General features: G+C 41.2%; 2 protein-coding genes across 7 annotated transcripts; both read left to right on the top strand.

Moving 5' to 3' along the window:
• The first annotated feature begins 207 nt into the window (after window positions 1-207).
• Window positions 208-124,309, top strand: COL21A1 (collagen type XXI alpha 1 chain). Of its 5 annotated transcripts, none has more exons than XM_048496925.1 (30): window positions 208-296; window positions 24,350-24,465; window positions 33,216-33,767; window positions 36,415-36,583; window positions 36,706-36,922; window positions 38,596-38,769; window positions 43,353-43,430; window positions 43,944-43,952; window positions 45,044-45,127; window positions 48,294-48,356; window positions 63,522-63,575; window positions 63,692-63,745; window positions 65,624-65,677; window positions 67,886-67,939; window positions 68,767-68,820; window positions 68,907-68,960; window positions 76,837-76,890; window positions 89,264-89,308; window positions 90,094-90,147; window positions 100,000-100,053; window positions 100,823-100,876; window positions 105,518-105,589; window positions 109,719-109,754; window positions 111,716-111,760; window positions 113,199-113,231; window positions 115,214-115,360; window positions 115,452-115,506; window positions 117,010-117,210; window positions 121,374-121,451; window positions 122,866-124,309. In XM_048496925.1, the coding sequence occupies exons 2-30, from the start codon at window positions 24,378-24,380 to the stop codon at window positions 123,051-123,053; spliced, it is 2,874 nt and encodes a 957-aa protein (XP_048352882.1). In that variant the 5' UTR covers window positions 208-296; window positions 24,350-24,377; the 3' UTR covers window positions 123,054-124,309. The 5 variants fall into 5 exon arrangements, with proteins under 5 accessions (XP_048352882.1, XP_048352892.1, XP_048352874.1 ...); XM_048496935.1 differs by lacking the exon at window positions 208-296 and adding an exon at window positions 330-398; XM_048496917.1 differs by lacking the exon at window positions 208-296 and adding an exon at window positions 336-528.
• Window positions 124,310-177,524: 53,215 nt separating this feature from the next.
• On the top strand, window positions 177,525-247,847 carry BMP5 (bone morphogenetic protein 5). 2 transcript variants are annotated; one of them, XM_048496963.1, is made up of 7 exons: window positions 177,525-178,756; window positions 205,515-205,707; window positions 215,125-215,273; window positions 231,846-232,043; window positions 236,404-236,480; window positions 241,250-241,360; window positions 246,096-247,847. In XM_048496963.1, the coding sequence occupies exons 1-7, from the start codon at window positions 178,273-178,275 to the stop codon at window positions 246,243-246,245; spliced, it is 1,362 nt and encodes a 453-aa protein (XP_048352920.1). In that variant the 5' UTR covers window positions 177,525-178,272; the 3' UTR covers window positions 246,246-247,847. The 2 variants fall into 2 exon arrangements, with proteins under 2 accessions (XP_048352920.1, XP_048352929.1); XM_048496972.1 differs by lacking the exons at window positions 236,404-236,480; window positions 241,250-241,360; window positions 246,096-247,847 and adding an exon at window positions 232,268-234,740.
• Window positions 247,848-288,358: the final 40,511 nt, after the last annotated feature.

Raw genomic sequence — 288,358 nt, forward strand, 5'->3', positions numbered from 1 at the left:
AAAATGTATTTCCTTGGTGAAGTGGTGTAGCTGCTCCCCACCTCAGGATCCTTTCCGTTGTTATTGCAGTGAAATCTGAAATGTAATCTCTGTTTAACGCGCACAATATGAACGTCCAATGACGCAGAATCAGGGTCGAAAAATGACAACTCCCTGCCCTCCCCTTTAGCCGGCAGGTTTCCTTTCAAAAGACTTTCTCCACGTGGAGGCGCAGTCAGGACTTTCAGCATCTTCTTCCCAACGGGCTTTCTTATCTCCCAAGCTCCGCCCAGAGCCAAGTGCCGAGAGAGAAAAATGTCAGTGGGAAGCTACGACGCTGATTTGTTTAACAAGTTGTAGCTGGGGATACACGCAGGCGAAGGGGAAAGGCTCTGGGAATTTGGAGCAGGCTAACGCTGGTTAGAATTGTCTGTTTGGGATACTTTCTTACTGTCTGGCTCCATGCAATTGTCCTTATGTCACCTTGGATGTAACTGCAATCTCTCGTAGGCTGCAGCTGCGTTAGCAACTTTGTGCAAACCAAAGCAGGTAGGAGATGCAACAGACTGTGGGTTACAAGATGTACAAGGGAAGACATTTCGCTTTGGTTTGTTTCCCATGTTATCTAGGTATTTCTGGTTGTCTGCTCTCAAGTTTTTTGGAGGTGGAGTTTAGCAAATTACGTTTGCTTGTTGCAGTCGTTTTCTCTTACAATGCGGTGTTTGGTTACCAAGGTAAAGCTAAAAGAAAAAGGCTGTTGGTACCTGACTGACAAGAGTTCTGTAGCTCTATAAACGTTGTTATACAGTATCTGTTAGCCAGGGAGCTGCTACAGGACTCTTCTTTGTGCTAAGAGTGCAATCCAATGGGCGTTTACATAGAAGTTACCTCTCCCCCACCCCCTTTCTGTTCAGTGGGATTTACCTGCAGTGGTAAATGTGCATAGGATCTACTGCTATTAACTGGAATTTATTAAGGCATACTCCCTGGAATGAGAGTTCTTGCGTGGGTAATGATTTGTGGCTATTTGTGGTACATTAACTAGTGGCTTAGTGCTTAGGTAAGAATCACAGGCTGTCCAATCCTACACACTTTTATTGTGATAAGAGCCCCACTGAATTTAGCTGAGCAGTTCTGCTTGGGAGCACTGCCTGAAGTGGATGTGTGATTCAGTCTCCCGGAACGGGCATTTTGGCTGCATCTAGAAATAATGAGCTTGTTTCCACGTTGCCATTTATCATGCTAAGAGCTTGAAAGCATTAATTGTTCAATGGAAGCTTTCCTACATTTGTAATACTTCTGCTGAGTGTCAGAAAATTCCCTTAAGCTAAGATGGTATCGCATAGAGTCTGATCCTAAGCAAGTTTACTCAGAAGTAGGGCTGTTTCCTGAGCAATGAATGATTGAGAGTACAGCTTGAGTATCTCTCTTCAGAGCCTCACCTGTTTGGGTTACCTTCTTCATTGGTTCTGAATCCATTTATAAGAAAGCTGGTGTTTCCCGGAAAGATGGATCATCATGGAAGGAGTTGAAAATCTGATAGTTGATAATCTCCAGTTGTTGCAAGAACTCTTTGATGAGGTGCGGTGGAAAATCTATGGAAATAATAATAATGTGCCCTCAAGTTATAACCAACTCATGGCGACCAGGACCATGAGGTTTTCAAGGCAGGTTTTCAAAGAAAGGATGCAACCAGTTCAGAGGGATACTGTAAATGTTTTAAAACGTCTACCTGTTTATCTCATGGCAAGGAAGATACTTGGGTGAAATAGAGGAGCATCATATGACCTGTATGTATGAAATTATCTGTGTTTGAAATTTGAGTTGAGGATTCTTAGCTATGTTTGTTGTCATTTTCCAACCACGTACTGGGAATGAAGTGTGTTGCTGATGGTTTTTAAATGCCATAATGTAATTTTACTATGCAGTCTGATTACATTAGTATGAAAGTGTGGCTCAGTTCATTGGCGCCAGAGGGCAGATTGACACAAACAAACAAACGAATGATGGCAGTTTGGCACTGAAAATCCAAACCCACTTGGGCGGCTGCTCCATGTGTTGAGGTACTTTCTGTGCGGCTGTGTACTTGGTGGATGCTTGCCATATACCACAATTTGACTTCCCTGCTGTGATTTGTGGTGGTATCAAAAAAATTACTAGATTTGTGTTATGTGTGGTTACATGGATAAGACTCAATGCATCTTGGATTTCAATAGATTCCCACAGACGTGCTCCTAATGATATAAGGCATGTTCTTATTGGGAAGACAGTCACAACATCTTGGCTATGTCCTTAGTTTTTTGGCCAGGGGTGGTCAACCTATGGTGCTCCAAATGTTCATGTACTACAATTCCCATCAGCCCCTGCCAGCATGGCCAATTGTTTCTCTGGAATCCCTTTGGCTACCACAGTGGCCTTAACTGCATTCTACTCAGTGAACTCTGAAAATCCCCCCCAACTTTTTTTTTATTCAAGCCTCCTGATTTTCCAAAATGGCTGCCATTGGTAAAAAATGTCTATTTCTCTGGAATCCTTTCAGCTGTCACAGCTATTTTAATTGCATTCTGCTTGGAGTCTCTAGGGGATTGTTTTCCACTCATCGGTTTTTCAAAACTCAAACCTTCCAATTTTGTAATTTTTCCTAATCGCCTAATATGGCGAACACCTCCTTTCAAGAACAGCCAGGAACATTGAAGCTCTATCTTTCTGTGAGACAATGTATAACTAAGTGTGCTTTTGGATTTGGGAGTTCCTGGAGTTAAGAGCTATCTGCTGTAACTGTACTTTAAAACATATCATTTCTGAGGAGAGTAGTTGCAGTCAGTATGTGCGGAAAACTGGCTTGTTCTACTGTGTGACAGCTGGTGTGCTATGTGTGAAACCAAAGTGATACTCAGACTGAGTGAACTGGTAGAGGGTCATTGAGGGACCCAAGCTGAAATGGCCATATATATAACCAGGGAGGTCTGTATCATCCAGAGAGAGGGAAGACTAATTCATGAGGCTAGTAATATGAGGTATCTGGGGTTTTCCTTTATTTTCTTCCAGAGAGAATGATTTTATTGTAGGGTTTCTAACACAGGGAGGCTTGAGGAGGTACTGTGTGAAGTGCTAGCCTGAGAGACGCTGAGTGTATAATCCATTACTCAGAACATTATAAGTAACTGTACCATCTAGGAAACCGCAATATAACATCTAAGCTAACTGTGATTCTGAAGAAACTTATTAAACCAGTGTCTAAATCAAATACTTAATTTCTCTGCCAAAACTCTTTTGTAAATATATTTCTTCTGCTTTATCCTTTCCTTTCCTCTAGTTTATCTCGTTCCCTTCTCTTCTCTGTTCAATAAACTTTGATTCTGTTCAAGGTTTAAATCTGTCTCACTATTATTTTGTGTGCCTTATTATGGGATTTGCCTGGAAAGGTTACAATAAAGGGCATCTTTCACTTTCTGGGTTAGTTACAGGGCTGAGGGAAAGTGCTTCAGTTTCACCATGTGCTACCATTGGGAAAAATCTGACAAGACAGGTCAGTGAGTTGCTTCCTACCCTTTCCTTCTTCCCTTCACACATGTCAATATAGAGTGACTTAGTTCCAATGTGTGAACTGAAGACTATGACACTGAGGAATGGATCATGAATGGATTTCATTAATATAACTTAGGATCTGTTCACTTGCCCTTCAGTACTAGTAAGCTTTAATATAAAATGTAGAATGAAAAGGGTCATTGGATAACTCTTTGGGTCAGTATTATATTAATGCACCATCTGGAAAATCTTGGCTTGGGAGTTTCCTTGGCCACTCAGTTCATGAGCAGGAAATTCTATGGAATCCTGGCAAATATATCTGCAGTTTCATAACATTGAAAATTGGACAGGGCAGGATACATTGATACAGTTTTGGGAGGAAAGTTATATTGGCAGGGTCAGGGCAACATGACTTAATAGGTGTCTTTTGATTTTGACTGGTGTTCTAGGACCTCGGATGCCAGATGTTACAAGAAAATTAGCAGTAATCAGCTGTAATGCTGATTTATTAGGACACACATGCCTCTCTCGCTTTTGAATCTGCTGGGCAAATGCTTGTGAATAAACAAAACTGAACTAAGCCACATTTCATGTAAAACAGCTCACTAACATTTAGTGCCTTATCCTATATTAAATTAATTACATATGGACATTTTCCTTGTAGTAATTCACACTGTGGTTTATTTTATAATATGTATACTCCATCTTTCAACCAACATTGCCTTTTAAGATGACTTAAGTAGTATTAAGTGGGTTAAGGGCGGGGGGAAGGGCATTGTTGCTACATAAGGAAGCAGTATCATTGTTAGAATGGTTAGAGAAAAATCTCCTCAGCCTACAGAAACCTACCTGAAAGGAGTGGATAATACAGAGGCCAATTGGCTGAGCAAAAGGGACTTAGACGAGAATGAATGGTCCCTTCACAAATTGGTGTTCCAGAATATTGTGCCCAGGTATGACTTACCAGAGATGGACCTTTTTGCCACACAGGCAAATTGTTTGGTGCCAAGGTATTTCTCCCAATATCAGCAGGCTACCACAGAGGGCACTGATGCTTTAATACAACTATGACTACAGATGCTACTCTATGCCTTCCCACTTCTGCCATTATTAGGGAAAGAGATATGGGAGAAAAAGCAGAAGGGGGCTACCTTAATTTTAGTGGTAACTCATTGGTCCAGATAGCCATGGTTTTCACATCTGGTGAACTTGTCAATAGGACAACTGCAGCAAATACCTGTATTCAGACATTCGTGGATGTGGGGTCCAATAGCACACCTGGACCCAGCCTGGCTTTATCTTACTGTCTTGCCATTGAAGGATTATATTTAGCTAGTCTGGGATTACCCAGGGAAATAGTACAAGTGATATTTAGTGCAAGAAGGGATTCTACTAAGAGAATCCACAATGATACATGGGCAACCCTCAGCAGATGGGCTGAGCAAAAAGGGATAGAACCCTTGTCACCTAGCACTAAGCATGTATTATTATTCTCACATGATGGCTGGAAACCTGGCCTTAGACCAAATAGGCTAAGACAGGGGTAGGGAACCTGCGGCTCTCCAGATGTTCAGGAACTACAATTCCCATCAGCCTCTGTCAGCATGGCCAATTGGCCATGCTGGTAGGGGCTGATGGGAATTGTAGTTCCTGAACATCTGGAGAGCCGCAGGTTCCCTACCCCTGGGCTAAGAAGACAGGTGTCAGCCCTTGCAGTGATATAAGGTAACAGAGGCGCCAGGGGTCTCCCTTGGAATTACCTCTTAAAAGTCTGTTGTAAAAGGGGCGACGCAGATAGCTTCCCATGTGGTGTACAAATTTCCATCATGGATTTTGGGCAAGGTTTTGAGCTCCTTGTTGCAGAGACCTTTTGAATCCTTCCGGAAAGCTGACATTAGTTTGCTAACTTTGCAGATGGCTTTCCTTATTGTAATCACCTGTGCACGGAGGGTGTTAGAACTGATAGCACTTTCAATCAGGATGGAACTGTGCACCTTCAGTAATAGAAGTGCTCAGAGTAAACCCTCTTTTGATCCCAAAGCAAAAACCTAAATTTCATTTAAATCAGCCGGTAATTCTTCCATCATTTTGTCCTAAGTCCAGCCATCCAAAAGAAAAAGAAGGCACACCTAGGACACAAGATTCCAGAAAATCAGATGCCCCTTTTATCACATGTGAACAGAGGAACATGGGAAGGAAGGCTTCAAAATCCTCAATAGTGCAATGGGTCAAGTTGAGCATAAAAGTGTTTTACAAAGCTCAGGGTTTGCAGGTTCTGGGCAGCATCACAGCCCTTTCCACCAGATCGGCTGCAACTTTTGCTGCCTTTGGTACCAGGGAACCAGTTTATTTATTTATTTATTGGTTGGATTTATCCCCGAAGGGCTCGAGGCGGCTCACAACATACTATATGCCAACAATCCATAAAATACATAATAACAATCTCATTAAAACAAATCATTAAAATAATCAGTTAATTTAAGAGCAGCAACAATTTACTTTAAAAACTAAATAATGAAGTTAAGGCAAGCAAATTAACAACAACAACAACAAGCGCCTGATCTAAAGGCCGGGAGGGGAAAGTGTCAGGGCCCATGATGGAAGCAAGGCCCTGGCAGATAGAGATGGGTAGCTTCAGCGGGGAACGGCAAATCCGCGGCCAGCCTCCCCAGGGCTCGGACAGCTGGAGGGAGAGCGTTCCACCAGGCAGGGGCCAGGGCCGTAAAGGAAATACATTGAGGAAATACGTTGGACAGTGAAATGGTGGTCTTTCTTGACATTCATCAGACACTACAGACTTGACCAACAGATGTCTGCAGAAGCAGTTTTTGGGAGGAAAGTCCTGCAGCAGGTGCTGAGTCAGGATGCCTGAGGTGAGCTTGAATCTTAATTGATTGTGCTGATGAATTGAAGGTTTTCCCCTCCCTAAAAGAAGTGGCTTTGGTATATAACCAGCTTAGGTCAACAAGTCCCACTGAAGGAGAAAGAGGAGTTGGAGGTATCTTCTCTTCAGTGGGACAAAGTCATGCAAGATTCCCACCCTATGTTAACTGAATTTTGGGACTGTGGAATTGAAGTAGTGGAGCAGTGCTTCTGTATGCCTGGAGATGGTAAGCCCCTACAGTCCAGAAGAGCTGGAAAAAATTGCATAGCCCTGCCTGAACAGTAGGAGAAGTGACCTAACCAGCTTGGATGACTTTGCTCCACTGAAGTGAAGACACCTTCACAGTAAGTTGAGCTCATCTTCTGTGGCCAGATAACGTGCTGCAAAAAAGCATACTATGACTGTTCAAATCTGGGTATCAGTGAGTGTACACAGTTCAAATGAAGAGGGGGCAAAATATTGGTTACTTGAAAAAAAACTATTGTGATGGTGCACAGTGGCTGTCCAGGTCCAGGTAGGCCCTGGGGCAACAGGCAATAAGTATAGTCAAAGACAGTTCAGTCAGCACCCAAGTAGTTAGGAGTTCAAGCACCAAAAGAGGAGGGCATATCCAGAAACACAAATGTGGTCATATCCAAACAACAAAGTGCAAATCCAGTCCAAAGATCAAGCACACAGAATTCTAAGGAGCAGATCAATAGCAGGTAGACAAGAGCTGTAGACTTCCACGCTTGTTTACTCTGTCTGCTCTGTCTGCTTTGTAAGGGAAAAGTCATCCATAGACAAGTGCCACTCAATACTGACTGAGGTACTGGGCTGCCAACCGTGTGCTACAACACTGCTGCTGTGCTTTCCTCTTAGTCTATCTTTTCTTCCTAAGGATCTGGCAACTCTGGAGGTGGGTCTGGTGGCTGCAGTGCTTCTATTTTAGCCTCAGAACTTGGGCTGTGAGATTGAAAGTGTGATGTGCTGACCTCAGTCTGAGTCACCCATTTTGATTCAGATCAGAGTGTCTACTTTGTCTTGTGGTCTTCCTGCAGCCCCCAAGGGCTGGGGCTGGGCTCCTTTATTTCTGCCTCATCCAAAGAGGTGATGGCAGGAGGCAGAACAACAGCAAAATTTGCATAGCAGCCCGAATTTGGAGGCACATCTAATATAAACTTGCAGGCACAGTGCAGATCAAGTGCAGATCAGATCTTAAGTCTTAAGGTTTAAGTCATGATGTTGCTAGGGACACTGCTGCCATTTTAGAACTGAATGTGGGTCATTTGAAATGCAATGCAGCAGGCACTCTAGTTTTCCCCAATATCCATTCAAGGGATGAAACAGCCATGGGGGCAGGGGGGAGGCGGTGGATTTATATATCTTGGATGGCCTTTTCAGTGCTGTAAGACAGGGTTGTATGAAGTCATCAAAAAGAGTTTCTTTTAAATACTTGTACACTCCAAACATCTTCTAGAGATGAGACTAACATTAAGTCCTGTAGAAACAAGATACTTAGTGATTTTACATACAGCAGCAACAGGACAAGAGAGTCAGATGTTCTTAAAAATCATAATTTCTCATCAAAGTGTAGGTTGGTTTACTGTCAATACAGTCCTTAGCAGAATTATATCCTATTAACTTCATAAATTTAGTATGGTTTATTTCTGTTTAAAGTTGTACTGTTATAATTAAATGGAATGATATGAAGCTAGCCAGCTGTGGTTCATTGTACTTGGAATACCTAAGTAGGGTTCTTCAGTGCTGAAACTTCAAAGATTTCATGAAATGAATTACATTTTTTTGGCCTAACACAAGAAACATTCCAGATTGGCTCATGAATATTATAAAAACAACTCATTATTTTCACATTATTTGCACTGGTGCATTAGAATAAATTTCCCCCTGAACAAGCATCCACATTCATTACTTAATAGAATGTGCTTGATTTTAATTTGTAATTCCGCTGTTTTTATGTTGTAAATGTTTTGACAGCATTTAAAACAGATGCTGAGTGAAATTCAAAATATGACTTCCAGATTGTTTTAAAAACGTTCTAGTATTACATTTGTTATAATTTAGAATGGCCATTTTGAGTACTTGATTTGAAGATGGTTAATTTCCATTTGTGCTTATTATGTGTAGTTGTCAGGTGCCCATTAGGAGGCTGGGGTTTCATAACTGCTAATACTAGTGAATGTCAAACACTGAAGCTCAACGGGACACATCAGAGGGGCTTCAATGACCTTCTGATGAGTATTAGCGTGGTTATTAACTTTGCCTTTCAACTATTCAACCTTAACAGCTTTGGCTTAAGCAGGGCAAATTATGATCACACAATTATAGTCTGGATAGTGACCAAACAAGCAGTCATTATGGCCCAATCCAGGGTTGGTAGTTGAATCACCACTTGGATCTGGCGCAGGACTGCGCTGGTTTGTTTGCTCTCTCTGCCAGTGTCAGGCGCACCCCCACAGGCAGAGAGGGCAAGGATACTGGTGCTAGGCACCCCACAGCTTTGCAGCAGCAAAACCTGGAAGCGGGGGCTGCTGCAGAGTTATGCTGCTGTCCAAATGGACGCCAGCTCATGGAAAGCAGTCTGGGGCGTTACTGAGGATGAAGCTAACTTTAGTTGGCTTCCATCTGGACTTCAGAGTTTGGAGCACACCATTTGAAAGGGTGGTATAACTCTATTGAGCCTTGTAGAAGCCTTTCCAGGTGGCCGGAGTTTTCTGATGCAGCGCACTATGCCATCTTGTTGAGACATTTGGATGAAGAACTGTCAGGTACTGTGCTTTGGACTGGTTCAGATATTTCCTCAATAACCATACTCAAAGGATTGCTTTTGGAGGCCAATTATCATCAGTGTGGGACTTGTCTTGTGGGATTTCAGAGGGACAAATCAGTTATAGTTTTGGGTTTGGCTGTCCTCAATATACTGTCAATACCCAGTTCTATATCTCTTTATCCAAGTCTCCCAGTGATGTGCTAAATGTCCTCAATCGCTGCCTGTCTATTTTGGTTGAATGGCTAAGACTGAACAATTGAAACAAAAACCTGGCAAAATGGAGGTGATGTGCTGATTGAGAAGGCAGAGATCTTGAAAGACATTGTGATTCCTACTTTTGATAGGGTTCAGCTGACCTTTGCTGATTTGGTTAAGATCCTGGGGGTCATAGAAGATTACTACTGGAGAACTAAGTTACTGCAGCAGCATAAAATGCTCTATAGCCCATAGCAATGCAATATACCCTAATGCTGGTGACATAGCTCTCAATTGCTACATTACTAGCACTGGAAATGCATTGGATTGCTATGGTGCTATATCATTATAGCTCAAATCTCAGAATGTTAAACAAAAAGCTGAAAAAGAACACACCTCAGAAAAAGGTGGGAATAAAGCAGCCCCGTTTGAAATGCCCAGCCTGCTTTAGAGATAGTTTAAAGATGGATTGAAATAAAGCTGTATGAGATGCCATGTATGTGTTGCTTTACTTGTTTAGGAGAAAAGGGTTCAGGTGATCTAGTCACTGGGCTGATAAAATCAGGGTGTGGGCATTTACAACGTCTTTGTGAGGTTGAAGACAGGTGTGTCGACTCAAGGTTGCCCTATTGTTATCCAGATTCCAGTGGTAGCCTTCAAGGAAGGCATTGCTTACTGTGTCTGAATGGAGAGGGAAAAAGGATTTGTCAGACAAACCCTCTTAATATCAAAGCCCTTGAATTAAGTTTGACAACTATCTTAGTCTGGGCTTTCTATGATACCAAGAAATGATTGGTAGGGCATTAGAAATGCCTCCAGTCTGGCTATGGACTTGTATTCCAACATGTCTCCCCTCAAAGTCCATCCAGGGATTCCAGCTGTTGCAGAATCAACAGCTCAGCTATTATCAGAGATTGGGGGGGGGGGGGCATACATATTAGTCCCATTCCACAGTCAACAGTGGCAAGGGGGTGGGGGAGGGTGGCAAGGGGTGGCTGGCCCAACTGGCCTTTTCGGTGGGTGGGTGGGAGGTGGGAAGGAGTCTGCCTGCCCCACCTCCGCAGGCCTGGTTGGCCTTTTGGAGGTGTGGGGGCTGATGAAAGGCCTCTGCTGGACCCCCTGCAGGCCCGGCTGGCCTTTTGGGTAGGTGGAGGTGGGAAGGCCTCTGCTGGACCTGTGGAGCAGCAGCTTTGTGGGCCCAGTAATGACCAATGGGGCTTCTGGACACACAGGGGTTGAGTCCCTGTGTGTCCTGCAGGAAAATTGGCTAAGGGTTCATCGTTGGACGTTCAAACCCTTAGCCAATTATGTATTGTTAGATAAATAAATGATGTCAAGGAGTCAATGGAGCAGAGGTTATGTTTTGTTTTTTAGAAATGTAATGTTTTTTGACTGAGACATTTTCTTTTTCAGGCCCTCCAATTGAAGTCACTATGGAGGATAATTTTTTTTCATAATGTTCTTGAGATTTCACCCTGTCATTACTACTTATTTCTAAAATCTTGTTTCACACTTATTGTGATCCTTCCAATGAATTGTCAATATTTTTCCTTATAGCAATTGACGCATCATTATAGTGTTATAATGTCTATAAGGTTCTCTAAGTTTCCAGCTCCCCCGCCTTTTTAAGCAAGGGTCTCTAGCCCTTTTAGCTCTGGAGAAATAAGGGGAAAAGGCCAGAGGTGGGATCCAACCAGTTCTCACGATTTCTCTAGAAGTGGTTACGAATTTTTTCTGAGTGCCGAGAAGGGGTTACTAAAGCAACCTCCCTGCCCAATAGGGACTGGAGGTGCGTGTGTGCGGCGGCGCCATTTTTTGAATCCCACCACCATCAGAACCTGTTATTAAAATTTTTGGATCCCACCACTGGAAAAGGTATATCTTAGCAACAGAAACAGCTTGAGACTTTTTTTCTTTTAAAAAAAAAGAAAGCTGGAGATTTAAAGAGCCTGACAGAGTGTTATATCTAATTCTGAATACAGATCTATCTGCAGATTGTTAAATCTGTAGACTGGGGTAATGCAAGAGAAGAAGATTTCTACAAACTTGGGGGAACCAACATTACCATTCATGCAGGCATTCCCCTGGTTCTGTTGGATAAACACTCATCCATTATTTCATTATAATCTCTACTATTATATAGTGTCAGTTATGCATTTGTATACCTAATTTCTTTTTACCTGATATGTCACTAGGTGTGAATTGAAGGAGGCAAAGAACCCATTGTGTCAGGGGAGTTTATTTAAATAACTGTGAAAATGGAAAAAGTTCTGAAAGTGAGCAAACTAGTTAGACTTTCACATTCTTTTAAAAAACTTTTTAATATGCCATCTACTCAAGTCCTTTCCTCAAGCTATCTATGTTATGTTCCTTGCAGTAAAGGTGAAGTTTCCCCTTCAGTCGTGTTCGATCCTGGGATACCACTGCAAGCAGTGATTTCATAGGCAAGCCGTTTTTGTGGGGTAGTTCGCCATTGCTTTCCCCAGCTATTTTTTACCCCCTAGCTATGTGCTAGGTCCGTGGTGGCGAACCTTTGGCACTCCAGATGTTATGGACTACAATTCCCATCAGCCCCTGCCAGCATGGCCAATTGGCCATGCTGGAAGGGGCTGATGGGAATTGTAGTCCATAACATCTGGAGTGCCAAAGGTTCGCCACCACTGTGCTAGGTACTCATTTACTGACCAAGGAATGGCTGGCTGGCTGAGTTGACCATGAGCCAGGTGCCAGGATATCTGACCCACAGGGGGCTCAAACTCCTGACTGTGTGAGTGGCAGTGCAAGCACTTAACCACTGCATCACGCGGCTCCTTCCCTGCAGTACAGCAACACAAAACTATATAAAGTTAGAGTACTGATACATATAACCTAGTATTGTCTAGTGTAATGACTGTCCAAGGCTGCAGGCAGAGCTTTCTTAGCCCCACAATGTTTTTTAAAAAACCAAACTAACAACTGCAGATGCCATAGAGATTGAGCCTGAGACTTACAGTCAAACCCTAAGAGACCACAGCATCTAGGGCTGCCATCACTGTGATGCTGCCACAGTGCCTCCAGAGGGCTTTTTAGGCAGTGCGGGAAGGCAGCAAAATCTGGAGAATTCCTGGCTGCTTAGGAAAGGGTGGTGTAAATTTGAGGCCTGTGCTAGGGGTGTTCCCAGCCTGAAAGTCCAGTGGAAGCTCTTAGCTTGTCATTAGCCATTCTGGTATCTTCTTGGCCAGATGCTGCACAGCTCTATGGTATCCACCTACCACATTGTTTGCCCTCCCTGTCTCATAGGTGCAACTTAGGCCGACAGGGTGGGCAAATGCGGCTTCTTGAGGCTGTGCGCTCTCCCCCCCCCCCCAAAAAAAATTGGACTGCCCATGTATAAGAAGCTATTTTTTAACATTTTATTATGGCAAAACAATTAATTTGCTGTTTTTGACACATACAAATTTTAAGTAACTTTCAAATGTGTCTCTTACTTAAAACCATGCAGTGGGCAACTTACTTAAAACCATGCAGTGGGACATATCAGTTCTTTTGGAAGAATCTTGAATGTCGGCTCCCTCCTACATTGATTAAAAGTTTTTCTTGGATTAGTTTATGAAGGAAAATCCTATGACCCTTGATAAAGAAAAGAATATTATCTATTTTGATTTGTTCCTGGTTCTCAGACAGACATTTATTTAGTCAAGGTTATAGCCAGCATCCTAGACAGGATTCTGGCACGGTGCATAATTCGTTTTCCAGTAAGTCATGCCTGGGTCTCCTATGCTGTGGCTTCCTGCCCTTGCCATCCGAATTACTAGTTATCGGTTTCATCTGGCACAAAGTAATCTTAAAATGGGTCAAATACAAGAGTTGATGTCTCTTAGCAGAACAAACTGACTTTCTGAACTGAGACGTTCCGAACCAAGACTTTCCATGTTGTTTCCAACATTGGAGTTCAATACAAAGCTCCTTTGTGGTAGACAAGTAGTCTGCGGGCTCCGTGGCCTTCTTTGAACCATATTGCAAATAAAAACTTAATCTGTTACAATACTTTTTTCTTTTTTAAAAGACATTTTCAGCAGCATCACATCCATTCTTGATGCTTTCTTTAGTTTTAAGTGTAAAAACTACTACTAAGGTTGCCAGCTCTGCCCTAGGAAGTTCCTGGAGATTTTGGAGGCAGAGAGTAAGTTTGGGGAAGAGGAGGAGCTCAGCAGGGTATAATGCCATAGAGCAGTGGTGGCGAACCTTTAGCCCCCCAGATGTTATGGACTACAATTCCCACTAGCCCCTGCCAGCATGGCCAATTGACCATGCTGGCAGGGGCTGATGGGAATTGTAGTCCATAACATCTGGAGTCCCAAAGGTTCGCCATCACGGCCATAGAGTCTAGCCTCCCAATCAACCTTTCTTTCTATGGGAATGCTACTGCCAAATCATAAAAACCAGCCACGTGGCTATGGAGGGAGATATTTTATCTGTTTCTAAAAAAGAACGTTCTAGAGTTTGGAGGCTGTTGCTGTAAAAGCCTCATTTTCCACCCGTTCCATCCTTATCGGCTTACAGCAGCAACAGCTGTTTGTTCGTGCATGATAAGTCTATCAATTACTAATTCATCCAAAATAAGTTGTTTTCTCATTTCTATTCCCAGTCCACTTTTGAAATGCTTCTATCATGAAAAGTGAAAGGAAGTCCAGGGCATATTCTGGTGTTGCTCGTTGTCACCTTGTTGTAGCAAAACAAAATCCACTAGCATCAAAAGCTGAGGCCCTGTGTTGGGCATCTTTATGATAGTATTTATATAGTGTTTCAATATTCAAAGCATGCTGCTTACAACAGTTGTGCTCATGACACATTTGGCAAAATAGATTTAAGCTTTCCTAAGGCCACATCCATCCTTGAAGTGAGACTTGAACTGAAGGCATTCTTGTTCATAGCTGATTGTTCACCACCCCACTACAGTAATGCATATGTGTATCTCACCATGGGAGGGCTCTCTAATGCCTGCTGGCCACTGGGATGAGTAGTTTTTGTCTATTCCGTTATTGTTTTTTTAAGTTCTTTCTGTGGTGAGTTCCACTACTTCTGAATTCTAGTTTCAGTAGGAGGGAATTTCTAAAATTGGTCCCATAACTGGAGCATTTGCAGTATGTTATTCCATTAGTTCGTTTAGATCTTTGTCCATGTTTTTCCACAGCTGCAGGGTACACGATAGACTCCTGCAGAAATGAGGGGGTCTCTCTTGTCCTTTGCTGAGCGTAGCATTATACCCCCCTCTTTTATTGTTGTGGGTGGTTGTTGGAGTTTTTATGTAGATACTGGTCTGTGTGTGTTATACTGCGTGGCCCAATTTGTGAACCTCACCTCCTCCCTGATGAAATCAATCATCTAGACTGGGCTCTGCAGGCTAATGGCTACTCCACAACAGAAATCAGAAGAGCTTTAAGACCAAGAGAAACCCAGAGGAGAAACAGCCCACCACAGGAAAGATATTTTACCATACATCAAGGAAATTACAGATCAAATAAATAAACTGATGAAAAAACGTAACCTACAAACAAACTTCAAACCTACCAGAAAAATACAGCAGATGCTATGCTCAGCAAAGGACCAGAGAGATCTAATTCATGCAGGAGTCTTGCATTACAAAACGCAGCATTCAGAGTCATATTAAGGAGCATGAAAGACACTGTCAGCTTAACCATCCTGAAAAATCTGCAGTAGCAGAACATGCTCTAAACTAAACTGGACATAACATTTTATTTGAAAACACTGAAATTCTGGACAACTTGGACAGTTATTATGTCAGACTACACAGGGAGGTCATTGAAATCCACAAACACCAAGACAACTTCAACAGAATTAACAAAATTTGGCTGCCAGTACTTAAAAACACCAGAACCAAAGGCCAAAGGCATGCTAGGTTCATGGACAATGGACTCCACCCAGATACAGGATTTGCATTCACTAATACTGTTGTTGCTGCAGGGAATGCAAATGCGAATACGAATGTAAATGGACTGAAAACCCCTCCCGCAATATAGTGCAGTCAACCAGCCCTTTGCATAGCAAGCTCCACCCAAACACTTACTGATTGGTTCCCCACCCTGGGACATGGACAATATATACCCCACTAAACATTCCCTTCTCACTGGATACAGTGTGTATCAGACTTCTCTCTGTGATCCATCTCTGAAGATGCCAGCCACAGATGCAGGTGAAACATTAGGAAAAAGATCTACCAAACCACGGTCACACAGCCCAGAAAACCCAAAACAACAACCAAAGTCGTCAGTGGCTATTGCTGGGCAACCACAGCAATATTGGTTGCCCATCATTATCTCTCTTAACCTAATCTATCTTGCAGGGTTGTTGTGGAGAGAAGAAAATCCTGTAAGTTGCTTTGGGTCCCCATTGTAGAGAAAGGTGGTGTATAAATGAAGTAGGTGGATAAAAAGCTAGTGGGTAGGAAGGAGAAAAGGAAACAAGGAATGGTGAGGATATGGGGGTTGCTAGAAGGAGGAAAAAGAAGTAACAGTGTGGGAATGGGGATACAGGGGTGTGGCAGCCCTGTTGCCACTCTACACCTTTTCACTGTTGATCATATTTTCCCACCTTTTCCTTTTTGGGTCCTTCAGGATTGAGTAACCTTTCTGGTAGTATGTGATGCTTTCAGGCTATAGTTCTCCTGGTCCCACCATAAGGTGTAGAATGACTTTTCTTTTCAAACCAATTCTCTTAAAAATGCACTGGGAACTGAGGCAGGTTCAAAAAAATTAAAAAGAAAATTTATTGAAAAAACAAAGGTGGAATTATGAAGAAAACCAGCAGTTGGAAATCAGGCAGGAGTAAACAATGTACAATCTTAATTTTCTGTTACAGACACAGGATTTCATCAACCTTTCTAGGTTTCTCAGCTTCTTAGATGTTATATTTCATATGAAGGTGCAGTTTTGTCTTGAGTTACTCTTCGATGTTATTGACTTATGGATTCAAAAAGACTCTGGGTTCTAACAGGTTGATACCCTTTCTCTCAGTACACACAGTCTCTCCACTGTTAGACACGCACTCTACAGTAAGGTAACTTAAGCACATCACTAACACAACAGACAGGAATCCTCCTCTGAGTATAATTCCCTTTCTAACTGGCTTAGGAATTCTTCTATCTCCCAGAAGATATACACCCCCCTCACCTTTTATTTATGGTCACTGTGGAAAGTCACTCTTCAACAATAGATCTCCCTTTAATATTCCACTTTTGTCTTGACTAACAAATAAACCTCCAATTCTTGTGTCTGTATTTCTGCTCTCAGCATACACTGACACACCACATACCACATACAAATTGACTGAAATACTTTCGGGGTAAATTTGCGCACAGTTAGGGGACAGTGTTAACATGCAGAAATCCAAATCCAAAAGCCCTTCAGCCTTTTCCCTCTGAGAGAAATACCTCCTCCATCTGTTAGTCAGCTGGTTGCTCCACAAATCAGAGCACAGGTCACATTACCCAGAGTACTGTTCAGTGCCTATGGAATCCCCCCCCCCTCGCACTCTGTTTGTGACTGCATTTGACTGCATTTCCAAACATTGAGCAGTCAGTGACAAGGGGAAAATAAGGTGCCTCCCCCAAGTTCTTGCAGGTTCCCCACTGTGCAACTGGGCTTGCAACTGGCGCCATACAGCTGGACCTAGCCCAATGGCAGAACCCAAACAGAGTTTTCTCTTACCAGGAGAAGCAGACTGTCTGTTCTGACGCTGGGTGAGTGTTTTAGGGAACCCAGCTCCATTGTGAAAAGAGATTCTCTTTTACAACATTTTACTTGCCAAGCAAACAAACAAAGCCTTTTAACTCTCTTGTGGGTGAGGCAGTAAGCTAATTGTTTCATGTGGTTGTCTGCAGTAGAAGAGCAAAGTCCAGTGGCATCCCAAAGACTAACATATCTGATGAAGGGATCTTTGAACCTTGAAATATTACCGGTATACCCTGGAAATCTTGTTCATCATCAAAGGGCTAAGTTGAATGTTGCTTTTCAACTAATTTTTTTTGTTCAAAGAAAATGTCTGTGTACATCCAGAGGTGGAGAGAAGAAACCAAAGCTGCCCTCTCCAGGTTCATTGGGTAACTTCAGTGAGACAACCCAGACATCTCAATAATTATAATTAGATTTACTGACCACTGGCATTTATTAAATATGACCTTTTGCTGGTGAATCAGTGAGATGCAGTTGCCAGACTGATGGGAATGTATAGGAGGGTGACATGGCCATTTCCACACGGTCAAAATATTCTGGGATGAGCGAGAAAAATATCCCAGTTCAATTGTGAATTCTGCACGGCTTCTGGTGCTAATGCGGGCCTGCCTTGGTGCTGCCCCACAATATTTCCCTTACCCCGCTATATGGAAAATTTCCAATTTGGCGGTTCTTTTAAAAGTTCCCGGGGTGACCCCACTACCGTGCAAACACCACAGGAGCAGATCCAGTATATTTTTCCTGCCTCGCCACTTTCCTGCTTGGGGGTGGGGGAAGCTGTTCCATCTGCTGGCGAGGCGTGGATCGTGTAGGAAGGGGAAAGCTGCGGGGGGGGGGGGAACAGCCATTCTCTCCATCTTTGGAACTGGTGAGGTGTGGATCGTGTAGGAAGGGGAAAGTAGAGGTGGGGGAGAGCTGTTCCCTCTGTCTTTGGAGCTGGTGAGGTGTGAATCGTGTAGGAAGAGGACATTTGGGAGGGGGTAGAGCCATTCCCTCTGTCTTTGGAGCCAGCGAGGCGTGAATTGTGTAGGAAGGTGAAAGCTGGGGGGGGGGGCATTCCCTCTGTCTTAGGAGCCGGCAAGGTGTGGATCGTGAAGGAAGGGGAAAGCTGGAGGGGGGGGAGCCATTCCCTCTGTCTTTTGTCAACCGGGTTAAATACAAAAGACCCGGGAGATGTGAAACAAATTGAAGTATTACCTCCTGGTCCTGTCTCGGATCCTGGGAAAAAGCTGGGAGCCGTGCAGAGGCAGAAACCAAGATAAAATAGCCCCAGTATGTACTATCTTGGATCTATCCCGGTGTAATTGTGCTGTGCGATAATGACCACAGTACCGATTGTTGGTTTACCCTGGATCAGTCCCTTAATATGTCTAAGTCTACAGTTCCTGAGCAGCCCTCTTGACCAGGAAATAAAAATTGGCCCAGCCATCACATATAAAGAGGAGAGCCTGTGATGGTAATTTCTTTATCTAGTAGGACAAAATGGGAAGGGGAAGTCTTTAAGTGTCCCAGGCCATGAACAGTTTTATAGGCCAGAATCAGCCCTGTGGATTGGGCTTGGAAACAAACTAGTTACCAGTTTTGTTAGGCTTAAAATTTGGGGGATATGATGATAACCCTAGTCAATGAATGGATGGCAGTGTTCCATTCTGGCCTAATGAAGGCAGCTTCTGTAGACCGCATCCCAGTGATGTATAGTTGATTATGATGCCTTCACATGTTTTGTGGAAATGTGCTGCTGCTGTAGCCTTTGAGGTTTCAGTTCCTGAAAGTTTAGATCAGAGATGTGGTGTTTGTGTGCGCCATGGTTTTCACTAACACCTTTCGTGGTGCTTGCTACTACGTTTTTAGAAAGTGAGTGGAGCCAGTTGAGCTACTGGCCATTATAAATTTGATTGGCTATATAGATACTTTAAAATGATACTTTGGCAGCAGCTGCCATCACATCGCAAGGGTTTTCACAGTGTGACTGAAGATAAGGCTACCGCAGGCATTTTGTGACTGTACTCTGGTGTGGTGTGTCAGAAATCCAGAGTTGCCCACAGGCTCCAAAAGGTTGGGGACCCCTGGCTTATTTGTTCAGAACTTTAGTAGCATGCCCAAAATTTGGCAGTAAAAGTATGTTAAAAACAATGCCTGTCTTTCTTATAAATGTTAAAGGTATATCCTTGAGGTAATTTCATGTTACATAAATAGCATGAACTTCATTTGTGGAAATGAATGTTGCAGTTGTAGTCTTTGTTTTTACTAACTTCTCACTTTATATTCCAAGTCAGCAGTAAAAATATCTGAAAGTTTGTTTATAGAGAAAATCTTTAAAAAGTTGGACAAAGATGAACATCCATTGAATTGTATAAACATGCATCATGACTATTGAAAAGCTAAGGTAATTTGATATACAAGGGAAAAAAATGCAGTCATTTACACTCCCTAACTGGGGAGTTCTAAGAATTGGGACCTGAAATGCCATTGCCTCAATATGCCAGCAGTTATGCAGAAGAATGGCACTTCCCATTGGCAGGAGAGGAAAAGAGGTAGTTATTGTTCGTTCCCCCTTTCTGCTGCAGATTCCTATTCTTGTTTGTCTCGTTCCTGATTAGTGAGCTGCAGCAGGAGAGATGGGAAAGTCCTGATCCGCAAGCTTTACTCTACTAGTGGTGTGGGGTCCAGCCATAAGGCTGCAACTTGCCTCACAAATAATTGGATTGAATCCCATGGGGATTAAATTATCAGTTGGTGTGGAGGGTTTTAGCCTAGATGTGCAAGCTGCACACTGTACAACAATGGCAAAGTTTCTTTTCCTCTTAAATTCCACTCTCCCCTCCAGTGCTTCATAAAATTGTTATTTGGCCCACAGTGTTCTCAATATCCTTGCACCTGTTCTACTGGTGTTTGTGCAACTGAGAGTTGTTAAATGGTTCTTGAAAACTTCTGTGTTTCCCTTCTCCTCTGTACTGATTGGTGCAGCCTTGCTGGTGTAGTTAATTCTGCTGGATGGATGACTGTATAGTATCATATGGCAAATCCCTGACATTTAGAATTTTTTACTCCCTTGGCTGTTCTCGGTAAAGGAAAAGATTATTTATTTCCATGTACCTGTGCCTCTCAAGCGGTCTGCGTTTGCCAGATGAAAACTTGGCACATCGTTGATAGCAGTTTCTGGGTTTTTGTAGCATTTGAGTAGTTTCATAACAGGTCATTGGAATGCTGCTAGTGTAACAGGCTTTGAGCCATCCAAAGCAGGGGTCTTCAACAGGTAGTTTGCAAGCTCCTGGCAGTGTGATGGATGCTTCAGAGTAACTCACACATCCCTTAGAAGAGCCAGGGAAAGTTTGTGAGGAAATTTGCTCTGATCTTTCTGTCTGTCTTTCAAAAAAGCTTTTTTTCTTCTCTTGATTTTTTCTCTCTGTGCTATTTTATTTCTGGTGCTCTTCCAAGTTCATGTTCTGTTTCTAGGACAGAACCAAACGTGGTAGCGTGTGTGAGGGAGAATAGTACTTTTCATTATTCAGATGTAGCTTTCAGTATTGAAAATGTTAGTGGCCTCTGATTCAAGGTGGCTTGATGTGAGGCTTACACTTTTGCCTTGCTCTTTTCCCTCCTTTTGACACCAGAAAATGTATGATGTATTAACTCTGGCTCCCTGTGATGTATAAATTTGCTTGCGGTGGTTCCCCTCACCCCCCGGTCTTAAGCTCTGGCAGATGTCACACAAACATATGCCTACTTTTCCTAACTGTATTTTCCTGTGGCATCTGAATGCAACTGAAGTTGAACTCAAGTTCAGAATTGGATCTGACTCAAAGCTGTGTTTTCTTGGATCCTAATCTTAAACCTGCAGTGTGGAACTTCTGCATGGTCAGCAGACTGCTGACTGCCAGCTCCAGGTTGGGAAATATCAAAAGATGGGGTGGTGGTGGTGGAACATGAGGAGGGTGGGGCTTGGGGAGGAGAGGGACTTCAATCTATATATATATAAAGCTAACAGTGTTTTTGTTAGTGGTAGTATAACTCAGTAACTGCTGGGCCAATTCCTCTGGAAATTCCCAGCCACTATAGTCAGCCAGTTGAGGGTGTTTTTAGATGTTCACATACCTGAAATTTCACACCTGGTTCAGGTAAAACACCTTTTTCCTGGCACTCCATGGTGAAGGTCATGCAGCTGCCTGTATGTAACTGTCACCCTTAAAATGTTTGTGCAGCTTAGAATGTTCACTCAGATGGCCAGATATGAGCAGTGCAAACAGTACATAGGCAGTAACTCAAGTGGAAGTGAAACACATACACACACGTACACATGAGGGAGAGGGAAGGGAGGGAGAGGGAGGGGTGGCATGCAAGGGAAGAGAGGGAGGGAGAGGAAAGGGACGGAGGGGGAGGTATGCAAGGGAAGCGAAGTGGGAGAGAGTGAGGGGTGGCATGCAAGGGAGGGGAGGCAGGGGACCCAGCATCTAGAGATGACCCACCCACCCTAGTAGAGGGAGAGGGAAGGGAGGGAGGGGGAGGGGTGGCATGCAAGGGAAGAGAAGTGAGGGAGGGAAGAGAGTGAGGGGCGACATGCAAGGGACGGGAGGGAGGGGCCAGGCACCCTAGATTCCCTGAATACTGTGGTTACAGTTAAGAAAACCAGGCACGCATTACTCAGGAGTAAGCTCGGTACAGCAACCATGACATACTTTGAATGGCTGTGTCGCGCCCCTCAGAGGGTTTCTTCAGAAGCGACACCCATTGCCACCAACCAAACATACTCCCAGGTAAAGGATCATGACCAGCCAGCCTAGATGTGTGGGAGGGGTGCCTTTCCATTTCCCCCCAAGGAATGCGGACACACACATCAATGACATCGCACAGTATCAGGCTGCGTGTTTGCATGAGCAGGTACTGCTGGCCTGTGCAATTGATTTGCTGCTACTGTTCCTTTCTCATTTCACCACAATAAGCCACAGCAACGCGTGGCCGGGCCCCGCTAGTGAGGTATAATGTCATAGAATCCACATTCCAAAGCAGGTGATCTGATCTCTGTCACCTGGAGATCAGTTGTTATCCCAGGTCATCTCCAGCTACTGCCTTAGAGTTGGTCACCCAATTAGTGCAATATGTTATATTTTTTAGTATTTTTGAAGGAGATGGTCTTAGAAAAATGATACAGGGTGGTAAGTTATATTTACAGTCTGGTTTATTGCTCATACAGTGTGTATACTGATATTTTTCTGTTTTTCCATGGTCTGACTGCATGAAATGTGGATCATGTCATATATATCTTTGGCTCCAGGCAGTCATATAATTCGATTTATTGGTGGCCGTTTACAGGATAGTCTTGGTGTTAAAAGCATGTTGCATTCAATTCTAAGTTTAACCACACTCAAAAACCTTTGCACAATAGAAAGGATCCATATAAATCTCTTGTCAAGAAAGGGATTGTTTATTTCTGTGTATCTTAGTTGAACTTAAACTTGACATGTTTTAAGGGCTCTCTGCGGTGCTTCAGAAGTTTCATACGATGCTACCGGTATTCCGCTAAAGGAACAGTATCTACATGGAGAGTAAAGCCAGACATGCCTCCTATATGAACGGTCCTCAAGCTAGTTTCTAAGAATCACAGTTCAGCAATTCCTAGAGGTATTGGGTAAAACTAGGATTACTAACGAAGTGAAACTGTGCAGTAGTTGTGCTGCTATGACTGGATAAAAGACTATCACCTCCAAAGCCCTTAACTGTCTTGGACTCACATACCTACAGAATTGCCTCTATCAATATGTTCTGTCATAACTGCTTTGCTCATCTGAGGGTGCCACCCCTGCAGATGGGTAAGACTGGAACTTGCTTGCTCGTATGTGTTGTCTCTGGTGACTCCCACCTTGAGGAGGAGCCTGCCTGAGGAGATCAGGAAGACTCCCTCACTTCTCTCATTCTGCAGAATGCATAAAACAGAAATGTTCAGGAGATAATTTTTATAAAGAGAATTTTTATATTTTTAAATCAGAATTGTAGTATAATGGATCAGTCCAGGAGTGTGTTATAAACAGGGCCGGTATCACAATACACACAAGTTAGGCAGCTGCCACAGCCCAGGCTCCTGGTGAGGCCCAGTGGTACTACTGACCCTCCACCCCAGTATGCCATTTCCCTGCCTGCTCAACTTGTGTGTTCTTTGCCACCAGATATACAGCCAGCAGGGCTATTGTTAGTGCAGCTGGCTGCAGGGATAGGCTGTGAGAAGGCATGTAGATGAGTGGGTGGGAACTCTCTGCCCAGGGCCCAACAAAATCTGGAACCAACCCTGTGATAAAGGAATTGGATCACAGTCTACTGCAATGTTTATTGTATGACTCGTCTTTCTTTTGCTGCATTATCTTTTAACTTTAAAACCTACACTCTACAATGTTTCTGGTATGCCCCCTCTTAATTCCCCCTGTACCATACTATATACCATCTTCAGCATTGCCAGTCACCTCCTGGCCTTGGAACTGGACGCCGCTTTTAAATGTGGATACTGTGATGCTGCTGTTTTTATCCGATTTTAAATGTGTTTTATATTTTGTATATTGTTGGTTTTTTGCCTCTGTACACCGTCCAGAGCCCTTCGGGGATTGAAATACAATCAGTCTATGAAAATATGAAATACAATCAATCAATATAATTTTCCATTTGCTTTGTTTCCTAATTCTGTAATACTAATTCTATTGCAATGTTTATTGAATGTTTATATTTGGTTGAATTGTTTTTAGTTTGTAATCTGCTTTGAATCCCAGTGAGAAAACAAGGTGATAATTAAAATAAATAAAAGATTTCTAATAGTGCTGTGACTAGGATAGTCATGAACAGTAGAAGTCATGAAGTTTATACATCTTGTTACTATGGCCTTGTTCTACTGCTCCCACCAGTTATGGCAGTGTCTCATTTCCGTGCGGGCAGGCCATGCAGTCTTTGGTATCCCTAGGATATGCCAGGACTGGAAGCTTCCAACGGTAACATCAGTGCAGCACCGCAGAGTGTGGTGTCATATATCACAGCAGCAGATTAGGTGCATATTTAATATGTTGAATTTTGGCTGGCTACTCTTAATTGGTAAATAATTCATGTAAGCTTTCTGATGTGATAGCTTTTGCCCGGTTAGAAACCAAAACATTGAACACAAGCAGGTGGATTAGACAGAGTTGATTTCAAATTGATTGTATGACTAGCTTTAACAGTTTAGATACAGTATATTTATTTGTAATGTTTAATGTAATTGGATTAAAATAACTTTTCTTCTGGTTCTAGATTTTGAAGTGCTGGAAATACTGAATACATGGCAAAGAACACAAGTTTTCTCCAGATAGTTATAATATTGCTACTTCATGATTACATATCAGCTGATGATGGTGATATAAGATCAAGTAAGAATCTGCTTTATTTGGTAATCATGGCTAGGTAAAAAGTTTTCCTAAAGTAGATCCTACTTTCTCCTTTTCCTTGCTGCTCTTCTGATTATGTCTAAACAAATCATACATTGTAGTGGTTTGATATGTTAGGTCATGATATGCCTAGATGTGGATGTGCATTCCTTATAAAGGCAATTTCCCTATGCCTTCTTTCAAAGAAGACACAAGAAAACAGCTGCATAATATTTAAATATGCTAACATATGTAAATGGGTGGACTGTGCTAAGGCAGTCTGTCTGTGGCTGTCTTTTTCAGCAGATCCACTCCAACTCAAGACACAACCAGCATCTCCACACACACACACGGACACATGCACATGGACTTTCATACGTTTCCCCCTGTTTTGATTCAGTTAACTGTTTTGATTCAGTTAATGTTTCCAGTTAACTTTTTCTCCATAAACACTTACAGCAATGTTTTGCCTGATTTGTTTCTGAGCTAGCGTCTCTCAAGTGTGCAATCATTATGAATCCCTCTGAATTTTTCAAGCCTGCTAAACCGCTGGCCCTTATCCAAGCTCTCATGTAGTCACCCTGAGCCCTTTCGCACAGGCAAATTACAGTGGGTTGCAGTCAGGATAAAGCACCCCATCTTGCTGTCGGGGCTTTCGCATGCCTCCATGCAGGCAGTGGACGGAGCCTGTGGAAGCAATGTGGGTTGCTGTGGCATCTTCATCTGGAGGCATATTTTTATTTAAAAAAAACCTCACCTCCTCCGCTGTGTAGCTATGTGGGTAAGCAGGCATGGACCCACGCAGCCATGCTAATGCCCCTGTGTGCCTGCGTGGCTACACAGCTGCCAGGCAGGACCTTGGAAAATGGAGGGAAGCACGGCTGCTGAAAGCACTTCCTGGCCACTGTTCGCTCGGGAGCAGCTGCAAGCCTAGTTAAAACAAAAGAATCACAGATAGTGCGATTCTTGAAAAACCCTGGTTGAGGGGGAAATATGGAGTGGACTCGCATTAGGAGTGGGATCCAAAATGGGGTTTATACCATCATTAGTCCATGTTTACTGGCCCATGCAGAAGGAGCCCCAGTCTCCCCTTCTGCCATTTTCTCCTTACCCTCCTCCATTTTCAGGGTAAAATCCTACCTTTTCTTTTCTTGAGGAATTGTCTCTAGGTTTGTGTGTGTGTACAGATTGCAGAAAGGTGGCTCATACCACAGTTTGTTGTGTAAAATGGTCAAGCATACCAGTTTGATTGCACACTTTCCCAAATTCAAAGAGGCTGAAGGAAATGCACATACTTGCAATGGAGAGATCCTATAACATGCAATAAAAATGGTGCTTAGCTTGAAGTGCAGATCAGAGAATCTTGGAGAAGAATGGAAACTGTTTTTTGAAAAGAGAACCATGGTCACAGTGACCAGTCAGGGCAGACTGAGCTAGGCCACATGTAGAAATTAGAGTAATCATTCTCCACATCATGACTGAAGTGACCCCTGACACACACACACCCGGAAATGAATCGCCTCCTATGTGGACAAGATGAAACTGACTAAATTGAACAAAAACGACATTTGAAAGGGAGACATGTAAACAAAATTATGGAAAATGATTGGATTGACAACACCTAAAATATGGTAAATGCAGTTTTCTGAAAAAAGCCAGTGCATCAGCTTATTTGATGCTTCTTTTTCGTAAAGGTCCACTTGAACATTATATTGAAATGCTCAAAGGAAGTAAAAGACACAGACCATCCCATTGGGAGTACCCTGTTAAAATAATACTGCCCTTGAATATCTATGAGTATTGCCCTGGTCAGCACATTAAACTTTCAAGTTGTATTGGACTGGGTGCTTTTGGGTGGGCCACCCCAGGTTTACCCCTTCTGCTTCCTCTTGGGTTACTGCCACTGCATCAGCCTCTAAATCTTGAGCATGCAGAGTCTGAGTGGTTTCCAGTAGTTGCAGTAGTGTAAACCCCCCTCCCCCCCACACTGTTAACTTCCAACAAAGCAGCCAGAGTTTAACTAGCTGCTTACTACTGCCAGCTGCATAAGGCTGAAGTGACCCTTTGGAAATTAGATGACCACTATCAGCCCAGGTACTGGGTTCAGAGCTGCTGATTCTCCTTGTGCCAAGCTAGTTCGTGGTCTAGGGCAGTTCTCATCCTAAAGTCTCATTGTACAAAAGATAGGCTGAACCTGCATACTCAGCAAAGTTCAAGTAGATATTTATTTAATTTCTAGGCTGCCATTCCATAGACGGGCTAAGGGTGGCTGACATCAACAGTACTTGTATAATAATGAAATAATAAAATTCTAAATATTCGATGTCTTGGCACATTGGAAATACAATTCGTAATAAGTTCTCCTCCCCACTCGTTCATTTGTCAAGCATTCAAAAGGGGGGGGGGGGAGGAAGGCCAAGCAGATGGAAACTGTTGCTGCCCTCAGCCATAGGCCTGGCAGAACAGCTCTGTCTTATATTAGCCATTGAAATCCAAGACTGTCGCCAGTTGTATGTCTTGGATTCCCTCAGGAATTCTAACATACTGAAGCCAAATCTTATGTTTATTTTAATGGTGGTTGTGGATCATGGTTTTGTATTATGGTCATTGGAAGGGATATGCGTATATAGAAAGTAGGAAGAAAAGCAATATATTCTGAGGAAACCTGAGAGATCAGTTGCAGTTTTAAGGCAAATACTGTTGTTCTTTGGGATTGTTTGTTGATTTGGATCTGGAACAACAACAACAAAGAAAGAAAATGGATAATCTCACAGTAACTCTGTAGGTCTGGCAGCAGGGGGTGTTATCATGGTAAATCATATTTTGGCCATTGTGAGTACCATGTGTCCTTCTGCATTTTCCTTCCCATTATTTTTACCTTATTTTGTTATTTGTACCCTGTTCGCTTAGCCATAAAGCTCTCAAGGCAATATACCAAGCATGACTAAAACAATATAAAACCAATTAACTATTTGCATTAAAATATCATGTACTAATCCAATGATGGCGAACCTTTTAGAGACCGAGTGCCGGGGCGGAGCAAGGGGAAACTCTGTCCGGGGCACACGTGTGCCCTGCACCTCTGTCACACCCCCGTCTGCCCTCATCCTGCCCTGGAACATTCCTGGAATTCTCCAAAACACCACCGTCACACCCCCAGAATGCCCTTGCCACCCCCGCAGGGGTGCGTGTCCAGTGCATCGTGTGCTCCTCATCCCCTTGGTGCTATGCCATTGCCGAGTGGCCAAACTGGGGCGATGGCGTGCGTGCCCACAAAGAGGGCTCTGAGTGCCACCTCTGGCACGTGTGCCATAGGTTCGCCACCACTGTACTAATCCATTGTGAAAAATATCAGCAGTAACAAAAGCAAATAGAGACATTAATCAGTACAATCGTTTAGTAGTAGGTAGCAACAGTAGTATAATATCCTTGTACATAATTCCCTAAGGCTGTGGTGGCGAACCTTTGGCACTCCAGATGTTATGGACTACAATTCCCATCAGTTCCTGCCAGCATGGCCAATTGGCCATGCTGGCAGAGGCTGATGGGAATTGTAGTCCATAACATCTGGAGTGCCAAAGGTTCGCCATCACTGCCCTAAGGTATGGAATGTCTGCTGATGAACCCCCAGCTGATCCATGCTCATTGGTTGGAAGTGCATCTGTCACATTCTAAGCAATGCTCCCAATGAGGAGAGCACCGGGAAGCCATTCTTCACTCCAGCCCTGCCAGCACCACCCCCTTCCCTTGCTTAGCCTCCACCCACCCCAACACCCAGCCCCCCGGACCCCCCCAGAAGCCCCCCATCCCTATGCTTGTGTCTCCTTCCCAACCAAACTGGCTCCTCCACAATCCACCCTCCCCATTCCCCTGTGCATCATCCACCCACCAAAAATCCAAGGCACACTGCTAGGACAGGGGCAGCAGGCCGCTCTCCCGCTCAGCCCATCAGAACCCCTTCCCATTTACCAGCACACACTCCTCCACCAAACCCAAGCCCCTGCAGGCTTTGGTGGAATCACCCAACATTCTCCCAACCACTCTCCATCCACCTCTTAAAACCAAGCCAGCCCCTCCACAAGCTCTCCCCATTCCCCTGCCACCAGCAGATGGTCGGCAGCCACAGTCTTGCTTGGCCCACCAGAACCCCTACTCATTCACACACGTACCCTTCCCCCCAAATCCAAGCCCCAGCAGAAGCACCCAATATTCCCCTGTCTGAGTCTCCCACTCCCCAAACCAAGCAAGCCCCTCCACAAGCCCTCCTCATTCTCCTGCTACCAGGACAGGGGCGGCAAGTTGCTCTCCTGCTCAGCCCACCAGAATCAAGAAACAATATATCAAGAAGCACTCCCCCACCCCAAACTCCTGATCCCACAGCAGCTTTGTCTGTCTGGAGCTGCACTCTGTGAATTGTGGGGGGCTGTGACAGGTGGCAGGGGCCTGGGAGATGCTGGGTGGGGGGGTCTTGGCTGACATTTTCCCTGCTCCCCCCTTCCTAGAGCTCATTTTATGACCTCCTAAAATAGGCTTTTACTGCTAGTCATTACTATAAGAGTAGTAATCTAAAAATATTAAGCACTTGGAAAGAAATCCTTTGGAGCTGTTAAGATAGGCTAGCCAAAATACAACTAGACAAAAAGCCTAAGAACACAAGAACATAAGAACAAGCCAGCTGGATCAGACTAGAGTCCATCTAGTCCAGCATTCTGCTACTCGCAGTGGCCCACCAGGTGCCTTTGAGAGCTCACATGCAGAATGTGAAATCAATGGCCTTCTGCTGCTAAATGCCTGGGTGTGTGTTTTGACTAAATGAATTTAACATTCCACCACAGATTAGTACTTCTTGAATAATGAATCTTTCATCCTTTTGTAGATTTTTCTATAATTACAGTTTGGTATTGATAGCCAAACTGGATGGACCAGGGTTTACCATGAACCACTTTAAACTTTGGTTTCAAATGGAATATTTGTGCCAGTTCCTGTATATTGCTAACCGTTGTTTGCCCGATTTGAACATCATGAGGACCGATGATCAAAGAAACTTAGGAAAGAAGAAGAGAGATGGCACATGAAAGGAAAACACATTAGCCTGTATGGTACTCTTAACTGCTAAAGCATGACTTGACTTTGATCTTCTAATCTAAGCTGTAGAAATTTGTGCATGGCCTCTTAGCAGCTTTGTGGGTCAGTAAATAGCAAAGGGGCTTTGCCAATAGCAGGAAAGTGCAATAAGCAAGCCAATTGAGGTTTTCTAGAGAAAAAGTACTGAAAAAAGAGTGATTAATTATAATTCATAGTTTTATTGAACCTTTATTTCCCTTTCTGCCATTCTCACTACTGAAAAAGACTACCATTGTACTATATAACAAATAATGTTTGTACTATGTGTGTTTCACATTAGCGACTGGTATGTTATCACAATACTCAGTTGACTCAATAAGGGGGAAAATGATGTTTTGTTCTAGCTGCTTAATATTTTAAAACTAACCAGAACTGTAGGTTGTACATTGTAATTATGAAAGCTGGCAATACAAACTATGGATCTCAGGTTTCCTTCTGACCGTAATAACTGACAGTGACAGAAACCCCATCTGAATGTCTCCACTGGCAGTGGCAGTTACTCTCTCCTTAGTGATTGTTTCCCCAAAATTATAATTTTCATAGACCACCTTCTCCTTCACACTCTTCTTTGGATGCATCCTTAAGTCTTCTCCATGGTCCCATGTCAGTGATAGGGTTGCCAGACTCCACTGGTAACTGGGTATTCCGCTTTGATGCCCTGGCACCATTCAGCCAGCCAGCAGAGAAACTTAGGCCAAGGCCTGTGGCACCTGCAATGTGGCAATATCATTCCTTCCACTGGAAGTGACATCATTGTACCACTGATGACTGCAAGGACACTCTGGTATTTGGGCAACACTCTGTTGTAAAAAATGGCTTCTACCATAGAGTTTTCCCCAAATAACAATTTGGGGAAAACTCTACGGTAGACGCCATTTACAGAGTGCACCAGAAGGGACATCATTGGTGATAACCAATAGCCACAGGGATACTCTGTTATCCCTGTGGCTATTGGTTATCACCAATGATGTCCCTTCTGGTGCACTCTGTAAATTATACTGCTGCATCGTGGACACCAGAGGCCTTGGCCTAAGTTTACTGCCGGTAAGTGCCCCCCTTATTTGTCAGGAAGTACCTGGCAACCTTAGTCAATGATTATTTAAAAGACCTCAAGATAAAAGGTTATGTTGCATAATAAATCAGCTCCAAAAATATGTGGTATATAGAATATACTCTTACCTGGTCAACATGATTGAAAAAGTGGAACTTTCAGGATGTTAGATAGCCCACTTAATTTGATGTATATTCTGATGCATTTCTGATGTGATCTGGCATTCCTTCCATAATTTGTCCCTTCCTAGTTCTTGTTTTCTATATTTTGTGTAAATGAACTGAATAAATAAATTTTGCCAAATTGATTAAATAAATTTTGACAAGTTCTAATTGCCTAAGCTTTGCAATGTGTTTACATCACCAAACAACATGGATTCACTTTCAGCCAGAAACTGTGTTGTGCTCAATAATTACTAGTCCTTGTTTCTGGTGACTTAAGGTCAAACTAGAAGGAAATCTGGAAGGTTGGTGAACAGATCTTCCCAGCATTTTTTTCCGGCAAAATGTTGTATTGGAGGTAGAGGTCTTTTAACTATTCTTCCCTACATGGTTTTGCTGATTGAGCATCCCCTTTTCCTCAGTACAAAACTGTATATGTACCTATATGGATTCTTCACTAATAAATCTCCATAAATAAGGTGGCAATTTGACTATTTGCCCTAAATAAATTGCTGTGATCTACAGCCCTGTGCCTATATCTCTAAATAGATATAATCCACATTGCATGTAGGTGCAGAATCTAAAGTTTTGCTACTGGGATAAAAACTTTGCAATTAAGTAAATTATTTTGTTGTAGTAGTAATCAATTCACATTTATTCTGTAATATGTAAACATAAGCATTTCTAAGTAGGGAAACTTGATTTAAACTAATGATCGTTTCCTTGTTGATCTAAAATTCAGTGAAGGTGATTTGTGATGATGCTGTACCTATATTAATCTAGTATATGCTTATGCTTTAGAGGGGTGTGTGCTTCTGAGAAACAAAATGGGAAGACAACATATATATAGGGCTGTAGATCATAGCAATGTCTGCTCATTTATTTAGGGCAAATAGCCAAATTGCCACTTTATCTATTGAGATTCATTAGTGAAGAATCCTTATAGGTACATGAAGGCTATTTAAGGGAGTATTACAGTCTTGTATGTGGTTAGACATCATGGGGTTAGGAAAAAGCCAGATGTGGTTAGAAATGACCATTTGCTAATAACGTTAATTCATTCAAGGAACACTTGTGGTTTCGCTCCTGTGAACTGGTAAAACCACAAAGCACTCTGTGGGGTTTTGAAAGATTCTTTCCTATATTATACACAAATGATGTGTACTGCTTCTTTCATTTCTCCAAGATGAATAATACTTATTAAGTGATAAAGTCTCATGTTTTCTCCATTAAGATAATGTTGGGATTTGGCAAGTGTTTGTCACACAACTAAGCCAGGAAAGAGTTAACTGTTGGTATGTTAAATAGTTGTTGAGGTCATTGCATAATTAGAGAGTCAACTGATTAGCTATTGGTTAGTTTTAGCACGACATTGCTGGGCAGCCAGATAGCCTGTATGACCAAGTTTGTAAAAGCTAACTTGTTCGCCTTGTTCAGAAATCCTCTTGCAGCAGACAACACACACACACACACATATTTAATAGCAACTCACATTTATTCTTGCAACTGTGCTAATGAGCACACACACACACACACAAAACACAATAGATAACCTACATCAAAGAAAGCTGAAACATAATGTAAACAATGGCTTTTATGCAAGTACTTAAAAAGTAACCAAGATCTAGTAAAGATTTCTGACATATCTGATGAACTTCACTTTATCTTCTTCCCAAAAATCTTGTTGATGGCCCCATGCTCTTTATTTAAGATGCACATGGCTCTTTATCATAACGTTTCAGTGGATGTAGGGCTTTGTTAACTAAACAGAAATTTACTGAAAGGCTCAAGGTAGTTGGGTAATAAAACCACCATTCAGAAATACTGATCTGAACCCAATTAGCTGTGCTTCAGTCCTGTTGAAATCAAAAGCGGTTCACTGTGATTGTTATAGGTTGTCTGAATGTCAGTGAAACTTAAGCTTGGCTTAAATTGTATTGGTTTCTCTGGGGGTTGCCAGCCCTGGGTTGGGAAATTCCTACAGGTTTTGGGAATGGAGCCTGAGGAGGGCAGGGTTTGTTGAGGGGAGGAGCTATGTCTGTCTGTCTGTCTGTCTGTCTGTCTGTCTGTCTGTCTGTCTTTCTTTCTTTCTTTCTTTCTTTCTTTCTTTCTTTCTTTCTTTCTTTCTTTCTTTCTTTCTTTCTTTCTCTCTCTCTCTCTCTCTCTCTCTCTCTCTCTCTCTCTCTTTCTTTCTTTCTTTCTTTCTTTCTTTCTTTCTTTCTTTCTTTCTTTCTTTCTTTCTTTCTTTCTTTCTTTCTTTCTTTCTTTCTATCATACTTTTGAAATCTGAGATCGGGGCACTGAAGGCTGGCTGTTTGAAAAAATCACCTTCTAATGAAAATTTCTAAATTTGATTGTTTTTCAAAAGAAACCATTTTGACACATACTTTCCCTCCCTCCCTCTCTCTTATTTAAAGGTTGTCGGACTGCCCCAACAGATTTGGTTTTCATCTTGGATGGTTCTTACAGTGTCGGACCAGAAAACTTCGAAATTGTTAAAAGATGGCTTGTTAATATTACAAGCAACTTTGACATAGGGCCCAAGTTTACTCAGGTTGGAGTAGTTCAGTACAGTGATTACCCTGTCCTTGAGATTCCACTTGGAACACATGACACCAATGAAAACTTAGTCAGAGAAATGGAATCCATACAGTACTTGGGTGGAAATACAAGAACGGGGAGAGCAATTCAATTTGCCATTGACCACCTATTCGCTAAATCCCCCAGATTCCTTACAAAAATCGCAGTTGTTCTCACTGATGGTAAGTCACAAGATGAAGTCAAACATGCAGCAGCTGAAGCGAGAAAAAACAAAATCACCTTGTTTGCCATTGGAGTTGGTTCAGAAACGGAAGAAGATGAATTGCGAGCAATTGCCAACAAGCCCTCTTTAACGTATGTGTTCTATGTTGAAGATTATATGGCAATATCCAGAATAAGAGAAGTAATAAAGCAAAAACTCTGTGAAGGTAAATATTGATGCTCTTCAGATCATAACTGACATTTCTGAAAGTGGTGATGTACCGTTGCAGCATATGGATCTAATATATATATATTATGCGTGTCATGCACTGTGTTGTATAATCGTTTGGCTGTAGCTTGATTTTTCATAGATTAAAAGGCAGTAGATGAGACCAGTACAACTTATTTATATAACTGACCAGGGAAATATTGTTTTGAAGCAGAACAAAATACAGGTTGGAATATGGTGTGTGTGTGTATTTGCATGCAAAGTGCAGGAACGAAAGCCATCAACAAGGCACGCATTCAAGATACCCCATCCGCTAATTTTCAAGTCTAGACTAGCTGTTAAGAATCTAGCTGACTGGTGCTTTCCTGGTATTTGCAGATGTCTCAGCACTTGAAAGCCAGGATTAACCTCATAAACCCATCAAAACTTTTCATGCAATCTCACCAAGACTAGCAGTTCCCACAGGGACTGGCCAAGTGCTTTTAAAAATCTTGGGGAATTTTCAAAATTGTGTTCCATTGGGGTGTGTATTTGTGTGTGTGGGCGCGTGCAGCCCTACTAGGACAGCACAAGAGCAGGTATTAATTTCAGTACTTCATTGTCATTTCATGTAATTGGGTTGCAATCTAGAGAGCTCCAGTAAGTAGCTTGCCTGTCTAGTACACTTTTACCTCACTCTGTATGCTCCAAGGAGCTACAAATAGCATGCACAGTTTTCTTTTCCCTATTTTATCTTCAGAGTCACTGCTTGAGGTACATTTGGCTGAGAGTGTGAGACTGGTCCATCAAATCAGAGATCTGAACCACAGTCTCTCAGATTCTAGTCACATATGCAGACTATTATACCACACTGACTCTGTGAGCAGCATGCTTGAATTCTTGCTTCCAGTTCAACGTACTTTGGTACCAATTCAGTCACTTAATGTCCTATAAATTCACTGCTCATTTGAGGGTCTGTGAGTGATGGCAGCATGAAAAGTCTTTGCTGGAATCAGAAACTAATCTTGTTTCTTAGACTGTGGTCTTTCTGTTTTCTTCTTATCAGTATGTTTTTCCTTGTCGGGACAAATTTCACAGTCCCCTGAGAAGTTTGAGTAATAGAGGTTTTACTGTATATTATGTCAGTGAAAAGAAATTTTGGCACTGGAATTTTTTCATCTCTTTTTTTAAAACAGTCTCGGGTAAGTGCCCAGTATTGTGCTACATTTAAAAAAAAGTATTTGGCAAATGCTAAACGTCATACTCTTTTAGAATGAATATGGCTATGAGTCCATAGTGGGCTCAACGGATAAGAGAAGTCAAAACACAACTGGATTATTGCAGGACCATTTCTTACCTCCATTGTATTTTGCTTGGCTGTATATTTGGCTCCAGAGTCTTCTAGGGCTGTGAAAATGGGACCTCAATGAATCCTTTATGTTCCCTCTATGCTGGCATATAGGGCTGCAGACAGCCATCATGGAAAGAGGAATTCTGTTGTTGGCAAAAGTTTAATACAGCTGTGGGTAACACCACACAGGGCTACTTACTTCTATCCAGGGGTGTAACGAGGCAGCCCTGGGCAAACTGTAGCCCTGGGCAAAACCTGAGTTGGATGCCCCCCCCCCCCATGGGCGGCCACGCCACCATCGCAATTCAAATTTTTTTTTTGTCACCTCAGGACATTGGTGGCCCCTTGCAGGGGGTGCATTTTTAGACATCATCAGCACCAAAAATTTCAGCATATCATCAGGAGACTGTCCTTATGCTACTCCCCAAGTTTGGTAAGGTTTGGTTCAAGGAATCCAAAGTTATGGACTCCCAAAGGGGGTGCCCTATCCCCCATTGTTTCCAATGGGAGCTAATAGGAGATGGGGGCTACAGATTTGAGGGTCCATAACTTTGGACTCCTTGAACCAAACCTCACCAAACTTGGGGGGTGCCATCATCTCCAGATGATACCCTGAAATTTTGGTGCCGATACATCCAAAAATGCACCCCCTGCAGGAACATCCTAGAAATTTGCCCAAGAATCTTTGTTCTGCATTGAGTTTTCTGCATTGCTGTCAATGGGGGTTGCAGGCTGTGGGGGGGCACATTTCTGAAGGCACCGTCTCAAAACTTTCAGGGTCTCATCAGGAGACTGCCCTAATGATACCCCCCAAGTATGGTGCAGTTTGGTTCAGGGGGGCCAAAATTATGGACCCTCAAAACTGTAGCCCCCATCTCCTATTAGCTCCCATTGGAAACAATGGGGGATAGGGGCACCCCCTTTGGGAGTCCATAACTTTGGACTCCCTGAACCAAACCTTACCAAACTTGGGGGGTAGCATAAGGACAGTCTCCTGATGATACGCTAAAATTTTGGTGCTGCTAGCCTAAAATCTGCGCCCCCTGCAGGCCAAAAATGGAAAACCACTAAAATACCCAAAAACGAACCCAGCATTTTTATGCCCCCCACAAGGTGATGCCCTGGGCAGCTGCCCACCTTGCCCAATGGGCATTACGCCAGTGCTTCTATCTACACTTTTTTAAAAAAAATAAGAGCAGGAGTGGCCCTGCATCATGTGCCCCTACCCTCTAAGGTGAACTGATCCCCCCTCAGGGATAGGGCCTTTTCAGCAGTAGTGCTTCATTTACTAACCTGCGTGTCGATTTCTTGATAGAATCGGTTTGTCCAACAAGAATTCCTGTTGCCTCTCGAGATGAAAAAGGATTTGATATCCTCCTAGGCTTAGGTGTGAAAAGAAAGGTGAAAAAGAGAATTCAGATCCCATCTACTAATGCAAAAGCATATGAAGTCACTACAAGTGTTGACTTATCAGAATTAACCAGGTATTCATCTTTGGATGACCAAACAGTTTTAAATAAAATGTGACTTGTTCTCATTGTATACTGATTTGGAATTTTCCACAATCAAAATGAATTTTGTTCTTGTCACTTAAACTGATTTCTAGGGATGTGTTTCCAGAAGGTCTTCCTCCCTCGTATGTGTTTGTCTCTACTCAGAGGTTTAAAGTCAGAAAAACTTGGGACTTGTGGAGGATATTAAGCCTGGATGGAAGACCGCAGATAGCTGTCACTGTGAGCGGGGAAGACAGAACACTGTCTTTTACTACAACAAGCAAAGTAAATGGTTCTCAAATTGTTACTTTCACCGCACCCCGTGTAAAGGTAGGGTACTTCATTTATAGATATATATTTGTGACTATTCTGTCTTTTTTGGGTGAATAGAGAAATGAAATTTCATTTATGGGTATTTTCAAGTACTTCTAAAAAACCTGAATAGTGAGGACCCAATATAAGCCTTTTCTCAGGTTTGAAGAAGAAGGGTTGGATTGATATCTCCCCTTTCTCTCCTGTAAGGAGACTCAAAGGGGCTTACAAACTCCTTTCCCTTCTCCCCTTACAACAAACACCCTGTGAGGTAGTGGGGCTGAAAGAGCTCAAAAGAACTGTGACTAGCCCAAGGTCACCCAGCTGGCATGTGTTGGAGTACACAGGCTGATCTGAATTTCCCAGATAAACCTCCACAGTTCAAGCGGCAGAGCGGGGAAGAGTGTGCATGTAAAAAATTTGGTATGTGTAGGCAAGGAACTAGTCCTAATATTGGGTCGCAAGTTGCTATTTATGTTAGACTGTATAAAAGATGCTTGGTGACAGTTCTTCACTACCCATTGTCTGTAGACTCCATGAAGTGATATCAGCATTATGAAGCAATTTCCCTCACTTATACGGGAACAAATCTTCAAAGAGACACCCTTGAAATCTCAGCGAGATAATTCCCATTTGTTGCCCAAAATATACAGGCAATCCAGGATGCCTCATCACTAACTTCATTTTTAATTGTTGTGTTTTTCAGAAGGGGTTGATTTTATTGGTTTAAAATATAATTTTATCATGTATATTTTAAATTGTTGGCCATCATGGTGGCTCTGTTAGAGCAAAAAGGTGGGATACAAATTCTGTAAATAAATAAAACAATATTTGACCACTAGACAAGTCCCTACACAAAAGAATAATTGGACACAGATTACAAATCACAATATTCAGAAACCAGTGAGTGACCATTAGAGGCATGAATTAGGCAAAGCTGATTGAGAAGGTCTTTTCTCAAGTTGTTATCATTCTAGTCTCAGATGGCAGGGGGATCTGAAAGCAGGGCCTCTGAAGAGGAGCAAAGTGGTTGGGTGGGTTCAGATGGAGGAAGGGGGTCCCTAAGGTATGCTGGCCACAAACCATATAAGGCTTGTGCAGAGCATATTGCAGTAATTTAAATGTTACCAGAGCATGCACCCCATTGCAGTAATTTAAATGTTACCAGAACATGCACCCCATTTCCCCACTCCTCTCCAAAAAGGTCGTAGCTTGTTCATCAACTGAAGCTGGTGAAAGGCATTCCTGGTTGCCACTGCTATCTGTTTATCCAACAGAAGGCCTGGGTCCAGAAGTACCTCCAAGTTACAAACCTGCTCTTTTCAAAGGAATTGCAACCCCCTCCAGAACAGGTGACATTCCAATTCCTGGGTCAGACCTTCCCTGCCATCAAGAGAACCTCAGTTTTGTCCGGATTAAATTTCAATTTGTTAGCCTTCATCAATCCCAAAACTGCCTCTAGGCACCCATAGAGGGTTTTTACAGCCTCTCTGGGATTTGTTGGAATGAATGAATGAAAAAAATCCTTAGGCTGCAATGCCATGGGAAGACTTAAGGGTATCAACAACCCTACCTCTTGTGGTGTACAGCAAGTAAATCTTGTAAACATGCCTAACTAGTTTCCATTAAATATAAAACTAATAACATGTGTATATGCATTAAACTATTGTTGCATACCCTCTATTTTCTAGACTTTGTTTGATGGAGGTTGGCATCAGATACGTCTCTTAGTAACAGAAGTGGATGTAACGCTGTATATAGATGATCAAGAAACTGAAATGAAGGCATTGCATCCTGTTTTAGGCATTTATATCAGCGGACTAACTCAAATAGGAAAATATTCTGGGAAAGAAGAGACTGTTCAAGTAAGTGTGTTCATGGTGTTATTTTGTTCACAGAAAGCTCTTCATTACAACAACACAACCCAAGCCTTTATTGGCATATAAAACAGGACAAAATTTTAAAAGGCTCTTCATTAGATTTATAGTGTGATCCTCAGTGCAGTTTCTTAGAGAACTTGATTGAGTAGGTTTGGAAAGATTTATTTAGACTTAAATTTGCTGTTTTAAGTTAACCTTATGGTAGAATTTGGAGATACTTTTATGACTGTGTGATGTGTTCTGTATAGTATATTATTGTAGATAATATGCAAGGTGGCAATGTAAAATCTGTGCATGAGAGAGATTTCATTCATCCCTGTGCTGGCCTAATGGCCGTAATAAAACTGAACTGAACTGAACATTCATCCCTGCATTTTTCTGCTTCTGCTACTCACTAATCCAGATTTTGAGTCTTCAGCTAGTTCCTGTACATCTGCATATTTATATGACAGATGAGCAAAGTTACTGTTTAATGGCAGTTCTCTGTGTGGGGCTGGGGAGAAGGGATAGGGGAAAAGTAGGTGACAAACCAATAACTTTTTCACCTGGCTTATTTGCCCTGGTATGTGTAGACAAGGAACTAGTCCTAATATTGGGCTGCTTATTTGCCCTGGCTTCAATGCTGTTGGGAAGCAGTTTTCTCCCTGCTCTCCTTGTGTGTTTCTGTGTGCCTCCAGAGTTTTCATTTGCCATTTGCTGATTTTTCCAAAGACTGTGAAGTTTTGGGAAAGAGCACAACAAAGTCTGCATGACTATAATGTGGGTAGGAAAGTTTGGATTTTCCTGGTCCTACCCAGATTGCAGCTGTTTTCTCTGCTCCTGTCCCCACAGTGGCCATTTGTCCCCCACAACTGAAAGGTTGTTAAATTATTTTAAAATATAAATTAAATTTAGAAATATAACAATCTTTATCAGATTCCTTCAATTATCAGGGTTTTTTTTAAAAGCAAGTCTCTAGTCTCTTGCATCACAGAGATATTCCTGTGTCTTCCTTTGTCTTCCTGTGTCTTCAGAAAATCTGATGCACAAATTGATATATTAAAGAAAACCTGGAAAAGTCTTAGTAGCAAGGGTTGGGGAGGGGCTGCTGGGCAACTGGGCAAGGGAAATGTGGGGAAACATCCCATGGAGGAGCCCTGTTGCTTCTGTGGCTTATTGGTAGCTAAAGCAGCAGCTGGAAATCACAGAAGCCTTCTCATATATGAAAACACCCAGCTTTGTGCAATTATTTCCCTTCACTATGGATGCATATCTTATCTGTACCAGTACTAGACAAACTTTAAAAAAATTTCTTCTTTAAAAATGCATATTCATTACTAAATGGTGGAAATACCAACATTTCCCTAGAAATCTGAGCTGAAGAGCAAGAGTTGTAATCAACTACAGTGGAACCTCGGTTTTCATTGGTAATCCATCCAAAAAGAATCGATGAAAACCGAAACCTATGAAAACTGAGGCAAACTTTTCCATAGGTATCAATGTAAATTCAATTGATTCGTTCTAGGGACTCCAAAAAAAATACCAAAAACACATTTTTTTGTGAATAAGCATAGTGTTTAATGCTGAAAACAGTAACAAACAATAACACTAGGACCAGCTTCAGAGCCAGTGGACCAATGTCGCACCAGAAAGCTGTCTAAAGAGGTCTGTTTCTGATGCCTCTTTAAGATTTGTCTGAAACGGGGCAAGACATTGTCATTAAACAAGTTGCAGACACGGCCTGCAGCAGCTTTGTCCGGGTGATTTTTCTCCCCAAGCCCCTGCACCTTACTGCAAATTGATGAAAACCAAGGCAATTCGATGAAAAACGAGACAAATTTTTCACTCAAAAAATTGATGAAAACCAAAATTGATGAAAACTGAAGGCAATGAAAACCGAGGTTCCACTGTATTCTACATTCCCTCCATTGACCCTGGCAACATTCAAACAACAGGGTGTATAAACGTTAATCTTTTTTCCCTAGTGTTCTTCTGGCTTGCTTTTTCATGTAGTGCATGAAATTTCTGATGGCTTTGTTCTAGCCTTCCAAGATAAATTTTACCATCTGCAGTGACATATCTGAACTACTTCTGAGGTACACGCAGCACTTTCTGTCTGCCTTTTTGTGTTCTGCTGCACAAAGTTAAGCATAATTTGCAGTTTTACAATCAATATTAATTAGCAGTTTGTAATGTGGAATGGGCTACAGTATATAAAATGTTCCAACAGATTGCAAAGGATATTTCTGGTTAATAAGAACCTAAGAAGAGTTATATGGGATCAGACCAATGCCTATCAAATCCAGCTTTATGGTCACACAGAAGCCAACCAGTGTTACTTTTTTATGTTAAACATGACAGTGGAATACTATTAACAAGATGGCTGCATGATTCATTCACTTTGGACAACCTATAGCACACAGCAGAGGCGTATGGGTAGGAAATGGTGCCCAGAGACAACTCCTTCTCTGGGCGCCCCTCATGCCCCCCCTGCACATGTGCCCCCTATCAGCTGGCTTTCAAAAGCTCCAGCTTGCCTGCATGGAGGTGGGGGGCAGAGCTTGGGGGCGAGCCCCTTCCCCTTCCCCTGAGCCCCTTCCCCTGGTCTGCAAGGAGGTCCTTTTTTTTAAGCAGGCCCAGTCCTGCCTTGGACTATCTTTTCCAGTTATGGTGATCATTTCAACAACATACACATGAGCCTTTGTGATAAGGACATCAATGTCTATCATGGAAGCTGCGCATAAATGTAGCTTAGCGTGAAAAAGTGCAATGAAAAGGTGTCGTTTCTTTTGAAACCTGGTTGTATCTGGATTTAATTTCTCAGTGGGGAAATGGCCTAGGTTACTTAGACTAATTATGTGGGTTGTATAAGACAGCGTCTCAGATAAGGCAATTTCTTTTTCAGCCAAAGATAAAATGTATTTCCACCATTTAGTAAAGAATATGCAATTTTAAAGAAGATTTTTTTAAAGTTTGTCCAGTACTGTGTACAGACAAGATATGCATTTTTAAAAACTTTTTATTTTTAAGTTTGGACAGGGGAGGGGGGAGCAGAACTAGGTAGGCACAAGGGCCCAGGCAGAGAATTCTGCAACGAAGAAGGCCAAGAATATGGTGTATGGATATCCAATTCTATTCAGTTCTACTTTAATCTTTCTATGGATGAACAGGGAAGACTACATAGACTATAGACTACATTACAACCAGTCTTGCAGCATTTTCAAAGGTTTCCAGTTGGTTTCCATGGACAAGTCAACATGTGAAATTGACTTCTAAAACCATCAGTTATCCTGAAAACATTAAAGGCTATCTTATTTTATGAGAACCTACCCATCTTAAAATCTTCTTTAGAGACCTTGTTGCATATTTTTCCTCGCCTTTCCTGGCACAGTGATGGCAATGGCAGCAAATGTATGGAATTCATTTGTCAAGGAAGTTCCATTTGCTCCATATTTATTGATCTTTAGCTGCCAGGAAAATATTGTCTTGTATGTTTAATGTGTCCTTGTGGCTGTATTTGTCAATTATATTTTACAGCTAATTTGAATCTTGCTATTTGCTCTTCATATTTTTCTAATTTTTTTTACAGTTTTTGGAATCTATTTGTTCAGTTATGAGCTGCCTTGAATACTTTTTCTTGGATAGTGGAATAGAAGTATTTTAAGAAATTCATTAAATCTGTCATAGTTGATTATGACCTTGCTTTGCATTATCTGGCCAAATTCCGTGACTCTGCTGTGTTTTGTTAGTTTGGAAATTAAGTGTAATTACGTGTCAATTTGTAGTAAAAGTTAGCGTTAGGGCCACTTTGGATGTGAACAGAAAAGGTAAAAAACCTGGTTAAAACTGCATTTTTGTCATTGCAGCCAGATTATGTTCTGTGGGCCAGACTTATTTTTGATCTCTTGGATGTGATGAAGGCATGTCTTTTGCAATTTCCACTCCTTCCTTCCCTGTTCATCCAACAAACATTTACATGACTTTTATTGCAAGCAGTACCCTAGAACTATAAATAAACTCAATGGCTAGACTCCAAAGATAGCCATGGTCATTGGCTTTTAAGAATTCTAGCCTCAGGGAACTGTTTCCACATTGACCTGTTCATTGAGACACCTCATGCATCTGTCTAAGCACTTCCATATGAGAGCTTTTCTTTTTGTTTTGTGTATCTGACTGCATTTCTCTGTACATCAGAGGCTACTCCTAGATTGTCCTAGTTTTGTGAAGGTTGTTTCAGAAGGTAGTTCTGTTGCTGTGCAGTAGAACAACTAGATTTGAGTGCTGTAGCACCTTCAAACCAACAGGATTTCCAGAATGTAAGCTGTCTAGAATCAAAACTCCCTTCATCAAACAAAAGGAGCTTTGACTCTCAAAAGCTTGTACGAAAATCTTGTTAGTCCATAAGGTTTTACTAGTCTCAAAAAGTTACTGAACCACTTTGGAATGCAGAAATTGACTCCTGCATTTACCTAAAGCTTGTTGAATATGGGGTACTCTAGATGACAATCTGTTTTTCCTCCTCCTATCAAGACATGTTAATGAACATCATCAGAAGCTGTTATTTAATGTTTATAATCTTTTTTTAACAGTTTGACGTTCAAAAACTAAGGATCTACTGTGATCCAGAGCAAAACAATCGAGAAACAGCTTGTGAGATACCTGGCTTTGTGAGTATGGGCAAATAAGGATTGATCTATGTCCCTTAATCAAACTTCAATAGGGGAGGAGGGGCTTCCTGAAATAACTTGTTCATTTCTTAAATAAACAACCTGCCTAGGAATTCTAAAAATGTAAGCTGCTTTTACTTGGACATAGTGTGCAGAAATGCCATTGGGATGTATGTTTCTCTGTTGCTTTTTACTGTAAGATGATGTTGGACCTCTTTTTCTGAAGATTTTAAAATCTGAAACACCTGTAACAACACTTGACTTTGGGTGATTGAATAGTGTAGGCCAGGGGTCTTCAAACTATGGCCCTCCAGATGTTCATGGACTACAATTCCCATCAGCCCCTGCCAGCATGGCCAAGTGGCAGGGCTGATGGGAATTGTAGTTCATGAACATCTGGGAGGCCATAGTTTGAAGACCCCTGGTGTAGGCTTTCTGTTGCATGCATATATAATTGGATTCAAACATACTTTTTGTAGCCTTTCTGAATTTTTGTTTTTGTTTTTATTCCAGAATGGAGAGGTAGGCAAAAGCACATCTATCCATATTGACTTAAAGGTAGTATCTATCCTTTTTCTTTCTCTTTCGTAAATTCAGCATCATTCCATCAAGTAAGAATATGCTGTTTTGTCTGGGGAAGTGAGTTATTTTCAAACCATCTGTGTTGTTGGGCATAGAATGTCTTAAAAAAAACCCAAATAGTATTATGAAACTCCTGTTCAATTGTATTATTTTGAATTTGGCACACAGGCCTGTATTCCCTTACTCAGAATAAAAATATTTTCATGGGTAATGGTATTTAGTTCATGAGTTATTGAAACTAAATTGATGATGGCAGGAAAGGAAGGCTATAAGTATTTCAGGAAAACTGATGTTTTATTTTTGTTTTTATTCAAAAAATACATATTTAAGAATAAGATTTATGTTGCCAATTGCTGAGCACATTCCAGTAACTTTTAATGATTATAGTGGAAATCAGAGGAGAAAATGGTTTGGATTCCACAAAGAATGTTTGCAGATTGAAGAGGAGGTTTGCATCTTCCCCTGCCCTGTACACCTCCTACTCCTCTCCAAATGTTCATGGGGATCCCCATTCCCACAAGAATATCATTTAGATGAGCATTTTGGGCTGTAGTGGGAGGGGGAAGCAGGAGATGAGTTCCCTGCCATCTATAGAAATCTTCTGCCAGGCTTACATTGGCAGAAGTGGTTAAGAGCAGCACAGGCGTAGTGGTTAAGAGCAGGTGCATTCTAATCTGGAGGAACCGGGTTTGATTCCCAGCTCTGCCACCTGAGCTGTGGAGGCTTATCTGGGGAATTCAGATTAGCCTGTGCACTCCCACACACGCCAGCTGGGTGACCTTGGGCTAGTCACAGCTTTTTGGAGCTCTCTCAGCCCCACCCACCGGGTGTTTGCTGTGAGGGGAAGGGCAAGGAGATTGTAAGCCCCCTTGAGTTTCCTACAGGAGAGAAAGGGGGGGGATATAAATCCAAACTCCTCCTCCTCCTCCTCCTCCTCCTCCTCCTTCTAGTACAAATATTAGAATCATGACATTGCTGTTGGGCCAGAAAATATAAATTGTTTATGCATGTACATCTTGAATTTTCGGTAGTGTTTGAATGGACCTAGTGATGTTGGATCTACACCAATTCCATGTATGTGCCCTCCAGGAAAACCAGGACCTTCAGGTCCAAAGGTGAGTAGAGGTTCTATTTAATGTATGACTAGGTGCTTTGATAGTACAATTAACCATAAAGCAGCTAACTTTAAAGAAGTGGTTTTAAAACATAAGTATACTGAACCTTCATCTCATTATCAACCATGACTATTTTATTTAGTGTCCCATGAATACCCTGGAAATTGGAGGGAGAGATGTATATTTGGAGTAGGAGATACCAAAAAGTTGGGATCTGACTTTTGGGAATAAATACTTAATGCTTGGGCTTATACTTGGCCCCACAAGGGTTATGGCAAGGATAACTGGAAAGCTATATTGGTATGTTTAAATCATCAGTCCAGGATTTACATTCCTTGTCAGGAGAAATCATTGGGCCTTTCCCCACTTTCGTCCTTCCCCTCTATGCCGCGCGCTGCTCTCAGCGCGCAGCATCCCAGGCGCACGCCCGGCCGTCCCCATGACCCCGCACTCTGCGCGGGGCCATCAAAAGGCGCCGTTGAGAAGAGCGCCTAGGATGCTGCGCCCTGAGGGGCGCGACAGCAACAGCTTCGGGGCAGCTGCGCTGTTGCCACCCCTCTCAGTGGGGAGTGCCGAGGGACCCCGCGCTACTCTCCTCGAGTAGCGCGGGGCTTAAGGGTAGTGGGGAAAGGCCCATTGGGTTTATCAGTATAGTGTCTTATCCTGCCCTGGTTACTCACCTTCAGGAAGTACACTCAAGATCAGTAGATCATTGGATGAGTCACCTTGATCAGATGGAATTCCAGTAGACCACTGAGACCTCACCTCCCTGCCCCACTGGCCTAGCAACCATACAGAAAAAATTGGAGGGCAGAGCTGTGTCAGATTTCCACCACCAGCTTCATCCAACCATGTATCAGTAGTATACTCTATGTCAGTTTCTCCCTTCAGGATTAAATCCTGAATGACTGTTGTTTTTCCATTTACTGAACTGGCGTACAGGATATTAAGGCCAAGGAATATTAAGGCCCTGAGATATCTGAAAAGTGAAGGGGAAATTTTGAATAGTAATGTGCTGTTCTGGTTTGAAAGGTGGATTTACAGTCTGAGTCTACAACCTAGCCATACCCAGCTTTGTCAACGTCAAAATCAAAAGCTTCCTCCTTGAGTTGTGAAAGTTATTCAAAACCAGATTGGTGCATACGAATTGTGGAATGACTGCTTGCTTGTGTGTGTATGTATAAACTGGCTAGAAATGTCATGCATTAACATGCTATTTGATCTGGTATGTCAGCTGATTGTAAGAATAGCTTCTAATTGAAATTGAGTTACAGCATTGAAGACAGTGATTTGAATGATTTATATTTTATCTAACGGAATTATGTCTGATCTATTGTGCCCTTCCTTTCTTCATTCAAGTCAAGGGTGATGTACATAGTTCTGTTCTCAATCTGTAAAGTCGGTTATGCTGAAAGACTTTGTCTGGCATGACTGGTGTGGATTTTAGCTAGTTCTTCTAAGCCCAAGTCCAGTACTCTAACCATTTTACCCTGCGAGCTTCAGTGATAAAAAATGCATCTGAAAGATTGAGGCCCAGCAGCTTAGGCAAGGACTTAGACTGCTGCTTATAACAGCCAACCTTTGTTTGGCGCTACACATTAATTTGAAATGTGTATCATGATACTGCTATGTTTTCTCGAGGACAGTGATCCTATTTCAACTAACCATCTGAAAACCTCCCCCTCCAGCATGCATCACAACATCATCTCCTCAAAATGTTTTTAATTATGTGTACTATAAAAGACTGTAACTTCTTAAATATCAAGCTGAAGGCCATATTTTGCGAAAATATTATAAAAGTGCAAACATGTCTCACGTATTGTCAAGAACAGATCTAATCATACAGCACCTTTTGGCTTTAATGAATTGATGTGAGTATAATAATAGTGCATTCTGTTCTTGGTTGCGGAGTAATTAATATAGCAAATGTACACAACCTGATAAAAGTGTAGATAAAGCTTTATTCAGGAACTATTCATTTGATAGTGAAGAGGAGAGACAGAGGTAGTGTTCTAACCATGCCACTAACTAAGAGAAGGGGAAAGAACATAAGAACATAAGATCTAGCCTGCTGGATCAGACCAGAGTCCATCTAGTCCAGCACTCTGCTACTCGCAGTGGCCCACCAGGTGCTTTGGGGAGCTCACATGCAGGATGTGAAAGCAATGGCCTTCTGCTGCTGCTGCTCCTGAGCACCTGGTCTGCTAAGGCATTTGCAATCTCAGATCAAGGAGGATCAAGATTGGTAGCCATAGATCGACTTCTCCTCCATAAATCTGTCAAAGCCCTTTTTAAAGTTATCCAGGTTGGTGGCCATCACCACCTCCTGTGACATCGTATTCCAAACACCAATCACACGTTGCGTGAAGAAGTGTTTCCTTTTATTAGTCCTAATTCTTCCCCCCAGCATTTTCAATGAATGCCCCCTGGTTCTAGTATTGTGAGAAAGAGAGAAAAAAATTCTCTCTGTCAACATTTTCTACCCCATGCATAATTTTATAGACTTCAATCATATCCCCCCTCAGACATCTCCTCTCCAAACTAAAGAGTCTGCACGCTGCAGCCTCTCCTCATAAGGAAGGTGCTCCAATTCCTCAATCATCCTCGTTGCCCTTCTCTGCACTTTTTCGATCTCTTTGATATCCTTTTTGAGATGTGGCGACCAGAACTGAACACAGCACTCCAAGTGCGGTCGCACCACGGCTTTATATATGGGCATGACAATCTTTGCAGTTTTATTATCAACTCCTTTCCTAATTATCCCCAGCATAGAGTTTGCCTTTTTCACAGCTGCCATGCATGGAGTTGACATTCCCATGGAACTATCAACTAAGATGCTCAAATACCTTTCCTGGTCTGTGACTGATAGCACTGACCTTTGTAGCGTGTATGTAAAGAAAGAAAGAAAGAAAGAAAGAAAGAAAGAAAGAAAGAAAGAAAGAAAGAAAGAAAAACTTTCAAAAAGCAGGGAATTGCCTGAACAATAACACTCTGGGAAACAGACAAGGAATGACACTTAAACAGGATAGAAGGTGCTGATGTCACCATCCTGAATAATTGTCTCCTTGCTGTCCTCTGCAGGGTTTTCTTCTTTTTTGTACACCTGACGTTTCCTATTCTAACAGGTTTTAATGTCTGTCTTTAACATGTATGGTCTTCTTTCCAGGGCAGTCCGGGGCAACCTGGGAATCATGGCTTACCTGGAGAACCTGGTCAAGATGGTAAGCCTGTGAGTACTAAAAACTTAGTTATATATAGTATGCTTAATGTGCACTTGGCATTGAAACCTTGTCAGAAGAGTATTAAAAGTGATAAATGTTCCTCATGAATTTAAGCAATCATTAATGGATTTTGACTAGTTGAATTCTTCAGATTGCAAATGGATTTTGACTAGTTGAATTCTTCAGATCAGATTGCAAATCTGAGATCAGTTAAACCAGTTTTGATGATGCATAGTTTGTGTTTTTGGGAAATGGGTGTGGCCTATCACGAAAGGTATGGTGACTAATATGTAAATTTGGTGAAATTTGGATGAAGCTGTTTCCTAGTTTCTTTACTAGGCGATGAACTATGTGGGTTACACAATGAGTTTAGAGATATTGAAACTGTAAATCCTGTTACAGCATCAGGCTTGCAAGTGGTATGTGATCAAGTTCCTGCTCTTAGGATGAGACAGCAGAGACATTTGCATTCAAAACAACACCAGTTAATTTAGTGAGAAGCTAGCTACAGGGATAAGAGCTAATGATTTCAAGACACGGGTGCCTGTGCAGTCTGCAAGTATAACCAACAAGCAGAAGCCATCAGGGTTTACCTCGTGAGACTAAACCAATTTCTGAAAATATCAAAGGGCTGTTCCATTACAGCATATACAATAAATACACCACAAGCTCACCTGCAGTTTTTAAATATGCTTGACATTCCAACTTCAGACAACCATTTGGAGCACATAAAATTCAGGGATGTGGTACACCTGTTCCACACTAGCAAGGTCAGCATCAAACAGGTGCACCTCACCCCCAAACTACAGGGGGAGTTTGGGTGTGTGGTGAGCCCAGCTGAATGCTTCAGAGCACAGTTGCTCTCAGAGGCTGAGGGTCAACACCCAGGACACGTGCCCTTCCTTATCCCAGGTATGCCTGTGACAGAATACAGCATAATGTAATTCAGAATCACAGCCAGGAGACCCACAAGAGTCATGGGGGAAAGGAAATCCTTTCTCCCTTGCAGATCTGCAGTTTCGCCACTGCTGCCTGCTCCTTGCCATACCTTTTGCCTGCACACCAACATTGTCCTTGCCCTGCTGCCGCCAGTGCCAGTGCCAGCGTTTCTATTATACTAGGAAGAAACTTGAATGACCATGATCTCCCAAGATCCTTGGGCACACAATAAGGAAGCAATCAGGAGGCAGGAAAGCAGATAAATGCTAGCAAACTCTTCATCTGGCTTAATGCTTGGAACTGCAACATGTGAGTGTATTAACACATGAAGGTGCCTTACACTGAATCAGACCAGTGGTCCATCAAAGTCAATATTTTTCTGTTCAGATTGGCAGCCCCTATCCAAGTTCTTAGAGGTTTTTCACATCACCAACTACCTGATTCTTTCTATCTTTTTAAAAATGGAGATGCTGGGGATTGAACCTGGGGCCTTCTGCATGCCCAGCAAATGCTCTACCGCTGAGCCATGGCCCCTCCTCTATCCCAGGAAAATACTAAAAATTATGCCTTGTTCCTCTTTGTTCTGGCAAAAAGGGGAAGTATCATTAATTTTGGAACCATCCCCAGTGAGAAAAGATGTAATAAAAGGAGATTGTAAATGGTTAAAATAAGGTGTGTTAACTACGTAAAAAGAGGCCTGTGGTGCAGAGTGGTAAATGGTAGGACTGCAGTCCAAGCTTTCCTCATGACCTGAGTTCGATCACAGTGGAAATCAGTTTCAGGTAGCCGGCTCAAGGTTAATTCAGCTTTCCCATCCTTCTGAAATTGGTAAAATAAGCAGCCAGCTTTCTGTGGGTAAAGTGTAGATGAATGGGGAAGGTAGTGGCAAACCACCCCATAAAGCGGTCTGCCAAGTAAAAGTTGTAATGTTATATCACACAGGTACTTTCACAGGGGAGTCCCTGGTACTTGCACAGAGGATCTAATTAACAGCAAATTAAAATGCTGATAATGGAATTACAAAGCCTTTTGGAACTTCAAGACATTCATCTCTTTTTAACTTTTAACAGAATCTAATTTTAGTTCTGCAGTTCTTAGAATGATTCTACAAATCCCAGTAAAAATAAGTGCTTGTTAAGCAACATGATCTATATTATTGCTGTTGCTATCCAAGACAACTGTCACAGTGCAAACTGCTATTTTTTAAAATTAATTAAAACACTTCAAATTCTGTTTCAGGTGTGAGGCTTAAATTTTTGGTGACAGATACTCATTGGGTTTCTGTATCTCATCTTTATAGAAAGTTTTAGAGAAATGCTTGCTTGATATGAATAGAATAGAATAGAATAGAATAGAATAGAATAGAATAGAATAGAATCTTTATTGGCCAAGTGTGATTGGACACACAAGGAATTTGTCTCCGGTGCCACTTACATAGAGACTTCCATGTTGCACTTTATAAAAATGACCAAATTTTCTATTGCGGGTATTGTGGGTTATTGCGGCTATTGTGGGTAACCTTCCCACTCAGGTAACCTTGGACCCAAACAACTAAAATAAAACACCAGACAACCTTTTGTGTGGGTAATAACATTGGCCACAGTCGAAGAGATTTATTGACAGAAAGCATAGGAAGGCAAAATGGCGCAGCATGGGGAGGTGATCGAACCTCTGGGCAGCCCGAGTGTCTCCCAGAGAAACCAATTCCTCCAGCCCGCCTGCTGGAGGAATCAACTGTAGTGGAAGATTGAAGTAAGGCAGTCCAGACTGGTGAGAGAATTCCATGTTGTACTTTATAAAAATGACCAAATTTCCTATTTTGGTTGCTAAGCTGCATTTTGGCCATGTTCATCTGGATAACAGATGGTTGAAATTATTGTGGTGGTTCCCCTTGGATGCTGACACTATGCTAGTAAGAAGAGAAGTAATACCAAAAATACACTTATTCCATGTTGTGAAGATTGCGTTGGGTTAAAGTCCAAGAATTTGAGAAAGAGATTTTGGAGTAGGTTTCAAAGAGCACTAATAGCTAATGGAACTGGCAACAAATTTCAAAAACCATGGTTTCAAGGTTTTATCAAGGCTTATTTATAAATCTATAATTTCACCCAGATACTAGACAAAAGAATATCTGTTTGTGAATTATTTCTTACAATTTAAAGCAGTCCTTAAAAAAAAAGAATGATGATAATACAAAAAACACACACCCTACCTGGAAGAAGAAATAAAGTGACAGAGGTAGGAGGAGGGGTGGAAATTGTGTGTGGATGCAATATCTGTATCCTTTGGAGACTTCTATCGTGGCTGGTGATGAAGCTGCTGTTTCTGAAGATATGGCTCTGTTGGCTGTTAGGTAGTGGGTGGGGTGTCAGATTTGCACTGGATTGGCTCCAATGTTCATCTGTCCTCATGAGTCACACTGTGCACCACATTAGTCACGGCCCTGTCTGCACTTCATCCAGAGGCTATCATAGAACTTGTGGGGCAGGTGCCGCTTGCACTGTGGCTTGAGTGAGGTCAGTTCCAGGTTTTTCCGTGGCACATTCTAGAGCTTAATTTGTGTCAGGGATCAGCCACAATAATGCACTAGAACCTGTAAAGATAGGTTGGAAAAGCCTTTGAACAAGTACTGAGTTCATTTCTTTTATTACTTGGTAATAATAAGAGTTCCTGAACATCAGGGCTCAATGAACGTGTCTCTTGATCCAGAGGGTGTAATTTTTCCAGATATAGTTGAACTTCACTATCTTTCTACACTTGAAATGTAAACAATGCCCATAGTATTCCTGCTTCTCCCATTCTCTGTTTTTCCAGTTCTTAGCAGTTAGAGCAGGAGTGGAGCATGCACCAGCCATGCACTGAGTCAGGTAGCTTTGAAAGAGCCATCATGGTATAGCAGTTAGAATATCAGGCTAGAATCTGGGAGACCCAAGTTTGAATACCCATTCTACCATGGAAGCTTGCTGGGTGATCTTGTAAATAAAGACATATGTGTGTGTTGAACTGTTGCTGAACTCACAAAATTAAAAGATGTTTCTTTGCAGAAACACAGAATTGCCTACTAAGTTACATTGGATAAAAATGACATGAAATGTGGATCCATTCTCATTTACATAATTGGCATATCAAAATAAGTTTCTTCATGCTATGACTCTTTGGAAAGGTGAAAAATAATCTACGGTTATCTAATATACTTCAGGTGATTAGGTAAAGTGCTACATGTTGCAAACCTTACAAAAATGTGGAAAATTGACTTTTTCTTTGATTTATGCCTTATGCCACAAAAGCAGCAATGGATAGAGACATTATTGGTACTAGTTATTTGTAGGGGATTTTTATTAGCTTTCCAACAGTAATTAAAAAATTTTAATTGGTCACATGATTCATGAATTATAGCTCAAATTAGAAAATGTAGTATACTAAAAAGTTTAGCATTCTGTTCATTTATCATCAGGAGGCAGGCTCCAGCAGTAATTGGGAAAACTTAAAAGCACCTATTTTTATGAATTTTTCCTTTCTAGGTAAATACATCTTCTACAGCGGTCTTGCAAAAATAAGTTATTGAACTGTTTTTTGAATAAGTGATATTGACAATATTACAGGGATAGATTCTTATTTAAAATGATGGCATGATTTTAATAGCAAAGCAAAGAGACTAGTCACGATCTTGTCACTTGAGGAGGGGAGGAAGCGGTCTGAGGATGCAGAAGGAGACACAGAAAACCCCACTATGTGGGTAAAATTTGGTCACAGTCGTTTTATTGGCATGCTGGAAAAAGGAAGCAGAGGTGCAGCATAGGGGACGGATCCAGCACTGGGCAGCACGTCTGCTGTGCCCCATAATAACTTTCCCGCGGTCCAATGCATGGGGGAAAACACCAGCGTCCGAAGTAGCACGATAGTGGGAGCCATGGCCTCTGAATGAACTGCTTGCTGCCAAGGGGTGCGAGTCACCAGCAGCCTCCACCTGGGCATATGGTTCACAGGCTTACTCCACCCCCAGGACTCTTATGGAGGCCCCCACCAAATGGGAAGGGCCGGCATCTAGGCTCCTCCTCCCCTGAATGGACCAGTCCCATGCACAACCCACCAGGCTGTGAAATGCAAATAACAACAACAATCACAGTAACCAGAATGCCAACAACAAAAAACTCAGACCCATGAGGGAGGGGGTGGGAGAAATCGTCGGATGAGAGGAGGTGTGAGATGGCCTGGCCTGCCCATATAAGGCACATCACTCGCTCACACCGGCAGCTGTACAGCCCAGACCCATTCTGGGCTGGATGCCAGTGCTGAACCCGCTCCTCTCCCTGCCCCAACCTTGGGCAGCAATGACAGCCAAGGTAAATATCATCCATTCTTTATTGTTGTCACTAGGATGTTTATTATTTACAAAACAAAAGGAAAAAAAACACCCTTTCTTTAACTTGCCAATTGCACTGTAGGCCATTTGCACAGCTCAGATTTTATATGCCTGATGCAGATGTAAGGCTGCCAGAATTCACATCACAGTTAAATAGTTAATGTGGGCTTTTGTGTTTACCTGCTTCTTCCTTGTTTTGCTCAGATTCCTTGTTCCTTCCTTTCTTGGTCTTATCTGTGGTGTAGAATTACATCAGACCCATGCTAATTGGGTTGTTCATCCTAAATTCAGTTTGAAATTAGTCTTTGAAGTAGGTTTGCAAATCTGGGTAAGAGCCCTACTTAGTGCTAGTTCAAACATGGTGCTAAACTTTGGTTAAAGCTGGTGAAGGAAGGAGGGAAATTTTGTGGAAGAGGAGAGAAGGAAATCGATAATTGTGAGCCCGAGGTTTGCTCTAGACCTGTACTATGCCACACAGTAAACAAAACTACATTAGCCTCAGTCAAAGAGACTTACTGTCTACTTTCTGAAGGTTTTCCTCTACAATTCAATTTGGCTACTACACCAGTTACTTTCCTTGCCAGGAAGGATATTTACTTTTTACAGCACTACAAGGTTGGGCTTCCTGAAATCGTTGGGATAAATTCTGTGTGTTGGTTCAGAGATCAAGAATGTGACAGTTTTGAGAATTATAGAAATATTGCAAATGTGAGTTCTGGTTTTTAGCCGTTCCAGAAGTTTGATGTGATTAACTGCCTGGAACATAGACAGTGAATTGCCCACTTCCATTCAATTCCCCCTGTCCCAGCCCTGGTTACTGATTTAGAGTGGAAAATACCCCCTGGTATTTAAATCTTGGATTAGTGATACAATACCACTGATTTGTTAAAAAAGGTAAATGACAGAGTACATTGCTGGTGGCATTATTATCCACACATCAGCTGCAGTTTTTTATTCAACTTCCTAGCACAGTAACATAAATCATAACATAATGATCCATAGAGGAAAAATAAACCATTTCTCTGTAGCTTTGTAATTTGGCACTTGTGTATATTTTCTGCAGATGAGTCACAAGTTACCAAGTTGAACATCTTTTTGAATATAGAAAAGTTATTTTTCCTAGGAAATATTTTCTAGAAAAGAAAAGGGGTTTAAAAATCAGAAATGGAGGCAGTTAAAACCTGCCATTTCCTGCCATTGGCCCTGTTCAAGTTAGTCTTAACTAAGACCTCTTGAAAGCAATAGAACAGATTAGCTGTGGTTTTTGTATTGCTTTTGATGAGTCACTTAATAAAGAACCTTCAATCCATGTTCAGTGTACTCCTGCATGTGAGATCCCAAAGGCACCTGGTGGGCCACTGCAAGTAGCATAGTGCTGGGCTAGATGGACTCTGGTCTGATCCAGCAGGCTCTTTCTTATGTTCTTATGAATTTTACTGGGTGAAACATCAAAATCCACTTGCAAAGAGGCACTACAGTGCATTGAACATGGATTGAAACTGCATTAATCAGTGTTTCAGTCTGGATTAACTTTAGATCAAGGCAGCTGTGTTCTAGCATGAAGTTCTTAAAGCAGCTGTTTTGAAGTGGCTGAGATGCCGCATAGAACATGATCATCTTTTGTTTTACTAACTAACTGTCCTGCCTCTGAACACTTTAGCTTATGATCCAGAGAGTAAGCACCACTGAGTTGACCTGCTTATGATTGCTCACTTGTGTGATATCAGAGATGTCCACTGGCATTAGTGGAAATGTGCCATAGAAACAGATGGGGTTATAGCAGGCTTGTGTCCTGATGTTAATGCGAGTTAATGGTGTCAACAGCCAGACAACATATAGAGGATACAGTTTCCACCTTGCAGCTTCTCACCCCACTCTCATATTTTAGGATTCTAACAGTAGCCGATCTTAACTCTCCAAAACATTTTATAAATCCCAGCCAGATAGCTCAATTGATGGGATACACCATATGGGTCTGTATCTTCTGCATCAGATTGAATGTGTAGAGCACACACAGGAGGACATCTTTGCTCTTGGTGGAAACAGTCGGTCCCCAGGCCAGGCAGGTGCTGACTTTCAGTTACTTCATTATTGTACTGACCAGGTTATTTGGCTATAAAATTGCAGTAATAGTTTGGAATGTCAGAAAGCCATGCAATTTGGAGGCAGGGAGAGAACAGTATAGTTTCTTAATAGGAACTCAGGAAGAATATGAAAACGTCTTCCACTGGTTAATTGAAATGAATATGTACAAACTCAGATTTCTTTTCTTATGTGAAGCATTTGACATCCAGAGGAGATGTGAACCAGTTTTGCATCTTGCATCCTTCATGGAATTTTATAAATGTTTATTCTTGGCTTCTAGTGTCCAGTTAAGTGATTACAGCTTTGAAATGGCCTGGCACAGCTGGCTTTGCTGAGATATCCAGATGCAGACTCTACACATGGATTTTTCTCCCTAGCTTTCTTAGAAAATACCAAATGTTTCACCTGATAAAGTACTTTTTCTCCAGTGGTGCCAGCAGTGTCTTTTTACAAAGAACTGCAGGATATTGTTACTGATTTTCTGTGCGGTGTGTGTGTGTGGGAGGGGTTGCAGTCTCTGGCTTGAAGTTGAATCTTTACATGGTGTTCTTTGTATAAAAGCCAGATACATTAACAGCATTTTATAGAGAAAGGCTGGGAGTATTTTTTTTAAAGAAGCCATTTGTTTTCATTTTGTCAACAGCAAATATTCTTATTTTCTGTTGCACATGTAAGCTGTCTTTCGGCTCCCCTATTGACCAAAGTATTGATATCACTGTTACATATGTTGTCCTAGGGCCCCTCCACAATGTAGGATTCGACCTTAGTTCGATGTAGGTCCGACCCGGGTACTCCGCACAGCTGTAGTGTTCGACTCGTGTCTGTCTCTGCTCCCCCCCCCGTCAAATTTTTGAGCTTGACTGGGAGGTACAACTTCCTGGTGAACTCGGGTTGCACTCGAGCCGAAGCCGGCGGAGTGTGGAATCTTCCTTGCCCTGACTCTGCCAGTCAACCAATCACAGTGCAGTATTTCAGCCATGCGCAGAACGGGAGTCTCGTGGCAGCAGCAAGAAGCGCGCCTTTAAAAAATCCTCCTACATAGCTCCTACATCGGTAAATGAAAAAGAGGGACGTGCACTCATGTTTCCCGCAATAGAACGGCAGCCAATTGGGAATGAGGAGCGGAAGACGTGAGGAGGTAATCCCTCCCTCTGAACTCGGCTCCGGAGACATGAGCCAACTGCTGTGCGGAGTAACAGAGGAGTCAAGCTCAGGTAACGATTTCCGAAGACACGAGTTGAACCCTAATTGCCTCTGCTGTGCAGAGGGGCCCCTAGAAAAGCTTTAAATTGAGATTTAAAGGTTTGCTTGTACTTCATTAGTGTTATATGGCATTCAGTGCCTTTCTCTTCCCATATAACTAACAGCTTTTTCCTCTCTAAAAATATTATGATCGAGGAGTTAAAGAGGAAGTGTCATAGCCATCTCAAGACCATACTCGAAATTATTTAGTTGCTCATTTTGCTTTCCATAGCCAAAGAGTGCTGTGAAGTTTCACCTGATTAGTGGCAATCCCATAGGATTTTCAAGGCAGGAGATGAACACAGAGGCATTGCCTGCCTCTGTATAGCAACCTTGGATTTCCTTGGTAGTCTCCTGTCCAATTACTGATCAGGGCTGACCCTGCATAGCTTCTGAGAATTGATGAGACTGGGTTAGCCTGGACTATCTAGGTCAGGGTCAACAATCTTTAGCTACTTGTAAATATTAATATTGTGAAGGTTAAAGATGGTCAACGCACAGATTACATCACTACTACTCTTTCAGTATACGCTTTCAAGTAGATTGAAGACTGTATGCATTGTAACTGGGAATGATGGTAACTCCAGGGCCGTATCTGCATGGTCCAAATATCCTCGGTTGAGCAAGAGAAATATCCCAATTTGGCCAAGACGTTTGCACGGCTCCCAATCCTAAAGTGGGTCTGTTCCATGATATTTCCCTCATTCCAGGTTTTTCAAAAATTGCTAAAATATTGATCTTTTTCCAAAGTCCCACACTTAATCACTTCTGTGTCAAGGCCCCGAGAGCAAAACTGATTTATTTTCCCCTCACGACCGCCTGATCTCCCTGCCATACATTATGTCTCTGTCATTTCTGCTGAGTTGCAGCCCACCCTTCCCAAAACATTCCCCAAACAAGTTTTCTGCCTTTTGACAGCTCTTCCAGGAGCCAGGTAAGTGAGCCCATGTGGGAAAGCATGAGTGCACGAGTCCAGCTTACTCTTGCCAAGCGCCACTCACTAGCCGAGCCACAGCCAGCCCATTCCTGCAGCTCTTGGCTCACATTCCCAATGGGATCCTGGGATGGGATGGGAGGGGAAGCGCCTGCCTGGCAGGATGCTCTCATTCTGTGACAACCCCAAAGACCAGTCAAATATTATTGGGGGCAGGGTCTCATGCTGTGATTTCCTGGACACCTTTGAATATGGACAGGACAGAGTGCTCTGCCCAGTATTGGTCAAAAGTTTTTATTTTGTATAGTACAATGTATTGTTCACTGCACCGGCTCCTTTCCAAAGCTAGAGAAAACGTGTGTGTGTCCTGCTTGGTTTTCCTGTGGCTGCTGTGGATCCATCAATCAGAAGCATTGCCTTTGGGAGGGGGGAAGGGCCAATCAGAATGCAGCACACTGGGATGTTCGAGTATGCGTGCTGCATCTACATTGTACAAATGAAAAAAGCCAGGCTCGTGCAAAAGAAATTGGAGTATTTCCTCCTGGTCTTAACTTGATTCCTTCACAGAAATGGACACCCATGCAAAGGGAGAAACCGGGATAAAATAGATCCGGATTTTTAAATACCAAATGTAACCCGGTATAATAATGCCATGTCATCAAAGCATCTTCTAAAATAATATTTTAGTTTTCTAAAAGACCTTCACAGGTTGTAGGTTTTTAAAGATTTTTAACCTAATTAAAATCTATTCTAAATGAATTGCATTTGGTTATATATGTTTTGTGAGTTGTTTTTATTCTGAGTGTTTTTTCCTTATTACAATACTCCCCTGATGAAGCATAAGGCGGAACACATCAGGATCAGAAAGTAACAATAAAATATTGGAATTGACCCAGATCATTTAACACAGAGTAATGGTACCTTATGCAGCCATGGAATTTGATCTAAAGCTTAATCTGTGCTTTGAAATCTTCCAAACAAGCATTGTATTTAGAGAATGTTAATTTTCTGTGCAATCATATAACGTTTGTTCTTGTTGGCCAGGATAGCAGGCATTACTCTGGGAATGGCTGTTCTCTGCTTGTGGTATGTTGTGATACGGCTTTCACAGTTTGATTTTGGCCTGAGAAGTGTATGGTGGATTAATGATCCAGCCTTTAGCCTGGGAGATTGGATTAGCTGATGTGCCACAATTTTATCATCAGAACAGCAGGCATTATTCTGAGGATGGGTTCTTGATGTGTGGCTGTTCTCTGCTTCTGGTGCACTGTGATACAGCTTTCACAGTTTGATTTTGGCCAGAGGAGTGCATGGTAGATTAATGAGCTTGCATTTAGCCTTGGAAATTGAACTATGTGACCTGCCACTCTTTGAAAGTTTACTTTTTCCTAATTACCAGGTTGTTTTATGTTTTTATTCCAGTTCTTGATTGAACTTTTAACTGTGTAATTGATGGAGTGGGGTTTTTTTTATTCTCATCAGTGCACTGCTGCAGTCTCCTTTATTACCATTGCTGGAAAAGGGAACAAACGAACCATTTTTGAAACTCATTCTGTAGATTAGTGAGATATAGCACTAGACTTAGATTTAGGTCGCCAATTTTTACGTCCTATGAAAGTTGTGTTTCTAGAGATCATAATGATTTCCTAAAAATTAAATGAAATACAGAAATAGAAATTTAGTCACTGGTCAAGATCAAATCCTTCTCTACTAGAAAACACAGATGTGCTCAAAATGTCAATTTTACCAAAAAAGTATGATTTTTTTTCTAAATTACCAATAAGAAAGCCAAATATGAACCAAAAGTATATCTTTGCATTTATATAATTTACATTCACATAGCTACTTGGAAATATTGATCCAAATGCCCTTTGCAATCTACAGAGGACAGAGACAGGGTATACAGGTGTCTCTATGCTAATAGTAGAAGCATTCGACCTAAAATGGGGGAGCTAGAGTACAGAGTTTTGAAGGAGGACTTTGATATAGTGGGCATTACAGAGACATGGTGGAATGAGGAGAACCAGTGGGATGCTGTTATACCAGGCTACAGGCTCTATAGGAAGGATAGGACAGGGCGCATTGGGGGTGGAGTTGCCCTTTACATCAAAGAGAGCATAGTATCACATAAAATAGACAATGCAAGGGGAGCTGGTTTCCCTACAGAATCACTGTGGATATCAATACCAGGTGTGAAGGACAGTTTAATATTAAAGATATATTATGGAGTCCCCCCAGACCCAAAGTGCACAAGAGGATTCTGAGATGGGAAAAAGAAATTAGAGAGGCGAACAAAAAAACCGAAAATGTAGGTGGTAATGGGTGATTTTAACTATCCCCATATAAACTGGAAAAATGCATGTTCAGGTCATAGTAAGGAGAGAGCATTCCTGGATATGCTAAATGACTGTGGCTTAGAGCAGATGGTTGTGGAACCAACCAGGGAGAGGTGATCCTAAGATCTAATTCTATGTGGGACCCAGGACCTGGTGCAGGAAGTCAGTGTTGTTGAGCCGATGAGGGAACAAGCGACCACAATGCTGTCCAGATTCAGTATCTCAGCATGCGAACAGGTGGCAACTACTAATGTAGTTACATTAAGCCTTCAAGAAAGGGGAAATTTCTCAAAGATGAAGGGATAGTGTAGGAAGCTGAAAGGAAAAATCAAGAGAGTCAAAACTGTCCAGGATGCTTGGAGGTTATTTAAAACACAGTAATAAAAGCTCAGCTGGAATGTGTTCCACAGGTTAGAAAAGGCAGCACCCAGTCCAAAAGAAAGCCACCATGGTTAACAAGAGAGGTTGAGGAAATTATCAGAACAAAGAAAATGTCTTTTAGAAAATGGAAGTCGGATTTGACTGATGAAGAATATGAGGAGGGAAACACAAATGGTGGCAAAAGAGAAGCAAGTTAGCTGTAAAGAGGAGGCAAAAGTTATGAGGAGCATGGCTCTTGAACATCAAGACCAGCAACAAACAGTTCTTCAAAGTACATCAAAAGCAGGAAGCCAGCAAGGGAAGGGTAGGCCGTTAGATGACAAAGGAACAAAGGGTGTGTAAAAGATGGCAGGGAGATTGCAGAGAAGCTGAATGAATTCTTTGCATCTGTCTTCACCCAAGAGGTGAGAACATTCCTGCATCTGAACCAAGCTTCTTAGGAGAATCAGAAACTAGCGAAGATGTGTGCAGACAAGGAAGAAAGTTCTGGCAGCCATTGATAAACTAAATGTTACCAAATCCCTGGCCCAGATTGCATTCACCCAAGAGTTCTTAAAGAGCTCAAGCATGAAATTGCTGTTCTTCTCACTTTAATATGCAACTTATCCCTGAAATCAGGCTCCATCCCTGAAGACTGGAAGATGGCCAATGTCACACCAATCTTTAGAAAGGATCTAGAGGGACTCCGGGAGAATTACAAGGCCAGTCGGAATGATCAGTTTCCTTATCTATTTCCTATGGTAAATTAGTAGAATCTAATATCATTAAAGATAAGAATTATAAAGCCTTAAGAAAAAGCAAGACCTGCTGAGAAAGAGTCTTATCAGCATGGCTAAAACTTTGCAGAATAAAATCCTGTCTTTGCCAAACTTACTAGGAGTTCTTTGAGAGGTGTAAAACAGGCATGTGGACAAAGGATGAACTAGAGTGGACATTTGTCTACTTGGATTTCCAAAGGCTTTGGCTTAAAGTTCTCACCAGAGACTGTTAAGAAGAAAAACTCCAGCAATAGAAGGAATAAGAGGGGAAGTCCTCCTATGGATTAAAACTATGGTTGCAGAAACAAGGAGAACAAAGAGTGGAGTATAAATGGGAGGATTCTCACAATGGAGAGAGATGTCAGGTGAGTGTCCCCAAGGTCCGCTTTTGGGACCAGTGCTCTTTAACCTATGTCAGAATAAATGCAACCTGGAAGTAGGGGGCATGGGTAAGCGTGGTGGCCAAGTTGGTTGCAGATGATACTACAAATTATGTAGGAATTGTGGTGAGAACCACGAAAGGGATTGGCGAAGAGCTCCAAGCGGACCTTGATAAATTAGGTGAGTGGGCTCAGTGAAATGGCTTAAAATGCAGTTCGAGTGTAGCAAAATGCAGAAGTGATGCACATAGAGGGCAAAAAAAATCCCAGAACTTCACATACATGCTACAAAGGGGTCAGTGCTATCAGTCACAGACCAGGAAAGGGATTTAGGCGTCTTAGTTGATAGTTCCATGGGAATGTCAACTCAATGCATGGCAGCTGTAAAAAAGGCAAACTCTATGCTGGGGATAATTAGGAAAGGAATTGAGAATAAAACTGCAAAGATTGTCATGCCCTTATATAAAGCAGTGGTGCGACCGCACTTGGAGTACTGTGTCCAGTTCTGGTCGCCGCATCTCAAAAAGGATATTGAGGAGATAGAAAAAGTGCAGAGAAGGGCAACAAGGATGATTGAGGGACAGGAGCACCTTCCCTATGAGGAGAGGCTGCAGCGTTTGGGACTCTTTAGTTTGGAGAGGAGGCGGCTGAGGGGGGATATGATTGAAGTCTACAAAATTATGCATGGGGTAGAAAATGTTGTGGAGAGAAATTTTCTCTCTTTCTCACAATACTAGAACCAGGGGCATTCATTGAAAATGCTATGAGAGGAAGAATTATAGGATCACTAATAAAAGGAAACACTTCTTCACGCTTGAACGTGTGATTGGTGTTTGGACTATGCTGCCACAGGAGGTGGTGATTAGGCCACCTAACCTGGATAGCTTTAAAAGGAGGCTTGGACAGGATTTTATGGAGGAGAAGTCGATTTATGGCTACCAATCTTGATCCTCCTTGATCTGAGATTGCAAATGCCTTAACAGACCAGGTGATCGGGAGCAACAGCCCCAGAAGGCCATTGCGTTCACATCCTGCATGTGAGCTCCTAAGAAGCACCTTGAGTGGGCCACAATTTCTCGCAGTAGTAGCAGAGAGCTGGACCTAGATGGATTCTTCTTGGCTATCTGATCCAGCCTGAAAGCTTTGTTCTTAAGTGTTCTTAAACCCTGGTTTTCCCAAATATAAGACATCCCCTGGAAAATAAAAGATGCTAGTAGAGGCTTCCTTTGCTGGAAGTCACGATAATATAAGGCATCCCCCGAAGAAGTAAGAAGGCCGTGTGAAAGCAAAAGTTTTTTTTGTTTGGAAGCATGCCCGACGAACAGAACACAGAAAAATAAGACATCCCCTGAAAATAAGACATAGCGCATCTTTGGGAGCAAAAATTAATATAAGACACTGTCTTATTTTCGAGGAAACCCGGTAGTCAAATGCCCTTTGCAATCTAATCAAGATCTTTATTTTTTTGATTGAACTATGTTAATAATCATGCATCACATATTCCTGCCTCTCCATCCATTCTGTTAAGGGAGGAACTGCCCCCCCCCCCCCCCCCGGTATCTTATAGAGACAAGAAATTCTTCAGTAATGGCATTCAAAACAAATTTATTCAGCTCCATTTTCTACTATCCTTTGACTTGCACCTTTTATTTGATAGTTTTCTCCTAGATGACAAAGCTCACAGTTGCTTTAAAATGATTAAAAGCAAACTATTAAAGTGTGCCTTGGGGATAAAGTTTGTGTTTATCTTTTCAGGGTTACCAAGGAGTATCAGGAATTCCAGGTATTCCAGGATCTCCAGGGATTCAAGTAAGTTCTCTGCATTTTTTTCTAGACCTCTACAGTGAAGTCCTGGTAAAACTTTAACACCAATGATAAAGGTAAATCTATAAAAGAGTCAGTAATAGATATTTACTTTTCCCCAGGGACCACGTGGCCTTCCAGGCATGAAAGGTGAACCTGGAGCTGATGGGAAAAAGGTCAATGTTGTGATATTCTTGTGAAGGCAATTAATTTGGATAAGTCGATACCATTTTTGAAACAGTTTGAATAACTACATAATATACTCTTGTATAGTACTCTGCTGCCTGAAGAATTCCCACTTATGTGGTTATCTTTTATTTAACAAAATACTTCTGAATGCCTTTAAAACAGCTCTATCTTCTACTGTCCCTAGACTTGTACCTTTTATTTGATCATTTTGTCTCATATTGCAAACTTTACAGGTGAACATTTTTTTCAATTACACAGGGAAGTTTTAGCATGCTGAAATAGTTAGATTATATATGTTGAGTGTGCTATATATGTATTTAGTTATCGGACATTGTCTTTGAAATTTTCAGTCTTGTAACACTATAAAAGTTTCAGCATCATGTCCTACTGATAGTTTACATTTTTCAGAACAATGTTAGTCATGTTTCAAGATTATCTTGCAGTTGTAGAAAATCCAAATCTAGCACACATTTGTTTACATAGTATGGAACACTTCTGTGATCTGTGAAATTTTTTTTAATGCTAGTCATCAATTAAATAACTATTTTACATGTATAAAGTTCTTGAAGTTCTTGGCCAGAGCCCCCAGGGGATGGGGCGGTTTATAAATCGAAACAATAAATAAATAAATAAATAAAATAAATTCTAATTCCTAGCTTTATTTATTTATTATTTGATTTCTAGGATGCCCTTCCTCATAATGGGCTCAAGATGGCTTACAACAATAATTTAAACAGTTTAAATCTATCCACTGCAAAAAGGCGACACAAAGATCAATTCCTAACTAACTATGGGGAATCCTAAGACATAATTCACTAAAGGGGCTTTCCCCACTGACAGAGTTGAACTGGTTTCTACCTAGGTTCACCTGAATGCATGGCTACAACTCACTTCCAGCCAATCGGCATGCATTCAATCAGGGCCCAGCATCCCAATCCCTTACACACTCTCCTTTCCCAAGAACAAGCAGGGCCTGGTGGGGCTGTGGTGGCAAGGCACTCTCCCACCTATTCAGCAGCCCAGCCAATTCACTGTCTGCCCTCCCCCCATCTAGGAGGAAGCAGGGCCCGGTGGGACAGTGGACACAAATGTACCCTCCTACCTGGCCTGGTACCAGGCCTCCAAGTCCCCCGCCCACCCTCCCCCCTCAAAGAAGAAGTCAGCCAGTCCAGACTTCCCTGATCCAGTGTCACCTACTCAGAGAGAGGCAGCCACAGTGACATGGAGGCATCAGGAACAGCAAGTATGGGCCCCGGGGAGGCCACAGCAGCCCAGGAAACTGCCAGAGGTGAAGGGAAGCAGGGCCTATAGCTCTGAAGATGTCAGCCCAAAGGAATACCAGGCAGGGCAGGATTCTTCCCATCCAGGGGTGGGCAGCAGTCTTTTTGAGGTAGCTATTGGGTTAGAATAGTTCAGAATGAGCTTGAAAATAAATAGTTGTAAATAAGCAATTGTGTAACTGAAGTCATAAATTCTAGTTTTCTATTTTTTTCTCCAAACAGATACAGATCTGCTCCAATTTAAACACACCTAATTATTTGTTCCTTTAATTAAATATAAATGTCTTTTCACCCTAAATTAGTGGTATCTTTCTAAACATTATTTCATATGACCACAAAGTGAGTTCTTGATTTGACTGGTGGAGAAGTAGGGCCACAGGAATGCTGGACTGTTGTGACCTCTATGTTTTTGTGTATTTCAGACAGCATTTTGTAGGTAGAACTTAAGCTTCTGCTGGGTGCTGCAACTCTCAGAGCCCCTATTGATTTTCTAGCCAGGTCACTGGAGTCAGCATCTAATATTGTGATGTGTCTGGCTCAGATTCTTTTTGCTCTTACTTTCTCATAGCTGTTTTTTCTCCCTAGGGGGAACGTGGACTTCCAGGTTTCCCTGGATTGCATGGGATGCCAGCATCCAAGGTTCAAACCAAATGCTTCTTGTAACAATGGGTAGGATGTTAAAAAAGTATCGAGGGATTTTCCAAGAAAAAATAGTACTCTCTATTTAATTCAAAATAAACACAACTCTGAAATGGCCTTTAATAAATTGACCAGTTACTTGGCAGTACTTTACTAATTTGATAAGTTATTCGGTGGTATTGGTAGGCAAGTACATCTTCTTAAGGCTGCATGTACGGGATTACTACCTCCCTTCTGCAAGCAGAAGAAGAGTCAAGGTGTTGAATTATTCTTTGTTACTTTCTGATCTCAATACATTTTGTCTATATGGCTTCATCAGGGAATCTATTATAATCAGGGAAAATACTCTCATAAAATAAAAAGTCACGGAGTATAGATAACTAAATACAATTCATTTAAAATAATTTTTAGAAAAAAATAGGTCAAAAATCTTAGGAGTCTTCAGTACCCCAATGAAGATTGCTTTCTGGGGAAATACAACAAGTACCAGACAAGATAGTGACAAGACACTTCTGAGGAAAGAGGCAGAGTGGATTTTAAGATCTTTTCTACCATCTGGGCTCAATGAAAGTTTGGAACTTATACATCTTATTTATGATCTTGATACCCTGATCTAAAGGTGGGGCAAATGGGTCAAAGGAGCTGGTGCGACGTTTTGCCACTGTGTTTGCCCACCCCACTGACACATTTGGCAAATGCACTCGTGGGATGGGCAAACTGATAGGCAGACTCTGTGAACCTCAGCAGTGCTTGACCAAGAAGAGGGGCTGGTGTTCTGATCTGTGTTGGCATCCAGGAGGATGCCGGCACGACTTGTGGCATTCCAAGGATGTTGCCAGGGCTGGAGCCAACATGGGTAGAACCTAATGGAAAGCTTTCAGGCAGCAGGGATCCCCCCCCCATTTGCTCACCCTCCCTGCACTGCTAGAAAGCCCTGTAGAGGCAGCGGTGTGGCAGTGATGCCATTCCTGGTCATCCTGACCTTTGAATGAGGCTGCCCAAGTCAAAACTGAGTGATAAAGATTTATTTTGGTATAAATAGAACCTGCTCAGTTCTAAGGTGATTTACACTCTACTGTATAAAGGATTGTTACATATTTTATATATACGATGTTCCTAAGAATGCTTTTGAACTATGGTCCTTTACAGTTTAAATGAACACCTGATACATCAGACTATATAACCCCTTGAGCCTGATTCCATCTTTATTGCTCAAGGTGAGATTGGAGATTTATGCTACAATAGGTAAGCAGAATAGTTCTTCAGACACACATTATTTTATATAATAAAATTAATTAATTTTGCAGCTAGTTTCCTAAGGTTAAATTATCAAAGCATCTTCTAAAATAATATTTTAGTTTTCTAAAAGACCTTCACAGGTTGTAGGTTTTTAAAGATTTTTAACCTAATTAAAATCTATTCTAAATGAATTGCATTTGGTTATATATGTTTTGTGAGTTGTTTTTATTCTGAGTGTTTTTTTCCCTTATTACAATACTCCCCTGATGAAGCATAAGGCGGAACACATCAGGATCAGAAAGCAACAATTAAATATTCATCCTCTTGATTATTATGTTTTGCTTGCTACAGCTGTGGTATGGCCCTGACTTCCACCTTCTATTTGGACCAGTTTGGCTCCCTGTTCTATCAAAGGTGCTAAGTGCACCACTAAATTCCTTGCCATAAAAACTTACAAAATGATTTGGAACGATGCTGACTGACTCATAACTTGTTTTTTGTAATTCTATAATCTCTCTTTAAAATATTTGTAAGGTTGGCTGAAGCTTTAGCACCTGTTACATGTTTTTAGTCTTTTTAATATTGAATTTCCTGTGGTCTCCCTTAACTATTTTGAACTGATTGCATGCAGTGGACAAACTTGGGGCTTCATTCTTCTAGTAGATGTGTTAGGTGGTATCTCATGCTTTAAAGGAAACTGGGCTGTAAAAGGTGATGGCTAATGCATGATTTCAAGAGTCTTAGAGGTGGTTTGAAGAACACACATTATTCTGGAGTATTCGTTAACAGCACAGTAAAAGCATATCCTAGCATTTCCATATATTTGCTTTCATCTAAAATACAGTGAAATGTTTAACTCACAGTCTGTGGGACTGCCAAATTCTCTCTCCCCCCCCCCCATTTTTATATTTGTTTTCTAAAATTTTGAAATAAAAATGATTGATTCCATGTATATGTATTTTGATCAAGGGTGACAGAGGACCCAAAGGAGATCAAGGCCTACCAGGAATTTATGGGAAAAAGGTTAGTTTAAATTACAGAAGAGACTTGTATTACTAATATTATGTATGTTATTTATGTTATGATGAAATTGGAAGATCTGAGTTTTGAAGAACCAATGGGTGAAGAAAAATGTCTAGATAACCCCAAACAGAATGTAGTTAAAACCACGGTGATAGCCCAAGGGATTCCAGAGATACAGGTGTTTTTACCTGCTTTGGTCATTTTGGAAAAATCAGGGGGTCAGAATTTTTTTAAAAAAATGATTAATGGGGAGGGGCCACTGAGCACAATGCAGTTAAAACCACCATAATTGCCTAAGGGATTCCAGAGATACAGGTGGTTTTATGTGTAGTGGCCGTTTTAATATTGGAACTTGTTTTCTACAGCAGAAGTTCACTAGTTTCATTTCGTCAGAACAATGCAGAACCACATTTTGGTCTTTTGGTGAGACAGAATATACCTCACTCTGAACAGAACTCCCTGGTAAAATCTCTTCATGCTGACTCAAGAACTCTCCTTCCAGCAGCCAGCCAACCAGCAGTCCTCACTTGTGTGCTGTGTTCCAGCTGCAGTAAATGTGACTGTGCTGGAATTCATCACAGTCATCAAGTCTTTTACCTGATCAGAGTGCAAGGTTGCCTCAGCCAATCAGGTGGCTTCCCTGTTCCTAGGACTCTATGCCTCACTCTGGATGTAAACAGTAATGGCTCCTGACAGACGTGGACTTTTCAAACACACTTTTCTCTTTGGTCTGCCACATTTGGTATTTGCTTAGACACAACTGAAATGTTGGCTAGTGTTCAAACAATACAGCTGTTTTGTTTGTTAATTTATAATTCTTTTGACAGGGTGCAAAAGGAGAAAAGGGTGAAGCAGGATTTCCAGGAATGACTGGCCGGCCTGTAAGTTTTTGTGGATATTCTTTTGCCTTTTCATTTTATGTTTCTGTTATATATCATGAATAACAGTATCTTACCTATTACCACAGGGGGAATCTGGGAGAAGCGGAAAGGATGGTGTACCTGGGAACCCAGGTTTTAAGGTATTTGAATACTGAATTTATATGGGCACTACAGTATAGAAAATGTGAATAAAGAATGAATTTGTGTGACTACTGTACATTCTTAATGTGCATGTGTGTGTATGTGGTGCACATGTAGGTAGTGGGGTGGGAGATAGACTGATGAAACATTTAAGTGTGGTAGAAGTATGGTTGAACATGTGTTCACTGTCCTGAAACAGGTGCATGTATGAGAGTGGGTGACCATGTACACACGATCAGTGAGTTTGCAAATCTGCCACTGACTTCAAGTAGTAGTAGTAATTTACTTATATATAAAGATGGACCATTTTAACAACTTGTGGACTCCTTACACACTGGTGATGGAAGCTTACTGATATATACAGAAATGCTGCATCTGATTAAAATATTGAATATAATTGTTGCTTAGCAATCATGATAATTTCCTGGAACAGTATGAAAAGTATACATGTAATGTATAATGACAATATTGAATACTGAAACTTGCCAACAAGTGACATCATCTCTTTGTGCCCATGTTGTCTTCCTGACTGGTGCTACAGCCATTGTCCCGGCAGCCATTGTCCCGGCAGCTCTGTTGCTCTCTCCTAATGCCCACTGACAAGGGTACTGCTTTCCCCTGCTTTCCCTTTTAGTAGTGGGGGTTGGGATATTTCCTGTGGCACATCCCTTAAACTGCTGCTTGGTTCTCATCTCTCTTTACTTCTCTGTGCTGATTTCTCTCATCTATTTCTAGATTGCTCTAGCTATCGTATGCTGTGGCATCTGAAATAGGTTCTTAGTTTTGTCATAGGAACAAACCAGGAAATGGAAAAAGGAATTGATATGTGAAATGAGAGAAGGGAGCCTTCAAACCTGTGGCATGTTCTCAGAGTATGTGAAGGGCTGGGTTAACCTCCACGTGGGTGGAGGGTGGAATTTGGGACAGGTGCTTCTGTTTGTCTGATTACCTTCAGCTTTGACTTTGGTAATCAGTCATCTCCTGCAGTCTGCAGAAGGAAAATTAACCCTCTGCTTCATTCTCCAAAGTAGCAGTCCTGATCCGTGGGCTGGATGCTCAAAGAAACGTAGTAACTCATTCCAGATTTTATATGAGGAGTTTTTGCCAAAGTAGAATATCTAGGTGAATTTTGGAATGCTTAGTCCACATCAGGGAGTCGATTGACTCAGGCAGAATACATAAGCAAAGAAAATAAATGCATCAACCTATTAAGTAAGTTTGTTCTTATTTAAACTACCCTGTGGTTGGTAGTATAAACAGTGGGGTCCAGTTGTCATCCTCAGTTCTGAATCATGATAGAAAAACAATATCATTTAATAAAGAATGCATGAACAGAGTTCATTTTACAGGAAACTCATAATGGATGCCATACTGTGTCTGCCTTGCTACTGTTGGGAATTGTGTTATAGGCTTGGAGATCTGTATAAAATGGACATATTCGGATTGAATCCGGGTGCATTCAGACATATTTGGCCCACAATCGGCCTAAATATGTCCTGCCTGAATACGAGCTGATCCAAATACTAAGTATTCAGATTGGCTTGTTCTTATTCAGGCTTTGACGTATGCAGCTTGTAAAAGTAAAAAGTTTTGTTTTTACTTTTACAAGCTTCGTGTGGCTAAGGAAGGGGATTCGTGGTTTTGTTTTTTTACTTTACTTTGACTTCCCCTGAACCAAACTTCACCAAACTCAGGTGGTATCATCAGGACAGTCTCCGTACGAGACCTGGAAATTCTGGTGCCACTAGCTTTAAAAATGCGCTCCCTTTAGGCCAAAATGCAAAACACACCAAAAATTCCAAAAAAATCAGATGGACCCAAATATATTCAGATATCCAAATATATTCGGGCATACCAAATCTGGTATTCAGGCTTATTCAGGCATACAGATACTTTTGTGCCTGAATAAGCCCAAATCCAAATTTTACCGAATATTTAAAGTATTGACCAAGCCTAGTTAAAAACCTCCTGGGAGAGATGTGTGATGCTCTCTATGAATTTGGTGCTTTGTGAAGCATAAACCTTCCATTCTTCTTCAATTCAGTGACAGATGGGAAAGTAGCATTTGGATCTTCTGCCAAAGTAAGGGACATGACTACATTCATTCAGTGGGCATTGTGCATGGAGATTGTAGTCACGCACCCTTTTATGACAGTAGTAAATCAAGGAGAAAAAAAAATAAAGCTCTATCTAGCTACACTATTAACTACTGTCCATCATGTGATCCAGTTTAGTACTGTGGTCATAAAGCAACTACAATTTATCCCCAAAGGCACTATGAATGCTGCATACTTTTCAATAAAGTAACACACAGGTTAGACTAAATTTGGAAAAAATTATTCTGTCAAGGCTGTATCAGTCTCAGTATTATTTATGTATTTGAAGTATTTATACCCTGCCTTTCTATAGTCCATATTCAGGGTGGTTTATCTTGATCAACAACCAGCATAATTAAAACACATAAAGAATGAATAATAATGCCAATATACTATCATTTAGGATCCCATGGTTTACAGATACCGGTAATAAAATCCCAAATAAAATGTACGTAATTTAGAACAATAGCTTCCTTAATAAAGCTAAAGTCTAGTGCTTATATACTTTTGAAATAAGCACATATGAGATTGCTCTGAATTGTTTCTTGTATTGTCTTCCTGGTTATGGCTCCAAGCAGAATACCTTCTTTAAATTTGTTTTTTAATGCATCCTTTTTGTTTGGAAGACATTACTTTGTCTAGTCATTCAGATGATAAAGAATGGGAAGCAATTACAGTATTTTTTTCAATTTGCTCAAAAATTTGAAAGCAGTAGTCTTTTATTTCTTCTACAGAGCAAAATGTTGTCAGCTTGCCTTTTAACATCTGCTCTTTATAAAACATCACTTTGCTTTGGACTTATTGTAATCAGAATCAGGCTTTTAACAAGCAGGAGGATTCTTTGGAGATTTCTTTTGGAGCCTTCTTTATTTTCCTAGAAAATTTCAGAGACCTATTTATTCTTGGAACAGATGAGAAACAGTTCACTGCACACCAAACCCATGCTTTCTACAGTTTGACCTGTGGTATGGTCATACCCATGAGGCTATTTCTCTGTTGAATGGGCCAGATAATCCTTTATATATGATATGGGTCAGTTCCATTTTCCCCTCATGGTTTCTTTCCATTGGTCTTTTTGAAATGCTGCAGAAATGGTAGTCAGCAAAACTCGCTGTCATTGCTGAAATTTTAGCCAGCTTGGGCAGGGAAGCATAATTGTAGACTACTACTATGCTTCCTTGGTTGCAGAGTTTCCTTCAACTATAGACAAATTTAATTGCCTTTCTTTCCATGCAATACCATTGGTCTGAATATGCTTGTTCTATGAAGATATCACTTGAGATGAACTAACAAATATGTGTGATCATCCTATCGCTGCAGCACATTTTAAACATAGGATAACCACTAACATTACGCGGGCAAACCGGGATATTTGTTTGAGTGTCTGAAAATCACTTCAGACTGTGTTTTCAAATTTTGAGTAGCCTGATTAACACTGGGAAGGATGATAAAGTGTTTGATCCTGATTAAGAATGAAAGGTAGCATTTGCTATAGGGGAGGGAATGATGGTTCTGTGGGAAGGATGCTCATGCTCATGAGGGTGTTTCCTAATTTTGTTTAGTAGCAAGCCAGTATTACATCTGAAACTTTTCTTCTTGGGGATTCTATGAGCTTTAATCCTATTGGGAGAAGAAAGACCTTGCATTCTATTTGCAGAGGAATGAAAACAGCTTCTGAACAGTGCAGTAGTCAAGTGGTTCTGTAGCAGTAATCAACTGTTTTGAGTCTGGAAATAGTGGCCCAGGAAATGAGGAAATCCAAACCCATATATTGGCCAACAATTATTGTTTGTGTAAAGGCAACTGTTCCTTAACTTTTGGATTGCATACTGCTTTGAAAGATAACTTGAGATAGACTGTTTAATGTTAAGTGAACACATGCCATTGAGAGTTGTTTCCTTACATATGCTCCAGTCTTACTAATAATAAAGCGCTAAGGGATGGAATGTCTGACGACGAACCAGTTATTTCTCAATCATCAGGCGAGCAACAAAATGTAAAATAACGTTTATTTACATGGACTGCTTCCACAATAATATATCAGGCAGAGAGAGCAAAACTATGCATATACTCACTTAAATATCATGCTGTCAGCTGACGTTACCTTCACAAGTATGGAAACCTCAATAGCTCAATACACAACAGAACCCTCCACCGATAAGGGAGCAGGACTCATGAAGGGTTCATGAGTCTTGGTCCTTTGGTGGAGGGTTTGTCATTCAACATTCCATCCCTGCCTTGGAGCAGCAGCACCTTGCCGCCACTGCTTCGGTGCTCCAAAAGCCCCCTTGCCCTGCCCCCCACCCCCAGCAAGTCCTCCCAGATCCTATCTGCCCATACCCCCTGCCCTATCTAGGCCCACTGTATTTCTCATCTTACAGAGGGGTTTACTGCTAATTATGAGATAATATTGGTGTACTCTCTTTGCTCCAAGGCAACTTCAGATTATGTGATGATATAACACAACAGAAAAATTCTAATTTCATGAAGTGTAAACTCTTCACCCCTCAAATAAGAAGTTTCTTGCTATGAATGTTGTCAGCTTTATAAAATGATAAAGAACAAATTAAGAACAGAAAGTGGCACCAGGCCTGCTGTTCTATAGCCCAGTGGAATTGTAAGATAGAAATTGTTGGCTTTAAGAATTCTCTCTCTGTAGATCTTCAACACCAGCCATTTTTTCTTTAGAGACTTAGGTGTGTGTCCTAATTGGAAGTTTAGTTGGCTGCCCCATGTATGGGCTGCTGGCCTGTGTGAGAATCCTGGGTGTAGTGCAGATAAGGACTCACTGGAATAGGTGGAGGCCCCTTATGGCACTGCTGTTGCATAGGGCGCTGACTCTCATGTGCCAAAGCTTAATGGAGTGTATCATATTTGCCCATTTTTTCCTTTTTGGATATATTTGGGAACTAGTGCTTAGTGAAAACTACTGGAAGGGGAGAAATCAGTATTTTATACTAACATAGTGTTATATGAGTAAATGTGCTTGAGTACAAGAAACATTGTAGTACTAGATGCATTGTAATTCAGCCTGAACACATGACACTGCCTTCTAGTGAATCAGACCATGCGTCTATCAAGATCAATATTGTCCACTGTGACTGGCACTGGCTATTCAAGATCTCGGGTGGAGGTGTTTTACATCATTTTTTCCCCCTGATCCTTATCCCTTTCCAGGAGTTGAACCTGGGATCTGGTGCATGGAAAGCAGAAGCTCTCCCTGTGAGCTATGGCTTTGTTTGTACTCTTGGCAATTTTTTCAGTATGTATTTGAAACAAGGATTGTCACAAGTGACTGAAAGGTTGGTGAGTGGTAAGGCTGTAAATTGCAGTTAACGGTATGGTCAGACTTCTATTGTACCCTCTCCACATCCATTTCTGAGGTGATATTTTTGTAGTGTTTCTGCTTATGTTAGAATTAATCTGCAAAATATAAACATGATAGCCATTATCCTTCATAATCATATTCAGGAAAAAAAAGGTATGATAATGTATGAATAAAACCCCTATTCTCCATTTAGATGAGCAGGAAATTCCAATAGATTCTGATTCCAGGAACCAGGAAGGCAGAATTGAAAACTTTTTGTTGCAAGTCAAGAATCTCCCACCAATCATGTGTGTTCTTTTAGGCCTGTGACACAACTTTGGGAACTCTGAATGAAAGAAAAATGGGAAAAGAAATCCCTGCAATATAATTGATCATATATCAATGACTCACTCTTTACCTCATTTCATTCCTGTCTGATTGGAGGAGAGGGTCCAGATAGTCTTCTTTCAGATACATCCTTCATGCTGAGGAGAACATTAAGACTCCTTCCTGCCCACCCATTGCAACCAGCACATTGGAAGAGCTAGTATTTTTAGCTTGCGTGGCAGAGTAGATTACTACTCTGAGGCCACTTTGAGGATAGAAGTTTTCTGGGGTCAAGGTCTAATTTGTTCATCTTCCTTACCATACTACTGCTCCTTTGACAAGTGGCACATATTTCTCATGCTCTTGTGCCCATAGTTAGAGTGAGACAGAAGAAAAATAGCACAGCTTAATTGCTTTGTCCTTGATATGGGAGCATTAGCAGGATTTCGAAAGAATTTGACTTGCAAAATATGCTGCCCCAGGATATAATTCATGTCTAAGCAGAGTTTAAAGTGGAGCTACTCTGGTAAGATGAGAAGGTCTAGTAGTCTTCTTGCACTCACTGCAACCTCCTACCACACTTGGAAAAGAATACTCTCCATGCAAGATGTTCTTTCCATAGGAAGGTTTTACTTTTGCAGTTGCAAGGTTACACAAGTCTATGCTATATAAAACTATAAAGCTATACAGAACTCTTCAGCAAGAACAAAGTTCAACACACACAGAACTCTATCTCAACTTAGCATATACAAAGCATTGCTTAAACATCCAACAGGATCCCTGCCCCGGCATCAGCCTCTCATTGGTCTAGAGTTACAGTTGAACTCACCAATCATGTTAAAGGTTAACTGCCACTTCACCCACTGACTGTCTCCAGCCTTGCTGTGTTGGGCAAACTTCTGCTAACTTGAAGATGACCTTTTTGTGAACTTTTACTCTCTTTTTTATATCATGACATCATGGAGGGCAGCACTGATAATGGTTATTAATCATGGTGGCAGAATGGAACCTCTGAACTTAGGGTCAGTAAATATCAGTGGTCAAAGAGGTAACAACCAAAGGGGATTGGTACCTGTGCTCTGGTGAATCATGTTACCTTACCTTAGTTCAGTCGGCTGCAAACAGCTGGCTGAAAAAGTGGCCTGCTCCCAGCCATGGGGCCTGACTGGTAGGGTGGCCCCCGCCTCCTGTGCCCTAATCCATGTGCCTGCCCCCTTGCCCCCACACTTACCTTGGTTCAGCCAGCTGAAAAAGCAGCCTGCTCTGGCCAGGCTGTTCCTAGCCGCGAGGCCTGGCTGGTGGGGCAGGGCTGGGCTGGGCAGGGGCACCCAGTGACCCCAATGCTGCACACCCCCTTCCCCTTGGTAGCTCCACAACTGGTAAATACATGTCCTCAGGGTTGTAGCCAGCATTTTAAAATGTATGTGCTTTGCTATAGGGGACAATTTTTAATATTTGAGATAGAATATAATTACCAAATTACCATGAACATTCTAAGTAGAATAAGGAGTATTCAGCTTGACATTCTGTAAGGTAAGATGAAATTAGAAATTTGGAGGTAGAGGTGGTGGTAACTTTACTTTTGCTGCTATTCTGCTTTTCCCTTCATCCTCTCTACCCTTATATTCTCACCCATGGAACAGCTGATGCTCTTGACCAGATTCCTAGACATCCCCTGGGAAGTCAGAAGAGAAGCACTATGTGTTGGTCTGGCTCCTGAGGTATAGTGAGGGCTGGTGGCCATGGATTAGTGGAAGTGGTACTTCTTGTTGAGCACTATTGGCGATCAAATTGCCAACACTTTTTGAAGTCCCAGAGTGGCTGATACTTTTTAAATTGTGATTTTTTTTAAAAAAAGGAATGGTGCCTATTACTATATCCAGTACCATGCTATTGTTTTAGCAGAATATATATTAAATAGCCCTCACAGGAAGTCTGGGGAAAAAAGACTTCATAGTGGTCATTCTCTTGGTATGTTACAATAATAGATATTTTTACTTCTAATGTTTATTTTTTCCTGCCAGATTTTTGATACTAGTCATTTATTAGCAAATAAGTCTTATGTCTATTTATGAAAACAATTCCAAAGCACTTAGAGGTTAATATTTTTGCTATGATTTTTAATTGTATATTATCAATACTAAGGGAGAAGTTGGACAGCCGGGTTCTGCTGGGCCAGAAGGAAGACGGGGAGATCCTGTAAGTTAAAAAAAAACTTGTTTTTTTTTTATTTTCTAAACTTAACATTTTGGAATTGTACATATATAAAGTGGTAGTATTGTGAAGGTTCAAAGTTTTTTCATGAAAAAAATTCGCACAAAATTTGAAAAGTTCACTTTTTCTCTAGAAAAGTTTTCATTCACTGGACTAATATTACTGTACTTTGCATTGGGGGTGATGGCTGCCATGAGGTGTTTCAATATTCAGTTTAGTACTGGTTGCTATAATCATGGCAGCAGAAGAATCTATCAATGTGGGATTCTTCAATCAACCTTTGTTCTATATAACTTTCCTGTGGGAACTAAGAATGTTACTGTGTGATGAGATACAGTCATTGTCCTGAATCCATCCATTTACAAACTGTGCAGCTGTGCTTTCAAGCATTCTTTGAGCCTGCATTTTATTTTAAGAATCTGCCCAATGTATAGTTTGAAGGCTTTCATGGCTAGAAACACTAGAATGTTGTGGGTCTTCTGGGTTGTATGGCCGTGTTCCAGTAGTATTTTCTCCTGACATTTCACCTGCATCTGTGGCTGGCATCTTCAGAGGATAGAGGCCAGCCACAGATGCAGGCGAAACGTCCAGAGAAAATACTACTGGAACATGGCCATACCACCCGGAAAACGCACAACATTCTATTCTGCCCAATATCAGTGACCACCAAATTACTGAGGTGCAAGATACTTGGGACTTGTGCTTTTCTGAATTTGAAGTAATATACACTTTCTGTGTCCTAAATCATAAAATGAAATGTAAAAAAGTTAAACTTAAATGAATTGCATTGCCCACTTCTTTATGAAGCAAAACAATATGTACATTTTAGTTCAGATCTTGTCTTTGCATAGTGTTTAGGGTTCAATACTTATGTGAATGAAGGTCAGAGAATTTACCATGTAGTTAATTTGAAACTGGAGTAGACTGAGGAAAAAAGAAATTGGGTCAGTGGAAACATAATGATACTTTTTCACATCCAGAAACCTCTGGTAGTAGAAGATGCTTGAGGAACATGCCTGGGCTGCTGTCTACATTTTTCTCCATTGTGCTGACTTAAGTCCTATTTGATGCCAGGAAAATCAGTGTTTGTATTCGCTATAAACAAACAAAGTTTTACATCTGCCAGTGAATTTTGGAAATCGAGACCTTTTAATGTCTCTGCAAAAAATATGGGCCTTCTTTGTTATCTTTTAGCCACTTAGAGCTTTTTGAAAGACAGGATGAAAATCCTGAAAGGTAACTCAGGAGGCTATCGAGTTCATCTTAAGTATTTCTTGTTAATTGCTGTAACTTGCAAGAGAGCTGCCAAAATGTATTCAGTGAACCTTGGTTTATGTTGAAATATTATGTTAAAAGTAATTTGTTTACCAAAATGTATTTTAACATACATATATATATATGAACTGAAAACTAAAATAAGCTAGTTGTTTTGTGGAAATAGGTACATGTGTGTCCTGTGAAAGTAATGGAAATCTCTAGCCACTAAAATATGCCTTTAACCTGCAGGACTCACACAGTGTATATCTGTTACTTTTCATCTGAGTTCTCCTTGGAACTCATCCATGAGCATGCTGTGATCTTTTGAGGTCCTTCAGGAATTTTTATTATATTTTTGAGTCTAGTAATGGCTAGGGAATAGTTCTGTGCATGTTTACTGACAAGTATGAGTATTTTAAAATTCTGTGATCTGTATCCTAGAGAATGTGAAGTTCAAGTAATTGCTGCAAGTATAAGGCAGGGACTCTGTAATCTTCACCTAGTCTATGCCTCTACACTGTATCATTTACCTGCCTTCCTAAAAAAAAAATCCTGTGCCATTCAGGGAATGACTTTTAGGCAGGCTCAAAGATTTTTTCTGTAGAAAAGGATGGATTGACCCAAAAAACGAAAACACGAAGAAAGCTTTTCTTGGAATTTTTTTTGCTTTTAATTGCTACTAAAATGTTCAGTAATCTGTCTCAGATGTTTGGTTTTCACTAGTCCTTATTGCCCTAATTAATACCTGATTGATTATTGTTTGTCAATTGAGCCCAGCTGCCTAATACAGTTTAAGACAGAATAACTACAATTCTTGTTCTGATTCTGTACAGGCTGTTTCATGTTGATTTTATTTGTTTGTATCAAGATTAAGTAAATGAACTTTTTAAAAAAGATACTTCCAAACATTTGACTTTCCCTTTATGCTTTGTGTTGCTTTACCAACTCAGTAGCAATCGATTACATATTTATCTACTATTGTAATGTTTTTATTGTTGTAAATTAATCAGCATTGTTCTCGATCAGTTATACAGTCTTCATATGGGATGGTATTTCCTGCTGGGTAGAAGATAGGGGTCTGTCTTGGACCTCACATGGGAGAGGAAAGTTCCCTACTGTCTGATATCAGCCCTGTCTTTGGAGTTGGAAGCAGGGTTTAGGTAGAATTTCAGCTCTGCATACTTTTCTTTTACAATCCTTTTATTCTTCTTATCTCTCTCTTTTGTGTGTTTTCTTATCGATCTCCCCTTCAAGTATCCAAAGGGGCTAAAGGAAAAAGTTGGTAGAATACCCCTAAGTCCACCTAAATTAAATGTTAATTCTGTAGGGAGAATATCAAATTACCTTATCTTTGGAATTATACGTTAGCTACAAAATCCTTTACTAATCCATGGATTTCCTACTTAAATCTAAAAATGGAATGTTGATTACTTTGATCAGTGGTCACTTCAAGCCTTTAGCTAGGATTTCCTAAAAGGCATTGATTCTTAGCATCGCCCTTTTGATGACAATTGTTTCTATTTACAAGGTTTTATTTGTGTCCTTCATTAATGAGTTGTATTTTATTTATTTATTTATTTAGTTTATTCATTTAGTTAAAATATTTTTATGCTGACCTTCCACACATTCATGGTATCTAAGGTGACACACATAAAAACATTAAGATATTCGAATGATTAAAACATTTAAAATTATAAAATAATTCAGTAAGACACATGAACAACACCAGAACCAGGAAGGAGAGCCAATAATCATTAGCCTCAGATGATGGAGGCAACTAAAGCAGGGACTCCAAAGGTGACCAGAGTGAATGGGTAGGTTCATAAGGACAAGATGGCTTTTTCTAACCTGGCCTAGTGTTAGTGGAACTGTGTTAAAACGCAATTATTTTCACATCAGTCACAGGTTTTGCTTAATCCACGCTCTACCTACCTCGGCATCCTCACCCATTTCACAAAGTTTTGTGTTCAAAAGACTGGTAATAAATCATGCATAGCTAAAAATGAATGCACTTCTGAAATTTAGTTTAGGTAATCTACAATCGCCTGGACTTTTTTTCCTTTTGAAAGGAGATTCCCTATCTGTTAATTACATGACCCAAATATTTAACCTGGTCTTGAACAAATAAAACCCTTTTCCTATTTACTTATGGTATGAATTCTTTAGAGAAGTGCTTTCAACTTTTAAAAATGTGTTGACACACCTTTATCCACTACTTAAGATATCGGCCAAGTTAATATATCACACCAAGTAGCCACACTAGAAACTGGTCTGTTATATACAGAATAATGGCTAAGGCATTGGCTGTACCATATGGTAAACTATTCTATTGAAACCAACCTCTCTGGCTGATGATAGTTAAACATTTGCTGGAGGAAGTCTAGGTTGATCTGTCTGTGAAAGGATTATCTTAGAAAACTGACCTCCAGGCAACTTAGAAAATAAAATCTTGATGTCTTGGTATAGGATACCATTCCCCAGGACTGAATTACTATAAGTTTTTACAGTTCTTACAGACCACAACATCTCACAGATATCCATTCAGAAGGCTGCCCGTTCTCTAAAAGGCACTCAGGAAATGCATCCTATCTGTTTAATTTTACATATTATAAAATTGGAACCCAGAGGCCCAATCTGCAGCAACTCCGTAATCCCTCTTGTTTTTGCTTTGTAGACTCTACCAGGAGATAAGAGTTCTCATCTAAATGTTAACTCTTTATTAATGGTAAAATCCTTTCATGTTCTGTAAAGGTAGCTAAAAGTGCAGCCACTGGGTCATTACTGACCAATGGGTGATGTCATATCATGATGTTTACTAGGGAGACTATTTTTAAGGGGTGGTTAGTCATTGCCTTCCCCAGTCATCTATGCTTTAGCCCAAGCAACTCAATTTACCAACCTTGGAAGGATGAAAGGCTAAGACAACCTTGAGCTGGCTACCTGAAACGAACTTCTGTTGGGATCAAACTCAGGTCGTGAGCAGAGCTTTGACTGCAGCTGTGAGCTCTCAAACATAGCTCAGCTTCTGTGGCAACAGGAGTGAAAGTCCTCCTCTTTCATGTTGGAATCTTGAATATTGCTATGGCAGCTTCCAGTGTGTCCAGAAAATCTAGTTCCAGAAACCCCTCTTTCTCTTGTTGCAGCATCCAGGTCAGTGACTGAGAATATAAGAGAGGAGTTCTCTCTGCCTCAAATTAAAAATCCAAGCCAAAGAAACTCTATTGAGGGAGACTAATGCTTAATTAAAATAAATGTGCATTATGAGTTTGTGTGTGTGTGCATGCATTATTAGTTCTGAGCTGTCTGACTTCCACATGCAAGGAAGATTTCAGTGATGTGCTTTCTAGATGCTTGAAACATGGCATGCTCTCTACTTTATTATTTTATTTATTAGTGTACTTTCATTCTACTTTTCCTCCAAGGAGCTCATGGTGATGTTCACATTCTCCTATTCTTGCTCTTATCCTTGTTCGCCCTATAAGTTATGTTAGGTTGTTGATAGAAAATGAACTGATCAAGATTACCCAGTGAGATTCCTTGACACTGTGTATTTGAACCCCAATTTAGTTCAGGCTTGATTTGGTCTGGAGTCTATGTTTGCCTTTTTGTCCACAATATTAGGGAATGTTCAATACCACATTTCTAATGAATCAACTTTTTTTCTGTCAGCTTTCTTCACTGTCCAACTTTTGCACCCATGCATAGTATAGATACATGTTATTGTGGTTGTAATTGACTGCCTGTATCAGAAAGTGTGTGATTCAAGGAAGCAGTGGCTGAAATAACAGTTTCCTCAGAGTAAGCCCCATTGAATACAACATGAGTTCCTCCTGAGCAGACCTGCTTAGGATTGCCCTCAAAGTTAACTAGCAGTGAATGAGAAATATTAAATGGAAATTACTAAGCTATAGTAAGTTATTATTACTACCCTTCAGAAAACTGAAGGGTAGGTTCAGAGTATAAATTGCACATTCTCATTTTTGCTCGTTTGTGAATATGCAGCTCTTTTTCACATCCGAGCAAAAGAAAATGGAGTTTTCTTTTCTCATTGTGCTTGGGGCATCAATGGAAACACAATATCAACAGGGTTTGTATTTTTTTCAACTGAGCGTGTTTAGATCAGGCCATGTTCTTATAATGGACCCTGGTTCCAGTACAGAAAAATAAGAAAGCAAGGTAGAAGGTAGATTAGCGGTGACTTCAGCATTAATGGTAGAACTAAGAGCAAAGGCAGACATAGTGATTGGTGTAGACCAAGTAAGAATGCCAAAAATCTGTGTTTTAAAGTGACAATATAATTTTTGAACAGAAAGATGCAATGGTGTATTTTAGCAAAGCTGTGTTTAAGCCCTGCCAGTCTCCTCCAGGAATATCTTTCTGAGCAGAAAGAAGCAAAAGAAATTGAATAGCAGATTAAAATCCTTCTTTCTTTTGTTGGTGGCAAAATGTTGCTGGACAGAGTTAATTCTGCAAAGGGCTTCCCCAAAGGCTATTTTTCTACTTTAGCCAGTGAATCATGCATTATTCCATGCAATTTATTCTAACACTCCCAGAAAGTGGAATCCTTCCCATTTGCAGTGTTTCCAAAGATTCTATTTCCCTTGGTAGTTTTAACAATTGCATGAGTAATCTGTTTTATATTAGCATTTGATTAGAGACAGGCATTCCTTATCATTGCAGTTAAAACAAGTTGTTCAAAAATTATTTTAATGCTATAGATAGAGGCTAAATCTATTGCCTCTTAAATTGATTGACTCAGAAATACTATGCCACTGTGGAAGCCTCTGCCTTTCTAAACTGCTGCCTCCAAGTCATGGGCTGTTAATTCACTTAGGTTTCAAACATCTACATTTCATGTAAAGAATCTGTTTAGTGGCTTTCTAAAACATTTCCAGAACTTGTGATGGTTTAAAACCGACAAATAGAAACAAACTTGTTAGTCTCGCTGTCTCTGTCTCTCTCAACAGTAGTGCTGTAAACTGAAATGCAAGTAACTTATGGAATGGAGAGAAATACATCAGTAGATCATAAGAACAGCAAAATCTTTGAGGCCCTTCAAAGTCTGAACTGACATTAATTTGCCTTTGCAGCTCCAAGCAAGTGATATTCTGTAGGAAAATACTGTTAATGGGAGAGGGCCATCTTTTCCAGCAGTTGCTAAATCCTGCCATATGTTCCACAGTGTTCCATGGATTAATCATTAATTTTACTGTGTGCGTTTAGGGAATCATTCAGATGTCCTCCTATCAAGGAAAGTTTTATAATGTTCTTGGTGCATCTGGTAAGAAAGGGATGGATGTGTGAGGACACTGACAATTTTGCCATGTGATTTTTGCATAGTTACGGCCCTCCTCTCAGCAGTAGCGTGCAGAACTTCAAGCAGTCTAGCAGGAGGTGCACCGGCATGCGTGGCAGCCTGCACCTGCGTGCATTTGTTTCCCACCCAAGGACTGGTGCAGCGGCTGCATCCTTGCCACAGCCCTGCCCAGGAATGCCCCGCCCCCGGAATGCCCGGCTATGCCTCTGTTGTGCCCCGCCCAGCCCCATTGGCGCTACGCCACAGTTTGAATCCCACCACCATGGGAACCTGTTACTAAATTTTTTGGATCCCACCACTGCTCATTCCCATTGGTTGCAGTTTTGGCCCAGCTGGTGCTCTTTAACGCTTCTAATCATATCTACGTACTGTTCCGCCTAGCTTTATTTGCAGTAGGCAAGCAGAACATATCAAGCAAAATCCTTGTCTCTGAATGCTAATGATCACAGCTACCTGCTGTTTGTTGTCAACACAGACAATCCTCCACCTGCTGACAAACCTTGCTAGTCAGGACCTTGGTTGGAAGCTGTTCCTATGAGACTCTCTGATGGTTTCCTTATAGAGATTGGCTTGTGTTGTCTTCCCACTGGCAGATGACAAGCAGTTGCCACGGTGCAGGTTTCCCCACAGTTTGGCTGTTCAGGATGCCTACAGTGGCCACTCATGGGCCTCTGCATTTTTTTAAAAAATTGGCAATGGAATGTTGTTGTATCAACAGTTCATATCTACATCAACAACATTGTTGGAACAGGCATGGCAGGTTCTCTGCATTCACAGCTTTCTTTTTTAAAGGTAAGAATCTAGCACTTTTTGTTTTTGAGATACAGTTTTTTTCATATGTGTCCTGAAGAGAAGAGACTTAGACACTTTTTAAAAATAAAAGCTGGCGATTCAGAGAACCAGTTACACATATTGTTACAACTATATAATGATATTTTAAGGCCAGTTTTTAAATGGCAGTTGTGGAAGAAAATAGCCACCATGAGGACAAGATCTGGGCAATTGGCTTCTCTCTGCTTAGGGAATCCTATTTTACCCACCCACACATACACCAGCCAGCCACAGTGTATTGCAATCTTTCATAAAAATTCAAAGTAAAGCAGGTTTGAGAGAGATCTGAGAAAACCCATGGAAAGTGGAGGTGCATGTACATACTATGATGTTGTGGAAGAGTGGGAAAACCCCTACATCCTGAAAGCATTGAGTCCAGGGCATATAATTTCTGTAGAAATGGCCTTTGCTTACAATGTTTCTCAGACTCTTGTTTTTGAGATCTCCCTTTTCAGGCTTAACTACATGGGACGCACAGGTATTTTTCTGTTTTACAGCATGTATGTAGAAGCTAAAGCAGAAACCCAGCATTGAAAGGGAATATTTTAATCCTAATTTTTCTCCTTCACAGCTCTTTTGTTAAGTTAAAAAACACACACTGTAGAACAGAACAACAGTGTGTCTCATGACATTAACTTTGTGGTCCATCTTTCTCACTGAGACTCAGTGAATTTACAAAACTGAAAAACAATGCAACGGGAACAATATAAGATGCAAAAGAAGCAGAGCAGTAAGAATTGATTACAAAATTAGAAAACAGTGACATAAAAACAGTGACATAAAAAGTGTTCCACCACCTACAGGTAAACATGTGGTTGAGTGCTCTCATGCAGCAATGCCTGCAAAGATCTGTGGATTTAGGAGGCCAAAAACACTAACATTATAAGTACCCACTCTTCCAGTATGCGCTTCTTTCCATCCATCAGTGGAATGATGGGAGGGCAGTAACTTCCATACACCACAGAAGAGGCCTTGTTTGTGCACCTCCCAAACATGCAGTTCTTATTTTTTCCTGGAGTCATCTCCTGATTTGAAAATCTGTGTCCCTCTTATAGGTACACACATCCTTTGTGACTTGTCCACATTTTAAGGACCTGGGCAACAGATGAAAGTTTAATCAGTGATCGTCTCAGTTATCTGGTTGTTCTCCTTAACATGAAAGTGAGCCTCCATAAAGAGGAAATCCAATTTTAAAGGAAAAGCCGCTGTGTCTGGCCTGTTAATAACATTTGGGGAATGGTTTTCTCCTCATAAGTTGTTCTTCATACAGATATATGTAGCCAGCAACATCAGAACTTGGAGTCACAGGAAGAATTGCAAAATAGACACCAATTTTCTGCTCTGATTTCTGGGGGGAAGAATTTCTTTGTTGAATATTTATGCCGGTGACTGAACAGTTGCCCAGAGCCATGTTTCAAAAATAACAAAAATGTTTTAAAGCATTTATTTTGATAAATGGTTATTAAAATGCTTGAGTTTGTCCTATCAGGTACTTTCCCAGCTAAAATAGAATAAGTCTGGAATTTTTGTTGCCAAGTAATTAAGCGATTGCAGGGAAAAAAACTTCAGTAGGACAACTATGGCCCTGAAAAAGCTAGAGAATATATATTCTGGGGGCAAGAATTGAGCGCATATGACCTCTTTGCCTTGTAACAGTGTGGATCATTGATAATGTGGTGTGCTGTGGGAGGAAGTGGGAGTTCCACATGACCAGCTTTCCCTTGTATACAGAGCATCATGGGCCCCAAGTGTCGATGCATTTTATATGATATGCTGTAAAAAACATTGAATATAGTATGCTGCTGGCAGAGGGGTAAAGAAGAAGAAGAAGAAGAGAAGAGTTTGGATTTATATCCCCCCTTTCTCTCCTGTAGGAGACTCAAAGGGGCTGACAATCTCCTTGCTCTTCCCCCCTCACAACAAACACCCTGTGAGGTGGGTGGGGCTGAGAGAGCTCCGAAAAGCTGTGACTAGCCCAAGGTCACCCATCTGGCGAGTGTATGGGAGTTTACAGGCTAATCTGAATTCCCCAGATAAGCCTCCACAGCTCAGGCCGTAGAGCTGGGAATCAAACCCAGTTCTTCCAGATTAGATACACGAGCTCTTAACCTTCTACACCACTGCTGCTCCTTGGGAAACATATAAATGTTACATGTTTCCCAAGATCTAGGAATCACTGCAAATAAAAGTATAAACCATATATAGTTGTTCCAAGTAAACAATATCTGATAAGGCATTAGAGAGGCTACCGATATGCAGATGACTTCCAGGCAGCCCTGTTTCTAAACTTGGGAGGGTCCGTGAAAGTCCTAAATAGGTGCCAGTAAAGGTAATGGGATAGATGAGGATCAAGAAACTGGAGATGAACCCAAATGACATATGGTTCAGAAACTTCAGTCTGTTTAAAATGTGGCAGTCAGGGTTGGTTACAGGGATTCCATCACTCCTGCTCTGAAAGATCTATGCTGGTTCACTCATTCTTTTCTTGGCACAGCAGAAGAAGCATGAGTTCAAGGAAGACTGCTTGAACAGTGATAAGATCCACTCCAATAGCTATAACTGGCTGCTCCTCTTTGCGACCAAACAAGTCATATGATTGCCTCACTTCTATCCAAACTGGAATGGCTAATATGAGTCTCTTTGCTGTATTATTTATTATATTTTTGTTTTTATTCTTCTGTTTTATTGTTTTCCTTCACTGATTTTTCCCCTTGCTTTTACTCATTTATTAATATTTGTATGTTTCCATATTGTTTTAAGCCACTTACAGAGAGTTAGGCTATAAAATAGTCATATAGATACCAATACAGTACTGGAAAATCATTGTGATTGTGTTTGGGTGGAAGGGGTCTGTAACAGGGATACTGAGTACTTTTTCCTCAATAGGGTCAAAACTTTAATCTTGCCACTATGGGGGTGGAAGATGTGAATTAAAGTGAAAATCCTCACTGGAGCATGGAAGAAATACTTCTGTTTACCAGAAAAATAGGCATGTTCAGAACTTCTGATAAGTCATCTGGTTTTTAGATCCACTGTGAAACATTTTGAAAGGGGCCTAAATTTTGTTCTAATTAAAGAAAGCCCAATGAAATTTCATGCACAGTTTGATCTCGCTGGTTGCAAGGAAAAAAATTGTGCTGATGGAGCAACCCTTTTTTTACATGCAGACAGAATTAATTCTAGAACTCTAAAAGCATTAAGTGATAGAAACCCTTACTTTTCCTAATAATAATGGCTTAATCACAAGATTTGACAGGTTACAAATTTGGAACATAATTTGATGGGTAAAGTATAGAATAATACTAGTTCTTTAATTGGAAGTCTAGCCAAAAATCATGAACACTTGTGTAGAAGATCTTGAACTAAAGATGTCAAATGCTTCACTGTATACACTATTTAATCCTTTGATCCATCATATAACTTTTCATTCATTCGTTTGCAAAATAATAAGAGTCTGGATTTATACCCTGGCTTTCTCTCCTGTAAGGAGACTCACGGTGGTTTACAAACTCCTTTCCCTTCCTCTCCCCACAATTGTGAGCGAGACCCATTGTGAGGTAGGTGGGACTGAGAGAGTCCCAAAGAACTGTGACTCGCCCAACAGGAATGTAGGTGTGAAGAAACAAAGCTGGTTCACCAAATAAGAGTCTGCTGCTCATGTAGAGGAGTGGGGAATCAAACCCTGTTCTCCAGATTAGAGTTTACCTGTTCTTAACCACCACACCACACTGGCTATCAGGGGCAGGGGCACAAACTGGGCATTCCTGTCTGTGTATACTGCCAGTATCTCTTGTTGCCTCATAGACATTTTCCCTTCAATACTCCCATGTATGACTATGGACCAGAAGTATATTGAGGGGATATGGCACCCGGGGGCAACACCTCTGGGCACCCCCATGCCCCCCACTTTCAGGGGGTGGAGCTTGAAGGTGGGGGCAGGCTTAGGGGAAGGGCTTGGACTGACCCCCACCCCGCCTCTCTGCAGACTGGCTTCTGCCGCCCCAGGGCCTGGAGAGGGCAAAAGTTGGCCTACACAGAGCTGGGGGGCGGGGTTCAGCAGCCATGGGCGGCCCAGGCAGGCGCCACGACTGCCCACCAAGCCCCACCCCTGCCTCCCTAAAGGTGGGGTGGGGCTGGGCAGCAAGCAGCTGGGCCGCACGCTGTTTTGTCATGTGTAGGGGGATGCTCAGCACCCATCACCCCACCACATGACTGAAAGGCGTGCGTCCAGGGCAGAGGTCTGCAACTTGCGGCTTTCCAGATGTTCATGGACTACAATTCCCATCAGCCCCTGCTAGCATGGCCAATTGGCCTGCTGGCAGGGGCTGATGGGAATTGTAGTCCATGAACATCTGGAGAGCCACAGGTTGCAGACCCCTGATCCAGGGACATGGGATAGATTACTAAGGACCATGTCCTTATAGGCTGTATGCCTCTGCTCTGGACTCTGTGTGTAAACTGACTGTAACCTAACTGGACATTCAAAACTGTACAAGTTCTCCACTGAGACTTGCAGCTATATTGTAGCAACTTGGGAATAAACTTACAGAAGGGCCTGACTTTGATCAGACCTGCTGCCCAGGAGGAGGAGAAATTTCTGCCTTCTCCCCTGTTTCATCTCGGAGTGCTTAGACACTTGAGGGGCTTTGTGGGGAATCTCTACTTGCTTCATAGGGCTGCTTAGACATGCTTGCTTCTCACAGAGTAAGTCGCTTTCAGCATCAAAAACAGCACACGGAAAAGACAGGAATTCTTCCTTGTCCCATGCAGTGGTCCCAATCCAAAACTGGCTCTTCTGTGTGTTTACTCATGAATTGCTACCAGAAACTATTAGCTACAGTATAGCTGTAAGTCCCTACGGTGAACTTGTGTAGTTTGTAATATCTAGTTAGGCTGAAACTGATAACACTAAAGGCATGTTATTCATTAAAGGTGTTCTGACTTATTTTGTAGGGAATTCCTGGAATCCCTGGAGTTCAAGGTGTAAAAGGAGAAAAGGTAATTTTAAGAATAGAAAATCAGACTGCTTAATTCCCCCCCCCACTCCCCCCCAGTAAAACTAACATAATGATCGATTACTAAGGACCAAACTTAGATATGACCTGGGAGACCCATAATTTGGCACTCCCACATTCTTTTTAAAGACTAGAAATAGTTCAAGAGAATGAGCTATTCACTTAGATTGTGGTGATGATAGTAAAGAAAGAAGAGTTTAATTCTGCTCACATTCTTTCCTCCAATCTCAATCCTTTTTCTCTGTCTGAAGGTTCTATTTAGCCTGCTGAAGAAGCATCCTCTCACTGTACGGGTACCTATATACTGTATCCCATTGAGCAAATAAAAAAAATGTTGTGGAAGGTTCAGAGAAAATTATTGGGGATTAATTCTACTTCTAGCTTTTTTAATAGTTTAGTAGCTCAGAAAGTCACATCTTATTTGGAACCAAGGAACAAACTTGAACCCTCATACACCAAAATAAACAAGAACAGAACTTCACTGCTGTTTTTTAATTAGATGATTGGTTGCCCGCTGAAATTACTGCAATTAAAAATAATCTTGCAAATTAATTTTCTCACACATGCTGACAAAATGTTCATAAGTTACCACCCCAGGAAAATAGTACACATAGGGATGGGGAGATTGTGCATGCGGACTCAATATCCATTTGGTATCATTTGTGAACAAGAGCAGGAACAATCCTGCACCCCTTACATGCATTTGCTCCTCCAAGTTCATAACTTGTGAACAACCCTAAAAGTTGTGCAATATGTGTTTGATTTCAGGGTGAAATTGGACCTCCAGGACAACAAGGAACAAAAGGGTCTCCAGGATCACCAGTATGTTTATTTCTTTGTTTATTAAACTGTCCCTTACTAGTACGATAGAAGTCTGGGAACTATTAAACTAGTAAGATTGAATTGAGGAATATGGAGGCTATAGTTCGTTCCTTGTAAGCAATTTAGTTTTTGACACCACCGTTAATCAAAGAACCCAATTAAGTAACAATATTTTAAAGTTTTGGATACAATCTATCAGATACCTGAATTGCTTATATTTGTATATATAAACAGACACAAATATTGTGGGACAATAATATAGCCTTATTATTATAAATTATATGACCCATTGTTTGCTTTTAATGAATCATCTGAAAAAGATTAACAAATACATTTTCTTTTTTAACAAAGGATTGCGTGTGAACTGTAACAGGACATATGTCACCCTCTTATTAGGGGCCTTGAAAATTGTGATTTTTTTCCATCATATTAAACTCTTTTTTTATGACTGTGAGGCGCCTCTGTTCTGATCATATTAGTAACTTCTACAAATGATTCTTTTTCCAGAATGGATGGTATTAATTCTCAGCAGGGTAGGCGTCACCACTGGTGGTCATAATTTATGGTATGGTGGGGATGATTTTGGAGGAAGCTTTCTTTTTGAGCTGAAACATTAATATGCTTTATAGTTCCTGAGTTATGGCTTCTGTTTGAATGGTATTTTATGAGACTCAACTAAATGAGATTAAAGGTTTTGCTATGTTAGTCTGATCTACTATAGTACAGTGGGCCTACAAGGTTCCCCAGAAAGATTCTACCCTTAAAAACTGATTTTGTACAAACAGAACACTACAATTGTTCTAGCCATAGATAAAATATTAAGTTTATGCTAGTTTATATTATACTGTTCACAAGTTACAGTATATTTATTTTATTATTTGAATTTAATAGACTGCCCACCCCCAAAGGGTTCTGGGTGGTGTACAGCATATTAAAACTTTACAGATAAAACAATTTACGAAATACAAAATTACAATTTAAAACCAATATACAAAATTAACATGTAGATACTAAAAATCAGATGGCAAGAGTGAAATCTCAGTTCATGGTGTTGGGGTAGGTCAAGATGGTAAATCAGTAGAAACATAGGGATGGCATCTTTTCTATGGCTATCCCTCCCCCTCCCCCACTACCAAAGGCCCGGCAGAATAATACCATTTTGCAGGCCCTGCAGAACTGTTCATTGACTTATTCCCATGTTCTATTCAATGCACTTATACCTGAACATGTGATAGGAACTCCACATTTATCCCTAGTTTTAGTTTCAAAGGCCATTTCTGCACGGCCAAAAAACAGTGCCCTAGGGACGAAAAAAGACGCCGCTTTCAAACCTTGCTTGGGGGCAAGGTTTTTGGAATACGCAGGCTTCCACTCGTGGCCGAGCAAACAGCAGCGGGTGGAAGCCGGCGTATTCCCTGTGCCGCTCCCAAATGACTTCTTACCTTGTCCTGGCTTCTGTCACTCTGAGGAGGCCAGGGGACACGCCTCCTGGCCTCTGTCGCTGCAGCCATTGCTCTGGCCATGGGGGCTTGCACCCTAGCCTTCTCAGAGCGACAGAAGCCAGGACCAGGTAAGAAGCTGTTTGGGGAGCTGCGCAACCTGTGGGGGCATTCGTCTGCAAATCTGGCTGTGCGGAAACAGCCAAAGTGAATGTGCTTTGGCTTTTTCTTCCAGAGGTACATGCAGAATGCACATGTGTTCACTGTAGTGTGTGAACGGGGCTACTGTGGCCTTGTACCTGTCCTTCATCCATATGAATCCTTCCCTCCCTTTTTTAGTTAATTTAGTTAATTTTGAACAGTGACATAACATTTTATTTGTACTGGCATGTAGTTAACTTTAACTATTGGTGCAAATGGATTTCTACCCATGGGTCAAAAGCTAGTCATGGTTTGCCTGGTGTGCTCTGGAGGAACCTGGTTTGCAGGAGGAAGAGTAAGGGTGAAGAAGGATGTGATCTTGCAGCATGTTCCTAATCTCTGAGTCATGGGTGTTATGTCTGCACTAAGTCAGTAAGGAGCCTCCATATAGTCATTGTTGAAATCATAGAACCTCAGGTCAGAAGAAGTGTGTGTCAGTTTCAATGAAATGCAAGGCAAATTTCTATTATCTGTGTTTAGCCCTCAAGTAGAGGTTCTACAACGGATTTGTAAATAAGGCCTTCATACATTTCTCAGTGCTTTCACAATGTACCACTTGTTTCTCATTTGTGGTCCAAGGGAAAAGGGAAATACTTTTGCATTTTAACTTGTCTTGGAGTTCTGGCATTTGTAGGCTTTATACTGCCTACAAAAATTCCATACAGTGGTCTTGTTCCTCTTGCTTGATAAGATAAACACACTGTCCATGCATGCAATATATTAATGTTTTATTTGACGAAAGGGGAAATCAGTCAAAGTGTAGAGTGGGATTTTCCTGCTATTAGTCACACTTTTTGTTCAAGGAAAGAACAGATGGAAATCCTGCAGACTATTTTGATGTAATACTTCAGGGGAATTCAGTAACAAGGTCTTGTTAACTAGCAATTATCTCCACTATGATTGCCAAGTTTAATAAATCAATTGATTATCTGCCACAACTGTAGTCAGGGTTGGAAAAAGAGATGATGGCTTCCTTTGGTAATTTCATTTGTTTTTATTTGGGTTCAGTTACTCTCTTTAGTCAATTATTTTCCTTATTTCTAGATTTTTTACAGCATACAGATTTTTGAAATAAAAGCAATTACTGTTGGCAAAAATATTAATGATATGAGGGATGGTGCCTTAGGGATTTACCTTTTTATTTGCTCATTTTGTTGTGCATTTTAAACTTTATTTTATTATTGCTTTAGCCCACATTGAAAATTCTGTTTTAAGAAATGCAGCATATAAATTGCGTGGGGAAAATATTTTCCTGAATGGCAAGATATTTTAAAAGTGTCTGAAAAAGATCCTTCAGGTCCCACAGCTTTGCTGTTCTCTGCATAGCAACCTTGGTCTTCCTTGGTGGTTTTCCATCCACATACCATCCCGGGATGACTCTGTTTAGCTTCCAAGATCTGATGAGACTGGGCTAGCCTGGGCCATTCAGGTCATGTCAGCAGAGGAACAGGACCACTTTAACTGGAATAGCTGCGTTAGAGAGCAATCTAGTTTTGTCCAATAATTGGCCAACAGACCTTTGATTTATTACAGAGGCCCTGAATAATTGCTCCTCTTTTTACAAAAGAGACTCTTGACATCAGCATTTTTTAAAATGTATCTTGCCTCAGACTCATCTAATGTAGAGTATATGAGTTGCTTGTCAAAGACAGATGTGTCATAAACCCATGACTGTCACAGAACATACCCTACTCTGCCTCAGTAGGTTTTTTTGAAAACTTTAAACTTTTAGGTTTCTGAAACGACCGCTTCTACCAGGTAGCTTCATCTTCTCTCTTGCTATTCCTCTGTGGCCTCCCCTCTTGAATTAAATGACCTCCACAGCACTTAGATAGTTTGGAGTGATTGACTGAACATGGTGACTTGATGCTATTGACTGCTTGATATCGCTGCGGTTGATGTAATCACAGCTACATTTGTCTTGGTTGTTGTCCCAAAGTGCTTCAGTCGATCCCCTCATTTCTACATGTATTTTTGTGCCTTTAGCTTTCACTTTCGCTTTTTCATTTTCCCCCTGTTTTTTTTCAGTTTTTTAAAGATAATTTTAACCACAATATTTTTTTAGAAGCTGATTTTGGGTCAGCTTTTCCTCCATGCATAATGTTTATATTAGTTTTCTTTGTCCCATCTGCTTCAATGATTGGACTAATTGCCAAACCATTCCCTTTCTTCCCCCTGTACTTTTAAGATGAGTGATTTCTTTTTCTCTTTTAAAAAAGCACTCAAATGTTTGATATATCACTTGAGTGTTGTACTAATAGACATAGCAGGCCCTTTGAATTACCAGCTTTCATTTTTTTTCAAAAAACGAGTTAAATTTCTAGCCATTTTCCTTGCAGAGATATAAGAAGAGCATCACTGTGAGGAAAGAGTCTAGAGAATTACTTTTAAAAAACAAAAATCTGGAAATTCAGAGAATCTACTAAACCTAAGTAAGTTTGCCTTTTTGAGAAACGTATGAAGACGCTTCCTCAAAAGGTAAAATTTCGCTTAATATGGGGTGCTGTAACACCAACCTGACAGAAAAAAAAGTCTACATTGCATAATAACAGATGGCATGGGGCTGCATTTTGATCAATTTGGAAGTCATTTTATGGCTTTCTGGTCATGGGATTTTTTTGGGGGGGGGGTCTGCTTCCCTGTGCCGCTGGAAAGCCCTTTCGCGGTGGCGGGGTGACCCCACAGAGGTGCTGTCCCCAGCCTCCTTGGCTGAAGATTGGGCTGTAAGGAAAAAGAGGACAATTGGCTGAAAATTAGGAAAAACGGTAGAATAATTAGTGTGAAAGAACGATGTTGCAAAAGATACATAGATTAAAAGAAGGAATCGATGGTACTGGAAAAATAAAAGGGCAGGCCAAATAAGATTATTTGAAGGCAAGAAGATTCAAGGAGCTATTTCTAGACAGGTCAAAGTGAAAAATGAAAAACAATCAGGGTTCCAGATTCCTGGCCACGAGCTTTGTGAGACACTTAGCATTTTGTTCAGTTTCACTTTTCTGACTCTTCCAATGGCACAGAAGGGAAAATGGTGGCCCTGACTCTTGGAAGAGCTAATTGCATTGTCCTCCACTGCTAGAAAACAGTACAGCAAAGCTATAGTCAAATCAGTCATTGAAAAACAGATTCCTTGTTCGTGATTGGTGAGCAGAATGTCAGCCAAACTAGTGGATGTTTGAGAATCTCTAATACTGAAGTATCTATGCTACAATATTTTTGTTTGTCAAATGCAAGTAATCATAGTTTTCAATGGGAGAATTTCTTCAAAAGAAAAATAAAAAGACTGTAACCATTCATTGACCAAATAAGATCCTTAGGGAGTATAAGAACTCTTCATCTGCAGCACTGTCTTCATTGAAACAAAGAGTTGTTTGAGGTGAAGAAAAGAGCCGCCATCTTCTATGGGCAGTAAGGTCAGTACTGTCTGCTCAGACTGGCAATGACTGTCAGGGATCTCAAATAGACATCACCTACTACCTGATCCTTTATTAGGTGGAGATGCTGGAGAATGAACCTGCATGCTAATGATGACCATCTACCACTAAGTCACAGCCCCTCCCCAGTCAAATGTCATTCATCAAATGACTTAATATAATAAATAAGCAAACATACCTTCTGTATGTCAAGTATGTCTCACCTATAAATGTACTATTACTGTTTTTAAATGTATATAGTTGCTGTTGTGATTAATACATAAATACGGTACAAATTTGTTTAAAAGCATTACTGAATTCATACTAGGTTTTTGTCATTATGTACTTTATCAATCAGCAGATATAACAGTACAGCTACTATTATGTAAGTGTGAGTGAAAAATTTTGGTGGTAAAATGGAGCCCTGATACTCCAAATGACTGTGAACCACTGTCCTAGAGAACAGTGAGCCTCATCTCAAGAGGACTTGCCCTTGAAGGATACATTTTTTGCACCTTCTACCAGATATTTCCCCTTAACATTCTGACAGTGGACCTGGCTGTTCATCAGTAATGAATGCAGGTGATATGTGTTTTTAGACATCCTTATAGTGGGAAATCCAGTGTAGAGGGTTCCAGTTGTGCAACTATTTCTGATTGCTATTCATTCCATTTATCCCACTTCTTTAGACACATGCTCAGGGTAGCCCACAGGGAAAAAAAGGACCCAGTGAAACATTACAAAAATATAAAATCAAACCAACCAATAAAGTGCATGAAACCTTTGGCATAAAAAGCTTGCGAATAGCAGGGAGCAGAGTAAAGGAGATCCCTGCTCTTTTTGTTAGTTTTAATGGAAGATTGGACGAACCCCAACCATGTACTAGCAATGGACTCTGGCAAGCTCTGGTGTACGATAATTGTTGTCTTTGGCATGGAAGTGTTTTTGGTGCTGCTTTAAGGTAATGTATCTTGCATGTATTACAAGATTTGAATAACGACAGAGGCTGTTCACATAGAGGACTTTTGTTGGCGGTGGACTCTGTAGAACTCGAAGAGTTGGCAGTTCTTTTGCTTTGCTTCTATGTGAGACATGAGGTTGCAACAAATCTAAACAATCCCCTGCTGCTGAGAGCTTAATAGACTGCAGGCAAACAAACATGTATTGTTAGTTAGTTCATGGAATTGTGCCAGAGATGTGTCAAAGGAATGTACCTTTCTTTCCTACATGATTTCAGCATACTGAACCATCTGTCGACTTTTGTTCTGTCCACTTTATCCTGGAACTTTGCCAAAGTTATCCTTCCTAGCAGAAGAGGCCTAGATACATACCGTAGCTCTGTGGGCAGAGAAGATAAGGGTAAATATACAATTAGCAGTGAATAAAGGGCTTTAGGAACCCAACAATGCCTAAGTGTACTCTGTAAAGAAAGTGGGATGCTGTTAATGTGTTTAATGTATATGGATAACTGTTCCTCATACTTTGGAACCATACTTTTTGGAAACAGAAAAAGAGGTACTTGGTCAGTTCACACTTAGTGGCATGTCTCTTCCATTCCCTCTTTTTCTGCTACCGGGGTAGCATGGAGAAATATTGCTTCTCTCTCAAACTGGATTGTTATGGTATAAAAGTCAGACCCTAACCTATACATAAAACCCTGTGCACAAAAGATTGGTGTGTATTTATAGGATTGTCTGAGGAAGTTCAGCTGCCAGATGATTTCCTTGTGCAGGCCAATAAATACTTTAATCCATCTGGGAACCACATCCAGGAGAGATGGGAGATACTTTAAACATATGAATGGTTCCATGTTTTTATTGTGATGTTTTAATCTGATGATATCTGAAGTCGACCCACGTGGTCAGCGCAAGAACGAGACGAGACGCGGAGATAACATCTGGTGGAGATCGCCAGCAGCGGGAGCGCGGAGGTCCGTGTTCCTAGCGAGTCTCCCGCGTGCTGGTTCCTGGCACCTTTTATTGTGATTCTATCGGGGGCGTGTAGAAGGGAGGAACGGAGGGAGTTCCGGGAGAGCGGGAGGTCGGGAGATCATCATGTGATGCATGATCTCACCTGGCTACGTGCGGAGAGGAGCGTAAGCGTCTGAGCCTAATCCTCACCTGGGGGCAAGACCATTGTCCCTGCGCCCGGTGACTGAGCCAGACAGTTCATGACCCGTGACTCATAGGGGGATGAGGAGTGGGGGTGCGGTGCGACCAGAAGGCCGTAGGAGCGTAGGTGTTCCAGCGCTCAACCACGGTGCTGCTGGGTCAGCGGTGCATTACTACAGATATCAGTTATCATTTCCCTGGTCATTGTACTACTTTTCCAAAGCTTAAGTTTGTGAAACTGTTTGCTTGCTTTGTTATTCCATACAAGAACTAATGTTACCATTAATTGTGTGTCTGAGTATTACCATTACCTTTCCTACAAGGTGGATATAATGCTTTGTGTCCCAGTTAGGTCTTCTCAGGAGCAGTGCCCTCTGTGGGGGCATGACATGATCCACAGTGCAGCCTTCCCAATCCTCAGCCTAAATAAGCTGGGAGGTAATTGGGCTTAGTTGTACTGCTGGCCAGTGTTGTGCTGTGGCCAAGATCCTGTGATCCTGTGAAGAAACATCAACATCACCGCCTGACTCTGGGCTGGTGTTGCATTGGCAGCCTGGCACTTTGCCTTTTTAAGCTTCGGCCGTTGCCTTTTGTTGTTGCCATTTGTGTTGAAAGGGGACTGGTCCCAGAGTCTGTGGGCCCATGTTTAAGCCTGCACAGTGGAGGCATGGTGGCTACCTCAGGGGCCATTGGTGAGGTTTCATTTGCAGGTTCTGGCAGGGTGGTCTCTGGCACATCACCCACTGTCACCTCTACCATGTCAGGCCCTTCCTGGCTTCATTGGTCTTTGTGGTTTCTCAGGCTGTTCCCCTTTCCTTTTTTTAAAAAAATGATGATCTGACCATAACTATTCTGAGTTTTCTATCCTACTTTTCATCTAAAAATTTCTTTCCACAATTAAAAAACAGTAAATTGTTAATTAAGATAAAAATATTTAAAAGTAATTTGAAAGCACAAGTTTAATTTCAAGACTTCTGTGCAGTCTGACATTGTGATTGTGTGTGCACAGGTCAGCCATGGAAAAGTTTTCCAAAGCTCCTTAGCAGACTGGAGCACCACTCTTCCTTTTGGCACTTTCCCGCCAAAATGACCACATGACCAGGAGGAGGAGCTCTCCCTCAGTTCTCTTTTTGCTACCACAAAGAGAGGATCTCCGTTTTTTATTTTTTTGCACTTCCCTGATGCTTCATTTATAATAGTGTTTTGTTTTTCAGTATGCAGCACTTCCAACTGTGGAATGAGGATGTGTAGCTCACAATGCTATCCTTACACCTGTTTCAGATGCCAAACATCTGTGCACTCTTTACATATCTGAAATGTGACTTTTCTTGGGTTTCTGCCAAGGACCTAATATTATTTTGCATTTGACTCTCGGACTCCAAGAATGACTGATCAGAATTCTCACATTGCTTGCCCTTCTGGGTTGGCAGAATCTATCACACTCTGTCTAGAGTGCATGGCTGCTCAATGCCACTTTACATTAGTGCAAACTTTGCATATCACACCTCACTCCAATGTAGGGCTCTTTTTCTTTGTCATGTGCCTGCATGTATTTCAGTTGGAAAACTTATGGAGAGTTCCCTGCTGCTTTATAACACAGTTCTGGGTGAATGTTGACATGGAATGCTAAACAACTGTTGGCAAGGTGGTTCTCTATGGTATCTTCCATTGAGAACTTCACACCCACCTCCTTAACTCAATGAACTTGTTAATCTCCCAATGTGAGACTGCACAGAAGGCATGAAGATGAAAAACAATGTAGCACTTACCTATAACAGTTGTTCATTGAACGGTCTTCTGTGCAGGCACACATCTCTTGCTCCTTCCCCTCTTTGAACTCTCTGGAACCTTAGTTTCTTGGGGTCTCTGATGGCTGTATGGATAGAACTGAGGGAATAGTGCCCCTCCTCCTAGTCATGTGATCATTTTGGTGTGAAAGTGCCAGAAAGAATAGGGGCACCCCCAATCTGCTAGAAAGCTTAGGAAATCTTTTCCACGGCTTGCTTGTGCACGGACAGTCCCAATGTGTGTCTGCACAGAAGATCCCCTGAAGAACAGCAGTTACAGGTAAGTGCAACACTGCCTCATGTTCCTTTGACCTAGAAGATGACAGTTGTTATCTGGGAGGATCTAGGTATGATGGAAGAGTTCTTGGCTGCTTTCTCTTCTTCCTCTTGTTTCAGCAGTGTCAGTCAGTAGCGGAAATAGGGTCTTTCAGTTGAGTAGTAGAATTTAATCCTTGCAGGTTCACAATTAAGGTTTTTGTGGAGAAATACCTTTTTACTTTGGGGTTGGGGCTTGACAACACTCTCACATTTAGATGTAAAGGTTTCAGGTAGCAGGCTCAAGGTCGACTCAGTTTCATCTTTCTGAGGACGGTGCAATGAGTATCCAACTTGCCGGGGGTAAAGTGTAGATGACTGGAGAAGGCAATGACAAACCGCATTCTCAGAGGCATGAACAGAGCAGCACTCATGGGTCAGAGGGGCCATTCTACCATGGATTTTTTTAGGAAGGCTTTTAATCTTTGATATATTTATAAGTTTGTGCTGCCACATATTTCATTTTTTGGGTGAGGTTTAGGTCTTACTGTTTTTGACCTATTTCTTTCACAGCTATGTATTATTAATCTTTGATTAGAAAGATCCCATTTTTGTCTGCATATTTGTGATTTTGATTTCTAATTATTAGGGTATGACTGGACTCGAAGGATCATCAGGTTTACCTGGAGCACCTGGGCCTAAGGTATGTCCTATGAGTTGTGTTGTATGAAAGACTTTAAAGGTATTCAGTACTTTGCCATTTTGATGTTCATTGTAAACTCTACAAAAGATTTATTCTTTCACACTCTCTGTTGTCTAACATCTGTATTAACCCTCTAGTCCGGTGAAGGCGAACCTTTGGCACTCCAGATGTTATGGACTACAATTCCCATCAGCCCCTACCAGCATGCCCAATTGGCCATGCTGGTAGGGGCTGATGGGAATTGTAGTCCATAATATCTGGAGTGCCAAAGGTTCGCCACCACGGCTCTAGTCTGTACTAATTCTCTAGTCATACCTTATTGTCTCGCTACTCACTACTTCATTTATAGTCTGTCTTTCTGTCTTAAGGCAGATACTTGTGATAATTCACAGAACAGTTTCTCATCACTGGAAAATGCTGCTTTATTTAACAGTGGATACTTGTGCATTTTAAATAAAAAACAGACAAAATGGAGGGGGGAAATCATGTAAGCTGCTTTTGGTTCTCATAAGGGAGAAGGATGAAGTATTAATAAAATAAATAACTAAAATTCGAGGATAAGGACTAGATCCTTCAGCACAAGAAAATGAGTTATTCAGCTAGTGAATGTTATATATGATGAAAATAGCAGTTTATTACAGCTCAGTCACTTTAAATACTTTGGATTGTCTAGAATTAACCTTTGAAAAATTGTTTTGAGAATTCACTTCTCAAGTGCCCTTATGGATTGCTTCTTTATTCATGCTTAGTCCAAATATTTCTTTCACAGGGCAGTAAGGGAGTGCCAGGACTCTCAGGAAAACCAGGGATACCAGGTAGCAAGGTAAACATGACTTCATATTGAAATGATCTCATCAAGTAATCAGTTAGTAGGCTTAAAACGCCTACTAAACTGCAGTGCAGAATACTGTCATGTAAATAAGCTGACGCTTAACTACGACAAGTCCAAAGTCATGATCTTTGCAAAATCTAGGTGTAAATGTAGCTGGAAAGTGAACAACAATGTCCTAGAGCAAGTAAGTCAGTTTAGATATCTAGGGCTCCTATTCAGTTACAACCTATCTTGGGTCCCTCACAGCAAACAAGCAGAGAACAAAGCTAAGGTGAATGCTGCAGCGATTCTCCGATTTTTCTACTCTAAAGGACACCAATTTGTCCCCGCTGCACTGAAAATCTTCAATGCAAAGATAATCCCTCAGCTATTATATAGAGCCCCAATATGGATCCCCCAAATTAAATCACCTTCTGAGTCAGTACAGGGATACTTTTTGCGAAGAATTTTAGGGTCACCAAGGTGTGTCCCATATGACACCCTACGCAGAGAAACTGGACAAAATAGTATGGAACTGATGGCATGGACAAGAGTATTTAAGTACTGGACCCAAATTCATTTTGAGCCCAGACCCAATAGTTTTATATATCAACTCTTATCAGAATCTACATCTGTGAAATGGTTGGCTGACATAGATAAGAAACTTAACAACATGGGCTTAACAGCTGACCAGTTCCAAACTATGTCTGCCATTAGAATTCATAATGAAATTAAATCTGTTTTAGTTGAACGAGAGAAACTGAGAATGTTGCAGGAGGGGGGGGAAAGCTGCTCCCCACAGGCCTTGGGAATTGTCCGATCAGATTACTGTGCCAACTATCTGTACATTCTGTGCAATCCCGAACAACGCAGAGTGTACACTTTGGCTCGTTTTAATGCTCTACCTAACGCTATGACTCTTGGCAGGTATAATAACACTCCATATGAGAACAGGTTATGTCAATGTAACATGGCCGTTGCTGAGATGGTTCAACATGTACTATTGGAATGTCCAATATACGAGTCGTTACGCTCCATGTACATCTGTCCATTGGTAGAGAGCTCAAACGCTGTCAGGTTACCATCTGTGATGAACTTTCTACTCAACGGTCCTGTGATCTTGTATGTGAGAATGTTTTTTGAGGCACTATTTGGTCAGGCGCAATCATTGCCTACATAGTAGTAATGGTTAAATTAATTTATATGTGCGGTTTACAAGGCGTGGTTGTGAATGTTCAACATTGTTTTAATGTATTTAATGTTTTAATGTATTTTAATGTTTTAATATCTCAGTTAGTAGATAAATGCCCCTTTTCTACTAACTCTGTAATTTATAATGCCAATAAAGGCATTGGAATTGTAATTGTAATCAGTTAACACAATAATTGTATTTGCTTTCTGTCCAAATAGCATATCAAGGTATGGTTATCCCTTACAGAACTGAAATTACTGTAAAAGCTTTATTATTCAGCACTTGTTTATCCAGAATGTCCAGGAAAACTCCTCCCCCACTCACCCCAAACTCTTGTGTGGAGTTCAGGGGCCAGGTGCATCTGTTAAATGCTGAGCTCAGCCTGTCTGGGTTGAGCTTTAAATTGGAAGCTTTGGAAGTGGCGTTGCAGGGAGAGTGGAACCAGTTGAATATAGCTGGAGCCAGGCGGAGCAACTGTTCAGCCTGACTGGGTCAAACTTTAAACTGCAGACTCAGAGCCTTCAGTTTAAAGCTGAGCTCAGCCAAGCTGAGCTCAGTGTTGAACAGGCATGCCTGGCCCTCAAACTTCACATGAAGTTTAGGGGGTGTGTGTGTAGGAAGAGCCCATAGTGCTTGCCCTGGGGGACATTTTCTACAGATACGCCCTTGGTTAGGAAGTCTGCTAGTTAGCCAGAGAGTCCATTAAGGACCTTTGAAGATAGGTAGGGTTTGTGTGCTGTTCCTGTCCAACACAGTTAAAAGGCTTTCTGTTCCATGTGTGGATTAGTGAAACAAGAAACTGCTTTGTAGCTGTTATCCTTTGTCAGGCTCCAGTTCTCCAGTATTTTGTTTCTGTAATAGTGAGAAGGCTAAGAGAAAAGGGACAAAAAAGAAAAAGAAACAACCATGCCACACATACCACTGAAATAAACCTACTGCTTAGTTGTTCTCATCAAGCTTTTATGTGGCTCCTTCAAGCACATCACTTTCTAATAATAGTCCAAATGAATACTGGGTGGCACCCTAAGTCTAGACATTGCCCTCAAAAGGGGCAAGAACAGTAAGAAATCCCAAAAGCCTCAATTATAAAAATAAAAGTGTCTTTTTTTTAAAAAAAGAAATGTGTAGGGTATAACATTTAAGGCCCTGGTTTCTAGGTTAGGAGGCTGAGTGTCATCACAGGGCACTGTCGCCATCCTGTTCCCATGCTATGGGGCATGATACTGCACATTCTCCTTGGTAGTGGCCAGGGCAGAACAATAAGTCTGAGTATCTAGCACATTTGATTAACAGGCACTGTCCATTTGCTGCTTGAGGGAAGTAACTAAAGGCCTCCTTACCATTCCTGGAATAAATGAAAGTACACACACTTTTTGTGTGGGAAAAAGTTGGTCATAGCCATTTTATGAGCTCTGGCAAATGGGGAGGTTGTAGGCCAGGCCCAGCCTTATAAAGGCTGCCTAGGCCCACCTCCCCACCAACATCAGGGCGCCCAGCGTTACTGCTTGGCGCCCTAGGGCCCGGAAAAAACCTTGCGAGCACTTGGAAGCTCACAAGGCCACCAGGGAAGGTGGCAGCCACCAAGGAGGCTGTCCCTTCCCCATCAGCAATGGCAGCCGTGGTAAGTCACGGCCGCTTCTTTCCCGTGAGTGCTGGATAACAAAGATTTTTTCTGTAGTTTCTGCTGGGATAGCTACCTGATACAAGTGACAGTGTAGGCCTTCTGTCAGTGCCACATACAGCAGTTAGTGATCTATGGGCGACATTATTGTTCTGATCCAGTGATGCATGCCAGACTTTTCTATTGTCTGACACGGAAAGTGAAAGCTGGAACTCCAGTTATGACAGAAATCACAGGAACATCTGAGATTTTCACTCATTGCCGTGTCTCTTAAAGGATTAATCCAAGCCTGTTTAAATGTCAAGGGAGTAAGAACAAGCCATGGAATCCCACAGTCCCTTCTTTACACACACACTCTCCCTGCTGACTCTTATTTAATTTATTTATTTATTTTTCAGTTTTATAGACCGCCCCATCCCCTGAGGGCTCTGGGCGGTGTACAACATAATAGCCATCATATACAAATAAAACAGATAAAACCTTTAAAAGCAGCGGTAAAATGAGAGACTAAATATAATAGTTAAAATTAATTTGTAAAATGGCATCCGACAATTTCGTTTCCAAATCCTCTTTCAAGGAGGGAAGGACAGCAAATCCCAGAGTAACAAAGGCACAGATGTAAAGGCCGTGGGAGGGGGCACTGTCAACGGCTGGTACCTCCAAAGGCCCGGCGGAACAGCTCCGTCTTACAGACCCTGCGGAATTCCATAAGGTCCCGCAGGGCCCGGACAGCTGGTGGAAGAGCGTTCCACCAGGCTGGGGCCAGGGCTGTAAAGGCCCTGGCCCGCGTGGAGGCCAGCCGTATCATCGAGGGGCCAGGGACCACCAGTAAGTTGGCCTCTGCTGAGCGAAGAGGCCGTATTGGGACATGTGGGGTGATGTGGTCCCGGAGATACGAAGGTCCCAAGCCGCGTAAGGCCTTAAAGGTCAGTACCAACACCTTGAAGATGATTCGGAACTCTACTGGGAGCCAGTGCAGCTGGCGCAGCACAGGCTGGATATGATCCCAGGTGGCACTGCCTGTGAGCAGGCGCGCAGCTGCATTTTGGGCCAGTTTTAGCTTCCGAATCAAACGCAAGGGAAGGCCCGCGTAGAGCGAGTTACAATAGTCTAATCTGGAGATGACCGTTGCATGGATCACTGTGGCCAGGTCGGTCTGGGAGAGAAAGGGGGCCAGCCACCGGGCCTGACGAAGGTGGAAAAAAGCAACCCGGGTTATATGGGCCACCTGAGTCTCCATTGATAGAGACGAATCCAGGTGGACCCCCAGGTTGCGTACGGAGGGGGTCGGTGCCAATGTGACCCCCTCCCACACCGGCGGCTGAAACATCCCCCTCTCCCCCTCGCGGCCCAGCCAGAGGATCTCCGTCTTCGATGGATTCAGTTTTAACCTGCTCTGTCGCAACCAACCAGCGACCGCCTCCAAACAATGCTGTAGAGCTGCCGGGGCATCCCCCTCCATTATGTCTGCACCAAGAGTAACCATGATTAATGAATACCATGTTGCCTCCCTGGCCTCTCTTTTCAGTAGAAGAAAGCAAGCATCCAGTAGCACCTTAAGGACTAACAACATTTAGGTTGATATAAGCTTGAAAGAGTATGTTGATGGAAATGCTGTTAGCCTTTAAGATGCCATGGGACTATTACTTTATTTAGCCATAACAGACTAACAATGCAACCCATTCGCAATGAAAAGCACTCAACTGACATTAGTGATTTCAACAAAGCAAAACAGTGATAATTTAACATCAGGGTTGTTAGATGTATTATATCAAAAACAATGCACACTTTAATCATATATTATATAATCTCAGATTTATGGAGCTGTTGTATTATTCAGGGAGAACAAGGAAGACCAGGTACTGCAGGTGAACCAGGATACCCCGGTATACCTGGCATCCAGGGTCTGAAGGTATGTTTGCTGCATTTAAACCAGGTATATGTAATGAATAGTATTTGGTACACGTTTTAGAACTGCTGCAATGAATATACAAAATAGGACTATCCTTTTTCATAATATAATATACTGAATCATTCCTTCAGTAAGTGACTCATAATATGATTGTTTTAAAAAGTCATTCATGATTATTTGCAGGGGTATAAATTCAGGTTGCCTTCCTTGGAGATCACTGGATTTTTCTGGATGTTTTTTTGGTTTACTGGGTTACTTTGTGTTATACTTAGTTCCTCATAAAATTTCTACTGAAGCCCTGTTGAATAGATTTGGAATATAGTGGCTAGGGGTGCCTTTCATTAGCTTTGGCTGATGGCCCTTCCTGAGCAGAAAAGATCTTGTCACTGTGGTGTATACACTGGTAACATCTAGATTGGATTACTAGAATCTGCTGTATGTGGGGCTGTAACTGGTTTAGAATGCTATGGCCAGAGTGTTGACTGGAGATGGTCATAGGTCTCTCTAGTCTTGTTCAACCTACAGTGGCTTTAAGCCCTCTGTGGCCTGGGATCAACATACCTTATCTACCCGCGCATTCTGGTCAGCTTCAGAGATTCTGATTCAGTTGCCCCTATCATCTGAGACTAGATGAGAGGCAACCCAAGTAAGGGCCTTCTCCATCATAGCATCAGAACTTAAGAATGCTTTTCCTAGGGAGATCTATCTGTCCCCCTTTATCAGTGTCTTTCACCAATAGTGATTCCAGTTTCATCTGGCATACCCCAAAGAATGGTATTGGACCTTCTTCTAGTACTGTGTGTTTATCATCTTTTAATTGAATTTTATACTTTTAACTGAAATTTTAATTCTTCAAATGTTTACGTTTACTGCATTTTGGACCCTGGTTGGGGGGAAAGATGGCATAGAAATGCTTTAAACAAATATGGAATATAAATAGATATTGAGATAAATGCCAATGCCCTAAGTTGCAGAGTTGATCTTAGGTAAGGTTATCTGTGCTGTGGAAATTATGATTGAGGTTTTCACAGAAAGCTACACTCAAAAATGTTCTGAAATAGCTGCTGAAATGTTCTGAAATTAGCACAACTTTCTTTTGCCTCTTCCCTGCTCTATCTCGTTTCATTGTCAGTCTCCTGGCTGCTTTCACCAAAGGGCATTCCTATATTTTGATTGAAGAGTACTTAGTTGGATTCTGTGGAAAAGATCCAGATGTGGAAGGGATAGTGAATAGGGATAGAATTTTTCTGACTTCCCCCTCCTGTGGCTGCTCCTCATTCTCCAGGGGTAGCATTTCAGGCTGTGTTGGGAAGGGGTAGGCAGGGAAGTCATACTTCATCTTCGTGGAGTTTCTGTGCACACATTGGGATTGTTTATGCTCAGGCCTATCTTCAGAGAATAGAAATACAACCAGTACCAGAGTGTTCAGCCTTATGTAGAGTTCTTCACATAGGTGAGCCTTGGCCACAACTTCCTCCACTGTTTGGATACTTCCCATATATCCAGCATCCATGTCATCGGAGGTATTGGGATGTGTTTAGTACTCATCGTCACTCCCCTACTTCATCAGTGATGGAAAGCTCTTCCATATACTCATGTTTAGTTCCTAAAGGCTGCTGTTGCTCTTCAGAATCAAGGAAAAGGAGTCAGGACTGGCCAGAAAGACCAGTTGATCTTAGGCACCGTCACCCAAGTAATGTCGTATTGCTCCCCTGAAAGACAGCCATTGGGACCAAGGTCACTGAGGTGCTCTAGGTTCACCTGTCAACTGCAGGTCTTTTAAGCCAAAGCTGTCATCCTTGAAGCATGCTGCTCAATTTTTTACTCCATCATTCAGAGACTCAGTCACACCCTCTTCTGTATTTTGGGACCAAGCCTCTTGGAAGTGACATTGTTTTAGGTAGCATTCCAATCAGAGGAGATCTTCCTCAAGGTACGACCTAGATAACTTTCCTAGGGGTGATTCCAATTATACCTCCACACAATCAGATCTGACACCAGAGGACATCCTGGAGGAATCTCCCTTTAGGTCTCTGGCAAAGAACCTCTGTACTTTGTCCAAGCATCTCATCCACATGAAACTTAACTACCAACAGGGTTCCCAAGAGCCCAATGAGCCCATGACATGATGGATGTCATGTTCACCTCAGACTAGATTCCCATAGCATTGCCCCTAACAAAACGCATCCAGGACTTGGCCAACCAGTGTTTGGACAATCCTCACAGAAGAAACTGGAAGTACTATATAGGGTCCAGAGGGAGTGGTGTGAATTTCTATTCAGACCCTGTTCCTAAACTCCATGATTGTGGAGATAGTCTCTTCCTGCAAGAAGGGGGCACCCCACTTCTCCCCTCAAGATAAGGAGGGATAAAATTAGATCTTTTTGTTTGGAGATTTTACTCCACTGGGGCACTGGACATCCACAAAACCAACACTGTCTCCATCATATCCTGGTACCAGGTCTGTCTTTGAGATAGGATGAGTCTCTTCATAGATGGCCTCCCAGACCAGTCAAGATCCCTGGCTAGGGCAACCCAGCAGGAGGAGGTTAAGTTGGGAAAACAGCTTCTCAACAGAGCTAGGCATTTGGCTGATTCAGCTACTAGGGATTCGAATTGTGAAATGTGGTATGGTAGTTGTAGTAAGGAGAATTGGGCAAGATTGAATAAATTTTTTTCTGAATCCAATCCAGTACTTATTTTTCATTTTGTTACGAGATGATAGGAAGTTAATGAAATAGCACTGAAATTAGAATTGGAACAGTCAGTTGGAACATGTTTTGTATTTCTAGGTTTTTTCCCAGTCTGGAAAATGCACAGATGGGAACATAAAACCCTTCTGAAAAATATGACTGTTTGATCATTTAGGGGAATAATCAACATCCAACTAGGTATATGCTTCTTCCCCTTTTTAAAAGCAACTTGACCCATAGCGTAATTGGAGAACTGTGATGAAAACATTCACTATTGGCCCTCGTGGGATTGCAGAAAACTAATAGGACTACACTGGATCATGAAATAGTAGATGCTTACATGTAGTAAAGCTTTTAGTGGCCATAATGAAAACAGAGTGAAATTCTCTGGCTGTGAGAATAAGCATTTGCAACTCAAGGGCCATTAAAGTCGGATGCAACCAGGTTTCCAAAGAATTGGCACCTTTTCATTGCGGTTTCATCCTCCCCACTGCAGCATGTGTGTGACGAGGACATCAATGTCTATCACGGTTTCAAAAAGTGCAGCACTCCCCACGATTGCGCGATCTGCTCAGCGACTCTTTCTTCCTCGTCCTGATTGGCTATTGCACTGAGTTGGGGTGGGGGCTTTTAAAAACTCTTTTTGCGCAGCTACGTCACCACACACATGCGTAGATAGAACGATAGCTGGTTTTCGCACTAAGCTATGTTTATGCACGGTTTCGGCGCTCTTTACTCACGCAGCTGCGCTGGCATGAAAGTCTAATTTTAGTTAACAGTTGGCACAGAAATCACGTTCCACGCAGCCATGTTTCAACGTAGCCTTTGCCGGCGTGAAATTTAAAAAAGGGTCTGAGTGCGTTTCATGCACTGCCCACTGTGCTCTGATTGGCTGGAAGGCTCCACGTCACTTCCAACGGTGGGAAAACAAACCTACATTCAACCCTTAAACCTCCCCACCAATCCAGCTTTGGCGCATGATTTTTTAAAAAGGTGCACTTCCATTAAGATTTTTAAAAAACACGTGATAAAGGGGAGAGGGAGTGCCAGAACCGGGATGAATCCGTGTTTGGCAGTTAAGCAGTGGGGAGTTATTGCTCAAACCTTGATATTTCGCGTGAGTATCACACGATTAATTAACCGTGGGGAATCGATCAAGATGAGGAGATAAAAGTGAACTCTGGCATTCTGCTTTGATTGTGCTGGTAGTCTCTTGACAACATCATTGTTATTTTTGACATTATGTTTCATTCTTATATCACAGTTTGCTTTCATCAAGGCTGATATGCAATGCTGTTTTTACAATTCCACTTTGGTTTTCCTAATATGCATTTTTAGTAATTTCACTGTGATGTGTTGATGTGAACTAAACTTTTATAGTTGTACATGATGCTGTAGGGAAAAATGAGCTTTTCCTCCCTCTGTGTCATTTTCAGGGAGAGAAAGGAAACCTTGGAGAGAAAGGCATCCAGGTATATTTCTTTTCAATAATTAAACTGAGTACAGATGTAGATAGAATGTAGAGCTCTTACTTTAAGCATCATTAAAATCATCATAATTTGAGTGATGTTGCATTAGTTTGTTTTAAGTATCTTAGGCCAAGTTATTTCCCCCTTTTCAAAGTGGTCACATTATAGTCATATTGTGTCTGATACACAATGCAGGATATAGAGCAATTGAAAGCTTCAAGGAATAACACTTGCAAACAGTGATGTAGGTATAGATTTTGTATGGGGTGGGTTCGGGGGGAGCACGCTCCCACCCGCCCATGGAGGCGTGGTCACAACTTCCCAAGCCCCGCCCCAAGCCTCAGTACTTACAAAAGCAGCTCTCCGAGGCCAGGACAGCAGACTCCCCTGCCCCGCCCTCTCCCACTGTCTGGGCTCCCGGCCAGCAGCTGGCAGTCCCTTCTGCCCTCCACTCCAGGCAGAGGCATAGTTAGGGAAAATGGATCCCGGTGCAAAATCTGAGTTTTGCGGGGGGGGCCCATGAACGGCCACTGTGATGCTGGAATCCACCCCCAGACAGCATCACTTTCAATGGTGTTTAAACTAGGGAGCCCAGATTCTACTTTTAAATCCACCTTAAAGGGAGAATCTTGGGTCCCCAGTTAAAACAACATTGAAAGAGATGCTGTTTTGGGGTGGATTATCCCCCACCCTGAAACAGCATCACTTTCAATGTTTAAACTGGGCACCTCGGATTCTCCCTTTAAATCCATGCTGAAGCGGGTGGATTTAAAAGGAGAATCTAGGGAAATTTGGAGGGTGCCTGCTGTCAGGGGTGCAATTGTTAAGCTAGCAGCACCAAACTTTCAGGGTACCTTTAGGAGACTCTCTTGATGATGCCACCCAGATTAAGTAAAGTTTGGTTCAGGGAGTCTAAAGTTATGGACCCTCAAAGGTGTAGTACCCATCTTCTATTAGCTCCCATTGGAAACAGTGGGGGATGGGGCATTCCCTTTGGGAGTCTGTAACTTTGGACCCTCTGAACCAAAACTCACCAAACCTGGGTGGTATCATCAGGAGGGTCTCCTGAAAAATCCCTGAAATTATGGTGCTGCGCCCCCTACAGGCCAAAAACTGAAAAAACACTTAAAATACCAAAAAAACTAGAAACGGAGGTGGAGTTTCGGACATGTAATTGGGAGGGTTGAACCCAGGAACCCCCCTTACATACATCTTTGCTTGCAAAGTAAGCTGTAAACAGTTTCAAAATTAGATCTTAAATGTGGGCTGGTCCTTAGTGTTTAAGGATCCAAATCATAAGTGTTATCTACTATCAAGTATATTGGTAAATTGAGTGAGAGATGTAGTAACTTTTCTCTTTATAGGGTCTAGAAGATTTTTTTTTAATGTGAAAGGGTAGATGAATAATGGCTATTAAATCATGGGAAAGGAAAAAAATACAGGATTTCAAAAATAGGCTAACTGCATCAATCTGAAAATTAAGACAATAAAATCCTATTAGGTAGCAGCATTATGAAAATAATTTGCTGACTATAGGAAAGGTGACAATAGTGACTTTGATTTCAACTGTAGTTTCTGCAGACTCAAAGACTCATGCAGTGAGATTTTCTTTGCCTGCCCCTGGTTTGGGTGGCAAGGGGTTTCCGGTTCTCACAGAATGGATGTGGTAGCAAAATCATACTGCATTAGTGGAAATCCTTATGCTTGTAGAACCGTAAGTCAGGATGAAACAACAGCCTTTGCTTTTTGTATCATCTAATCACCTACACAATTTATTTACCTGATTCATAGTATGGATATTGATTTTGAAGAAAAATTATCTGTTTTGTAGACCTTAGACACTTAAGTTTATGTCTTATGCTACACTAAGCTGAGACTTTGGTGCTATGTTGCGATATTTAATATACTTTCTAATACAGTAAAATATTTATTGTATGTTACGATTTCTGTTTCTTTTTGTAAAGGGTCAGAAAGGGGAAGGGGGCAGTCCTGGAAGTCTAGGCCAGAAGGTAAGATTCAAAATAAATTATTATACCTATACTGAAGGTTCATTTTTTTTAAAAAAAGCTTGCTTGACAAAAAGAGTTATGGCAATCACTTGACACTGGTCCAAAAGGAATGGTAAAGTTCTGGCACCTCCCTGCAAATTCAAATGGGAGAGTATGGTATGAATTAGATTCTTCTAGGAAAAGCACTTCTAGGAAGACATCTAGGAAAAAGACATCTAGGAAAAGCACTTCTTCCAGCTATAAAATTATTCTAAGCAGTGGGTTGTTTAAAATACTATGAAAAATTCATCATGCATTGTTTAAAATACTATGACAAATTCATCATGCATTTAATCTGTTGGACCCCTGTCACTTCTAACAAAATTTAAAAAATTAATATCAGCAATTAAGAAGAATAAAATTCCTGTAGAAAACTTTATCCCCCATCCCAATATATGTAAGTAGGGAGCACTGTGGCGTAGTGCCATGCACACACACAGACAACGCTCTGTAGTCAAATCCAGTTCCAAGGTTGCTACGGAAAGTTCTCACTCACAGGCATTGAAGCCAAAGCAGCAGACAGAAAGTCAGCAGACACAAAGTCAAAGGTCAGGATGGAGTAAATACACACAAACACGAACAAGGTCAATGGAGAGCAGATACGTTGCTTCCACACAGCCTCTCATTTCCCAGCCTCTTTCAAATAGGACACTGCTGAAGCTGCTGGAGATACCCTGCATCTGGCCATCGCATCAGCCCTACTCCAGCAAGCTCTCCTCTTTGCTATTGAGGCTGGGGCAGTGCAAGGCTGTCAGGCACTCACCCTATGCCTCCTGCCTTGCAGGTTGCTACCCACCCTTCTTCTGTGACACTTATTGGGGTTGGGGGAAGCAGGAGGAGAGCACATTGGGCTCCTTGTGGTCAGCCTGGCATCAGGGGACTGAGAGGTTTCTGTGCTAGTCCCACAGCTTTGGTCCTGGTTAACAGTTATGGCCCGCAGGGACTGCCTCCTCCTGCAGCTCCACTGCTGCTGGCTGAGGATAGAGAGCCATACCACCATATGATTCTTCATCCAAGTAGGCCTTAGACTCCCTTGGCTCAGCTGAGACTGGCTGGGCCATGACACATACAGTGGTACGTTAGCTCTGCTCATGGCTTGTGTTTGATCCCAGTGGAATTCAGTTTCAAGTAGGCGGCTCAAGGTTGATTTCAAGCTTCTTAACGTAAGCGCCATTTTTAGGTGCTTAAGTTCAGATTTTGAAGTACCAAACTTTTGTAAGGCTGAATAAATGATTCAGATATGTGGGAACCAGTATCAAAGATCTAAATGGCTGCTAGCCATGAACATATTCCTCCCCCACTCTCTCCCACAGGTATGATGTTTTATGTGGTTAAAGTTTGTAGTTGTGATAATAGCTCAACATGTTCATTAATATATTTTACATTTTGATTTCCCAAGGGAACTGCAGGGTTAAATGGACATGAAGGACAGGTATGTGTTGACTAATTCAAGTCCCTAATTTCTAGTAATGTGCTTTGGGAAGAAGTTATGCTAACATATAGCTTTAATTGCACACAGGTTACAAATGTTAATGTGAAAAACAATGTGACATATCCTTGACTTTAATAATAATTTATCATTTTTTCATTAATTGTTTTATAGAAAATGCATAAAACATGACTTTTGTAGGATTTTGCCTACAGTCTCTAGCTAGAAATCAGAAAACTTTCACAAAAATTATCTCAATATAGTAGAGGAGGTAAAATGACAAATTCTTAAAAAATAAGTAATTTAAAAATCACAAATTGATGAAGTCATGGTAAGCAAGAATATATTCTCCATATCTGACCTGAAAGTATGTGGCGGTTCATGTGAAGGCTAGTGGTAGTTCAATGACTAACAGCTTTTTTCGTAGCTCGTTTGATCAGGTGTAAAGTTATAAGCAATAGAAAGAGGGGAGTGGAGCAATGAATTGGCTTAATCCACTAGTCTTTAACCCATTAGTCAAGACTCTTGGGAATCCCAGTCAGAATCAATTTTTTGCCTCATTGTGGAAGCACTTGTTGCTAGTGTAGGAAGTGATGGCATCATGCGTTCATGATGGAATTCCTCTTGTTTAGATATTTTTTAAAAATTTGTTCTCATGCACACCAATTCTCACTATCTCTGTTGAGACTTAAAACTTGTTACGATACCATTGCCACTAATTATGTCCCTTGTTTTCTATAAAAGATTAGAAATATATGGCACTTGAGATGCTTTTTGAAGAGCAACTTAAATGGTTTTACTTGTCTCTCATGGGGGGATTTAGAAGTCAAGTTAGCAAAACTTGATAGCAGGAATGTGGTTTGTAACAGAATAACAGAATTGAGGAACTTGAGATGGCTATATTCAAGTGATATATTGTGGTTCACAAGGTGGTTCTCATATACAGGTATTTAAACTTTATTTTCTATTGAGAATGATTTCTCTTGGCAGTCACTGGGTTATGTCTTAAACCAAAGCTTCTTTAAACACTGGTAATTCAGTTGGAGGAGTTAGGAACATTAACACATTTCCCCAGCTACTTCTTTGAACTGGCCTGGGAACACGCTTTTCATTATAACTATTTCCCATTAAACTATCAGGGATCATTCTATTAACCTTAAACCTATTTCCCTAGAATCCTTTCTGATCCAAACCCCAAATAGCTTATACTGCTATTTCCAAGCTCTATCTGTCAGTTCTCAACTGCCATTCTCAGAATTCTATGACTGGGACAACTTCTTGGAAGGCAGCTGTCCATCACATCATTTTACCTCTCTTTAAATGTTGAGAGGAGGAAAAGGGCAATGAGATAGTTCAGTGATGGCAAGAACTTCTTTTGAGCTCATGGCTAGAGGATACTACCTCTCACTTTGCATACTTACTGTCCCCAGTTCTCTTGGTCTACTGCCCACAGTCATGGCCTTGACCCTTGTAAGGTTATAGCACTGACTCTTTTTCTTATCAAGTTACTCTGGCATCACATGATTTTCTGTCACATTCTTGCAGATGTTTTGTTGTGAGGGGGTTAAAGATAGGCCCTGGGTCTGGAATGATTGGGCACAGTTGCCTTAATTGATTTCTAATATTCAAGATGATTAACTGTAAACTACTGGCTATCTTGCATTTTAATTCATGTTATCTATTCTGATGGCACTAACCTTTCCAGCTTCCAGGGTGGACAATCCGTCTCCTGTTAATTAACATCAAAAACATGAGAGAGGGAGAAACAAACAATTTAACTGGTCTTTTTGCAACACTGTTTGGTGTCTAATGTAGTTTGGCACAACATATTTTTGAAGGGCTTAAATAAGGCTCAGAAATTATTGGCTAAGATGCTAATAACCTTTGAACTTGCTTTCATTCTTGAACTGGTTTTATGTATTTGTATTAAGCACATTTTTAGCAGAGTTTTCAGTGCTGGCTATTACGTTGCCTTTTGATTTCAGAAAGGTGAGAAAGGAGATCCTGGTATCAGTGGCTTCAATGGGCAAAAGGGAGAACCTGGAATGAATGGTTTGATTGGCTTACCAGGCCCAAGAGGAATGCATGGTGAGAGGGGCTCTCCTGGGGCTCCTGGATCAGATGGGAAACCGGTATGTAGGCCACCTATTATGTGCCTTTTTAAATGCCACTTTTTACTTTTAAATAACTGTGAACTTTCTAATCATTCTCTGTTCTATTCAGGGAAGAGGATTTTCAGAAGAATTTATTCGCCAAGTTTGTGCAGATGTGCTGAGAAGTGAGTCCCAGTTATCACGTTACCTTTCATCAAGTTTATGTACTTAGAATCATAGAATCAGAGACTTGGACGGAGTCGTACAGACCATCTAGTCCAGTGGTGGCGAACCTTTGGCACTCCAGATGTTATGGACTACAATTCCCATCAGCCCCTGCCAGCACAGCCAATTGACCATGCTGGCAGGGGCTGATGGGAATTGTAGTCCATAACATCTGGAGTGCCAAAGGTTCGCCACCACGGATCTAGTCCAACTCCCTGCTTAATGCAGGATCAGCCTAGAGTGTCCCTGACAATTGTTTGACTAGCTGCTGTTTGATGACTGCCAGTTAAGGGAGAGCTCTTCACCTCCCTGGGCAGTCCATTCCACTGCTCAACTTTTAATAAAAAGTTTTCCAAAAAGTATCTAAATAGTACCTTTCTTTCTGTAATTTATACTCTTTGTTGATTGATATCCTCGACTCCCAGTAGGTTCAACTTTCTGCCTTCCCCTAAGTGACAGACCTTCAACTACTTAGAGAGAACAATTATGTCGCCCCTTCAGCATCCTCTTCTCCAGACTGAATTCATTCTTTTTCCTTACATGATCAAATAGGTTTTTAATTCAGTTTTTTTTAAATTGAGGATGTCTCTAATTAATCTGACTACAACAAACAAGCTCACAAAGGGTATAGTTCTGCAGTTCTCTACTCTTCCCCCCCCCCCCCAATATACTAAGGTTCCAGAAGAGAGACAGTAAGGATGGAAGACAATGACATTCAGGTTGTGCTTTTAGGACTGTAGTTTCTTTGAAGATTATTAGGGCTTTCTTTATTAGAAAGCTAGTAATGGTGGACACACTTCCTTGAAAGACACCACTGTACTCTTCCCTTACAATGTGACAGCATGATGTAGTGGTTAGGAGCAATAAACTTTAATCTGGAGAACTGGGCTTGATTCCCCACTCCTCCACATGAGTGGCAGAGTCTTATCTGGTGAACTGGATTTGTTTTCCCACTCCTACACATGAAGCCTGCTGGGTGACCTTGGGTTAGTCACAGTTCTCTCAGAACTCTCTAGGCCCCACCAACCTCACAAGGTATCTGTTGTGGGGAGAGGAAGGCTCTTTGAGACTCCTTATGACTGAGAAAAGTGTGGTATAAATCCAAACTACTGCTCGTCTTTCTTCTGATTAATATATTCTAGGATGGCCCCAGCAGGCTAGCCAGTATCCTTCCCAAACTATAGTCTATGACAAACTCTGAAATCATCTACTTATGGTAGATCATGTATCCTAGACATGAACTAGTGAAAATTAACCAGGCCTATTCTGTTGATTTCAGAGATAATTAATTACATATATAAGTGTCTTTCATAAAAATGATACTTAACCATGCTGGATCTAAATTTGATTGTATATGTTAAAGTTAAATTGATGTGATGAGGTGTTGATTTTTTTAAAACATATTTCTAACATAGTGACATGCTCTCTTTGGTCTTAAGCATTTTTGTTTGCATTCTTCTTAGCTCAGTTGCCCAGTATACTCCAGAATGGAAGGCTGCAGCACTGTGATCATTGCCAGTCTCACAGTCCTTCCTCAGGACCTCCTGGCCCACCAGGTCCAGTTGGTCCACAAGGTCCCCGAGGTTTTCCTGGCTTGCAAGGAAATGATGGTGTACCAGGTTTTGCAGGGGCTCCTGGACGTCCTGGAAGACCTGGACCAAGAGGTAATTTTATGCCTGGCTCACAATGCATATTTTTTCCACTCCTTTGCTTGACAAGATTCTGGGAAGTAGGCTTAAACTAAAAATGTGAGAAACTTGGTCTCTGTGGGCAACTACTAATTGCTAGCAGGGAGTCATGAAGATCCCCAGATTGCATCAATTCCCCAGTGTGAGGCTTGGTCCACAAAAGGGAAGGGACATTGCACATCCTGACTTGCAATCATATGTTTGAACTGGCAAATATGCTACTGCTTGGTTAGGTAATAATCAACTTTTCAGAACACCTTCTGAGTTTTCTCTTGTTTGTTTTTGTGTCTAAAGACAGTGGTATTAGGAGGGAATTGCTTGTCTTTGACCACTTGCAGTTGAGTCTTGGTTGGATATGAAGTTCAAAGGCAAATTTATTGAAGTGGCTTGCATTTTCAAGAAACAGAAAAAGGACCAATGGGCTGGAGAGTATTCAGCTTGCTCCTTGCCTTTAAAGTTTCCCCTCATTCCCTTGTGTTACAAAATGGTTGAAGATGTTCGTTATGTTTTTTTAGCTAAGTTTGGGCACTGAAAATTGAAAAGCTGGTTCTTGAGCTTAGCAAGCTTCTTCTCAATTAGACATGCCACCAACATGTGCACTTCCTGAGCTCAGAAGACAAGAGTTGGTAGGTTAAAATGTCTTCAATCTATATATATATAAAAGCTAACCATCCGTTTGTTGGTGACTCCCTAACGCCGAAACGGCTGGACGGATCGCCCCCAAATTTTCACATGACGTCCCTCCCTGTTGAGGACAGGTAATCGGACCTTCAAATCGCCAAAAGTCCATACCTGAGCTAGGTAAAACGTCTTTTTCCTGGCGCACCAGGCCATGAAGCTGGCTCTGTTCAACTGTCACCCTTAGAATGTTCGTGCAGCCTGTCTGTGGCCTGAGGCCTTGGTATGTGGGCTTAGAATGTTTGTGCAGATGGCCAGAGATGAGCATTGAAAACAGTAAATAGGTAATACTGGTAGGTAATACGAGTGGAAGTGAAACACATACACACTTTGCTGTGTGAGACGTCAGGTGTGGTTCCCCCCCACACACATGCAGGTAACTTTCACTCTGTGCCTCACTGTGCCTCACCCACTACTACCACACAACACACATACTCTCATCCACATCCAGCTCATCCTCACACACCTCACTCTGCCCTCCCTCACATCCAACCATCACTTACCCACTTCCTCACCCATATTTGCCACAGCTCTCTTTTACTAAAAGCAAGCTGGAGTTTGCCTTTTTCTTCCAAGAAAATCTGAGGGGTGGGGGCGAACCAATACTACTGTCTCTGCTTCTTTTGCACATGGCCCTTTAAAAACCCAGGGAGCTGGCCTCGATCTGAGCGCCTCACCACCCTGCCTCTGCTGCCTGACTGGGATAGCCTCCCTGCCCCAGTTCTGCCTTACACAAGCCGGGACTGTGTGTGTCAACCAGCCTCATGGACAGCGGGATTCACACTCTGGACAGTTCTGTTGTGGAATGGAAAGGGTTACCTTATACTAAAAACCAAGACAGCACCATATAATAATGTGAATTGAAAAGGGAAAGAGAGATTCCATTTGACCACCCCAAAAGAAGAAAAAGAAGAAGAGGAAGAGGAGGAGGAGGAAAAGGAGGAGGAGGAGTTTGGATTTATATCCCCCCTTTCTCTCCTGTAGGAGACTCAAAGGGGCTTACAACCTCCTTCCCCTTCACCCCTGTGAGGTGGGTGGGGCTGAGAGAGCTCCGAAAATCTGTGACTATCCCAAGGTCACACAGCTGTTGTGTGTGGGAGTGCACAGGCTAGTCTGAATTCCCCAGATAAGCCTCCACAACTCAAGCTGCAGAGCTGGAAATCAAACCCAGTTCCTCCAGATAAGAGTGCACCTGCTCTTAGCCAGTATGCCACTGCTGCTCCCAAAAGGCTATGCTGGGGATCATTGGACCTGCATGGACATCTGTGTGGGTTGTGGACTGTGATGAGGAGGACAATTGCCACAGCAACGCGTGGCCGGGCCCCTCTAGTGAGAAGATAAATATTTTAGCCTTGAATTCTTCTCTTTTGTCCTTCCCTTGGATTGCATATCTACAGCAAAGAAGTGGAAAAATTTTCCCTTCTTCCAATCTTCCTCCTCCTGGCCCATCACCCACTCCCTAGTTTTCTGGTGTTCCTCTTCTGTCCCCTGATCCATGGGTTTTGGATGCTGTTTTGGCTGTTTTGCGACTGGGAGGGTATTCAGCAAAGGTGAAATACCCGCCCCCCCCCCTCCAAATAATTTATTGGTGTTTATACCTTATCGGTATTTTTTGGAGGTTCCTCCAAAATGGCCACAATTTAAGAAAGCTGAAAAGCAGTTCTTGAATAATGGCTTTTTTTTGCATTAATTAGGCTGTTTCGGCCCTATTGGCATTTTTTAAAAAACACCCAAAGTCCATGTGGGCATGGAGGCAGCCGGCAGTGCAGAATTAATTGCTGGCCTCAACATCTCCTGTGTTTGAGCCCCAATTTATCCCAGCCCAGTTCTGACAGCAAAACCTCACATTACGGCAGATGAAAGTTCAACCTGTGTTCAGCTGCAAAGTCTGAGCAACTTTGTTGTTAATGAGCTGTTAAGTCTAGGCAAACAGGAAATTGTATTATCTTTGTTTGGCTTTGTGCTTCTCCCAGTGTTTATTTCTAAAGAAAGAAATACTGGGGATCAACTGCCTGACTGTTCTGTTCTGTTGCCTGACTGGAAACCTGCCTGCTTTTCTGTTACATGTGAACTATGTGTAGTTTTTCTCAGGGTGGGGGATACTGGCACTGTGCAGATGCTTCAAACTGCCCTTTGTAATTATTCTTGATGGGATGAATCATAGCTCTAAGACAAACTTTCATCACTTATTCAGAAGTGATTCCAAATATCTCCTTATTTGTGGTTTCAAAAACTGAATAGTGGCTATCACTGTAGGATGATACATTAGCAAAATAATTTACACAGCACAAATATCATTTTAACATGTCCTATTCATTTAAGATTTTAATCAGCATAAACCATATATCTCAAACAATTGACAGTAGACCTAACCTCTTTTATTTAAAATAATTATGTCCCACCTTACCACCTCAGTCTCAATGTAGTTAACAGTGTAACGCTAAGATGCAAGAACAGAAAACTCCCTTAACAGTTCATTTAATTAAAAAAATAAATTGTACAGATTAACAACATTGACTTAAAAACCATAGGTTACAGAATTAAAACAATTGCAGCCAAGTATGTGGAAGCAATTTATCTTTCACCAAATGCTCCCTAGGTTAAAACTGTCTTGTGTGCCTTCCCAAATATAGTGAATGATAGTGGCTTCTGCAACAACTCTGGTAGGCCATTCCAAAGAACTGCTTCTAGATGTCAGGTTGGGTGACCACATCAGGGTAAACAGGCTCCCTGTAGCCATTTCAGCTGAGGAAATAATGTGGGAGGAAAGACTGTTCCCCTATGCTTAAATGGGCTCCGGAGGACTAGGGAATATTTAAGTCTTTCTCAGTGTTATGTCTGCCTGTAATTGGTGGCAGATGTCACGTCTTTGGACTTTCAGAAACAGGGGTTTTAATGATCTCAGCTGTAGGACGTTCAGAAGGTAAAGTTATCTAAAAATGAGTAAAGGGGTGCAACTGTAGTACTTACCATAGGCTCTATTTTATGTAGATACACTCCCCACCCACAACTCAAAAGAAGCAAGCCCAAAGCAGTAATTCCTGCAGAGACGCAAGAACAGCCTTCTCCACATGAGTTCCTTGGCAAATAATTTTTACATGAGTACTGGCCAGACTTTTCTGAATTTGGCTGGACAATTGGGCTGATCTCAGGCCAAGAACTAGAGACCGAGGCCAGCAAAATAGAAGCAGAATGGTCACAGCAACTATGATTTGGATAATACAGTTCTTTCTAGGTAAAATTTCCTAAGCCACCCTGGAAGTTGATTAAAAGTGAGTGGGGCCAGAACGTTAAGCCAGACAAAGACAGCCCTTTCCAGTGTACAGGTACTTTGAACTCAGTGATACTGTAATTATTTAATCAGTTCTTTGTAGCATGTGAGCAGTTTCTCAGAGCCAACTGGAATGTCCAGGTGCACAACTGGGGAATTGTGCTCTTTATATATATTTGGTAATTTGCAGGTTTACCTGGGAAAAATGGAGCTAAAGGAAGCCAAGGAACTGGGGTTCCTGGGATAGAAGGCCCTCCAGGACCTCCAGGTAAGTGTTTTTACATGCCTACCATTAAATGCCATGCAGTATAATGGCTTTTGAGATCCTTTCAATCATTCAGGACCAAATCACACATGTTGTCATGCTTGGGATACCGTATTCATGGCAAGCTTACTTTTTACTGCTGGTTGACTGAGGAAGTACTAACAATAACCATTTTCTTATAACAATTATAAACAGTGAGCTTACTGGTACCAGTGATGGACAGTGTCTTGTTCTGAAACTTTTAACTTGCCTGTCTGAGCATGCAGTGAAAAGCTTCATATGCACCATTTTGTGGCTCCATGGATAACGCTGAAGCTGGAAAGCAGATGTGATTAATTTCCATTCCCTGTGCATGTCTGCCTTTCTGCATCTGGCCCATGTCTCTGTCTTTGTGCATAATATATTCGTAGCAGTGTGTACCTTTTGTGAGTGTTTCCTGAATAACCGCAGGCCTGGGTGACAAGTAGATTAGTGGGTTGATTTCCAGGCTTTCCAAAGGCTCTCTCCCAAGCTATGGATACTTCCCAGAGAGAGTTAAGTCTTGGCTTTTAGCATGCTTTGGGGTATATCTTTCCTCCAGTATATTCCTGCTTCCTTCCTTGCTCCCAGTTCTTCCTGATGCTTGGCTACACCTGGGATGTAAAACATCTGAGAGATATTCTATCTGTCAGTCTTGTTGTGCGTATTTGGTGTAGAAGAGATCTTGGTCTCCTTGGAGCCTCACAGGTAAGAACCTGCTTCAAGAAGGTGAAAGCTGATGAAAACACCTCCCATGCTGTTCTCAGCTTGTAGTCCAAATGGCTTTTGAACTTCCAGTCCGAAACAAGAGCATCCCAGTTGATGCCAGCCTTTTTTTTTGGAACTTATGCAAAGTCACATACATAGGTCTGTTGTCAGAATTTGCTTTTCAATATTCCATAGGGAGTTGTTATAACTAATTCACTTTTTAATATTAGTTTTTAGTCCATCAGAATGCTAGGACATATAGATTTAAATCAGTAGGTTGGGTCAAAAATCATTCTTTGAAAGCAAAAGAGCTGTTCTAGTTTTTCAAAAGCAGGCATGATATTTGCTGATTACCCCTTCCGGTACAAGCACCTGTGTTGCATCTATGCTGTGCTCAAGAGTCCTCTGACTCCTAGGATGCTTTTGGGAGCACAGCAGGCTTCAACAGAAAGTGGGGGGCAGGAAAGATCTCACTCCATAGGTGGAGGTCTGCTCATGAACTTTTGGGCTTTTAAACCTAAACTGCATTAGATCTAATATTTTAATGCTATGAGTTATGCTACAATCAGGTTCCAAGGCCTACACCCAAAGTTTAGGCTACAAATATACATCCAAACCACTGGTAATTCCTTAATTGCCAGCAGGCAATGTATTGTACATTTCTCATATACTTCTTTCATATTTTGTTAAGGTCCTGAAGGCCCTCCTGGGATAAGCAAAGAAGGCCGTCCTGGAGAACCTGGAGGACCTGGTAAAGATGGTGATCGTGGAAGTCCTGGAAGTCCTGGACAAACTGGATCCCCTGGAATTTGTGACCCATCTTTATGCTTTAGTGTAGTTGTGGGAAGAGATCCATTTAGAAAAGGGCCAAACTATTAATCTGGAAAATATTAGTTGGCGAACTAGGCTTGGTGCTTGCCTTTTATGCTCACTTGTCTCAGGAAGATTACTAGCAATAACCCCATGTCCCAGGAACAAAAGTACCTCTACTTTGGAATGTGGTAGATATTCAGTCTTAAGACTCTTAAAATGTGGCTTCTTTGGGTTTACTAACAGAGTCACCCTAAATAGAGTAGACAGGTGTAACTCTGCTTAGGATTGCACTGTAAATCTCCAAGCATCAATCCAGTTAAAGTTGGTCATCACTACAGTTTGAGACAAATGGAACAAAGCAGTCATGACTAAGATGCTTTCAGCTATGACTAACTTTAGCTATTTGTAGCTTTAGTATCCTGTGAGAGTGAATTTTGTTCTGTAATGTTTGCCCAGTAACATTGTTTCTTCCTTTTGAATGTCCACTGGCAAGAATTTATTGGCTTCACCAGAAGCTGGATTTGGACCCTCCAGTGCTTGGTGATCAGGAGTAAAATCACTGTGAAGTGTTTCTTATTCAGCATACATGTACAGCATCTTAATGGTAATGGAACCATGGCTGGCTCTGGCTGTTGTTTCATTGGTGTGTGAAACTCATCCATTGTGTATGTTTCATATTTCATATGTTAGGTTTCTGTTAAAAAATGTATGACCCCAACAGTTTTAAAAGCCTACTTCACCATCTTTCCATCCTCATGCAATTACTGTTACTTTTTTATACTATTTATTCAACGATCCAATTATCAGTTCCCATCTATGATCTAAGAAACCTTTATAGGAACCTTAATGCAGACAATTACTGAAAATTTGGTTTTAACTATACTATTGCTAAGAATTATTTTTTTAAAAAATCATTTGTTTGTACAGCAGAACTTAACCATTTGAAATATGTTCCTCCAAACTATAGAATTGGGTGCTAAACTGCATAGAACTGCAGTGGTCAAAAATGGTTTACAGGATATGCTTCCGCTTACTATGTTACTATAGAGTTTGTTATGCTGCATCTTTGTTCATTTTAAGCAAAACAGTTTCTCTGTTTATTTTATCAAATGAGAATCAAAAGGTGCTGCTGGCATTCTAATCAATTAAGTTGTACAATTTCCATTAAAAATTGAAGACATTTTAAGTATTATTGCTAGGAGTCTCTTACTGCACTTAACCAAAGCTTTATAAGTGGCCTTTTGGTGATGGATTTCCTGTTGTCATTCAAGGTTAAATAAATGTTCAAGGTTAAATAAATGTTTTATAAACTTTGTGGTAAAGCAAGTCGTTTTTATTATGTTTTATCAAAGACACAACATGAATGACATGCTACAATGCTTTATTTAACTCCTTTCACTTTTTGCATGTTTGGTCATCTCTGGGTAAAAGCTAAAGCCCACATGCATAAATTCCCAATCTTCTGTTTAATAGAAGGGTTATACCCACTCATGGTGGTTCTCACTGTACCTGCAAAACATTTTTCTTGATCACAGAAAGGACCAAAAAGTCTCTCCATGGACCCAAAGTTCTGAGCTCCCATTAGGCATCAGACTTGAGCGCCTTCATGTACTAAAGAACAATTTGTTTTAAAATGTTATTTATTACGCATGTATTATCAAAGCATTTCTTACCATTCTGACAATTAACTAATCATAATTAAGGCAAAAGAAAGTATTATGGAGCATTTTATTACAAGAATCCAATGCAATTTACTTGCTTCATATATAATCCATTTTCTCATTAGGACTAAAGAAGATGTTCAGTTTTTACAAAATGCAACATAATACACAAAACAATGTGATAAAGCTCAATAATACGTACAAAACCGTGCAGTGAATAACTACATTAAAAATTGCAGTAAATAACAATAAAGTAATAGTGACTTATAAAATAAATCTAGAATTAGTTTGAAGATAAAACCTTAATGAGTGTTGAAGAACACAACCTACTGTACAATTGTGTGCTTTTTTAATCACTGTTTCTTTATACCATCTACGCTCTTAAATTTTTGCAGTGGGAGATAATGCAAAAAGGTACTTGCTAGGTTGTGCTTATTTTTTGCATAGTCCAGTAGGTGGCAGCAAAACAAAACACTTATGCACTAATGATGCTCTATTTTTGGGGTTGTCATCAAAATTTATATATATTGGATGATATTTTCTTGGTTGCAATTTGGAGTGTTGGTTAATTATTCCCTTGCACAGAGGTAAGTGTGCTTATGTGAACTTCTGAATCAACAGGACTTCACATCAATCTGATTATAAATCTTTGAATGTTTACTTTTTGCTGTCTTTGTCAGTATTACATGGCTACAATAGGGATGCTTGAACACCTCCCAGTTTTGTTCACTTCCCATTCTCCAGTGGTGATCATGCAGCCAATGAGTCAATGGCTGTTTGCAACATGTTTGTATGTATTCATAGGAACAAGCTACTTGCAGCCTCCCTGGTTGGGAAATGTTGTTCTGTACATAAGGGTTTTGGGGGGGGGGCGGGGGGGGGGGGGGAAAACAACTGCTTTCCAGATGACCTGCTGGCAATTGGGTTTTTCTGATCTCTCATCCTAGAAAGTTTGCTGCTTCCCAGACATGCTCAGCAGCTGCAGAGTTAGCCAGAGAGTGAGAGTGTTAAGAAGCACAGATTATTTTTCTTGTTTCCCCTGCCCCAAAATGTTGGCATGGACTGCGTAGAAAATGAGAGAAAAGGAATTCTTTCTGCTTTCTCTTTTGCAGATCAGAGATTAGAATAATTGCTTCTGTCCCTGCCTAGATTGAGGGGAAAGGAAGAAAAAAAACTCTTCTTGATTAGAATCTAGCGGCACCTTAAAGGTCAACAAGATTTTTCAAGTTTACGCCATTGAGAGTCAAAGCTTATATCCCCAAAATCTTGTTGGTCTCTAAGATGCCACTGGACTCGAATCTAGCTATTCTACTGCAGACCAACACCCTCTGAAACTGTTTTTTTCTTGTCGCTCTTTTGCAAAGCAGACATCAAAAGTATTGTTTCGCCCCCCCCCCCCCCCCCCCGCTATGATAAGCTCCTTTTCCTCCGCTCCCATACAATATCCACTGTGTCAACCCCAATTTTACCCATCAATAATGGGTGATGGAGGATCAGAACTCAGCTCCCAATTGATCAGCAGTACCAAACAAAGGACAATATCTCATCTGGTAATGAATTAAGTGGTCTGTTATGGTATTCTAAACCTTTATTTTTATACATGGGTAATCTAAATCATACGTCTGCCATAAAGAATGATTTCTTATTTAATTTCAGATTTCATTATAAAGTAATACTGTGGAAACAGTTGTTCAGAGTTATATGCTCTTGGGATAGGGCTTTCATTGGCAGATTGTCCTGATTTCACTTTTTCTTCCTGATACAATTAGTACTTCCCATTACATCAGCTATTAATAATTACTTTAAAATATTTTAAATCATATTTGGCATTCTAAGTCTTTTCTTGGCATTACTGTGACCTGCTGGGTGGCCTTTGGCTGGATGGTTTAAGACTATATTGTTAATGGAAAAGCAGAAATAAAACCTTCGTGGTAGGACTGGATTATACTTCTAAATACATTGTAGTTCATGAGTGTGACCCAGAGGTGTGCATGAGTCATACTGTTCTGCCCCCCCAAGTGAATCTATTTTTGGTGCCCTGTACTTGGATAGGACAGAGTGGGGGAGACACAAGCCAGGTTCAACAGTTCAACAATAGGTTTATTACTGGAGAGAATCAAGACCCTAACTCCTCCTTTGGGTCTATCTAAGTCCGAGTACTTGCTTGTCTTAAGCAGATTTGAAGCTGTAGACTGTATCTTCTCTTGGCTGCTTTCAAGAAAGTCCACTGTGTCTTGCTTCCTTTTAGTTCTTTTAGTCTTTGTCTAGTTCTAACTGCTGTTAAACTTAACTTGTGTTCTATCAACCACCATATACTAACATGTACGTCACGAATATTCCAGTCTCCAACTACCCTTGGCAACTCACTCTGACTGACTGGCTGGAACTAAAACAGGGGATTGCTGGGTAAAGAGGGAAACTGCCTATTGGGAAATGTCTTAAAGGGACAGGGGCAAACTAAAATACCCTCCCTTAGAAGACTGAACAATGAACTAAAACCATGCTAACTATGGGGAAACTAAAGCTTAATGGGGAAATGACAGAAGCCTTTGTGGGGGCATGACATGTACCATCCATGTGTTAGACATTCATCCAACAACAAAAGGGTATTTTGTGACACAAAGGTCTCTATACCTTTTGGAGGGAACAATAGGAAGTAATTCAGTATAACAGACAGAAAGAGTTTCAGGGGGGTCCTGCTACACAAGAGGAAAAATGTTTTATAGATACTGCATATTTGCTTATTTAATATGGTTATGTTCTGACTCCTAATAGACCAGTGGTTCTCAACCTTCCTACTGCCGTGACCCTTTAATATAGTTCCTCATGTTGTGGTGACCCCCAATCCTAACATTTATCCATTTTACAGATGGAGAACACTGATGCAGAGGTGACCCCTGTGAAAGGGTCGTGACCCACAGGTTGAGAACCACTGTAATAGACCTTCCCCAAGTTAGTTTCAGGTGAATAGCCATGTTAGTCTATAGTGGAAGAACAAAATTAGAGTCCTGTAGCCTAAGCTAACCTAATCTCATCAAATCTAAGAAGCTAAACAGGGTTGACCCTGGCAAGTATTTGGATGGAAGATCTCCCAGGAGTACGAGGGGTGCGATGCAGGTAACCTCCTCTGAATGTCTCTTGCCTTGAAAACCCCACCACGGGTTGCCATAAGTTAGATGGCAGCTCCCCAGAAAACCCCCTTAATGATTAATACAATTTTCTAGGGAACGAGCTTTTATGAGTCAAAGCTCACTTTATATTTGACAAAATGAGCTGCCACCACTGCCACCATGTCACAAGACCAGGCCTGTGGGGGACCATGCCTGTCTTATAAATCCTGGGTTCTTTTCGGCAGATACTCAAACCGCTGAGTTTTCCAAAGATTTTATTGAAAAAACAGAAAATAAGAAAATGTTCTAATGCATTTGTTTCTCAGCTAACAACACGATTCCAGGCAGGCTTTGTTTCAGACCTGGGCTCAGGAGGTGCTTTCTCCTGCCCGGCTTGGATTAGAATCTCCTTTGTTCCCTCTTCTGGGTTCTCAGGTAAACTCCGTTTCCTGGCCATTCTGTAAACCAGCTTCTTTGTTCTATCACCATTTGGCTACTCTCTGTGGGGGTAATTTATTCAAAGCTTTTTGGTTTCCTATCCGGAGATCGAAGGTCCTTGTCAGGCTAGAGTGAATTTGCCTGATACTGTAACCAGAGCATCCTCTTAACACAGGGGTACGAGCTTTTATGAGTCAAAGCTCACTTTATATTTGACAAAATGAGCTTGGAATCTGAAAAGCTTATATAACCTGGGAAACTGTGTTGGTCATTAAGGTGCTACTGGACTCAAATTTGTTGTCAAAGTTAGTTGAATCTGTTAGAAAATCCATACAAATCCACACAAGTCTTCAAATAGATGCTAACCAGTAAATGTCAGACTGTGTAACTGAGACTCAGCTACATGTGCTGCTGGAAGTTCTGTGAATTGGGAAATATTTTAAGGACCACAGTGGGAAGGGAACAGAAAAAGTTCCATTAGGTAAGTAGTAGCAAGATGGTGGACAAGATGTGCTTTGATAAATAAGCTACTGTTTTCACTTGGGTAATTGAGAAGCTTTTGTGCTTGGGTGTCAGCAGACAGTACCCTCAGTTATCAGTGAAAGGTCTGACTGGTTATTAAAGTACTCTCCTCAAATGTAGATCACTTGTAGTTCATTTGTGTGTTCAGGATGGTTTATTTAAATAAGATAAGGTGTATGTGCTTCTGTTTGTGCCTCACCATTGGTATCATTTATTATGCATGGCCATCAGTTGCTGGAGTACTGTGTCCAAAAAGGGGATATTGGCCCCTTCCGCTCATGCAGAATAATGCATATTCAATCTACTTTCACAATTGTTTTCAAGTGGATTTTGCTATTCCGCACCGTAAAAATCTAGCTCCAAAGTGCATTGAAAGTGGATTGAAAGTACATTATTCTGCAGGTGCGGGAGTTTGAAGTCAAATAAGCCACTTAAACATACTTTTTCTAAAGAGAGGAAGACATGTTGTCTGCTCCTAGTGACCGACCTGTTTATCTGGTATTTGGCCCTATTGCTGGCTCCTCTGGCTTGGGGTTTGTTCAAATACAAGCTGTGGCAAGCAACATTTTTTCCACTTCTGCCCTTTCTTCATCTGTTCCTCCTTTTTCCATTTCTCTGTCTACAAATTACTCTTTACATGACATATTTAGACCCTGTGTTCTAAGCCTCTCTTCTGTTGTTTGTACATGAAAATGATAAATAGATTTCCTTAGAACTGATGTAGGATTCTGGAGGCAATGAAGATTTAGCCTGGCATGTATAATGGGAGTTGGGATTCTTGCCTTCAGTATGCCTTTAGGGACAGGTTCTGGAAAAGATTCTGATCCATATAATAAGTGGCAGCCTAAATTTGGGGTGTGTGTGTGTGTGTGTGTGTGTGTGTGTGTGTGTGTGTGTGTGTGAGAGAGAGAGAGAGAGAGAGAGAGAGATTGGCAGAGCTTAATCTGAGTCATAACACGATGTGGTTCATCCTGGAAACCGGGGTTCAGTGCCAAACTGGAGAACTGCTTTCGTGTGTGTGTGTTTTTTGTAAAGTTTGTAAACAAACATCTCTTTGAAAGCCTGTAATTGGGGAGATCATAGATCTATGATCCCACTGCACAAGTAGCCTGTTGCCAACTGGCCTGGCAAAACTAAAATGAAAAAAACATGTTCTTACCTCTAATCAAAGCTCTGTGTGTACAAATTAGGATCTGAAGCTTTTCTTAACATCCTATTAAGATTCTATCAAAGGAAAATGACTTTTTTTCCCTCTAGGCAGGGGCAATTCTTTGCACAAGTATAGAGTTTATTATCTAGCATGGAAGGCATTACACTGACAGTGCAATTTTGAACAGTGTCCTAAGCCTAGAAGGGTTTGTAACCTGTTGAGGATGGAACTATGAGAACCTCATGTTGCCACCAAAACCTTCATTTGCTAAGGATGAGGTGTTCAGTTATAGACAGGTCTCCAATGTTCTTGTTCTAGGGAATATGATAGATAGAGCATGTGGTACTAGAGCAGCTCCAGGAATTCTTGAATGAAACTTATTCATGGCCACTTTCAGTCTGGTTTCAGGCCTGGCTTCAGAACTGAAACATCTTTAGTTGAAGTGGTGGATAATTTTCATTTAAACCTGGACATGGAGGTTCCATGGGCACCCCAGCTCTTGAACAACTCTGAAAAAGCCTGTGTCACTCCATCTAAGACAAGTGAATCTAGTCCCTCTAGTATGGGGATTTTCAGTCTTTTTGAACTTATGGACACATTTAGAATTCTGAGACTGCATGGTGGGCACAGCAACAAAATGACTGCCACAAAATGATTGCCACAGCTAAACTTCAGTAATGCAGCGTAGATCTTTGTGTTATGGTGGCAGCTGATGGCAAGACAATGTTTCTTCCTTTTCACAAGCAGGTTTCTTCCTTTTCACAAGCAAGTCTGCAGCTGTAAAAGCTGCAGTAATTTCTGCTTTGCCCCCCAGGCTTCAAGAACAGTGACAGCTGCAAGGCCACTTTTGATTTCAATTCAGAGATTGTCTTTTTACAGATCTCAGCCCCCAGTGCCTAGTTCATTGAAAAGGTTCGATGTTGTTTGCCTTTTGCATCTCCAAAGCAGTGTCTTTGTTCCCAGTCAAACTTTTAAAAGTAGGTCTTGGATTTTTGCTAGGTTCTGCACTTACGTTGACTATAGAAAACATAAAAAAATATTAAATGGGCAGTCTGTTGCCTCCTTCCAGTTTCTTGTGCAGTTTCTTGCCTTCCTACTTCTCCTGGGTGCTGCTGCTGCTTAGAAGGGAAAGAAGACAAATGACTGATGATGGCTTTCCTCCCCGCACCTTTCAAGCTAGTTAGCTCAGGAGGAACTGTCCAAGACAACTAGGCTGGGAGGTCAAAAAAAGAATCCCATATTAAATAGCATTTGGAAGGAAGGGGAAAGTGTGACTGTCAACAACTATTGCAGCGACAAAGCCACACTAAAAGAGAGCCATAAAGGCTGTATCAGAGAAAAAGGCTTCTTGAACCACATGATAAAAACTAAGCCTCGGTCAAAATCCACATGCTAAAATAACACTCAGATCTGCAACATTCCAAAGTAGTGTCTGTTGGCACAAGAAAAGAGTGTCCATGAGGTCTGCAGGGTGTAAGCCCTTTCTTCTGTAGCAGCAGTTCTCAACCTGTGGGTCGCAACCCCTTTGGAGGTCAAACGACCCTTTCACAGGGGTCGCCTAAGACTCCCTGCATCAGTGTTCTCCATCTGTAAAATGGATATATGTTAGGGCTGGGGGTCACCACAACATGAGGAACTATATTAAAGGGTCACGGCATTAGGAAGGTTGAGAACCACTGTTCTGTAGAGTGGCTGGGGAGGAAGAAACCAAGAGGGGGAAAGTCACGCAGACCTGAGCTCTTATCAGTCTCCTTGGAGACAAGAGGCCTAGGACGAAAGGCCACAGGTGCCAGACGTTTTCGGCCAGCAGTAACCACTACATATTTTGGTTCAGGACAAGGCTTGGGGTTGAGATGAATAAGCTTTCAACCCTTAAATTAAAAATAATGGGTGTAATTAGTGCAGATGGAATCCAGAAGCAAAGTTAATTTTTATGTTGAAGTAAACTCAATTTTCCTCACATAAAAAGTTTCATGAAAGCTTATTCCTGCTGAAATGGTTGTTGCTTCTTCCAAAAACTGTAAACAACAATTTTCTTCATGGAAAACTGAAAAATTCCTGTGTTCTGCAAATCCACAGCAAGTATAAAATACAAACATTATCCTCCAAGCTCTTCTTAAAAGTCCCAAAGAGAACATCTTTAAGCAATTTCCATCCCCCTTTCATTCATTGTGGTACATTAATATTTTCCATAGAAGCACTCAAGTGATGCCACAAACTGAAGATGCTTCACATTTTTAACTCTAACAGTAAATGTGCTAATATGTTGTCTAATTGAATTAGACACACCAGAAGCACATGATGACAACTTATCAACTCCAGAAGCACCAGCTAATTACAGCTGCTACCACCACCCAGTTATGCCTCCATGCAGTATGCATGGTTGACCTATATAGAATCTGTTGTATGAGCAGTACACTGTCAATATATCTAATTCTGAAGTGTGCATGTTCCCTGCAGATACTTAAGTTTGCATTAGGGTGCATACTCAGCTGCAATAATTTTATCAGACAGAGCCACTATCAATATGTAAATAGAGATGATGGAGCGCTGCCTGAAATTATCAGCGCTGTCTTGGCAAATAGGGGTAGATTTTGAGGGCAGTGCCTGGAAAGAATTGATGCCACTCCCAAAAGACACTCTAGGAATTTCCCCTAATCTCTATCATAAAGGCCACAGAAACATGGGGAAGTTCACTATGGAGGATAATTTCAGGCCATTTTTTCTCCCACTCCTCAATTTCTTCACAGCAATATATGGATGCTGAAAGCAGGGGTTTGATTGCTATGGGTGGACAAGCGTAGCCCTGCTAATGTCTCAAAAGAAATCACACATTTTTAAGAGAGTTCCTCTAGGCAAATCTAACAACACTGTCAACAGCTTTTGATAAGCTGACAGTCAAGGCTATGGTAGTGTGTAATAAGAACTGCTGCTTGGTTGTTGATAGTGAAGAGTGACTATCAGAAATGACACAAAAGATGGAACTCTTGTGGACTGCCATTTGGGTGGGTTACCAGACCAACTCATGGTGGGTGGGTTGGGGGCTCTGTTTTAAGAACGGTGTCTCTACCCATCCTGCAAACCCTTAGGGTGCTTAGCAGCAGAGGTAGAGCTACCAGGGGACCGGTGGGTGCGCATTGCACCGGGCTTACGCCTGGGGGTGGAAAATCTCCCCCGCAGCGCCCCACAACTTACCTTAGTTCAGCCTGAAAGTGGAAGCTGGAAAAGCAGCCTGTTCACTTGAGGCTGAAAAAAGCCTGCTGGTAACTGCACTTCCCAGGAGACCTTGCGAGCCCCAAGTCCTTCCCCAGAAAGGCAGGACTCCTCTTTGTCCTGGGAGATTAAGGGCCACTCTGCATAACCCCGAGGGTCTCTTTTTCCCTATAAGAAGTCTCCTCTCTCATTAGCCATCGTTCAATATCTCTGGATACCTCTCTGTTGATATTGTCCCACAATGTGTTCTTTCTTCTACCAGAGCTAAGCGCGGATTGTTCATCTCTGTTCATTGGACCAATCCGCTCCAAGATCAGGAGACTATAATCCATATCCCGCCAGTTCCCTTCATCTATTCCAAACCTTTCCACTCAACACTCCTTGTATGCTACAACTATGTATGTTCTGCTGCTTTGATTATTGAGTGTTTGTTTACCCCTATTATCCCTAAATAAAATTGTTAAATTTCATTTGCTCTCCTGTGGATTTCTTGCAAAAGCTGATCCCTATACATAGGCAACAAAGATCTTGAGTTGCCCAACCTTTTGCTAAGCCAAGAGTCTACTCTCGCTAATTAATGGATAGACTCCCACTATTTTGGGTAGCAGTAGACTGACTACTAAAGCTATCCATATTTGTGAATCCTTAACTAACATGGATAATGAACAAGTTTGCAGATGATTTTTCCTATGGTGTTGATAAAACCAACGGCCACTCTCATACATACCAGTGTTTTCTTTCTATGTATTAAACATTCTATATTTTTAAATGAGTCTTTGGAGCATATTTCAGGAAGGTCCAGGATTTAGCAGGCATGGAAGTATCTAAGCTGTTTCATGCTCCGTAACAGCTTGTGTGTGTGTGTGTGTGTTTTTAAAAATAGTGTTTTTTTTAAATTTGGGTGAATTTTAGCTGAAAAATATCAATATTTCTGATATCTCTGAATTTCAATGCTGATATTCACATGTTGTTCAGGAATTTGAAATTATACAGGTTTATTGTAACCTATGGGAGGGTTTTCTTGGGGGAAGCAGACTATTCTTTAAACCAGAAGCACCAAATTCATAGCAGAACATCTGAAGCCTGTTCACACAGGAAGCCCAAGTTTCAAGGTGATTGGGTCAGTGTTTACAATTCTATAAACCCCCATCCATTCTCTACTGTTTCCAAAGGAGGGAAACTGTCTGTTTTCTCCAGGGCAAAAGCAAAGAGCCATGCCAGCAGCAACCACAGATCAATGCTTCCCATGCCAAGAACCAATGCAAACTCCACAGAACCAACGCAGAACCCCGTCAATGTGGCAAACCCAACAAAATGAATATCAAACAAGAGAATCTTAGCAGAATACAGCCAAGCAAGGGGAGGCACTTTTTCAAACCCAGAAGAACCAGTCATTTTTTCATAACCTTTATTGGCATAAGAAGCAACAGAACAATAATACTGGTAGGAAGGAGTGGTTAAGATCGTTTTGAAATAATAATACACAGAAATTTTGCTACGGCCTCCAACGTCGCATTGTTCTCATTATTAAGGAGAAATACAGTTTTTTGTGTGTTGCTTGCCTCAACTTGGTCTACCAACAAGGGGGCTAGGTACTTGGCTCTGATAGACGCATACAAGGGACACTGTAATAAGACATGCCAAACAGTCTCTTCACAAGCGAGATCACAAATACATTTCCTCTCGTGGTGCGGGAGCCCCAATCTTCTTCCTTGTCGAAGACCAGAAGGTAGAACATTGCAATGAGCTAGTGATATAGCCCATCGCCATTTAGTCTCTATTAACAGTTGCAGATATCCTGCTATAGTTGAATTATTCAATGGGATACCCAAAAGGGAGGGAGAACAAAATTTATTGGCCTCGTTTATCAATTCCCTGTAATCCAAATCAAGGAGGTTTTTTTCATTGTGGCAAATGCCTCCCTTTCAGTAAGCATAGCTATATCATCAGTTGTTATCGCCAGGTCACTCATCTTGTTTTCAATTCTATGCCACCATTTGGTGGAATGTATAACTGAAAGAGCATGGTAAGAGAGACTATTCAGGTCGGGACTGAAACAAGTATGTACCCAAAATTTGAAGGTGGTGCACCAGGCTCTCGTCACCAATCGAGGTTCTAAATAAATCAAGTTTCTAAATAAAGAATGGTATAGGGAACCGAGTGGGGAAGACCGAGGATTTTATAAAGGAACTGTGACTGCACACACTCCACTTTGCCGTTCCAAGCACCAATCCAAATTGGGATGCCAAATAATAATTGCTGAATGACCTTGGCGTTGAAGGCTCGGATTGCTGCTGGGACATATCCATGGCCTTTCCTGTAAAAAAACCTGGCAATGGCCATAGCGCTTAATTTACCAGCTGAAATAGCTCGACTTCTGTGGGTAGCCCAAGAAGCTTGATGGTGGAAGTTAAGGCCAAGATACCTAAAATTTTTTACTTGTTCGACAAGATTATTGTTCAACTCCCATCAATCCGGCCTCCACCTGTAGGTGAAGTCAAGAATCTTGGGTTTTTCATAATTAAGGTGGAGATTGTTACGGGTACAGTAGTCAAAGCAGCCCTTTAGAAATCTTTTTAATCCCACTCTTGTCGTAGATAGTAATACAGCGTCGTCTGCAAATAATAACAAGGGAGTTTTCCTCCTAGCTAAAGTGGGGCAATGAGAGTCCAACTTTGTAAGAGTGGGGGCCAAATCATTCCCAAAAAAAGCTTGAAAAGGGTCAGGGCCAAAACACAGCCCTGCTTGACACCTTTAAGGACTGGAATTTTAGAGGTTAGTATACCAGCTGAATCACACTTGATTTGACAGAATGTGTTGGAATGGAGAACTTGGATTAAATACAATAATCTATTATTGATCCCCATTTTTTCCAATTTGGCCCAAAGAAGGGCTCTAGAGACTGAATCGAAAGCCCCACGCAAATCGATAAAGGCTGCATAGAGATGGGTCTTATTAGCCTTGTACTTAGACATTAAAGTGTTCAGGACAAGGCAGTGGTCTAGGGTAGACTTGCCCTTTTGGAACCCAATCTGTTCAGGGCCAAGGATCTTCTTTTCAATGATCCATATATCCAACTTCTCCAGGAGATGTTTGGCATAGAGTTTCCCTACAATGGATAGGAGGCTGAGTGGACGATAGTTAGAAGGGAGGGCCTGGTTACCCTTTTTAAAAATGGGTACAATGACCGCATTTGTCCAAACAGAAGGAACCATCCCATACCGATCAACCAGGGTAAATAGAGAGGCCAAGAGAGGTGCCCACCAGTCAGCAAAGTATTTGAACACTTCAGGGGGCAAGGCATCGGGCCCAGCAGCCTTATGACCCTTGAGATTACTGATAAGGCGCACAACTGGTTTAAACCAGTTGATGATTGATGATCTTCTCCAGGCAGACAAGCTTCAATGCAGCTCCAGTTGCAGCACACTGATAGGCAGCAGCTGCAGACCTCCAGAGGCTCATAGCAGCAGCGGAAACCAAACTTAGCAGTGCACACTCCAAAAGTCTCTCTCTATAGTGGAGTCTAGCTGCACTCAGGGCCCTGCTTTTATCTCTTTGGTCATTCTCAGAAGTCTTTTAAAGAAAGCCAGCCATGAAACACCTCCTGTGATTGGGCAAAGTGCTCACTTCCCTTAATGTGCAGTTCCATTTAACATTGCCTCCTTCCTTCCTCTCTCCTGTTCCCTGGGAGACCTACTAATAGGGAACAAGGTTGTTGGACTTCACATTTGAAGGCAAACACTCTGAAAGACAACAGCTATGATTGGGCAAACAGTACATTAGCTGAACCTAATGTGCTCTCCTATTTGCCTGTGAGAAATGTCTCAAACCTTTTGTTGTCCAGGAAACTCCAAAGGTGGAAAAGAGCAACACTGGCACAGTGAGAGGGGCACAAGGGGGCTACAGCCACTTCCTGGAGGGCGCACTGCTGCTGCTCCCAATCACACCGTGAGGAGTTTGGGTCAGAGGCACACTTGAATACTGGCCAGTGGGGCTTCTTCACTTCCCAACTCCATCTGAAACTCAGGGGGAGCCCAGCGGGGCTGGTCCCTCCCCAAACTCCATGTGGATCTCGACTGTGGGGCCAGCTGGCTCACTCTGCCCTGATCTCTACATGGAATTTGGGAGCAACACAGCCTGTTTGCTACAGGGCTCAGCTGGGGGCAAGGACACAACACCCATGGTGAGCCCTGGGAACTGTTTCAGTGAGTGCCCCTGAAGGGCTACTTTGCAGCCTTAAACTGTTGCTATTTGGCATTCCTGAATAAGTATGAATAAATCCATTTTTTTCAGGGTAGCATAGGTATTTGGATGAAAAAATACCCCCAAAATGCTAGTAAAGTATTTTGGGGCATTTTTTCTGAACTGGATTTACCCAAATGTACATCTTAAATAAAGACTTTGGGAAGGATTAATATGTGATGTGAAACTGGCCCACTTAGATTCTTGTTTGTTTCTCAGAACCTGCCCAGCCTCTGAATTCCATGGAATATTCCACTGAATTCTCTTGGATGGATTCACCCCGCTCTGATTTCAGCTTTTTGTGTGGTTTCCTTTTTGTTTTTCCTAATTGTTCAAACATATTGATCAAGAGCTAGAAAGTTGCTTTAAGGTATATCGTTCCAAGAACTGTAAATTCCAGGAATCATCTCATGTATTGCCAAATTATTTGCCCAATATGCTGAACTGGAAAAAAAAATACATATGGCAGAGGCAAAATGAAGTGGCTTCTCTGCACAGCTGATCTTGAGGGATTCTTACTTGAAGCCTCTTGTGCTAATAGAACTTCCACATGTCTTGGCTGATAAAAGACATCTTGCTAAGGCCCTTGCTTTTATATGTGGGCTTTTCTGCCTAATGGTAAAATGAAACTCTTCTTTCTGTAAACAGAGTAAGAAAATCTGGAAAGTCACTGCCACTAGTACAGCCCTAGGGAAATCTATTAAACTCTGCTTCAGGTGAACTTTAAGTCCATTGTATAGCATAAGTTTTTAAATGAGAAAGGCCCTTGCCATAATGATCAACCCAGAAAAGGTTTTTTTTTTAAAAAACAACAACAACAACACACAACAAATTCTTCTGTGGAATGTTTCTTCCCCCTGCAAATACCATTTTCTACCCTTTGGATGACTTTAAGGTCAATAAGCTCAATGATGCAACATGTAGTAACGTGGCTACCCTTTCTTACTGGAACGGGAAAGGAAAAATAATACTATTAAGCAGTGCTGTACAGAGCTGTAGGAAATGAACAGAAAGGCGCTTATTCTAGTGGCTCTTTTCGGAATACAGAATAAATTGTTTTCCTTTTGCTACAGTCTAACTGTGATACAGATTGCTATGCATATGCAGCTGCTTCTGTTGCCCCATTTTTATATTTATTGATCACCCATCTGCATTCTATGGGCTAATGCACATGTTTCTGAGACAGATTCATCTTGCCTGGGCCCATATAAAATTTTTAAATAAACCGAGGAAGACTCTTTGAATGTCAAACAGATCTAGCTTGGACTGTAAAACTACTTGAGTGCTACACAATGATAGGCTGCAGAAACCATCAATGTTCTGAGGTATCCTGGAAAAGGAAACTTGACATTCATATCTGTTTTATTGAAAGAGGCATTTAAGCAGTTGTGTACTAGCCTTGGAGGTCGTGCAAGGATAAGAGCACAGCAAAAGGAAAACAGCCTGAAACTTCTAAATGTCAAAAAAACTATTCACAAATCATAACCAGGGATGCTGGTTATGCCACCTCATCTATCACACTCAGTCCAACGGCCCATCCATTTATGACTGTAAAACTGACAACGAATGATTGTCCTGCAGAACCTCAACCAGTTTTGTTTCAGACATTTCAAGGCCAAAGCAGTTATCATGTATAATTTATGATACTGGATCATTGATACAAGATAGCTATACAAGATAGTTCATCATTCTGAAGAAGCCTAGCAGTATCCCTGCATTTTTTTGCCTTTCCAATTTTCATTTTTTAAAAAATAATAAGCATCGGAATAATTTTGGGCATGGTTCTTCTACACAGCAATAAAATGTATATTTTTAAAAAATGCCCCTAAAATACTGATATATTGATATACCGTCATAATTATAAATTCAGCGGGTTTTCTGAATTCCCAGATTTCATTTTTAATAAAATCATTCTATATCTCCTTCCATTCAGAGATATAAGGAAAAAGATCAACAAACTGGGCTATGATAGTGACTCCTTTGACATGTTAACTCTTAGGGAGCCATTTGACCTTAATAAGGAGCGACTACTAGCAATGGACTTCCAAAAATTACAGAGACTGGCAAACAAATCCTGCTCGCCCATGAATGTGGAAATTCCATTTGTACAGGGAAAACCAGCCTACTACTTGGCAGCACTTACCAATCCCATCCATAGGCGAGCCTATATGCTGGCTAGATTCAATATTATGCTATCCCTGCTTCATAGAGGAAGACTCAAGGCACTGGCGTAATGCCCATTGGGCAAGGTGGACAGCTGCCCAGGGCATCACCTTGTGGGGGGCATCAAAATGCTGGGTTCGTTTTTGGGTATTTTTAGTGGTTTTCCATTTCTGGCCTGCAGGGGGCGCAGTTTTTAGGCTAGTGGCACCAAAATTTCAGTGTATCATCAGGAGACTGTCCTTATGCAAACCCCCAAGTTTGGTGAGGTTTGGTTCAGGGAGTCCAAAGTTATGGACTCCTGTGTTGGGTGTTCCTATCCCCTCTACTGTTTCCAATGGGAGCTAATAGGAGATGGGGGCTACAGTTTTGAGGGTCCATAACTTTGGCCCCCCTGAACCAAACTGCACCAAACTTGGGGGGAATCATTATGGCAGTCTCCTGATGAGACCCTGAAAGTTTTGAGACTGTGCCTTCAAAAATGTGCCCCCCCAGCCTGCAACCCCCATTGACAGCAATGCAGAAAACTCAATGCAGAACAAAGATTCTTGGGCAAATTTCGGGATGTTCTTGCAGGGAGGGCATTCTTGGACGTATCATCACCAAAATTTCAGGGTATCATCTGGAGACTGTCATGATGGCACCCCCAAGTTTGGTGCAGTTTGGTTCAGGGGGTCCAAAGTTATGGACCCTCAAAAGGGTAGCCCCTATCTCCTTAGCAAAGAATGTGGGATGGGGTACCCCCTTTGAGGGTCCATATGTCTAAAACTGAGCCCCCTGAAGGCACCAATGTCCTGGTGCAAAAAAAAATTTGGTCATGGTGGAGTGGCCGCCCATGGGGGGGGCATCCAACTCAGGTTTTGCCCAGGGCTACAGTTTGCCCAGGGCTGCCTCGTTACGCCCCTGACTCAAGGGCTTACCGAGCGATAAGAGGCTATGTTCCTGCAATCCGGGGCAGCTAGATTCTATTTTGCATATCCTTCTACACTGCCCATTATACCAGAAATTAAGATCCAGTTTGTTAACCCAGGTCATCGATCCTATCGAGGCCCTCCCAGAGTCAGATAAAGTAATTCTTCTTTTAAACTGTAGCGATTTTAATGGATGTCTCACAGTGGCAAAGTTCCTGTCCGAGGTCTGTAAATTGAACTCTTGATCAATGTGAAGTTACCTTTACTATTTTAACTGTATTTTAAATTAGTCTTTTTTGTATGCCAAAAAAAGGCTTTTGAATCGAATCGAATTGATATACTGGCATGATGATAAGTTCAGCTGGTTTTCTGAATTCCCAGATTTCATTTTTAATAAAATCTATCTCTATCCCCTTCCATTCAGAGATATAAGGAAAAAGGCGTATCCCTACAGGGGAAAGGGCTAGAGTCCTTTTTTTTTTAATGAAAACTGGAAAGGCAGAAAACCTTATAGTGTTCTATCAATTTATGAATATTACAGTGCCATTAAAAAAATGAAACCACTTATCTCCAGGGTGGGGAAGAGATGGAGTGACTTGATGATGACAACAGTCCAATCAGCAAAAAATGGGCTGGAAATGGGAGGGCATGAGTGAAAAGTTATTATGCACATGGAATAAGGTGACTCAAAATCAGCTTGCACAGAAAGACTGGGATAAAAATGGTATCAAAAGATTTGGGAATGGGGGGAAGCAACAACAAAAACACAAAGTGATGACTTGAATGCACAAAAATTAGTGTGGAAATCAAGGGATAAACCAGTTTGGGGTCAGAACTGATGAAAACAAAATATGTTGAAAAAGCCTAGGTTTGCAGCAGGATTTCCAGATTCCATCTGTAGATCATTGATTTCCATATGGGTCTACACTTGAGGACTACCCGTTTCTGTTAGGTTCCAGATCTGCTTTAGATAGATTTTCCAGGTTGCCCACCACAGCAGGCACTGTTCTGCCCCCAGTGCTCAATCACCGTCCTCACTCAGTGGAACAACAGAAGTAAAATCGTGGAGGGGAACAACATTGTATGATGCTCTGGAATTCCTCTTTTTTGTTGTTTTTACTATAGAGATTGGATGGATTCCTACATCATCATGGACCATAGTGACATCACTCACCAAGAAGTGATGTCACACAATGCCGTTTCCCCATTCTCTGCCCTCCAAGTGCTCCCACCCACAAATGCTCCAAGCTGGCAATCACATTTTGGAAACAGCATGTGACAACAGGTGTAGTGCGGCCTGAACCTCACCATGGATACATTTCAAAAATATTGATAAATTATTTTTTGTCTCCATTTGGTTTGACTCTGTTTAAACTGTGGTTGAAAACATGATTTTTTTTAAAAAATGACAAGCTGTTAAAAGGAATATAGACATGTTTGATTAGATTTTTTTTTCAAACAGTGGTTTCGTTTGGGTAGTCTAAGGGCATTATAAGGCAAGATCTGTCTAGGGATGGGTAACTTCCCACCCCCTAGATTCTTTCAGAATTGAACTTTGAAGCATTGGAGCCATTTTTCATTCACTATCTGTGCACAGCCTGTTTATTTCTGGATTTCAATCCTTATGTCAGCACAGATAATGCAAGAAGTCCTAATTACCGCATCCAAACCCCACCCTATGAACCCAACTGTCTTCAAACCCCTAAGCCCTCTGTACTTCATTACTCTGTGCCTGTTACTCCAGTCAATAATTGAGACTCAGGAACATTTCAAGAGCTTTATTGAACCGTGTCAGAACACAGGATTCCAAAAACCAGAGCTGAAGGGAATTCAGAAAACCAGCTGAACTTATCATTATGACGGTATATCAATCCCCCCCCCGTTTATAGCTTGGAACAGTTGCTCATCTAGACATTCCCCCCTCTCATTCGTTCCCAAAGCAATCCACATAAGAAAAGGGCAGTGAGAAGAAGCATTGTTATGGACTTCAGTGCGATAGGCTTCCTCCCTCCTCCAGGAAGCTGGAGGTAAGGTGGAAGTCTTGCCTAATTTACTAAGTTGCAAGCAAGCTATAGAAAACCAGCCAGCCCCAGGCACAATGATAACAGGGCCAGGTATGGCCTTGACTCTGAATGGGAGATGCTAGACACAGCGAAAGCCAGGCCTCACACTCGGTTCCTTTCTCCAACACTTATTCGGAGGCAGTAGGAAAGGATTAGTGGCAAGGTTTGGAGGCCTTCACCACTGTGATCTCCTTCCTTCCTTCCTTCCTTCCTTCCTTCCTTCCTTCCTTCCTTCCTTCCTTCCTTCCTTCCTTCCTTCCTTCCTTCCGGTGCCTATTACTGCAGTAGCAGCATCCTAGATGCCACGAATCTACAATTGGTCACGGGCATCTTAGCAAGTATATTTCCCAGATCAGTATGACCTGGAATCTCGCTGCTGCAGCATTCTAGCAAAATGAATGTAAGAATTGCTTTCTTGGGTTGGTTCAAGGGTCATATGGTGTTATAAATGTTTTGGAATTTAGCTGCTGTTAATGTGTTATTTTTGAGAATATAGTACTGTTCATAGGTTAGATCAAGTGGAGTTCTGTCAACAGAAAAGATCTTTCCTGCTGAAGCCTCAGCTTTCTGAAAGGTGAATCTTGAAACTGAGAGACCCTCAAGTTGTCCTTGAAGTAAGATGTCTTGGTCTGTAGTTGGAAGGGTTAATCCACAAAATGACACACACACACACACACACACCGCAATTTGCACAAGCAAAAATGTCCAGGTGATATAAACAGATTGCAGCAGAACAGACAAGAAGAAAGCACACAGAAAGATTTTACCTGCCTACAAAATACAGGTGTGCTTACTGCAAGAGATGTTACATCATCCTTTACTTCCAACACTAATTAGCTTATTTTTAACTACTGAGAAAGTTTTTATTGAAAAACAGGTGTAAAAATTTGCATCACTGAATTTTTAGTGCATTTGCCTGGAGGACATGAAAATCCAAAATAGTTAGGAAAATCTGTTTCATTGCTTTAAAAAAATTTTTTTGGTGTAAATATGAATTAAAAGTTAGTGAATTATTAAAATGTCTTTAAGTTAACTGCTGCATCAAAGGTTCACAACTTAAAGCATGTAAAATGAGATTTCTCATAAAGTAAGGTCATTTTGAGGCACCCTTAAGTTTGTTCCCTTCAACTGACCCCTATGCCATCTTATTGAAACCCTCAAATTAAATTCATGTCACAATATGCAAGCAGTTGCACACCAGAAAATGACCAACTCCTTTAGTATAGGAGGATACCAGAACTATGATGCTGCAAAGGTGGCGAGGGTGGGGGGATTTTTAAATACCCATTTACACGCCCCAAAATTTAATAGGTTCAGAAAAAGAGGTAAACAAGATCATTTTCATTTGTGGGCCAGTGAGGTAGCTATTGGAAAGCCAACAGTTCAGAGTGGTTTGGACATCAAACTATATGGAGAATACATGTTTTCATTTGCTTGTATTGAATTGTTTCCATTGCATCTCCATACAAAGTAATTTTAAATGGCAGTTTTTCTAATGATGTTTGTAAAATCTTATTTTCCTCTGAAAAATCCTTCAGTTCTCAACCTACTGGCTCAGTTAACAAGAATTCTTGGCAGGCAGTTTACAGCAGTAGAACAGCACGTACTAAGTGTGTAATTTTATGTTTTTCATACATATAAGTTCTTTGTATTAAGGCAAAACCGGCCAACTTATTAAACTTAAGGGGCAGAATCTCCATGGCCAAGTTGCTTATGTGTTAGGCTTGCCTTATCCATGATGTCTTTCTCACTATTGGAAAAAAAATTAGTTTCCATATTACGGGTTCATCTAAATTACCCAAAGTATATTGTTATATTTGTTTCATCAAAGCTTACCCGAGTAGGCTTCTGTTTTCAGTTCTGCTGTACCATCAGCTTTCAGAGTTAGATGCCTGACCAGGATGAGAGAGAACAGGAGAGACAGAGTGAGTAGTAGACAAACTTGGTTCTTCTGATTTGGGGGGGAGGGGGGGAGAGATGTCAGATCAGAAGAGGCACATTAATATCAATGGAAGGGATGACCAAGCATTATATTTTCAGTTGTACATAAAAGGAGGGGGTCAGACAGGAGTACACATGGACATACGGAACTGCTTTCTACTGAGTCACTACATTAGTCCATGTAACTCAATATAACACCAACTCACAATGGTTCTCTAAGAGTCCATTCTATCAAAGAGATAGAAAAAGTGCAGAGAAGGGCAACGAGGATGATTGAGGGATTGGAGCACCTTCCTTATGAGGAGCGGCTGCAGCGTTTGGAACTCTTTAGTTTGGAGAGAAGACATCTGAGAGGGGATATGATTGAAGTCTATAAAATTATGCATGGGATAGAAAATGTTAACAGAGAGAATTTTTTCTCTCTTTCTCACAATACTAAAACCAGGGGGCATACACTGAAAATACTGGGGGGAAGAATTAGGACTAAATAAAGGAAACATTTCTTCACGCAACACATGATTAGTGTTTGGAATATGCTGCCACATCTCAAAAAGGATATTGAAGAGATAGAAAAAGTGCAGAGAAGGGCAACGAGGATGATTGAGGGACTGGAGCACCTTCCTCATGAGGAGAGGCTGCAGCGTTTGGGACTCTTTAGTTTGGAGAGGAGACGTCTGAGGGGGGATATGATTGAAGTCTATAAAATTATGGATGGGGTAGAAAATGTTGACAGAGAGAAATTTTTCTCCCTTTCTCACAATACTAGAACCAGGGGGCATACATTGAAAATGCTGGGGGGAAGAATTAGGACTAATAAAAGGAAACATTTCTTCACACAACGTGTGATTGGTGTTTGGAATATGCTGCCACAGGAGGTGGTGATGGCCACTAACCTGGATAGCTTTAAAAGGAGCTTGGACAGATTTATGGAGGAGAAGTTGATTTATGGCTACCAATCTTGATCCTCCTTGATCTGAGATTGCGAATACCTTAGCAGACCAGGTGCTCAGGAACAGCAGCAGCAGCAGAAGGCCATTGCTTTCACATCCTGCATGTGAGCTCCCAAAGAGATCTGGTGGGCCACTGCGAGTAGCAGAGTGCTGGACTAGATGGTGACTGGTCTGATCCAGCAGGCTCTTTCTTATGTTCTTATGTTCTTAGGGTCTCAGGCAACGAAAGATCTTCCCAAGTACCTGTTACACAATAACTAGAGATAACTAGAATCTTTGGCTTGCTTGTCAAAGCATGAACTATACCACTGGGAAACTGAATGGGTTAGTAAATTGTATTTGCTTGTATGTGTGCTATGCACACCATGTTTTTCAGGGGCTTACCTGTAGTAACTGTGTAAACTGTAAAGCTTGTTTGGGCAGAATAAAAAGAAGCCAAGACACAAAGCTGTCCTTGTCAATACAAATAATGCCAGTGATTATGCATCTGGAGGTGGGAGGGAGAGGAAGAAAGGAAATCAGACTACAGTTGAACGTCTCCCAACCCTCCCCCATCCCGATCAACTTTGGTCCTTTTCATGTTGAGGTTTTATGCCTGTAATATTCCTGACAGATTATTGGATAACCTGCATTTATTTAAATGGGTCCTAGGAAGAAATTGTTCTGCGGTCAGTTGTGCTTGCAGATTCCATTTCTTCTGTCTTAATCCAACAATAGAGAATCTGTTTAAATTGTAGAGAATTGAAGTTGTACAAATGTTCAGCAAAGTGACAATATTAAGTGCACGAATGTTTCAGATAATAATAAACTAAGGTTCATAACCTATAAATATAAAGTGAATAGCATTTTGCATTGTTTATAGGTTGGTGTTTCCTTTTTTGGGATAGGTTGACCTATGCAAAGTGCATTAGCAGACAATGGTGCTTTGTCATGCTTAATGACAGCCATGCACTGCCTGTTGACATTAAAAATTCGCTTTGCTTTGCATATCTTGGGGTTTTAGAACTGTGTTAACGATTGAATTATAGTGAATTAGTAACAACAAACATTTCTGTAACTGAAGTTTTGTGCTTTAAAAGTGGCCAGACCCCCAAGCATTTTTGTATGTCCATGCATATGTACATTGATATATAGAATCCTTTTAGGTCTTGGTATTTTAGGAATCCCCTCAGGGTATAATAAGGAGACTGTCCTGATGATGCCTCCCAAGTTTGGTGCAGTTTGGTTCAGGGCCAAAGTTATGGACCCCCAAATGGGTTGCCCCCCTTTTGGGAGTCCATTAACTTTGGCCCCCTGAACCAAACTTCACCAAACTTCACCAAACTTGGGGGGTGTCATCAGGACGGTCTCCTGAAGATACCCTGAAATTTTGGTGTCACTAGCTTTAAAAATGCTGTTTTTTTGTGGAACCCAGCGGGCTTCATGTGCTGGAGAAATGATACCCTGAAATTTTGGTGCCAATATCTCTAAAATACATCCCCTGCAGGCTGAAATGCAAAAAAACCCCCCAAAATAAAAATGCATCTGAGAGTCTTGGATGTTACCGCAAGTTTGGATTGCGCAGAGTTCGGAGGGGGCGGGCTCGGGCCCTTGGCCCTCCAAGCACCTCCGAACCGGCTCAGCTTGGCCCGATCCACGGATCGGGCCAAGACAAGCTGAACTGCCAAGAATTGCTGCCTCTACTCTGCCTCTTGTCAGCCCTGCTGCATCTTTGGATGGATCTTTATGGGGTGGCAGGACTAGCAGTCAGGGGTGCACATGCACCTGTCTGACCCACCAACCGTGCCGCTCTCCCCTGGATGCTGCCGCTGCCCGCCACCGCCCACCCCCTGCATCTCATGCCCTTTCGCCGGTAAGGGGGGTGCCTAAATTCAGCCAGCAGAGGGGGGGAGCCACAAGCCACCAGGGGAGGAGGACGGGGGATGGGGCATCATGAGGGGGGATGGGGGCATCATGAGACTTGATGCCATGGGGGGCCTCAAACTCAGGTTTTGCCCAGGGCTCCAGTTTTCCTTGTTACGCCCTGGGTCTTTAGGAATTTTGTCAGCTACAATCACCATCCAGTCACTTTTATATTCAGAGAGGAAATATATTTTAATTACTGTTTTTGTACTCTTTTCCACATTGCAAGTTTTTTCTGCCTTTTGTGATTTTGTGGCTGTATATCTTGTTTGTTGCTATGTGGTTTTGTATGATTTAACTGTTCACCTTATCAGGTTGATATGTGCACTAATTGCACCCAATTTTATGCCCAAGCACAGCAAGTATTTTCTTGTGTTTTTGACTTGCTTTACTGCTACTTCGTTTCCTGTTGTTACTTTCAGAAGGAATGATAATATAAATAGGATTGTAGTTATGAATATCTAGCAAGTAAGCTTAGGTAGTTGTGAGCTTGGGTGGTGATGCTGATGCACTTTCATCCTATTACCTGAAAACCACTTGAGACTTGAATACTCTGGTTTTTAAATGGTTTCCTTGGAAAGAAACATCGATGTCCATTGCAATTCCAAAATGACTAAATGGATGTCACATTTTAAATACAAAATACAAGATCTTCTTTTAGATGAAATGTGTTTCTATGGAATATTCTAAAGCAAGCATTGCCCTCTAGTGTGCAAAGTGTCAAATGCTTGCTTTGGTTTCTATACTGGCATATCTTGCATCTTTCCCTGTAGTTTCTGAAGCATTTTAATTTACCATCATCATCCAAATATGTATTGTCGAAGGTTTTCACGACCAGATTCAAGCCTGAGCCGCTCCCCTTGCCTTAACCCTAAACCTTATAACGGTGTTACAACGGTGTTTCAAAAACCCGCAACAGAAAACTGACTATAGCCCTATTCTCAGACTGTGCCCTAGAACTCAACGTAACACTAAGCCAAGCCTTATAATGGCGTTACAATGGTGTTACAACGGCGTTGTAACGGTGTTGTTACAGCGATGTAACGGCGTTACAAAAACCCAAAACATAAATTTAATTTATTTTTTGTTACAATTTTGGGATCTATTTATGACTGAATAAATTAAATAAAAATAATAAGTTCAGGTTAGGTTTAAGCAAGGACAGGGGCTCTGTCTTGCTTCAGTGTTATATTGAGTTCTCAGGCGCACTCCGAGAATAGGGTTATGGTCAGTTTCAAGGTTTTGCCGTAACCCTTGCCCTTGCTTGAAGCCCAACCCTAACTTATTTTTCTTATTTAATTTATTCAGTCAAAAATTGTTCCCAAAATTAAAACAAAAACCTGAAACCTAAAACTGAGAATAGCCTAACTGGTTGTGGTGGGTTTTCCAGGCTGTGTGGTCGTGGTCTGGTGGATCTTGTCCTAATATTTTGCCTGCATTTGTGGCTGGCATCTTCAGAGATGTATCACAGAGAAAAGTCTGTTACAGACCTCTGAAGATGCCACCCACAGATGCAGGCAAAACATTAGGAACAAGATCCACCAGACCACGGCCACACAGCTCAGAAAACCTACCACAATAATCCAAATAGTTTTCTTAAATTCTGAGAATTCCATATGAACAACAGAAAGGAAATAGGTTTTCAACTAAGGAAGGTTTTCAATTAAGTTGACAGGTTTTCAACTAAGGGATTCCCTCTGATTGTAAAGTTTTCAATTTTTTGAATAAATCACAAAAAGACATTTCAGAAATACTGTGGGGTCTTTGACATGGGCTATCTACCACTAATTTAATACTTTTTGGATGTGTTTTTTCCCATTTCCCCACAGCATCAAGGTGCATTCAGACACCTCGAGGGGTTACCCTGGCTTTTCTGCAGTCTTTCTCAAACCTGCTTTGTTCCAAAGTTTTGGGAAAGATCCCAGTAATACTTGGGTGGCAGCCATGTAAGTGGGTAATTTTCTGACACACATGGCAGTCAGAATTCAGATACCTTTACTGGCATACAAAAATATGTTAAAATTTCTTGAACAGTAAAATCAATAAATTATAAAAGAAGGATTAATAGTTGTACAGCTCAGGAATGTGTGGCACGTGACAGTCATTTTCCCCGATCCTATCTGCACGGCAGCCATTTCTTCTCCCTGCCACTAGCAGACTTTAAAAACGAAAATCAGCACTAGGATATTGTTATATTGATGTCACAATCGATGTAGCAGGTTCTCTGAATTCTCAGCTTTCAGTTTGTTAAAAAGTCTTTATCCTCTTCCCTTGCAGAGATCTCAGGAAAAGGGCATTTCTTCACAAGGGAGAGGGCATAGAGGTTCCTCAGACTGGAGGAACTCCCTCTAGTGATGGCTGGGTCCACACATCACTTTCTGATATAATTATATGTAATGTGAGCTCAATCACCAGTACAGTTTTCTTTCTTTTTTTTTACTAATATGGTAATAGAAACTTTATGCATATAAAGTGAAATCCTCTCATGCTAGAGCGAATCACAGTAAATGTGTGGCTCAGGATTAGAGATTAGTTATGCAATTCTTCTTTTCAGTCTGAACATCTGCCACAGAATTAATAAATTAGGGTCATCTCATGTATCTCTAATTTGAATAAATGTTACTACATAGGGATTTCTTAACCACACACAAACATGAGTGCTTGATGATCAATTGTCTTGGGTCTCCATTAAATCAACTTAATTTTACCTACAAATGAAGGACCCAGCAGCTGATATCCAATTTAGCAGGAAATCCCGGAATCAGAAGTCTGAACATAACAGGTGCAAATTTTGGAGTTATTGAGGAGAGAATTCTGAGAGGGACAGAGAGATGATTTTCAAACTGACTAAACCACTCTTAGTACAGCAATATTCAAAAAGGCAAAAGGAGATGCAGAAAAACCAATGCAGTAAGGTGGAAATGCAAATCATGGTATATATTAGAGGGAAATTTAGAATTCAGCGCCCTTTTAGCTAGGATTCAGCGCCCTTCACTATGAGCCAAATTTTAAGAAGTTTTTCCTTTTCTTTTTATGTTTACACTGTAACAATTTCAGGCAAATGCTTTTCTATATTAAGACTTCCACAGCTCCAGTAACCCGAGGTACTGTTCTCAGGATGGTTTCAGCAATAAAGTCTGGCTAATATAATGGCACTCTATTTGATCAAAGATTTTGTTCTTTCGGATCTAAAAATGTTGATGACATAGTTATTACATGCCTTTTCTGTCTTCTACATAGATTCTTAGGAAGGTTTGGTGGTCATTTTGTACCAGAAAAAATGGTTTGTGCTCACGGTAGAAATCTTACATAGACTTTCAGATGCAGACAAAAGCATGAGATACAAGCAGGGAACTTGGGATCTGTTGGGATACCACTGTTTTATCCCCTTTTTCTTTAGTTTATAGGATTTAAAGCCATAGCAGATACTGAGGGATTTTAGGCAGGGATCCAGTCTGTGAGCTACGCCCATGTTCTTGCTTGAAAAGGGAATTAAAAAGTAATCAGACAAAAAAGCAATTCTGATAGCTCAAGTCAACTCAAGTCATAAGACTTGACCTTTGCATAAGCATCCAGGTCAAATATTTTTTATTTTATTTTTATTTATTTATTTATTTATTTATTTATTCGATTTGGTAAACCGCCCTACCCCCAAAGGGCTCAGGGTGGTGCACAACAAACAACAATACAATAAAACAAATCGAATAACCCCAGTTAAAATACAAAGCCTTAAAACTATAAAACTATAAAATATGTAATTGGTCTGAGCATGAAGACCCAGTTTGGTGATATTCTGTTAGACTGCTATTTGCCCCCAGAGCTTTGGTCTTAGGTGAACCAGAAATGTCAGTGAATTAAATAAATAAGAAACATATACCGATTGCAAATCTGGCCCTAGCTTTAGAACTACCAGTGAATGTCCTCTATTTGATATACTTAATCTTATCATTTTACATAAAACCACCATTTCTATTTCAGCTGTCTGTTTTCAAAGGGAGATAGTAACCAGGTATCTCCTCGGACAGCAATGCAGAATACTTTCCCAAAATTTACTTCAAGTGGTGCTTTGGGACCTGGCTGTTTCAGGGTTGCAACAGCTGTGATGTAGATGACAACCGGGAAGGCAAGCCTGCAAGAAAGACTGTTTCAAGTGCTTATTGGTTTTTTTCTTCTCTTTTTGATGGTTAGAGAACTGATAATTGACGATAGAGTGGCAACTGAGAAAATGCTGAATGGGAAAAAAATTAGCTACTGTAATGTTTAAATGTATAAATACACTTGGCCTCCGTAGCTGATGTCTGAATTCCTTACTGAAGTATTGTGTGGGGTTAAGGTTAGGGCTAAAATTAGGAGTTAGGTTTGGTTTATGGTTAGTCTTGGGGTTAGGGGTAATGGTTAGATATTCGTATTAGTGGTGGGATTAGGATTACTGATTAGGATTAAAATAAGGTTGGTTACCACCTAAAATTAAATATGGTGTGAGAAAGCAGTTTAAAACCTTCTGTGGCACAGAGATAGGTGATCACTTTTCACCTTCTTCTCTTTGTTTGCATTTCAGATCAATCAATTCCATGTCTATGGTTTACCTGTAAGTTTATATCTTACTGCCTCAGAATTTATTTCAGAATATAAAAGAGGTCCCATGGCCATTGATGTGAATGTGTGCCTTTTTATCCAAATCACCCACCCCAACTCCTGTGTGAACTTTTGCTAGGACAAATGCAGCTTTGAGACTCCTTAAAAATAGAGAAAAGCAGGAAATAAAAAACAACTCTTTTTCTTTTGCAGTTGAACAAAACAGAAATCTAGTTTACCAGCAAGACCAACAGCAATCCCAGCTTCAGCATCTTTGAGTCAGAATCCACCCTCTTAGACATGGAGAGGGGCAGCCCTAAGGGGAAATTGCAGATGGGGGAGATGAAGTGGAGCATGGAGGGGTATGGAGCCAATCTCATCTGCTCATAAACAAACAGAAAGATTTTATTCAGCAGCCTTTCATAAAGAGGTTTGTTGAACTGGTCTGCGAACTCCCTCTATCCAGTATGGTTCTTGTACCTTTGCGAGGTGTTCCCAAGGGCCACCGGATGCCCCCAGCATAACATACACGTGAGTGAGGTGAACTTGCTAGTCAGAAGGCTGGCCAATGCAAGATGCTCCAGGAGCTGAGCTGAAACTGGTGACTCAGCAGAGTGCCAGGAACTTTACCAGTCATACGTCCAGCTTCTCCCAGTTTAATGACCACCTGCACATATGCTAAACAGATACCTGTGCAGCAAACTGAACAGGCACTGTGCTGGCCACAGCATGCCTGTGGATCCTGAGAGGATCTACAGTTCCACCTCTACAGAGAGGGTTCCATTTGCCAGGGAACATCCTTGAGACAAATGACACTTAATGACCCTTGAGGATGGGCTCTGAAACTGCAGCTGCTCCATCTTCTTCTGCTGGACCGAGCCACAATTTTGCAATTCTGTGTAGGGTTTAGATCTGGATCAGACCAATGCATTTAGTGGTTGCTTGGATGGTCACAAATACAGTTTATACCTTTTCTAAAATATCAAAGCCTAGATTAAAACATTGTGGATATAGCATCTGAGGAACAGTGTATATGAATAAAATCTTAGTTCAATATAATGATTTATAGAATGTTTAAAAGAATATTTGCCATAAGAAATTACATAGGATTAAAAAGGCACAACTCAACCTAAAGGATGGCCCTGCTGGATTGCAGTAAAGATCATTCTTTCTGTTTACTACTACTAAAAATTTGGGTTTGATCCATTGCCTTATATGTAGTGTACACTACAGCAAAATAAATCTTCCACAATCTTTTATTTCCTGTTTAGTTCATATGTGAAAATAATTTATGGATATCAGTGGCAAAACTCCAAGGGGAGGTTGCGCCGTGCACCTGGCGCATGCCTGGGAGGCACGGAAATTGCCCCCAGGCCCCTCCCCCTTTCCCCCTCCCCCTGCACCCCCCTTGCGGCACCCTCCCGCAGCGCCCCCCTTCCCCCACTTACCTTAGTTCCTTTCCTTTTTGAGAACTTTTTCAGGCTGCAAAAGGCCTGTTCACAGTAAAAAGGCCCTGAGGAACTACAGTTCCCAGGAGACCTTGGGGCTCACAAGGTCTCCTGGGAAGTATAGTTCCCATCAGGCCGTTTTTACTGAGAGCAGGCCTTTGCAGTCTGAAATAGTTCTCAAAAAGGAAAGGAACTAAGGTAAGTGGGGGAAGGGGAGAAGGGGGGAAGGGGAAGGGGGAGGGGGGCACTGCAGGGGGGGGGAATTATAGAATGCGCACCGGGCAGTTTGCCCCAGCTACGCCTCTGATGGATATTACTCTATAAAAGCCTAGTACATGTAGTGCTATCTTCAATATGAAAGTTCACAGGAAATGACTTATGTTTCATTGTAAAAGAGGGTTGTTAATTTGTTTAAAAATAAATAACACAGAGTGACAACTATAATTTTAGTACTTTTGTATTTTTAATGTGGAGTTTAGTATTTATTGTAAAGTGTATATTGATGCACTGATCCCTTTTTTTTAAATTCACGTTTAAATCTGATTTTAGGTACTTCATTATTGGAATGTGGTGACACAGACAGGATACTGAGTACCTACCTAAATCCTCACATTTCATACCTGAAACTAGTTTTTGTATCCAAGTGAGATGGCTCTTATATGACAAACATTTTGCTTAAATGTGCATAAATTTATACATGACGATAAGATTTGTAATAAATTCACACATTTTTTTTCAACTGCAAAGTGATGTTTGCAATCATGTTATGGTGGAAGGATCATGATTATAATAATTTCCACTAGTAGTTAGAGTTTAAGTGTCAATTATTTCTAAAAGAAGGATTCCTTCTGCTTTGCCATATAAGAGAAACCTAATAGACAAATCCACACTTCGGAAAAGTAAAGCAATATCACATAGCTGATTGCATGTCAGTTGGTTAAAAATAAATAATGAGAAAGAAAAAAAATATAGAAAATAGATGTAAAAGAAAAACAAAAGTCATTGAGGCACAAAGAAATACTTCAAATTTGGACTTGTGGAAAAAGAATCACGGGAAAGATAAAGACAGGTTCTTAAAAATTAATATGCTTCAAACAAACCATGAATTGGCAGATTTATCCTACAGGAAGTATAATTTCACGTTTCAATAGAAAATGAAATTTCACTGTGCTTGTGTTTTATGGCAAAAATTCTCAGCAAAGCTATAAAGCCCATTTTTATTCAAGATAAAATTTCAAAAAAGCAGCACATATTAAAAACATTTTTGTGAATCCCCGGGGGGGGGGAGGGGTGCTCATAGCTTTAGGCAACATTTCTAATAAAGGCGAAACTGTTCACCTCCCCCAACCTCCAGGTTAACCAAGAGATTTGTGAACTTGGCATGTATACCTAGTACATATGATAACTTAACTGTTAAAATGCTAGACACTCAGTGTGTAGATCAAATGAAGGAGCCACCAAATATGGATTCTCCTGAATCTTCACTTTTTCTCTCACCTGCTAGGCCGGTATTAAAGGGCTTTCTCTTTCACTAAACTGCAGAACTACCTCTTACAGAAATACTTTGCAAGCAGCCCTTTCTGACATGGGCTTGATGTTCAAAGAAAACAGATTCCTATTTCCTTAACGCATCAGCAAAAGAGATCCTTTCGTTTAGTTGGGAATAAAAAAAGATCAGCAAAAAGTGATTCTCATAAAATTAAATAGACCAAGTGGATATTTATTGGCTTGCACCTGACAAGCAAATGGTGCTGAAGGTGTATCCCCTGTCAGCTCATGTCTCCAAATAATGCTGGCAATAAGTTCAGAAACGTATTTAATACACTTCTTCTCGCTAACGAGTAATCAATTGCCTGTGAGAATATAAAATGAAAATGAACGGTGTCTATAGAGAAATCACAACGCTGCCAAGTCAGAAGGCTGAATCCAAATAAAACATTACAGAAGTCTCAGGTGATAGCATCCATGGTCATTTAGACTTTATTAGGGGGAACAGAAAAGCTTAGAGTTGTTTCCCATAATAACACTCAATTTAGCTCACTAAATTAAAACCAAACTAATCTTCTTTCCCCAAAGTGCTTGAGAAAGCTGAAGTAAACTCATTGTGACGATGTGGAAGAAGTTTGGTACTGTAGTGTAGTCAGCCTGGGCTCAGTCTTCATTACAGTGAGATATGGTGGTCTGTTTGTTGTCACCAAATATTGGAATGAATAGATGCCAGGACTTTCCTTGCTAGATGGAGCTGCTTTCAGATTTCCAGGAGAGGTTTCAGAAATGAATAGGAAAACTAGTCATCTCTGCTTAGACAGCAGAGGTCTTCACAACTCAGTCCCCAAGGCTAAAAATCTGTATGTTTTAATTTTCATTTGAATTGTTATTACTACAAGAAATGTACAAGATGAATAAGTTCAGAAGCTTTGATGTATTTCGAATGAACACGTTCCTCAAATAAACAAGCTTCCTGAAATTCCCTCTTTACCTCTTCAAGCACACTGTTCTGCTCAGTCATATTATCTAAATGGGGATTAAAAAAACAAACAATCTTGAAGACAGTTTTAGGATGGTAGCCATATCATTCTGTAGTAGGAGAATAAAATTCAAGTGCGGTAGCCCCCCCTTTTTTGCCATCAAGTAACATCTAATGGTGTTTTCAAGGCTAGACATTTTTTCAGAGCTGGTTTGCCACTGTCTGCCTCTGTGTCACAACCCCTGGTATTCCTTGAAGATTTCCCATCCAAATACTCACCATGACTGACCTTGCTCAGCTTCTGAGATCTGATGATGAGATCAGGCTAGCCTGGTCTATCCACCTTAGCGGCCAATAAAACTTTCCACTGGGTAAGGGCAAGATATAAATAAAATAAAAAAGCTTTCATGAATCAAAGATAGGAAATGTTTCTGAGGGCTATGTTTGTGGGAGCATACTGTTGAAATGCCCTCTGTCCTCTTTTTCAATGGCTTAGTCATCCAATATTGCTTTGTGGATGTTCTGCAGCAAGTCTTATTAAACTGAGCTCAGAGTCCTTGTTGTGTCATTATAGGCTGCCATTGCCAGTCTCCCGAACAGCTGCATCACTGTACTCCTGGCTTTGAAAAATCTCCATGGGTTTACTCCACCTTCTTTTTCTGATTTAGTATTTATGTCTTCATTTTTTCCCCCCTGTTCTTTGGATTGGGACTTCTCCTTAATGCTTCCCCCTTGTTTGGTTATGTTGTTTCACTTATATTGTGTCATCTGAATGAGTGAGTCACTCGCACAATTGAAATCTCACCTACAAATGTCTTTTCACTTGGGTATAACATCAGAAAAGGGGTTTCACATGCCTTTTTGGTTTTTTTGAAGGCCTATTGTAAGCACGCTATAGTGGGGCCTGGAGATTTCCAGACTGTAGAGATCAGCTCCTCCAGAGGAAATGGTGGCTTTGGAAGATGAACGGTATTGAATCAAATCCCTTCTGAGCACCCTCCCTTTCCAAAACACAACTCTTCATAAGCTGAAACTCCAAATCTCCAGAAATTTCCCAAACCTAGTTAACTTGGAAGTGAATCCGGGCCAAGCTACATACTACATGTGAGATTTGTAATCAGATCTCTTCACGTTTCCTTCAACATTAGAAAGCACTAAGCAGCTTTGGTGTATGTAGGTGAGGGGATTGTGGGACTTGACACAAACAAGCATCCTGTTTCCCTGATAGAATGTGCCTCTCAGGATTTCAAGTTGCTGTAATAGGAAACAAAAAGACAACTGCTATGTTGTAGCGGTTAACAGCTCACTTAGAAGCTCTAGTGGGTGAATTTTATTAGGGAAACAGAATGGAAGGAAATCCTGAACTCTCATCCATGCCACACCATGGCGCAGTCCACATTTATTCTTTTCCATGTCAGTTTGGCGCCTAGCTCAGTGATGTTTACTTGTGTTGCAAAAATGTACGTTACTGTTAGATTCCTTTTCTTGCTCTGCAACATCAGTAATTTTAGCTGCTTCCATAAATTCATGTTTTCTGTTCATCGGTCAGTACTTATAATAGTTTCAGGAGTAGCTCTGTGGTTGCCAACCTTCAGGTGGTGGCTGGAGATCTCCTGCTATTACAACTGATCTCCAGGCAACTAAGATAAGATGTATGCGTTGTCGAAGGCTTTCAACGGCCGGAATACTAGGGTGTTGTGTGGTTTCCGGGCTATATGGCCATGTTCTAGCAGCATTTTCTCCTGACGTTTTGCCTGGCATCTTCAGAGGGTTTGATGGTAGTAAAGCAAGTGGAGTATATATACCTGTGGAATGTCCAGGGTGGGAGAAAGAATCATAAGATAAGATCACCTGCAGGAAACTGGTGCTTTGGAAGGTGGACTCTATGGCATTAAACCCATTGAAATCCCTCCCTTCTCCAAACACTCTTTAGGCTCCACCCTTAAAATCTCCAGGTATTTTCCAACCTGGATATGGCAAACACAGGTCTCCTACTTTGATATATAGTTTATAACATACCTGGATTTCAGCTTTTTGTGCATTAAAGTGTTCCTTGATCTTAAAATAATTTGTTACTATTAACTTATATGGGGCTAAGCCTTAAGGTGGTTACACATGTTTGCCTTCCAATTGTATACACTTGATAGGGAGCTATGACAGATCAAAAAGGTACCTGCATGGGACATTAGTTGGAATTGGCAAGGCTCATGTTCACAGCCCCAGTCTATCATGAGGCTCATTGGCTGATCTTTGGCCACATTTTTTCTGCCTTGACTACTTGTGAGAATAAAATGGAGGAAAGATGAATCATGTCCATTGAGATAAAGTTTGTTATTAGAGAGAAATTAGTGATCAGCACTTGTGTTCCAAGCCAAAAAAGAAAATGTAGCTGCTAATACTGTATATAGATGCTTAATAGTAATATAGAAACACAATTCAACAAACAATATCTGCTGTGAAAAAATTAAGTGGAAGAGCACACTCTAGCACTGAGTTGGCTGCAGCTTGTATTTAATCAGTGTAAAAATGGCTAACTGTCAGCTGTATAATGGCTGTGGAATTTTGTAGCTGTTATATTAATATTAAAGGAAATGAACTTTAAATAAGCGGCTTCAGAAATCACAAAATACCGTCAAGTCCATGCAAGTATCTATAAAACCAAAAGGTGGCAGCATTCCACACAACATTGTCAATGGTTCACACTTCTTCCAGTAAGTTTAAGGAATACTGTACACTGAAATATATTGTTTAAAAAGGTATTATTAATTCATAAAGCAGAAACTGGTTTTAAACTCCTCAGCTATGATAATCTTGTGAATATTTCTCAGCAGAAGACCCATATGCAGTAATCTTATACTAGTTAATAGAATTTCTGTACATCTCTCATTAGTTCAAAAAAAAGGACAATCAACCATTGTCCAGTCATTCAAACTGAATCAATTTATGGGAAAAGTCTTTTAAGGACTGTATGCTACTGATGGACATTCATTCTTGACCCTTTCTGTAATTGCTACTGAAGGACTGATCTTGCAGATTTTTTTTTGCTATCAAGTCACAGCTGATGTAGGCAAGCCTGTAGAGTTTCCAAGGCAAGAGACCTTCAGAGGTAGTTTGCCATTGCCTGCCTCCATGTCACAATGCTGTAATTCATTGGAGGTCTCCCATCCAAATACTTGTCAGGATTGACTGTGGTTAGCTTCTGAGATCTGATGAGATCAGGCAAGCCTAGGCTGTCCAAGTCATTGCCATTCTAATATACGAAAATAGTACTTGTTGAGATCAAAATAATACCCTTCTTCTCATAAATTGTCTAACGTCCTCCAGGATTAGGTAGCAAGTGACTTCCCTCTGTATCTGAGTCCAAGTCCCACCCCTGACGATTCTTTCTTTCCCTTCAAAGTGACAAGGAAGGGAGTGGTGCTCAGAGACTGTGTGCCCTTTGACACATTAGTTTTAGACTTCAATCAGTCCTGCAATGGCTGTTTCATCAAGAGGAGACTCACAGAAGCCTTTGGCAAGAGCAGATGGGAAATTGCAAAGTAGGAAGGAGGACAAAGGTCTTTCTTTTTTCCTTCCTTCTCTAAGGAACTGGTTATTATTGAGAGGTAGGGCAGAGAAAAAGAGGCAAAGGCATGGACAAGAGTCCTTTGCCTCTTGTCATTCCTCTGCAATTTGTCTCGCTTCGTGCATTTCACAGCTTCCCAATTTGTCAATTTGGAACCCACATCCAACAAACAGGAGCAAGGAGCACACCTTTCCTCTTATCAGCAGCCTCGTCTCCCAAACATAAGCTTTGGAGGATCGTCCCTGCTCCATTCCTCTCTGTATTTCCCCTTTTGACATCAGGTAAAAGTGAGCAACTTTAGTCACATCTATTGTTGAAGGCTTTCACGGCCGGAATCACTGGGGTGCTGTGTGGTTCCCGGGCTGTATGGCCGTGTTCTAGCAGCATTCTCTCCTGACATTTCGCCTGCATCTGTGGCTGGCATCTTCAGAGGACCTGAAGCCACAGATGCAGGCAAAACGTCAGGAGAGAATGCTGCTAGAACACAGCCATACAGCCCGGAAACCACACAGCACCCCATTTAATCACATCTGCCATTCTTGTAGAAGGGGCTGGCACTTCTCCGTTCTGTTTACAAAAAAAAAAAAAGCCATCAGCCTTATATACTCCACTGCCATCAGTACAGAGAAGTACTTAACAGCCAGAATTTCTACCCTGCCTTTCTGCTCTTGTAAGAGCTACCAATACAGCTAAGACATTAAATCACACATAATAAAACCATGTCTTAAAACTATCAAAACCAGCCAATGCCACACACCATGAAAACCAGAGCTAAAATACATGCAACAACAACAACAAAATTAAAGCATTTGTCAGAAAGGAGGGATCCCTGAGGGAACACCAAATCAAACAAAAAGGTCTTCAGCTACTGATGGAAGATGGAAACAAAAGGGGACAGGCAAAAACTCCTTTCGGCAGAGTTTTAGAGTTTTGGTGTCACTACCAAGAAGGCCCTATCCCAGGTTGCCATCCACCTAATCTCAAAAGGCATGAGCACCAGTAGTGTAGTGATAGGATGATAGTAATAGGGTAGTGAGAGGGTGACTGTAGTGATAGGGTGGTTTCATAAAAGCGTAGGCGGTCCTTCAGTGCCATATACTGCTCCTCCTAAAACAGAAGAGGGGGGAAAGGCCCTGAAGGGTGTGATTTTATCCTGGAATAATCTCCACACTACAGACAGCAGTTCTCTTAGAGAAAATGGTAGCTTTGGAAGGTGGACTCCATGACATCACATCCATTTGAACTCCTCCTTCTCCCCAAATTCTGTATTCCCCAGCATCCTCTCCAAATCCTTTAGAATTTTCCCAAGCAAGAGTTGACAACCCTAGGCCATAGACTTCCTTACTTATTAATGAGCCACAACATTTCCAGACAGGACCTTCCCTTCCCCAGTCAGTTCCATTAAGAGACATCATGTCCGGGGAAGTCCAATCCACAGCCAGCTTTGCTGGAAATGATTTGACCAGTCACTGCTTTAACTGAAAACTTGATACCTTTAAATACCTTGCTGTCACATAATCTAGTAGCTATGTGGAAAAGAACTAGTTATAATTTTGGGTAATACGCCTTGAGTTTCTGTGAGTTAAGCAGAATAAAAATGAAGGAAATGAGCCCATGAATTTAACCACAAAATTTGCTGAAAATGAGCTTCTGTCTTTTAAGTGGAAATGGTCACATCACAAATTAAGTCTTTTTTAAAAATCATAGACAGGACAAAACTTGGTACAGGTAGAGCTATGCATCCACTGGGCCCATCCTGAACACAATCCTGTCTGAGCTTTGAAACTGTCAGGTGCCTCAAGGAGCCCTGACACTGTTCTGACTACCTGAACTTGGGGCTGATTTCATAAACTGCACAAGACTGTGGAGTCTCTTAGCTTGAAAGAATTACATTAGGATCATGTTGCTACAAGTGAGTATGCTGTGAAATCCCACTGGAGAAAATACTGGACAAATTGTATACCTGGCAAAAGACAGCTGATAATGAGCTATACAAGGCTTTCAAAGATGCTTAATTTGCTCAAAATGTGGAAGCAGAAATGATTCTTAAGGCAAGGGTTGCTTTTACAAGAGTGTCCTGGCAAGAGGGGCAGCATAATAGTCAATTATTATAAACAAAATCCAGGTTTCTGAATTAAAATACATAGTATTGGGCTCTGCTGTGGAGCCTGTAATAAGTTATGTCTTCAGAAGACTGTAATTATGCTGGCGCCTGTCGATGCTGCCATAGTAAAGTCTGTCACCGTTTCCATTATAAAGCCCATTTTTAAGCAATTTATAACATAGCCATTCTTTAAAACAAAATTATACTGGGCTGCAACTTGGCAGGAACCATCTCAGTGTGAGAAGTCTGATTATATATTTATTTGTATGAACTTTGTCCACCCTGTTGCTTGGACTTGGGATGGGGAGTCAATTCAGGGGTGATAAACTGGAAGAAATAATGCTCCCTTCCCCAATTCAGTGCTTGTTGAAATCAACCTGTGCAGGAACTAGAGGCTCTGGATAGGAATACAAATCCACTTTTACATTCAATGATGAATCCTGGCCTGGATGAGCTTGGGTAAGCACTGCAGTCTGATTTGACACATCTATTTTTTTAATGAGGGTTGCCAATTTAAGCTTGAGAAACTTCTGGAGAGGCAGAGCTTGTAGAGGGCCGGTTTTGGGAACAATGGATATCTTAGTAGGGTTGTGATGTCATAAGGTACAGCCTACAAAGCTGCCATTTTCTGTAGCCTGCAGATCAGGTATACTTCCATGAAAACTCCAGGTCTCAAATGGAGATGGGCCATCTTTTTATTCCTGTTTATTTAATTAATTAGTTTTTTTAAAAAAAATATTCAACACCTTTCTTCTTTATAAAGCTCAAGGTGGCTTACAACATAGAGAAAACATATAAAATTTTAAATCGCAACTCAAGACTGCTAATGAACTTAACGAAATGCAGTCCTAAATAAGCCCATATTCAAGTGCTTCCTAAAGGTTGGAACTAAGAGGGCCAGTTGCACCTTGTTGGGGAGGTTGTTCCATTATTGTGAGGCTGCCACTAAAAGGGTTGTCTCTTGTGTACCCACCAAATTACCTTATTTCATTTATGGGACAGTCAGGAGGGCCTTTCTGTTTGATCTTAATTCCCAAGCAAGAACATATGGGAGAAGATAGTCCTTTGGATGCATGGATCCCATATGATGTAGGGCTTTAAAGGTTCAAACCAACACTTTAAAATGTGCTCAGGAATGGACTGGTAGACAGTGTAATTGCTGTAGTATCAGGGTCATATGCTCCTAGCAGCTGACTCTTACCAGCAATCTAGCTGCAGCATTCTGCACTAGTTGCAGCCTCTGATCACTCTTTAAGGATAGCCTCAAGCAGAGTGCATTGCAATAGTCCAGTAACTAAAAGCAGGGATCACTGTGGCTAGATCTGATTGGCCCAGGAATGGATGCAGTTGACACACCATATGAAGCTGGAAAAAGCACTCCTAATCACTGCAGCAACCTGATTTTCTGACTGCTGTGTAGCCCTCCTGTTCTGCAAACCTAGCTTTTCAAGGGGAGTATAATCCTATCCAAGCATTCAAATCCCAGGTCTGTCTTTATACTAATTCAAAACAACCTCTGTCATATCTGGATTCAGTTTCAGCTTGGCCTAACAAGGCTGTACCTGCATTAGGATTCCCTTTACTAGATTGAGGCAAGGCCGCTAAGCACGGCTGGATCGATGGAGGATGAGGGGGGCAGGTGTCTTGGGTGGTGGGCAGAGTGGGGGCAGCAGCAAGAGGGAGGGCAGGCTGAGCTGCCCAGCAGTAATGTCTTGTTCTGTAGAGTGCAGGCCACCTTCCCCTAGTTAGGCTACTGCTAGGAGGTAGGGGAAGCACAACTGCATTGAAGACATGGCTCATTCTGCAGCACGTGTGCCTCATTCCCGAATAGGCTGCTGTTATGAGGTGGGGGTTGAATTGTCCAGCAGAGATGGCTTGTTTTGCAGCATGCACACCCTGTCCCCTGATTAGGCTGCTACTAGGTGGTAGGGGAGATGGTTGTGAAGAGATGGCTTCCCCTGCAGTGTGTGCACCCCATTCCCCTGATTAGGCTCCTGCCCCATTCCTCCTGGTTAGGAAGTGGATGGGGGACAGAGACCCCAGGCCTCAGAAGTGAGCCCTTGATAAGGCAGAAGCTGTGACTGTTTGTTGGGGGAGACTATTGCAAACAAAAAGGAAGGGGAGCTAAAGGTTCCTGAAGGGATGTCAGAGATGTCAAGTGCTATGTAGTGGGAGATAGACCCCCAGGTAATCTTTCTTGGCTTTGCTAATCTCCAAACCCCACACCAGATCACAGTGAGGGTTTTGTAAGCTTCTTATCATAATGTGACACCCTGTATATCTGAAATGGTGTTTCTGAAATTCAAACCGTTTAGTCTTTTCAAAGGGTTATTGTGAATTACCAACTTGGCATGTACGAAAAAGAATGCATCATTCTCGGTCTTAAATTACAATCCACCATGGATTGAAATGTTTCTATGAACTCTGAATGTAATTTGAATGTATTTAAAATATCTCTATTTTCCCCAACCAAATCAGTCTTTGGTGCATACTGTGCAAGGGAAGTGCCTCAAACTCTGTCTTGTTATATACACGTCTTGTATAGGGTTCATATTACAGGACAGAATATATTTTCCCAAGACTGGGACCTTCCCATAGACATGTAGATAGTGTAGCAGGTAAATATGCAAGAACTGACACTGGTCAGATAGTTATTTGGGATATGAGTGTAGCTAGATAGTTACTTGGGATTTGAGTGTAATACCAGGTTTTTAGTTATAAATTTTAGTTAAAGTTTAGTTAAACAAATTTCAGTTATTCACTTTGCCTTGAGTTATAATCTATTTTCTTTTTATTGACAGGAAAAGCTTTTCTTTTGTATACAAAAAAGCTTGAAAATTTTAAAAACGCTTTACTTCCACCTGTCGCCGCCCCTGTAGTGGGGAGTGTCGGGGGACCCCGCGCTACTTTCAGAGAGTAGCGTGGGGCTTAAGGTAAGTGGGGAAAGGCCCTTTGAGAAGAAAAATGGTCCTCAGGGAACAGTGATAAGCACCTCATTTTCTTTGTGAACTTCCAACCCAGATTACAGATCTTCCTGCTTTGAGTAAGAAAAGAAGAGAAAGCTGTTAAGGAAAACCTTCATGTGCACTATGTGTCACCTAGTTTGACCATCAATATTAGATAAGTGATCATTTTGAAGGAGAGACATAGGGAGAGAAATTTCTCTGACAAAAGTAAAAGATGTGAAACAAAAAACCCCAACAGAAATAAAGAAATCATTTAAAAATTAATAAAATGTGTGAATATTCCAACTAATGTATGTGCATTCTCTAGGTAAACTCAGATTACTTGTTGCTTACAGTATTTGGCATATATGAGTAACTACTGATTCAGAATAGCTTGGTGCACTTGTGATGCTGTTGTGGTTATTATTATTATTATTTATGTTTGATATCACATCTGCCTGTTCTTTAGCTGGTTGTTGGCCTTTCATTACAATTTGAAACTAGAGGCCTAAGAAGTTGTAAGGTATCAGCATAATATTCGTGCGGATCCCAGCAGGGCTGCATTCTGAATCTGACAGATGTCGATTTTGTCGGTTTGAAGATGTTTCAAGTGCTGCTGTAGTGTTTTTGGAATGGCACCCAGGGTGCCGATTACCACTGGGACAATCTCAGCTGGTTTCTGCCATAGACTCTGAAGCTTGATTTTCAAATCGTGGTATTTAGTGACCTTCTTCTTATGTTCTTTTTCAATGACCCTGCTGTCACTGGGTCCTTTGATCTGCCAGTCTTTGCTTAGTGATATTCGAATCGAGGTAGTGTTGTTGACCCATTTTGTACATCCGCTTTGTACATCCTCTTTTTTTCTGGCTCTGAGTTGTAGCAACAAGTCATGATGACACTATTTTCTTGCACACTATACTTCTTTCTTTTTGATGGTTGGTCCACTTGCAGCCCACTTGCCGATGCATGCCCAGGAACCCCAGGATGAGATGCGGCCCTTGTTAACCAGTGCGAGACCAATGCAGTATGGAATTATTTTTCATTTGTATCACCATATTGTATGGGTTGGTGGACACTCTTAGGCCCACTCTGCAAGGGCCAAAAACAGTGCCCCAGGAACAATAAAAACACTGTTCCAGGGGAGCACTTCGCATGGCTGCAGCCTCTGAAATGAGGTGGCACCATGCTCCCCCCCCCACCCCCGCAAGCGAGTTTTTTTTCAAAAACAGTGTTTTGCACCCGGTGCCGAGTGAACAGCACCAGGTGGAAAGCGCTGCTTTTAGGCATGTCTGTTTTTTTCCACAATTACCTTATCTTCCCTGCATAGCTCTGCAGGGATGATGGGACACGCCTCCTGCCCTCCGTCCCCACAAGGCATTGCCATGGCTCCCTGCAGCCGGGTTGCTCATCTGTGTGCCTCAGCAGTGGGCAGCACACAGACAGGCGGCTTTGAAACAGCCACAGGAGCCCCTCAGCCTCAGACTGTGCAGTGAACCTGAGGTGAGCCCCCTGCATCTGGGTTGTTCATCAGTGTGCTGCTCCAGTGTCGGGTAGGCGTCCTTTTTAACTCTGGTACTTCTCCTGCACACTCCATGAATCTGCTTGGGCACCCAGCAGCTTCCTGCCACAGCTTCTGTGCGGGAATCTATCAGCCCTTCGTCCTGGCAAAGGATGCCTGGGAACTGCTCCGCAGGGCTGGGCTGGGGTGGGTGGTGGGATGTCCACGGCCTTGAGCACTCTGTCTGCTGGGGCACAGCAGGGGGGAGGGAAGGAGGAGGGGTGGCATAAATGTGAGAAGGTGGCCACCCATGGGGGGATGGGAGCAGCTGGACATGTTGGGTGGGGGGGTGGAAAACTGAGTTCTTGCTCTGGGCTCCGTTTTCTGTTGATATGCCCATATGCCTCTGTTCCCAGAGAACCCAATCATATTTTATTATACTGTGAACTGTATAACTTGCTTAGGAAAACTTTTATTGAACCACACATTTCACACTGGCCCTCACTTTCTGATAAAGCAAAGATTCATCTTCTTTTAGGTGATTGATGCCCCCAAAGAACAGATGTGGCTAAATTTCTTGTATTGGCTCAACAACTCCGTTCTTAGCATCATTTTTCTGTATTCTTTTCCTTGTCTTTTATATTTAACTACCTATTTATAGCTGTATGATTCTATGCTATTAAAGGTATCGTTGTTGTTGTTGTTGTTGTTACACTGAAATAAGGTTTTTTCCCCTAAAACAATCCCAGACCCTAATTAAAAGCCAAATAAAAGTGGGCTGAGCTAGTGTTCCTTTCTACAGCCACAAAATCCCTAGTCAAAGAAAAAAAGTCTTCACCCTTAAACTGAGGCTGGCTCATCCCCTCCCACTCCTGGAACTTCATTGGGCTCTGATGGCTGACAATCACATGGATTTGCATAAGGCCTAAATCTCAAGGATTGGTTCTGAACTTCTGATCTCTGGAGGAGAGGCAGGACTTTTAAGGATGGTTGTCACAAGAGACCCAAGGGAGAAGGTTGTTTTTTTTTTCATATAATGGGGAGCCAAAGTGGCTTGCAACATTCTCTTGTCCATTTTGTCTTCACAACAATCCCACGAGGCAGGATAGGCTGAGAATATGGAACTGGGCCAGGGTCACCCACCAGGTCGAATCCCCACTACCATCTTAGCCAGGTTTCAGAACACAAACTAACCAGGTTTGAGGGACGAGCTCCCCATTGCTTGCGTAGCTGATTCTGTTTCTGGCACTCGTTCTCCCCGTTAATCCGCGTTCCAGCAGGACCTGGTTGCAAGTGGCATAGACCCCATTAACGCAGTTCAGAGCTGATCCGAGGGGAGGGATGAGGGTTGAAACCTTGACTCGTTTCCCGCCCTGGAGTGTGACGCAGAATTTGGGCAACCAGTCAGCACTGCGATGCACACACAGCCTTTCCTTGGTTTCGTTTCCGCTTTTGTGATCGGCCAGCAGAAGAGGGGCCGGAAATGTTAAACGATCAAGCGTGTAACCTTTGGAATGCGCTGTAATGGTTTACACGTATGGTAGCGATTAACTGTTTTCCGCCACAGTTAAAAGTTAAACTTTGCCACGCTTCGGTTTTTTATCAAGCCCCTACAATGTACATTTCCACGGTGGGAAAAGGCCCATCAGGCGCATGCCAGCTTCCAATCAGGGAGACCGGGCGGTAAGTGAGCTTCCGCTTCTGGTAGTGGGGATTGCTAAGAGTTCTGCAACCGGGTGTGTCTGATGTGTGCTCGCTGCGGTGGGGAGGGAGAAACTCCAATGAAGAGGACACAGTTTCACAACGAACAGGTTTGGATCTGCGTGCAAATTTCAAGTGGGGATTCGACCCCAGGAAGCTTCCTTGGCAAACTGGGGATTCAAAGCTGGATCTCCCAGATTGTGTTCCAATGTTAAACCATGTTGGCTGTCACAGTGAATGTTCTTTGTAAGAGTGAGAATTAAGCTGTGTGTGTCTGTAGGAACAGTTAAGTTTCCAAACATAAGAGGGTCAAGCACATCTAAAAGGAAAGTCTGTAATACGGACAAGGCATTTCATTTAGAAAGAGGTAAACTGTTTTTGTTCTTCATCATCATTTAGTTATTTTCTTATTAATCATTTTCTAAAATAAATATTGTGTTCAAATAATGACACAGTCCCAAGCACACAAGTGACTCAGAGAGAGAAGTCAGGACCTTACTGGAGCAAAACAGATGTGCCTGAGGAAATTGTGTAGTCAAGGAACAATGAGTTTAACAGGTACTAGTTTGCAGCTGGAGTTCCATAAAACACGTTAGTGGCTCAGCCAAGTATCCAAATTTAAGACAGTGCTCTTCACTGCTACTTACAAATGTTTTCTGCAGCCAAAGGTTTTACATTTGCCACTGTGCAATGCCTGTGCTAATCGTCATCTTACTATAAACCAAAGAGGATTACTGAAGTCTCTTAGGTTAGTATAACGTGAAAATCATGGCAGTATGATGATGGATTGTATCATTACTTGTGAGAAATGGAGGGTCAAATTAAGACCACTGAAAGCACAGCCTTGTGATTTCCCCCACAAATACTCCCATTTCAGCAAAGCATATCTATTATAAACAAAGGTGTGTTTTCCCCAAAAGGTTTTCTTATCTATAGAACTATTCTGCTTTGTTGTCTCGTAATGCTTTTACTGCCAGAGCAATGCTATTAGGTACCGAAAAGAGTCATGACTGCTTAGGAAACTTAACCGGAGAGAATCTTTTATAGCTGCTTCAGCTGAAAGAAAAAGGTGTGTGTGGTTACCCTCTAAGCAGGACCTAGCTGGCTCTGCCACCCCCTATTTATGGAAAACCAAAACACATACCTGGGCACTTAGGCTGAAGATGGCTAAGAACCTTTCAAGCCAGTTGGTAGCATAAAAAACATGGGGTGTACCAGTTAGTTTCTTTTGTCTAGTTGAAGTTTCTCTTCTCAAATTCTTTGGAAAAGCTAAAAATAGCTTCTGGTCTCTCCCTCGCTTTTGTTCTTTTCTCGTTTTCTTTGCCACATATCTGTTTTGTTATGTTTTCACAGTAGAAATGTATTATTTCTTTATTTATTGAAACTATAAAATGCACTTCCCCACGTGGGTTCAGAGTCTTGTGCAACATAAAAACATAAGAAATGCATTAAAACCATCAAATTAGTATTTACAGCATCCTGGGGGGCGGGGTGATAAAACCATACCCACAACTCCATTCATAATGGCTAGGAAAAAAAGAGGAATAAAGGAAGGAAAGGAGATAGGAAGGAAGGGGAAAGGGAAAAGAAAGGGGGAGGGGAGGGGAAAGGGTAGGCCAAACAAATGTAATTAACTGCACTGATCAATCAACAATGTGTTTTGTTTTATAGACACTGTTTTGATGGATTATATCAGTGATTCTTAATAGGGGCTACATGCCCCACAGGACTGATCTAAAAATTGGGGGCATCTAGGAATGGGAGGGAGGGACAAATGGAACATCTTTGGGATTCTAGGCAGCTCCCTCACTTCACTTTCAGTGGCTTTTGACAATAATTATGAAATGTTTTATATTTTTCACCTTGCATGGAGTTTAAAATCCCATATCCTAGATTTCTCCCCCAGGACCTTGAAAACTGTAGCATTCAGAAATTTGTTGATAGCCATCAGGCACAAGCATCTCATTGGATTGCTTCTGATCGATCAATCTGTGTGTCTGTGTTTGTGTGTGCTATACACGCAGAAATAAATTCATACAAAGCTGCCCTGCCTGGAGTGCTATGATTATATCATAATGTTTTTATTTGTTTACTTATGAGATTGTTCACCACCTCAGATCCTCCAACAGCCACCTCCTGTGGACCACTCCCTTCAGGGTAGCTGTTGGGCCACAGCACAGGCTGTTGGGCCACAGCACAGACCAGCAGCTTCTTCAGTGGCAGCTCTGGAATGATGGGTTTGCCTTCCCAAGGAAGTCTGAGGGAGGCATTTTTCAGTTAATTTCATCAGGAGAGTATTCTAATCTGGAGAACCAGGTTTGATTCCCCATTCCTCCACCTGAGTGTCAGAGGCTTATCTGGTAAACAAGATGTGTTTCCGCACTCTTACATTCCTGCTAGGTGACCTTGAGCTAGTCACAGTTCTTTGGAACTTTCTCAGTCCCATCTACCTCACAAGGTGTTTCTTGTGGGAAGAGGAAGGGGAAAGAGCTTATAAGCCACTCGAGTCTCCTTACAGGAGAGAAAGGTGTGGTATAAATCCAAACTCCTCCTCTTCTTCTCTTTCTTCTATTTTGTGTAGGGAAATCTTTTTGGCCGTGTTTCCTTTCTCTGTTCTTTATTTTGTCTTACCAGTGGGACAAGATTTTTTTTGTTGTAACTGTTAAATTGTCATGGTTGGTGGAAAAGGCAGCATATACACATTTTAATTACTGTAGAAATTCTGAGTCATTTGATGATAATGTTTTGTACTTTGGGGCAGTAGCATATTATAGGTGAAGAACCACTGGATTTATTTCTAAGTGAATAAAGTTTTGCAAATGTTGTATGTGTCTGTGTGTATGACACGTACATGTGTGTGGAATCTAATAAAAGACAGATTTCTGTTTCTTAGGTTGATTTTTAATAGCAGCCTCCCTCCCACTGTTTTGATCATTTGTCTAGCTGTTAGAGGATGATTTATGAACATGCCCATCTCTTCTGTCATATTATTTTATTGTTTTCTGTGTTCAATTTATACATCACTCTACTCTCCAGAATTCTATCTTCATTCAAAGAATTTCAAACTTCCAAAATTAAAGGATGTGCAGTTTACCAGAAGTTTGAATTCTTTCAGTCTTTTTGGACTTCCCATGTGCCATCAGTTTAATGATAAAATATGGCAAATTTTTATGATTGTGACTCTGTCTCACACTGGGGAAGAAACCTTAAATTAGCTTGTCTGGTAAGTAGTTCCAGTATAACGATTCCTTATAGTTCCAGTAAAGCAATAGTATATCCCCCTTTTGCTCACATGAGAAACCTCTGCTGTTTTGAGAATCAACACTAAAAACATATATTTCCCTTTCAGTTTGATACTGATAGGGTCCTCCTGTATGTTCATTTGAAGGGCTATTGTCTAAGATCATTATTAGGCCTGAGGTTTAGGCCTCCAGCTGCCCTAGTGCTCCTGGGCTTTACCACTTTATCAGCTCTTCTGGAGGGAAGATTTAAGAATATTTGTTCTTGTGATCTGGTTACCGTTGAAATACTTGACCATTCTCTGTTTGTATGATCAGATACGCATGAAATACATGAACTCCATTTTCTTGCAATGTTCTCAGTGGCAAGAGTGTTAAACCCTGTTTCCCTGAAAATAAGACAGTGTCTTATTTTAATTTTTGCTCCCAAAGATGCGCTATGTCTTATTTTCAGGGGATGTCTTATTTTTCCGCTCCACGGCTGCATGCTCTGGTTGACGGGCATGCTTCCAAACAAAATCTTTGCTACGTCTTACTTTCGGGGGATGCTTTATATTTAGCACTTCAGCAAAACCTCTATTACGTCTTATTTTCAGGGGATGTCTTATTTTCGGGGAAACAGGGAAGATACCCAACCTCCTGAACAGCTCTGATGTGCTCTTTTGTGAGACTGTTGCAAATTTTATACTGAAAATCAGTAATTTTAACTGTGTTTTTTAATCTTGTTTTACTCTGAAATTTTCTCCTGTTTCAGATGCCCATAAAGGCTTGTTGTTGTTGGTAAAAGATTTCCCACCAGTTTTCTACCCTACATTTTTTTTTCACACGTGCAAGGCAGAAGCAAGCATTTATGGCAGGGACATGTATGTTTCCATCATGGGTCAAATACCAGGTCCAGAGGTGAATGCTAAGACAACAACAAAAGATGGTTGCTACTCTCATGCTTTGATGAGGAGCTTCACAGGACCAACTGGCTTGCTGCTGGCAATAGGATTTGGGACTAGACCAGCGACAGTGAACCTTTTCGAGACCAAGTGCTCAAATTGCAACCCAAAACCCACTTATTTATCGCAAAGTGCCAACACGGCAATTTAACCTGAATACTGAGGTTTTAGTTTAGAAAAAAACAATTGGTTCCGAGGCATGTGTTACTCGGGAGTAAGCTTGGTGGTAGTCAGTGGCTTTGCTTTGAAGCAACTGTGCAACTCTTCCAATGGGTGAATCACAACCCTAGGAGGATTTACTCAGAAGCAAGCCCCACTGCCAGCAACCAAGCTTACTCTCAGGTAAAGGACTGCGCTTTACTTCTCATGAAAATCAGTGGGGTTTAACAGCACTTAACAGGGTTACCTACACTACTTCCCCAAAACTAGGTCTTAGGTTTAATGCTAATAATCGAGCCCAGTGGCCCAGGCCAGCCTAGATGTGGGGGGGGGGGGGGCGGCACTCTGTTTGCGCGTGCCCACAGAGAGGACTCTGAGTGCCACCTCTGGCACCTGTGCCATAGGTTTGCCACCACTGGACTAGACCAATCTCTGGAATGATTCCCCAGGGTTTTCTTTGGTTCTTATGTTTGTGCCCAAAGAAACCTACACTGAATTTAAGGAATTAGAATATATTCTAATTAGAATTAGAATTAGGAATTAGAATATATTCTGCAAAGAATTTAGGAAATTAGAATATATTCTGCAAAAAACTTAAAACAAAAGTGAACCTTAAAAAGTTTTGTTTAATTTAAGGAGTCTCTAGTGAATATCCAAATTGGAATATAACTTTCCTTTCATGGTAAGCACTTGTGAGAGGCTGTTTAGATCGCTTCCCAGTTTAAATGTTTTATTAAGCTCAGGGAATAAGATAAAAATCTCAGCTTTCAGTTTTTAAGGAGAAGTGAAATATAATTATATCCAACACAGAATGTATTATGAACAAGTTTCCACTACTAATTAGAAACCAAGCTAGTTCACTATTGAGATAAGGTCAGGCAAAATTATATTTATACTGTTAACTGAGGCCAAAATCCTGGGAGTTCCTTTAAATGTGCACTGAGGCGTATACATACTTAGTGGTACTGTTGGCTCCCATTCCCCCCCCCCCCCCAGCTCCCATGACATGTCACAACCAGCTTCAGAAGTATTTCTAGGACTTACCAGACAAGCTAAAAAATTTTGTACCCTGCATAATTGCTCTTTGCTTTGGCAACCTTTGGGTTTGATTGATGATGACTTGGGGCAGGGACTTTGGAAGTACCACAGCATTTTGGATCCCTTCCTTCCTTCTTTCTGGAATGGTGAGTGAGCACAGCTGTCAACCCAGCTTGGGAAATTCTTGAACATTTGGGTGCAGAATGGGGTGGGGGGAGGAGTTAAAGAAGGAAAGGATCCCGGCAGGAATATGATGTCATACAGTCTACCCTCAGAATCTGTCGTTCTCTCCTGGGGAACTGATCTATGCAGTCTGGCGATCAATAATAATTCTAGGAGAACTCCAGACCCCACCTGGAGGTTGACAACTTATGCCTGATATGCAATAACTTGTCTAAGGCTACCTACCAATGAAACAGTAGGAAAACAGTTGAATGGTTTTTCTCCCTTTAAACCAAGTCCATCTTCATCAGTTCACTAGCAGGTAGAAGTTCTTATTGCTCTCTCTGAGTTTTTGATTGGCCAACAGATTTGTAATATTCCACTGATCAGTCCTATCAATCTTTCTTCTTCTGCAGGGAGGAAGGACGGGAATTAAAAATGGACCAATCAGGGATTTTTTTTTTCACATGGAGCAGGTTTATGGCTACTACATAGGATTGCCCGGTCCTGGCTCATGTTTTTCAATGCTGTGCAGAAAAAAAAATTAAAGGGCCTATGGCAAAATTTCACTTTTGAGGCAGGTCTGGAAGTGATCTCAGTCCTATGTAGGAATTGCCAGAAACTCTATTGTTTCGTAGGCTGATTTTGCATGCTGAAATTGCCCCTCTGTTGGCACGGGGAATGCCCTGACACAATCAGGAGGTTTGCACAGCCCCGGTGCTGCAGTATGGCTGCCCCAGAGCCACCCTGCGGCAATGGCTTTGCTCTGCCAATTTCCTGAACCGCACAGGTTGAGGCCCTTTTGAAGTGCCCCTATGTTGCTCCAGAGGCTTCTGCCGCCATGCAAAACTCCTACGTCGCAGAAACGGGGCCAGTTTTCCTGCCTTGCTGCTCTGGCCCGCCCCACCAATGGACAGGCACTGAGAAGTGGCACCCTCCCCACCCTTCAGAGAAAACACTGAGGGAGAAACCTTGGACAGAAAAGCGGCATGTGCCGGTGCCACAAACGGGAGGGCGGCGATTCTTTTGCACACGCAAGGATTTTAGATTTACATTTCAGACAGAGGAGGGTGGAGGACAGCAATCCCGTCACACATGCAAGGATTTTAGATGGGGGGGGGGCGAGGGTGCCGATTCTCAGCATGTGACTTGTGTTTAGAGTCAATTAAAACTAAAATAGTGAAAGTGAGTGGGGGGAACGGGGCGAGATCCAGCCAATCCGAATGCAGGAAATGGAGGCTGCAAGCGCATGCATGAAAGAGATTACGGAAGAGCTGGCAGTGCTTAAGCGGTGCTTATGGGAAAGCCCTGGACTTGAGGGGAACCATTCGGGGCTTCTCTCACCAGTCCTGACGAGCAAAGAAAGAGCAGCGTGAGAAGCCCACAGCAGGTACGCTCTCCGGCTAAGCCACGGAGCATTCAGAAAGTGCACAATCAGCCTTAGAGAGATGCAACAACATTTATGGGTTTCCCCAAATGATGCTATGCTGTTGCTGCTGACTGCTCCCCATGCACCTGTTCCTGTACTCTCCCATTTCTCTTTTGCTCCTCTGCTCTCCTAAGTGAACTGGGACACTGACCAGCCTCTCTAAAGCTGCCATTGCTGCTTCTCTCACAATCAGTTCAGGATAACAGAACAGATCTGGGATGATTTTCTAAATCATCATGCCTATTTCATTGAAAATATTTAGCCCTGCCGCTTCAAACCTAGCAGAAGTCAGCCAGTTTTTGTCAGCAAATGGAGAAAGCCAGAAGTGATCCAAAAGTTTGTGTTTCACAATTAAATTTTGCTGCAGCAAGAACTCTCCTAGTTTGTGTGTGAAAATATTGTCGTTCGGCCTTTCCCTGGCTCTGGGAAGGATGAGAGAAGGAAACTATTTCAGTAACTCAGTTGAACAGAAGTCTGACTCTTCACACCTTCCCGCCCCATTTCCTTGCCTGAAGGAAACCAGACCTCCTTTAGGATGGAATCATAGCTACACTCACTTAAGACTGAATTCTATGGAGTACAGCAAGACTTATTCTGGTTGAACATGCATAGGACTGGACAATGAGTGGTATATCAAAAGCACTTCATATGGCCCCTTAATCCATTTTAGCATGGTTGTAGGTAATTTGTGTCCTTGTGGTGAGCAAATGTCTTCTACATGTGGTCGAAGGCCTTCTTGCTTTGTGTTAACTTTAAAACATTACTAGTATGTACAGTGATAGGTTTTAGGAAAAGGGGTATCTGACAGGATTTCTTTTCTGTATGGAGTATTCCTACTATTGCTGTAAATACACCAGCAAAAGAAAGGTTGCATTAGGTTGGTCCCTACATAGGGATCAATTAAGTGTTAAGAAACTGTGCTGCAGGTGTACCCAACATGGTTCCCATGGGTTCTATGGTGCCTACCTATACCTTCTCTGGCACCCACCAAGTGTTTTTAAAAAGTGGGCAAGGCCAGGGAAGACTTTTGCCCAGCTGAGCTTCTGGAGATCTGAGTAGCCATGCATATTCAAGAAATATTGTTATGGCATCCGCTGCTACCACAGCATAAGTCTCTTCACTGTGGGACTCAAAATAAGCTCTTTGTATGCAGGGAAGTTTTTTTTAAACATCATGTTCATTATAAAAGACATCCTATTAAGCACATTTTCTACCTAAAATGTTGAAGTGATTAGTAGAGTTACTCATAGACTTACTCCCTGAAATTTTATGATGGATGCCTCTTCCTTCGGCAGTTGTTCTGTGGTTGGCTCCACCTCAATTGGCACCATTTTGTGGCTACTCCCAGCAACCCCATGTCAGAATTCCAGAGGTGCCTTCAGGGTTAAAACAGCGGGTGACATCTGGCTTAAATGTTTTTAGTATCTTTGCAAGTGAAAAGGTTGGGGACAAATCCAGAACAGATTAGATACCATGTAACTTCTCAACTCTTGCAAGACCTTTTGCACAAGTGGAATCATCGGAAGTAATCACAAGTAGCCCTTTCCCTGTCTGTATCCCATACTGAATTTCTACTTGCACAAGAAATAGCACAAAGTATATTTCATCAACCCTGTTCCCCAATATTAACCTTCTTTGATCAAATCATACTGGACTTCCAAATTAGACTGTAATGTCTGCATCTAATAGTCTACAGATTTTTTCATAGCCATAGTGTTTGGAAACAAAAAGTCAGCACTTGATGTTAACAGTAGCTCTTGTACAATATTTTGCGCAAACAAAACTGCATCAACTAAAACAAATTTTCTGCTATTGTATGGCAGAATCTGATCCAATATATTCCTTTCCTAGATCCAGTGGTTTCAGGCATGGGGATTGTGATGTACACGTGTGCTTTACCATTCATTGAAATGAAGGGTAAAGTTGTACAGATACATGCAGTTGGGCATTCCCTTCCCTACAATGGAAGGTCACAAGTACGTTTACAGGGGTGAAGGCCAGATGGCTTGTCACAAGAGGTGACATCACTTGTTGGCTCCAACATCAAGTGATTACTTACATATATGTCACAGTTATCAATGCTTAAATAGCAGAGAAACCTTTACTCTGCAACTTTTTATTTCTATCATTCAGTTGTGACCCATCAGCTGTTTTGTTAATTATTTACTGAATAATATTTATTTATGTATTTATTTACTTTCTTTGCCTCAAGTCTGGAGTCCCACTGAAGCACTAAATGACATATGTGCAGGTAAGATTTAGCCTGGGAATGTTTGTTCTGCCAGAGCAGTTCTGTGTAATCCAAAAATCTAAATACTGCTTTGCCAAATGAACCCACTGAAAATGGCACCTTGTCTCCTATGAATTCTGTATGTAGAAACCTAAAAAGTGAAGTAAATCATATTATCTGAAACTTATTTATTTAATAAAGTCCATCAAGGTTGAATAGGTTAAGGACAAATATATATCAGCAAAGAAGTTCATTGAGAATTTGCTAATATACAACAAAATGTTTTCCATAACAATACTCTTATAAGTAATTTCCCTTTAAAAATGATCTTTGCTTAAAAGGAACATTGGAAAGGCACAGTCCAACCTTTTAAGTCCCATGGACTGTGACTGAAGTGTTAACAATGAATTTAAATCTCATCTTTGAAATCAATGGGACCGTAAAGATTTAATTTTGTCTGGGACATTCTTTAATTGCTTGAACTACTTAGAAAAAGGGAAAGTTTTGGGGGGAAAAGAATATTTTATGGCAATCTGTGGAATTAAAAATCCCCCTATGGTTGAATCTGCTCCATTTAGTGTCATGGTTCTTTTGAAGGGGTCATTATATAACACTGTTAGAGACAGAAATGTAAACTGCAAGGGGGGGAATGACTGTCTGGCAGAGGAAGGGTTAAGCCATTTCCCCCCTTACTTTGCCCGTTTCAAATTACAATGAGAAGCCTCTTCTTTCCCAGCAGGGTTGTGCTTACATTAGCTTTTAGATCTCTCTTGAAGGGAGCTGCTATGTTTTTGCCTGCTAGAGGTGGAAATAACAGTTAAGGAACCGAAAGAGGTTGGGTGGATTTACAGAAGGGACTCCCCCCCCCCTACCGCCCACCACTTTCCTTGAGTTAAAGGTCTTTAAGTGCTTGGTATATGTTTCAGATTTGCTGGATATTAAAGCGAGTCTAAAGATGTTACAGTTCTCAGCAGGCTATTGGGGGAAATAGATGTTACACTTCAAGTCGCAAATCAAGACAGAGAGCTGTGATTCAGGAAAGAACGCCAGGTGGGAGAAGAGGAGAGTTAATTAATTAGTTTGCAAGCATAGCAGAAGAGGATTACTCTGAGCGACTGAAGATCATCTCTTGCTAGTTAACAGCCCTATCCCAAAACTCTTGATTGTTTTTACGTTTTTCTTAAAAAATAGGAATGCCTACATCAACTGACCCAGGTCTGGTCTTCTGCTCCATCAGTGCAGAAAAAATGATAACAGCAGTGGAAATTTGGAAGTCTGAATTTCAGCTTTCCTAGAAATAACTGCCAGCCTGATATATCCAGCTAATATTTTTAAAGGGGGAGAAAATAAAACCACCAAGATGCTAAGCGCTGAGATGACAACGTTGACATGAGGAATAGGTAGTCCACAACTTGTCCCCCCTCTCTGGCTACTTGGAAAACAGACCTCATAGGAGATAAGAAGGGAAAACAAGGAATTTTTGTTTTAGTTTATTGCATCTTTTATATTTTTTTTAAAATGGACCAAACTGTGCTCAAAGCTCTAGTGAGCTTGCTGTGGAATTATTGGATTTTAATGGGTTCTGCTAAGGGAAGCATAGGAGACAATCACGTCCACTCCAGTTTTATTTACAGGAGACTTCGGAACCATGAACGGAAAGAGATCCAGAGAGAGATCCTCTCTATTCTGGGTTTACCTCACAGACCCAGGCCTTTCTCACCTGGAAAACAAGCTTCCTCTGCCCCGCTCTTCATGCTGGACCTATACAATGCTATGACCAATGAAGATGAGACTGAAGAACTGGAGTATTCACTAAGGGGACCTCTGAGAGGCGAGAACAGAGGGTTAAGGAGGGCATATCCTGCATCTCCAAATGGATTCTCTCGAAGAATACAGTTCTCACGTACAGCTTCATTGACTACACAGAGCCCTCCGTTAGCTAGCCTGCATGATGCCAACTTTCTGAATGATGCAGACATGGTCATGAGCTTTGTCAATTTAGGTATGTTTCATTTTTTTTAATTGGGAGAGAGAGACTGAGTGAGCATCAGTCCATATATATAATGTGGTTGGAAATAGAATCAGTCCCTGAATGATGTACTAAGAACGCAAGGTGAAGTTGTGCTAATGAGAAAGTATGTGCGTTGTAGGTGGCCATGGGGAAAAAATTTCTTCTCTCTCTGTTTATATAAAGTCAGTTTCTATAACTCCTCTCTCCTGGCTTCTGTTTCCCTTCTTTCGTTAATGCAATAAATGTTGTAGCCTTAGGCAAACTGAAGTTTTTAAAATAACAACAACAAAATCAAACTCTCTGTGTGTCTGTGTGTGTGAGGGGGAAGGTACATATTTGTCGGCTGTTCACTGTACATATTTCAAATTAAACTGCAAAGAACCCACATCAAAAGTTGATGATTTAAAAGTTTAAGAGTCCTATGGGGAAGGAGATAAGAACAAGGAATCAAACCATTTGGGAGAGGATTTTAAGCTCTCAGATGAATTGTAAGAGCTTAAAGAAGTAAACAGATTGCAAATAAATTGATGAGATCTTTGCTCTTGAGTAATTTTTGTTGTTTATAGTATGAAAATTTAAAAATTATCTTAGGACAACAAATTTTGTATTCAGTATGATTGTGACTAGTTCTAAAAGGAACCAAAAAAAAAGCAGTTTCATTTCCAGTGGACGTGGGGGAGCAAAACAAACTTTTAAACGTTTAACACTAGAAATATGCTCAATGGAGAACTGAGGTAGTAATGATAAATAGAATAAGGTTACAATCTGTGCCATGATGCACTTATAAACTACACCTCAACCTTTAACAAGACAGTTTAAGTGCAATCCTAAACAGATGTATACCTTTAGAAACCCACTGAACTCAGTGGGCTTAACATAGTGCTACTCTGTTTAGGACTGCATTGTGAAGGTATGTTGATCATTATTCTGAACTATTACTTACTAATTTTGAATTGAATGAAAAAGACTCTTGAACCTGTTGCATTTGTTTGACTGTTAATATGCTTTTTACAAGGGATTAATTGAAAACCTCTAGCATACAAACAATATCCACGTGTACTGTTTTCCACTGGAATATTTTCTCTCAGAACATTTAAACCATCAGAACATATTCTGAAATACCTTCCGATGACTACCAAATTCCCATTCAGTGCAGCAGGATCTTTAGTGGCTAATGCCTTAACTCCAGGGCAGCCAAACAATGGGGGACAGCTTCCAGACACATAAAATAGTTTGCTACATTTGGAGGGAACTGAAATCTGTTTTTACGTCTCATTTTGAAAGCAAATTATGCAACTAATACAACATGCTTCAAAACTTGTGAAACGGCACAAGCACATGTTCCCCGAGAGTACAGTTTTTGTTCCAATATTATTTTCCTTATATGTTATTTGTGAATTAAGCTCAGTTGCCTTGATTTCAAAAGTGAAATCTCTGTGTCTGTAGTATATGGGAGGTTTTTTTAAAAGCCAAGCTCGCCAATATATCCTGAGGAAATATGAAGGTCTTTAGAAGCATTGAATAAGTGCTTCAATTTACATGTCGTAATGGAGATCCTTGATGCCGGCAAAGTGACACATTGCACAGTACTAATTTGCACAGACTCTGCTCTGGGCTGGTGCTTGTTGGCTTCAGCAGGTAATTCAGTGACTATTCTTTCGAGTTTTTGTTTTGCTTTTGTTTTCTGTCAAGTCGCAACCAATTTATGGCAACCCTGTAGGGTTTTCAAGGCAAGAGACTTACAGAGGTTACAGGCCATTGCCTGCCTCAGTATATTGACATTGATATTGCTTGGTGGTCTCCCATCCAAACAGTGACCATGATCAACACTGCTTGGCTTCCAAAATCTGATGAGATCCGGCTAGCTTGGGCTGTCTAGGTCAGGGCATTCTTCTGAATACTGTCAAGCAAATGGCTTATTATGGTCTTCTATTATTCTTTACTCTTTGATCTAACAGTGCCTGTACAAGTAAATTATCCGTTCAGATAAATTTCTGTGGCTATCCTAGATCCTTCAAAATGTTCTCCCCCGCCTCAGCCCACCTGCATAATTTGTAATTCAGAAATAACTTTAAAAATAACAGTGTGTTATAACAGAATCAGAGACAGATTTTTCTACTGTGTAGCTATTAATTGAAATTTGGGTAATGCTAATTATCAAGCTTATTTATTTCCTGTGAGCAGTTACAGCTGTAGCCATCAAATCCTAAACCAATTTACATACTGCTCTATCACATGCATGCTGTACCATTGTAATTTTGTTATTCATGCAGGCTAATTTAACACTTAATGAAAAAAAATTCTAGTACAATTTCTCAATAGTTTAATTATTTTCTGTTCATATTTAATATGATTTGCTCTGATAAGCGGTAAGTAGTTTGAGCTGATATACAAAGAACAAAAAGATAAATCATAAGTGAAAGCCTTTCTTTGTATTGCAAATTATTTATTTATGAAGCCTTTGATAAGATAATCGAACCTGTTTCAGATGTAGATGAATAGTCAATTGCAATCAAATTCCTCCTTTTCTGGGAAGTGGTAGTAGCTGTGTTAAAGCAGAGAGACATTATCGAGTTACAATGCCCTAATCCCCCTGAGGTTATAAAGAATTTGCATAAATCATTGCGCTGAAACTGTAACTGTTCAAAAACTCATATGTTAAAAATAACAAATGTGAAGTGTTAAGTCCTAGAACTGATATTTGTTGCATGCATGGGATAATAAAATTATTCTTGAGAGACACATGAATTATATAGGGAAACATTGTTAGAGGTACAAAAGGTAGTTTCAGACATAATAATGGTTCTGCAAGAATAATTGTGATAAAATTTGTTTGCTTTAATAACATTTGAAAATGCCTCAGAGACAATTGCAATGGCAGGTGTTTTTTTTAACTCTACGGGTACCTGAGAAAATGAACAGAACTGACATTAAAAATTTGGATTTCAGTTTCCTCTCTGTATTGCGCTTCTTCAAAATAGCAAACCCAGTTTGCATAAAAACTGGTAATATTCTAGTTCATGATAATACAGCAACTTCCTCTCTTCTTTCCTCTTGAATGGCATTTCTCATACCAAGCTTAACTTAATTGTCAAAACTGATACCAAAACTTCTGGCTTGATCCTTAAGCATCTTTAGTTGGGAGTAAGTCTCCCATTGCTCATTGTGACTTAATCCACCTAAGCTTGTATAGCCCAAGTTGTCAAAAGACTTCGCTACTGAAAGTGCCCTGTTAATTTTTAAATGCTCAGAGCTTTTTGTTACTGAATTTCACATCCTGCTCCCTTCATCCTGTAATATGTTGCAACTTCTGGAAACTATTTGGGTATCTCATGGAACACAGATATGTAAATTCATACCATTGTTAATGTTGCCCTCATTTGGAAACATTAAAATACCATTAAAAGCTTGATCTAAAAGCTGCCCAGTTTAATCCATTAAAACATCAAAATTCAAAGTGAAATAGGACATTTTGTAATTGAAAGAATCTGGGAACCTAATTCTAAAAGCTTTCTTTTGTTTCTTATAATTCACAGGACAGAAGTGTTCTATATATGAAAGGAAACCACCATCCTTTCTACTCTGTATGTGGGTTTTTTTCATATTTGCTTGTAAAATATGCACTGAAGAATTGTCATGCTGATATATCTATTTCATTTTCAGTGCAAATTTGCCATTGGCATGTGAAGGAATTTTAATCTGTCTTTCAATCCTGATTTGAAATAGTAATATTTTTTTTCTTAAATTCTGTGCTTGATCTGAAACTGCTTTGCTAAAATTAAATAATCTACTTGGTAAAATTACCATTGATTACCTGAAGGCAGGTAGATGTTTGTCTCAGTTTTAAAAAAAATTGTTTTACAAAATTGACTTGTATTAAACTTTAAAAATATGTAGGTTTGAGGACTGGCCCTCTCATTTCCTTCTTTTACTGCCAGAGTAATAGCTGACCAGGATGGGTGCATCATTCAAAAAGATGGCTTTATTCCAATGGGCATTTGGTGGAAGGTAGACTGGGCAGATTCAGCTTAATTTTCAACTGTGCATGTATTGTTTTCAGCTTGTTGCCGGACACTTGCAATGGTTTTTGCATCCTTGTGGCTTTGCTTTGAGCCTGTGGTATGGAACTGGCAGCTCAAGAATAGGAATTACTTGGAGATTCTGCGGGTGGAGACTGAGCTGGGTGGGCTTTAGGAGAGGCAGAACCTCAGCTGAGTACAATGCCATAGAGCAGAGGTCTTCAAACTATGGCCCTCCAGGTGTTCATGGACTACAATTCCCATCAGCCTCTGCCAGCATGGCCAAGTGGCAGGGCTGATGGGAATTGTAGTTCCTGAACATCTGGAGGGCCATAGTTTGAAGACCTCTGCCATAGCCATAGCAGCCATTTTCTACAGGTGAACTGAACTCTATCATCTGGTGATCAGTTTAATAGAGGGAGCTCTCCAGCTACCATCTGGAGGTTGGCAGCCATACTGAGGAGATAAGGCTGGTTATAAATATTTTAAATAAATAAATACCGGTAGTATTGGTGTGACAGCAACACACCAGTAATGACTTCTGCTTGACCTACATGTCTTGGACTAAGGCATGTGTGTCTTCTTTTGATAATTTTGTATAAATAAACATTAATTGCAGAACATCAACGCTTCTTGTATTGTTCTAGCAGTTCCTCCGAAATTGCTTATTTGTTCTCCCTAAATCTGACATAAGCACCCCTTATCAATCATTTTTATTTTTAAGTAGGAGGTGTCAGGGTACAAGAAGTTAAAAGCGAGGAAATAATTTATTAGTTGTGCCGAGTCAATTTTCTGAATCAAATTCTTTAGAGTTTGTATTACTGAACAATAAATAAGTTGCTGGGTAATGAAAGCCTTTTCTTTATCTGAGTTTCATCTTATCTTGAGGACCAATTCACAGGACCTCTGGGAATGTGATGTTGTGTTTCAGAGACTAAGCAGGGTAGGCCTTGATTAGTACTTGGGAGGAAGACCACCAAGGAAGACCAGGTTTGCTACACAGAGACGGCCAATGGCAATCCACCTTGGTTAGTTTCTTGCCTTGAAAACCCAACAGAACTGTCATGTGAGCTGTGACTCGATGGTACTTTCCACCACCACAGGGTGGCTAACATGACTTTCTCCCTTAGGATGTGAATCATTCAAGTGAAATTGCCGGTCATATGCTAGCATGATGCAGCACTGGCAACGTTTGTTAAATGTGGATGACTTGCAACCACCTGTTGCCACAAGGCCCAGCCCAGATTGCAGGAAATAAATTGTAACATGACCTTAACTTGAAGTGAATCCAATAAGTTTTCTCATCTGGCAATATTTTTCTTATTTTTAACTTGCTTAAGATTTACTCTTTTATTGGCAAAACATGTCTGAAATATAGCTAACTTTTAAAAATACCTGCATATGCACAAGCATATATTTCTCCCTAAAAACAGTTCTAAATATTCTGTGGTAAAACCAACAAAGAGTGCAATGGCATCTGTAAATAATTTATTATGACATAATGCTGTGTCAGATGCTTGAAGACAATATCACGAGATAGTCTCCAATAATAGTTTGAAAATGAATATTTAATTTTTTTTCAGCAGCATCTTTCATTCATGGGAAATATGAAAGAAATTGCAGATAACCAAAGAGAAACTAATATAGCAGATGGTTCCAAGTGTATAGTGAAGGGACATATATATGTGTAAATATATGAACTGTCTTTAATAGTTTTGCCATTAGGAAGGAGACTGAGGCAGTTCCGCTTGTTTTTTCAGTATCAATTGCTTTTTCAGACTAAACACAGACTTTGGGTGGGAAGCTGTGGGATATGCCGATGCATGTTTTACTAGGAAATCAAAAAAACTCTTAGCAACCATGGTCAGTGATTAAAGTCCACCATAATAACACCCCATTGTCACTCTAAGTTCTTATTTTCTGGAAAACTGCAGCATGCAATATTTCTAACCAATTTCTGCCTACACAAAGACCTCTCTGAACTATCTCTGGTTGCGGTTAAGAAAAAGAAGGCTGGTATGCATTCAGAGTGTTTGTTCCAATATTAACTGATCACAACTAGTCTGTTCATGAATATAATTTATATAACTAAACCAAAATGAAAATAACAAAATTCAGTTAATATTCTGTAATCTTCATTTCTGAACCTTACTCTGGTTTCTAGCTCAGGAGTATCAGAAAACAGATCGGTAACGGAAAGGAAGCAATATTACACACGGATCTTGTTATTTGGACTCTGCTGACTGATTTGCCTTTCCATGTGGTGCTTATGCCAACTGCATTGCTGGTTCACTGACTTGAAGTGGACTTTGATGAATATAAACAGCAATGGTTTCTGTTTGCTTGCTACTCTCTGTTCCTTCTAGGGAAGCTGCTAGGCTCAGGGCAAATTTTCCTCTGCAGACACTGGCATACTGGTAGGCAAAGCTGAAGAGTAAGAGGGGATCTAGATTGAAATGTTACACTAGGAAGCATTTGCTGTGAAACCTTCACTCAATAATATGGGTGCAGTGCAGTGTCACAAAAAGAGAGACCTCTCATCCATGTACTCACTCAGAGGGAGAGGTAAAGCAGGCATGAGGCCCCCACTTCAGTGTGGTTGCTGAATAGTCTACACAGGGTGAATGTTCAGATAAAGTGCCTATTCACACACTCTCTCACTGCGATAAGCTGTGCTCCAAAATCAGTGTTGTTATAAGTGTTGGGTACCTTTGTGGAGAAAAATAGGGTACAAGTATCTGAACAAATAAAATTCCTGAAGAAGTTCCAGCCACAGATAACAATACTTAGGACAGTAATGGTCTCCATCTAGCTGACCTCCCCCTCTTTCTTTCCCCCCTTCCTTTTCCTTTACTGAATTATTATTAAATTCATTTGTTTCTTTCACGTCTCCTCTGCGAACTTTTCGTGTTCCTTTTTTGTTCCTCCTCATATCTATTGTGTATGTTTTGCAGTGCCATCAGAATTTTAAAACTGTAAATGTATAATTTTAATTGTTGTTGTAAGTGGCCCTGAACCCAACTTAGTCGGGAAAGGGTGGATTAAAGATTAAAGAAATAAATAATTTTGAGAAATATATAAGTTAAAACAGCTCATGTGAACATGTGAACAGATGTCCCAAAGAATGTGGGGGGAAAAAGCATCCTGGGAAGGCACTTTTCTCCAAGACATCCTTAGGATGCCTTATTTCTGCGCAGGAATCTTTTTTAAAAAAATGCTTCAAAGTGGTTTATTGCCTCCGAATATGGAGGTTCCATTTCACCATCATGGCTAGTAGCCACCGATATCTGTGTCCTCCATGAATCTCTCCACCTATGTGCAATGCCAAGAATGAAAGCATGGTGCCTACATGCATGCAAAATAAGACTGGGATTGCTGCTTTCGTTTACCCCTTATGTATTAGGTTTAGGGCCTGATCTATGCATGCTACCACAAATCATTCAGCAGAGGTGAACTGATTCTCTTGGAAAAGATTGTGTTTCAGGTGGTATGGGATGGTACAAAAGTTCTTTCTGGGTTTCCCTGATGTCTATTTCACGTGTGCAACATACCAATGGAAGGTACAATCATTGAGTGATAAATGGGTATTTCAGTCACTGCTGTATTGCAGTTGGGGTGAGGGTATACAGTTGATTTTTGTTTCTATAATCTGTGGTGTTCCTGTGGTTACTTATTCTTATAAATGTAACCCCATGTGGAGAAATAATAATATAACCGAAGGAAATTAGCTTTCAGTAGCTGAAATCCGTGTGAGTTTATCTCAGTTCAGTGACGTAGGGATAAATATTATAACATTTCTCAGGAACTAGGAAACTTGCTCTTAGTTACCAGGGGATTCCAATAAATTCTAAAAATAATTTGTAAAGTGAAATAAACTACATAAATGTGAAATGAGATCAGGCAAGAGAGTCCATTTAGTTCTTCTTGCAGCTTTGCAAGTAGAGGGAGAAATCTGAATTGCTTGGGCCTATTCAATGTACAGTAATCACCTCATTTCTAGAGGCAAATCCTTTCATCCCAGCAAAGTAAAACACACGCACAAAAAGGCCCCGTCCCACCTCAGTATGTGTGAGAACAGGGAGTACACAGAGCAGCCCCTAATGCTTCTGGCCATAAATAACAGAATTGCTAGCTTGCTAAAAACCACAGGTTAAAGGATGAGGGCTGCCATGACGCACACAGAGAGGCTGAGATCAGAAGGGAAGTAAAAAGGAGGTCAGGAGAAACAATGAATCCCCTTGTTCAGAGTCATATTTATGAGTGCTTCATTGCACCTAAAGTTCATATTTTATTGGCTAGGCCATGGGGTTTCCCCATTTGCTCATCTCTTAAAATAACACCTCTGGCTAAAGATTCCTATAAAAACCCATGAATGCTATAGCAGGCGAAACTGTCAGTCCTGACAACTAGTTAGTTTGTTTTGGTGGAATAGTAGTAGAAGTGGTTTCAGTTTTGCGTTGAAGATTAAAATGTTTTTTGTGCAAAGCTGACAGAAGGACATGTTAAGTCACTGCAATGTTAAGTCCTAGTTTTTGGGCAGAGATTTATTTCATGTTGCTTTTGGTCAGGCACCATATTACCGTTAGTTTTTTGACCAACTATGTGACCAACTATTTTTTGACTAACTATGGTAAATTCACACTTAAGAAAATGCACTTACATCATAAGAAAGACTGCATTGCCCTAAACTCAGAAGAATAATCACCTTGCCAAAACATCCATCTTGCCATGTATCCAATAGACTTGCCAGGCTCCAGGTCCGTGCTGCTGCTTAGCTGGCCAGCATGCCGAAATGGGGAGCTGGAGCAGGGGAGAAATCAGCAGGATCCTAACACATTGATGTCACTCCCCATGCACCCGGAAGTGACATCAGCATCTCACTGGGGGACAATAAAGATGCTCTGGTATAGAGTTTTGCATAAATATCAGAATGTCTCTGCTCCTCCGCAGTTAGGTGTTGATGTCACTTCTGATGAACGCAGGATATTGTGTTAGGGCATTGCTGGTGATGTCAGTGCATCTGGTATCTGGTAAGCCCCCTTGCCCCTGCCAGCTGCTGTGGGGACCTGGCAACCCTAGTATTTAACCATCCATTCACATAGGCCCCTTCCGCACATGCAAAATAATGCATTTTCAAACCACTTTCACAACTGTTTGCAAGTGGATTTTGCTATTCTGCACAGCTTCAAGGGGCTCTGAAAGCAGTTTGAAAGTGCATTATTCTGCATGTGTGCAATGAGCCATAGTTTCCCTGTATACCTTTTTTCTTCCTGCAGCCCCTATTGTACTGCAGAATAATTCCTGGGGTTGCTGAACTTCCATGGAGTAACAGCTACACACATCAGGGAACTGAAGAGAAGACAGATGAATAAAACCACCCCTAAGTAGAGCTGTGCTTATTTCTGGCACAGTGTTGTTGAACTGAGTTGGTTGTGCTGATCCATTTGATTTTTTGGTTGCAGTTGTCTGCTCTTCTTATGCTGAACATAGCATTATGATGTTATTGAAAAAAATCACATGGCATAAATCACAGTGGAATGTAGCGAAGACAAAAATTCAGCAGAAAATTGCAAAGGCAAAAAAAATATAATACAACAGCATAATACTGAAGCAATCTGAAGGTATTTGTAACAAGTTCTGAAAAAAATGTTCAAAATGGGAGGTGCTTTTCAACTAGGATTGCCAGCTCAAGGTTGGGGAATATCTGGAGATTTTGGGGCATGTGGGGTTTGGAGAGGGAGGGTTCTCAGCAGGATATAATGCTGTAACAGAGGCATAGCTGGGCAGCAGTGTGCCCGGGGCGCACTCAGGTTTTCTGCCCCCCCACCCCCCACTTATCTTTTCCAGCTGGCAGAAAACAGATTTCTGCCAGCTGACAATGGGCCAGAGCTGGGGCTGGGCTGTACCCAGGCCAGGCCTGAGTGTGAGGAGGAGCAAGTGGGGAAAGGTTGAGGGGGCAATTTTGCGCCTGGGCAAGGCACTATGCGCATGTCCCTGGCCCCTTTGTACCAGCTCCCATGCCCACTGTGTAAAAAATCACACCCTCCACAAGCAGCCATTTTCTCCAGGGGGAACTGATCTTGATGACCGGAAGATCAGTTGTAATAGCAGGTCTCCAGATGTAACTTGGAAGTTGACAACTCTATTTTCAGCACTGCTGAAATATTCTAGCATCTTTTCCTTCTGTCCAGTGCAAGTAGTAGGGCTGCCAAGCTCCTGCTGGGGGCAGGGATCCCCCACGTTTTGTTATCTGCTGCCACTACCTGCAATGGCAGGAGAGAAAAAAAATTAAACCCATATCACTGGAAGTTCTTACTACAAGTTTCAAAAGTAACTTCAGGAATCTATTTCTAGCATTTCCAGTGATTCCTAGAGCTACCATTTGTCCCTTCCATTTTTTTCTTTTTACCAGAAGTGACATAGATCCATTGTGCTCTGCTTACTCTGAGACTGCCTGCTCTGCAGTGGGGATTCCCCATGTTTCTCTGGCTACAGACGATGAAGTCCCCACTGCTGCGATTGAATGGTATAAAATTTTGTTTTAAAAGTTACGCCACTGATCCCCTGGAAGTGCCTGTGGAGGAATGCGTGGAATTGCTCCTCCATGGGCAGGAGAAGGTGACAAATGTGGAGCCAGATAGATGAATGCTGTGACTGCTTTGCTTTCCCTGTGCAGGCAGAGAAAACCTTCTCCTTTCCACACACTTCAGAACTGTGGGCTTCAGGGATCTGTAGCACAGTGAGTTTGGGAAGGGGGAAAACGTGTCTGCAACTAAAACTCTGCCCCAGAGGAATGTCTACTCACTGTGGGGCAGACCAAAAGTGCATAACAGGCTATAATGCCTCACAGAATGCTGCACACACCCCTGGCACCATCCATAATAACCCTTCTGCCAGATGATGCCTGGTAAACCTAGCTGGCCGTGTAAGTTCTATGCTTATTGTAAGAACCACAGTTTGTGGAACCAGATAACCCTAGTTCTCTTGTTACACCTAGATTCTCTTTCTCATCTACCCTTCATTTTAAATTTCCTCTGCCTCTCTTGTAGTTGTTTATAAGTGATGCAGCAGGATTTAGCCTTATGAGTGCAGACTCTTCCAAAGTATTGTTAAAAGAGAGAGATGTTAATAGATTTCTTATTGATCTATTGCCTTAGTGAAGGTATTCCTCCAAAACATCATTTGGTGGTGGGGATTAAGCTGAGTCTGTTATCTCACAGTTTATTTTGTCACTTTTTTAACACTATCATAGTGTGTTAATGATTACCTCCAAACCTGCTCCATATCATGGTTTTATTCTCTGTTTTAGCAAGAATAGCTAACCAAAGTTTTCCCACTTCAACTATGTAGTGCTAAAGAGGAAGGGAGATGGGTGCTGAATGTGAGGGGGAGAAGGAAGTTCCCTCATTCTTGGCTTTTCCCCAATCCTTGAAGCCTAGAGAATCTTCTTAATTAAGCTTGTATCTTTCAGCTTTGTTTATAGCTTACAGCTTAAAATATCAATACAGGCTGAGCCAAAGAATACAGTCTAAAAGTGCAATATAGAAATGTAGATTCTGAATTTTAAAAACCATGCCAGCTGCTGTTTCTTGCCTGTAAAAGCACTACATCACTACAGAGCAAGACTATATTGCATTTTTGGTTATCTTAAGGTATTCAATTAAAAAGCCAGGATGTAGCATATTAACAGTCTAGCCCTAAAAAGAGTTATTCTCTTTTAAGCCTATTGAAGTAAATAGCCTTAATAGTGTGCAATGCTTTTTTGGACTGCATAGTTCCTTTTCAATAGCCGATATATCTTGACAATATATATCAACAATATATCTTGAAATGATCTGCTTGTTTGGGTTTTCTAAATTAGTACTGAACACTCAAGGCCGCCGTGATCTCTGCATGTTGTCTCTGATGAGCCAACATTTATCTGCTGACCATCTGACCTCTGCTATTAATTTGACTTAATTACATCCTGTTTTAACATTTTTGAAATGAGGATTAGAATTCTTTCAGTTTTATTGAGAGGTTCTCAAGGCTAATCAATATCCTCCTCCTCTTGAAGCCTGATCTTTCGAGGTGCTCAATTATTGCTTCAGTTTGAGAGGTAACGGTTGGCTTAGGCACCACATAGGTGCCTAAGTGCTTGAGAAAAAATGGAAGAAACTGTCTTCATGCTATGATAAAGAGCTTTCTGGTTTCTGGTTTGGGACTGAATGTTCTGCAAAGCACTAATCAAGACATATCCACTGAATGATACTGTGGTTCTTACCTTTTAATTCACTACAAGTATATAGTATCATCTCTCCCAATTTCTTTCTTTTTCATCAAAATATTTTACATGTCCTTTCCCTTCAAGGTGGTTTATAGGCAGTATCTGACCTATAGCTATAAATCATTAAAATATTAAAAAAACAACAACACAGCAATATGACTTTTCCTTGAAAATAATACCCTTTCTATGAGATGAACTGCCAACTGCCATCTAAATGGCCTTATATTTTTTATGGAAGGCAGATAGCGTAGGGGCTCTCTGCATTTTCTCGGGGGATGGCCCACCATAATTATGGAGTTGCCACCAATTACCAGTAGGTCCATGATATGGTCACAGGAACAGCTCTAACGGAAGGCTCAACCAGGAGGTGGTGATGGAGGAATCTGAGATGGTACACAGCCTCATAACACTTGGGTGGTCATCTCATCTGCTATGGTTGCCACCTCCCTGCCCCCATCTATGCTCGAATGAGCAGCAAAAAGTGGAATGAGGAAGAAATATGTTGTGTGCTTGTTGTTGTCACTTCTGGTTAAAAACCTAACACTCTAGAGAAGGGGTCTACAACCTGTGGCTCTCCAGATGTTCATGGACTATAATTCCCATCAGTTCCTGCCAGCATGGCCAATTGATGGGAATTGTAGTCCATGATGGGAATTGACAGACAGAAGCCTTTATTGGCATTATAAATTACCATATTACAATATTAAAAACAATATTGTAATATGGTAATTTATAATGCCAATAAAGGCTTCTGTCTGTCAATTCCCATCATGGACTACAATTCCCATCAATTGACCATGCTGGCAGGAACTGATGGGAATTGTAGTCCATGAACATCTGGAGAGCCACAGGTTGTAGACCCCTGCCCTAGAGCATCAGTGACATCAATTCCAGTGTTTAGCTAGAAGTGTGGGTGACACATACAACATCTCCGCCCTCCCCATGTCCTCCCCATGTCCTCCCCAAGTCCTCCCTCCCAAGAATTACAGGTATGCACCTCCCAGCCCCCTACATAAGACAGACAAAGAGCAGCTCTCCAATTAGGGCAAAGTTATGTATATAGGTGTCTTTATGATATACACACATGCACAGGCAGACTTTCAATGAGACTCTTGTGCCTGGTAGCCATCAGCTAACTCCTTATGTCAGGCTTGATTCTTTTCTGCTATGAGCCAATTTTGTAAGTTAAGCAGAGTCACACACTTGTAAGTTAACTGAAGGTGTAGGTGTAGATGTCATTCTGTGGAAGATTGCACTGTTAGGGAGAAAGCATTTTGAGTTCGGAATGAGCAATATAAAATGACACTTTTTTGGCTAACAAAAGCCATTACAAGTAGGGCAAAGAGGCTGACTAAAACCCCAAATGCTCCCCATTCATCCCCCAAAGTTCTGAATGCACCCAGGCTGCAAAGATCCCCTCTTGGGGAACTATATGGTCCCCATGAGGAATCAATGGAATAATCTGTCAGGCCCTACACTGGACAGGTTAATGGGACCACACCTGTTGGGTTCCCAATAAAGTCAAAGTTTCTTGTTCTGAGTAGAGTTGAGGAACCTATTTTTTTGTACTCCTTAAAAAATCCATGATTTCCATTCGGTCTAGCCTAACGATGACAGCACTTTAGTCAGTCTCTTCGATCAATAGTATCTCAGACACAGCAATCTTTCGTGCTGCTTGGACCCTGCTGCTCAATCCTTTTTTGGGGGAGCAAAACTTGTTGATATCAGCCGAACCAAACTTTATCAAGGTGCCTTTTCTCAGCGTTGGAGCCACCCATATTGTTTGGAGAACATTGGAAATTATCTGGCCCCATGTGTTTTTGCTTTGCAGCTTGTTTACATAATGTGTGAGTGATGCATTTCTCAAGAGGGCAAGTGTTTCTTGCATGTTATATAAACACATCCTAAAGTGAAGCCACGTGAGTAGAAGTTTTTAAACATTCCGGGATCAGTGTAGGAGGGCAGTAGCAACTGCAACACAGCAGAAATGTTTAAAAGGAGTCTTTCTGTGCTCAAGATCGACAAGTTGTAAATATATTCACCTCCAGATGCAAAGGAAAACATGCATTTAAAATATTTATATGCTGCTTTTGAACAAGCATGTAAACAAAATGAAAAGCATTTCAGTAGCTTTCATTATGGTTGCTGATATCATTATCATTACAAGTATCTAGTAATAATATCTAGTAGTGGTAGTAGAAGTATCTATTAACTGAGGAACTGGCTTATAATGTTGATTTGCAAGGGGATCACATTTCCAATCCAGTTACTGGTTAGTATAGCAAGGGACAGAAGAACACCACTTTAAAACAGTTACAGATTCACACATTTACAGCTTTACTTACATAAGTGACAGGATATTTCTGTCAGAAAAACTGATTCACATCAAAAAACGGAAAAAAAATGATTTCATTCAGAATGCCTCCTTAAACCCAAGAATTAGCCTACTGAAATAGAGTTAGCTTGTTCCTTGGGATATTTTCTTCAATCTCTTCTCAAACCCTAATCTACTATTTCCTTAAGATAACACAGGATATCTGCTCTATTCTTACCTCTTTATCAGCCCCTAACTCTTATGTACCTATACTACAGATGTATGTTTGCGTTCTTTTCCTTCGCTGGGTGAAGCTTAACTATCTAACAGCCCAATCCAGTTTCTGGAGGCAGTTGGGGACGGTGCTGCTGCTGTCCTGCCTCTCCGCTGTAACGACCCAAAGGACGCCCAGAATATTATTTATATATATTTCTGCTTTAAAAATCATATTGGCAAAAGCCAGTTGCCAAAAGCACTCCTATGGGTGTAGGTAGCCGCATGATCACCTGACCACAGCCAAAAGGTCAAAACTACTTTAACAAAAGCTAAGATAATGAGTTACTCCAGCATAACCTGGAGGTCTCATTTGAGTAACTAGAATGCTTGATTACCACACCTTGCTATAGAAACTGTTAAAGACCAAAGGGAATATGGAAAGCCACCTCAGTTATCCAGATTCTGCATTTCCCTATCTCTTCTGGGAATGGGATTCCAGTTAGCAACAAAGGAGTTGTTCCCTTTGCATTTCCTTCCCTTTGTCCATGACTCTCCTAAAACCCACTCACCCATCCAGATCTAAATGTCTCAGCTAAATCTCAAGAGTTGATCTGCATGGAAGCCTTTCAGCTTTCCCTCGCTTAGCTTAACAAAGCAATTCTTGGGTCTCCATTGTCCCTGGTTTAGCAGTAGAATGAGCTGGACTAATTCACCTCAGCACCCCCAAACCCAGCACAGGATTCTTGAAACTTAGCGTGATTTGGTTCCTTTCCCACCAAGGAATGACCCACCTTATAAAGTTTAGTTCACCTGCAACATTTTGCTCATTTGCCACATGTTCTTGTTGATTGGGACATGATTTCATCCCTTCATTGGGTTTCTGTGCTGGCATGGAATCCCTGCCTCTACTTCTACCCTTCTAAGGGAATCCGTTAGGGTAAACATTATTACCCCACAACAACCCCCATCTCCCTTCTCTATCATCCACTCTATCTTTTCCAAACCTGCTTATATCCTAGGGAACTTGGTTGTATGTGCCCTTATGTCTTACTGTGTGTGTGTATTTTTGAACAAATTTATATAAAACATTTAAACTCAATTTGGACTCTTGCTTGTCTGTGGAATATTCATTGCCAGAATTCTTTCCCCGTATTATACAGTCTAAAAGATCTCCTCTTGGCCCCTCTCGCTGCCAATGTGAGTTCATTCCCCTTTGCTACTTTTAAAATCCTATGTGTGCTGTTACACTTTTAGCAGCTGGTGGAGAATCCCCTTAATAAAACCCTTACCCCTGTTAGGTCAGTAACACTGCCTATAGAGGGCTGCCAGACAGCGCAAGCAGACAGGAGAAGCGGGAGAATCCCCAGCCACCTGAAAACCCTCCATAGGGGAAAATGACTGGTGTAAGTCCATTTTCCCCAACACTGGCATTTCTTGGGCCAAAGCCTGGTGGGAGCTGACTGATGGGAATGCCCTGGAATGCCCCCAGTTGTGTCAGCCTTCATATTAGGCTGGTACAACTCTGAAAGTGGCATCTGGAAGTCAGTTGAATGCCAGAGCTCTGTGTATGCCCTCTAGACTCCCTATTTGCCTTCCTGGCAAGCATAATTGCTACTTAACACTGCTTGGGAGGGCAAATGCATTGAGCCTGTGCTGACCTGATGGCCATAATTTTCCCTGTTCCTCTCCCAAGCCCTATCTGTGGTGATGACAGACTTTTCTCCCACTTAGCTCTCTTTTCCCCTTCCCAGGAATTCCAACAGCCTTTCACTGATTGATGCTGCTTACTGTTTGCCTGCTTCCCGTTTTGTTAGGGATTTGCTGGGATGCCTGAAGGGTGAAACCAGAGGCCATCTGTCACATGTTGCCATAAAGCAGCTGTGACTTGACAGTCTCTCCCCCACCCCCATCATGGCTATGGTCCTTCCCTACATGGGCATATTGTCAGCGTTGGTAGGTTTCCCAGGGGGCTGTTTCTTCCTTCTCTTCTTGGCTCATGAGCAAATGCATCTCATCCAGGGAATCTGAGAGAGTGTGGCATAGCTATTAGAGTGATTTGGATCCCTACTCAGCATTGATGCTTGCAGGGTGATCTTGAAAAAGTTAGTCTTTTGGCCTTATCTACTTTCCTGGATTCTTCTGAAGATAAAATGAGGAAAGGAGAACTATGTGTGATACACTAAGCTCCTAGAGGAAAAGCAGGTCAAATATATACACAATTGTCTGGAAAAGGAGAATTTATTCATTTTCCTATGTGTACCCATCCAGTTTTCCTCTGGTCAAATGACTTATTTATTTATTTCATTTATACCTTGTCTTTTATACCTTGAATTTTATTTCAGAGTAGCAATTTGAGTCCTAGCTCTGCCCAAACCTAGTTCAACCAGTATACCCCAGTGGGTGGGCATGGTGACTGTCCGTGTATGGGTCCAGAATCCTAACCAGTTTACAGCCTTTTGAATCTGGCTTTAAAATGTATAACAAATATGTGTAACAATAAAGTCAATACTGTGTCAGCTATTAATCTCGCCACTATTCTTATAGATGACTAGAGCCATTTATTTCTTATGCAATGTTTTCAATGTAATGTTTTCTGATTTTGTCAGTTGAATCTCTGTGCGTCTCATTTCACATGAAATGATTGAAGACCATCTGTCACATGTTGCCATATTAGATCAGGTTTTGAACCAAGTCATGCCTGATGCATAACTTGTACACTTGTTGAATGAACAAGCCGAATGAAAGCTAGAGGCTCTAGTGATGTAGTGCATGAATCAGAGTGGAGTTTGGCTCTGAACAAATTCAAGGGAAAGGAGTTCTGAGTATTAGTGGAATCAGTATTTCAAATATAATCTGCCATATTCAATAGCAGCCGAAGAGACTTCATTGTATCCAGAAGGCTTTTAAGCAGCCCCCCCCCCCCTCCCCATTTTGAGTTCACTAATCTCCAGGCTGACTTGAACTGACATGCTGTCTTGTAGCTTGAGAGGAGCTTGACTTTAAACGTTACTGTTTCATTGCAACCCTTTGCTACTGAACAGACCAAAGTCAAGTAGAAAATGGTAGACTGTAGCCAAAGAAACATGATGTGAATTTGATTTTCCTCTTACTTTTCAGGCTTAGCCGGCAGAACAATTTATGTGACTTATAGGCAATTATGGACTCACCTTCTCTCTTACTAATCAGGAACTGTATAGCAGAAATTGGCTTCCTAACAGGACATGAAGTCAATATGGAAAATTTGACTTCCCCACTTGAAACAGGAGCCTTACTGTATTCCAATCTATACCTGCATGATATTAATTTTGAAACGTTTTTCCTACTGAAAAGGTAGTGTAGCTCTATTCTTTACAAGGTTTTCTGTTTTAAGGAAGGGAAGTTAGCATTAAAGCTTTCATGTGCCATATATTTTTATATAAATGTATGATCTGAGGAGCTGGAAGACAATGAAAAGCATTAATTTAATGAAATTTCACATGTAAAATTAATTCAGGGTCCCCCAGCCCATTTGGGTCTATTGCCTTAAGGGATGGGCATTATCTACTGGCAAAAGACACAGCAAATTGTTATGCTCAAATAAGCAGAGGCTTTTGCACAATTGTCAAAGGAGCTGCCTTATCTTAACAAGAGTTAATTCAGCTTTGGCCAATTCAGACTTGGCCAAAAATATTCTTTAAGAAATGTTAGTGAAAGCAAAGAAAATCTGTGGAATCCGATTTCTGAGCAGGAGCGAGTGAGATCATTTTAAAAACTAAGTATCCTACGCAGCAACCGGCAGCATCCATTTTGCAGGCTGTGGTCTAAAGCGACACCCTCTTGAAGCCTGGCACTGCTCAAACACTTTGATTACACTTTGAGATCTCCAGTTAACATTTTTAACTGAAGGAAATTGTCAGGGATGCTCTATAGGGTGATCCTTCCTTGAGCATTGGACTAGATGGCCGTCATGGTCTTCCCAACTCTATGATTCTATGAACTGAAGTAAGAATAGGAGGGATATGAATGATGCATATTGGTTTTGTGGCATAGTCTGGCACTACAGGGCTTGCCAATTTTTAACTGCTCCCTCTAGCTGTCCTTTTAATATCAGTTTGATATGCTCCAAATAATAGGTGATGTTGTCACTCATTTGGATTGCCAAGCTCTGCCTGGTTTTTCCTGGCAGCCCTGCTTCCCATTACACCTCGCTTAAAGGGACAGGGCAGTTTCCCCTCCTTGCCGGCAACCCTAAGCACTAAGATGGTGAGGGAGAACCTCACATTTTGTAAATCGTGGTGCAACACAACGTTTGCAAATCGATAGATGTACATGTAGCTAATCTGCAAACCCAGAACAACAGAGCCTGTATGCTAAGGTGGTTAGGGTGCCATATCAAAATCCCAAAAGTTCTAGGTTCGAATCACTCTTGCCATGAAATTCACATGCAAATTGATCCTAAGCAGGAAGTAGTCCTACTGGGTTAACTGGAGCTTTCTCCCCACTAAATATGCTTATTCTGTCATTTTGGTGACTGCAGGCTAGTCATTATTTCTTAGCTTAATTAGTTCACAGATTTGGTGCAGGGATAAAGGTGGGACCATCTTTATCACCTTATAGGAAGGTGAAAAAAAACAAGCAAAAGTTAACAAATGATAAAATACAAGTTTCAGAGGGTAGGCATATTGGTCTGTAGTTGAAGAGTTAGATTCAAGTCCAGTAATACCTTAGACACCAATAACATTTTTGGGTGATGAGGTTTTGAAAGTAAAAGTTCCCTTGGTCAGAGATGACAAATACTAGTTGGGGAGCCATAAGTGTGTGGGAGGGAAACAATACTGTGTCCCATCTTAAAAATCTCTGGCTGTGTGCTGAATTGCTATATCACCAGCATTTGGAAGCACTGAGTTGCTCCAGACAATTCAAAACGCACCAGAATGATTCAGAAGCACAAGGCAGAACTGAAAATGGGACAAAGAAGTTTTTATAAAAAGCAGCAGAGCCTCACTATGCTGACAGAATGCAAGTGGCTTTGGCTGCAATCTGCTAGCAGCTGGAAGCCATACTGGTTGTGTCCAAATTGACACAAAAATTCCCTTAGCAACTCACTGCTCAACTGGATTATAAGGACTATTTGAAAAGGGCCATATGACTTATTTGTACTTCTACCTCACTTATCTTACCCCAGATCATGTCAGTTATTATTAAAAAGTAAGTTCCTATACAGTTGGTGGACTTTGGTTTGCCAAATTATATTAAACTCATCAATTCTGTAAGCCACATGACATAACAGAATTTGGAGGAAAACAGAAATCCTGAGAATTCTTGCAGATATTGACTTAGCCGTAAGATTTAGTGCCATGGACATTTCTACTGCGTTTATTTACAAGTTTTATAGATACATGAAGGTATAGATGTGAACAAGGCAGCACATTTTAAGCAAAGAAATACCTTGGTAGTATAGCAATAGTTTGTTCTCTAGTTTCTAGGTATTTGAACCATCACACCTAGATATTTCTTTTCTTTAAATTTTATGACTTGCTTCACTGGTCAGGATGAAGTTACTAATTGGAAAGGCAAAGTGCCATTTTCCCATTTGCAATCACAACTGCTGAAAAATTATCCAGAATTTAATAATTAGGCAGGCGGCTGCAAAGGAACGGTAGTTTTGGCTTGCAAAGTAAATACATCTAACTTTCAAAAGTTAATGAAAATTATCAATGGAATGAATAACATGTGTTTACAAATTTAACTTTTCATCAACACATTATTTTATGAGGTGCTATAATTTCCTTAATTGAAATAGATTTTTTTTACACAGGGTGATTTTTAAATGGGGACTTTGAAAAATGATGAAAAAGTAAGAGAGAGAAATTGGCAGCGCCCTTTATTTTAGTTGGATCCTAGTGTGAACAGGCTTTTATCATTCTCAGTCCAGACTCTAGGAAGTGTGCATGGGAGGATGGGCCTTAATTTGGCTATGAGTGTACATTCTTAGTTGCCTTCTAATTGACACAGCCATGGCTCTGGTCAGCTGAATTTATATTTAAAAAATAACCAAGTTAATTTAGTTGTTTCAGTGGCTATAGCTCTGTGTTCCAATTACATTAACTAAATCCTATCTATCCCTAATCCACTGTACCCTTACATAAGAGTACCTGTCAGAACCCCTCCAGGACTGGACTTTGAATAGGTGCCTCGCTTGAAGATGGGGTGAAAGAAACTTTTAAAAAACTTTTTCTGTCTCTCAGATGGGGCTGAAAGTAGAAAATTGGAGGTACAGTGTCAGTCACTTCCTTAGTGGTACTCCGTATGGGCCTGTAGGATTGCCAACCTCCAGGTGGAGACTAAAATTACTACTGATCTCCAGATGACAGACATCTGTTCCCCTGGAGAAGATGGCTGCTTTGGAGAGTGGATTTTATGACATTCCACATTGCTGAGGTCCCTCTTCCTCAAATTCCACCCTTTCCAAGCTCCACCCCCCCCCCCCATCTGCTGGATTTTACCAACTTGGAGTTGGCAAGTATACTATACCAGCTTACTCTCGCTCCTGTCTGAGGGAGAGTAGGAGAGCCTGGGAACTTATTTTTCCACCAATAAAATCTGGGGTGGGAATCTATCAGACTTCCCTTCCATGGGACTCTCCTAATAGAATGCTCAGAATATTTGTTTGGCTACCAAAATAAATCCCAAGCCTAATAACAGTCCCTCTCTTCTTTCAGTTATTTATTTACTAAGGGGAAAGGAAGGAAACAGAGGGGGGAGGGCAATGCACCAAGTGAAAGATGTAGATGGTGCTGATAATAGTAATATGAACACCAGATGTAAATGTGGGTATAAGAGGCCGGCTACTTCTGATGGAATACTCAACTCTTGAGATGACCTCAACCGAAAGCCTGGTCGAACATCTCTGTCTTGCAGGCCCTGCAGAACTGATTAAGGTCCCTCAGGACACTGGTGTCAACTGAAAGAGAGTTCCACCAGGCTGGAGCCAGGGCTGAAAAAATCCTGATTCTGGCTGATGCCAACTAGATATCCTTCAGGTCAGAGACCACCAGCAAATTACTATAGGACCGTGGTGGCGAACCTTTTGCACTCCAGACGTTATGGACTACAATTCCCATCAGCCCCTGCCAGCATGGCCAATTGGCCATTACTATAGGGATCAGAGCACTTCCAGATCTATGGACTATATTTCATCAGGCTCCCCGCCAGCATGGCCACCACAGCCTGCAGGGGGCTGATGGGAATTGTAGTCCATAACATCTGGAGTGCAAAAGGTTTGCCACCACTGCTATAGGATGATCAGAGTGTCCTCGATGGGCAATATGAGGGAATGCGATTTCAAAGATACAAGGGTGCCAGACCGTTCAAGGCCTTAAGATTATTAAGATATTGAGAAAACCAGAGAATCCTCGGTGGGTGATACAGGGGGATGCGGTTTCAAAAATATGAGGGTCCCAGATTGCTCAAGGCCTTAAAGATATTAAAATGTTGAGGAAACAATCAAATATTGTATATGCTTATTTTAGATTTTATTGCTGCCAGATCAGGTCCAGAAGGAATCACACATTTCCCATTTATTCAAGCTACTCCCATAGCTATTACAGTTCAGCACAGCACGTGGCGTTACATTTCTGAAATCAGGTTAACCCTGAAAGCATAGTCTTGCATGTTCCCATGACTCAGGTTGCAGCCAAATGATAGGCAGTTAGGGCATGGAAGCAGAGTAATTCCCATGGTGGGGTCAAGAAACTGACCCCTTTGGACTCTGGCTAATTCACACAGCAACCACCTGAGCTGGAAGCAAGGCTGCTCTGGGATCATGTCATAGACACAGCCCTCAATTTATGACCTGGATTATGTTGGTTATCCTAAACGAAATAATCTGCAAATGATTTCACCTTGGACAGAGTTAGGTTTGATGGCCTTTGTTCCTATCTAGCTCTGTAATGTACAACATATGAGTTTAAACCATAACATGCACCATTCTGAGAGTCATAAGTCATATATTTTTTATTTGAAATGTTTAAACAAGAAACGATGTATAATCTTTCAGTCTGATCTGTTCACTCTAACTTCCCCTTTCTACTCTTTGTAACAGTTCCTTCTCTCTAGTGCATCATTTCCAATTCATGAAGCAGAAGCAAAGGATTTACGAGAGCAGGTTTCTGGCATTTGCCTACTTGAAGGTGGAAGATAGAGAAAAGGGATAGAGAACCGTTTGATGTCTCTGTCTGTTCCAAATAACACAATTGCTAATTCCTGGGGCCTCTGCCCTTTGAGTGTGTAGGAACCAGAGCCTTTGAGTTTATCTGTAACTTATCTGTCACCCGCCATGTTTGATATTTCCAGCTCTGCTTTCAATTATCAGTCATCAGAAAGAGCTCTCAGTAATTTCAAGAGGAAACTCCTGGAACCTTTGACCTGCTCTTGTCAGATAACTGAAAGTATTTACTGAAGATAAACTATCATTTCATTGAGTTCAAGAAGAACACATGGGCACTTTGTTCTGTCAGTTTACAGTAACCTCCATCACTTGGAGGTGGTTGGTACTGGTCGGTTTAGTTTTCTCCCTTAGCAAAGAATGTAGCAACATTTGCACAAGGAACATCCTACGGTCACATAATTGAGAAGATCAGTACATTATAACATTACAGTACATTATATTCTTATATTAAAAGACAAGAATATATGAGAAGGGTTGGAGAGTTATTCATGTGAAAAAATTTGAGCTGTCTCATTCCCTTTTCCTCCCTGCTCATTTCCTTCTCTCAGAGTTTTGTACTCTTGCATAGTTTTAGTGAGGAGACACAGGAGTCTTTGTCATTCCAGAAAAAAGTTACTTAGTCTAATGGTTAGGACTGAATTAAGTTCCTTACTGCTAGAATATTTTGTAGTTATATGTTAGCTGAAGTCAGTGACCATACGGCCAGTAGAGACCTGTCCGCCATTAATGTTTTCTTGTCTAGTTCTGTTGTTTTCATCAGATCTTTTAAAGAAAAGTTTTCTGTAGGAAGTTAACCCTATCCATAAGAATATAAGCAGAGCCCTGCTTGTTCAAGCCAAAAGTTCACGTAGTCCAGTATTCAGTTGTTACATAGGGCTGGTTTTGACTGATTGACTGAATAGAAGGCAATACAAAGCTGTGCTACATGTCGTATCCATGTGGATCTGAGTACATGGAGGTGTGCGGAAACAGGGCTTTGCTTTAATCGCCCATTTCTTCGTCTCCGCGTAGAGTCTTTCTGCGCATGCTCGCGCAGATGTGGTTCCGTCAATTTCAAAATTTAAAAAATCCCACCCCAGCACAATGCAGCAGCCAATCAGGATAGCCCCTGAGCGGATCGTGTGTTTGATCTGCTGACAGTGGGGACTCCTGCGTGGCTGTGGCATTTCTGGGGAAAAGGGGGCAGAAGCTGCAGTGGGGACCATGAAACCGTGCTCAAAAGATCCCGAATCTAACCAAACCGGTTTGAATCTACTTTCATGTTTGAAGTGGGGAATCAACCTTAAGATCTCCTTCAGTTTTCCAACAGGATGCAACTATTACCTTTGTTGCTGTTAATAAGTGCCAACATAGTTTATTAAGCTCCTTTGGAAAATTTTCAGGCAAAATGCCTAATAGCATAGTTTTAGCAGTAAAAGGAAATTTTAATTCAAGTATTTTTTTGCATTTTCATAAGGGTTTTGTTTCAATTTGTTCACTGTTAGCAATTTAACCACAGCAGCCAGGCAACAATTCAGACCTCTATCGCATCACCAAGAGACTTGGATAAGAAAACATAGAGTTGGGTATTGTTAGCATACTGATGTCAGCCAACCTAAAAGTATGAATGATTTGCCCTAAAGTCTTTACATAGAAATTACAAACAATGGGAAATGGTTTTGTGCTCGTAGCATAGGTCCCACTATTTGTTTCAAAACAACCTTAATGCTGAAAGAAATATTCAAGATCTTCCAGGAATTTATGCCTGAGTTTGGATCAGACATATGCAGCAAGCACCACTCACTCAAGTATAAGAGAGGGAGAGAGAGAGAGAGAGCATGAAGGCAATTTCAGCTGATTCTTTCCCCATCCCTAGGGTTGCCAACTTCCAGGTGGTGGCTTGAAGTGACAGAGATGTGTTTACCGGGTGAAAATGGATGATTTGGAAGGTGGACTCTGTAGCATTATACTGCATTGGAGTTTCCTCTTCTCACCAAACTCTGATTCCAGACCTTTATTGACCCATTCATTTTCATTTTGTTTTCACAGTTGAAAGAGACAAAGACTTTTCCCACCAAAGAGTTTCCTCTTCTCACCAAACTCTGCCCTTCTCAGGCTCCATCCCCACAAATCACCAAGTATTCCCTAACCCAGAGCTTGCAATCCTACCTGTGCCATAAGACATATTGTTTCTGAAGGTTTCCTTGAACCTTAGCAGCAGCTTTTCAGAAGGTTGCTCTGGGTGAGTGGCCAAAAACACTTACTGCAAACTCAGTCCATTTGTGGAAACTTGAATTTGACCTAATGTAATGTTACATTATTATTTCAGATGGGAGAGGCCAGCATGTCTTCCTCATCTTTGTCAAACCCAGGTCCATTCTGCACAGCACAAATAAGATGTCTTGAAGACACAAAAAAGACATTTTGGAGAGGAACTCCCCACAGCTTTTCCCCCAAGACTTCTTCAGGATGCCCTAGTTTAGCCTAAGCTGTCTTATTTTGAAGGCGGTAAAAGATTGACCTTTTCCCCTCAAGTTGTCTGCAACACATCTCCTGCCTCGCTGTGTGGAGTTCAGGAGCGCATGAGGCATCTTATTTTTCTTGCCCAACCATTAAGCTCTCTGGTCAGTTTCTCCTCCGCTTGCAGTCAACATTTTGTGTGCTGCTGGAGGAATTCTCCCTGCCTCCATTTGCTGAAGGCTGTCCCTGCATTTTTTGCTCTGCAGGCTCTGATCCTGGGTACCTTTTCACCCACAAGGTACATACTTGTGCTCATCCCATCCCGCTGATTTCAGCAATATGAAGTTTTCCTATTTTTAAATTTGTTTTGATGAGGTGCCTGTGATGAAATGCAGACATGCTGCTCAGAGGACTGGTCTATCTCCTATTGAAAAGCATTGGGACCATGGAGGACAGGTCTACCGTATACTTCTCAATGCTCATGCAGAATAATGTACTTTCAGTTCACTTTCACAATTGTTTGCAAGTGGATTTTGCTATTCCGCACAATAAAATCCAGCTGCAAAGTGCATTGAAAATGGATTGAGTGCATTATTCTGCATGTGTGGAAGGGGCCTGAAATTCTCATAGCTTATCTGCATTTCTTTGCAAACATACTTTGAATTTTTATAAAAAATAGGAAAGCTATATATTGCTAGAATCAGTAGAATGAGCTGAGTACAACTATATACTCTTTGGGCTGAAAAGGCACCCAGGATTGAAGCCTGCAGAGCAAACATCCTGGGGCAGCCTTCAGCAAATGGAGGCTAGGAGAATCCTTTCAGCAGCTCACAAAATGCCGGGTGCAAGCTGAGGAGGAAACTGATCAGAGAATTTAACAGTCAGATGGGGAAAAGCTTTTCTCCTCTGCTGCCTATGTGAACAAAATAAATGAGAGGCAGCTTTCTGAAAGACATCCCCAGGATGTTTTATTTGGGCTGTCTGGAAAAAAAAGTTGTTGCTTTTTAAAACATCTCCCCTAGATGTTGCCTTTGTGCTGTGCAGAATGGACCCCAGTTTTCCATAATACCGTTCAAGACAATCTGCAAATAAGTCTTTGTTATGCTAAGCTGGGCTTAATTCTTCTCACATTACATCATTCTTACATTAACTTGTTACATGAAAACAAAGTCTTAACCATTTCTGGATCTTCTTTCTACTCGTTGCCTTCTGAAACTTTCAGGAAGGGCTTTTCCATCTGATTCCAGACCTTTATTGACCCATTCATTTTCATTTTGTTTTCACAGTTGAAAGAGACAAAGACTTTTCCCACCAAAGACGCCATTACAAAGAATTTCGGTTTGACTTGACACAGATCCCTCATGGAGAGGCAGTGACGGCAGCTGAATTTCGGATTTACAAGGATCGAAGTTACAGTCGATTTGAGAACGAAAGTATTAAGATCAGCATTTATCAGATTATCAAGGAGTACCCAAACAGGTGCTTTTCTTTTTTTGTTTTTTGTTGTTGTATTTCTCTTTTTATTTCCTAGGGAAAGAGGTCTCAGGGCTATGATTATAATGTGAGGGTGCAAGAAAGACCATGTGTTGAGAAATCTTTTTTAAAGACAGACTGGGAAATGGAAAGAAGATGTCCCAGAGCTTAAGAATCAGAATTTAACAAAGTGCATGACCACTTTGGGACAATTTGGTTCTTTAAATTATGCAGATCAAGTGCTTCATTAGATTTGATGCTGAAGATCCATCACTAGTTTTTGTCATAGGCCGTTTCCGCACGGAGGCGGAAGGGGTCGGGTCGGCGTAATCCACGCCGGCCCGACCCCTCTGGGACTGTTTGCATGGACGGTCCCAGAATCGGCCAAGATGACGGCACAGAGCTGCGCTGTCATCAGAGCGACTCACCAGTCCTGCGGCCCTCCAGCACGTCGCCGAGGCCAGGGGACATGCCCCTCTGCCCTGGGCGACCGCTGTTCTGCTCCCCAGGTGGTTGTTTAGGTGCCTGCACCCGGCCAAAGTAGAATGTAAGACTCACTGATTCAGTTAACAGTTCAATACTTAAAGCTTTAATTGTAACAATGTTGACAGACCCTGACTCCTCCCGGGTCTAACTAAATAAAGGTTACTTTGTTGCAGAAACTTTCTGGAGTCTGGAATTTATTGTAAACACTGTGAGACTATAACATCTATACTGTGAATCTATAAAATCTTTGACTGTTTAGCTTTAAATACTTTGAGGAGTCTATAATAACATCTTGGACTGTCTAACACAATTTACTGTTGCTGTCACCCAGCTTCGTTGGCACTCTAACTGCTGCTGTCCACTGGCTTCCGTTGGCCCCCTAACTTTGCCCAGTCTGTAACCAGGTTGCTTTGAATTGGTAATAACTCCACCGGCAGAACACCAGCCTTAGGGCTTGTAAAGGGACAGAACTAAATTCGGTTTCCCTCCACACTGGAATACTGCTTACCAAAACATAGCTAAACCCGCATATACTAACTGTAGGGGAAACTAAAGGAAATAAACAAAAGGCTCAATGGTGGGGCATGACGCGCTCCGGCCTAAAACTTATCTGGAAGTTTTGTACCTTTATCAACTTCCGTTGCATTATACTATGTAACTATTCTTACTGCCTTTCTCTTAATAACTATCTATCCCTAATACATAATATCAACTATATCACTAAAACTGTAAACTTCTATCCTAACTATAACTATCAAACTAACAAATCACCAGATTGCAGAATTCAAACTGCTTGTGGTTCCACTTTCGAAGTTCGGCTTGTTCAGGAACTCTGAATAAAAGAAGAATCTCCATCTTCATTCTTAAAATCAGGGTTAAAAGTCATTAGAGTAGCAAAAAAAAATAGATGTTTTTCCACAAAGACATTTATCCACCGCTACAAAGAGAGGAGTCTCTCCCTTTCATGTTTGTCTGTTGCAACACTGTAGGGGTCCTGAAGCTTTCCAGGAAGGTTCTATTTCTAGAGTATGTTTGTTGACTACAGGTTGGAGCTGCCGCCGTGATCATGTAAGGGAAGGCGAAAGCCATCTCAATCTTTCTCCTGGAAAGCTGAACTGTTGAAGCTTATCAATTTCCAGCAAAGATCTCTTCTTCACCTAAGTTTACCTTTAGTTGTCTTTGTGTTTTAACACTTGGCGACTCTGTGAGTCCCCATCCTGGAACTACTTCTACCACAAGGTCCAGTATGGCCAGAACCCTCCATTTGGAGGAATTCTTTTTTTTTCTGGCGCTTCTTGTGATGCTGGATCCTCTGATTGTTGACTTTGCTTGCAACCAGCTTTGCAACTTACTAGATAAAACCACACATAATGTTGCTAAAGAAGTTTGCCTTTTCTCTCTCCTGAGTCTCCTCCATCTTTGTCACTTGATATTCAAGGCTTCTGATGCGTCATTCATGCGGCTCCTAGGAGGGACATGTCGTAGCGGCTTTTAGCTGACCTTTCCAAAAGCGGTGAAAATATGTTTGTAAAATCTCCTACAACTAGCCAATATTTCTTTAACTTCTTGTGCAAAATAATTTCCAAATTGATTGAAAAAATCTAGGAGGTCTTGCCAGCCTCACCAGAGCATCCCGAAAGCTTTTATGCGATATATTCACCTGCTCTTGTAAACCTGCTGACATTTTGGTGAGTGGGCTTTTTTTATTTCCTAGCATTTGCTGTAAGAAATAAGAGCCTTCGTTGAAATTGAGTAGGAGTTTCTTCTCTTTCTTGCATTGCCGGTGCTCCTAGCAAAGAAGACTTCAAGCTTCCCCACCTATGCCCGGCTTCTTTAGGGCTTATAGGAACCAATCTCTCTCTTCTGCCAGTGCTCCTAGCAAAGAAGACTTCAACTTTCCCTGCCCAGCTTCTTTTCGGGGCTTATAGGAACCAATCTTCATTACCTATTTAGTAAGGCAGACTTTCTTTTTTGTTCCTTTTACTGCAAAGGCTCCCTGCCTTGGCTTCTCACCGAGCTAGAAACTTTCAAATTGGCCTTTTTGGAAACTGGAAACTTATTCAAGTTAGACTCGCAAGTTTAAGGACTGTTCTGCTCCCCAGGTGGATTTGTTTAGAGTTGCCTGCACCCAGCCAAAGCAAGAATGTAAAGGAACTCCACTGATTCAGTTAACAGTTCAATACTTTAAAGCTTTTAATTGTAACCAATGTTGACAGACCCTGACTCCTCCCGTGGGGTCTAACTAAATAAAGGTTTCCACTTTGTTGCAGAAACTTTTCTGGAGTCTCGGAATTTATTGTAAAACACTGGCTGAGACTATAACATCTATACTGTGAATCTATGGAAATTCCTTTGCTGACTGTTTAACTTAAATACTGAGAGTCTATAACATCTTGGACTGTCTAACTTGTTGCTGTCACCCAGCTTCCGTTGGCACCTAACTGCTGCTGTCACCCAGCTTCCGTTGGCCCCTAACTGCCAAATCAGACAGGTTGCTGGGTAATAACTGCCGTAGAACACCAGCCCTAGGGCTTCTTAAAGGGACAGAACTAAATTCGGTTCCCTCCCACTGAATACTGTACAAAACATAGCTAAACCCATACTAACTGTGGGGAAACTAAAGGGGAAATAAACAAAGGCTCTGTGGGGGCATGACAACCGCTCCAGGGTCGCAGGGCAAAGGGGGCGTGTCCCCTGGCCTTGGCGACGTGCCGGAGGGCCGCAGGACTGGTGAGTCGCCCGGTTGGGGGGGGGAGGTGCCTGGAAGCCGCTGCTGTTCGCATGGCAGCAGCTCCAAGCTGGCGTTTCCAGTAAACCTCGCTTGCCAAGCGAGGTTTGGAAACGCCGGCTTCGCGCAGGTCAGGCGGCTCGAGGGCGGCGCGGCTGCGCAGCAGCTGCGCCCCCTATGCGAATGGCTCCCTGGGGATGGCGTTTTTGCCGTCCCCATGGCGCCATTAACCGCCCGTGCGGAAAGGGCCATAGATTTTGAAAGGCAAATAACAGCCGTAAGGAATTCTCGTTCACAGAATTTCACCAACAGAAACTAACTCATACCACCAGTAAGCTGCTTTTTTCTCCTGCAAGGGAGAAAAAATGGGTGTCCTTTTTTGTGTGTCTATGTTTATCTCCCAGGGCTATTAACAGCACTGGAGTATATGTGTCTGTTGATTTCAACTGGCAAAACTTTACAAGGGTTCAACACCTTCTCCCCTTCCAATTGCTCTGGGGTCTAGCATAGACATTTTTCACTAGGAAAATCTCTAAGAATGTCTCAGTAATGTTGATATTTCCCATCTCCCCTATCTAGGTTCCCAAATTATAGCTCAAGACAGTGTGTAGTAGGTTAAGTCATTACAGGAACTGGTTGATAATGATCATAAAAAGACTGTACTGAGAGGGAAGAAACGCACAAAAAGCTATCAGAGTATTCAGTGCGTATACCAATGGGAATAATGCATGTGTCCAAATGAGTTTTGAGCTACAAGATTATTTTTTTAATCAAGGAGAGGGCATAATAGGACTGCAGCACAAATACATTCTCATCCTCAACCTCTGTTTATTATGCTTTATTTTTCACCAATTTTAAATTAAATGAAATTTTAAATTACTCATCAATTTTGAATTAAAATCCTTTGGTCTTAACCTAAATCACTCTATTTTTATAAGGGAATAATATCTTTTGTCTGTCCTGATTCTTTTGCCCATCAATTTCATTAGGTAAACCCTCAAAGATGAGTGGAGAATGAGTTACATCTGCCCTCCCCTCTCCATACTGTGCACAGTTGTGTAAGCCTCTGTTATATCCCCCTTACCATATGTTTTTTCCTAACTGTAAAAGCCTCATACACTTCAGTCTTTTTTGTAGGGCAGATCCTCCAACTCTTTGATAATTTTTTTTTGTATTCTACTGCTCATTAGCTGAAGGCCAATCAACAATATAGAACAGTGGTGGCGAACCTATGGCACGGGTGCCAGAGGTGGCACTCAGAGCCTTCTCTGTGAGCACACGTGCACAAAGTTCATCATGTGGGGGGCAGAAAATTGCCCCCCCAGACACACACATCTAGGCTGGCCTGGGCCGCTGGGCACAACGTGTAGGTAACCCTGTTAAGTGCTGTTAAACCCCGCTGATTTTCATGGGAAGAACTAAAGCGCAATCCTTTACCTGGGAGTAAGCCCAGTTGTTGGCAATGGGGCTTGCTTTTAAACCCTCCTAGGGTTGTGATTCACCCATTCAAAGCATTGCACAGTTGCTTCAAAGCAAAGCCACCGACAACCACCAAGCTTACTCCCGAGTAATGCGTGCCTTGGAGCCAACCATTTTTCTAAACTAAAACCTCAGTATTCAGATTAAATTGCCTTGTTGGCACTTTGCGATAAATAAGTGGGTTTTGGGTTGCAATTTGGGCACTTGGTCTTGAAAAGGTTCGCCATCACTGATATAGAAGCATGATTCTAAATCATGGTTCACCCCTCTGTCATGGCTGAAGAGATCTAGTCATAATATTAAGAAAAGATGGAAGACATTGTAGATTCATTTTGGTTGTTGAACAAACTTCAGAAAAGGAATGCAGAATGTTCCACAGTTAGGATGCCTTAAGCACAGGAGTCAAACTCGCGGCCCCCCAGATATTATGGACTACAGTTCTCATCATCCCCTGCCAGCATGATGAGGGCTTATGGCATCCCTGTTGCATAGATGGTCTCTTTATCTTTCTTTCTTTATCAGAAACATTTCCTGTCGTTTTATAATCATGGGCTCATTCCGCGCATGCAGAATAATGCACTTTCAAACTGCTTTCAGTGCTCTTTGAAGCTGTGCGGAATGGCAAAATCCACTTGCAAACAGTTGTGAAAGTGGTTTGAAAATGCATTATTTTGCGTGTGCGGAAGGGGCCATGCATTTTGAAGTTTGTGCAATATGCCATAGATATCTTCTTTGTTAAGTTACTTTTAGTTGCATGATCATGGCTGCATCACATTGCCACTACAATAAGGTTGCCCCTTGAGGACCATGTCACTTGCAACTTATTAGGTGGTTGTATACACATTGGTGTAGTTTTACAAAATAATTATAAAGTCCAGTTCCATGACCATTTTCACGACCATAAGAAAAGGAAGCATGTGGTATACAGAAAGTATGAAAGGAATATGAACAGGGCAAATTTAAATAAAATGCATTGCAGCAAAAAGTGCTGGCATAGATTCACCTAGATGTTTTGTGAAATGATTGTCTTTTTTGACATCAAGCATTGAAGCAGGTTCAGAAAGCTGACATGAAGTCACAGCTGTGAGTCTTATCCACCAAAGGTCTTTGGGTAATGCACATCTGGCAATTTTTTTTCAAAAAATGACCTTACCTGTGAATTTTCCTTTAAGATTCTTAATTGGACAGATGGAGGGACATCTTTCAGGTTACTTGGTTCATGTCTGTTTTTTCATATTAATAAATTACAATCCTTAACCACGGTCAGATATTTTCATACTTACTGAAGTTCATGAGAGTTTAGCAGTTGATGGTTACTTGACAAAATCTGGTGACAACTTGCAACCCACTGGTTGCCAGTCTAGAGACAACAGCTGGAGCTGGAGCAGTATGAATGGCAGCAGAACTTGCTGATGGGCCAGTGAGGGGATGTTGACACAGGCAGTGTCCATCTGACACTTTCTCTTTTCTTGAGATGATGCTCCAGGGAAACAAGTGCACAGTGGGACTTTGCTCAGCTTCAGAAGGTGTAAAATCTGAAAAGTCATGTTTGGGGGATGGGGGAGATATATTGAAAGAAAACCCCCATCTCAGCAATATGCCATTTGATCCTCTGTAAGATTTCTTGAGCTTTCATAGCTCCTTTCAATAGTTTCCGAGGGGTTTTAGGTAGGCTTTTCCATTTCCTGTTGCTCAGTCTTGCAGTGTTCCCTTGTTTGCTTCCTTCCTTCTTCCTTTCCAATTGCTTTCCAATCACTTCTCTAGTAGATTGCAATCACTTCTCTAGTGGATTGCTTTCCAATCACTTCTCTAGTAGATCTGGACATCTGATAATAGGCAGTTTAGAGTGTTAACAATGGATTTCCTCATCACCTCAGGTTTCCCTCAGGGTATTCTTGACAACTAATCCAGTGTGTAAGCCAAATGTAGGGTTGCCATCCTCCATGTGTGGGCTGAAGATGTCCTGGAATTACAACTGATATCCAGGATACATAAATATATGCTGCTTCATACCGAAAACATTCAAACTCTTAGCCCTGATATCTAACTTCTTCTGTGAAGGGTTGTTTTATATGAAATTATCAGTTTCATTCTGCAGTGGTACAGTTCAGACACAAGTTTAGCACTTCAACAAGAACTAGGCCTCATCCTGTAAGATTGTGCAAGAACTTTTAAAAAAGGGTACAAGCTCAGAACTAGACGTGTATGTCCATTGCAATAAATGGAATTCAGCATATTGGCAGTTATTTGCCCCTATCAGAGAGGCTTTTGTGGATGGCAGGGAAAGTTTTGATTGAACACAATAGCCCTTTTCATATACTATAAACCCTGTATTGGGAGCCTATTAACTAAGCATTGATCCTTCTGATATGCATGGTTACCATGCTGTGTGAACAGGACGTACATGTATATTTTCCAAGTGCATACAGATCTAGTGCACGTGAACTGATCCCTGAATTTTCTAAGGTTCACAACATGATACCCAAATATGAGGATGGCTATGAGTAGCATGTGCTCCTGTTATGTATGGCTGGTAGGCTCCCAGTATGTGTGATTTTAATGTGTGAAAAAGGGCTCCATTCTTCTATACACTGTGTGTGCAGTTTTATGCAAGGCCTGATCCATGTCCTCAGAAAGTGCCCTAGCTTATTCACACAGAACCTGGCAAGTTTGAAAATAGCATATAGATTTGGATTCAGAACAGAGCAGTGGTTCCTAATGCCAGCATGTCTGTTTTCAGCCTCTACCTAGAGTCTTTTTCTCCTAGTGGTTGGAAGGTTGAACAACCCATCTCTTGTACTGCTGTCCATTGAGGGTGCCAGAAGGAAAATTCACAGGTATCCAATTTTCCAATTTCATCATGTAAATGATTAGTTCACTTATCCGTTATGGATGAGCAAATGTAGGGATTACATGCACAATTTAAACAACCAGTTTTGAAAAATACACGTTGCTCTGAAATATGAATGTGACAAGCCAACTTTCATTTAACTGCAACAAGGGATATACTATATGGCTCAACACTATTTATTTTTACAGACCCAAGAGCTACATTTACCTTCTTAATCTATGTACTGTGTAGGGCTGTTGTGTTTGAGTGGGATAGCTTGTTGGGCATATTAAGCTATGAATGAACTTTTAGATTAGATTTGCCACATCCATGCTCCTCACCAGTAGTAATCTTTAATACAAATATTGCATTAGTAAGAAGTGGCTTAAGTGATAATCTTGGGTTTGGTGTTTCCAGAAATACCAGTGACTTATACATTTAAAACATCTAAGCTACTGACCACATTTTGAAAAGGGGATTCTGCTCCCTTTTAACTACCTAGAAAAATTGACCTGGTTTTCCATGTGGTTTTGGTAGGGCCTTAGAGCAAACCAGAGAGATATTGCTTTTTCCTAATAATATTAAAATGCCATTGGTATGATCTAAGACCCATGTATGTAGAGTTTCCTTTGTCTTTTAGCTTATGAAAGGGGAACCTTGTACATGCACATGAGAATTCTCTAATACATATATGGAACATTTTTTTTCATAGAATTGACTGGGTAAATGGTTCATTTGTGTACTGTGTGTGTAGCCCACACACATTGGGTTAGGTCCAACCAAGTTTTTCAATCAATCTCCCATAATTCTATTCCTGACAACAGTTCCTGTCTTACATTTATACATGCATGTTTCTTGTCCTGCCAGTACTGCTATCCTTTCCCATCAGAATGGTGATGCTGGAGAACATCCTCAAGTTGCCTGTTAGTAATGGGGGTGAGGCTTCCTCAGAGCTGTTGACAGGCACATCTGGCTTTTTTTGTTCTTTTTTGTCACATCATCAGCTACAATAATGCCAACAGTGGTCGTTTCCCCACTTAACTGCTGCTGCACGCTACTCTCCCCAAGTAGCGTGGGGTCCCCCGGCACTCCCCACTACAGGGGCGGCGACAACGCAGCCGCCCTGACGCTGCCGCTGCCGCACCCCCCAGCGCGCATCATTCCTGGTGCTCCTCGAAATGGCGCCTTTTGATGACCCCACGCAGATTGCGGGGTCGTGGGGAAGTCCGGGAGTGCGCCAGAAATGACATGCGCTGGGAATAGTGCGCAGCAACCTTGGGTCGAGGTAAGTGGGAAAACGACCAGTAGCAGCCCAGAAAAGTTTCTGCTTTCTCTTATAAAAACATTAGATGGTTGTGATCCGCTGAAGCCACTGCAAAATTCCTTTTGGAAGTTAAATTGAAGGGCTCTATTTGTGTGGATCATCACAGACTTACAGTGCAATCTTAAGGAGAGTTACAACCTTCTAAGCCAATGATTTCCTTGGACTCAGAAGAGTATAATTGTCTTTTGAATTACATTGTTGGTTATATAATGGTTCTATAAGCCCGTTATTTTTGGCTATTGCCATTATTTTTGACTATTGGCTATTGTCGTTCAGAGCAAGAGCAGTGGCCTCCAATCTGGAGAACTGAGTTTGATTCCCCACTCCTCCCCATGAAACTTGCTAAGTGACCTTAGGCCAGTCATAGCTCTCTCAGAACTCTCTCAACCCCTCTCTATTGTGAGGAGGGAAAGGGAACATGATTGTAAGATGCTTTGAAATTCCTTAAAGGCAGAGAAAAGTGGGGTATAAAAATCAACTCTTCCATACAAATCTTTTAGCTTCTCATTGACAGAACAAACCAGAATCCAAGGAATACTAACTTCCTAACTGTATTTTCTTTACTTTTTAAACTAGGGATGCAGACTTGTTCCTATTAGATACAAGAAAGACTCAAGCATTTGATGTTGGCTGGCTTGTGTTTGACATCACCGTAACCAGCAATCACTGGGTGATTAATCCACAGAATAATTTAGGATTACAGCTCTGTGCAGAAATAGCAGATGGTAAGCTACAGTTTTATATCACACTTTAAAACAAATCTTTGGCTACTGTTTTAAAATCTTCAAATCAGCTTGCATATATCTATGCTGCAATGGTCCCTATAGATCATAACTAGTATTAGAAAGCCAGCTTTTTTTTTCTGGGGGTGCCTCTTACTGAACCCCTGATTTAGATTGTTCTGGAAGAAAGAATAGAATGAACTGCACAATGCAAAGTGATGTTTCACAATCTGTTTTGTACAGTGAATTACTTTAGCCCGAACTTTTCAGCCATGTGATTAATGGACCCCCACCACTACCCCCACCCCACCCCATTCAAATTTTCTCCAAACATAGAGAAAGGGAAGTCTAGATAAAGATATGGTCGTCATGCACAAACCTTCCAACTCCTGCAGAGAACAGAGAAAGCTCAGAGTCAGTGGAAAGGAGGTGTGTGTGTATTAGCCTGGCCAAGCTCCTGGAAGCTTATAGAACCCTGGAAGGATAAATTTCCATGGGTGGGAATATATTCAAACTGTTTGCCAGTTATTCAGTTCTTTGTGGTTACCTTGCTTTGATATTTTAAACTTTAAGCAGAATTGTCTAAGGAGGCAGTTGCACAGAAAACATAACTGCATTCTACCAAGATGTGTTTGTAGTATGTCTCCACCCACCACAGATTTTCTGGTGTGGTTCATTTGGTGTTAATTCATTAAAAGATCATTAAAATTTGGTGTTAATTCATTAAAAGAAATGTATCTAATCTGTATATTTCTGTGTAGATACAATGCACTGTTTATTGTACACAATAGATATTCACTCATATTAATCTAATAACTACCCTGCCCCTTTTCAGTTATGTAGGAATGGCCATGAACCTTGCTGACTACACTTAGTACTCTTTGAAAATGACATTATCATGCGCTTTTCACTGTTGAATGGCAAGGCAAAGGCAGTTGAAGGGGCAGGGAGACAATGTGTCACCAGATATTATCAATGATAGAAGTATTAGCAGATGTTTAATTATGGTAGGTATTTCTGTGTACATCATTTCCACTTTTTATTAACTATGATACTTCCCTGATCATTTGGGGTAGAACTTCTTGAACCAGGGGTCCTGCATGATAGTTTGTTTGTTTATTGCATTTCTATCATCTCCCTGACCAGTTTCCTGCATAGGATGTATATAAAGATACTTATTATTTTCACATTTTTACAGAAATGCTCCTCTTAGATTTGTTGGTATCTTTCCTAATCTGCAGTAATCTTCTGTTATTGTGGATTTGAATAATTTCCAAGGATCCTGTAAGGTTTTAGCAATATTTTCTCCGTGCCCCCTTCAACTTCCTTCTGCCTAATCCTTGCATATTTGAGACATTTCCTTTTCTGAAATCAAATAGTGTTATGTTTGAGGCACTTCACAGAAATGTAGCTCTTAAAAGCATGATCTAGAAGATGGGCACCTGTGAGAAGAAAAGGCCAGGTTAGGACCAGAATACAAGGTTACTTGTATTCTCTGGAAATCAGAGAGGCAATTGAAAGCAGAATAGATTGGATGGAGGAGCAAAGGGTTTTTTTCTGAATTCAAGTCATAACCAACCAGATGAGACACAAGAGTTCTGTGATGAAGTTGGACCTCAGATCTCTCTGCATGAGAGATCACTGGCTGTAGACAACCTTCTGTGATTTCTTAGCATAGTAAATTAGCTTCCATGATAGATTGTCATATGGGCCATGGTACTAGACAGTGAAAAGAAAAAGGCAGTCCACTCAGTTCAGGGCCAAATGGGATGAAACATATGGGGGAGGGGTTTTAGTTCAATGGTAGAACATCTGCTTGGCAGGCAGATGGCCCCAGGCTCAGTTCCCTGAATCTCAAGTTAAAAGGATCAGGTAGAAGGGGATCTAAAAGACCTCTGCTGGAGATCCTGGAAAGCTGCTTCTAGTCGGACTAGATAATGCTGACTTTGATACAGTCTGAGTCAGTATATGGCAGATTCACATGTCCATGGATTCATTCAAGTGTCTTCCCAGTCACATGACAAGAAACAATATGAGGGAGAGAGGTCTCTGTTTCAACAAGAGTGGAATATGGTTTAGCTCCCATTTCCTCTTTCTCATGCTTCACCTTACCTCAGTATGTTTGTCTCAGTCTGAGTCCAATAATGGAAGTCAACTGGACTGTGGAAATCAACTAAGTGCAGCATGGAAGGTAGGACAAAACAAGATTTAGCTCCCCTTTTCTGTTTATTCCATTTTTGTTTAAAAATTCCCCCATGATCACAGAAGCATCCTAGAAAAGGAGGGGGAAAATCACATTCAAAAACTTTTTTGTCATGCCTCCCTTGAAGTGCTCTGCAAACTGGAATTTTAATTGCCTATAAAACAGGTATTCTTTCTCTGTGTAGCAGAAATTTTCTGGAGTGATCTGTTGGCTAAGGGTTGTAATCCTTGGCATTGGATCCCAACTGGGTGGAGTTAAAAAAATACAGCTGGGAAATCTTTCTCTGTGAACCAATGAAATGGAAAGCTAAATATAATAACCTGAATCCAGATTATAAATCAAATTCTTTAGGACCAGAACAGAATATGAAAACTGAGCAAAAACAACTGCGCATATCCCTATCACATAGCCCAGTCACTGGGTAACCTACAATAAACTAGCAACACAACTGGATGATTCCTTCACCCTTTTGCAATCCATCTGCATGTGTTGATCTGGCCTTAAATCTTGTTGCATTTAAACAAATTCTTCATGGGTTTCCTTTGGGACTGTGGCTCTTAACTATAAATCCTTTGTTATACTAGCAGTGGTAAAAATAGCTGGTTAAAAAGTAACAGCATATTTTTAAAAACTATGGGAAAAAGTCTGGCTGTTATAGTTCATATCCCCCCTTCTTTGATAATGCTTACAAAGTACAGAAGGCCACATGACATTGGAATCTAATTTTTTTCTTGAAAACAATATTGGGTATCACAAGCATTATTTTTGTATGAAACATAGCTGATTTTTTTTCTGCTAAAACCACACTTTATATTGAATCACAGGTCTAAAGAGCAACATAACACATATGGAAGCTGTCAACATATAATTTACAGTTTCCCCAGGGCTACGGTAAATTAAGAAAGTATCATGTGGCTTTTTTCGCTCTCTTTTTCTAATGTCTGCATATATATTTGCAATACTCTACTGAGTTCCCTTGTGGTTTGTATTCTATCATTTCTATGGCTAAAAGCATTTGTGGGCGTATAGGAGAAATGATCATTTTCATATTGATACAAGGAGTGAGAGGTGAATTGATACTGCAGTATAAAACGGGGTGGATCCTAACTGTGATGTTCCCTTTTGCTTGCAAGTCAGGTTTCTTCTCCTGAGTTTTCACACAGCAGAGATGAGGGTGTTCTAAACAAAATCCATTTATTAGCAAGGCGATTCAGGGATAGTAGCAACTAGTTTCAGGACCATATGTTTGGCCTAACCATTGGACTGGAAGTAGCCAAGACTGGAACGTATAATGGAGGTGCCCCAGTCAGAAGCAAATTGTTTTATCATTATACTACTCAAGGAAACATGTTAATAAACTAGTTCATTAGGAATATCATGATGTGGGAACAGTGCTTTTACCTTGGCTACCAATTCAAGATATTTTGATTAAGAAACAACAACCGTAAGGCTGAATTAGCCACTGAGCTCAAAAATATCAGCTGCCGGTTTGTCATGTCCCCACGGCAAGAGAGCATAATTTTTTAAACAGGAAGTGCAGAGGTGCAGTCAGACTTGATTCATTTCAAATGAATTGTGTCAAGTATTGTGTACTCCCTAGGAGTCTGTGAAGGCCTTTCTTGACCTTGGAAGGGGGAATCTAATCGATAGTCTCCATTTTTCTTCATCAGGCCAGACACCATGTTTGGTAAAAACATGGCCCATATACATGACACTTTCCACTAAGAACTGGATCTTGTGTTTATTAAACATTACTCACTTTTGTTGTGCTTCATCAAGAATACATTTCAAAGCACATTGCTGTGATGATCGTGGTGTTTTCTCCAAGGACAAAATATCCTGGGATAGACCCAGGATCATATATGCCCAGGGGTTTTTTATCCTGATTTCTCCCTTCAGACGGCTGCCCATCAGTGCGTTCAGGCCGGGAAGAAGAACTCCAGTGAATTATGCATGAGCCCCCGGTTTATTTTCATTTTCCACATGAACGTTTATGTAGTTTGCGTATGTTTACGTAGATTTCGTTTTTCTGAAGTTCTGATTGGCTGCAGCTAAGGGGTGGGGAGAGCAGGCAGTGAAGTCATAAAAATAATCCGGCTTGTCTCCTGAAGTGTTTGCATGGGAGCGGGAGTGGCGCAGGCTTTTTCAAAAGAACCGCCAATTTCATCGTTTTTTGAAAGCCGCAGGGTAAGGGAAATCTCATGGGGTGGCCTCGAGTTAGACCTGGAAGCCATGCCTGAACTGGGATGTTTCACTTCCTTATCCCAGGATATTTTGTCTGTGGGGAAAACGCTCATGTGACCTGCAGTGATCTGAACGCCTTATGTCATCAAACCATTTGTGATTTTTTTTTGTTGAACTACTTTACTTGCTAACCAAATGCCAATAAGAAATCTGTCAAAAAGGTATCTGCCCCATGGGCTATCAAACATGCACACTTCTGCTGTTTTCATTGAGGATGGTAAACAGCTTCTTCCCTGCCAAATTATTCCTGACCTCTTCAACAGTGAGGACAAAGAAATGTTTTCTCATGTTGCTTTGATAAGATCACAATTTTTGCCAACAAGTCACAGCTGATTTATGGTGATCCTGTAGGGTTTTCAAGGCAAGAGATGTTTGGAAGTGGTTTGCCATTGCCTGTCTCCACATCATGATCCTGGTTTCCTTGGAGGTCTCTCATCCAAATACTAACCAGGGTCAGAGCTAAAAGTGTGTGACTGGCCTAAGGTCTACCAGCAAGCTTCCATGGCTTCCATGGTGATTTGAACCTGGGTTTCTAAGTCCTAGTCCAATGCTTAAGTAATACATGTCGTGATGGTGCCATTGGGGGGGGGGGGGAATTGCTTTAGCTTTTGCAGGTGCACTTTTTTCACTTCTCGCTGTGGCCTTGGAGTTCTGCGGATGAGAAGAGACTCAATGTCAGATTCCCCGTTCAGAGAAGAAATAACTTGATTGGTTCAAGGCTTTTACTGAAGACATGTCAGGAACATAGAAAGAGAGTTCTGGCGAAAACACGCCAAACCCTTGATAATATGAGTGCAAGATCCCCACCCCCACATGATAAGCAGGCAGTTCACATTGTCCGGCCTGGAGTCTCTTCTCAGCCACAGAACTCCAAGGCCACAGCTAGAAGTGTTAAAACTGCACCTGCAAAAGCGAAAGCGATTCCCCCCCCCCCCCCCCCAATGGCACCATCATGACAATATATCATCCTGGCCCTGATTGAACACAGAACCCATAAATAGCATACTAATGCTTCACATTGTTTTCCTTCAGCCGATGTGTTTTTGTAAAATGATTGATCATTTACCATTCATAACTGATTGCTCCAAAGGCTGGACACTGTCTTAGGTCGTATACCACTGCACATTTATTGCAAAGCTTGTTTGTGCTTGCTGGGGCAGTTGCTGCATTGGGAATTTTGCTGGGAGTTTACATGCCATGTGCAGAGGGTAATTTTGTTTTTTGCTGAATTGCATGCAGTGCTACTTCTGCAGACGTAGCTCCAGTGTGGGTACTTGGTAAGAGCTTCTTTTCTGCAAATATAGTTTCAGCAAGAGGAGTGAATGTTATTCTAAAACAGTGGTTCTCAACCTTCCTAATGCCGCGACCCTTTAATACAGTTCCTCATTCTGGCTCATTCCGCACATGCAGAATAATGCAATTTCAAACTGCTTTCAGTGCTCTTTGAAGCTGTGCGGAAAGGCAAAATCCACTTGCAAACAGTTGTGAAAGTGGTTTGAAAACGCATTATTTTGCGTGTGCGGAAGGGGCCTCTGTGGTGACCCCCAACCCTAACATGGAGAACACTGATGCAGAGAGTCTTAGGCGACCCCTGTGAAAGGGTCGTTCAACCCCCAAAGGGGTTGTGACCCATAGGTTGAGAACTGCTGTTCTCAAACCTTTTCCTTAAGCTTGTATTGTGCTGAAGACAATCTTTTCCCTTTGCAGAAGGCTTTTTCCCAGAAGTGACATAGCGATTCAGCTACCTACCTATGTTCCCACCCTGCTTGGCCTAGCACCCCTACAGGTCATGCAGTCAACAGTTCTAACTAACAAACAGAACTTAACGTGGATTCAACCCCAAGATGATACATTTGATTGCCTAACCCTTGAAATGTTTTGGGATCATATCACAGACTTTAAAATATTTTTGGCTAGAGTACAATATTCCCACTATGGGCAGGCTGAAATAAACATGTGTCACTGGTGAAACAGTCCAGCTGCTGTGAAATGGGGGAAGACCTGGATGGATTATCCCATCTAGTATCATTATAGAAGATATCACATTTACTTATGTCTTAGAGGACTGTAAGATTTACCTGCGTTTGAGGCTTTTGCACCAGGACAATTCTCAGTCTTCTTCTTCTGTGCACATTGGATCCTCGGGTTTTTTTGTCTTTGTTGTTCTCTTGCATATTGCTCTTTTTGGTGTTTTGTATGATTTTGCTTGGGTTTTTTTTATTGCACACTTCTTTTTGTCATTTTTGTCTTCTGACTTTTTTTGCACAATACACTTTTTGTGAGATTCCTAATTGTGGAGGTCTTGGTGTGGTAAGTGTTTATTTTTCATTCTGAAGATTCCAGCCACAGATGCAGGTGAAACATTAGGAGTAACAGTTATCACGGCCACCCAGCCTGCAAAACCCACAACAGTATGACATCATTATTTTATCACTCCATTGAGTTCAGTTTGAAGCCTCCTGCAAACCTAAAGAGTTTTCCTCCAACTTAAGTGACTCTTCCTCAAATGAAAGGAGTCTTCCTCCCAGGGTTGCCAGCCATAGCTTGGGAAATATTTAGAGATTTGGGATATAAAGCCTGGAAAGAGAAAGGTTTGCGGAGGGAGTAGAGTGCCATAAAATCTACCTTCCAAAGCAGCCATTTTCTCCAGGTGAAAAATCCAGGTGGAGATCAATTGTAATCCTAATCCTCCAGCTCCCACCTGGAGCTTGGCAGCCCTAGAGATATGGGACCTCCGTGGAGTTTAATTTCATAGAGTCCCACACTTCAAAACAGTCATTTTCTTCAGGAGAACTGATCTTTGTCACCTAGAGATGAGTTCTAATTCTAGGCAATGTCCTAGTCCCACCTGTGGTTGGCAATCTTGCTTCTTCTACTCAAGTTGGAGCAAGGGTTAGGGTTAGCTCTAGGGATTGCCGAAGACTCTTATGCCATTTCCAGCAATTCCTAGAGCTACTGTCATTGCTACCTCATTTCCCCCGGAAATGACATCATACTTGCACCCCAAGTTTCCACCCCCTCCCCCCCATTATCATCCCCACTGGTTGCCAAGTTTGGCCTGGTAACTTAAATCCACTCTAATGTAGATGCAAAATCAAGACGCAAAGCAATATTTCATATTCTTAAAAGCCCTGCAGGTTCTTTTAAGATTTGAGATATATATCCAGTGTATTGACACCTTCATTCTAACACACAAAATCATTTTAAAATATGTGAAAATAGCTCTTTATGCACATGGTTTTGGCATGTAAGGTTTGTGTGTTTAAAAAAATCTCTTGAATGACATGTAGGAAGCAATGCATGCAGACATTGTACTGCTTGTATTGTGGAAGGCTTTCACGGCCGGAATCACTTGATCTGAAGATCCTCTGAAGATGCCAGCCACAGATGCAGGCGAAACGTCAGGAGAGAATGCTGCTAGAACACGGCCATACAGCCCGGACACCACACAGCACCCAATTGTACTGCTTGTTAAAAATAAAAGTACATAGAGAAGTGTCAAGACATAAAAGAAGTGGAATTATGCATGCCTGCCCCCCCCCCCCACATCTATGCATATTCAGCACAACATCAGCCTAGAGCCTCCATGCTAATAAACCGAACATCCACAGATCCTGTCCCTAGAATCCTGATAATGTTACAGCTCTGCTCACATGTTAAAGGGAACACATGAGCTTCCTGCATGTTGGTGTATACATCTGCTTGTAAGAAAGAGTTAACAGGTTCACATGAAACCTGGGATCAGTACTGGGTAAATCCTGGGTTTAAATCACATGTTCAGCTGTATGTGTATTGAATGTAACGTAAGAATTGAGCTCAACCCATGTAGGTGGACACAGTTAATCTGGTTTTTCTTTGCATTCATTGCCTATACATGCTTGTGTATGCAGGGTTTCAAGTGGTGGATTAATCAACTCAAGATTTGTTTGGGCATCAAGTTTAATGGACTAGTCTGACACAATATGAGAGTTCTCCCTTTGTTATAGCAATTGCCACAGGGAGCTGGGTCGTTACATGTTATATTTAAAACTAGGTCTTAAACTTGGTTTGAGAACTCAACCCGAAATAGTCTAAACATAAAAAGATCTCCTTAATGTATTATAAATTGAACCGTCTAGCCTCCTTCCCTTTTTGAGTTTGCTTCATTTTGTTTCCAGGTTTTCTGTTTCGGCAAGGTATATTTTTCCTTGTCTTAGATGTTAATCTCCTGTTTGCAGTGGTTTCTTCAATACCAACCTGTGTTTTCCCCCATTTGGAGTACATTAACGGTAGCTCACCAAGCCTGCTTTGTATATTTCCCATTTATTATAAATAGCAATTTCTTTCTCCATCCCTGCTGACTACATGATGCATATAAAATAGATTGTAAACATGTTGGGACATGGCCCAGATGCTGTTCTCTCTTGATGTTGATGCATAGCAGAGAACACAGTTCCAGGATTCCAACAAAACTATATGTAAAGTACCAAACGTTTCAGTGTGTGGCTCACAGAAGTCTACATTTCCATGAAGAAGATAGCAGTATTTAAACAATGGAAAGAATCCATTTATTTGTTAAAACGCTATTTTATTTCCTCTTGTAATTAATGTTTTTGTGAAGCAATCTATTTCCTTTTTATGCTATCATGTGTGAGACTGTTGCAACGAAGCCAAATTGGAACGAAAAGCAAAGAATCCTATGAAGTATTAACAGTTGAACTGCATTAAACCTGAATTGTGGGTCAAGTATTTCAAGAGCACCATTTCTGTAACGATTACAACATTTTTTCTCCTTTTAAACAATATATCATGCTGCATTGAAAGAATGTGTAAAACAATCATAAATCTTTCAGGACACTTGCCTTAATGTGTTTTTTCAGCTATCATTTTCAGCATACACTGATAAATCACAAAGGAACTCTGTCAAATTAATTCTGCTAATTATGTCTGTAGCCTTGAGAAGGGAAACATTTTTTAAATATGGTCAAGCCTTGGATACCCTTTTGCCTTCCATTTTGGTGCAAAATGAATCCATTGTCAAAGTAGGTTCACACTTGCTGTTGACAGATAGGCAGAGATAGCAGCATTGTGTTTGCTCCCCCATTTTGAAAGTGCCACATGATCAGATTCTATTGTACAGATATCTTCATCTTTTTGTCTTTGCTGACATTATAATGGAGAAATATATGCAGAAAATCCTTTCACTGTTTGTAGTTACAAGAAAGGAAGTTCCAGTGTCATATATACTGAAAGGATTTGTGGTATTTGCCATGAGGCTGTGAAATAAGATCTTTTTTGGTGGTTTTTGGGGGCAGATATAAAAAATACCATACTCAAACAGAATATGTAAGTATTCACATGACCCAGTTGAAACTTTTGAACATTTAATGAGCTGAGAGCCAGTTTAATTATACCTTTATTTAAAAGGATGGAAATGTTTATTGAGGCATCTGGTGGTACAAGGGTGAAGGTGATGTGGCTATTATCAGATACAAACAGTTCTGTAACTCTGTCCATGGCAAAATTTACAGAGGCAACAATTAAATTCTAGGAGAATAATACTAAGTCAGGCATTATTTTTATTCCTTTATTTTCTGCTCAAGGTTATAACTACATGAGCAGTCCTAGATAGATGGACAATCATTGGATGGATGGATGGATGGATGGATGGATGGATGGATGGATGGATGGATGGATGGATGGATGGATGGATGGATGGATGGATGGATGGATGGGTGGAGAGAAAGAAAGAAAGAAAAAAGACATCTCCAATAGATAAAAGTGTAAAATTAGCATGAATTAATAGCTTGCCATTGAAGGTACGAACTGTGTCCATTTGAAAGCATGGTGTTAAATGATTTGAAAACTCTTTGGCACAGGATTTCATGCATCCAAGTCAGCTGACATTAAGCTTTTTGAGTGCATTTCACACATCCAAGTCAGCTGACATTAAGCTTTTTGAGTGCATAACTCACTCTGAGGGTGCAAAAGCAGAAGAAATCCAGAACAATAGAAGAAATCCAGAACAAGTGGAACAGATTTTCTTCTACTGTTACTTCTTTGTACTAAGAATTCAGGAGGAAACTGGGCAATAACTAGGTAATTTTACACCAGAGGCAAGAATATAAAATTGTGCCCCCTAAATTTCCATAGTAGTTGTTTTGGTAAAAAGTTAACTTCATGAAATAACAAGAGTATTAACAACATAATATTTATTTAAATCATGCTATACTTTTTCTGCCCCTCTCAGCTTTGTGCACCTGACACAAGTGGCTCACTCATCTTGCCCTGTTGTTACAGCTCTGAGAAGAAATGGGCTGAACAGCAATCATGTTCCGCATGTGGGCAAGATCAGGCTGAAACTGGACTCATGAATGTTGGGGACCTTGACTTGAGTCCAAAGAACCAAAAATACAGCACTAGTGATGCTACTTTGTTAAAGATCCTTCCCACTGTAGCTCCTTCTGCCTCTCCAGTCCTGCTTCTGTAAATATGGTGAGAAACTTACAAAGAGAAGATAAACACCTTGGTATTCTCTTGTGAGCTTTTGCATGAATGCAGAGCGAGCTTACACCAGAGTGGATGGTGGCCTGTTTCTAACAATTCTCCTTGCTGCAGCTCTCCGATCCCTTGCTCCATGCTGTTTCAAAGGGTATCCAACTTACAGAAATGACCAAGGGAGTGGGAGTGGCAATGGGAAGGAAGGATTAGCAAAGTTCCATTCATGATTCTTCTGCTTTGAGGTCTTTGACTCCAGGAGCTTGGGCTCATTCCGCACATGCAGCAAATTGCACTTTCAAACTGCTTTCAGTGCTCTTTGAAGCTGTGCGGAATGGCAAAATCCACTTGCAAACAGTTGTGAAAGTGGCTTGAAAACGCATTATTTTGCGTGTGTGGAAGGGGCCTTGGTTTCTGTAGCTGTCTTGCAGAAACAAAGTACTGGAAGAAGGGATGGTTCCACTTCTGGCACGTGCTTTTGGAAAGTCGAAGCACAGGCCACAACAGAGTCCAAGAATAGGAGAAAAAAAAGTGCGGTGGGAAAATATGTTATAGTTATAGATACTAGGTTATATATTTAGGATGCTTCATTAGATGAAAAAACAGGAGTCCTGTGGTATCTTAAAGAAAACGGATGAGTCATGGCATAAAACTTTTGGTAACTAGAGTCTACTATAATCTCTTTGTGTCTTTACATATAATAACCCTGAACCCCAAGCATCCGTGCTGTGGTAAAAAAAAAAAATAACCCAGCTTTGCTGCCCAAGTCCTGTTAATTTATGTGGGAAGTGAGAACTTGTGTTAATGCATTAATGAAAACTGAACTTTTAAGCAACCACAGAAGTACAAAGGTTTGACTAGCATGTCAGTTAAACTATTTTATAATCCATGAAGAAAGCTTTACAAGTCAACATGGGGAATTTTCATTGCAAATTTCAGAACGCTATTTTCTCATTACATAAATAGAAAAATTAAATCTTTTGCTGTTAACAAGGTTAAATTAAAAGAGATTTGCCTCAGAGTGGAATGAAATCAATATGTCAGCTTGACCATTTTTTGGTTAGCCAGGTATGGGGAAAAGCTATAGCTACCTTAAATTATAAACACCATGGTTGAAAAATGAAAGGTAATTTCCTTCAGTGTAAATACTTGCAGTAGTAGGTTTTTAAAAGGTTATCATTTCCGAAGAATTCATTGAATAACTAGCATGTGTTTGCTCATCAAAACATAACACTTTATGAAATAATTAGTATATATTTATTAATTAAATTAGTTACAGTGAACAATACATTTCTTGTATGTAATTTTATTTACTGGAAAAAATGAAATGCTTTGCATGGCAATTTCATGTCATCATCCTAGCAATGAGGATATCTCAAGAGTTTATTCAGTATTGTTCTAAAAGTCAGACTGGACTGGACTATGTACATTTTCATGTGTGTGTATAACTGTACTTGGAGACAGATATACTGGTCGTTGACCGTAAATAAATGATGATGGTGATGGTGATGGTGATGGTGATGGTGATGGTGATGATGAGACTGAACACAAAATCTAGATCACTCTCTACAATAGCCATAACAGTTTAGTACATGGAGAACAGGGGCGAGCATTTGGGATGTAAATAATCAAAATCTGATCCAAATATGCAGTGGTGGGATTCAAATAATTTAACAACTGGCTGTTTACAAGCACCATTTTAACAACTGGTTCTGCCGAAGTGGTGCGAACCAGCTGAATCCCACCACTGAAAATATGTCATTCTTGTAAACCTCAGAAAGCTTTCCAATCTGAATGAAATCATCTCTAATTTTATATCAGAGTAGACCAAATAAACAAGCAGAGCAACAATTGGAGGCCCTTCATACACGGGAAGAGATTTGTTGTTCCATCTGTTTTGCATATATTGAGGGTATCATTTGGTGAAATCTTCAGGTGAAACATCTTGAGGCTGATAGTCTTCTGCAGTGGAGAATCCCAAATAAGAGCTAATGTCTCTCCTCTCCCACACCTACATTTTGGAGTACTTTAATTTGAAGAAAAGGAATATAAATTAAAATCATCAGCACTGCATGAACCAGATGGAATAATTATGTACTGAATTACATAAATGTGCCCAGAACTCAGGAATGTCCAGTAAGATTAAAACATTTTTTTAAAATCATCAGAACCCTACATCCCACAATGCCATATAATAAACTGCTTTTAAAAGTCTACTCAGGTTCAAAAGTGGTTTCCTATGTGGCATGAGGGGCTGCTGTTCAAGAAACAGAAGCCCCAATCTCCCCTAGGTATATGGAATGAGTTATTTGGATCCTAGCCACAATAAATAAGCTAAGGCTTCAGTTATGAAACCACTAATTTATTTTGGAGTAGCTCTAAGATCAGTGGGACAATTCTGAATTAAGTGCTTTGATGGTCATAGTAAAAAGCACATTACAAAATTTGATTGATCAATGCTTCAGTTTTTGATTTTCATGCAATCCTAAATTGACTTCAACAGTAAATTCAACAGAAATCATTGGTGGGGCTTACCTCCAGGAGGAAAAAAAAAGCTGTTCCTAAAAGCTTACCTTGGCTGTTCAAAAGATCAAGTAAACACAAGATAGAGAGGCCCATAAACTGCTTCTGTGTTTAAACTTATACTAATTTTTAAGAGGATCTCTGTAAACCTTGGCTTATGGGATCTTAATAATCATCTCATTGCTGAAGTCAAAAGGAAACCAAGAGGAAACTTAATAATATAAAGCATTATTTTAAAGGGAGTTCACATTGGTTTGCAGGCTCCCTCCCTTTTCCTCACAATATACACCTTTGTAAATTCAGAGAACTGTACAGTCCTAAGTAGAGTCACATCCTTTTAGGTTCACTGAAATATCTGGGCTGTTGCACTGTTAGATTTGTCCTGTACACATCTGTACACACACACACACACACATATATACTTCCTAGGCTTCCTGAAGTAAGAATTAATGTTTATAAATAAAATTAAATGACAGAACATCTCTGGAACCATTGTGATGATCCAGAAGGACAGTCTTTCCTTCACAAAAAGGCAAGCTGAGGCTTCATCCTTGTCATTTGGAAGTTAATAATATTCCTGTATTTAACCACCCTTTAAGTAAATACATGATAAAAACAATATTAAATGCCATATGAAAGAGAAATTAGAACCAGCTACAAATACACATTTTCCAAGAGTGCTGGGTGGGATGGTATCTTATCACACTTTCTAAAATATGTGACCATTGATTCTGTTCTTGAACTATTTAACTTTTTTGGATCTTCTCTTTCCACCTTTGCTGTGCTCTCTGTCACTGGAATCATCTTAAACCAATTTAAAGTGCTACACCTGAATAAACATGTTGTAAAAGTGTTTATGTATTGAAGTGGGTCAGTTCAAGGTATGGTATTTGGCTGCGACTTCACATTTTGCCTTTTTTTTTTAAGCTGCAAAAAGGCTGCCAGAAGGAGGAAGTCTGAGCTGAATTAATACATTTGTTACAGTGGAAGTAGAATGGAAACTACTTTAACCACAAATCAAACTGCCTCTTTCATTTATGCCAGTGATAGAAGTTTTTCTAAGAAATATAGACCCTGGCAGAAAGCCACTGTAAGTTTGCTTTTAAAAGGGAAGCCTATAAGCTTATTTGTTTAAGGCTTACTCCTATGATTATCAGTTCTTTCTCTGGTGAGACTGAGTTTAATAGCATGAGACATTTGCAAAGCAGATGATTCTTTGTTGTAAGATGTTAAACCTGCCCCCCCACCCCTCTATGGTATATTATAGCACAAGAGATCAGAATTCTGCTGCTGTCCAGACTAACACAATTTAACATTTCTTTGCCAACACTTTGTAATTTCAAAGATCTCAGGACCACTCCCCTACTACAGCTGCATTGTTTCACATGACACCGTCTCAGGTTCTGGTGGAACAAAGGTCTGTTCCACACAGCCTAAATAAAATGGGTGTCCCGGGAAGGCACTCCACACAGCTTTCTATGCAAGGCATCCTCAGCTCAAGCTGTCTTTTTTGGAGAACACTTCAAAGTGCACATTTCCCCCCTAAGCCACCTGCAAGACATCTCCCACCTGGCAGAGCTCCAGAGCTTGGGCCTGGCATCTTGTGTGCAGCTGAAGGGATTCCCCCTGCCACCATTTACTGAATGTTGCCCCAGGGTATTTGCTCTACAGGCTCTGATCCTGGGTGCTTTTTTTAAAGCCCCAAACGTACATACTTGTAGTGAGCTGTTCCTGCCAATTATGGCAATATATAGTTTCCCCATTTTTTTACATTTTGGCTGAGCTATCTTTGAAGATATGCATTAAGAGAATGTTAGCTGCTCAGAGAACTCCCATTGAAAAGGATCGGGACAGCAGAGGACAGGTCTACCACCCACTGAGCAATCCTAGGGCAGCCTTTAGCAAATGGTGGCAGGGAGAATCTCTTCAGCTGCCCACAAAATGTTGGGCACAAGCTGAGGATGAAACTGAGCAGATAGCAAAACAGTTGGGTGGAAAACAGAGCCTCTTTCCCCCTCTGATGCCTTTGCTGCCTGGAAAGCACACCAGAAACCACCTCTTTGTAAGATGTCCCCTGAATGTCTTACTTCGGGTGTGCCTCTTTAAGACGTTCCACAGATGTCTTTTTTTGTGCTGTGTAGAACAGACCTATGTCTCTGCATAATACATAAAGAAAAATTATTTAAGCTTCCTAAATAAATTCTGTTAAAAGCTGGGGATAGTATTTGTTATAAATTTGTGGTACCATTTCAGAGGCTTGTTTTAGCTTTGCTTTTCAGCTCATGCTTCCTCCCTTCCCAGCCCAGAGAGTCAGAGTCTTATAATCTAGTGAAGTAACTACTCTGTCTTGACTGAACAAACATTACAAAGAAATATGTACATCTCTCAGGAGTAAAACCAGGGTCAATCATGTACATATTTCAACCTCTATTATATATTATTCCTTGAAACACTGAAGCCTCAGCTGTACCTGTACTCAGGGCTTTTGGTGAAATTTGAGTAATGTCTTGAAATTATTTATGACATCGCATAAATATATACATTGCCTCCATTTCTAATTCCTGTTGATTTGTGTGTGTATCTAAGATTTCCAATTCATCCTTCTCATTTTCTCAAAGGAAGAGGATTGGGGATTTCTTTAAATTTAACTACTTTGCCATCTCAGAATAGAATGCTTGGTCAGTGGAGACCCTGTTCTCAGTGTCATGCTTGAACAAAATGGTGCCTGGGGCAAGAACTACAATGGTGCCCCCCAGGCCCCCTAAATTTGCACCCCAAATTGTGCCCCTACCTCCCCAAAGCAGCAGTGAGGGGAGTAGGCAGCAGTGGGTCCCCTCCATCCCTCTCACTTCCTCTCACTACTTCTTTCCTTAAGCAGCTGCCTGCCTCTGAAAACAGCCCTCTCTCCCAGCAGCTCCCCACTCTTTTCCTCTGTGCGCATCCATCTGATCATCTGCTAGCCAGCGCACTGAGGGGAAACCCATGGCAGGACCATCAAGGTCAGGGTTTGTTCTAACTACAGACTAAAACAGCTGCCCACTTGGAACACATTTCAAACATTGTGACTTCATTCAGTTTGATTGGTTTTCTTTGTTTGCAAATATTCCTGTGTATACTTTTTTAAATAGGTCGCAGTATCAATGTAAAGTCGGCTGGTCTTATAGGAAGGCATGGGCCACAGTCTAAACAGCCATTCATGGTTGCATTCTTCAAAGCCAGTGAAGTTCTTTTGCGATCTGTCCGAGCTGCTAACAACAAAAAGAAAAACCAGAACCGCAATAAATCCAGCAGTCCTCAAGATTCCTCAAGAATGTCAAGTGTTGGAGGTAAGGCAAAAGAAATAATAGCACCTGTGTTTATGGAGAAAACTATATAATGTGCAGTGGTGTATTTACCTAGGGAAAGGGTGGGTGCTGGGATGGGTGGGTGCTGGGGTGGCAGAGGGTGTGGGGCTCAGCATCCAAAGCTATAGAGAGTGCGGCCCTGGCGCTTGAGGGCATAGACCACGTCCATGGTGGTGACTGTTTTCCTCTTGGCGTGCTCTGTGTAGGTGATGGTGTCGCGGATCAAATTTTCCAGGAAGACTTTCAGCACCCCACGGGTCGCCTCACAGATCAAGCCTGAGATGCGCTTGATGCCTCTGCGGTGGGCCAGGCACTGGACGGCCAGCTTAGTAACGCCCTGGATGTTGTCGTGGAGCACCTTGCAGTGCTGCTTGGTGCCCCCTTCTGGATGCCACTCTTCTGGTCACATGGGGGCGCAAAATTGGCCCCCCATGTGACCAGAGAAAGATGGAAGTGAGTGGGTGGAGCTGGGTGACCTCAACCCTGCCCATATTGATGACACATGGGCAGGGTCGAGGGAGCTCAAAGATGGGGAGGCAGCAGGAAGTCCTCCGAGAGCCCTTGACTCATCTTCTCCGAGAGCCCTTGACTCCACCCATGAATGGGGTTGAGGGCGCTGGGGAGAGCAATAAAGCATTTAATTTATATCCATCCTTGCTGTTAAAGCACTGAGGGCTCAGACTACTCAACACCATTTTCAATGGGTATACAAAGCTCAAAGCGTTCTGGGACTTCTCCCATTATTTCTGAGAACAGTAGAATACTATGGGCACGAGGCAGCAAGTTCAATACTTTTAAGTCTCAGTGATACCAGTCGAAGAGATTTGATGGTGTCCTCAACTGTTTCATGGCATTTAATAGGATTTTAAGATACTTAGGATCATCTCTTCTGCATATGCAGTGGAGATGCCAACTGTACATGTAGAGGTTTTCTTTTGATGGAACAAATACTTGTACTTACAGATTTAGTCATGTACACATTAGGTTTTGATTCAAGTGATGGGCTTGGATCATGTGCTGGGTGACCTTGGGCCAAACACACTCTCAGCCCTGACTCTGGCTAGTATTTGGTTGGCAGACCTTCAAGGAATACCAGGGTGATGTGGAGGCAGGCAATGACAAACCACCTCTGAATGTCTTTTGCCTTGAAAACCCTACGGGGCCACCATAAGTCAGCTGTAACTTGACGGCAAAAAAAAGGTCACCTTGTGGCCATTTTACTGTGATTGTTCTTGGAGAAAGAAGAAAGGAAAATTCTGCCCCTACCCAGTATTCTGTTTTCATGAAACACCTTACCCAAGTGGAAAAAGGACAGATTTCTGGTTATTTCCCTACAAGTTTCTATTCTCTATCCCACTCCACAATTATTTGGGGAAAGGAGGGAGAAGGAGGTGTGAGGAAGGGGGAGAATAAATTTGTTCCACACATGGTTCATTGGATCCTCACCGACAGATGCATAGGTTTTTACTTCCTTTTTAAAAAATCCCATTTCAAATATTCATTGTATGCCTGGGGATATTTTAGGAGTTTCCAATTTGATTTCCTTGTCCTCTCTTGAAAGCGTTTTTCCTGCTACATAAAGATTTTTAAATCTAACTCCAGTTTCCAAATTTTTTGGGTACAAAGTTTATTCAGCCACAGTATCCCCTGTTTTTGATTCCTAGCACAGTGAGCATATGGCCCTTGAAACCCCACTAAGTGAAATTGGATCTTTGGCACCATATTCTATATTGTAAATGTCACCCTAGTTGTTTCCATGGAATCTAACATTACATCTCACATTTGTCTCATCTCAGATGCAGAACAGTAAGGAAGGAATATGGATTTTGTTTAATAGTTTTGAATCCTAAATAGGTGTGTGGTCATATGGGTTTTCTAAGATTGAGTATTGAATGTACATTTCCACATCAAGTGTGCTGGAACATTCCTTTAAAAACATCTACAAAGCACTCATCTGTTTTCAAATTGTACAAAAGTGAAATGAAATTTTTACATATTTCTGGAGTAACATTTTTTGCAAAAAAAGCACAAGGGTTTTGTGTGGAGAGACAGACTTCCAAAGAACATGTAGAGAATCAAGGAATGCAGTATATTTCTGTGTCTCTACTGTGAGACTGTCTATATCCTAATAGCAAAGATGTCCAAATCTGAGGATACTTAAATCCAGTGACTGGATCATTGATCAGGCAAGAAAGTTCTTTCTACAAAAAAAGCTTTTTCCAGACAGAACATTTAAAATGTTGTGCAAATGTTTTGAAAATAACTGTTTTGGCTATTTTTCTACACATGGTGCAGAAAAATAAAGTATTTCCAGCAACAGCAGTTCCTTCCTTTAAAAAACAAACAAACCATTGTCATATCTTTCAAGCAACAGAGACTCGATATCTAAAGCCTTGCTAATTCTCATTTTGTGTCTGCGCAGCTTCAATGATACCTCACTCAATTAAAAAAAAACCCAGAAGAACTATATTTGCATAATTGGCAGGCAATAGTGACTTTATTAGTGCATAGCAATGGTGGGAATGCCAGGTAGCTGCAATGCTAGGGGAGGAAATGTCCATAGGACACTTCAGCAAGTGGCAGACATCACAGAGAAGCAGCAAAAAATGGAGGGCAGCAAGCACAAAGAAATGAAAGTGAGAACTTTCATTGGACAGGAGAAATGAAACATTTCCTGATCTCCACACAGCAAGCAAGAAATGTTTTGAACACGTTTTGGGGGAAAAGATTGCTAGTTTAGTGTTTCCAACTAAAACCATTTTAGACTGAGGCTCATTCCGCACATGCAGAATAATGCACTTTCAAACTGCTTTCAGTGCTCTTTGAAACTGTGCGGAATAGCAAAATCCACTTGCAAACAGTTGTGAAAGTGGTTTGAAAACGCATTATTTTGCGTATGCGGAAGGGGCCTGAAATAAAAATGTTTCCCAAACATTTTGGCCTAAGTGCCGTGCAGAATTCCTGAGGAAATGTTTTATATTTCAGCCTCAAGACATTTTATTTGTATTTTGTGGGAAGGGTCAAGGAGAGTCTGTAGCTACAAGCAGATAATTCCCTCAGTGGCTGTTGGTAGGCAAGCACAGATTGAGAGCCGGGAAACCCTCACTTCAGGGTTTCTGCTCCTTCTGGTCTTTCCCCCAACCTCATGGGCATTTCCGGAGGATCTACGACTGGCTTTTGTGAAAAGCACAAAAATATCAATATAACAGAGAAATATCAATAACAGAGAAATATCAATATAGCACAGAAATATCAATATAAAATGTAAAGGGCTTTAAAAACAAAGCTGGAAATTTTGCAACTGGGAGCAACCTGGAAGTGGGGCAGGCAAAATGCACAGCAGGAAGTGGGGCACCTCCTTGCATGTAAATATAGAAATGCAAAAAGACCCCACTATGACCCCACTGTTCACCAAACTGCCCCAAGGAAGACATTCTATGCATAATGGGCCATTGATTCTTTCTTCCCTCTGCTTAGGTGGGAAGGGGAAGGGAAATGAGCTCTTTCTTCTCTTTAGGGTTGTCAATTTCCATGGGGTGCCTGGAAATCTCCCACTGTTACAAATGATCTCCAGGCGACAGAGATCAGAGAAAATGACTACTTTGGAAGGTGAACTCTATAGCTTTATACTTTGTGGCAAGATGTGGTTTTTCCCATAGCCCATTTTACTGTGACGTACCTCTGAAGATGCCAACCATAGGTGTGGGCAAAACATTAGGAGCAAAAACTACCAGTCCATGGCCACACAGTTCAGAAAACCCACAACAACCATAATTAACAGTAAAATTGTAACGCTTAAAAAAAAGAAAGAAAGAAATTATCAGAATCTCTACTATTTACATGCTGAATATGCTCTTTGGGTTGGCAAATGCTTGCTCGTGATGTGTTTGCCAAGGGAAGATCATTAACTAATAACCTTGCAAATGGCAAGAGAAAATATGGGTAAGGTTTGAATAAATGGTGTATTTTATTGGTATATTTATTTAGGCTACACTTGAACTTGTATAACATTTAAAGCTGAACTTCTTTTTTGCTATAGACATGATGGGCACAATATTATTCTTACAATGTTCCTCTGATATTGTTAGCCGACCAGTAGTCAGCATGACAAGCAGTTGCCTCAAACATACTGGATATAATTTTTACATTTTCACATTACAGACTGAGGTAATAGATTCTTAAATACACATGGTTATACCATAATGGTGATCTAGGTCTAGCAGCTATAGAAGTGAAAGTATTATTCTTGCTTTATTTATAGCAATATGTTTATGATATCAGAGACAGAAAAAATTCTTAAAGATGTCGAAGGCTTTATAATACACTTCTTTTCTTTCTGCAGATTATAACACAAGTGAACAGAAACAGGCCTGTAAAAAACATGAACTCTACGTGAGCTTCCGAGACCTGGGGTGGGAGGTAGGAAAAGGATCAATTTTAATATTTAGGTACTAACCAGAGTGTGTTTGTGTATTTGCGTCTGTTTGGTGATATTAGCCTTGTGATAACTGCTGCTTGAAACATGGAAGAACTCTTCAAGAGAATCCTTACATTAGTGCAACCTGTCTTATTCCACATAAGTTTCATTGAATCCTGGGACAGTACGGAATTAAGGAGCACAGTCATTTATCAGAAAATATCAGACAGCACTGAGTTTCCACCTGCCTTTCATAGGGAGCAAAAGTATTTGAAAAAATGGCACCAGCTCTGATTCAGTACAACTAGCTATCAGCTGTATATGTAAAATGAAAATCGTAGAGATGTAGAAAACAGAATTGTGGAGGCATTACACTTTAGAAACAAGCTAGACATTCAAAGAGTAAGCTGCATATTACTCAGGAGATCCATGACTGGGGGATGGGGGTTAAATGACTCAGAAAGGAGGGTTTACATGCTCTGTTCACCAGTATGGCTATTCCAGTCTAATCAGTCGGCAGGTATATTTTTCTACTTATCCCTTATAGACCATGTTTGGGGGGTATCTGTTGGCTGTACTTCTAACTTAATCAATATCAGCCACTGATCTGCACCATCTTTTTTCTTCCCTGTCCCATTTTCTTCTTTATAATAATGTCACCTCTGCTTCCCCAGGTTATTTCATTCTGTCCTATTATTCCAGTTCTCAAACTGTTTCATTTCCTGATTTATATTCTCCACTTTTCCAGCCTGTTGATATGAAGAACTAATGTGTTTCCTGTTTCAGTATGAGTTGCTATACATCCATGTGCTATAAATCTTGGAAGGTCACTGTTGTGGCAGTTTCCTGTGTCCTGTCTATTGCAGTACAGAGAGGATACTACAAGATTTAATGCTATATATGTATTTATTTGAGAATACTCCAGCTTTAATTTCTAGTGCCTACTCAGGAACTGTTAAAAATATGGAACCAATAACACTGAAGTCAAAAGGTGTGACTTAAGAACTGTGTTTAAGTTTTTGTTTTACTCAGTTGCAATTGAATGTATGTTCCTGTGGTTTTCTGTGTGGCTGCATCCATCTTAAAATTTATATTAGTTTATGACACTGGTAATTATCCCCTGAGAGGCGTGTGGCCCTCCAGGGTGCCTTAATACTGGTTTTTATGGTATTCAAACTGTCAGGTTTTGTTATCATTTAAAGCATTTCACAATGATAAAGAAGAGTTTTAGCACGAGTTTTAACAAAAACCCTTGCTCATAGCCAAAAAATGCTCACTCAAGGAACCACTTTAAGGGACTGGGTGGTTCCCATTCCTCTGAGATGCTGCAGCTGCTCTGGTTAATTCAAATACTGTATAAGACTATTGCTAGTGCAGGTCCACATGGAAGCTTTTTGTACCTTCCAGTTTGTGAAGAACTGAAATTAAGGGTAGTAGTATTTCCTGCAAAGGATATTTCTTGAAGTATTTTGTGTAGCTTCCTTTTATGGAGATTTTACTGTCTAGAAGAATTTCTTCTATGCTCCATGATTTCCCTAGTTTTGACTACCAGACAATCAGCATGGCTTGAAAAAAAGTTACTGTCACTTGGCCAGATTGGAAGTGCTGAATTAAGTATATCTGTTCTGCCCCCCCAAGCGTCTTTGCCCCCCCAAGCGATTTGATTGTTCTTGGTTGGGACAAAAAGGGGGATTGCAAGCCAGTTTCTACAGTTCTTAAAATGGCTTTATTCAAAGGAAGAAACAAGACCCTAACTCCTCCCAGGGTTAACTAAACAGAGTACTTGCTTATCCTCAGGCTGTAGGAAGCTGTAAACTTGTCTCTTCTCTGGCTGCTGTTGGCTGGTAGACAGTCCCTTGCTTCCTTGTAGCTCTGGAATGCTTGCTCTTGCTGTAGACGAACTTGGCTTGTTCTCTTTTTAGACCACCATATAAACCTATGGTCTTGTCTGGACCTATATGGTTTACATAGACCAGGGGTAGGGAACCTGCGGCTCTCCAGATGTTCAGGAACTACAATTCCCATCAGCCCCTACCAGCATGGCCAATTGGCCATGCTGACAGAGGCTGATGGGAATTGTAGTTCCTGAACATCTGGAGAGCCGCAGGTTCCCTACCCCTGACATAGACGTTATGAACAGTGCGGAGATCCTCACCCTTAGCACCTCATAGATTAACTGAATAACTTAACAATGAGGCAAAACCCATACTAACTACAGGGAAACTGAATCTTAAAAGGGAAATAACTAAAGGCTCTGTGGGGGCATGACAATATCAGACTATACCTCCAGGGGCATAGCTTTATAAAACAGTGCCTGAAGTTAGCTTGGATGCAGCACTGCCCCCCCCCCCGTTGTACCCCACCCCCATGGAGATCAGAAGTGGGGCGAACCCATTTGATTCTGGCCTTATCTAGGCTGGGTCCAGCTTTAAACTGCAGGGTTTCAGCTCAATCCAAACCTCTCTGAGGCCAGAATCAGATTGAGCATCGGAGGCTGACCAGCTCTAGCTTTATAAAGTTGGCTCTGCCTCCGCCATCCAATTAGATGGAGCTTGGGGGATGGAGCCAACAAAATAAAACTAGAGCCAGTTGGCCCCTAGAACTCAATCTGATCCTGGCTTCAGAGAGTCTTGGATTGAACTTTAAATTGCAGGCTAGAAGTGAGATAAGCTGGAAGCCTGCAGTTTAAAGTTGAACCCAGGTGAGCTGAGGCCAGAATCAAATGGCCCCATTCCACCCCTGATCTCAACATGGCGATCAGAGGCGGGACAAGCCAGCTGACCCCACTCTTGAACTTCACATGGAGATCAAGGGCGGGGTGTGCCTGGCTGGCTCTGCTCCTGATCTCCACGTGGAGTTCAGGGTGGGGCAAGCCCCACTCGCCGGCATTCAACTGTGCCCCAGCCACAAACTTCACATGGAGTTCAGAGCTGGGGTACAGGTGTGAGGGGAGCATGGTGCTTTAATATACCCCCAAGGAAGTAGTGCCTGGGGATCCACTGCCTGTCCCCCTTGCCATACCACTGCCTCCCCCCTAACCAAATGCAGACAGGTTTTTATACAAGAAAGTCAATCACTGAAGTGCTGCCTCAGTTTGAAACCACTGAAAATCCACTGGGATTACTTTCTTGTGTAAATAGTGAGATTCACTATTTGTGGCTCATGTCTGTGCCAGTGTATCTGTTTTTGGATGTTGCTTCCAAAGCAACATGACAAACTATAGTATTTCCTGGCCATGAACCGTGTTGAAAGCAGATGTGCCACTGAATTATTTGGATTTGTCAATCACTGACAAATGCCATGTGCAGTGGCATAGGAGGCTAAGAGCTCGTGTATCTAATCTGGAGGAACCGGGTTTGATTCCCCGCTCTGCCGCCTGAGCTGTGGAGGCTTATTTGGGGAATTCAGATTAGCCTGTACACTCCCACACATGCCAGCTGGATGACCTTGGGCTAGTTACAGCTTCTCAGAGCTCTCTCAGCCCCACCTACCTCACAGGGTGTTTGTTGTGAGGGGGGAAGGGCAAGGAGATTGTCAGCCCCTTTGAGTCTCCTGCAGGAGAGAAAGGGAGGATATAAATCCAAACTCTCCTTCTTCTTGGCCAGAAAGATTGCAACTTTATACCAATGGCTTCAGTTGAGATTCATTAAGCAGATTCTGTATTCACCTTTTGGAACCTGTTAATATTCTGCTAGCACTCTGTGTTCATCTATTCCAGCCCTCTTTCCTGATGTGGATCATAATAATGCATAGGTTAGTGCTGTCAAGTTGCAGTAGACTTATGGCAACCCCATCAAGGGCCTACAAATGAGAACCAGAGGTGATTCATGATAGCCTTCCTCTGGGGCAGTGGTTCTCAACCTTCCTAATGCTGTGACCCTTTAACTGTATTAAACTGTACTATTCATCTACGAAGACTTCCATCAGGTTTAGCTCTGTGTAAAAGTATGGCATCCCAATTCTGTGATTCTTGGCTGCTATTGAACTTCTGTCAAGAGTCAAAGTAAGGTACAGTCTGAAAGAGAAAAACAGCGGGCAGATTCCTTACAAATCATCCCTCTGTCAGTTTTCCCAGTGCTACATAGCAAACATGTATGGGAGCCTTGGTTTGGATAGAAAAAAAGTAGGTGGGGCAAAAGGTTTGTAGGGGAAGAGAATAAATTGGGGTGGGGGCAGAGAAAGAGAGAAAGAGTGAGAGAGATTTAGCCTCTGGGATCCACCTCTTGCTTTTCCTTGCAAATTGTGCTTATCCATGGCCCTTGGCAACTATTATGGTAATTATTATGGTAGGCCTGTGCTTGCAGTTAAGTGTCATCTACACAAATAGATCAAATACTCATTGTACTCATTGTACTCATTGTACTCATTGTACTCATTGTATGTTGTACGCCGCCCAGAGCCCTTCGGGGACGGGGCGGGATAGAAATTTGAAGCATAAATAAATAAATAAATAAATACAGCCATAAAGACTATGGTTACAGATGGAATGTTGCAGGTGGTGGCAAAAGTTTCCAATGTAAGCTTTTTAAAGTCCTTCTTATACATGTGTATTTGCCAACTGCCACCTGGAATCTGGCTAAGTTGTAAACTATATATTTCTTAATGGAATTTTATTTTCTTTTGTCCTTGGCTGAATGGTGTGTGTGTATATTAGTTCCTGTAATAATTTGTGGCCTAGATTTTCATGAATTTCCCCTGTCTACCAGTTAGGAAATAGTTTTAAGAAGAAAGTATTGAACTTCCATCTAAACATTCAGTCTTTATTTTTCAGGATTGGATTATAGCTCCAGAGGGTTATGCGGCATTTTATTGTGATGGAGAATGTTCATTTCCTCTCAATGCCCACATGAACGCTACAAACCATGCCATAGTGCAGACTCTGGTATGTATGTGTCCATAAATAAAATTGCTGGTATCCAGGGATATTTTAGGGAGGCTTGCATGCAATTGGATAATGTGACAGAAGCACTTTATCCTATAGATTTCTGTTGAAGTTGAGCAACTGATCTGGAAGAGATTGGGAGAGAACAGGTGTGGTATGGTGGGACTAGGACCTTGGACTGCTCGGTTCAAATCCCTGCTCTGCAACGGAAGCTCACTGGGACCAACACATTCTCTCAGCCTAACTAACCTCACAGTACTTTTGTTTTGAAGATAAAGTAGAGGAGGAGGAGAAAGTAATGTTCCAATCAGCTTTGGATCCTATTTAGGGAGAAACTTACCTCACAGTACTGTTGTTTTGAAGATAAAGTAGAGGAGGAGGAGAAAGAACTTACCTCACAGTACTTACCTCACAGTATTTATCTCACAGAACTGTTGTTTTGAAGATAAAGTAGAGGAGGAGGAGAAAGTACTCACAGTACTTACCTCACAGTGCTTACCTCACAGTACTGTTATTTTGAAGCTAAAGTAGAGGAGGAGGAGGAGGAGGAGGAGAAAGTAATGTTCTAATCAGCTTTGGATCCTATTTAGGGAGAAAATGGTTTGGCCACCATCTATAGTTGCCTATTGTTAGGGCAACCAAAAATGATAGCTCAGTTCTTGTTAGGGGAAGTTATGTAACACTTGATGTTAGCTAAAAGTGGAGAAGCGTTTTGTATTTCAGGCGCCTGTAAAATACAATTAACTTCATCATGTCTATATTTCAGAAATGATAAAAATTTGTTGAGTAGCTTAAAGAAGCTATTAGTGCAATACTTAGAATTAGGAAATAGAAGCCCTTACCACAGTTCCTATTGTCAGTCTGCACTATAGCAGTATTTCTCAGCTGAAAGTGCAGGCGTGCTCTTCAGGTCAAAGCCTTATTGAATACAAAGGACCTTATTTCTGAGCAAGCATGAATAGTGGAATGTACTATAAGGTGTATATCTACTGATTTTTCATTCCACCCTTCCTCCAAGGAGTAAAGTGTGGTGTGCATAACTTTCTCTTTCACTCCAGCTCCATGAAGTCAGTTAATTTGAATTTTTACTAAATGGCATTTTTAGGATTTACAGTTGTTCATTTCAAAAAGTTTGCTTCACAGTCAATGATCTCTTCATGGTTGCAGTTATATAAAAGCTGTTTCCCGATTGCCTGTTCTTCTGTGTTCTCTGGCAAAGACTGCACACTTATATCACTGCTGGGCAGATGGCTATAACAGATTTTAACAGTCTTACCAAACAAATGAAACTTATTACCGCTGAAGGGTTTTTTAAGAAAAATTCAGGCTTTAATAATCTTTTGTCCTCTCTATTACAACTCCCTCCTCACTTTTCAACTATTACAGCCTCCTCACTTTTCAACTCAGCCAACATGTGCAGAATATTATTTCTAACCTGCGTTCAAGTACAAAGACCCAGTATTTTCGCCCACTCTCAAATGTTTTCTCTACCTTTCTCATTGATTTCAGGAAGCTGTTCAGTGTTGCCTTCCTTATGGTTATGCTAACCCACTTCACAGAATGGGCTTTTCTGCAGGCTTGCTCCTGCTCCTTTTCAGAAGACAGCAACATCCAGGAGTTGTGGATTTATTCCACTCTTAGTAAAACTGTAACCAAATGTTTACATGAATGATGTGTGCTTGCTTGTAAGAGGCATCATATTTTTTTCTGGTCTCCTATGCGAGGGTATGCTGTAACTAAAAAGCTGTAAGGTGGAAGAAGATGAATACCAGGCAATAGAGAAATTGAGATGTAACAAAGAATGGCTGGAAACTTTCATTTTCTTTCTCTGCATTTCACAAAGAAAACCTTGTGAGTGACAGTGTGCCACATTTTTATAAGCTTAAGGAACTATAATAGGTGGGGCCTGGAGATCTCCTTGAATGACAACTATCTGTGGCTGTGATGAATACAGACACAGATGCATTTAGGCGAGTACAATGCAGACCTAAAGAGAATTAAAATTAGCTGGAGTGTGATTAGCTGGAGGAAACGGGAGAGTTCTTTAGTCATGGCACAGGAATTATGGAAGGGATTCTGTGAAGGTTTTCCTCAGAGAGACATCTGAGTGATGAGAGAGCTCTGTGGAGAAGTTCTGTTCAATCAGAGCAGGTTGAATGGAAGTATAACCAAAGTGCTCCATTTTCTGGCAGGAACCAGAAAGCTCTGTGGAAGAGAGATTAATTGAGCAGAGAAAGCAAATCTGTACGTTGTCTCTGGTTTAAACCAAAAGCACCAATAGCTGACACAGGGTTAATATTTGAAGTTCTCTAAAGGAGAAACAGCCATTCTGGAAAATAAGTGGGATACATTTTGGAGTCAAAAAGGAGTGGATTCTTAATTCTTGTACAAGGATCAGGAAAAAAAACCAGCTCAGGAAAATCACCCTGTGGCCAGAACAGGATTGTCTGTGGAGAGTGTGTGACGTACCATCAGATTAAAAGTCTGAGGAAAATCTTAGGAAAAGAAGTACTACTGTTTGTTTTGAAACAGCTTGATTGATTGATTGATTGATTGATTGATTGATTGATTGATTGATTGATTGATTGATTGATACATCCTATGTGGAAGCCTGAGATTGTAACAACTCAGGGAGAGAAACAGACTGAACTCAAGTAAAGAAATAACTTGTGTCAAAAACAGCAGAAAGCTGCAGCCTGCATTTAACTATAAACCAAGTTGTTGACTTACCTGATTTCAGTTAACTTGTAAATATTTTGACCTTGCCAACATTTTTTAGTGTTCCTGACAATGAAAACTTCTTGTGTATGTTTACCTTTTTGAAAGCACCAAAAGACTCTTGTGCCTTTATTCATTCTTAGGGAGTCTGAAAGGAAAAGAAAAGTGATTGGGGAATTTTATATTTATAATACAATCTTCTGTCCTGACTGAGCAGTTTATTGTTCTCTTATTTAATTCACTCATTTTTGTAAGGTGGGAAATAAATATCCATTTACGCTACCTCAGTGCCAGAACATATTGGATGGCTGCTCAGTGAGCCCCTACAATGACAGTTATAATTTTGGTGGGAAAACTCCGGAGAGCACCTTGCCAGGGCAGGGCAGGGGAAGGCATCATAGTGGACAACAAAGATCAGTTCTCTTTAGGGTTCCCATGAATCCCCTGACCACAGGTACTGAATGGGGTGGGGGTGGGGGTGGGGGTGGGGGTAGAATTGGCAACTCCAGGTTGGGAAATTCCTGGATATATGGGTATGGGAGTCTGGGGAAGAATGGTGCCTCAGTGGGGTTCAGAAAAAGAAATGTGATAATTGACTGTCTGCTATTACAATGAAAATCTATAAAATTCTGTTTATAGTGGTTTGGATCCCTCAGAGGATTTCTGCTGATGGAAGAGAGGGCTGCTTTTTATTGCTTTTGCCTTCAATTGCAGACCTTCTGTAAAGAAATAGCATTTAGGGGAGCATCCTGTATAGAAATAGCATTTAGGGGAGCATCCTGGGCTGCAGCAGGAGGAATGAGGCAAGGGGTTGCATTCCACTGAGGAAAATTCTTCTATCAGCTGAAATTGTCCTTAGGATCCAAACTTATATTTGCTGTCTATCCCTCTTGCAATTTATTAGGGCCCAGGACATGTCTAACTTGATCTCATCTGTTCTCAAAAGCAAAGCAGAGACAGTCCTGGTTTGTACTTAGTTGGGAGACCACCAAGCAATATCAGTCACTATTCAGAGGAAAGCAATTACAAACCCCGTCTGTTAGTTTCTTGCCTTGAAAACCCTACTGGATTGCCATAAATAGGCTATGACTTGATGACACTTTACACACTTAAACATGGTCCCATTTTGGACCTATAAAATTGATTAGGCTAAAAGAGAATAACTTTCCCAAGGCAAGTTAGTTTAATGGCTGCCTTGGGGAATTTTAACCCAATTCTTTTTGGCCTGAGATATTTTTTTCCATATCTACAGTTGCATAAGCCAAAAGATTAGGTTCAGCTTTTATTTAGTACTTATTTGTAAAACCTTTGTTCAGTTATCTACTAAACTATCAAAATCAGGGCCTGTAAGACTGAGCTGTTCCGCCGGGCCTTTGGGGAGACTAGCCACTGATGGGCTCCCTCCTCCCCCTTATAACGTCAAGCGGATCCTACCGCCGCTTCCTTTTGGGTTTTTAAGGGAGTTGATAGTAGGTGCCATCTTATGTTGATCTTAAAATGCTGCATTTTAATGGGGTAAGGTTTATATTTATTAGAGCCGTATTAATTGATATTTAATGGTTTTAATCTGACATATGTGCTCTATTTTATATGTTGTTCACCGCCCTGAGCCCTCCGGGGGAGGGCAGTATATAAACCTAATAAATAAATAAATAAATAAATAAATAAAAGCAATGAATACTTTTCTGCCATTTGCTTATATAAATGCAAATAGGAAAAATATAGGAGGCCAATATTATTGCCGATGCAACTAAGGCCTTGATTGATCTACTATATATTTTTTCTCACTTGGCCTTCAAGGAGCTCAAAGGAATCATACAATAGTTTTCTCCTCCTCCATTTTATCCTCGCAGCCAACCTGTGAGTGAGAAACAGCAATTGGAGCAAGGTCACCCAGTGAACTTCATAGCACAATCGGCATTTGTGCCCAGGTCTTTCCACTCCCAGGTAACGTATCCAACTAATATTCCACCCAAGCTCAATTTGTTGACTTTTCTCTTTTTCATCTGTCTTCCAGGTTCATTTAATGTTCCCAGATCATGTTCCTAAGCCTTGTTGCGCCCCTACAAAACTGAATGCCATCTCCGTGCTCTACTTCGACGATAGTTCGAATGTCATTTTGAAAAAGTACAGAAACATGGTGGTGCGATCATGTGGTTGCCACTAGAATCAGCTTGTAAAACAGAAGCTATCAAAGGACCAGAGATTTTCTGATCAGCAGTAAGAGGCACAATATCACCTTTCAGTAGGAAAACATATTTCAGTTTATGTCACCTCTCATTCAATGCATAGTATTATGTACATAGTAGTTTTTATTTATTTAAAGGTATATAGTTTCTTTTTATATGGAGGACATTTCAAACAGTTTGTAATATTGGTTTCTCTTAGTATGTAATAGAACATTGCAGGCAGATCCTCAATTAATCATGCAGACTTATTTCATTAAAAAAAAACACAAAAGCTTTGTATAGTTCTTTCTCTCTTTTTAAATTTTTTTAGAAACCCCAGAACTCCAGCGACTGTTTTATATTGTTAAAGGAAATTGAATACATTTGGCTACATTGTGCCAATGAAAACTCTGGTGGACTATTTATTTAGAAAAGGCACTGAAAGGGGGCTAAAAAAATGCTTAGCTAAACACAATTCTCCTTTTAGAAGTTCTACTCCATTAGATAAAGTAAAATGTTGAACTGTGTTTAAATAAATAAATGGTAGTTTCAAACCTAGAGGCTAAAAGATTGCACATAATTGTTAGAGCTGTTTTCTTTAGCAGAATTGGTATAGCAGTAGGAGCCAGGTTACTTCTCTTTGCTTGTGGATTGCCGATTTTACTGGAGGCCAAAATCTTTGGGAGTTCTGTGGAAGCAATCTCTTGCCGTGCCCATAATTTTGCAACTTAGCTCTTTTTTGGGGGGCGGGGGGAATATAGTACAACCTTCTTACCTCAAGTGAATGCCATTGGGCTATTACCTGTAACACTACTTCAACTGATCTATTTGTCTTGATAGAACAAAAGAAATTTATGAGCCAGGCTCCCCTTTTTAAGTTTGAGTAATGAAATGGAGAATAAGCATATCAATCTGAGAGATATCCTCAATCAATTCAGACAGAACATTATTTATAATATAATATTATAATATTAAGAAGAATGTCAATTTACTTATTCCTTGGATTATGTAATCTGTTATTCAAACTTATTTAATAGGGTTTGCGTGTGTGTGTGTATGGCTGTATGGGAAAAGAAAGTAGCAGAGTAACATGGTATGTAATTTCAGGGAGAAAAAAGAATTTCATTTGCTTTTCAATAACATCAGAAACATTGCTACATTTTAAAAATTTTAATCTGTTCAAGTAGCTAACTTCTGCTAGGATTTCTTTTTGGCAAAGAAAAAAATAGTCCATATTGCAGGTTTTCTAAAACATAAAACTAATTTTCACAAAACCGAGTTGAAACTGCAAGTCATATATATCCTATGAATATCCTATGAATTAATATTTTGGAAACATTTGGACTAATTAAAGTTAAAATGAATTTGGGACACATTTATAAGGGAAATTTGTTTTTAATTTAGATAGATGGGAAATTGTTTTGTTTGGAACTGAATTTATTTTAAATAAAGTTTGAAAATGTATTTTTGGTACATTAAGTAATATATTTTTGAATAAAGGTGTACCATTTTGAGTGTATGTAATTGAAGATTATATTATTCTTTGAAACACCCTGTTGAAATATAATTCTATATTTTAATCTAATAAATGTGTAATTTTAGCTTGTCTCTTGTTTTTGGTTTATAATCTAGGAAAACATAATCTTCACTTTAATCTGAAAATGAATAGCCCATTATTGTTATCTAGATTTCTGAATGTTTCAAACTCATCCAGTCTTGTTAGGAACACTGTATGGGTAACCCATTGACAAGACTGAGGAGTAAGCTTTAAGTCCATGTAGAGAAATGCTACATATAAATGCTTGAAATAAGTAAAGGCATGGATCCATCCAGCTTTTTTATTCAATCACACCCAGTTTCACTCCTCACTATGACATTTTGTGCACAAACCTTTTACAATGTTTTGAGGCAGTAAATAAAATATTTCCTCCATGGAGTTATGCATTGTTATTGCTTTGGCTCCCAAAACATTTTATTTGCAGCCTCAAAGCATTTTCAGTGAATCCCCTTTAAAAACAATTATTTAGGCTGAAACGTTTTCAAAATGGCGTCACTTACTGTGTGATCTCTTTAGATGTTTTCCATGCTTCTCTGTGATCCCTGGACTTCCTCCTTGGCACCATTTTCTTTGCTCTCTCTCCATTCCCCCTTGCCTGTTTATTAGATTTCTGTGAGGTTTTTTAATGGGGGGAGGGTAATCTTCAATGCATCGAGTATACAAGGTGCAGAAATTCACAGCACGAGGCTGTGAAACAATGAAGCATCAATTCAACAATGAACTAAAAAAAAGAGAGGGGAAAATCACATTATGGCAGCCATGGATCGTTTCAAGGGGGTGCAGATATACACTGTAGTAAAGAGTGGGGGGATTGAAAACATTTTAGAAATGTTTTCAGGCATTTGTGTGAAAAGAGCCACTATCCCCTTTCCCATGCCATGAAGTACAAGCAAGCACCTTAGAGCCAGCCGTTTTTTCTAAACTAAATCCTCAGTATTCAGGTTAAATTGCTGTGTTGGCACTTTGCGATAAATAAGTGAGTTTTGGGTTGCAGTTTGGGCACTCGGTCTCGAAAAGGTTCGCCATCACTGGTGTAGGTAGTAGGGTTTGCCTAGGACTGGATGCAAGCATTGCAAGCTACCACAATTCATGTCGAACCTAGAAATTCCAGCTTCAGCATCACTATTATTCAAAACTTTTAAAGGCATACCGTCACTGAAAAACTGCAAGGGCTGAAGAAGATGAAGGAAAAAAATCCACCTCAATTTGTTTGCTGTCACTGGCATCTATGTTCTGACATTTTCTGGAGGCCTGTATTACTATACACCTTAGTGGTTTTAGTTGTATATGGATACAAGCATATCACTTCCTTGTAGTAGCTAATAAAAATGCTTTCCAGGTTCCTGTCAATTTGAAAACTACTGGCATGACATTTCCTTGTAACTAAATGGCCAATATCATTTTATTTCTATGCAAAAAATTATTCAGAGGGTTGTAGTTTAATTTGTTTAAGCTTCTAGACTCCTTAGAGACCACAGTGGATTCCTAATGACGTTCCCAAAGAAACTAATGAAATGTGCATTATAGAACCTATATCCTGTGGTTGTAGAGCTAGTTGTACTTTGAAAGACACAACCTAATTGCTGTGAATCAATGTAACTCAAATTTTATAGCTAGTATGTATAGTATAGCTAGCTAGTATGGAGACTCCTGATTTGTTCAAGAGGAGTAAGACGGCCTGCCTAGGAGACCCTTGGTGTGGAATGCCTGACATGGCATAGCAAAGAGGGGCTCTCATTAGCTTTCAGAAGCTCTATTGTAACCTCATGGAAAGGGCTAAAACCTCTGTCAAATTAGTAACCTTTTCATTCAAAAGAAAAATAAACAAATGTAAACTTCCACCTTTAGTACAAATAGATTAGCTAGACTGTTGAGTCATCACTGTCTAATGGGCCATTTTTTGGCTAACTCCCATAGTGTATTTTTTTTCTTCCATCTTGCTCCTTGGGGCAGGAGTCTGCTTCTTTGTTCTCTTGTCTATGTTACTTCAGGAAGCACAGAACTGCTATGCATTTATGATGCTCTTGTATTCTGAACTTTCTCAAAACAATCTGATTTTAATATCCTGGATCCACACAGAGTAGTCAGCATAATAATTGTGAAGCTTTTATCTGATGCAGTAATGAAGTAAACCTGACTTACAGTCACATCCCGGTTCTCTCTTTTCCAGTATGAAGAGCGCCCAGTCTCATACAACCTAGTTTACCCCCTGCCAGATAACAAAGCTGTGGGAAATGTCCATATACACATATGACACATATGTTACAGTGTGTGTCCAGAAATGATCTGGATGGTTCTGGGAAAATCTGGAAGGATCATGATGGGGTTGCCTGCTTTTTCAAGGTTAGGTTAGATGGGATCCATGGAGGGGGATTCCCTCCCTTTTTGGCAGCCTTTGTAAGAAGAATTGAAAGACCTATTTATTTTGGAGTGCCTTAAACTCTATTGAGAGTACTTCAGAATAATCAATTGAGTTTATTATTATTGTTCTGTTTGCATTGTGTTCTGCTTTGTACATGTTTGTTCTGACTCCAGCTGCAACAACAAGAAGATTCTTCCTTGACAGCCTGGTTATCCAGCACAAGAATTGGACTCATGTAAACTGATTGATCCAGCACAATTCCTCACTCAATACAACCTTTAAATGGGCTGAGAGGGAAGCAGCCGCACCTGCTCTGGAGGCAGCACCTGGGGCTAAAATGGCAAGGCTTAACTAGGGCCAGAATCCTGCAAAGGATTATATCCACTCAAATCATTATCTGACCCAAGCGTTGAAGCATGGGCTGCAAGCCTAGAAATGAATCTCTGCTGAAGTGCTTCTTTATGGGCTTTCTATCTCCGGTGCTCTAGCCAGTTGGTGGCAGAATCTGAAGGACGGGTGGTCTGGACCTGACCTGGCTGCAGGATAGTTGTCACTGCTTCTTGTTGAAGTCTGGGACTCTTGTTGGTAAGTTCTTAACTGCCGGGTTTGGCCTATGGCTTCATGAGCTAAAGGTTCCAGGACTTCTAGTGGCAATGTCTTGACTACAAGCTTTTGCCTCATGGCCTCAGGAGCCATGAGCAGTGGGTCTGAAGGAGTCCCTGGGGTGCTGAAAATTCCTTGAATATCCACTCTTCACTTCAGGGAAGGATGATTTGATGATAGGCCATTACTTTAGAATCGTGTACCTAAAAAGCTGCAGAGAGTAAGGCATTTTCTCATAGGGCATGTCCTATTTCCTGTTTCTTGTCTTATTTCCAAGGGTGTTTGATGTGGGAGACTGAGAAGGGGTCATTTCTTTAGTAGATGTGAAAGGCTGATGTGGAAGACTGAAAGGCATCGGATGCTACTTATTATATATGCTACATACACCGACACACACACTGTAGTATTTTTAAATACTACATTTTAATACTCAATTTAAAAAGGAGTTGCCTTTTTAAATGGCCTTCAGGCTGTGGAGAAAAGATAGAAATGTTTGACAACTAACTAAATAAAAATACTTACATTCTCAAGAGTGGTGGGGGGGGGGGGGTTGCCACAATATTGCTGCCCTAGAATGGCTGTATTTGAAGGTTAAAAGGTAAGACAGCCAAACTGACTTTATCGGGGTAAATATTCACATGCACATTTTCAAGGACAGTGTGCATACTGTCAGTCACACAAATAACACATCTGGCTGCACCATCTCAAAGAAGGGACATAAGTAGACCACTTTAGTGTTCTGACTGTGATCCTGGGAGAGATATGCTGCCTTCTTTGGTGACCAAGAAGATTTAATTATTTGACGGGGCAGGTGCAAAAGCACTTCAGCTGCTGCACAGAAGTTCCCAATGTAGCTTATTTCTCCAGGATCATGGTGTGATCATGTAGTGCCAAGCAGTTACTGCGCAAGCAAAAAGCTGGTTGGGATAGTGTTTGAACACCAGCACTGAACCGATCCAATGGAAAGGCTTCACTTGGATGTAGGCAAAGGGTGTAGTCACTGTCAGAGTCAACTGATGCCCATGTTTGCTTTGACATTCTGAACATCCCTGTGTACTTCTGATTCCTGATCTACTTTATGCATATAACCGTTTGCACAGTTAGTCATGCTAAAGCCAATTGAATTCTATAGTCTTGGGCACATGTATGGGATCAGGCTGTTCATAGGCTATGTTTGCCAATTTCTAGGTGGTAGCTGGAGATCTTGTGCTTTTGCAGCTGATCTGCAGGCGACAAAGATCAATTCACCTGGAGAAAATGGCCACTTTGGAAGGTGGAATCCATTACATTGTACCCCACTGAAATCTCCCCTCCCCAAAACCCACTGTCTTCAGGCTCCAGTCTCAAAATCTCCAGGTATTTGCCAAACCGGGCCTGGCAATCTTATTCATAGCCCAGCAATTATGCCTTATGCCCCAGCAGCCGTTTTGCCACAAGCACCTGTATTCTTTTCAACTCCAGCTTTTCTGTTCTCCCCTTTCTATTCCATACATTTTGGTCCAGCATGTTGCAGTTTGTCTTCCCGTTGTCTTTAGAGGCTGAAGACTTTCAGTCCATTGTGCCTTTTATCTGTTTTGTTATTCAAAGCTAATAGCTCCCTAAGGGACTGCTCTTGCCCAGATTTTGCTTCAGAAACAGAACAAAGATGCTGTCTGCCAAGTCAGTCACTTTTTAAATTACTGTGCTGCCATGTTTAAATAAATCTGTTTTCTTCCTCCCCACCTAATCATTTTGGACCTGTTTGTGGGGGGCGGGGGGAAGGGGGGGCTGCTTGGTTTGCCATCTTAATGCATGTATGTAATTTTACTCTACCCCTTTTGATTTCTGTACACACAAGAGGAGGATCCACAAGGACTTGCAGGAGCCACCTAATTTTCCCTTCATCCACCATTCCCACTTTCCCTTCCATAAAAGTCCTCACATTTTCCTGATTCTTTCCCTCCTTCCCACCCACCAGTCAACCTACCTTTATCTGCCCCATCCCTGCTTTATGCTTTTCCTCTTTCCTTCCCCCTAACAGCTACTCCCCAGAAAAACTATAGTTCAGTTGTGCAGTGGGAAACCAGCAAGCATGCTTGGGGAGGGGTGCTTGTTTTCCCTGCATCCCCTTCCCCATACTATTTCCTCTTTCCTTCATCCTGGCAGACTTATCTATGTATTTGGCCATGCTGAGGATGAGATGTCCAGTGGCTTGATTTTTAATGGCTTGTTTGCAGAGATATTCTAAATAAATAGCATATATAGTTATATGAGCTGTTAAGGGTTAAGTTGTATAGAAATGGTAACTCAATAGAATATACTTGTTACAACTGATATTTCCTGAAGTGTTAATAGTCTGGATCCCACCATGTGGTTTCTTAGTAATGAGGAAGTGTTGTTCAACAGCTCAAAGATTTCTTTGGTAGTCCTACTGGTTTGAATAAGGTTTATTCTGTGGAAATGAGTAGGTACAAAATGGGAGAAACAGCTCTCTCCTGGGACTGTTTCAATTTGACAAAAAAATGGTGCAGAAGGGAAATATGTGGTCCTGAACAGAACCAGATCCTTGTGGGCTTTTAGAATGCTGTTTCCTGCATGGACAGAACCTCAACTTAATAAAACATAAGGTATAATTTTGTCTGTCCCAAGTCATGAAGTTCTGTGGGTGATTTGGGGCTAGCCACTGTCTCTCAGCTAACTAACCTGATAAATTAACTGGACATATAGTGCTAAGTACTGAATTAATTTCTGAGTAATTACTGCTAGCAGAGGAATGATAAAATCTGCATAATTTATAACTAAGGAGTAGTGTTAAAATGTCAGGATCATTTTCCCATATCTTCTGCCTTTCTTTCCCCTCCCTTGCTGATTCATTACTGTCTAAAATTTAGAATGTATTTAATGTGGCATTTGCAATATGGAGACTGATAAACGAATAACAACTACAATATAAATGATGGTAGAATACTCTTTAGAGTTTAGCCATGGAAGAATGAACATCTGTCTCCAGCTGTGCAGCTCTGATAGGGATAAACCCAGGTTGGACAGAAATGGTAATTATTTTTGTTGTTGATTGGAAGATCAAAGGTTAGTCTCAGGAAGTACGAAGAAGAGGATTGGTATCTAATGAAAAGATTTATACAGTACATAATTTAACGTATGGCTTGCACATTAACCGAGTGCTAATGCACATAGCTGACAGCAGAAATGTAAACACCTTGGGAAAAGATTAATTATAATTGGTGAAAAGCAAGTTAATCTGCTAGTCTTGACTCTCCCAAGAATCTCCAGCAGCTGCTGCATTCCAGTATCATACTTCTGGAAAAGACTCAGGATTTCTGCCTGGCTTTACCCAGGAAAACATTTTTTCTTTAAAATTAGAACTTTATTTGTCAAATGCAGCAATCAGGGACCGGCGCAACATAGTGCCAAGCTTTTTTCTTCATCTTCATTTAAAAAAGGTTGAATGCAAAGTGCTGGTAATGTGCACATATTTATAAATTACTTTTCATAATTGAGTGTACTATGACCTCATGGTCAGTAGATGAGAGGTAATGTTTACTTCTCCTTAGTTTCCTGATACCAGGCCAGGATTCCATGAAACACATTTCTTATATTTTTAGGTCCTTTAGCTGGACTCATACAGAGCATCAAAGGTTCTTCAGTGTACAATTTTATGTTTGGGTGAGCAATACAAAAATAACTGTAGCATCAGTAATTATTAAATCTACAAAATACCTCTTTTAATGATAGCTTTAAAAACAATAAATTCCTCAAGCTGGATCCATTTTTTATTAGTGAGTTCATAGAAGTGGATCTTTTCCACATTCTCTTTTCCCCAGTAGCTTCTGTATTTTCCCCAAAGTTGTTGCAGAGTGTTGAGGAACCCTCCCCAACAAAATACCATGTTGCTAGAAAACCATGTAGCTAATGAATCAGATGTGAAAACCCTCTTGCATGAATGTAGCAAGCTCCATTCATGCAACTCCCCTTCTTCCTGTGTCCCACTATAGGACATGACACATTTTGTTCTGGTACTCTGCCCTTCCACAGAAATTTTTTAGGGTTGCTGGGCAGATCTACACCCGCGAATTCTTCATGTTTGTGGTAGTTACCTTATGATGAGAAGCAGGAGTATAACATGATGAAAAGCAAGGACATTATAGCTCAAACCAAATGTGTGGTGGTGGTGGTAGAATGGGCCGTGGGATAACAGAGTTCCCTGAAGCACACCACAATGCAGGCACCTCTGGGAGGCTTGATCCCCATGCCACATTGCTAACTCCGATCCTGGAGGAACGAGACAATCCACTGGAGGACAGTGTCTTGCACCCTGGAAATGGCCAGGTGGTGGGTCAAAAAGTCATGATCAACCGCATCACACTCTGCAGTAAGGTCTAATAATACCAGCAGCACCAATCCACCTTGGTCAAGTTGTATCTGTGATGGCAGCGAGGATGGTGTCCGTCCTATGCCCAGCATGGAAGCCAGACTGGAAGGGATCGAGTGCAGATGTGTCTTCCAGAAAGCCCTGAAGGAAGGTCATGGTGGAGCGACATGACTTTAGCCACAAAAAAGCTCATAAAAGCTCATAAAAGCTATGGGCCAATTCAGTATTTTTAGATCCTCTCTTTGCAAGACCTGAGCAAGGCTATTAACAATAGGGCATTTTGGAGGACATTGATCCATTACGTTGCCATGAACTGGTAGTGACTTGATGTCACATATCATAAAGCTACTCTACAGTGTTACAGCAAAGGTGATCAATATAATTACATAAAACCAACAGTCTGAGTTTTACACAATTATCCTATTGACATCTGCTTTTCTTGGTGGATGAGCTGGTCCAGGAGGTGCCAAGATCCAGTGATTTCCTTGTGATTGCAAAATATCTCTTCTATATGTTGAGCTCTTGCATATTTAGTTCAAGGCCTAATGCTCTTCTGTAAAGAATGCATACATAAGCATTAAAGCAAACAGAAGAGAGATGTAAGAGATAAATGTGTGCATCTAACTGGCACTAAATCATTGAAATTCAGCAGATAAAAATAATTAAAGCTATCATGACACTAATAATTTGTGTCTGAACTTCTGCATGGGATGTTAAGTAATGTACACACACTGCTGACTGTAGAATTGTATTCATCTAGCAACAAAGTTTATTTTTTCTATTCTCCTAAACTATGTGAAAACTTCAAGTCTGGACATATTTTCCCAATGCAGCTGTCAGAAGTCTGTTAATGAAGGCTATCATTATTCAGGAATGTTTATGGTCATTGGCCTTTAAACTGGGTTCATCAAAGGGCAGTGCATGGAGGTTTGGGGGGAGAAATTTACAATGAAAACATTCTTATATTTTGTTGATTTGTTTTAAACTTTGACTGGGTGTACTAGTAATCTGTTGCTTAATTTCTAGTGGAAGACCACGGTGGCCATCTACCTGATTAAACAGTCCTAAATTTCATGATTTTTGTGCTGTGAACAATTACTTTTCATTCAATTTATTTCAATAAAACTAAGAATTACCCAAGGGAGTAATCCTAAGTAGCCAGGTCTACTCAGTAGTAAGTTCCATTTTATTTAGTGGTGATTAATTCCCAGGGAAATGTTCTTAGGGTGGGACTGTAAATTTCTTTGGATTGTGCTCATGTAAATAAACATAGTAGTTGCTAGATGTTGTATCTCATAAAACCAGTACTTGGGGTTATCCAACTAAACTGACTGCTGGTAGGTACAGCAAAGAGTTATAACCACACTACCAGGCTAATGCTGCATCATCATCATTGTCATCATCGTCGTTGTCATCATCATCATAAAAAATAATAATGTCCATTTATTTAGATATTTAAAAATGTTTAGACAATTCAAAAGGATATGTGTACAAAGTGGCAGCGGTAATTTCTAAAGGGCAGCTTCAGAGTCCATATACCTAAACAACAGATATTATGGCTAAGGCTCAGTGGTAGAAAATCAGCTTTGTGTGCCATAGTTTCAAGGTTCAAGCAGAGGCGTAGCTACCATGGGGACATCCGGGGACAAGTGCCCCGGGCGCCCCCTAATGGTGGTACAAAAAAAAAATTGCAGGTTAGTTTGTGGCTTTTCTGTTTTCAGGGTTTTCCATTTTTTTTGGCCTGCAGGAAACAGTTTTGACCTTGGCACGAATTTCAGGCTATTGTCGGGTGACACTCCTGACAATACCAACCAGGCTTGGTGAAGTTTGGTTCAGGGGTCAAGTTATGGACCCCAAAGGGGAACGAACCCCTATCCTCCATTGTTTCCAATGGGAACTTCAATAGTAGATGGGGCTATCTCATTTTGGTCCCATAACTTTGGACCTCTGGAATCAAACTTCACTAAACCTGGAGTGTTATCATAAGGATAATCTCCTGCTGACTCCTACCAGGTTTGGTGAAGGTTGGTTCAGGGGGGTCCAAAGTTATGGACCCCCCCAAATGATGATCCCATCCTCCATTGTTTCCAATGGAACTAATAGTAAATGGGGCTACCATTTTGAGGGGTTCATAACTTTGGACCCCTTAATCCAAGCTTCACTAAACCTAGGTGGTATCCCTTAAGAATAGTCTCCTGCTGATACCACCCAGGTTTGGTGAAGGTTGGTTCAGGGGAGTCCCAAAGTTATGGACCCCAAAGGGGTGCCCATCCCCATTGTTTCCAATGGGAGCTAATGGTAGATAGAATACCCTTTTGAGGGTCCAACAACTGAGCCTCCCTGAACCAAGCTTCCTGGAAGCCTGAGTAGTTCTCCTAGACCTAAAATTTTTGGTACTGTTGGCAACATTGATCCCCTGACAGGCACCCTCAAATTTTTCCCCAGGTTCTCTCTTTAAATCCTCTTTTGGAATGGATTTAAAGGGAGAATCTGGAGCTCATTAAAGACGTTAATTATTGTTGAAGCTTTCAAACCAGATTCAACTGGTAGTTATTGAGTTTACAGGCTGTGTTGCCGTGGTCTGGTAGATCTTGTTCCTAACGTTTTGCCTGCATCTGTGACTGGCATCTTCAGAGGTGTATCACAGAGAGAAGTCTGTTATAAAGAGAAGGCTGGACACGGTGTATAATGGAGCTTCTCTGTGATACCTAAGCTTCAACCTCAGACCCGAATTAACTGATAGGAACAAGATATCTCAGGCTCCATATTCCATAACAAAACACACAATAACCAACATTAATGATGTATTGTCGAAGGCTCACGGCGAATCACTTGGGTGTATGTGGTTTTCCGGGCTGTATGTGGCGTGTTCTAGCAACATTCTCTCCTGACGTTTAGCCTGCATCTGTGGCTGGCATCTTCAGAGATCTGAAGATGCCAGCCTGGAAATAATCCTGAAGATGCCAGCCACAGATGCAGAAGCGTCAGGAAGAATCTGCCATTCTGCTTTCAGGCTCCCTACAACCTGAAATAGCTCGATGCTGTTTGGGTGGGGAATCTACCTGAAACAGCATCACCTTGTTTAAACTAGGGGGGGCAGAGTATCCTTAAAAGATTGGATTTAAAGGAGAATCACAAGGCTCTGTAGTTTTAAACAACATTAAAAGTGATGCTGTTTCAAGGTGGATTCCTTCAAAAAATAGCATCACTTTCAATCATTATTTAAACTAAAGGAAGCAGGTAATGTTCAGATTTGTGTGTTGGGGCATGTTCTATAATGCGATGGTGACTTTGAGATGACCTGGTGCAAAAAATGTTGTGGTGGGGAGGGCTGGTATAAAACTCAGATTTTGCCCCGGGCTCCATTTACCATAGCTACACCCCTGGGTTCAAGCCTCTATAGCTCTAGTTAGAAAGATCAGATAGTAGGTGATGTAAAATATCTCTGCCTGAGGGCTGCTTCCAGTCCAAGATGACAATATTGGCCTGGATAGATCAATAGAAAGCAGCCTCATGTGTTCTAGAAAAGCAACAGGGAAAGGCTGCTGCCTTCATGGCTTGCTTGTTAGAAACAAATAATAGACTGGAAAAACTGTATATTCCTCATAAAGGTCTCTGAATCTAACTAGAGAAACTTTGGGTCTGATCCAGCCAAGGCTTCTTAGGAGAAATGCTTTACAGATTATGTAAAAGGCAAGGACTAGCCACAGGGAAAGAGACACTGTCCTGGTGATGATGAGCTTTTGACCATACTAGTTATACAATAGGTGACTGAAGAGTAATAAATCTTATTTTAGATGATTACTTAGATTGCTTCTAATGAAAAAAAGACTTCGCATTTTTCTCCCTCTCTCTTACGCACATATAATCAATAGTACAAACACAAAGACTCTATTCCAAAGATCCTTATGCGGAGGACTCCACATACTTCAAAAATCTTTTTAAATGGTCCCCCAGCACTTGTACACTTATGTGGCTTTCATATCCACAAGGGCAAGTTATTCATGAACACAGATTCCTTTGCTGGACCAGGATGAAACACTGCTGAGTAAGTCAGATCTGATTGGTATTTCTTACACAATTGCCATATGGGGATGTCATTCTGTATTTCTTCCTTTTACGGGAAATCAATTACTACTATACCTGAACCTGAGCGGGTCATGCTGCAAGAGCAGCAGAAGTGAGAAGTGGGTAGCAAATCATGTTTAAAGTGATGTAACAGTAAAAGAAACACTGAAAATCTCATGTGCATCTGTCCGCCTGTCTGCACACATTTATACTTGCCACTATTATTTTCTGCTGGGTTCTGTAAACACCATAAAAAGTAATGGCAACCTTATATGTGTGCCTCCTCAGCGCACATATGATTGTGACAAATTTTGAATGTTTCCAAACCATAAAGTACCAGTATAGATAAACCACATTGTAAGTTTAAATAAGTTCCTTTGGGGAGCTCTACATATTCTTGGGAGAACTGATATGAGTCTTAAGTTTCTTGTTTCAATGTGTGACATGTTTGTGTGGCATTCATCTTAGCTTTAAACTAGTTTGATTCAGCTATTAAATATTTTGTAGCCCTTTACCTTTTCCTGTCTCAATTGAAGTAATGTAACACTTTCTTTTTTCTAGTTACCCTTTCGAGTTTATTTATTTGTTCATTTGTTCGTTCATTCATTCATTCATTCATTCATTCATTCATTCATTCATTCATTCATTCATTCATTCATTCATTCAGTTTATATACTGCCCTCCCCCGGAGGGCTCAGGGCGGTTCACAACAGAAATACAAACAACAGAAATACAAACAATAAACCATTGTTCATGCTTTCCCTTCACTGACTTTACTATATTCTACATTTGGAGGGAAATTATACATCTTTTTGGTCACAGAATGATCCCTTAATGAAAAATGAAAGTTGCTGCGCTGAAATGAAACAAAACACAAGGATGGGGTTGGCAGAACTGGAATATGTGAGTTTGCATGTGTAGCTAGAACAGCTTCTAAAGAAGCTGTTTTTCAAGGCCCAGAATATATCTCTCTTCTCTGCACTTTCCTGTGTTTTTTTTCTTTTCTCCTTGTCTTCCGACTTGAGGAAACAAGACCATAAGCAGCTACCCAAAGATCTCCTCCACTGAATATATGGGTGGTGCAGTCATATTTAATAGTGGGGAATCCAGATGTTCCTCCAGCCACCAGATGGCAGTGCCAGCCTTCTGAGTGGATGCACAGTCTTTTTCATAAGTTGCAGGAACAGAAGACCCACTCTAGAAGGCCAGTCTGTATATGGAAGCCATGTAACTGAGATGCCATTTATTAGGAAGCCAAATTGGTGTAGTTATTCTTTTGATGCTCTGTGATTGTTCTTGTAATTATAAGTTACCTAAAAACCAACAAAATATTATTTAAATGGACCACAAATTAAACAGTTCAAACTAGAATGTGGTGAACTTTCGCCTTCCGGTGAACTTTCCTTTCTCTCCTCCATACTAAAACACCTTTATTCTGCTAGAAAAACCTGAATGGTACCAAAAAACAAAACAAAAGCACTCTTTGCTGAACCAACAAGCATATGGTTTATTTGTTCTTGTAAAATGCAGTGCCTAAAATGAATTTTAAACTATTCAGATTTGAATTGTTTTTATCTTGTATGTAGTTAAGCTCTTAGCAAGTCATTTCAAACTACAATAGATAATATTTTTTGTCTCCTGGAGTGGACATTTACACCATTCAACCTCTGCTTTGGGCAATAATATATTGGGCAGCCCCATTCAACTGGAGGCAACAGGCCTTGGCATTGCTCCACCATTCCCATAGAGGCTTCCTAGTGGTGTAAGGAGGCTTGCAAAGTCAAAAAGCCTCCCCACAGCTGAGGAGCCTCTATGGGCCTCAATAGACTTCCACCACCTTTTTGATGGTTTAAGTCTGAAGGGCGGGCAGCCAGTTTAACACCAGCAAAGGGCAGGAGAGAGCTGATTAATGCTGGCTCCTCCTCTGGCCATGCCCCTGGCCCAGCCCTTTCATTCCTACACCAGCAAGGGTCTTAGGAGGCTAGTGCCATGTCCAGTGCTACATCCCAGCACTGGGGGAGGGGCTGGTGGTGGTGATTGCACAACAGCAGAATTGTACCTCAGCCCGGGCAAATGCCCCTAGGATGGCAAATCTGCCAATGCAGCAGCACACTGCTCCCACCAGTGGATTACCCCCCCCCCAGATTAATTAATTAAATACTATGTAAAAGAGAGGGCCCCCCCCCTGGGATAAATAGCAATCCATTCTGTGGTGTTGCTTATAAATAGAGTAATTGTATATTAAAAAGATATACATACATATGACATTTAAACAAAGAACCTTAATAATCTCAACCAATTTGAGTTCATTGTCATGCTCCTGGAATGACTGAGGCTTTGGACTAGCCTCCTGTGCTTCTTTGCTGTGTCGTCCTTATTTATTTTTGAAATGATAAACCGGTACATCATACAGGGTTACTGACGTGAATGATACATTCACCTGTAGAAAAGATTAAAACTGTGAAACCCACGGTAAAAACTGCAAAAATTATCATTGTCTCTGTTTTTTGAGAAAACTTTTGGAAAAAAACCCCTGAAAGATGGCAAATGAACTATGTTTAGATAATCCTTATGTGAAAGAAAAGAAGCAGTGAATAAGCTTCAAAGTATGTTTACCAGAGAAAGATCAGTCTGTTACTTATGGTTCCCATTTGGCCAAGAGAAAATCATTCTGCCCCTTTAAAAGAGGTTTAAGGTGTGGAAATGGGCAGATGAAGTTTCTCCAGACCACAGAGGTCAATGGCTTCATTGGTATTTGCTGCTGATCAAAATGACATTGCAGGGACAGCTGGAAGGCCCTAAATAAAAGCTAGCAACCCTAAAGTCACCTTCTTCCAGCTCATATAGAAAGGTTATGTAATTCTAAGCACAGTGTGGCTTGTCTCAGCATTGTTTTCAAAGACATTGGAATTGAGCTGTGTAGCGAAACAGTTTACAACCTAGAGACATTCCTTCATACTTAACAATGTTACTTGTACTTTAAATACTTGCCCTAAGATCACATTACTTCAGTTTATTCTAGAACAACTCTTTGTGACTGCTGTACAAAATGTTTTAATTGATCTTCTCATTAACATTGCTTTAAGCCATATCTTATTCTGATTGTTTTTATCTGGGGATCCAGAAATATTACACCGTGTGAGAAGCACAGAATGGGGAGTACACTGTGAGCCTAAAAAACATGCAGTTAGACTAGAATCAAAATGCAAATTAGTTGTGAGAGCAACACCCAAAGAAAGAAAGAAAAGCCTGCACATCTTCGTGTACACTGGTCTTGCTCCAAATCTCCATGTGAGTATACTTAAATTCCTTATGTGTGATTTATGTTTGGCATCGAGCATGTGAAAGGAACACACATGTGGTTACACATTGGCTTCTGTGCAAATAGCAGTGTCAATACATAGGAGGGAGACCCATTGGGCATAACTTCAATTGTCTCCCAAATGTTCATTTTGAACAAGATCACTCTATTGTGTCAAACTTGTCTTTTCTTCTGAGTGCCCACTTACAAAAGCCTTAACTTGTTGAGGTCTACACATGAAGCTCCTGTTAAAGGCACAAGAGCATAGCACTTAGGTCCCCTATGTCAGTTGGCAATCATATGTAATCATCCCAGTAGGTCTATCTTAACATTTGAAATGCCAGAAACAATCACTGCATCAGAAAAAATATCACTGAACAATTATTGGCAGGCCTTGTCATTCTTCAGCAGTATGTTACTGTTTGAAGTAGCTACAAATGTCTCCTTTTTAATGTTTCCTACAATGGGGATGCTGACAGCCTCTGAAAGAGGGTATTGCTAGTAAACCAACTCTAATTCACAGGTATTAATTAGCTGAAATGGAAAATGAAGGAAAATTAGTTCAAGTTCAGTGATTGCTTGTTACAATTTGTAAAAGAGCTCTCTACCATGGAGATATGTGAAACAATGCCTTGCCAAAAGTTGTGTGGAAAACAAAGGTTCTCAGTAGGCTAATTTTACTCATATAACAAAGCTCAGTTTCAGGTTATTCTTGTTAACTACCCACCCACTTTCTTTTCCTTCATCACCACAGATTTACAGATAGGAGTCACAATTACAGGCCTTTGTTTCCCCCTTGATCTCTTGATGCTCTTGAAATGATGTGTTTTCCTTCATTGTGTACAGCAAAAGGTTGTGGAACCTTAACTTTAAAGTAAGCCTTTGTGATTCTCTTTTTATTTTCTTGTCAGTTTAATTTAACAAAGGCTTCAATTGAACTCTTTCCTCCAATCCCAGCAAAATAAGAAGCTGAACAAGGACAATAAAGGTGGTTTTCTTAGCTATTATGGCTTTTCTTTCCCTTGTTTAAAACACACACACAAACTGGTATTGATGTCACAGTTTAAGAGGGTGATAATTGATTTAGAGTTCATATTATATATAGCCCTTTAGAATCCTCGGAGTTCAAATGAAAAGCTGAACTACATGTTCTTGGGCATTTTTTAAAAACTTCTGGCAACTTTCCATGAATTAGTACCTCATAAGTTTGCATTTTGGTTTCATATTTGCATGAGCATGTTCTTCACCTGGACTTGTAAGTACAGCCATAATCCACTGTTGTCCTTATGGGCTGACGTCTTTTCTTCAGGGTTCAACATGGTTTACAAATCACAATGTAAAACATTCTGAAGAAAGTAATATTCCAAATAAACTTCCCTCCATCTCAAGACATTTGCAGTATTTTACCCCATGAACTGCCCTGGTAAATAAAATGATGTCACAGCCCCTCCTTAACTAGGGCTGCCAACTTCCAGGTGGGGCCTGGAGCTGTCCAGAAATTGCAACGGATCTCCAGTTGAAGAAAGTGGTATCTTTGGAGAGAAGGCTATACAGCATCACATCCCTGTTGAAGTTACTATCCGTCCCAAACTCCGCCCTCCCCAGGCACTGCTCCTCAATCCCCAGGAATTTCCCAACCCAGAGCTAAAGGCAGAGCCCTGTCACAAAACTTGTAATGGAAAAACCCAGGATACTCTATAAACAGGAGATAGCCAAAAGTGTTCCATTCCTATATTGCCATTTGGTTTAAATGACAAACTGGATTTGAATTGTTTTGGTTGATTTGATCAATGTTAAGACTGGGGTGTGTTTGTCTGTTTTTGATTTATGCATTGACTCTGCCAGGTTTTAGGCATGTTTGTTAAAACTTGTGTTAAAAAGTTGAGTAATATCTTTTTTTCCTCCTTCCCCCCCTTTTTAGCAGTCGGTGTACAAACTCCACGCTATAAAATTGTGAAGGTTCTTGTGCATTGATATCCATAGATAGGGAGATTCTGTGTGATCAGTTAATGGGGCGGAGTATTTACACATGCAGTGTTTATGACTTTTTTTTGCAGACAGATGCGATCTTCCAACTTTCTAAATACATGAATGTATATATTTTATATATACCAACTCCTTTCTCATTCTTATTTGCTTTAAATGAGAGGTTGCTACTAGAGGTTTTTATATCTGCAGTTTTTAAAGGATTTTCTAAAGATTTGAACTAGAAATGGGTATACTTTGTGTAGTTTTAAAAATGAAATTCACATTGCAATATACGTATTTTTATAAGAAGCTTTTCAAAATGACAGTGAACTAGGAATTGTTCAAATATGAGAATCCTTGAACTCCAGAGTTTGTTGTGGGTACTGACATGAATCAACACCAAGTCATTTGCGAGGACCAATATTGTGAATTGTATCCACTTTCAGCAGAGTGCCACATAATGACTTTTGAACCTGTTGTTCAGGATGTAGTTTAAACTTTTGAAAGAGATTTAGGCAGGGCTTAAACATTGCTCAACCAACAGTAATAGACACATTGCTTTCTGATGCCTTTGTATGGATGGATACATCTGAAGACTACTGCTATCTACATGTGCCCTTGTGTCCATTCCATTTTTCCAAGTAATTCTGCTGTAGGGAAGTTAGATCAACCATGGCCTATGTGTTGGGATTTTTTTGACAGATGCTCCATTTGGTGGAATGGCCTGCCAAGTGAAATGGTGCCTGTACTATCCTTACTTTTGTTTAGTAAAGGATGCAAGGCAGTGTTATTTTGAAAGCTTTCTATTGATCCTTGCATTTATTGTAGGCTGCATTATTTTCATAGTATTTATGAAAAAAGCGATAATATTGATGTTATTGTTTAAGGCTTATTGCATTGAAACTGCCTTGTGGGAAGTTTATAATGATTTAAATGAATAATTAATGCAATAAACTGTTAAATATATCTTGTGTTTGCAGAGTGACTCTTTAATACACTACTTAAACTATTTGTTTTAAGATGATTATTATATATTTGTACATATATTTGTACAGTGTAGGGTTGAGGTGATCTTGCTGCTTGAAGAAAAAAAGGGGGGAGTTTGTCCAAGCTATCCTGGAGACATCTTGCAAAACCAGGATGTTTTTCTTTTCTTATTTACTTTATCTATAGTCTGCCATTCTTGCTGAGATGCAAGACAGGTTACAAAAACCAAAAAAATGCAATAAAACCAGTTCAATGTGGGTAGCCATATAAAATCTGCAGTAGTAGAAGAACATTTCAGTCCCATAGCACCTTAAAGGCCAAGAACATTTTGCAGGGTTTAAACTTTCAAGAGTCAAAGCTAATTTCATCAGATAGCAAGTGAGTTTTGATACACAGAAGCTTATACCTTGAGAAATTGCCTTGGTCTTTTTTCCCTAAGTTTTAAAACCTTAGTCTTTAAGGTGTTACTGGACCCAAATTTTGCAATTAAAAAACAGTATGACATAGAATAGACAATGCAGTAAATCTAGACCACAAAATTAGAAAACTATGCAAATTTTAAAAAAACCCAGTAAAAGACATGGCATTTTACAAACAAGTCAAAACTGAAGTACAACAAAGATAAAATAATGAAATCAAAAAAACATGCCATAAGCAGTGTAGTCAAGTAGAATTTTATTCCCTTTATTAAAGTGCTCATCTGAATGGTTTCATTTTATTGCCGTTCTATTCCCTTTATAAATATGTCTTCCTGAACAATTCTCTTTTATACATTCTGTGCAATTACAGAAGTATGGAACCCTTCCTGACCGTATTATTCTCTCTCTCTCTCTCTCTCTCTCTCTCTCTCTCTCTCTCTCTCTCTGTATATATCCTATAATACTCTGTTTCTAGAAACAGAATCTCCAGATGCACGTCTGAGAAAGCTAACTTCCTGAACCCCAACCTAAAGCTTGGGTTTTTAAAAAAATGCATTGATGAATAATGCAGCTCTGAAGTTCTAACCCTCTTTCCTTTTCAAAGCTAAAAAAACCCCTTGTGTTACTAAATGTAAACAGATAATACATGTTTCAAGTGTTTTTATAGTATTTAGATAACATGGTCTCATTAATATATGATACTAATGCAGTGTATATGATTACTATGATGTGACCAGAGTTTTGAGAAATCCATTAAAGGAATAAAGCAGAAAGACGCTGGTATTAATATCAGAAAAGAACTTTCCTACAGGAGCTGTGAAGTTAAAGCCCCAGGGTACACTGCAAAACCTTAGTGCGTTGTCACTTTTTTAATCACTTCAGCTTCAGAGAGTAAACTCCCTAAGAGTAATAGCCTGTTAGTCATCACATAATCAATGTAATGATAGCCATGCTGGAATAAACACTTACTAACAGTGTAATTAAGTTAGGTATTTGCCTTGGGCTTTTCAAGAGTGATTAGTGCAAAGGGGGAATTAAATACTGCTCTATTCTCCCCCAGTTATGTAAAAAATCTGGGAGTGGCTTGGCAAACTCATTATCTGAGGCCCTCTTTATTTGACCTTTATGCACTTTTCACACATCTCCCATGGGGGAGTTGCCAGGAAGTCTAAGCATACAGTATACTAGACTTTGTGGTTAGAACTGACCTGAAACATATGGGTGCATCTTCCTAGAGGCAGCTAACCACCCAGGTTGCTGTTTAGAGGTCTGTGGTTGATGGGATGAAAGGCTTCATCAAAGGTTTTCCTGGCAGAGTAGTATAAGCTCTCTGTAAAAAGCGGAAGTCATGAGGCTATCTGGAAATAGGCTAAAAAGTGATCTGAAAGGTGCCTGGAGATCTCCTGGAATTACTGCTGATCTCCAGGCTACAGAGATCAGTTTTCCAGGAGAAAATGGCTGCTATCCCCACTGAGCTCCCTTCCCTCCCCAGGCCTCATTCCCGAATCTTCAAGAATTTCCCAACATGGAGATAGTGACACTAATGAAAAGGAAGGTAGACTAATATGAGGATACAGTTCCATGGAACATGTCCATCCTGGGAATCTATAGAGGTAGAACAGTTATATGATTTCATTTCATATTATTTTTAGGTTTTGTCTAGGAATGGGAATCTTTCTTTGTGGGCCCATTGTGGCTTTCAGCAGCCTTGGTAATAAGATGAATTGTTATAGCTGAGGGCAAAACAAGAGTGGCCGAACCTCCCTATAAGGGGAGTGGGCACCCAAGCTCCACACCCCACCCTGTGGTCTGCAGGGAGGCAGGAACATGGTACCTGCACTCCTCAGCCTGCCCCCCTGGGCTACAAGAGGAAAAATGTGAGGCCTGTCATCTCCCTTCCAGCGTGGTAAAAAGTCACTGACCCTTTATACATGGAATACTAACCTTTGGGATTTCCACTGTGCAGTGGACTTGCAATCAGGTTTCCACATGTTTCTCTGTTTACACATGAGGAGGCACTCACTCATGCTGCAAGTTTTTCTTCAGAGAACTCTTTCAGGCCTGCTTTTCCTAGTTCTCTTAACTCTACCCATCATGTCCTTCTTAAAGGCACAGCTCTCATCAACCCCACTAGTCTCAAGAGTGTAGACTTTGTAAAAGCCTTTTAGTTACTGTTCTATCATTATATCGATATTGTAGCCCTTTCCAAAAATTATCTCTTCCCCCTCCAATTAAAAGAGGCAAAGCAATTCCCTGGACCACACGCTGCTGAAGAAGGGGACCAAATGTAGAGCTGCTGAAGAAGGGGACCAAATGTAGAGCTGATGTTCTCTCCCCCTCTCCTCCACACAAACATATATACTTCCTGTAGCTGCTGCTCCCCCAGGAGGAAAGAGAGGCTTCTTTTAAAATAAAGCCATGTTAGCAATAAAGTTTTTATTCTGGTCAACGGGGACAGCAGAAGTAAAGAAGGGGAGGTGGGGTGGAGCCAAAAAGAGTCCCTGGTTGTACAGTTCCTTGGAGAATTAGGAAGGAGCCAGCAACATGAAAGGGGGACAGGGATGTAGGTAAGGGGGGGGTTCTCGGGTTCAACCCCACCATTACATGTCTGAAGCTCTGCTCCCCACTTGTGGGTTTTTTGGTATTTTAATGGGTTTTTTTGTTTTTGGCCTGCAGGGGGTGCAGTTTTTAGGCTAGAGGCACCAAATCTTCTGTGATGTTTCAGGAGATTCTCCTGATGATAATACCCAAGTTTGGTGATGTTTGGTTCAGGGGGTCCAAAGCTATTGACTCCCAAAGGGGGTGCCCCATCCCCCATTGTTTCCAATGGGAGCTTATAGGAGAGCCTCCTAATGATACCTTGAAAGTTTGGTGCTGCTAGCTTAACAATTGCACCCCTGTCAGCAGGCACACACCATAAAGTGGCGTTGTGTTGCATGCTAATTTTGGACCTTGATATTCAGCCAAAGTCATTTTGTTTTACTGAAGGCTCACTCAGATTACATAACAGGTTTGCCACTGAATGCACCTTTGACAGGGAACTGCACTTTAAGTGCTGACACCCTAAAACATGTACCTGGATGATATTTTCCACTTTCACATTTTATATTGTTAGAGGTATGCATAAAATACCTTAAAATGTCACTTTAAAATATCATGCAAAGTGCAGGTTGAATCCTATCCATGGATTGGGACTTTCTCACAATTTCCTGCCTGTCACAGTCCATACCTACCTCTTGAAATCCACTCATGAAACATAGGAGCCATCTGGGATGGTCTGGGATGTGGCATAGGATCCATTATGCACCCCCACTTTCCTTGGGGCTCTTCAATGTAAAGGGGTCTCCTCATATTTCTGTTTACATGGGAGGAGGTATCTTCTTGCCTGCTGCATAGCTTGCCTGCCCCCACTTCTGAGTTGCTTCCGGTCCTTGCAAGATTTCTGGCTTTATTTTTGAAGCCATTTAATTTTTTTATATTATTATAGCATTATATCAATATTTCTTTGTTATAGTAATTTTTTTTAACTTTTTCAGAAAAGCTGGCCTTTGATCCACCGAAAATGCCCATGGGGAGTGGGGGGGGGGGGACAGGAAGGAACAGAAATTCTGGGGAAATGTTGGGGGTTTCACACTCTTGCTAACTGTGGGACTTCTGGGATCAGATGTACAATAACACAGAATGCCTCTGCAATGAAATCTTTCCCCCTACAAGGGAAATGTATCCTCACTGCAGGGCAGTGTCAGTGTATAATCAGTCAGGGATTATGTCCACTCACCCCTCACCCACCGTATGAATGAAAGTGTCTTCCAGTCATTGATGAAACTCTTTGGAGCTCAATCAAATGAATGAAGTGTCTCCCATGTGAAATTTGTGTGAAGAAGAAAGTAAGTATTTTCTTTTTAACAATGGCCCAAAGAAGCTGTAGAAAAGACCAGACTGTTAGTCTGCACTAAAGGCTGATTATAAAATATTCTTCAAATAGTTGTAGACACAGCCCACTTTTTACATTCTGTATCTCTAGTTCAATCCTACCTTTTCTGTACATCTGTAGCCAAAAATGCTAAACATGTGTAGGGATTATTTTCTTCTCCACCCATTTATCCCTTGAACAGTAGTCATGTTGAGCAAGACTTCAGAAGCAATACTGTACATTGTAGTATCTCACTGAATGTATACTGTATAAATATTTACCATCACCAGCATGATAAATTCCCCTGTCTTCCCATGTTTTCATTAGAATAGACTCAAATGCCTACACTTAGATGACTTGGCTTTTGTTTGTGCAGCCTACCTGCACAGGAAAAGACTTACACATAATGATTTCCTTGGTTTGGTGTATTTAGATAGTGGAAAATGTTGCTGCTGTGATATGAGGGCAGGAGTGGCTGTAGGAGGTCGATAATTCACTCTGGAAATGTTTTTAAGTATGTCATCCATTAACTGTAAGCTTGGTTTGTTAATGACTGAGAGTACATTGAGAACATAGTGTTGAAATGGCCTCTTTTCAAGAATCCACATCACAAAACCTATTTTCCACCATTTATTTTACCTCTGGCAGCAGTGTAATGACTATAGCTACCTGCTCAAAGAAAGCATTTAAAGGATTCCCAGAGAGTTGGTGGGCTCCCTGCGGTTTGAACCCTTTCTGGCATTACTTCTAATAGGCAGTAATGACTGTCTCTTAGCAACATCAGTAGCACTGTAGAAGGAAAATGGATACGAGGCAGCTGTTGTCATGGCTGAACTGTTAAAGCCCTAAATGTACCAAATGTGCTATAATTATCTGAGTTATTTGGAGGAAAAAACCCTGCAAAAGATGTTAGGATACTTGGATGCTCAAGGAAGGGTTTTGAGGATAATTGCAGAATTTGTATTTGTATCTAAATTCCATACAAAAAACAAGTGCAGGAGAACTTAATCATATCATTGCAAACAAATATATAAACCTATATGAAATGATCATAAATCTGTTGCTTTTAAAAACAGTACCCCATATTTTTCAGCCTTTGTTGACCTTGGAGTTCTATTTAGGGCTCCATTTCTTCTCCTACTCTTGGGCAAATTAGAAAGCCATCTCCATGCTTGGCTATATTTCTATACAAAACATTAGACTATTCTTCTGATGAAGCATTATCTATTGTTTTGTCTAGGGCAATACATAGTTATGTTTTGACAACTGCATCTAATCATCTAATCTCAGGCCTTCTTTGTTATCTCAGAAGAGAGTAATGATAGAAGAATATAGAGGTCTTACAGTTCGCTATCATTAATCTACAAGCAATAAAGCCCATTGTACAAAAAAAAAATTCCAATGAGCTCTAGAAAACTAATCCTCCCAGGGCAAGAGATATGGATGGGACATATCTACAAGAAATGGTGTCTGGCAAAATCACTGAAATTGCATCCCCTATAAACATTCCAACTTTGACAAGAAGGAGCAGCAGGGTACTTGTGAAAACGGGGAGAGTTTTCCCCATCTCCATATGATATGTACCCCCTCAATTTGCAAAGCTGGATAGATTGTCCCGAATTGATATGTGTATATGTGTATTTTATTAAGCTGCTACAGTTCTGAACTGAAAATGAGACTGAAATTAATAATGAAGTAATTATTACATAAACCTTTATTAGTTCATATATTTGTCAGCTGCAACCTTTAGGGAGAAAGTTTACTTGTGAACTTTCCTCATTTTTTGAAAGTATCTTATAGCCATGATCTTTCCTTGTGCTCCTGAGGTGGATTGACTCATACAACACAAGTTGCTTCTACTTTTCAATGCAATCAGCATATGTCTTGGTTACCCAACAGATTTATATTTCTGTGCTAGGCAATCCCTGAGGCACCATTCTGGAGATGTGCTCTTGTTAGATAGTGTGCATGTCTAGACACCCACTTCTGGATTTTCATTTGTTTTACACCACCAGTGCTATTCATTTTCCAGAGAGGGTTATCCAGGATTGCTGAGCTAGACATGGAGAACTTTTATATGGGGACTGTCACATAACACATTGTAAACCTTTGTGGCTTACTGTTGGGATGTTTCACGAGGATGGAAAAATGGGATATACTGGAAGAGTGTTTTGCAAGATGGACGAAGGAATGGAGTACCATTAACAAAAAGGAGCAATTAACTGTGAGTACAATCATAAACATACTTGAGGATGTCCTACTGAGCGCAAAAGATATTGCTTAGAATTGAGGCTGGGGAATATTTACTACAAATTAAATGTAAAATAAATGTTTAGATATTAATGGCGTCTACAAAGTCATGCTATTTTCATGCAAAGACCAGTTTTAGACAGTCTTTAAAAGCATTTTGGTTTAGGTTGTGTTGAGATAGTATCACTTTATTTATGTGATACACAAACATGCAGCAAAACCAGTGGGTTGAATCCAAATGTTCTGTATCACTAATAGTGGAGCCTTCAAAACAAGAATCTGTCTGCTGGCAGACTATACCTTAATTATTTAGAAAATTTCTGTACCATCTATCCAGAGAACTGCTCAAGGCAGCTTACAAAATAAAATTAATCAAAATATAAGTAATAAATATTATTAACAATTGAAACACATGTTAAAAAGCCAACACTAAAACTTCAGCTAAGGGGACAAAAACAGCATAGAATAGATCATAAACCAGTTGTCAGGCTAGAAGTGTTACCTGAATTAGTCTTCTCTGTTCCCTTTTAGTTTGAGGAATTACCAGGGAACAAACCTTGCAATTCAAGAGAGGGTAACTGGGAGTCTACATCAATTTGTACAGAGTCCAGAACCCCTTAGAAATCTGTATGAAAAACAGAATTTAAGAAGGTTTACAATTTTCTTTCAGAACCAAAAATATTTAAAATACACACACAGTTTCCACCATACATACAGAGTTTCAAGGAGCTTAGAATGTAGAGAGAGGTGAAGGATAGATGGGAACAGAAGAGAGTGTTGAGAGAAGGGAGATATCCACCATTCCCAAAGTGAAGCGGTCCAAGGAGAAGGAGAGACAGCAGCCTCACTGTCCACTGACACAAGGAGGGGATATCCAAGTACAAAGAGTCATGGATTTTTTTTGGGGGGGGGGTCTGTTTATATGAAAAAATAATCCTCTGGCAATGATATGAGGGGCTACTTTCCTGAAACAAAGCAGCGTTCCATTCCCAGGGAGGAACAGTGCTATGGAAAAAGCCTTGATCGAGTTAAAACCCGGAAATGCCCAACTTCTGATTAGGGCTGGCCTACACTGATTATATTAGGACCAGGGGTATTCTAAGTGAGAATGTGGATTGTTAGAACAAAGAAACTCTGAAAGGTTGATGGTTCTTTAGTAGTTGGACAGGAAGTGTGAGATCAAATTAACATTTAGGAGGAAGGATTCAGGAAATCTAGCTGGTTTGCCAATAGATTCAGGTGTGAGGCGTTTACCTGTTCCTTGTGAGGTTGAAGGCAGGTGTGCATTCTCAAGGCTGCACTGTTGTTATCTAGATTCATTTGGTTGAGTCTTCAGGGAAGGCATTGTCTACCGCTATGCATACTTGAGTTGGGAGAAGGAAAGCATGTGTCAGGCACAATCCCTCTTAGTATCAAGTCCATAAATTACGTTTAGTAATTCATCTTAGTCTAGACCAGGGGTCTGAAACCTGCGGCTCTCCAGATGTTCATGGACTACAATTCCCATCAGGGGATGATAGGATTTGTAGTCCATGAACATCTGGAGAGCCACAGGTTGCAGACCCTGGTCTAGACTGTCTATGATACTATGACTGGTAAAGCATTTTAGAAAATAGCCCTTTGGTCTTTCTAAGGACTTGCAGGGCAACAGAAGGAAATTGTAAAAATGATTTAAAAAATCAGCCCTTTAATTAAAAGGCTGGGGAAAAAGAAATATTTTGGCTTGCAACCTAACAGAAAGTAGCATGTGTGTCAGGCAAGCTTCAAGGGGAAGGGCATTCCCCAGGCAAGATTTTATCACAAAAAAACCCTGTCACCTCACATCGGCTGAATTCCCACTGAAAATTTAATCTAGATAGAACCAAGTTTCAAAAGAATTGGCACCTTTTCATCCAGGTTTCAACATCCTCACTGCAGCATGTTTCTAGTGAAGACATCTAGCCCTGCCCCTTTGGGGGGGGGGTGCCTGCTGTCAGGGGTGCAATTGTTAAGCTGGCAGCACCAAAATTTCAGAGTATCTTTAGGAGACCCTCCTGATGATACCACCCAGGTTTGGTGAAGTTTGGTTAATAGGGGCCAAAGTTATGGACCCTCGAATGTGTAGCCCCCATCTCCTATTAGCTCCCATTGGAGTGTTTCCCCCCCAAAAAGGTGCATATACAAGCAGGTCCAGGAAAATCCCATGATAAGGAGGGGGAGGAGTGCCAGAAATGGGACTGATCTGTGTTCCATGGTTCTGCTGTGAGGAGATCTTGAGGGCACCTGGATATTTTGGGTGACTATCCCAGGAATAATCACCAGTGAGGATATCACCAATCAGGTAGCAGGGATACAGAGAGTCCTGTGAAGATCTTAGTAGATGGGATTTTATAGGAGGAAACAGTCCTCTAAGAATTGTGGCCCCAAACTGTATGGGGTCTTAAATGTAAGAAACAGTAGGGCCTTTCCCCACTGGTGGGTTTTGGGCTGGGGCAGAATCAGGAAGCATGGAACCATGACAAGCAGCACTACCACACAATTTTATGACCCCTTTGTTTACATTCATCTATTGTGAGAACTGACCATTTATTCCTACTCTTCTTCCATTTTTTAACCAGTTTCCAATCTGTAAGAGGACTCGTTCTTTTACGCCATGACTACGAAATTTGCTTTGGTGTCTTTGGTGAGGGACTTTGTCAAGTTTTTTTTTTTAAAAAAAATCAAAAATAAACAATATTTACTGGCTCATTCCTGTCTACGCATGTAATGATATTTCCCAAGAATTCTAAAAGATTATTAGGACAGGTTTTATCTTGCAGAAGCCATGTTGGTTTTTATTCAGAGGGCTTGCCCTTCTGCTCACTTGACAGTTTTATCTTTTATAATGCTTTCCATTAATTTACCTGGAACAGATGTTAAACTCATCGGCTTGTAATTTCCCAGATCCTTTCTAGACACCCCCCCCCCTTTTTAAAGGGAGCTATATTGGTTATTTTCTAGTCCTCGGATATCAAGGCAGATCTTAGCAAAATGTTACATATCTTAGAAGATAAGCAATTTCACATGAGAGTTCTTTAAGAACTCTAGGATGGATATCATCTGGTCTTCCAGTTTTCTAAGTTTACAATTTATCTGTAGTTCTTCTTGAACTTTTTCCCTTGTCACCATTATTTGTCACTTCCACATCCTCCCCTCTTGAAAACATCCATTCAAGATCAGGCATCTGCCCTTTATCTTCAGCAGTGAAGACAGATGTGATTTAATTTAGCTTCTCAGCAATTATCTTATCCTCTTTAGTGTTTCTTCAGTTCCATTGTCATCCTTAGGCAGTTTCCTGCTCATTATGTATTTAGAATTCTTTATTGTTGGTACTGATGCTTTTAGTGATTGCTAGTTATCTGCTTGCATTTCCTTTGTTCAAGTTTGTGTTTGCTTATATTTACTTCTTTTGGTCAAGCCTTCCAGTTTCTGAAGGATTTTTCTAATAGTTTCCTTCTCCCTACTCATTATTCATGTTAGTGACCTCTTGGACCAACACTGATGTTTTGTAACTCCCCATCCACAAGACTTTTCAAGAGATCTGACCCCTTGACTGTTCCTTTAAATTTCCCATTTACCAGATTCCTCATTTTAGAGAAGTTTCCTCTTTTGATGTCAAATATAACTATGTCTGTTTTTGCATGGCACGGTTATGCCAGGGTTGAACTGGGATCATATATATCTGGGCTTTTTTATCCCTGTTTCCCCCTTTGCATGGCTCCCCGCTTCTGCCCAGGAGCAGAGTAGGAAATGCTCCAGTTTCCTCTGCACGAGCGGGACTTTTGTATTTACTTTGGAAGCATGTCTGAGCATGCCTGGTGTCACGCATTCTGACTGGCTGTTGTTTTTGAATGACAGCTGCAAGTACCTGTGAGCTTGCTTGGCATCCTGCATTCTGGGGCAGGAAAAATAAACTTGGTCTGCTCTCTGTGTTTTTGTGAACGTGCTGTGGGAATGGAAGAAATTGATCTGTGTTTTTAATGGTTTAAAGTAGGATGTTGCTGTCAGAGGAAGAAAACTAGGAAATAGGTCTGCTAATTGATTTAAAATAAAGCTTGTACTGAGGAAAATATACCAAGTGATTGTTCTGTTTGGTGCCCCATCCCCCATTGTTTCCAATGGGAGCTAATAGAAGATGGGGCTACACATTTGAGGGTCCATAACTTTGGACCCCCTGAACCAAACTTCACTAAACCTGGGTGGTATCATCAGGAGACTCTCCTAACGATACCCTGAAAGTCTGCTGCTGCTATATCAACAATTGCACCCCTGTCAGCAGGCACCCCCCAAGTTTCCCCAGATTCTCCTTTTAAATCCACCCCCTTCGGCATGGATTTAAACGGAGAATCTGAGGTTCCCAGTTTAACATTGAAAGTGATGCTGTTTCAGGGTGGGGGATAATCCACCTCAAAACACTTTCAATGTTTTAACTCAGAATCTCCCTTTAAGGTGGATTTAAAAGGAGAATTTGGGCTCTCTAGTTTAAACACCATTGAAAGTGATGCTGTTTGGGGGTGGATTCCAGCATCACAGTGGACACCCATGGAAGCCCCCTGCAAAACTCAGATTTTGCACAGGACTCCATTTTCCCTAGCTACGCCTCTGCTCAGAGGGGAGGACAGAATTGGCTGCTGGCTGGTGGGGGGTGGAGGGCGGCAGTGGTGTCTGCTATCCCCGGCCTCGGAGAGCTGCTTTTATAAGCACTGAGGCTGGGGTGGGGCTTGGGGAGGCATGGCCATGCCCACAGGGGTGGGTGGGGGCATGGCTCCACCCCTGAACCCCCCCTAAAAATCTATACTTACGTCCCTGACCACCACTGATGATTCAGGCCAGAGTCACATTCCCTTTAAGTTAGTTCCAGGACTAGCTGTTCTAGGGCACAAATCATTTAAAGCATCAAGAAATTTTCCCCTGTCTGGCATGACTAAAACTTGCATTCATCCAGTCAATATGAGGGTAGAAAAAGTCAATGATTGTGGCAACTCCCTCTCCTGGGGATTTGATTCTCTATCTCAAGATCACCCTGAGCATTTTTGGTCAGGGGGCCAACAGCACATCCCCAGTATTAAATTACTTTTGGGGCTGGGTATTGTTATCCACAGGGATTTCGTGAATTTGGCCTTTTTAAAGCTTTCTCGCTTGTTAGATAGTATGCCTTTTGTGATGTACATAGCAACATCACCTCCAGTATAGATTCTGTATCCAGGACTGGCTGTTTTCTACTGGTTCTTTCCCGTCCACTGTGGCCTGATCACTCTTTTCAAGGAATGCCCATGCCTGACATCAGTCAAAGCTGATAAAAAAACACTGCATGCCATGGGAAAGTTCTGGGTCTCCAACTGTAGGGCAGAAACTAGCTGTACCCCTAAGCTACAAATCTGTCTCTTCAGGGAGTGCAACCACATCCAGGACAGGGCCACTCCGCAGCCTTTGAGCAGCTTTGTCATTGACCAGCAGCACCTTGGTTTTGCCAGGAATGAGTTTCAGTTTATTGGCCATCATCCTCCCAATATTTGTTTCCAAGGATCTGCTCAGGATTAATACAGATCCGCCTGTCTCAGCTGTTAGGGAGAAGTAGATTAAACATGTTCTGCAAACCCTGAAGTTTCTTCAGGTTTCTAGAAACATCTCTTCTACAGGGTTGCCAGGCCTGCACCAACCAGTAGCTTATGGAGGACAGAGCCTTGTAGGAGAGAGCATCGCAGATGCTGTGACATCATTTCTTGGTGAAGTGACATCACAGCATTGCCAATGCTCTCCACCCATTTTTCTCTGTCTGCTCAATTGACTCGGAGCAGGCAATTATGACCAGAGCTTGCTGTCTGTGGGCTCATACAGTAAGCCTACATCTATACATGGCTATATTGTATGGAATTCTTGTGATCTATTCTCTAGACCAAGGTCAGAATTAGATATAGCATCACTACATGGTTGAAAGGGAATCCTTAGACTTGTGACATACCACGTGAACCAGGTCCACTATGCAAAATTACTTTTTCAGGCATATTTCAAAAGAGACAGCTAACCAAATCAAAAATTCATTAAAATGAAATACTTCCAGAAGTCTGGCAATTGATGCTTATTTTACTCTTATTTTAGGATTTACTGTACCTGAGAAAGATCTTTATGGCATTTTATTTTTCACAGGAGTGATAGCTTTAATATATTTTGCAGTGCTTTGTTATAAATTACTGATTCAATTATGATTTTTTTTGAGGGAAGTAGGATTATGCTTGCCAATGGTTTCTGCTGATGACTGGAATGTTGCAGGGGAGAAGGGTAAGGATTGTCATTAGATATTATGATCATTCTGTGACTTGTAGGGTTTTAGCTCTGTCAAAATATCTTTTTGAAATTTGTATACAAAAAAAATGAATTATAGGGGCTTTTTGAAAAAAAAAAGCTTCTAATGGAACAGGAGCATTTTCTATGGAAACAGAGCTGGTCATTGCAGTTCCAGCGAAACTTTCTGCAGGATATAGAATGGTACAGAGAATGCATTTGGGGTGGGGTGGGGGAAGTCATTTTACGTTATACAGGCATGATTATTTACATATATATTATAACCACTCTTCAGAAGCCGGACAAATATTCTATAGTATATTAATGCGGTTACTTTGAATGAAAGCCCATTCAGTGACTGCATTTATCTTTAATTAAAGGCAATGGTGGGCTGACACAGATGTTAAAAGGGCTTTCTCAGAACAGTGTGTTGACATCAGATGAAAAAGGGAGGCCACCTGCTAGCTGCACTCTTGGCATTTCACATGATTTGCATTCCTGTGGCCTGTTGCTCTGCGTGATCACTCTCAGCACTTCACAGCCCCATGAGCTGTTTAATATCATGGATACCTTCCAGTCAAGGCAGGCCATCTTGCCTGCTAATGTCGTCCCTTGTAAGGAAGAGAGGCCAGTCACATTTCTGTGGGGAAATGGCAATGTTTTCACTTAGTTTGTGCTTCATCAAAGAGAAGGAAATACTTGGAAAAAAGGCTGGATTAAGATAAAAATAAATCCATTATTGCCTAAGAGCATTAAATGGAGCATCTTTTCCTCCCCACCCCTCGACCGGAAAGATAGAGCTTGCCATTTGAATCTTAGCGTGGATAATACGAGTCAGATTGGAAGTTGCTCTCTGAGCCATTTCAAACAAACACAGAGGATCCCCACATTTGCCAACTGTAGCCTTGTTGCTGTGCTTTTCAGGATCCCACTTGATATGGAAACATTAACTGGACATGTTTTTAACTATTTTTATAAGCCACCATGAATCACAAGGAAACATGGGATATAAATGTTTTAATAAATAAAGATATAAAGGTAACACATGCCTAACTTGAATTTTAAAAAATCCAAAGATCAAACAGGGTGGGAACAGCACATTAAGAGGCACAATGAGGAAAAATGGCAAGGTCTTCTGTATCCAGCATGCCTGCTACCTCAAATCCATATATGTAGAGAAAATGTTAGGACCATTTCTATTATCTATACCACACATTTCTTCCAAGAAGGTAAACAGGCAAATCCATGTTATACCACAAACCAGAGTTAATCACTAAGAGTTCACTCAACAATTCATAACAAATCCCAGTTCTCTGATGAATGTACCTATTTTATCAAAAACCAGTTTATCAAATCAGCCTGTTCTATTATTTTTCACAGGAGTTTATTGGCCATCATCTCTGTGTAGAACATGGATTTTTGAATTGTATTACCTCACCCAGGTTGAAAAATAGATTTTTGAATTGTAGTACGCCATCCAGAAGCAAACACACCATGTTTAGACATGCCCAAACTAGAAGGGGGGTTACTCTGTGTAAAATATCACCTTTTGGTACATTTATATAAGAAAGAGCGCACTATCCACAATGGTCAAAGCATTCTGGCAAAGGGAATCTCAAGCGACCATTTATACAAATTTGTGACTGAGAATAATCAAGCTAGAACAGCAATTCACAACTCCCATGACAGGTGTATTCACTTAAAGCACTGATGCCTAGGGCACAGATATCCTGAAGCAACAAAGAAACTTATAAATAAGGACTTGGCAAAGGACTTAGTGATAGCTAAGTACCTCACACCAATGAAATATATATCTTGTATCAAAGCTAATAAAATACTTAGCCCACTGCCTTAGAGTAGCCAAAGCAGAGCCAAGCACCTACTGGAATTAATCCACAGTGATCCATGAGGGCCAATGAAGACAACCTCCACCCCTCCCCCACCCAGGCTGGGAATAAATACTTTATAACATGAAATGGATGACCACTCTGTTAACACAATGTGCCTCACAAAGCACAAAAGTGAGAAACTGGAAAAATTTGAAGAATTTGTAGCAGCAGTCAATAACGAGTTTCAGCACAAACCAGGGACATTCTGGTCTGATAACAGGGAGAGAATTCATTAACAAGAAATTACAAGCCTACTTTAAATAGCAAGGCATTCAACACCAGACAACAACACTGTACTCCTCTGAGCAGAACCAGTAGCATAGGGGAACACCAATCTTTCCTGGAGATGGCAAGAAGCATGCTAATAGAAGCAGTTCTTCCAAACAAGTTTTGGAAAGCAACTATTACAGAATTACAACTACTATCCATGGCTATTGAGACAACCACATTTGAGATATGGCATGGAACAAAACTTTCAGTAAGTCACAGAGTATTATGCTGCAGAGCCTACATGCATATCCCAAGTGAGAAACACTCTAAACTAGGACACAAGACAATTGAGAGAGTTCTAGTAGGCTACAGTGAACCAAGTAAAAGATATAGAGTACTCCAACTTAAAACATGTAAATGAAAGCTCCAAGTTGAGAACAGTGCTACTGGTGAATTCTGAAGAAATCTCAGCTACCCATATGGATGAAAAAAAAAGGATCATGCCATGCAATTGAGATAAAGGAAGAAACCATCATAAAGGAGCCTGATGGCCAAGAATGCAATGAACCTATCTCGGATTCAGAACCCACATACACAAAGGCATACCACCCTACAAACTCTTATGCAGTACAAATACAAGGAGTGATGTAACCTACCTGTTGGGAAGACTGCTAAATTTCCAGAACATGCAGCCAACAAATGGAGAGTAGCAGCACAGGAGGAAATAAATTATCTGTATGTAAATAGGACTTGGACACTTGAAAAATGATCACTCAGCTTTGAGGGGACATTTAAAGTTAAATATAATGCAGAAGGAAGATTAGACTGCTCTAAGGCAAGGCTAGTGGCTAAAGGATATTCACAAAAATATAGCCAAGATTATGATTCCACCTTTGCCCCAGTGCTTAAGTACAGCAACATATGAGCCCTGCTATGTGTGACAGCTAGCAAAGGCATGCAAGTGGATGTGAATATAGTTTCAGAAAGTAGCCATGTTGATCTGCAGTAAAGTAGTTAAATTTGAGTCCCTTAGCATCTTAAAGGCCAGTAAGAGTTGCAGGATCAAACTAAACATGGTCTGATCAAGTCACTGCTTATAAACCATGGTTTATTGCAATGACTGAATGCAGCCTTAGTCATTGTCCCTTGCCTAATCTGTTAACATTACAGAACTAGATTAAGAGGAAACATCTCCTTTCCATTTCAGTAACATGAATTGGGTCCAAGTGTAAAGAATCTAGCCTCTTCATTTCTCTCCTTCCTCTTACTTTCCTACATTTACTTACTTTCCAATAGCAGACAGCAAGATAAATGCTCTTTCTGCCAAGCACAAAATGTCCTGAGGATGTTAAAAGAAGTGTCTTGGGAAGGAACTCCACACAGGTTTTTCCCAAAGATGCCTTAAGGACATGTTAGTCAATTACACATGGCAAAGTCCCCACGACTTAAAAGAGAATTGGCCAGAAAGTCATTGGCTGTTTCCACACAGCTGAAAAACAGCACCCTAGGGATGGTAAAAACACTTTCCCTAGGGTGCTGTTCGCACAGCTGGTGATGCAGCAGTGTTGTACTCGCCCTCCAACCAGTGCGAAAACGCTGCTTTTGAAACATGCTCAGGGTTTCTCAAAAGCAGTGTCTTCCCGCCAGCACAGTGCTTTTGGCCCCTCCAGTGTTCCCGTTCACCTACCTCTTCCCCTTGCGCAGCTCTGGATGGTTGGAGATATGCCCACACTGCCCTCCAACCCCTGAAGGTCGGAGACCAGCGTGGGTGTGTCCCTCCAGCCATCCAGAGCTGCGCAGGGAGGAGAGCTAGGTGAATGGAATGACCCACAGGTGGCTCTATGTGGAGCCACCTCTGTAGGTCGCAGCCTCTGTAGGTCGCCTCTGTGCACTCCCCACATGAGACCATGCAAACAGGGCTGTGGACAGCCATTTCTGCCACCGGGCAGAAACGGCCCTTGTTTTAAGGCATGTTCAGCATTATTACCCACTGCCCTATTTGCAACGGGGCAGGCATTACCCATCAGCTGGCTTTTTGCTTGCATCTGTGTGTGTGTGTGTGTGTGTGTGTGTGTGTGTGTGTGTGTGTGTGTGTGTGTGATGTTTCATTGGTTCTCTATCTTGCATATGTGCTTTAACTTTTATGTTTAATCTTATCAATAGATTGATGTATCTATCGATAGATATCGATATCGATCAATCTATCGATAGATAGATACATCAACATAAAAAGGGGGAACTATTACAGAAAAACATTGAATATGGGATCTGTACACTTTGCCTGAACACTGATTGTCTTTTATGGCAGGAAGTTTAATGGCAGTGTTCAAACTGCAAAACTGCAAAAAGACAAGATGAACTGCTGTTTTCTAAACTCCCAAGGTTCATAATTGTCCATCTCTTGATGTTCTGTAAACCCATGAGTCAAGACCGATGGGCTTTTCCCAGTGTGATCTGGAATCACTGACTTCTTCTATATGAAACTACTAGACCAGGGGTCGGCAACCTTTACAACCGAAAGAGCCATTTGGACCCGTTTCCCTGCACTCAACTTTCCTTTCAGCGCTCAGAGGCGGAGGCACCAGGCAGGAAAACTCCCTCTGCCCGATGGAGGATACAGCTGCCTGCTCCGTAGGACAGAGTGGGGATGGCGGCTGCGGCTTGCCCAGTGCCACCGTCTTTCATACTGCAGGAGGCAGTGGCGCCAGGCAGGGGAAACCCCCTCTGCTTAATGGAGCAGGCAGCTGCCTGCTCTGTGGGGCAGAGGGGGGATGGCGGCTGCGGGGATGGCAGAGGGGGGATGGCGGCTGCTCTGGAGAGACACGCCCACACTACCTTCCAACCTCCAGGGGTTGGAAGGTAGCATGCGCGTGTCCCTCCAGCTCTCCATAGCAATGCTGGAAGGAGAGGTAAGTGGAGGGGACGTGAAAAGCGGCACCCTCATGCATGGAGCTGCCTCCAGTTCCATTCATCCTTCCATTCATCTTTCCTTCCAGCGCTGCTCTGGAGGGCTGGAGGGACACACCCACGCTACCCTCCAACCTCCAGGCAACGTGGAGCCACAGTATAAGGCTGAAAGAGCCGCAAGCAGCTCTAGAGCCGCAGGTTGCAGACCCCTGTACTAGACTGGAGTCATCCCAATTTGTTGATCAAATGCAGGGACAAATCAGGTGTTTGGACTGATCAACAAGTCTTATTATTTTTACATTTTTAAAGTGTTAGTATCAATTTATCCATCTATTGATTTGGTTATTAATTTTTTTAAAAAAATCTAAAGATCTAAAGATATGCAGGAGCAGGGAGGCCATGGGCAATAGAAATGATAGGGCAGGACAAGAAGTGGGAAGTAGTTGGCAACAGGTAGGAGAGCAAGGGAGAAGTGTGCAAGCAGCATGAGGAAGTGGGGGGGCTAGGTGGATGAGGTGGGCTGGCTGTAGGCGGAGGGAAGAGGTCTGGGGCAAAGCTGTTTATTTTCTTGCTGTGGAGAAAGTGAAAAGTAAAAGTGGGGCTAGAGGAAATACATCCATACATGAAATCTTGCCATGGCGGACATTCCTCTCCACCAAGCAGTGAACACCTTGTGAGTAATCGGTGTTATTTAGTGAAAACGTTAAACTAGCCATCTTTCCCCCTGAGACAGCTTAAAGACGTTTCCCCCATGCTGTGTTGTTTTTTCCTTTTTTGTTTATTTTCGAAGCTATGCAGACTTGACACATTCCCAAGATGGCCAGAAAGAGCTAACTTTATTCATGTACATTACATGCAGGAAAAGCGAAAGGGTGCAATGCAAGCAGAGGAAACTTCTGTGGAAAACCTTCAGCAAATGTTGGATGGCACAGATGATTTAAGTGGAAGAAAATGTGTGTGTGTGGAGGGGGGGGGGGAGGAAAAATGACATATTCCTGAGATCTCCAAGAAAAACTAACTTTATTCATGTACTTTATTCATGCAGGAAAAGAGACCAGATGCAAGCAGGAGAAACCTCCGTGGGAAACCTTCAGCAAATGGTGGATGGCATGGACAATACAAGTGGCAAATGGGGGGGGGGGGGCGAGAAAATACCCCTGTCTCCTCTAGTACTTTATTTGTCCATGCTGTGTGGACAAAAGATCAGCAGATACTTTTTTAAAAAGATGTTCCCAAGATGTCTTTAAAAGGTCGTGCAGAAAGGATAAAAGACAGACAGATTTCTCACTATGCAAGGAAAAATGGTTGCACAGGCTTTTTAGTTATTACACAGTCCTCAAAAGTGTGAAGTCTGACTACCCAAGACATCGAAATAGTCCAGCCATAAGGGTTCTTTCCCACACACATGAGGCATACTGTTCTCATTAAAGATATAGAATTATTTTAAAACAAGGATATTGGTGTAAATTTTCCAAATGTTTTGCTCTCCAGCTCCACTCACAGTAGTTACCATGAACAGAGTGAAGTGTGTTCTTAAATAGGTTGGAATTTTGAACTTGAATTTTTTTTTTATCCAGTTAAATGAAAAAGAGAGAGACAAAACCCTTAAGGAAAACCTCCAATTTGATTTTGACTGCTATTTTGAGTAAGCAGTGAAATTTTGCTAATAAAAGGAGACACTATGATACAGTGCTAAAACACTTCCAGATGAGATCATAACAGTTGGTAAGAAATACTCGTTTTGAGTAGGGTGTGAGGGACAGATGGAATGTGACTACGCTGTGTTGTTCATGGACAGGACACGTCTTAGAATAGGGGTAGACTTGGAGGAAGGAAATTGAGGTGTGGGGAAACTGGGAAATTCTGTTACTTTTCCTACCAATAAAAAGTCCTATGAAAACAACGGGGCTTTCAAGCTGCAGTGCAGACTCCTATCCCATGCCAACATTGGTAGTTATTTTCCGCTTTCAAGTCTCCAGTAATTCTTCTACAATTTCAGTGGTATCCCAGTACAGAAATCAGGGAATGTTCAAGAAGGGACACACTTTTTAAATTTGGAGCCTTACGCTGTGAAGTTGGCAGGTATGGAATGTGCCCTAAGAGGAGAAGTTTCATCTTTCTGATTTTTCTTCCCTCAGGTGTATTCACATATTGTGGCGCGTGTAGTAGGTGTTTTTGTTAAATATTCATTCATTTCAATTAGCTTAGCAGGCTATGCTGAATGTACAAGTTAAAATAAATCCAGGAAGAGAAGCCTTAATACAAAGATTCCTTATATTGAATCAGACCTTTGGTCCATCAAGGTCATTGTTGTCTACTTGGACTGTCAGCGTCTATCCAGGGTCTTGGGGAGAGGTCTTTCACATCACCCACTGCCTGTTCCTTTTAACTGGAAATCCCAGAGACTGTACTCAAGACCTTCTGCATTTAAAGCAAATGCACTACTGCTGAGCCATGGTCTCTCCCCTTGATCCACCCCAATCAGGGTGGGGCAAATCTGCGCATGAGAAAACTGTATGGAGGTAGCACAGGGCTATGCTAGTGGATATGTCTTCCCCAAGGCACTTACCCCAGCAGAGGGGCAAATACGCCAGCGGACAGCTATCATGGTCCAGAGTGCTGCGTCAGCACTCCTGCTCCCCCACTGACTCCACTGGTATAACGGGGCATTCTGGAGGTGTGGCTAGGGTATTAGTCAGCTTCCACCCAGCCTTTACCTGCAGGAATGCTGTCACTGGGGGCTTGAGCTTACACCATTCTTAGATGAACAGGGCAGCAGTGAGGCAGCGTTGTGTCCAGCAGCTGGGAGCTCTGAATTGGGCTGCCCAGTTCCTTCTCCACCTATGTATTAAAGTTTCTGTACATACGTGTAGCTAAGATAGATTAGGAATTTTAGGGCTTTTAGACAGAAAATACATAATGAAGTAAATTTCTTTTAAAAGAATATCTAGCTGACAGGCTCTTTTTAAAGGGTTAAAATAGGCCAATCTGACTCTGGGAAATAGTTTATTCCTATCTTTATGATAAGGTTACACATTATGTCTGTATCATATTCTAGGGACACCAACTTGTTGCTATGGTCCTCAGATCCCTATAGGTGTTCTGTGATGATATTTGACAGATCCCAATGTTCTACTTCCTGTTCCAGAGTAAATATTTAAAGTTGCATAAAATTTTGGAGTGTTTAGATAGACGTGGAACTGAGAAGGTGCATATTTAGTTTGTACCGTTGGATATTTTTTTTTAAAAAAAGCACAGCAAGGGTTGTGATGAGCAATGATAGCAGGAGGACCCAGTGCACACACACTTAGGCCCCTTCCGCACACGCAAAATAATGTGTTTTCAAACCACTTTCATAACTGTTTGCAAGTGGATTTTGCTGTTCCGCACAGCTTCAAAGAGCACTGAAAGCAGTTTGAAAGTGGATTATTTTGCATGTGCGGAATGAGCCCAAAGTTCCTTATTTATTTAAATTGCTCTTTTACATACCTTATCCAGCTGACTTCAAATAAAAATCATCAAGAAAATGGTGAGTGGAAAAAGTAAAATTATTTTTTTGTATATAACATTTGATCCACTGTTCTCTTTAACTTGGAGGGTTAATAATGCCTTATCCAGCTAGATAAACATATATGAGGTTCATGCATACAAATGGATGGCAAGGGTTTACAGAATGGTTCCAAATCTTGATGTGTCCTATGGGATGCAGTCACTGGACAGCTTTTCTATTTGATGCATGTTTTCATAGTGTTTTGCAGATTTTAGAAAACTGTAATGTTTTTGTGAATCAGTATTATTTCTATTCACAGCTACTAAGAAGTGTGCTTGTGAAAGTTCAAAAGAAGTTGAGCTGAGCTCAGTGTTCAGCAGTGGTGGGGCTACCAGGGGCGGGGGGTGCACCACGCACTGGGTGCATGACTTTGGGTCACGTGGGGAGCAGAAAATTCCCCCCTCCCCCCACATCCCCCACACTTACTTTAGCAAACCGAGCAGGCTGGAGAAGAGGCCTGCCTGTGTTTTCTTCCAGGCTGCAAACGACCTGGTGGGAACTACATTTCCCAGGGGAGCCCCAAAGTCTCCTGAGAACTGTAGTTCCTCAGGCCATTTTTACTGCAAACAGGCCTTTTGCAGCCTGAAAAAGTTCTGAAAAAGGAAAGGAACTAAGGTAAGTGTGGGAAGGGGGGCGGGGGCGCCACAGGGGTGGGGGAAAGGGGGAGGGTCCTGGGGCAATTTTCCACGCCCCCCAGGCATGCGCCCAGTGCACGGCGCACCACCCACCACTTGTAGCTCCACGACTGTTACAGGCACCCTGCTAGGTCTCCCCTTTTAAAAGCTGGGAACTAGCTTTATAAATGGGGGTACCAATGGAGAGGGGGAGAATACTTCTTCCCAGGCACCCTGCTGACTCCACCCTGGGGATCCAGCTTTGCAAATGCGGGCAGGGGTGTGCTTATGGAGATGGGGAGAACTCTGCAGATATGTCTGAGTTATTGATGTGTTTCTACTGTCTGAAGAAATGAGAAAAGAGAGAATGTCTAGAGTTCCTGAGCTATACTGGCAAAAGATGTGCCTTTTCAAATCTTCTTGCTATTTGTTTCCAAGTTATGCATTCCCACACATAAATTTCTCAGTTTTGTTTTGTTTGGGAAACACAAAACTTACACAGTTGAATTATAAATTAGAGGATGTATTGCATGAATTTTATGGCAAGAGTTTTCAATTTTTCATTGCTTAATTACCTGTGGTAAATCAATTTGAAAATCAGTGATCTGGATCACTCAAAAATCCAACTTCATTATGGGCTTGCTGCAAGACATGTTGGGTATCACTCTGGTTCTTAAAATAATCTAAAATTATTGAGTACAAACATTAATGTGGAACTAAGTTTAGTCTGTTCATCTTGGCTGGTGTTTTAACAACATAGCAGTAGGCTTTCTTTCTCGTTGCCAGCATTATTTCAACATTGTGAGACCCCGCTGAACGGGGTTGTCGAAGTTTTATATCTCTG

The sequence above is a fragment of the Sphaerodactylus townsendi genome, linkage group LG01 (genome assembly GCF_021028975.2).
Source record: "Sphaerodactylus townsendi isolate TG3544 linkage group LG01, MPM_Stown_v2.3, whole genome shotgun sequence".
Lineage (NCBI taxonomy): Eukaryota > Metazoa > Chordata > Lepidosauria > Squamata > Sphaerodactylidae > Sphaerodactylus > Sphaerodactylus townsendi.

Bases quoted from the DNA above. Each gene is read 5' to 3' on its own strand.
- BMP5 (XM_048496963.1), top strand. From the start codon at position 178,273: ATGGACCAAACTGTGCTCAAAGCTCTAGTGAGCTTGCTGTGGAATTAT. The intron at 178,757-205,514 runs GTATGTTTCATT...TTGTTTTCACAG, and splicing joins CATGAGCTTTGTCAATTTAG to TTGAAAGAGACAAAGACTTT. The intron at 215,274-231,845 runs GTAAGCTACAGT...TTTTTTAAATAG, and splicing joins CTGTGCAGAAATAGCAGATG to GTCGCAGTATCAATGTAAAG.
- COL21A1 (XM_048496925.1), top strand. From the start codon at position 24,378: ATGGCAAAGAACACAAGTTTTCTCCAGATAGTTATAATATTGCTACTT. The intron at 100,877-105,517 runs GTAAACATGACT...TGTATTATTCAG, and splicing joins CAGGGATACCAGGTAGCAAG to GGAGAACAAGGAAGACCAGG. The intron at 121,452-122,865 runs GTAAGTGTTTTT...TATTTTGTTAAG, and splicing joins AGGCCCTCCAGGACCTCCAG to GTCCTGAAGGCCCTCCTGGG.